The sequence below is a fragment of the Saimiri boliviensis genome, chromosome 6, assembly GCF_048565385.1.
Source record: "Saimiri boliviensis isolate mSaiBol1 chromosome 6, mSaiBol1.pri, whole genome shotgun sequence".
Taxonomy (NCBI): Eukaryota; Metazoa; Chordata; class Mammalia; order Primates; family Cebidae; genus Saimiri; species Saimiri boliviensis.
The window spans coordinates 7,663,280-7,941,332 of record NC_133454.1 but is presented as its reverse complement, the minus strand read 5'-3'; the positions used below and the strand labels follow the sequence as shown (position 1 = coordinate 7,941,332).

The 278,053-nt window shown below is 39.8% G+C and overlaps 6 protein-coding genes across 11 annotated transcripts; 4 read left to right on the top strand and 2 right to left on the bottom strand.

Annotated features, from left to right (window-relative positions):
- Positions 1 to 32,777: 32,777 nt before the first annotated feature.
- On the top strand, positions 32,778 to 35,689 carry IZUMO1R (IZUMO1 receptor, JUNO). Its single transcript, XM_003941503.4, has 4 exons — positions 32,778 to 33,257; positions 33,962 to 34,171; positions 34,613 to 34,748; positions 34,875 to 35,689. The coding sequence occupies exons 1-4, from the start codon at positions 33,051 to 33,053 to the stop codon at positions 35,141 to 35,143; spliced, it is 822 nt and encodes a 273-aa protein (XP_003941552.2). The 5' UTR covers positions 32,778 to 33,050; the 3' UTR covers positions 35,144 to 35,689.
- Positions 35,690 to 93,501: 57,812 nt separating this feature from the next.
- On the bottom strand, positions 93,502 to 104,820 carry GPR83 (G protein-coupled receptor 83). The gene is made up of 4 exons (XM_003941504.4): positions 104,375 to 104,820; positions 100,215 to 100,340; positions 98,053 to 98,186; positions 93,502 to 95,791 (listed from the first exon to the last, which is right to left on the bottom strand). Exons 1-4 carry the CDS (start codon positions 104,756 to 104,758, stop codon positions 95,167 to 95,169), a joined length of 1,269 nt encoding a protein of 422 aa, XP_003941553.2. The 5' UTR covers positions 104,759 to 104,820; the 3' UTR covers positions 93,502 to 95,166.
- Positions 104,821 to 110,037: 5,217 nt separating this feature from the next.
- On the bottom strand, positions 110,038 to 215,269 carry MRE11 (MRE11 homolog, double strand break repair nuclease). Of its 5 annotated transcripts, XR_012517975.1 has the most exons (21): positions 215,050 to 215,262; positions 214,183 to 214,307; positions 212,438 to 212,570; positions 209,056 to 209,216; positions 202,112 to 202,199; positions 201,168 to 201,309; positions 198,736 to 198,850; positions 187,656 to 187,841; positions 186,561 to 186,732; positions 179,454 to 179,534; positions 175,746 to 175,872; positions 172,971 to 173,074; positions 171,533 to 171,706; positions 161,932 to 161,994; positions 152,767 to 152,986; positions 151,258 to 151,341; positions 137,193 to 137,251; positions 135,544 to 135,611; positions 130,006 to 130,081; positions 121,074 to 121,237; positions 110,038 to 112,084 (listed from the first exon to the last, which is right to left on the bottom strand). XR_012517975.1 is itself a non-coding variant. In XM_074400323.1 (20 exons), the coding sequence occupies exons 2-20, from the start codon at positions 214,200 to 214,202 to the stop codon at positions 121,181 to 121,183; spliced, it is 2,130 nt and encodes a 709-aa protein (XP_074256424.1). In that variant the 5' UTR covers positions 214,203 to 214,307; positions 215,194 to 215,269; the 3' UTR covers positions 112,091 to 121,180. The 5 variants fall into 5 exon arrangements, 4 of the variants coding, with proteins under 4 accessions (XP_074256424.1, XP_010350596.1, XP_010350597.1 ...); XM_074400323.1 differs by lacking the exon at positions 110,038 to 112,084 and having other exon boundaries at positions 112,091 to 121,237; positions 215,194 to 215,269; XM_010352294.3 differs by lacking the exon at positions 110,038 to 112,084 and having other exon boundaries at positions 112,091 to 121,237.
- Positions 215,270 to 215,377: 108 nt separating this feature from the next.
- Positions 215,378 to 220,977, top strand: ANKRD49 (ankyrin repeat domain 49). Of its 2 annotated transcripts, none has more exons than XM_003941507.4 (3): positions 215,378 to 215,441; positions 217,972 to 218,318; positions 219,431 to 220,977. In XM_003941507.4, the coding sequence occupies exons 2-3, from the start codon at positions 218,064 to 218,066 to the stop codon at positions 219,890 to 219,892; spliced, it is 717 nt and encodes a 238-aa protein (XP_003941556.1). In that variant the 5' UTR covers positions 215,378 to 215,441; positions 217,972 to 218,063; the 3' UTR covers positions 219,893 to 220,977. The 2 variants fall into 2 exon arrangements, with proteins under 2 accessions (XP_003941556.1, XP_010350598.1); XM_010352296.2 differs by having other exon boundaries at positions 215,399 to 215,576.
- A 13,579-nt stretch (positions 220,978 to 234,556) lies between these two features.
- Positions 234,557 to 254,381, top strand: C6H11orf97 (chromosome 6 C11orf97 homolog). The gene is made up of 4 exons (XM_039462296.2): positions 234,557 to 234,767; positions 239,817 to 239,921; positions 250,102 to 250,227; positions 254,135 to 254,381. The coding sequence occupies exons 1-4, from the start codon at positions 234,623 to 234,625 to the stop codon at positions 254,137 to 254,139; spliced, it is 381 nt and encodes a 126-aa protein (XP_039318230.1). The 5' UTR covers positions 234,557 to 234,622; the 3' UTR covers positions 254,140 to 254,381.
- Positions 254,382 to 265,861: 11,480 nt separating this feature from the next.
- On the top strand, positions 265,862 to 271,870 carry FUT4 (fucosyltransferase 4). The gene has a single exon (XM_010352297.3). It carries the CDS (start codon positions 266,107 to 266,109, stop codon positions 267,688 to 267,690), a length of 1,584 nt encoding a protein of 527 aa, XP_010350599.2. The 5' UTR covers positions 265,862 to 266,106; the 3' UTR covers positions 267,691 to 271,870.
- Positions 271,871 to 278,053: the final 6,183 nt, after the last annotated feature.

Below are 278,053 nucleotides of genomic sequence, written 5' to 3'. Positions count from 1 at the left end.
CAAAACAGATTGACTTGGGCTGGAATTCCAATCCCATCATTTTCTAGCTATGCATCCTGGAAAAGTTACTTAATGTCCCAGAGGTTCAATTTTTTTTTTAATTGACAACTCAGTAATAAAAACACAACTACCTCCTTGGGTTATAGTAGAAGTTAAAGATACAGAAAGTGCCCAATTCAGCATTTGACGCATTGTACAGAAACCTATTCATTTTTGTTTTCCAGTGTGGTCGACATAGAGTTCAATGAATGTATCATTGTCCTTCTTTGGAAATTGCTGGGAGTGCAAGATCCAGTCATTTTTCATAACCCTTAGGCAGACCCAAAGTGTCTTGCCCCTAGATATGCATACTTGAGTATGTTTTTCAGGCAGATTCTCCCTTCTTTCTGCTTACATGATAAGCACACTACAAGCGAGTGGTATTCCCTGGCTCCTGTTGCAGCTTTCCTGAGTTGTCACACTTCCTAACTCTGTCTAGGGGACACAGGCACACAACCAACGTCCATTAAGGCTGAGTCTCAATCCAGCTTCATGGATAGCTCTCCAGCGTTGCTTCATAATTCCAAGCCAGCAAAGCCTGCACTTCAAAACCTCAATCCGAGTTGCTAACTCTGATCTCACTCCATGTGGGCACCCCGTCTCCTTCTGCTGCTAGAGAAACTTCCAAATGTGATACCATGTAAGTCTGCAAGACCATTCCAGCCTCTTCCTGGAGATCAGCATTCCAGATTCGAAAAGGTCCAAACTCCACAGCAAAGTCTGAGGAAGTTCTCTTTTTCCTCTGCCCTGTATTTTTCTATCTTTTAGAATTCTCAGGGGTTCAAAAACGTACTTTAGATTAACAACACTGATAGTTTAAACATAGCATAGTGGTTCAGAAGATAGGCTTTACATTTGAATAAAGCTAGATTGGAATTTATCACAGTTTACCACTTATGTGGTGTTGGGCTACTTACTTAAATCTATTTTTTCATCTAAAAATGAGAATTATAGTATTTTGCATCACAGGGTTTGCATCATTTGGTTGCAAAGTAAAGCAATATGACTTAAGTGGCTTAAACAAAAGGAAGTATAGTTTCTCTCACTTAACATGATCTCTGCAGGTGGTGGCTAACTGTGTTGGATTAGTACTTCAATGCTGTCTCTGAGTTCTTTTGGCCTTTGCCTCATTCTTATTGCCTCATGATTACAAAGTGGCTGATATAGCTCCAGATGTTACATTTATATTCAAAGAAACCATATCTTTCATTTTATTAAGAAAATAGAAGGATTCTCTGTGGTCTCCATACCAGACTTCCTGTTAGCCAGAAACAGGGCATGTGACAATTCTTACAGAAAGTAGCTGGGAAATTGGGGAATAGGGTTTATCATTTTTGACTTAGAACAACCAGAATTCATATCCTGGGTTGGGAACAATGCAGCTCAGGAAAAAAAAAAAAAAAATCACGATTTTGTTACTAAGTAAGAGGTAGGTTATGGCTAAAGAATGAGTAACTAGGCCGGGCGCGGTGGCTCAAGCCTGTAATCCCAGCACTTTGGGAGGCCGAGGCGGGTGGATCACGAGGTCGAGAGATCGAGACCATCCTGGTCAACAAGGTGAAACCCCGTCTCTACTAAAAAATACAAAAAGTTAGCTGGGCATGGTGGTGCGTGCCTATAATCCCAGCTACTTAGGAGGCTGAGGCAGGAGAATTGCCTGAGCCCAGGAGGCGGAGGTTGCGGTGAGCCGAGATCGCGCCATTGCACTCCAGCCTGGGTAACAAGAGCGAAACTCCGCCTCAAAAAAAAAAAAAAAAAAAAAAAAGAATGAGTAACCAGTAGGGGTTTGGTTTGACGCAAGGTTGTAGTATTAAATGTAATAATATTTGCAAAGTTCTTAGCACAGTGCTGGACTTTTACATAGTATTTAATAAACTGTGACCATTATTATAAATAAAATTGCCAAATTGGTTGGCCATGCCTTAGATGTAATTATTTTTAAATACAGTCTTTACAAAATAATACAATTAATAAAACTCACTTCTGCTAATTTCTCAGAGAGTACCCCACATCCTTATGAGCTCAGAACTTGCTTTCTTTTTTTCTTCATGGCACAAATATTCACTCAGTACGAACTTTATGTCAGTTACAATCACAGGTACAAGTCAAGCCTTCTCCCTGACACTATGGGATCCCCAGACTCCAAAATTCAATTTCTATGCCGTTTATGCCCATGTTTCCCATGCTGGAGCCTCAGGCCCCAGCCCCTGCAGATCCACAGAGCTTTTTCCACAAAATCACAAACAGGAAGGATGGTTTTTAACTTGGTAAAGCACAGCACGATACAGTATTGTCAAGCTCACAATTTCATTTTGAGGTTTTGAAATCACGTCAATGTGAATGCATATGAAGCAGACATCAAAAAAGGTACCAGGGAATCTTCACAATGCTCACACTTCTCAGGGTTACCAAATCAAAAGCTCCCCAGATTCCGCCATCTCATTATTAGTCTCATCAGACATTTGCTGAGTATAGGCTATGAGCCACAGACATTTGCTGAGTACAGGCTATGAGCCAGCTGACCTTCCTGTGTTGAACCCAAAAACACTTCACAGTTTTAGGGCTGTTTCAAAGCCTGTCCTCGTTTTCAGAAGCATTGATTGAGGTCCTCAAGGCAGGTCACCTTATCCTGAATTTATTAATAAAGATACTTGGACCCATAAAGGGGTCTGCTCACAGTGCCAGACAGAATGTATACATTCTCTCATTTAATCCTCACACACTGACAATTAGGTAATACTATTGCCAATTTACAGATGAGAAGTCTGAGTCCCAGAGAGAGTAAATTACCTGAGGTCACATAGATAGTCAATGGCAAAGTCACAGCTGGAACCCAAGCCTTCAATTGCCAATCCCCCATACTTACTCCTGTGCCTTACAGTGCCACACTACATGCATTCCTTGGAATAGATATCTATGGTGAACCCTTTTATGCGGTCTGAGTAAAAGTTTCATAGGGAAAATATAATTCAAGCTAGTTGTTCACGGATTTTAATGCCTATATTTTCTATAATTCCACTTACAGAAGTTACAAAATTCCATATCTACTATACCTATACTACAATTCTATTTTCTTGTTTTTCTTTCCTCCTGCCAACTCACGCCTTCACCACTACCACCTACAATTCTATTTTTTTTCTTTCTTCCAGCCTACTCACACTCTCACCACTGCCACCATCATCATTTTGTGCTTGTTTTTGCTACAGGAGAGGAAGTTATTAAAGGAAACATTAAAACAAGCTTAACCTTATTCCAAGGAATCACTAAAGCAATATTAGCATTAGTCCTAAAGGCTGATTATTTCATCTCAACTTTCTCCCCAAGGAGAAATCCAGCAAATACCAAGGATGCGCCAGGAAGAATACTGTGGAGAGAGGGGGCAAGAATTAGGATGGAAATAGAGAATAGGCTGAGCAATGGCCAAGCATCAAAATCCCAAGTCAGATAATTATTAGGGGAAAGTGAAACAAAACACATCCTGAAATGGATATGAGACAGGCTCCTGTTTCCCTTCACCTTGTCTTTGATATAGAGCTTGAAAAATAAAAATATGACCTCTCTTGTAGCTCAGGAGGCCCTCTGCTTGGGATGTCCTAGAGGGTCCTCTGCCCAGTGGAGGTAGAGGGAGGGATGACAAATAATTGACCATTCACTAAAGTTCCAGGCACTTAATAAGTGTTAATTTACAAAATCCTTAAATAATCCTTCAAGGCTAGCATAATTAACCAAATGTTATAAATGAAGAAACTGAGGCTCACAGAAGTCTCATAGTTTGCTCAATACTATAAGTGGTAGAAGTGAGATTCTAATCCAGATTGTCTGAGCCTAAGACAATTCTCCAAATGGCTGTCATTTATAGCCTCATTTGTACAAGTAATATTTAGATCTAAGGATAGAACTTTAGATTGATCCCTCTTATGCTGTGGGAGTCAGTGTGTCAGAATAACTTTGGCTGGGCTTGTCAGTCATGTAGGTAATGCTACATACTAGATTTTAATCATTTTAAAATTGTGTAAATAAAAATAAATGCCATTAAACTAACCCAACAGTGAAGCACTCAACAGTTGACATAGCACTTTGATATATAGTTATTGACAACTCCTCTTTTTTCACACCTTGTCCTAAGTTATCACTTCCTCTTTGGTGGTTGAAAGAAGTAAGAAAAGATACTTGAGTATAGCAATAGGTTGTTACAGTTGCTACCATCTGAATTCACTGTGTTCTATGCTCAACTGCATTGTTAGTGCCTTGATCTGACCAAACTGCAAGCATTGCCCCCAGTTGCAGTGCATTCATAACACTGAAAGGAAGCCCCTGTATCAGGTCATCCCGAGAGATTTCTAAAATTATATCCTGTACACTGTCTCATTCCACAGAAAATTGTGCATCATGTCACTGCCATGTTAGAAAAATGTGGCTTATCCAAAATAGACAAATGGGATCTAATTAAATTCCAGAGCTTCTGCACAGCAAAAGAAACAATATTAGACTGAACCAGCAAACAACACAATGGGAAAAAATTTTTGCAATCTACCCATTTGACAAAGGGCTAATATCCAGAATCTATGAATAACTACAAATAACTAAAACAGATTTACAAGAAAAAAACAAACAAACCCATTCAAAAGTGGGCAAAGGACACAAACAGACACTTTTCAAAAGAAGACATATATGAAGCCAACAAACATATGAAAAAATGCTCATCATCACTGGTCATTAGAGAAATGCAAATCAAACCCACACTGAGATACCATCTCACACCAGTTAGAATGGTGATCATTAAAAAATCTAGAGACAACAGATGCTGGAGAGGATGTGGGGAAATAGGAACACTTTTACACTGTTGGTGGGAGTGTAAATTAATTCAACCATTGTGGAAGACAGTGTGGCGAATTCCTCAATGATCTAAAAATAGAAATCCCATTTGACCCAGCAATCCCATTACTGGGTAATATATCCAAAGGATTATAAATCATTCTACTATAAGGACACATGCACACGAATGTTCATTGCAGCACTGTTTACAATAGCAAAGACCTGGAACCAATCCAAATGCCCAACGATGATAGACTGGATAGGGAAAATGTGGTACATATACACCATGGAATATTATGCAGCCATCAAAAACGATGAGTTCGTGTCCTTTGTAGGGACATGGATGAACCTGGAAACCTTCATTCTCAGCAAACTGACACAAGAGCAGAAAATCAAACACCGCATATTCTCACTCATAGGCAGGTGTTGAACAATGAGAACACATGGACACAGGGAGGTGAGCACTACACACTGGGGTCCGTTGTGGGGAAATGGGGAAGGGATGGGGGGGGTGGGGAGGTGGGAAGAGATAGCATGGGGAGAAATGACAAATACAGGAGAGGGGAAGGAAGGCAGCAAACCACACTGCCATGTGTGTACCTACGCAACAATCTTGCATGTTCTTCACATGTACCCCCAAATCTAAAATGCAATTTAAAAAAAATGTGGCTTATCCAAAATAGACAAATGGGATCTAATTAAATTCCAGAGCTTCTGCACAGCAAAAGAAACAATCTTTAGACTGTTGGTGGGAGTGTAAATTAATTCAACCATTGTGGAAGACAGTGTGGTGATTCCTCAATGATCTAAAAATAGAAATCCCATTTGACCCAGCAATCCCATTACTGGGTAATATATCCAAAGGATTATAAATCATTCTACTATAAGGACACATGCACACGAATGTTCACTGCAGCACTGTTTACAATAGCAAAGACCTGGAACCAACACGAATGGGAACCAGCAACCAACACAATGGGAAAAAAATTTTGCAGTCTACCCATTTGACAAAGGGCTAATATCCAGAATCTATGGATAACTACAAATACCTAAAACAGATTTACAAGAAAAAAACAAACAAACCCATTCAAAAGTGGGCAAAGGACACAAACAGACACTTTTCAAAAGAAGACATATATGAGGCCAACAAACATATGAAAAAAATGCTCATCATCACTGGTCATTAGAGAAATGCAAATCAAACCCACACTGAGATACCATCTCACACCAGTTAGAATGGTGATCATTAAAAAATCCGGAGATAACATGCTGGAGAGGATGTGGAGAAATAGGAACACTCTTACACTGTTGGTGGCAGTGTAAATTAGTTCAACCATTGTGGAAGACAGTGTGGCAGTTCCTCAAGGATCTAGAAATAGAAATTCCATTTGACCCAGCAATCCCATTACTGGGTATAAATCCAAAGGATTGTAAATCATTCTATTACAGAGACACATGCACACGTATGTTCATTGTGGCACTGTTTACAATAGCAAAGACCTGAAACCGACCCAAATGCCCATCGATGATAGACTGGACAAGGCAAATACGGCACATATACATGATAGAATACTATGCAGCCATAAAAAACGATCAGTTCGTGTCCTTCAATCTGGAAACCACCATTCTCAGCAAACTGACACAAGAATAGAAAATCAACCACCACATGTTCTCACTCATAGGCGGTTGTTGAACAATGAGAACACGGGGACGCAAGGAGGGAAACTGGGAATGGATAACATGAGGAGAAAGGCCAGATATAGGTGATGGGGGGATGAAAAATATATATATATACACACACACACAAAAATGGGACTTACCTTAGTTGAGTCAATACACAAGAGAACTATCCAGCAGACAGGCTAACACTCCACAGCCTCACATGGAAATTCTGTCCCTTTTGAAACCTGAGTCCAAGAGTTCTTTCCAGAAAATTCAGGCCTGCTATCCATGAATGTTCTAGTCTTCCTGTGGCTATGAGTGTCCTCCAGCGTTTCTGAAAAGCAGAGCCACAAGACACTGTGAGAAAACATTTAAAATGGTCCATTTTCAAGGCTTGATAGGAATCTAAGTACTGGCAGCCAGCAGGCAGATGTAATAAACCACACAGCTCATGCACCTAGAAAGTCACGATAAGCAAACAAAATGTCGACGAGGGGTCAGCCCACAAAAAGGAAGCAAGTTTCGTTATTGGGAAATCAAAACTTAAGCTGGAAGAGGACCAGGGTATAACCTTAAAAGGGGGATGATGAAACTTAGGCTATGTCCGGGAAGATTGTAACCCTAGGATACTCAACCAATGAGGAACTGGGGGAGGGACTTACATGGAAGGCAATAAAATTAAGTATCTGCTGTAGCGGCCAGGGCTATGCCTGCCTACCAGACACCCAGTCTTGCAAGACTGCTATTAAAAGTCTCACTTTGACTGTTCTTCATGTCTCCGAGTCCATTCTTTGGATTTGGATGGGTGAATATGTGTTTCCCATAGCACTATCTGCTTCTTCCCAGGGCAGTGCTAGGACCATTTCATTCTATACGGGACATGTGGGCTCCTACTGTGCCTTCCTGGAAAGCAGAGGCCAGTGATGGAGCAGACCAAGAGAATGCCAGGAAAAAGCACAAAGAAGCCCAGAAAGCACAGCCAGAAGCCAAGAACCCTATTTTGGTTTGTGCGGGTGGAAGATGAGGGACAATATGTAGTGATCAACAGGATTCTTCAAAGTGGAGCACATCAGACCTGTATATTTGGGTGAAATATGATAGATAAACTGAGTATCAAAGACTATGGAAAGAACACGACTGCTCAGTTTATTCCACTACCAGTGATCTGCTTGTTTGTTCATTTGCTTACTCATCCATTCATTTATTCACTCATTCTCTTTCACTTACTCTACAATCATGATTGCATGCCTACCATATTGCTAGAGAGAAGGCAGGAAAAGATCCAAGAAAGTGAATACAATCTTCCTCCTTCATGGTGAAAGCTAAAGGAATCTATAAAGAGTTTGTCTTTTTCACTTTTCTCTCTCCAACGTAGACCCTGGCAAATGTTTTATTTCTTATAATTTGCCTGAGATGTACTCATCCACTACCAGAGCTCTGAAAACACTCTTCAGAATACTGTTTTAAAATAATGGTAATGACAGTAATAGATAACATATTGAGTGTTTTTGTAAGTGAAGCAGTGTAATAAACATTTAAAATCATTGTAACTATATAAGAATATGATGAGATAGGCACTATTAATGGATAGAGCCTCCATTCATAGCCATTACATGATCTGTCTAATGAATAAAGCGTTTGCCCTTAGAGAAAATTTGAAATGTGTAGTTTTCTTTGCTGACTTGAATAATATAAGTTTAGAAATCTGATAGTTGTCGCTGGTTGAAAGTTCCTCTTCCTTAGGAAACTGTTGAAAGTCTGTTTAGTACTAACCCCCATCATTAATGGCCATTTGAAAAGCCAGGCCAAGTTTGGTCTTCCACCAACACTGAAGAAACACATTTTACCCAGAAGAAATGAAGGTGAAATCCTCTGATAACTGGAAGATTCTGGATGTTCTGAAAAGTAATTTTTTTTTCAATCTGTGAAAATTGCTTTTTCTGTTTTAAGTAGGGGTAGCTCAGCAGATGCTAACAGAGAAGAAGCTGGGATCAGCTATCTGGGGAAGATTCTGAGAGAAAGAGTTGGGGAAGTTCAGACTAAGAAAATGAAGAGAAGATTGGTAGGAAGGGCTGTTTCTTGCTGTGTCCAAGAACAGGAAGAGAAATGGTATTAAGCTAAAGGTGACAGGGGAAGAAAGAAGAAGACTTTCAAAGTTTCATACAGGTTTGAAACAAAGTATACCAGAGAAGTGGGCTCCTGCTGTGGAAAGGAATGGAAGCATGTAGAGCTGTTTCAAAAATGTTTCTGTGTTTGTGTGAGTGTGTGTACTAGATGTGTTTCTAAAATGACTTTTCTCTAAATTACATCATACTCTGAAGATCAGCACAGGAAGTGAAGAAGGAACAAATATTCAATGAGAACACTCAGTAAGGGCCAGGAGCTCCCTGAATACCACATACACCACCGCTTTTTCTTTTAATCCAGAAGATTTGTGAGGCAGTTATCACTATGTATGGTATATTTTCAAAGAAAGCAAATAAAACCCAATGTGACTAAGAAAGATGCTAAAATCATACAGCTAATTAGCTGTGAGGTCAGGATTCAAACCAGTGTACCTAGTACATGATCTTCAATAAATATTTGTTGAATGAATAAATAAGACGAAGCAAGCAAGCAACCAATTACGTAGGCTTGTCTAACCCAAATGTTCATGCTCTATCCTCTGTACTGATGGATTTTAAATTGTATGCCACAAAGGCCTTGGGTAACATGAGGAGAGTTAGTACGAGAGGCTGCCTGGCAGTATGAGGTTCCAGATTCTCTATCCCTGCTCCATCAAGAGCATCTCTGCTTCTGTTTGGGTTAAACATTGGGCTTTTACCTGAGATTTCATTTGAAGAAGAGGGCCTTCTTCTAGAAAGTGTTTATTATTCCTACCCCATACCATGGTTCCTCCTAGGTATGCATTATGAACTAATTAAGTTTAATAAAGACATATATTAATGTAAAGTTGGAATTTATGCTAGTTTCTGAGTCCCAGTAGCAGCCCCCATAGCTGGGTAATCTAAAGCCAACTGTTTCTAATATCCCACGTGCTGCTGAGGCCATTAACAATAGATCAGCCATCTCTCCAGGGCATTATGGCTAGCAACTGGGACCACAACTTCAAGCTGTCTAAGTTCAACTGTGGCTCTGCCTTACCTGGTAAAATCTTAAGTAAATGATTTGACCTCTCCATGCTTTAGCTTCCTCATCTGTGAAATGTGAAAACTGCCTTATAAATCAGGGAAACTTTGTGCTCCAGTCACATGAACGAGCCCACTGTAACCAAGTTTCCTTGATCTCATCTTTTTGTTTATGCTGGCCCCCAACTTTATGTGGTCTACTCGCTTTTCATCTATGAAAATTCCAACCAAAGGCAATTATATCGCTCCCACTCAACAAATATGATGGCCTTGGGGTCAGTAGGGCAAAATATGAAGAGACATATGAATCTGGCTTGCCGTATGTTACAAGAATTTGCAGGCTTAGCCTGACAGTCCTGTTCCACGGGAGTGGGTGATAGGGTACTATTATGTCACTGTCCAGGGTCCTGAATCAATAAATAACTCACAGTTGCTTTTAAATGAATAGGAAGAAATATTTATTTGTTAAGGTAACACTATCTGCTGTAGTAGGTAACCCCTCACCCCCAAATCTGAGTAGCTTGCCATATTAGAAGTCTTTTATTATTATCACAGTGTCACACTGGAGCTGGGGGTGAAGAGGGGAGGTGGTAAAGGGGTTTATTCCATACAACCATTCAGGGATTCATACTGGTAAAGACAGCCAACTTCAACATATAGTTTCCAGAGTTGTTCTATGCTTGGCATTTAGCCTCCAGGTGGTATATCAGAAGAGAGAAGGAGAGTAGAGAACTGTGTGACAGATTTTTATGGACCAGATCTACAAGTGACATTCATCACTTTCACTGGTACGCTGTTAACTCAAACTCAGGCATACAATCATTCCTAAGAACAAAAGAGGCAGTGGGATGTTGCTTATTTGTGTGTTCATTGGAAAATGACTAGCTTGTTTTTGCCACAAAATATTTTTTATGTTGTTACCCAATACGCCCCCTCTGAGACACACATACACACCCTCAACACAAATACAACTAGAGCAAAAAAATTCATTAATTATCTATGTGTGACACAGTCTGATAGTTTCTATTCTATTTTATTGTTTTAAAGTGCTGTCAGGATCCATTAAACTGTCATTATGGCTGAATGAGTTTTGACCCATGGGTTGGAAAACACTGCCCTAAGGTATAATTGTTTCTCCTAATCTTAGACAGTGAGATATTGCTAATGAGGTGAAAAACTTCTCTTTAAAATCATTTTCAGATAATGTCATTTCTAATAAATAATTTTAATCATCCATGGCTAAAATATTAAAATAATGGTGTTAATAAATGAAATATTAATTAGTAGAAAACTAGGAAGACTTGAGTCCAATATGGACAAGCAAGAGCTGATGGCAAATAAGGAAAATTCTGAAGGGATTTGAGACAGGCCAAATAAACAGCATTACTTTTTTCCCATTTGAGTTTGGAACCACTTAAAAATAGAGAAGGAAAAGCAGATGGGCATTCAAATACTGGCTTTATTATTGATAAAGTTAATAAAGAAAAATATGGCTTCCTAATCCTAACCTTCAAACAGAGCTTCCTGCCCAGTCGCAGGCAGTGCTAAGCAATTTCAGGCCTCCTGATTGCAGCCTGCACCTGAAAAACTTACAGCACAAAGGAGCAAACCAGAATGCTGAGTAGACCCCCAAAAAGAAGAGGGCAGTACTGAGCATACTTTGCCAACCTCTCATCCCATAATCAACCACTTAGATCACACTCCTGCTCCCTCTAAGGAGTATAAGTGTGAGAGTGGGGAAGTGTGACTGATACCTCACACAAGGAGAAGCCATGGGAGAGAAAGCTGTCCCCCATAAATACTACCAGGCAGAGAGAGCATGACAGCAATGTCATCATCAAATGAAGCCTATCAAAGTGCTATTCAGTTTTCTCTGCTGCTAGTTACTAGAAAGACAATACATTTGCAAATTTTAGATCATCTTAAGCAAATGAAATACTGATTGTTTCAAAACTTATACATCTGATTCCATAGGCTTTTTTGGTCCTATGCCATTTCTGAGAATGGGATCTATCATTCCTTAAGGAAGATAAGTAGCATACATGCCACCTTCCCTCTATCCCAGGTGCTGCATTTATTCCTCTCTTTTTTTAGTTTGGGTTTAGGGTTTTTAGTTTAAAGTTTCTCATAATCCCCTGGCTTATAGTTGTATCTCACAAATTCTACTGACCCAAGCAATTCTTATGTTTGTATCTGTCGGCATTGGGTTTCTTCTTACCCAACTCTCTGCCTCTTAATGTTCCCAGCACAGGGTTTTGTACATAGTAGATTCTGGAACAGCTTTCTCTCCGATTAGCACAGAAAAGGATTCTTCTCATCATTAAACTCAAATGTCACCTCCCCAGAGAGGTCTTCCTTGGCCACTCAAATGGAAGTAGCTACAACCCCCCAAATAATGACATCAATACTTTTATAGGCTCATAGCACATCATAATCTTTTTACTTATCTGTTTGTTTATTTTCTGGCTCTTCCCACTAGAATATATACTCAATGGTAGCAGATACTTTGCCTCTTAGTCCTCTCTTTTACTCTCAGTGCCTACAACAATACCAGGCTCATGGAAAAAAATTATGAAATTTTAAAATGCATGAATAAATGCATAATAAAACTGAAATTGGCATTTCCCCACTTTTTACTCCCTTATGGACAGAGAGGGAGTGTTAGGTAAGGACTCATGAGAAGCTAGTTGGACAGAGGGAGAGAAGAAGAAATTTGGCAAATGCCGGATGTCTGATCAAAAATCTGTTAGTTTTGGCAGCCACTCAAAGAAAAACACAGCACAGTGGCCCTGCAGCACTTGACTTTTTCTGTAATAGCTCTTCAGCAGTAAGAAGAAAACAACATGCTTGTTATTTAGCAGGCAATTGTTTAGGTCAGAGAAAAATAACTCTATATCATTCTTATTCCAAAAGGACATGGCTGGGCAGGAGAAGAGGCCCCAAGATCTGTGGGGTTCTGAGAAGCTACCCTTTTCAAGCAATTTTGCCTGATTCCATATAGGGAGTTCAGTTTATACAGCTGATGAACAAGGTTTGTTTTAAAAAAAAAAAGAATCATGCCCTTATCTATATAGCAGGAAGGCCCATTCCCAATAGACCTCAATTCAGCTTATAAGCTTGCCTGGACTAGCTTATGTGGCAAGTGATGCACAAAGAGTGTCAGTGATGGAGTATTCGCCACGTCTCCCACACCTGTACCCACTGGGGCAAGTTCTGTTTTGCTAGTTGACCCAGGGACATTATTATTCATATTAGGATGATGACTAGTGAGCATAACCACAGAAACTGGATGGACATAGTTTTTACCTCTGAGCTTGCAGAGAGTTAAAGGGAAAGGGATAAAGAAGTAACAACAATAACAATAAACCCTGCACAGGTTGTGTTTATGAGTTGGGAGACTTCAGAATGAGGAAAGAGAGAAAGTGTGAGAGAAGATGCCTGGAGGTTAGAGAGAAAATGCAAGTTTATAACATTCTTTTAAGCATCTGTTTCAACATATTGCATAAAGTTTAAATTATTCTAATTCATTTTGGGATTATAGACTTCCATTTCCTTAAGTGTGATTCCAAGTCAAAAGGAGGCAGTTGAGACACAAAAAGAATGTTGTAGACTAAGAAGGATGGCCTGAGATTATCTGGAGGATGGAGCTCATGATACTATTCTTAATAAACTGTTGTTAAATGAAATCTTCCTCTAGCTGGAAATTATATTGTGAGCACAGACGATGGCCATCACTTTGTCTTCTTTATTTCAAGTTTCTTTATGTATTAGCTCTACAGACAAAATGGTTCCGTCAACAGCAGTCTTGAAACTCAGAGATCCAAGTGACCATCAAGCTGGGCCACTTATACAACTTAAAGCAATTTCTTGTTTCTCTCTTACCAGTGATAGCATGTACTCCAAATTTCATGAAATGAGGCAATACTACTACTAAAACATTTTTTAAAAAGCAAAGAAAATTTGTATGTTAAGAATTCTTTGCATGCAAATGGCAGAAATCCAACTCAAAATAGAGTGGGTAAAAAAGATGATGGATTTGACAATACTGGGTATCCCATGAAAGAGTTGGGAAAATTAAGGGTGCTTCTGTTCTTGGAAGACTAAAACCAGGGAACAAAATGCTGTCAGAACCTCTTCTTCCCATCTCCTATCAGTGCTTCTTTTCTTAACATCAGCTCTACTCTTTCTCATTTCATTCTCCCTCATTAGAAATGGAATTTCTCTACATGGCAGAAAACATGAGCATAGTTTTAGCTATAGCAGATAAACCATCCCAGTCAGTTTGGGCTGCAATAAAAGAATACCATAGATGAAGGGGATCCAACAACAGATATTTAATCCTTACAGTTCTAGAGGCTGGGAAGTCTAAGATCAGGTGCCAGCATGGTCAGGTGATGATGAGGGCTGGATTTGCAGATGGCCATCTCCTCATGTGATCACATTTCAAAGAACAGAGCAGACAGAGAAAACTCTTATCTACCTGTCTCCCTCTCTCCCTCTCCCTCTCCCTCTCCCTCTCTCTCTCCACCTCCTCTCTCTCTCTCTCAGATGGAGTCTTGCTCTGTCACCCAGGCTGGAGTGCAGTGGCATGATCTTGGCTCACTACAACCTCTGTTTCCCAGGTTCAAGAGATTCTCCCACCTCAGTCATGTCTTTTCTTATAAGGGTACTACTCTTATTCATGAGGGCTTCACCCTCATGACATAAATAGTTTCTAAAGTTAACACATCCAAATACCATCACACTGGGGATAAGCAGGGAAACATATGAGCAGGTAGACTAACAGGCATTCATCACAGGGTGAGGATACAGACTGAGAGTGGAGAAAAAAAAAATAGAAGAAGGCCCACAGCTAGTCCATGCTCCTGCTTCACAGACTGAGAAACCAAGGCCATGAAGGTAGATTACAGAAGAAAGGGGACTTCTGGCTTTTCACCAAGGGTGGATGTTAATTAACGAATCATACCAGAGTATTAAGAATTTCATCCGAACATAAACCAATAATAACAGCATTCATCAAGAGAGACTAAGGGAGAAAGTAAACCCTCATGATTTCACCTTCTGTTATCTGAATGGTAAAATGAAGTTAAGTTCCTTCTAAGAAGTTGTCCTCTAAACATCCATGAGCCTAAGAATCACCTGAGAGAGTATGTTACAAGATGAACATTCTTGGGCTGATTTCTCATCAAAAGCCATGGAGGCCAGAAGGAAATGGGATGACATTTAAAATGCTAAAAGAAAGAATATTACTGGGCTCTGCCCTGGGTCTACTGAATCATAATCCGAGGGACAGAGCCCAGAAATCTTTATTTTAACAAATGTCCCAGGTGATTCTGCTGCAGGAGTTCTTTAAATAAACTCTAGAGAAACTCTACTCCAGAAAGAAATCTCTCTTCTTCTGAGAGTTGGCTGGCTTTCTCTATTCAGTGGAAGAACTTGATATACTGATACCTTTGTGACCAAGATGCATTAAAACAAAATAAAGAATCATAAGATAGAAAAAAAAAACCAGATGATAGACATAAAAATAGCTAAAAAGGTAAAATAAAATCTGTGAAAGTCTGATTTTTAAAAAATAAGCAATAGAAGTGAACAATTCACAAAGTAACAACAACAAAAATGACAAGCTCTTACTGTCATCCAGGCCCTATCTCCAAACAACAAAACAAAAGCAAACAAAACAACAAGCAGTAATGTGATATGCTTCTGATATGCCAGCTGCTACTCTGGGTGCTTTTTATAAACTGACTTTTCATCTCAAAGCAATATTTTCAGGTAGATACAAAAAGGAACTACTAATACAAACATTAAAATATTATTTAATTTTCTACATTTTCAATATTATATCAGCAAAGATTTTAAAATGCTAGTACTCACTGCCTGGAGAGTTTTGATACTGTCATTCTTAAACAGTACTGATAGGAATACAAATTATTTCCAAACCCAAAGAATTTTTTAAAAGTTGACTTAATAAGATCACGTCTAGAAATCTTCAAAGTCAAGACAAATCTATCTTGTAAGCAAATATTTGCATACAAGAATGGTTATTATGGTTTCACTTATAATAAAAAACTGGAAAGAACTGAATAGTCAACTCTAGGTAAATGATTGAATGCATTATGGCATATTTATATGTGGCATTAAAAATTACATTGAAAAATATGCACAATCAAAACAAAATGAAAATATGAACATGGCCTAAAACTAAGAGCTTCTTCCAATGAACTCCAAGGTAATTCAGGAAACCATAGAATCTGGGTTCAAAAAGAATTTGGTGAAGAGACATCACTAAAAATAGTGGAGTAGGGTCAATGAACCCCAAGATGATTCATTAAATCTTCTCATGGACTCCCAAGGTGATTCATGAAATTATAGGATCCAGTTTCAAAAACACTGGAGGATAGATGTCACCAAAAATTGTGGAATAGGGAGCCCTAAGGATTTGTTCCTTCATTGAAGCAAATATTAAGCTACTGAAAGTTGATAAACTATTTTGGAATGTGAGAATCTAACAAGAAAAACCTCACAAGAACCAGGGAAGTGCTTAACAAAGAGGAGACTTCTAAATTTCAGTAAGAAACTGTATGGCATTTTCGCTTATCCACCTATCACCCCCGATACCCTGGCTCGGTGGTGGCCATGAGAATGGTGGCCAGCTTCCTGGTGGTTTAATTGCTAGTGCCAGAAAGATCAATATAGATCTTGTTATCAATAAACTGTGGTTGTACATTTTAACCTTTTTGGCAGTTCCCTTGAGAGGCTGGCTTAGGAGCTTGCCTTTGTTTTACCCCAATTTGAATATCTCATGACTGGAGGCCTCCTGGACAGCATTTGTCAAAAGCACATAAGGGCATTATACAACGGACAGCCACCTGGAGAAAGGGGTGGAAAATGGGACAAGCAGCAGATAGACAAAAGGGCCTGGGAATGAGGAGGCTGAGGATCAAGATACATAGGGGAAATAAGGACTTTCTTTAAAGGACTTCTGAATATCTCAGGGGATCCAGAGAGCCATGTGCATGCTCTGAATAAATGCTAATAAAGATCTGGGATGATTCAGGGTGCTTACATCTCTGGCTGATCTTTGGGCCCTACAGAAGCAGGAGGATAAGAGTTAAAACAGAGTTGTATGTGGTTTGGCTAATCACTGAATGCTCCAGCTCAAAAATAATCTACAAAGACTGCAGATGACACTAAGAATTTTTTATCTTATTTTTCGCTCCAAGCATTTAAGAAAATATTTCTCAGGTGACTGACTAACAGCTGAGACATAATAGTGCATAAAAAGAAATACAGTCTTTGCAAAATTATTTGGAAAGTCACTAAATAAATGGATGGCTGCAGCCCAAAACAAACAATAGTAGCAAATTATTGGAAAGGGAGAGAATGTGATTTCCAGAGTTACAAACACGCAAAAAAATAGGAACATGCAAAGAAACAGGAAAGTATGGCCCATTCACAGGAAGAACAAGAAAGAGACATTGACAGAAGCGTTCCCTGAGGAAGCTCAGACATTGAACTTAGCAGGTAAACACTTTAAGTCAACTGTCTTCAACATGCTAGGTAACTGGAGTAAACTATGGAAAAGAACTAAAGAAAACTAGGAGAATTATGTCTCAACAGAGAATATCAATAGAAACTATAAGAAGAAACCAAACAGAAATTCTGGAGCTGAAAAGTATAATAGCTACTTTTGTCAAATTCACTAGAGGAGTTCAACAGAAAATTAGAGCAGGCAGAACAAACACTCAGTTACTTGAGGAAAGGTTCATTAAAATTATCCAGTCTGAGTAGAGAAAAGAAAAAAATAATGAAGAAAAGGAGTCTTAGCCAGAGCAATCGGACAATAAACAAAGGGCATCCAAATCAGTAAGAAAAAGTCCAACTGTCGCTGTTCCCCAATGATGTACTTGTATACCTAGAAAACCTTAAAGATTCATTAAAAAGCTCCTAGTTCTAATAAATGAATTCAGTAAAGTTTCAGGTTACAAAAGCAATGTGCACAAAACAGTAGCATTGCTATACACCAACAATGACCAAGCTGAGAATTAAATCAAGAACTCAGTCCCCTTTAAAACATCTACCAAAAAGAAAAAATAATAAAAAAAATAATAAAGAAAGGAAAAACACTTAGGAATACACCAAACCAAGGAGTTGAAAAATCTCTACAAGGAAAACTACAAAACACTGCTGGAAGAAATCATCGATGACACAAACAAACGGAAACACATTCCATGCTTATGGATGGGTAAAATCAATATTGTAAAAATGGCCATACTGCCAAAAGCAATCTACAAATTAATGCAATTCTCATCAAAGTATCATTATCATTCTTTTCAGAACTAGAAAAAAACCATCCTAAAATTTATATGGAAACAAAAAAGAGCCTGCATAGACAAAGCAAGATGAAGAAAAAGAACAAGTCTGGAGGCATCACATTACCTGACTTCAAACTATACTAAAAGGCTATAATTAACCAAACGGCATAATACTGGTATAAAAATTGGGACATAGACTGGTGGGACAGAATAGAGAACCCAGAAACAAAGCCAAATGCTTACAGCTAACTGATTTTTGACAAAGCAAAGAAAAACATAAAGTGGGGAAAAGACATTTTATTCAACAAATGGTGCTGAGACATTGACAAGCCACCTGTGGAAGAATGAAACTGGATGCTCATCTCTCACCTTTTACAAAAATCAACTCGAGATGGATCAAAGACTTAAATATAAGACCTAAAGCCATATAAACTCTAGAACATAACATCAGAAAAACTCTTCTAGACATTGGCTTAGGCAAAGAGTTCATGACCAAGAACCCCAAAACAAATGCAACGAAAACTAAGATAAATAGATGGGACCTAATTAAGCTAAAAAGCTTTTACGTGGCAAAACAAATAATCAGCAGAGCAGACAGGCAGTCTGTGGAATGGGAGAATGGGAGAAAAGCTTTGCCAACTATGCATCCAACAAAGGACCATATCCAGAACCTACGAGGAACTCAAACAAATCAGCAAGAAAAATAAAACAATCCCATCAAAAAGATATTTGTATATCTCAAAAGAAGATATACAAATGGCCAATAAAAATACAAAAAATGCTCAACATTACTAATTATCAGGAAAATGCAAGTCAAAACCACAATGAGGTTACTCCTGCAAAAATGGTCATAATTAAAATATAAAAAAATAGCATATGCTGGCAGGGATGTGGTGAAAAGAGAACACTTTTACACTGCTGGTGAGAAGGTAAATTAGTACAACCACTATGGAAAACAGTATGGAGATTCCTTAAAGAACTAAAAGTGGAGCTACAATTTGATCCAGCATTCCCACTACTGGCTACCTAACCAGAGGAAAAGAAGTCATTATATGAAAAAGGCACTTGCACATACATGTTTATAGCAGCACAATTCACAATTGCAAAAATATGGAACCAGCCTAAATGCCCATCAACCAATGAGTAATGAGTGTTATATAGATCACATACATATCATAGGACATAGTCATAAAAAGAAATGAAATAATGGCATTCACAGTAACCTGGATCGAATTGGAGACCATTATTCTAAGTGAAGCAACTCAGGAATGGAAAAGCAAATATTGTATATTCTCACTTGTAAGTGGGAGCTAAGCTATGAGGATGCAAAGGCATAAGAATGATATAAAGCACTGTGGGGACTCAGTGGGGGAGGGAGGGAAGGAGGTAAAGGATAAAAGACTACGCATTGGGTACGGTGTCCACTGCTTGGGTGAAGCGTGCACCAAAATCTCAGAAATCATCACAAAAGAACTTATCCATGCAATCAAAAACCACCTGTTCCCCAAAAAGTACTGAAATAAAAATTTAAAAATAAACAGAATCTTTTCAAAGAAAAAGGAACAGAGTTTAAGGGAACTTCGGGACCCCATCAAGCATACCAAGAAACATCCCAGGAGGAAAGGAAAGACAGAAAGAGGCAAAAAGCTATTTGAAGAAATCATAGCTAAAATGGCTTAAATTTGATAAAAGACATGAATCTATACATCCAAGAAATTCAACACACTCCAAGTAGAATAAACTCTAAGACATCCACACTGAGCTACAATGTTAATTCAACTGTCACACACACACACAAAAAGTAGGACAATTTTTGCAAGTGGCAGGAGAGAAGCATCTAGTCATACACAAGCAATCATCACTAAGTTTAACATCTTGTTTCTCATCAGAAACCATAAAGGCCAAAAGGCAATGGGGTGACATAGTTTAAAAACTATAAATTAAGAATTTTATGTTTATAAAAATATTCTTAAAAAACTATAATGAAATTAAGACATTCTCAGATAACAACTGAGAACGTTTATTGCTAGCAGTCCTGCCCTATGAGAAATGCTAAAAGCAGTCTTTCAGAATGAAATGGACACTAGACAGTAATTCAAAACAATACGAAGAAATAAAGTTTACCAGTAAAGGTAACAACATAGATGAATATTAATATAAAAGATGGGTTGTTGTATTTTTGGTTGGCAACTGATCTTTCTTTCCCTGTATTATTTAAAATATAAATGCAAAAAGCACTAATTATAAATTTCTATTAATGGTCACACAATGTATAAAGATGCAACTATTAACACAGTAGTGTAAAGAGGGAGTGCAGTGTACAGGAGCAGAGATCCATATGCTGTTGAAGTTAATTGGTATCAATTCAAAGAAATTTAGGATGTTAATCATCATATCCAGGGTAACCACTAAGAAAATAACTGAGAAACATACAGAAAAGGAGATGAGGTAGGAATCAAAATGACACACAACAAAAAAGTAAGAAAATCATCTAGAGGTCCTCTGGTTCATTTTGCCAACAGGTGCAAGAATTGGCTTTTGCTAGAATATGACATATAGCCTATGAGAAAAATGAGACTCCTCTGAACAGAAATTCAGCCCATATAAGATTTTCAGCAAAAATATAATATAAACAAACATTAAGCATTATCTAGGTAATAAACATGACCTAGTAGCTCAACATGGTCTGAGAACCTGCCCACAGTTGCTTCTGTGAAAATAATGCCTGGTGCTACCATAGCAAGCCAAAATTTTTCTAAATCTGCTTGGCAGAAGTCTCATGCCATGATGTTAATGAGTGTAACACACAAAAGAGCTGCTGTAGTCAAATATGTTTGAAATGCTGGGTTAAATGGAGTACAAGAAATGTCCTGGCTGGATATGGTGACTCACATCTAAAATACCAGAACTTTGGGAGGCCAAGGCGGGTGGATCACCCGAGGTCAAGAATTCCAGACCAGCCTAGCCAACCTAGTAAAACCCTGTCTTTACTGAAAATGCAAAAGTTAGCCAGGCATGGTGGCATGTGTCTGCAGTCCCAGCTACTCACTAGAAGAGTGAGGCAGGAGAAGCACTTAAATCCAGGAGGCAGAGGTTGCAGTGGGCCAAGATCATGCCACTGTACTCCAGCCTAGATGACAGAGCAAGACTCTGTCTAAAAAAAAAAAAAAAGAAAGAAAGAAAGAAAAGAAATGTCTTTACACAATGTCTGTAACACTTTATGCATGTACACTTTAAGTCCTCAGGAGGTAGTGATAACACAAATGTTTTCCAAACATTTTCATCATGGAAAGAATCTGTTATTTTGGAGACTGGAACTTCAGAAAACATCCTTCAGAGAATGGTACATAATAAAGTGAAGCAAAAAACAGAGATATTCTAAACCCCCGTTTCTTCATGACCATAGTTGGGGTGATGGCATTTAGGGTTGCTGTATGATAACCTAAGTGACATACTTGGCCCAGTGGCTGCCACATGCAGGTGTTTAAGCTTTTCAGATTTTATTATTAGATTTAATTGCCAATGAGACATTCAATAGACTTTTATTTTCTGTTTAATGTAGAATAGGGGGAACAAAGACTTGAAGCTAGATAGACTGGAACTCAAATCCTTGTTCCATTGCTCACCACCGATTATGGGCTTTAACAGGAGATACAAAATACCTTCCCGGCAACACTGAGATGATGATTTTGTTGCTGATAGGGGGCAATTTGATACATAACAACCACATGAATCCACCCTTTAACAACTTGGCACCCATACACATCCCCTTAAGCCATATTTAATATCCAAATAAAGACAAAGTGACACTTCCCCCTAACATGACACAACTATCCTGTGTACAGAAAATGCTAATCCTTTCCATAGGACAGAATGCAGGTTCTTGGATGATATTCATTCTTTTCCTTTCATATCTTGTAGCTTAAATACAAAGAGTGGACCACATATGACAGTGATGACAGTGGCCCCATTAGATCATAATACCATATATATATATATTTTTTTTTTGAGATGGAGTTTCCCTCTTGTTACCCAGGCTGGAGTGCAATAGCACAATCTCGGCTCACCGCAACCTCCGCCTCCTGGGTTCAAGCAATTCTCCTGCCTCAGCCTCCTGAGTAGCTAGGATTACAGGTACGTGCCACCATGCCCAGCTAATTTTTTGTATCTTTAGTAGAGACGGGGTTTCACCATGTTGACCAGGATGGTCTCGATCTCTTGACCACGTGATCCACCCGCCTCAGCCTCCCAAAGTTCTGGGATTACAAGCTTGAGCCACCGCACCCAGCCCATAATACTATATTTTTACTGTACGTGTTGTATGTTTAAATGTAAAAATACTTATTATTGTGTTACAATTGCCTACAGTATTCAATACAGTAACATATTGCTTAGGTTTGTAGCCTGTATAGGCTTGTAGCCTAGAAGCAATAGGCTGTAACATTACATTAGCCTAGGTGTGCGGTAGGCTATACCCTCTAGGTTTGTTTAAGTACACTCTATGATGTTTGCATGGTGTCAAAATTGCCTAATAACACATTTCTCAGAATATATTCTTGTCATTAAGAACACAAGTACTGTGTTCTGTTCTGTACTATGATATAAGGTTAACTATCGGCCAGGTATGGTGGCTCACACCTGTAATCCCAGCACTTCGGAAGGCTGAGGTGGGATGATCCCTTAAGCCTGGCAGTTTGAGACCAGCCTGGGCAAAATAGCGAGGCCCATCTCTGCAAGGAAAAAGAAAATAGCCAGGTGTGGTAGCACATGCCTGTAGTTCCAGCCACTTGGAAGGCTGAGGTAGGAGGATCACTTGAGCCCAAGAGTTTGGGCTGCAGTGAGCTGTGATCATGCCACTGCACTCCAGTCTGGGCAACAAAGTGAGAGCCTGTCTCAAACAAAATAAATAAATAAACTTAATTATTACTAATATATCTTCTGTTGTATGATAAGGAGATAAGACTGAACAACTTAACTTCTCCGAGGTGATCTTTAAAAATGGGTTTAGAACACCTACATATGATTTTTTGCTCATTCCTTCATTCAGTAGACATTCATACCAACCAATGTAAACTGTTGTATTCCCAAAGACATTCATATATGACACAATCTTTGCCCTCGACTAGCAAACGGGCAGTGAGATGGGATGTGTCAAGAGTTTGGTATGGGAACTGAAACAGAGCCAGTGCTTGAGAAATCTTAGTTGCCTTTCCCTTCTTCATGGAATAGGTAAGACACACACCTGACAACAACATTCTCATATCCTGGGTTCCTTCACTTTACCCAAAGAGACCATCTATCCTTCAGTAGAAATAACCCCAGAACATTTCTTCTAGATTCAAAGAAAACACCATGCAGGTAGAGGAGATAAAGCCTTTCCACGTTTTTATGAATCAGTGCAATGCTTTGTCTTTAAGGGCAATTCAGTAAGAGCCTCAATGATTCCTCTTAAGCCCGGTATGCATTGCAACCAGACATTCTGCAGATTTTGATCATAAACAGAACCATCAACTCAAATAGGAGGAGATACTTAGCAACTTAAAATCTATTATTGTTTCATAAATTGAAATCTTTGAATATTCCCAACTATTAACATTTTTCAGAGACTTAAGTCTTAAATAAAGCAATTAAAAAGCTTCACATAATGTTACATCCCCTTGGTCTAAAATAAAAGTCACTGAAGAGTCACAAAATTTACTTTTCTAGAAAATGGCAACTGCTTAATGATTGCATTGCAGGGCAAATTACCCACAGCCTCTGGAGAATTGATTTTCCTCTCTCTGTCTTTTCATTTGTAAGCACAATGGGCATAACAAGCCAAATATTTACCATCTTAAAACTATTTACTTTCCTTTATTTTCTTTCTATAAAAACTATAAATTACATTGTGTACCTTCCAACCACTCTGCGAGACTTCTCAGACATTTTCAATGTAAGACAAAGACTAAAACAAATCCAGAAAGATGCATATTTGTTTTCTCTAGTCTATGAAGTATAAGCTGACCAATTCCATTCTTCAAACTTGAAATTGTGTACTTGCATAAGGGGAAAAAAACAATTCACCAATTGCATCTGCTCATCTGGTTTATAGAGCTGTAAGGAGTCAGGAAGAGGAGGCTGGCAAGACACAGGTCACCTAGCAATAGGTGAGAGGTGAATAAAGAGGAGAAAAGCAATCATTTTTTACAAAGTAGGAATCTAAACACCTGCATATCACAAATGTGTATGACCATAAAAAATGACCATACACAGGAACTCAGATTTCCCAGAATTTTTCCTGGTAAGCTTCTTGGCAAAAATGAATCATAGGAGTTTATTTTTTTCTTTAACTGAGAAAACAATCACTTATTCATTTAACAAATATGTACTGAGTGATTATCATGTACCCAGAACTGTGATTATAGGGGTGAGACTGACAGACACAGTCTCTACTGGTCTAGGCATTTACAGCCCAATGAGGAACACATGAGTGGGAAGGTAGTTCTGGAATAGTGTGGCAAGGGTCGTGATGGAGGTAACCCAAGAGCTATGAGAGAGACTACCTGGATGGACACTTACCCCAGATTTGGGCTTCCTTGGATGTAGATATCTTCAATTTGAGAACTAAAATAATAAGTCAGCTAATAGAAGATACTACATGTTTTGAGGGTGATGTGTGAGGTCCCATGTGGAAAAGAACAGCATGTACAGAAACATGGAGCAACCATGATCACAGACAGTTGAAAGTATTGAAGACAGTTTCATTTAGCTGGAGTTTGGGGCCCTGTCTTTCCCACATAGGGAAGGATAGGATTATGGATAAAATTCTAAGGCTGATACCAACGTTGACTTAAATCCTTGGAGGGTGAAGGGAGGAGATGAGGGGAGGAGGCAGCCACACTAAGAGCCATGCTCTGGGCAGCCATGCCTGCAGGGGGCCATTGGACCATATGTATTATACCCATGCAAAATTGTCCCAGTCTAAGAGAACATACGTGGGAGTGTTTCAAGATCCTTTAAGAGGAACTACTGATAAGTTTGTGCCTATTGAAGCACTTTTCTTTTTAAGCATACTAGGTTGGCATGAGGGGGTATTCACTGAAAATTGGACTGTGAGGAAAGAGCACGGCCTGCGGAGTCAGAAACACTGAGTTCTATCCCAGGTTCGGGTCCCATGGATTGTCACACCTAACACATCCCATTCACTCACTCACTCATTTATTCAAACATTGAGAGGCTCTTCTGTGTACCATCAACTGGCTGGAGCTGGTAACAGAAGGTGATATGGTTCGGCTGTGTCCCCACCCAAAATCTCATCTTGAATTATAAGCCCCATCATCCCATGTATACAAGGCAGGGCCAGGTGGAGATAATGGATCATGGAGGCGGTTTCCCCCTTGCTGTTCTCATGATAGTGAGTGAGTCTCACAAGATCTGATGGTTTTATAAGCATCTGGCATTTCCCCTGCTTGCACTCACTTGGTCCTGCCACCTTGTGAAGAAGGTGCCTGCTGCTCCTTTGCTTTCCACCATGATTGTAAGTTTCCTGAGGCCTCCCCAGCCATGCAGAATTATGAGTCAATTAAACCTCTTTCCTTTATCAATTACCCAGTCTTGCATATTTCTTCATAGCAGTGTGAGAACAGACTAATACAGAAGGATAAAGTCCTGACTTTTAAGGAACTCCGGAGTCTAAGGAGGGAGGGGCAAGCAAATATGCAGAAGATAGTATTACCCTGTATTAATTATGATACTGAAAAGAAGCACTGAATGCCATGGGAGTCCACAGAAGAAGGGGCAAAAGCAGGTTCTCTTGTGATGATGGTGCCTGCGCAGAGCCCGAGATGAGCAGCCCAGTGGAGAAGCAGGGAAAGGTCATTCCCAGCAGACGGAGCTGCAGATGCAAAGGAACAGAGCAGTGATGGCTCATTCAGAGAGCAGGGAGTAGCTCAGTGTGGCTAGCACGAAGGGTGAGGATGGGATGGGGGGAGGGAGGTTTCTGTCATAGCCCATGTCAGATGATATAGAGGCTGAAATTATCATGTTATAGTATTTGCATGAGGTGGTAGAGGAAGATGGGTCCAGCATAGCTCCAGGCAGGGTGACTGGAGGGAAGGGATCCCACCAGCCAGTATAGAGAAGGAGATTGAAAGAGGAGCTAAGAACAGTTAAGTGTATGGTGCCTGTGAGAAACTGAAATGCAATACCATTGGAAGTATGTAGGTATATAATTATACAGGTCGGGACTGGAGAGAGATTGAGAGTACTCATATACAAATCATCAATGAAGCCATGTTGAGGGTGATACTGCCCAGAGAGACAGTGTACTCTAACAGGAGGCCCAAGAACAGAGCCCCCAAAGCACTTAAACGGCACATGGAGGAAATGGAACCTATCAAAGAGACCAGCAAGGAACTATTTGAAATGTAGGAGGAAAGCCCTGAGAATCCAGCAAGAGGCGAGTTTCAAGAAGGCCAGGGGTACTGAGTACTTTTGTCAAAGGCAGTTGAGGGGTCAGGAAGGATACAGATGGACCTTGCCCACTTGACTGAATAATTTAGAGGCTCCTGTAAAATATGGCAAGAGTGGATTCCAGGGAACAGTGGTGGAGCCAGGCAGCAGGGAGGGATAATGAACAGGAGGCGACACAGAGGAACCACCATGAATGTATACAGGTTTTATAGAAAATGTGGCAGGAAGAAGAGAGTTTGGTAGCTAGGGTGGAACTTAGGGTCCAAGGGCAGTTCCAGGAAGGAATATTGGGTCTATTGAAAATGTATTAAGAAGATGGGCATGGTGGCTCACACCTCCCAGCACTTTGGGAGGCCAAGGCCGGCGGATCACTTGAGGTCAGGTGTTCAAAACCAGCCTGGCCAACATGATGAAGCCTGGCCAACATGGTGAAACTGCGTCTCTACTCAAAATACAAAAAATTATCCAGGTGTGGTGTCATGTGCCTGTAATCCCAGCTACTGGGGAGGCTGAGGCGGGATAATTGCTTGAACCCGGGAGACAGAGGTTGCAGTCAGCCGAGATCATGCCATTGCACTTCAGCCTGGGCAATGAAGCAAGGCACCATTAAAAAAAGAGAAAAAGAAAATGTATGGAGAACAGTTGCACATTGTAAAACTGCATGCAAACCTTGGTTACTAGTTATTAATGGTCTCTGGTATACCCAGCAGCAGCCTGGTTTGAATGTGACAATGTGACATAAGTGTGAGTGTGATGACGAGCAAGGGAGCCATCAGCCTGAGAAGGAAAATAAGGAGTGACATTTGTCTTTGTGCCATAGCTTTCTCCCTGTCAGTAATTTTCAGTTAATTCCTTATCCACAGAACGTTGGTGTTTTGCTCTCTGTTCGCCCCTTACTTGGACTCTCTTCAACAGTTGATGAGCTTCGCACTCATTTTCCTTGTGGTGATTAGACCTAAAAAGCAGCCTTCTTCAAGTGGTGATGAGAGGCCCCAGCATTAACGCTGAAATCTCACAGAAATTGTCAGAAACTGAAGAGACTCTGGTTGGAAAATCTGGGAGTAAAGAAGAAAACTGGAAGAGGAAAGGCAGGGAGGGGAGCAAAGGCTGAGAGGAGAGGTCACTATAAACTAGACGGAGGAAGAAATAGAAGATGGAAGGCAAAGAAAGACAGGAGAGAAAGGAACAGAGGGGAGGGGAGGGGAGGGAGGAAGAGGAGAAAGAAGAGAAAAGAGGGAAGAGATGGGAAGAAGGATGGGGAGCTGGAGGAGAGAGAAGGGAGAGGTCACCTTAAGTTAGAGAAGGATAGTTGAGCACATGATAAAGGAGAAGAAAGAGAGGGAGGAAAGCAAAGAAGGGAGGGGAAAGGGAGAGATGGGATAGGTCAGGTTAAACTAGGGAAGTGTCTGAATTAACATTCCATGAAGAGGAGCTGGGTGGATTAAAAATGTATCAGGAACAACTCCATGTTGTAAAACTGCACAGAAACCTTAATTGCTGGTTATTAACACTCTCTGATATAGTCAGCAGCAGGAAGGAAGAGAGGTGGGAAGGAGAGACAGAATAGTTCAGATTAAACTAGAGAAGTGTCTGAGTTAAAACTGTTTTCAAGAACTACAGTTTGGGCCAGGCACGGTGGCTCACGCCTGTAATCCCAGAATTTTGGGAGGCTGAGGCAGGTGGATCACTTGAGGTCAGGAGTTTGAGATCAGCCTGGCCAACATGGTGAAATCCTGTCTCTACTAAAAGTACAAAAAAATCAGCCAGGCATTTTGGTGCACACCTGTAATCCCAGCTACTGGGGAGGCTGAAGCAGGAGAATCGCTTGAACCCGGGAGGCGGAGGTTGCAGTGAGCCAAGATTGTGCTACTGCAGTCCAGCCTGGGTGACAGAGCAAGACTCCGTTTGAAAAAAAAAATGCAGTTTTATTCTACTCAGGTATTTGTCCTTATTTACTCAACAAATTGCGGAGTATGCACTCTGGCCCAGTGACTAAGTTTGACCCTATGACAATTTTGTCTTCCTGGAGCTGCTTACCAAAGAGAGGCAAGGTTGAGCCTGTCTGCAGGAATTCATTTCCAAGGCAGGAGGTATGTGCAATGACTGCAGCAAGCATAAGCTCCAAGAGACATCTCACCAGCCCATGACAACCATGCAAGCTTCCCTGACAGGGAGTTGTCAGGTCTGAAAATTGAGGAGTAGGTATCCCTAGACACAGAGGGCGAGCTATGACAGAACAGCCCTGAAGAGGAGCCCCTGCAAAGGGGCAGTGCAGTGACAGGCCATCAGGCCTCAGGAGTGCCCAGAGCATCAGTGAGAGCAAGGACAACAGATTAAGACTGAAAAGTAAATTAAAACCACATTTAAAAGGGCTGGTGTGCCATGTTAAGGACCTGGGACTTAGCTTAAGGTCTAAAAAGGTTTTAAACATGGGAGTATCCTAACTGTCTTTACATTTTTAAAAGATCATTCTGAAAAACAAGACTGCAAACAAATGCTGAACACTGGTTAATGATAGGTATGTTTGAATTACTTAGGAAGACATCAGGTTGCTGATAGCTGCAATCTACTTTGAAATGCATAAAAATAGTAAGACTGATACCTCGATGGAGAAAAGGATAGCTGGCTAAATACATAATAAAGAAAATATAATAAAATGGTAATGGTGAAATCTAAGTGGTGGGCATATGAGAGAGAGTTCACTATAAAATTATCTCAACTTTATGTTTGAAGACTTTCAATATTAAAATACTGATAAAAGAAATAATTATATGAAAAATGTACCTGCATTCTTATGTTTGCAATAGTAAATCAACCTAAGTGTCCATTAACAGATGAATGGATAAAGTAAATATGCTAATATACAATGAAACCCTATTCATCCATACAAAAGAATGAAATCATGTTTTCTGCAGTAACATGGATGGAACTGAAGCCACTATCTTAAGTAAAACAACTCAAACAAAAAGTCAAATACTGCATCTTCTCACTTAAAAGTGGAAGCTAGTTTGAATAATGTGTACACATGGACATGGAATAACAGACGTTAGAGATTTGGAAGGGTGGGAGGGGTGAGGTACAAGAAATTACATAATGAGTACAATGTACGTCGCTCGGGTAATGGGCACACTAAAAGTGCAGACTTCATCACTATGCAATATATCCATGTAAGCAAACTGCACTTGTACCCCTTAAACTTATACAAATTTTTAAAAATACTGAGAAATCACATCATTATCACTGCTACATCGTTAAAGCTCTAGAAAATGATGGGAGATCTAATTTGGAGGTTGTTGCAGTAATTAAGGAAAGAGCCGATCATGGTCCAGACAGTAAGTAAGGGAAGTGAATTCAAAGAGATTTAGAAAGTGAAATCAGCAGCTCTGGCGATGGGATAGACATAGAGAGAAGGATAAATTAATATCCCTGTTTACCTACCCTACCCAGAAACCAGTTAAGAGTTTAGATGAAGATGGTCAATCGGGTTTGGGGTGAGAATTCATGAGACCCACTAAGAACTCTGAATCACTGAAGTCTCCTCCGGCTGGCACTGACATCAGATTCTCACCAGGAGACTCTTGGCTCTAGTTCTTTACTTTCGTAGTCTGTTCTTGAACTCAGTGGGCTTCAGGCCCTGGGATGACCTCAGGATGGGAGAGGGGAGGGAAGTCATCACTGCCCAGCATCCCCAGTGGCCCCAATCCAGAGCTACTTCTGGGTTGCTTCATCCACTGCCCTGCCCTCCTCGTCCTCCCTCGGGGCCCTCTGAAGTCTGCTGTACCTCTTTTTTTGGAAATTTAAGTGTTCTGTTTTGCTATGTGTGTGTGTGTGTTGTGTTTTTTTAGAAAAAAAAAATTGTTTTGAATCAGCTGCTTCAAATGGCTTCATCTACAGTTAGCTTTGATTTATCTGCTTTCAGTTGGAAAACAGATTTCTCTGGAAGACTCAGTCACAATAAGGCAAAAATGAGCTTTGCTCAAGGGTTGCAAGCTGTGTCTGCCGAGAGTAGATGCTGGTCGGCCTGATGGTTCTCTGAAAGGCAGCCCTGCTCGCTGGGTAATTCCTCCCTCCCTCCCTCCACCTGCATCTGTGCTGGCTGCAATTTTAGCTCATTTCCTACAGCTTCGTCCTGGAGATCGTTAGCAAGTCGCCCTTCGTCCTTCTTCCCTCCCTATGAAGTACAGCTACCAGAGGACCTATTTCCATTTCAATAATTATTCATGTCTGGATTCTTGGCTCTGGCACCTCCACAGCCATTTTAAACCCCAAATCTCTTTCCTGGTCAAGACTTGGAGCTTCCTGTATATTCATGAGGAACTGAACAGAACACGAGAGACTGCTTCTCCCTGTGTCAGGCTATAGAGGTGCTGTTACCATGTGGTATCTGACCCTCGAGAGTAGGCTCCAGGCTCTGCTTAAGGTGGGAACATGGGAGGCTGGGTTGAAGCATCACTGTCCTAGAATAAAGCCAACACACACCTCACAATGCATGTACAACCTCATTATAGCATTTAACTTAAAAAAAAAAAAAAAGCAGACTTCACCTGAGACCCAGACCAGATCTTCTCTTTTAGTCCTGGAGGTTTCTCCCTCACCTGGTCCTTAAGCATTAGATAGGGAGTTGAGTATACCTGAATTTATAACCCAGCTCTGTGACTCGCCACTGAGCCTCAGTTTCCCCACAGCTAAATCAAGGAGGGTGTTCACACTGGCGGTCTTTTTCAGACATCAGACCCTGTAGACAGCACCAGCCTTGTGCCTGGGTCTTTGTGCTCAGCATTCAGTGGCTATGATTACCCAGGTGTGGAGAATGTCATCTTTCAACATGAGTACGTTCTACACAGCAACTGTGTAGCTGAACACCACAGGATGCATTTTATTTTATTCCATTAAGAAATGCTTTCAGTGTTTTCATTTCCTTAGCATCAATAAAACTTCAGTGATTTCAGCTACTTCTCTTTCAGAGAGAGAGAACATATTACAAAAACAAAGAAATATACTCCTTTTCCAGCATTTTTATCATCTTTGGGACTCTCCCAAAAATCCTATCCAAGTTTCCAGTTTCTCCTTAGCTGAAAAGCATAGTCTTGCAAATACTATCACTGCTGAGAACACTTTCAGACTATTTCACAGGACAACGATTCCTATGTGCTAAGGGCAGCTGTTTGGTGGGTTATGCAGGGACTTTCTTTGCTTTGTTCGTATGTTTAAATTCTTGGGTCTCCAAAGCCACACTTTGTCTCTGCATCCTACCTGCTGGATCTGCTCTCTAGTAGGGACCCTCGCTCCTGTGGGCTGTGTGAGGACCCTGTCAGAAAAGCCACCAGGTAACTGAGCTGATGCTTGGCTAACAGTGAAGGGGCAGGTAGAGCTACGGAACAGAACACAGGAGGGTGGTGCAGAGAGAGTCTTCAGAGGACAAACGATAAAAGATAAATAATATAAAAAGATAAAAGAATGAACAATAAAACCATAAGACTTCCTCTGTCCCAGGCACAATGCCAAGTGTTGTTTGTTTGTTTGTTTCCATGAACTTTCTCTTCACTTTTCCCAATCCCATAATAAAAACTTCCTTTACAGAGGGGGAAACTTACAGAGAGTTTGAGTCATTTTCTCCAGGGCAGCCAGCCAGTGAGTAGCTGAGCTGAGAGCTCAACGCAGCAACGTATTGAAGAGCCCCGGATCTTGCCTCGAGGGGGGTCTTTGTTTCTCTGAGGAAGCACGCTCCGCTCCGCCAGAACCCACAGGAGGCCTGCAGAGCTGGGTGAGCCAGACGCCATTTAATGGGAGTCACGTGGAGTTCTCTTCCTGCACCTGAACCTAGTAGAAACCAGTCTGGGTAATAAGTGGGCGGGACATGGAACTCCTCAGCCTCACAGTCTCAGGGGTAGGAGGGAGCAGGAGCACCTGGAGACTCCTGCCTTGAAAGTGAGTGTGAAGAGGGTGCTGGAAGGGGCAGCATCTCTCCTCCTTTTAGCTAACAGACCTGACCCTTTAAAACTATTTGAGGCCATGGCCGAGTGTGAAACTGGTGCTCTGGAGAGAAACAGCCTTAGATTTAGACTTGAGGATGGGCTCTGAAGAGGGGGCTGGGCTCTTCTTCCCCAGGATGTTTGAGGCTCTTAGCTCAGGGTAGGCTAGAAGTTTCCAATTTCACCATGATGGGCCCAGATCAGGCTCATGCCAGACCTAGGGGAATTGGGGAGCCATGGGCTCCTGGCTCATGAAACTGAGGGGCCCTGTTTCCTAAGCGGCTGGGAGCCTGAGGCCCAGGGCCCCTCTGCCTTTTGCTTTGTTTTGTCTCTCTTTCCTCTACCTCTCATTACCACTACTATCCAGAACAGAGTTAAAAATACAGTACTCAAGGAACACCGAAGGAAGGGCCATCCTCACTCCTGTGGTGGGGATCAGGCTTTGAATGCGGAAGGTTCCTCCTGTCTGACTTGTGCCTGGGCATGCCCCTGGCTCTACTAGGCCAGCAAGGCCTCCAGCACTGTGTCAGGCCTCCAAGGATTATTCGCCTGCCCTGACTTTCCACGATGCTGCCTCCAACAGAAGGTCCTAGGAATAGGAACAGCCGGAGTGTTGCAGTCACTTGAGGAAGATTGAAGCCCATCCTCCTTTTTCAGTGCCTGCTATGATGGAGGGGGTAGAGGGGGGTGTCCTTTCCATGGAGTGTGCAGCATGGGTGTCTCTGCAACAGGCCATGGCATGGTGGTGGCCGCTCCTGCTACAGCTCTGGACAGTCATGCCCACCTGGCCCGGGGACGAGCTGCTCAACATCTGCATGGATGGCAAACACCACAAGGGAAAGCCCAGCCCGGAAGACAAGCTCTACGATGAGGTACAGAGGCCAGACCTGGGGATGGGGCAGGCAACATTGGGGAAGGGACACAAATGCCAAGGTAGTCTCTGGACCTCATCGACCCTGATCATTTGGTTCCTGGGGTTGGGATTTGAGCAACGGCAACTAGAAGGAAAGAGCCTTTTTGAGACCATAGCGCCAAGTGATTTGAAGTTCCCATTTCTGACCACTCCCGCCACTGGGAAAGCAGGGCCAGGTGGGGATCCCAGAGGTCCATTGCTGACCAGCATAGATGAAACAAGCCTTCCTGCCAACACGTCCTGGGGAAGCATATGACTTACGTGACCCCTCCCCAAGTTCTTAAAGGCAATTGCCAGGGATGTGGGGGAAGAACACAGCTGGCATGCGACCCCAGATTCCCCTGGGTCTTGCTGAGGCTCTTCTACCTGTTTTGCCCTAAAATGCTTCTGCTGCCTCTCAGGAGCCGAGAGCCTAGAAGTTGTGTTTCTAGAGGGCTGAAGCAGCCTGTGGAAGAAAAGTCAGTGTGCAGGTGCCTCTGCTTTTTGGGTAAATATTGAGAGATTATCAGGGTTCCTCTTATGTAGGGGCTTACCAGCTAAAGGCATCCCACTTGCTCAGGCCTTCTTCTAAGGGACATTTTCATTCCACCGCCCTTTTTCCCTAAACACTCAGCGATCCTTGCCCATTATGCCTGGGCCTTTTGTTTCTTCCTCCGGCTTCAGTGCATCCCCTGGAAGGACAATGCCTGCTGCACGTTCAGGACAAGCTGGGAAGCCCACCTAGATGTGTCTCCACTCTACAACTTCAGCCTGTTTCACTGTGGACTGCTGATGCCTGGCTGTCGGAAGCACTTCATCCAGGCCATCTGCTTCTATGAGTGCTCCCCAAACCTGGGGCCCTGGATCCAGCCAGTGGGTAGCCTGGGGTGGGAGGTAGGAGGCAGATCTTGCAAGCCGTGTTATTATGCTAACAGCCAGCACTTCCATCCGATCGTATGCCGATGCCTCCAAGATGCTAGTAAGAACAGGAGGTGTTATCACCCTATGGACAAGAGCAGAGCCAGAGGCCCCTGCTGGAGAACCACATGGGGGAGACTATTCCAACAACAGTGGGATGAGGGGCTACCACCAAGGGAAGCTTGCTGGAGTTAGACGGGCCCAAGTTTCAGTCTCATGTTCTGTACCTACCAGCTGTACAACCCGGGACAAACTGTTAAATCTCTTAACCTCATTGGTATTATTTGTAAAACAGTATTTAGAGACTGTATAAAAGATGACATACATATGGTACCTGGCACAAATACCACTGTAGCTATTAGTAATCTGCGCTTCTCTGCTATTCATGTTCTGATCTCCGGCTATGACTACATGCAGGTGGCCCCAAGTGGGCAGAGAGAGCGAGTTGTGAATGCACCACTGTGCCAGGAGGACTGTGAGGAGTGGTGGGAAGACTGTCGCACGTCTTACACCTGCAAATCCAACTGGCATGGCGGCTGGGACTGGAGTCAGGGTGAGTGGTGCTGACGAGGCCTTGGGTTGAGGGAGCAGGCTCCTTGGTGGCCCCCACAAGGGCGTAGGTGCAAAGGCTAGGGATGAGGGAGTAGCAGGTAAGCTGTGCCTCCCCCATCTCCTGCAGGGAAGAACCGCTGCCCTAAAGGGGCCCAGTGCCTCTCTTTCTCCCATTACTTCCCCACCCCAGCCGACCTGTGTGAGAAGACTTGGAGCAATTCCTTCAAGGCCAGCCCTGAGCGACGGAACAGCGGGCGATGTCTCCAGAAGTGGTTTGAGCCTGCTCAGGGCAACCCCAACGTGGCCGTGGCCCGCCTCTTCGCCAGCCCTGCCCCATCCTGGGAACTGTCCTACGCCCTCATTGTCTGCTCCCTGTTGCTGCCGTTCCTTTCCTGAGAGTCCTTCTTCTCCCACCCATACTCCTGCACTTCCACCAAATATGGGTCAGGCCAGGCCACGGCCACCTCTTTCCTCAGGCCTTCCCACCCAGTCCCCAGCCCATGCCACTGCTCCTAGGGAAGGGCCTGAGGAAGGAAGTGACCAGTGAGGCTTCAGCGGCTGGTGCCTGAGCCCTGCACATTTCGTCTGAGGCCCCTTCCACTGCTGTGCTCTGCCTTAGCTGGCCTGGGAGGCAGCTGGGAGCTGGGAGTGCCAAGGTGACTAGCCCCCACCTGCCTTGAGGGATGGGAGCTTTCAAGGGGCTCGAGGATCTTCCCGTCCGGTGCATGCCCACCCCTTTCTGTGACTGCTGATGGTGGCAGCCCTGGCCTCCCGTCCTCCGATGGTGTCTCCAATAAATCAGCAGTTGACCTCTCCTCTATTTGACTTCCTGTCTTAGCTTTATGGGCAGGGCCCCAACATGCACACAGCTGGAGTCAGTTTGCCTGCTGCACCGAAGTCTCAAAGTTAGGTTGTTACTTGCCTAACAATTGTTAACTTCTTAATATCCGCTGCACATCCTCACAACACCTCTCTGATGGGAGTACTTTCAATGCCCCCTTTTTTGCAATAAGTGACACCCCATACAAAGCACCTAAAGGCAGGGTGAGGATGGGGCCACCCGGCACATCAGCTCTGATTTGGCTACCAAAATTGAAGCGGCTACATTGACTGCTTCCAGGGTTCCCTCTTTCTTTTAACCCATTCATTTTACCCCCAGAATCACAGCGCATTAGTCTAAAATTTTGGAAACCCAGGTTCTAATATGGCCTTTCTGCTTTCTATGCGACTTTGGGCAACTCCTGTAATCTTCATTAAGACTGCCTTGGTTTCTCTCTCTGCTGAAGGGAATGAGTTAGTTGGATTTAACTTACGAAAAAAAAAGAAAGAAAAAGAAAAAAGCTAGCAACCTCTTTGCCAGGAGATAGTGTATGCTCCTCAGATAGTGTGCCGCGACCTCAAGAAGGAAGCATTAGAATTGAACTGTGGACAGGGCCCTGACCTCACAGCCCGGCTGTAAGTGGACCAGCAGCCGACCTACCCACGCAGCACCTTCCAGAGCCTGGAGCCAGGCAGCTTCCCAGCACTAGATGATGCTTTCCCCACAACCTTTTCTTTGACAAAGAGAAGGTTCTAGCTTGGCTGCACTTGATTTGACTGGTTTTTCTAACAACTGCTCATTCTTGCCAGGCACCAGCCAGCCCCGCTCGTTGGTCAAACTCAGCCTCCATTCCTTCTGCACCAGCCTCACAGCCTCATCTACCAAGCAGACCATGTCTCAGGAGAGGCACTGAAGTCACAAAACCAACGAAGAGTTCTGCCAAGCACGGCCCTCAGTGTCTAGAGTAGAAGACAGATGACAGCTGCAGGGGGACAAAGATGTTCATAGGAAGTCTGAAAGGAGCTGGGTGGGGGTTCCTGAGAAAGCCTCACAAAGGGGTGAGTGAGGCAGGAGCCCCAAAGAAGGAGGGTAGCTCACTGAGAACAGAAGGGAAGTGCTAGTCAGAACCCAGTGAAGACCCCAAGACATGAGCCATATGAAGCGGGACCTTCAATTGCTCTTAAATTAATAGATTGTGATTTCAAAAGTACATGTAAATGTATCAAAAAATCTTTTAAAGAACTTAAGAAATTTAAAATCTCTTAAAAATTGAAAACTGAGGTATCTGTGGCTGTGTGCTTGATAATAAAGCAGAGAGGTGAATGCCCTTTTTAAAGTGTTTATAAAGAATGGCCAAAGGAAGATTAAAATTGGAGTAGGCAAAACAAGAGTAGTCAGGAAGCCCTAATAATTTCATACTTATCGATCACTTACCACGCACCCAGGATCTCTGGGAAGTATATAATATGTGTTGGCTCATTTGATCCTCACAAAAGCCTGGTTATCCTCATTGTATTATAATATTTTCCTCATTTATTATTATTCTCATTTTTCAGATTGGGACAAAAATCTAAGTAGGTTTGAAACCAGCTAAGTCTGAACCCACAGTTCCAGCTCACGGGCTTACACTGAACAGCCTGGTCTGTAGTTGAGTGGAACTGAAGTGGATTTGGGAGTGGTTGGAGAGGGGGAGGGATGGCTTGTGGCAAGTCACAGTCAGGAAAGAGACTGAGTTCTACCCCTTCCTGTGATTAGGAGTCATAACCTATGGGTCACATTTGGCAGTTTAAACAGGCTTCCAAATTAACCCACCTGGGGAAGGTCTTGTGATTCATGGTGACATCCTGTCCCTAAGAAAGAATCTTATTATGAGTTTCCAAATTGTTGACACAGTGATTAATGCGTAGCCTACCGACATTGAAATGGGTGCTGATTTATATCTACATATTAAAGTTTTATTGTCTTCCACATAGATATTTTAGCCTGTATGTTGTGATCTGTATCCAATGGCTGTAACCTACTGTACCCTTCAATGAAAAAGGACAACTTTGGTATGAGAAGTCCCCTCCCATCTCCTAAACTTTCCAATGAAAAGCCTTCCCACGTGTAACAGACTCCAGAAGACTTCCAACTTCGTTAATGTGTCTTCCTGGGTCAACAATGACTTCCAATAAATCTTTACAAATTATTTCTGCTTCCAATAAACCTTTACAAATTATTACAAATAGCCTTCATTTTGGTCAACAGGAGGAGTGATGGGTTTTAAGCAATGGAGTAGAACTGTCGGATTTGCAGTTAGATTGAGTGTTTTAATCAGAGTGATCCATGCACATGACTCACACACATAGGCCAAAGGATTTCTAATGCAAAGCAATAGAGTGGCTGCCAGCTCACCTGTTTACCAGGCTCTTACCCAGGGAGCACCCCTTCTAACCATTTCTGGATTCAGCTATGAAAAAGTTACAAAATTTGGCTGACCTTTTCTGCCACACATTCAGACTATCTTTTTTGCTCTCAGCTCTGCTTGAATTTCTCAACATAATCTTCCAATATTTTAAATTCTGGCAATCCACTTCTAATTTCCAGGAGACTTTTTTATTTCCTTGTTTTTCACAGCTTGTTGCTTTTTGATTCATGGATGTAATATCTTCTCAAATCTCACTGAAGATCTAATTAGAATGTTTTTAAGCTTGTTTTGAGTCTCTGAATGACCTGTTTCCTCCAAGGTCAATCTGTTCTGTTTCTTTGATATTCTGCATGCTGCTGGTTCTCTCTGAGTCTGGTGGCTTTGGCTGTCATATTTAGCAGTGAGAAGCTGGGCTGATTTTTATAGTGAGCTAGTACAGGTTTCCTCCATGGTTGTATATAAGGATCTTCATTTCCCCTAAATAGCAGCCATACTGGAGACTTCTGGGTATGTGGGAGGAGCTTGTTGAGAGAAAGACCTTGCTTCAGAGTGTGAAAATTAACAAAGACGACTCAAGTAAGAACAAGCAAAGGCTATATGTTCAGAGCTTGCAAGGGAGTCATCACTGGTATTTTGCCAGAGACTCAAGGCAGGGAGGAGAGTGGGAAAGATTTAGAGCAGATAAAAGGGAAGGCTTCGGCCAGGTGCTGTGGCTCATGCCTGTAATCCCAGCATTTTGGGAGATTGAGGTGGGCAGATCACCTGAGGTCAGGAGTTTGAGACCATCCTGGCCAACATAGTGAAACGCTGTCTCTACTAAAAATACAAAAAATTAGCTGGGCGTGGTAGTGGGCACCTGTAAGCCAGCTACTCAGAAGGCTGAGGCAGGAGAATCGCTTGAATCCAGGAGGCAGAGGTTGCAGTGAGCTGAGATTGCACCTCTGCACTCCAGTCTGGGCAACAGTGCGAGACTCCATCTCAAAAAAAAAAAAAAGGATGTCTTTGGATCTACTAGGCTCAGAGGCTGTGTGGGCAGGGGCAAGCTACAGGCAGGCTAACTAGAAATGGCCATCCTATGTGTTTGGTTCAGGGAATATATTTAGCTTTTTCTGATTGGTCCTAAGTTGGAAATGGAGCCAAAAATAAGAAAGCTGGATATTGCTAATAAATTCTTGGCCATGTTGGGTCAATTGTGATAGGGGTTATTCTTTGGCTTCCTGGACTGGATCTTCCTGAAGCCTTTACTGAGTGCAGTTAGTAGGCTGGCTTCTTGGTCTACTTGTGGGTCAGAATCCTGTTTTATATACAGCTACCCATTGTTCGTTTGTAGATTCAGTCTTTCAATTCCAGGGATAAAAATTAGGGAACCTAACAGTTCTTAATCAACCTCTGGCTGTTTGGGACTGTTGCACGGCTGACTGTTTGGCTTCCTGGGCCAGTTGCTAGAGAGTTAGTTCTGATGTCCTACAAGTCTGATTTACAAGATAGTAGGATGGCTTCTGGGCTGGTTACTATAGATAATGGGTTAGAGCTCTGTTGTTATATGTGGTCTGGCCATTGTCCAGTTGTATATTTAGTCTCTCAAGACCAAGTTAGCAGGTGCTATGTTGGAGTATGGAGCCTTTGCATGCCAGAATAGGAATGGTTCTCTCTAGGATGCTAACAACCATATGTAAAATTTCAGCACTATCCAATTAGCTGGGTGTGGTGGCATGCACCTGCAGTCCCAGCTACTTACAGGGCTGAGGCAGGAGGACTGCTTGAGCCCAGGAGATTGGAGCTGCAATAAGCCAAGATTGTACTACCACACTCTGGCCTGGGAGATAGAGTGAGACCCTGTCTCAATACACAAAAACAAAAGCAACACCCAACTTCAGCACTATCCAGAATTTTATTTAATTTTTTAGAGAAGGTTCTAATACCCTAGGGGCTAAAGTTGGCTTGCCTGAGCACTGGATTTGGGCAGCCAATATGGGGGTGTATAGAGATTTTCTTGCTCTGCCCTCAATGCCTGCCAACTCTGAGCCCAGAGCCTCTCAGAGTTTCTGCCTGATGGATCAGCTCCTTTGTCCACTACCGCTGCTGCTTCCAATTTCTCTGGCCTCATGTTTGCTTTGATGTGCTTTCATGGGCTTCCTGTCTTCTAAATATTTGCTGAAATCTCCAGTTCACTGATTGTTTCCTTCACATGCTCTTGATAGAGGAACATGGAAATAATCATTTTAGTGGAATCCCAGGTATTCACTCCACTCTCTGTAACCAAAAGCTGTAGATGTATTAAAGACTTAATGGTTGTTTTAAGATTAGATGAAAAGAAAGGGAAATGGAAGACAAGAAGGATGAGAACAATGCATAGAATGAATTTGCAGGGAAGAAATGCAATCAGAAGGCAGGTGCTAGAAACCTAATTGTGAGCAACTTTCTGTGAGGTGTGAAGCCAAGCTGCAGTAGAGGTAGTGTACATGAGAGGAGCAGATTTGGGAACCATGAAGATAGAACCAATAGAAGCTTAGGGCATATTTTTGCATAAAGCGCCACAAAATAGGTATAAGATGTTAGGGAGGGAGAACTATCACCAACAAACCAACAGCCTTGGAAAACTCAACTCTGATGCTTCCATTTATAAGAGGAACTTTCTCCACCCTGGATTGTACTGGGTCTTGGTAGGAGGGAGCTACTGGAGGTCGTTCCTTCTCCTGGAGGCAACCCAGCCACTTTTGATGATATGAGAACATAAAACCCTATTCAAGTCCTTCCTCAGAGACAATGGGAAGTCCTGGGTGGCAGATGAAAAACAAAAACAAAATGGCCCTCTTGTATGCTGCCCTTGCTTTAAGATTTTTTCTGAGTAACTGTCCTCAGTAAGATCCCTTACCAAGAGCAGCAGTTGCTGCAGCCTGACACTCATGCACAGACATCTTGTTCCCAGACCACCTCTGCTGCCTGATGGAGAAGCGCTAGGCACCCCTGCCATTCCTCTCCACCTCACCTCCACTGACCTCTTCCACAAAAAGGACCACTTCCTTAGGTGCTTCCCAACGTCCTGTTGCTTTTGCTATTGGAAGACCCAGAAATGAAGATTATTTTGGTGTTCCAGGCTGGTGTTGGAAGCTAAGCTACAAGGATGCAAAGGCATAAGAATGATACAGTGGACTCTGGAGACTAAGGGATAAGGAGTATGGGTCAGATCACTTTCTCCAGCTCCAGCCCTTGAGGTAGCTTGAGTATCCAGTCCCTTCTTGCATCCCCAGGAGACACTTTTCCTGCCAGCGTTCTCTGTTTTCCCTCCTACTCTGTTTTCCTTACGTCCATCCTCAGATTTAGTCTCCCACAGAATCATAAACCACTTTCAATAGTGCTTTTGCCACAAATGAACCAAATAGAAACATCTGGAGAAGGAGAGAGGTCTTTGCAGTGAGGAGGAGCCGATGATGGGCTCCGAGATGCTGGCAGGATGTCAGCAAGGAATTGTCCATCAGACAGTTGACCCACAGGGCAGGAGAGAGGTCTGGGCTACAGATAAGAATCCTGGACTCACTTTCTTAGAAGTGTGGAAGTAGATGAGTTCTCTAAGGAAAATAAAGAGAGAAAAAGGAAAAGCTTGCGGGGAATCTCTCTGACTCACCTACAGTCAAGGAAGTAACAGGGAATGGGGCTAGTTAAGAGTCAGGGATACAGAAGCCAGGCAGAAAGAGGATGGAAGGGAGCTGCATCTCTGAGGGGCAATGTCAAATTTTAATTAATATTTGCCAGCTACGTATTAATTAATTCATAATTACTCTGTTTTTACTGTATGCTGGACAATGCTGCTCCTGGGAATTGAAACACTGAATATACAAATGATTGATGACCAGGCAATATATAAAACAGGACTTTGACCCACAACTGGTAACAGCCAGCCCAGGAAACAAACCTACTATCCACAGTATCCATTCCAGGAAGCCAAAGAACAGCCCCTACAACAACTGACCCAAAAGGATCAGGAATTGATTAATAACTTCCAGCTTTCCTATTTTCAGCTCCTACATTTAACTTAGGACCAACTGGGGAAAGCTAAATATGCCCGCTCACCAATCACATGGAATGCCCTGCTTCTAGTTAGCTGCTGATATAGTTTGGATATGTGCCTCCACCAAAAGTCTCATGCTGAATTGTGATCCCCAATGCTGGAGGTGGGGCCTGGTGGGAGGTGTTTAGATCATGGAGGCAGATCCCTTGCGACTTGGTGCTGTCTTCGTGATAATGAGTTCTCATGAGATTTGGTCATTTGAAAGTGTGTGGCAGCTCCACCTTTCCACTCCCAAGTCTCTCTCTCTCTCTTGCTGTTACTTTTGTCACACAATGTACTTATTCTCCCTCTGCCTTCTGCCGTGACTGAAAGTTTTCGGAGGCCTCCTAAAAAGTAGTTGCTGCAATGCTTCCTGTACAGCCTGCAGAACTGCACACCAATTAAACCTATTTATACACATAAGATATATAATATAGAATGATTTAATAAAGATACAATTATTTAAAATATTAATATTAGTTGGCATTAATATTAAAATATTAATAGGTAAAAATACATTTAATTAATATGTATAATACATAAAATACATATTACCCAGTCTTAGGTATTTCTTTATAGCAAAGAAAGAACAGACTAACACAACTGCCTACAGCTTTTCCCTGCCCACAGCCTTCCTTGCATCCAGGCAGACCTGAAGCCTTCCATTTTATTCAGTCTAAGACTTTCCCACTCAGCTGCCTGCCTTGAGTCTCTGGCAAAATGTTAAGTGATGGTGGCTGACTCCCGTGCAAGCTCTGAATAGCCTCTGTTTGTTCTCATAAGGGTGGTCTTCATTTATTTCCACAAGATAGAATAGCAAATAAGGCAGACGTCATTTCTGGCCATGAGGAGCGTATATTGTGCTAAGCAATGCATTAACAACATAAGCAGATGGTTAAAACGCAAAGAACTACAAATGAGATGATTCTTAGGAAAGAAGCATACAAGGACCAACAGAGGGTTGAAGAAGTGGCTAATTTAGATGACGCGGATACATGAAAGGAATAGGCGGCCTGAGAAAACATTTTGAAGATTGGGGCACATGTTTGTAGGATAAATGGAAAGTGCTGGGGAGATGAAGTTTAAAATAGGGCAGAAGAGCTGAGGGCATGATTTCAAGGGGTTTAGGGTGACCCAGTATTGAATGCAAAGATTTTTGGAGGTGGAATACTTTTTCCAGTGAGATGGGAGAAGAAATAAAATGTTAAAAAATGATTTCAGAATTAAAATGCTTCAAATGTGACCTTTAACTCAATTAAAGTTAAATCCACCCAAGGTTGACAATGTGATTTTTTTTGGCCCTTTGCTGGATGCGCAGCAGGGGTGCCCCATCTACTCAGCCTGCTGAGCTCAGCCCCTTGCAGGAGGGAGCACACGAGAGCGAGTGTGGGATCTGGCTGCCCACTCTAAGTGCCGACACAGGAGCAAGCTCCATGTGGGGCCCATGGCCAGATCAGGCATGTGGCCTCAAGGTGAACGTGGCACCACCCAGACAAGGGTGTCTGTGATGCCGAAGCCCCAGAGTAGGTATCGAGTGTGGTAATTCGCTCTTTTAGTTCCACTGTCCACAGCCCGATGGACGTTGTCATGTTAGCAGCTCATTGGCCCCTGGCTTCGTCACATGAGACGGCAGCCCTTTGCTGGCAAGGGCAAAGTGCCAGTGTGACAGCTTTTCTGGGTACCCACACCCAGTGGGCCCTGAGCTCTTGTCCAGCATCCAAGAAGAATGAGGTCATGCTGACTACTGAAGGATGATGAAGGTGGAAAATGTTACTGAGCTACACAGAACAGCTCCCAGCAAAGAGGGGATGCAGTCAGGTGCTTTCTCTGTCTCCTTGTGTGGCTGGATCCAGGACTTTTTATGGACTCAGAGTGGGGAGTGGATACTGATTGGTTTGTGAGTATGCAAAAAAGTTTAAAATGAAGACACCACTCAAAGGTGGGCCCAACAGTGTAGAAAACCAATTAGGACAGGGTAGGTAAATGTAAAATAGTCAAAAGGTGGGGATCAATCAGAGGAAAGTGTGCCGAATGAGAAGACAGGTTCTCAATCCAGTCCACGGATTTTATTTGTAGCTTGCCTTTCAGGCTTTAAACTGACTTTGGCTTGGAAGTGGGGTTTCCTCAAGGACCTGCCCCTATCTGCCTAGGCATTTGGCTGCCTCCTGTTGCTATCAATAAGATTTTAAAAACTGAGGCAGAGTCAGAACATTTTAAGAATAGAGACTAAAAATTGGCACCAGCAATGAAAAATCAAAAAACAAATTCATTTCTGCCTTTTCTGAGCTCTGTATCTGTCTATAGAAAGAGGGGAGCAATGGTTCCAGATCCTAGAACCCCTAATTATAAAGCTGATGGAGTCAGACCTGTTGACTACTTTACACAGAAAGAACTTAGCACTTATCAGAATCTGATTACTTCAATGAAAAGGAGATCTTTGGAAAGAAAGAGGAATTTTCCCTGGAATGGAATCTGGAGCCTTAATAACAAGCTCCAGGAAGCCAGATCATAGACAAGAACAAAGAAAAGCAAAGAGAAGAGCTACATTTCTCATCAATAGCTAAGTTGAGTTTATCCTCCGTGGATACAAGTCAAATGTGGTCTGTCCCCTTCCCCCTCCCTTACTCTAGAACTTCAAAATAGCCACAGCAAGCCATTTAATAATATGTGCTGCTAAGGTTTTATTATTAAGAGGTATGACCCCACCCAGTTCTTAACCCATTTCCCATCCCAAGGAAGCTTAGAAGTAAGATAGAAATATTTGTCTTACACATGACTTAATAACTACATACATACATTAAAAAAAAACCTTAAAAATTGAAGGTAAGTAATGAGTAGGATAGAAATTTAGGTGAATATTTTCATAGTTTTGATGAGGTGAACTTAAGGCAGTAGCTACAAAGTAAAAGATTAATAGATTTACTAAGATCTTTTAAAGGCAAGGAAGAAAGGAAAGCGGTTTTTTAAACACTGTAAATAAAATTAAAAGACAGATAAAAATAGGAAGAAATCTCTGCAACGTATACACACAGATGTTAACATTTTTAGTACAATGAAAGTTTTTAAACTATAAGCAAAGGATTTCTATCAGTAATTCACATTTAGAACAAACTTGAAACCACTGCCTAGAACTCTGACCTCAGGTCCTAAGACTTTTGCTCCTGCTTACCTCTCTCCAGTGACCTGGGATTGCTTCTGGTTCTCAGACAGACTAGGCTCATTCCTACCTCAGAACGTTTGTACTTGCTTGTTTTTTATTCCTGCGACGCTTTTGCCCATATCGTTGCATACCTAGCTCTTTCTCAAAATTTGGGTTTTAGTTCAAATATCACATCTTCAGAGAAGCCTTCCACAATTACTCAAGTCACCATTCCAAGTCACCTCCACATCACCTTGTCTTATTTTTTATAGCTTATGTCACCATCCGAAATTGTGTGTGCATGTGTGTACCTGCACTGTCTCCCTCACCTCACTCTTAGAAAGCAGGCTTCATGAGGGGAGACCTCCCCTGTCTTATTTATTGCTGTATCCCCAGCATATGGAAAATTTCCTAGCACAGAGCAGGGGCTCAATAAATATTTGTTAAATGATTGAATTAATGAATAAAGAAAAATGAGAAAATATAATCAATAACCACGAGCAAAAATTTAGTCACAGGGGTAATTAAATAAATGCAAATTAAAATAATAAGAACCTTTTAAAAACTAATTAGATTGGTGGTGATCAAAAATAGTACTGTCTGTTTCTGGGGATGTAAGTTGATTGATACTTTATAGAAGGCAAACTGTTAAAATGCATTAAAATATAAAATTGTCAAATTTTTTCAGCTCACAATTCTACTTCCATGAAAAATCCTAAGGAAATGTCACTTCTACTTCAGACTGAAATGACAAATCCATAGATCCAAGAAGATAAATGAATCTCAGCACAAAAAAACATGAAAACTACATCAAAATAAACCATAATTAAATTGCTCAAAATCTGTGATAAAGAGAAAATCTTTAAGCAAAGAGAGGAAAACATCTGATACATTCAGAGGAACAAAATTAAGGGTAACAAAATATTTCTCATAGAAAATAACGCAAGTGAGAAGACAGTGGAGCAACATTGTTAAAGTGCTGAGAAGAAAACTGTCTATTTATAATTCCATGCCCAGAAACTATATCTGTTATGGGCTGAATGATGTCCCCTCCCTTCCCCCGCTTCTTCCACCAACTTCACATACTGAAGTCCTAACGACCAGCTCCTCAGAATGTGACTATATTTTGACATGAGGCCTTTACGGAAGTAATTAAGGTAAAATAAAGTGATATGCGTGGGCCCTAATCCAATACGACTGGTGTCCTCATATGAAGAGGAGATTAGGACCCCACACGGACTGAGGGGCAACCATCTGAGAACATGGTGAGATGATGGCCTTCGTCAAGCAACAAAGGCCTCAGAGGAAACCAAACTTGCCAAACCCTGTTCTTGGACTTTTGGCCTCCAGAACTAAGAAAAAAAATCATTTTCATTGTTTACACCATCTACTCTGTGGTATTTTGGTATGGCAGCACTAGCAACCTAATAAAATGTCTTTTTTAAATGAAGACAAAGTAAAGACATTTTTAAACATACAAAGTCTAAAACATTCATCCCTAGCAGACCGAGACAATAGTAAGTGTTAAACAGGCAGAATAAAAATGATAGATTGAAATGCAGATCTATGCAAAGGAATGGGGAACACCAGAAGGATGAACTACATGGATAGATATCCATGATTTCAAAAAATTACTTAAATCTTAAGCCCAGGAGTCGGGAACCAACCTGGTCAACACAGAAAGACTTCACCTCTACAAAAAATAAAAAACAGTAGTAGGGTATGGTGGTGTGCACCTATGGCCTCAGCTACTCAGGAGACAGGCGGGAGGTCCTCTTGATTCTAAGAGGTTGAGGCTGCAGGGAGCCATGTTTGCGTCATTGCACTCCAGCTGGTCAACAGAACAAAACCCTGTCACAGATTTTTTTTTTAAAGTCAAAGAATGGAAATAGATATGCCATGCTAATATTAAGGAAAACATGGCTGTATCAGCTATATTAATATCAGACAATGTGCATTTCAGAGCAAAGAGTATTATAAGACAAAGGTCATTTTATAATGAAAAGGGGTTTTCATCAGTAGGGCATAACAATCCTTACTGCTTATATATCAAATAACAGAGCTTCAAAATATGTGAAGCAAAACCTGATAAAATGTAAAGAAATAAAAAATGTATAATTTTAGTTAGAGATGTTTGTCTCCTACCTCCATAATTGGTGTAACAATTGGTGCATAGAGAATCAGGATATAGAAGATGAACAACATGCTCAGGCAACTTGACTTAACTGACATTTCTATAATACTCCACTCAAGAATGGAAGACTATATATTATTTTCAAGTCATGCAGAATATTTACCAATACAGACCATAATCTGGGTCACAAGACAAGCCTCAATATATTTACAAAAATTCAAGTCATACCAGGTTTATTTTTAGACCATAATAGAATTAAATTAGAAATCAATAAACAAAAGATCTCTGAAAAATTCCCAAGTATTTGGAAACCAAACAGTGTACTTTTAAATAGTTGATAAAAAAGAAATAGAAAGAAAAATTAGATATTACTTTATACTGAATGAAAGTAAAACACAACATATCAAAACTTCATGAAATATTGCAAAAGCAGTTTTTACTGGGAAATTCTTAACACCAAATGCCTCTATTAGAAAAGAAGAAATGCTTCAAACCGATTGTATGGCCTATGTCCCTGACAGCAATAACTTAAGCATACCCTGAGAATGACCTTATGGTTTAAGAAGAATGTGTGTCCAATGTTCTGAGCTAAGGAAACTAGGAGTGGCCAACCCACAGATTCACTCTTTATCTATGAATGACATCAGGACACCTGACCTGTTCCTGGAATGCAGGATGTGCAAGAAACTGAGACCCATTGGTTTGGGTAAATGGAGGTTGCCAGGTGAACGTTGCCAGGCAGAGGGCACTAAGCATGACACCAATCACTTCAGCTTCTACTGTAAGAAATTATTATTTCAAAAAAAGAGCAAATTAAACTCAAAGTAAGTAAAAGAAAGAAGATACTAAAGATTAGAGCAGAGATGAATGAAAAACAGAAAACCAATAGAGAAAATCAATGATTCTTTCATTGCAAATAATGCAGACTTTTTTTCAAGGCTAAGCCTTCCCTGACACCATGAAAGCAAACACAATTTTTTAAAAGCAATATATATGTGTAAACCTGTATATATATGTTCATTTACTCATAATTATGCTTTGCATTCATTTCATTTAACAAAATGTATCATCTTTATTAAAGCAACCCTTCAAATATATATATATAATATATTTATTTATATATATTATTTTATATTTATATTATATATAATTTTATATAATATTTATATATTATTATTATATTTTATATTTTATATTTTATATATAAATAAATATATATTATATATTTATAAATATATTTATATATATATTTATATATATATATAAACTGGGTCTTTCAGATGATTATAAAATTGATAATTCTATAGCCAGACTGATCAGGAAAAAAGACACAAATTATGAGTATTATGAATGAGAGAGGTAGCATCACTCTAGATTCTACAGCTATTAAAATGAATGTGAAGGAATATTAAAAACAACCTTGTGTCAATAAATTGCACAATTTAGATGAAATAAATGAATTATTTGAAAGACATGAATTACCAAAGCTCACTCAAGAAATTATCTCACTGGGCACTGTGGCACATGCCTGTAATCCCAGCACTTTGGAAGGCTGAGGTGGGAGGCTCACTTGAGGCTAGGATTTTGAGACCAGCCTGAGCAGCATAGTAGGAACCCCTCTCTCCAAAAAATTTTTTTAAAGAAATAGATTATTTGAATAGCCCTATATCTATTAAAGAAACTAAAGTTGTAGTTAAAATTATTCCCACAAAGAAAATACAAGGTCCAAATGGATTTACTGGTGAATTACAACAAATATTTAAGAAAGAAATAATACCCGTTCTACAAAGACTCTCCTAGAAATTTGAAAAAAAAGAAAAAAAAAAACAAAAGCCAGGCATGGTGGCTCCTGCCTGTAATCCCAGCACTTTGGGAGGCTGAGGCAGGTGGATCACCTGAGGTCAGGCGTTTGAGACCAGCCTGACCAACATGGAGAAATGCCATCTCTACTAAAAATACAAAATTAGTCAGATGTGGTGGTGCGTGCCTGTAATCCCAGCTACTTGGGAGGCTGAGGCAGGAGAATCACTTGAACCCAAGAAGTGGGGGTTGTGGTGAGCTGAGATTATGCCACTGTACTCCAGTCTGGGCAACAAGAGCAAAACTCAGTCAAAAAAAGAAAAAGAAAAAAAGAAGGAAAGAAAGAAGAAAGGAAGGAAGGGAGGGAGGGAAGGAGGGAGGGAGGGAGGGAGGGAGGGAGGGGAGGGGAAGAGAGGGAGGGAGGGAGGGAGGGAGGGAGGACGGAAGGAAGGAAGGAAGGAAGGAAGGAAGGAAGGAAGGAAGGAAATTTGAAGAGAAATACATACCTCCCAACATATTTATTTTTAATTTAATAAGTTGAACATGGGTACCTTGGGTAACATGAATTGTTACCCAAGGAAAACAAGCTCTAAAATATTAATTTGATGAAGTAGATGAGGTAGATCCTGGGCAAAGGCCCCTGCCACAAGGAAAGAGAGAGGAAGACCCCTGTAAGGAAGAGCCACTCTCTACCCCAGCTGCCCCTCACATCTCAGTGGTGAGAAACATTTTCTATGTTTCACTAAGGTGGTACTAATATTTCCAGAGCACTACACTGTTACAGAGAAGATTGTAGCCAAGTGCAATTTTTCATCCCATATCACATTTTGGTTCCTAGATCCTGCGTGTGCTACAGTTTACCATGGATCTCCCCTGTGCTGAGTTCTGTGCTGGGAATTTCCACGTGTAACATTCCTTCTCATCCTTACAACCATCTATGTTACAGGAAACACCATTCAGTACAATGCACCCTGCCCAAGGCCTAAGTTTCTTTTGCAGGCCAGGAGAGGCCAAGAGATGAGATAAGAAAGGAGAAACCATCACAAGATTCAGGTCAGATTCACTCACTGGCATAACATATGTGGCAGGCACCTCGTTTTTCTCTCTCACAAATTATGTTTCTAATCACCTATGAGAAAGGGAGAAACAGGTAGAGGGGAGGCAAGGAGTCCATCTTACTACTTCCTCAACTGAGCCATCCTTCTAAGGGTGTATCCGCACCCCTTTGTGGTCTGTAATTAAGTTGTTCCCTCAACCTGGTGAATGAGCTCTTGAGTCACCTCATTCCTGGTTTCCTCCCTTCCCTTCATTGGATTTGGATCAAAATTTAGGTTGATCTTTTCTTCCAGAAGCCACACAGAGTTGAAAAAAGTGACAGACTTTTCCTTGATCTGTCTTTCAGTCTTTGAATAATAGAATAAAGCCTTAACTGAAGCTTCAAAGACATGCCATTTCCCAATGCTTTCCCCTCTTTTCTTATCATAGTCCCTTCTCTTCAAGACTTCAGATACCCTGCCTGACCCTCCCTTCAGAGAAACTGGTCCCTTACATCTTTGTTGGACATCAGCGTACCATGGTTGTAGGCATAGGACTGTCCACAGCTTTATCTAATTTAGTAGAATTGATCTTACCACACCCGGTTCTACTAGGAAGTGAGGGCATGGGGAGAGCAGAGTTGGGACATGGAATCCTGGAAGGAGAGAAAGTGGAATAAGAAGTTTTCTGCTCTGAGTTGCATTTCCCCCCACAAGGTATCTGAAATGCAACATATTTTGCCACCATGAAAATTTCTTTCTTTCTTCAGATCTCCTATTGTCGATATGGGCAATCACAAAGATCAAATTCCTTCTTTTGGCATATTTCTTAGAAAACAGTAATCCCCATTTGAATTGATTAAAGGCTCCAGTCAACAAGCAACCAGACAACTCACGGTGAATGCTAGCGTGTGAGGTGCAGAAGGGCGACGATGACTGGTCGCTGGCCACCTGGGTTGCTGCTCCTGTTTCTGTAGGAACATGCAGAGCAGTGCAGCCCCCAGCAAGGTTGGTCTTCCTCCGATGGCCAGCAGGAGGCAGAAGAACACATGGGAGTTGAGGGAGAGCGGTAGAAACGAAGATTGCCCACTTAAGGTCTGTTGGGGGGAAATGGGGGAGGGACGGCGGGGTGGGGAGGTGGGGAGGGATAGCATGGGGAGAAATGTCAGAAACCGGTGATGGGGAGGAAGGCAGCAAATCACACTGCCATGTGTGTACTATGCAACAATCTTGCATGTTTTTCACATGTACCCCAAAACATAAAATGCAATTAAAAATAATAATAAATAATTAAAAAAAAGAACAAACAGGGGCCAATTATTCAGCAGTGGTTATAACAAGGGGGTCAGCCACCATCGCTTACACTATGACAGGGGCTCAAGACAGGCAAAGGAAAGTGGGAAAACTTTATAGTTTAAAAAAAAGTTGGTGGAACAGCTTTAGGTATGCTCTGGTTGTAATGTGTCAGTATGGGGAAGCTGGAGGCAGGATAATCAGAAGTGGAACACCTTCCGTGACTGATTTCGGGAGCATTTTATGCTTGGGCCTCCGCTGGAAGCAAGGGTAAAGAATAACGAAGCTGGCAGCCGCTGACCAAGTCCTCCTCCTTCTGGAAAAGTTGCTACAAAGGTTATGGTTTGGCTTTCTGGCCAGGGTTTTGCAGAGTTCTATTGTAATATACAGTCTGCCATTGTCCACTTATACATTCAGTCCACCTGTACACTCTGATTCAACACCATGCTTGGTCTGCCCTTCCTGCAACTACCCATGGGTGATCAATAGGAGGCTGACTTTGTGTCCTCCCCTGGAGGACTCCCCTCATCAACCTTGTATTAGCTATCCATTGCTATGTGTCTTAGTGCATTTCGTGCTATTATTACAGAATACATGAGACTAGGTAATTTATAATAAAAAGAAATTTATTGGCTCACAGTTTTGGAAGGTAGCAAATCCAATATCAAGGTGCAGACATCTTGCGAGGGTCTTCTGCTGTGTCATCGGATGGCAGGAAAGGAGGAAGAATGAAAGAAAGAATGTGTGTAAAGGGGGCCAAGCTCTCCCTTTTATAACAAACCCACTCCCACAGCAATGGCATTAACCCGTTCACTTCACCTTCATGGCCTAATGGTCTCTCATTAGGTCCCACCTCCCAACACTGCTGTATTGAGAATCAAGTTTTTAAACACCTGCTTTTTGGGGGAGACATCCAAACCATAGCACTGTGTAACAAATTACCCCAAAAGTTAGTGTCTTAAAATACTTATTATTGCACATTTTCTATGGGTCAGAAATCCAGGTATGGTTTAGCAGCTCCTCTGGCTCAGGATCTCTTACGAAGATTCAGTCAAAGATGATTGCGTAATCATCGTAAGGCTTAACTGGGGAAGGATCCATTACCAAGCTCTCTCACTAGATTTGCAGAATTTGCTTTTTTTTTTTTTTTATAGACTATTGGACCAAAGGCCTCAGTTCCTCACTGGCTGTTGGCCCGAGGCCATCTTCAATTCCTTTTCACATGTTTTTTTCCACAGGACAGCTCATAACATAGCAGCACATTTCATCAGAGTCAGCAAATCAAGAAAAGCCAGGAAAAGAGAATCAAGACAGAATCCGCAATCAAAACAGAAATGATGGCCTTTTGCAACCTACTTTCCTTTCATTGGATTTGGATAAAAATTTAAGCTGATCTTTACGGCCAAAAGCCACACTGCATTTGCAACCTAGTCTCAGAAGAGACATTGATTTAACTTTGCCTTATATTTTATTCATTAGAAGCAAAGCATTAGGTCTATCCCAGAAAGGGCCACTGGGTGGCGGTGGGGGGTGAGGATTATAGAAGGGAGTGAACACCAGGAACGGGGATCGTTGAGGGCTGTCCTGGAGGTTGTCTAATCAGAAAACTCTGCTAAATAGAGGCAAAACCTGGAGATACTGGGGGTTTGGTTCCAGACCACCACAATAAAGTGAGTATCACAATAAAGCCAGTCACATAAATTTATTGGTTAACCAGAACATATTAAACTTGTTTACACTGTAGTGAGGTCTACTGAGTGATGGCATTCTATCAAATGTACATACCTTAATTTAAAGATACTTTATCGCTAAAAAGTGTTGACCATCATCTGAACTTTCAGCAAGTTGTGATCTTTTTGCTGGTGGAGAGTCTTGCCTCCATATTGAATACTGTACTTTGCTTTGGATTACGCTTTGGCTTAAGGGTATATTGTGGCTGGTTTGATCGTTTTATCCAGAATACTAACATTTTCTCTATATCAGCAAGAAGGCTGCTTGGCTTTCTTATCATTCACGTGTTCACTGGAGCAGTACTTTTAATTTCCTTCAAGGACTTTTCCTTTGCATTCGCAATTTGGCTAACTGGTGCAAGCCTAGGTTTCAGCCTAACTCGGCTTTCAACATGCCTTCCTCATTAAGCTGTTCATTTCTAGCTTTTGATTTAAACTGACAGATGCATTCTTCTTACATGTAAAATATATTCATTCCATCCCAATAGCCACAACAGTGTTAACTTGTTCAGTACCAACTCAAAATTCTATAATCTAGAGTCTCATCTAAATACTACCTAGATCAGATATGGCTGAGATTCAGGGTATGATTCACCCTGAGGTAAATTGCTCTTCAACTGTGAACCTGTACATTCAAACACTTTATGTACTTCCAAATACAGTGATGGAATAGGCATAGGATAGACGTTCCCAGTTCAAAAGGGAGATATAGTAAGGATGAAAGGGATAATGGGCTCCCAGTAAGTCTGAAACACTGTGAGGCAAATAACATTAAATCGTAAGGCTCCAGAATAATCTTTAATTCGATGTCCTGTCTTCCAGGTACACTGGGTTGGGGGTTAGGCCCTGAAGGCTCCAGGGCTTTGCTGGGCACATCCCATGCAGCAACACTCATGCTTTGGAGTCACATGTGTAAGGCTCTCCCAGGTCGGAGCTGCGTGTTGGTGGCTCTACCAGCCTGGTGTTTAGGAAGCGGACCTGCCTTCATGACCACACTGGGCATTGCACGAGTAGGGATTCTTTGCAGTGGCCCCATCCCTGTGGCATTCTCAGCCTGGGCGCCAGAGCTCTTCAGGGCATTTTTTGAAATCTAGCTGGAAGTAGTCATGCTCCTATGAGCTGTGCACTCTACACACCTGTGGAGATGGCACTGCATGGACAGTGCCATGGTTTACCACTTGTGCCTTCCATAAGAACAGCCACTGCTACACCTGGGCATGCTTGAGCCACACTTTAGGGGCCTAAGGAGTGCAGCACTGGAATGCAGGCAGCAGAGGCTTGAGGTGGCCTGATGCCAAGGTTCTGCAGGTGCTTAAGGTCCCTCGTTTGACAGACTTTTGTCTTCCACGAGTTGTGCTCTGAGCCTGTGCTGGGAGAGGCAACCCTGATTATCTCTGCATTGTGTTAAGGGTTATTCTTTTACTGTCTCAATGAACAGCATTTGGCTTCTGCCACCCATATAAACCTCCTTAGCAGTTGCTTGGTCACCCCCTTGATTTTCTCTCTCTCCATTGTGCCATTTTATTCTCTACAACATGGCCATGCTGACAAATTTCCAAATATTTAAGTTCTGCTTCCCTTTTGGTTGTAAATTCCATCTTTGATTTGCTTCTCTATTCTCATATTTTATTATGAGCAGGCAAGGGAAGCCATGCTGCTCATAATAAAATAGAAGAATAGAGAAGCCCTTAACTCTTCACTTGTAGATTTCTTCTGCTGCATATCCAATTTCATTGCTCATTCATAAATCCCTCTTTTCATAAAACACTAAGATAAGAATGTAATTCAGTCAAGTTCTTTACTGTATTATAACAAGAATAGTCTCAGCTCCAGTTTCCAATAATATACTCCTTGTTTCCATCTGAGACCTCAGAATGAACTTTACTGTCCATATTTCTATCAACATTCTGATCACAACCTCTTAGACAATCTCTAAGATTGAGGCTCTCTCTATGACTTTCCTCCATTTCTTTCTTTTCTTTTCTTTTTTAAATTGTACTTTAAGTTCTGAGGTACATATGCAGAATGTGCAGTCTTGTTACATACATATACATGTGCCATGGTGGTTTCTTGCACCCATCAACCTGTCATCTACATTAGGTATTTCCCCTAATGCTATCCCTCCCCTAGTCCCCCACCTTCTGACGGGCCCCAGTGTGTGATGTTGCCCTCCCTGTGTCCATGTGTTCTCATTGTTCAACTCCCACTTATAAGTGGAAAATGCAGTGATTAGTTTTATGTTCTTGTGTTAGTTTGCTGAGATTGATGGTTTCCAACTTCATCCATGTCCTTGAAAAGGACATGAACTCATCCTTTTTTATGGCTGCATAGTATTCCATGGTGTATATATGCCACATTTTCTTTATCCAGTCTATCATTGATGGGCATTTGGGTTGGCTCCAAGTCTTTGCTTTTGAATAGTGCCATAATAAACATATGTGTGCATGTATCTTTATAGTAGAATGATTTGTAATCCTTTGGGTATATACCTGGTAATGGGATTGCTGGGTCAAATTGTAGTTCTGGTTCTAGATCCTTGAGGAATTGTCACACTGCCTTCCACAATGGTTGAACTAATTTACACTCCCACCAACAGTGTAAAAGCATTCCTATTTCTCCACATGCTCTCCAGCATCTGTTGTCTCCAGATTTTTTAATGATCGCCATTCTAACCAGTGTGAGATGGTATCTCATTGTGGTTTTGATTTGCATTTCTCTAATGACCAGTGACGATGAGCATTTTTTCATATATTTGGTCTTTTCACATGGTCCCACATTTCTTAGAGGCTTTCGTTGTTCCTTTTTATTCTTTTTTCTCTAATCTTGTCTTCTCACTTATTTCATTAAGTTGACCTTCAATCTTTGATATCCTTTCTTTCACTTCATCAGTTTGGCTATTGATACTGGAGTTTGCTTCACAAAGTTCTTGTGCTGTGTTTTTCAGCTCTATCAGGTCATTTATGTTCTTCCCTAAACTGGTTATTCTAGTTAGCAATTCTTCTAACCTTTTTTCAAGGTTCTTAGCTTCGTTGCATTGGGTTAGAACATGCTTCTTTATAATGGAGGAGTTTGTTATACCACCTTCTGAAGCCTACTTCTGTCAATTCGTCAGACTCATTTTCTGTCCAGTTTTGTTCCCTTGCTGGTGAGGAATTGTGATCCTTTAGAAGAGAATTGGCATCTGGTTTGTGAAATTTTCAGCCTTTTTGTGCTGGTTTCTCCCCATCTTCATGGTGTTAACTGCCTTTGGTCTTTGATGTTGATGACCTTCGGATGGAGTCCCTGAGTGGATGTCCTTTTTGTTGATGTTGATGCTATCGCTTTCTGGTTGTTAGTTTTCCTTCTCATAGTCAGTCCCCTCTGCTGCAGGTCTGCTGGGGTTTGCTGAAAGTCCTCTCCAGACCCTGTTTGTCTGGGTATCATCAGCAAAGGCTGCAGAACAGCAAAGATTGCTGGCGATTCCTTCCTCTGGAAGCTTCGTGCCAGAGGGGCACCTGCCAAAGGCCAGCCAGAGCTCTCCTGTAGGAAGTGTCTGTCAGCCCCTACTGGGAGGTGTCTCCCAGTCAGGATACACAGGGGTCAGGGACCCATTTAAGGAAGCAGGCTGATCCTTAGCAGATCTTGAACGCTGTGCTGGGTGATCCACTGCTCTCTTCTGAGACATCAGGCAAGGACTTTTAAGTTTGCTGAAGCTGTGCCCACAGCCATCCCTTCCTCCAGTTCTCTGTCCAAAAGAGATGGGGGTTTTATCTATAAGACCCTGACTGTGGCTGCTGCCTTTTTTTCAGAAATGCCCTGCCCAGAGAGGAGGAATCTAGAGAGGCAGTCTGGCCACAGCGGCCTTGCTGAGCTGAGGTAGGCTCCACCCAGTTTAAACTTCCAGGTGGCTTTTTTTACACTATGAGGGTAAAACGACCTACTCAAGCCTCAGCAATGGTGGACACCCCTCCCCGCATCAAGCTCGAGCATCCCAGGTTGACCTCAGACTGCTGTGCTGGCAGCAAGAATTTCAAGTCAGTGAATCTTAGCTTGCTGGGCTCCATGGGGTGGAACCTGCCCAGCCTGACCCCTTGGCTCCCCGGCTTCAGCCCTCTTTCCAGAGGAGTAAACAGTTCTGTCTCACTGGCATTCCAGACACTACTGGGGTATAGGAAAAAACAAACAAACAAACAAACAAACAAAAAAAAACTCCTGCAGCTAGCTCTGTGTCTGCCCAAATGGCTACCAGAATGATGCTATCCAGCCCAGATGTTGTGCTTTTCCCATGGTCTTCACAACCTGCGAACCAGGAGATTCTCTTTGGTGCCTACACCACCAGGGCCTTGGGTTACAAGCACCTAAGAGAATCTCCTGGTTCGCAGGTTGTGAAGACCATGGGAAAAGCACAGTATCTGGGCTGGATAGCATTATTTTTCATGGCATGGCACAGTCCCTCATGGCTTTGGCATACTCCCTCACAACTTCCCTTGGGCAGGGGATAGAATTCCCTGACCCCTTGGACTTCCCAGGTGAGGTTACACCTGACCCTGCTTTGGCTTGCCTTTCGTGGGCTGCACCCACTGTCCAGACAGTCCCAGTGAGATGAACTGAGTACCTCAGTTGGAAACGCAGAAATCACCTGCTTCCTGTCTCATCTCTCTGGGAGTTGCAGATTCCTGTTCCTATTTGGCCATCTTGAAGCCTTCTCCCACATTCCTCTTTTTCTAACCCTCATCAAAATCACCCTTTATGGCTTCTTCATGGCAATAGAGACATTCTCTAGCCTGCTTCTCCAAACTCTTCCAGTCTTTGTCCATTACTCAGTTCCAGAACTTCTTCCACATTTTTAGGTGTTTGTTATAGCAGCACCCTACTTCTCAGTACCAATTTCTATCTTAGTCCATTGAGATAATAAAATACCTTAGACTGGGTAATTTATAAATAATATAAATCTACTTCTCACAGTTCTGGAGGCTGAGGAGTTCAAAATCAAAACACCAGCAGATTGGGCATCTGGTGAAGGCTTGCTCTCTGCTTCAGATTGTGCCTCTTGCTGCATTCTCGCATGGTGGAAGGGACAAGGCAGCTCCCATCAATCTCTTTTATAAGAGCTCCAATCCCATGAGGGCTTTGCTCTCATGACTTAATCACTTCTGAAAAGGTCTCACCTCTTAAAATCTCAACATATGAATTTGGGGGAGATACCAATATTTAAGCCATAGCACTATTACTTATAAATTATTTACAGACTGTGGCCTGAGTGATCCATACATTTTTGCCACTTCCTGGGTTTTATGTCTTTTATCTGTAAAACCTGACAGTGACGAAGTGAACATTGTGTTGGGTTAATAGAGTCTTAAAAGATTTTCTTAGGTGTCCAAACAGAACTTGGGGAAAACAAGCCACACAAAGTCTCGAGTCTATCTTAGAAAAGGAAACTTTTACAAAAATTGTACAGATTAGGCTCTTTTCATTATGATAGTATCTTCTGCAACATTCTACCAATGCCACCCCTCCCTGATCCCACCACTAACACACCTCACATCCCATAATAAAACAAATGGACAAGCAGGGAGACTTCCAATATTTGGCTACTTGAGGTGTTTCTTATCTTCTTTCCACAGTTTTCTAGAACTCCTTGACATTCAAATAACTCCCTTGCTTCTCTAATCATTTCTGACTTCCTGGCACCTACCATGATATTTTAAATTCAACTTGTTCAACACAAGAAATAATTTTCTATCAGGAGAGCCATAAACCACTGCAGATAAGAAGAAATACAGAATGTAACAAAGGTAGGTAATTACATGAACAACATCAAAAGCTGTTTGGCCTTGGGGAAAATGTGACTCACTTGCTCTGCAAAATCACTTGTTAAAACACAGAACATAGAGTAGAGGGTAAGCATATTCTTAAAATTTTGGTTTTCAGGGCAGCACAAAGCTATTATATTTGGAAATAGACTTCTGTAAAGATTAACCTTCAGCCTCTATCATTTCAATAAATATGAACATGTGCATTATCTTCCTCGGTCCTCTCCATAGCCCTTGGGAGGTTACTATTATTATCCCCATTTTGTGAAAGAGGTTACCGGGTCTGGGCTTTGCAGGAGCAAAGGCAGGAAGACAAGGTGCAAGGTGAGTCTCCATGGGTAGGTACGCAGCAGGAGCCATGAAAGAGTTTTAATAAGGAATGACAGATTCAGCTTTGAGCCATTTTAACACAAGGCATGAGGAGTGAACTGGAGCAGCAAGGCTGGAACATGGAGGCCAGTTTGGAGACCACTGTGTTTTCCAGAGGAAGGCATAGCAAGTGCAAAATTTAGAGATACTCACTCTCAGGGTTGTGCAAGTGCCTGCTTAAATTTGTGTCCTTAAATTTGTGTCCTTAAATTTGTGTCCTTAAATTTGTGCCACATTGGTGCACAGAAACTCACACAAATCTGGTCGGTCGTTTTAAATGGTGCCTAGAATGCCTGGGAGACAGAGCCACTCATTCAACTGAAAGGGAGGGAGCTGAGACAGGGAGCCAGGCATTCTGGCTTGGCGGGTACCACCCCTACAAAACAAGCAGTCTGAAATGCTCTAGATTGAGAGTTTTGCAGCAAGTGCAGCTAGACCCAGGACTGTCCAGCTTAGCTGGGGGAAAGGCATCCCCTACTACTGAGGCAGTCTCTCACTACTGAAGCAATTCACACAGAAGCTGGGCAGAGCTTGTGGCAGCTTAGCAACACCTCTGCTGGCAGACTGTGTGGGGCACAGCATCTAGAAAAAAGGCAGCCTCAATACAGCAACTTATAAATAAAGCTGACCTTCCTAGGAAAGAGCACCTAGGAAAAGAGGTAGTGATGAGTTCAGCTGCAGCAGACTTAAAGGTACCTGCCCAGCAGCTCTGCACTGAAGAGCAGAGCTCCCAGCACAGCACTTGAGCCCCTATAACAAACAGACTGTTTCCTGAAGCATCTCCCTGACCAATGAATACCCAAAGAGACACGTCATAAAGGAGAGCTCAGGCCGACATCTGGTGGGTACCCTTCTGGGACGAGGACAGCAGAGGAAGAAACCGGTGGAAACCCTTGCTGTTCTTCAGCCCCTGCGGGCGATCCCCAGGCAAGCAAGGTCTCGAGTGGATCTCCAGTGGTCCTGCAGCAGAGGGGACGGACTCTTAGAAGGAAAATTAAGAAGCAGAAAGAAATAGCTTCAACATCAACAAAAAGGACACCCACTCAGAGACCCCATCCGAAAGTCACCAAATACAAAGACCACAAGTAGATAAAACCACCAAGATGGGAAGAAACAAGTGCAAAAAGGATGTAAACACCAAAAACCAGAATGCCTCTCCTCCTCCAAGGGATCACAACTCCTCACCAGCTAGGGATCAAAGATGGATGGAGAATGAATCTGATGAATTGACAGAAACAGGCTTCAGAAGGTAGGTAATAACAAACTTCTCAGAGCTAAAAGAACATGTTCTAACACAATGCAAAGAAACTAAAAACGTAGAAAAAAGATTAGATGAGGTGCTAAATAGAATAAACAGCTTACAGAAGAATATAAACAACTTAACGGAGCTAAAAAACACAATACGAGAACCTCACGGATCGTACACAAATTTCAATAGCTGAATCGACCAATCAGAAGAAAGGATATCAGAGACTGAAGATTAACTCAATGAAATAAAACAAGAAGGCAAGAACAGAGAAAAAAGAGTGAAAAGAAATGAACAAAGCCTCCAAGAAATATGGGATTATGTTAAAAGACCAAATCTATGTTTGACAGGTGTACCTGAATGTGACGGAGAGAAGGAATCCAAGCCTGAAAACAATCTTCAGGATATTATCTAGGAGAACTTCCCCAACCTAGCCAGGCAGACCAACATTCAATTCCAGAAAATACAGAGAACACCACAAAGATATTCCTCAATAAGAGCAACCCCAAGGCAAAAAATCGTCAGATTCACCAGGGTTGAAATGAAGGAAAAAATGCTAAGGGCAGCCAGAGAGAAAGGTTGAGTTACCCACAGAGGGAAGCTCAACAGACTCACAGCAGATCTTTCAGCAGAAACCCTACAAGTGAGAAGAGAGTGGGGGCCAATATTCAATATCCTTAAACAAAAAGAACTTTCAACCTAGAATTTCATATCTAGCCAAACTAAGTTTCATAAGTGAAGGAGAAATAAAATCTTTTATGGGCAAGCAATTGCTGAGAGATTTTGTCACCACCAGGCCCGCCTTACAAGAGCTCCTGAAAGAAGCACTAAACAAGGAAAGGAACAACCAGTACCAGCCACTCCAAAAATGTACGAAATGGTAAAGACAGTCGACACAATGAAGAAAATGTGTTAACTAATAGGCAAAACATCCAGCTAGCATCAAAATGGCAGGATCAAATTCACACATAACAATATTAACCTTAAATGTAAATGGGTTAAATGCCCCAATCACTGGCAAATTGGATAAAAATTCAAAACCCATCAGTGTGCTGTACTCAGGAAACCCATCTCACGTGCAAGGACACTCATTGCTAAAAATAAAGTGATGGAGGAAGATTTATCAAGCAAATCGAGAGCAAAAAAAAAGCAGGTGCTGCAATCCTAGTCTCTGATAAAATGGACTTTAAACCAACAAAGATCAAAAGAGACAAAGAAGGGCATTACATAATGGTAAAAGGATCATGCATCAAGAAGAGCTAACAATCCTAAATATATATGAACCCAATACAGGAGCACCCAGATACGTAAAGCAAGTCCTTAACAACTACAAAGAGACTTAGACTCCCACACAATAATAGTTGGTGACTTTAACACTCCACTGTCAGTATGAGACAGATCAATGAGACAGGAAATTAACAAGGATATCCAGGACTTGAACTCAGATCTGGACCAAGTGGACCTAATAGACATCAATAGAAATCTCCACCCCAAATCCACAGAATGCACATTATTCTCAGCACCGCATGGCACCTACTCTAAAACTGACCGCATAATTGGAAGTAAATCACTCCTCAACAAATGCTAAAGAATGGAAATCATAACAAACTCTCAGATCACAGTACAATCAAATTAGAACTCAGAACTAGAAACAAACTCACAACCGCAGAACTTCATGGAAACTGAACAACTGGCTCCCGAATGTCGACTGGATATACAATGAAATGAAGGTAGAAATAAAAATGTTCTTTGAAACCAATGAAAATGAAGACACAACATACCAGAATCTCTGGGACACAGTTAAAGCAGTGTCTAGAGGAAAACTTACAGCAATAAATGGCCACATGAGAAGCAAGGAAAGCTCTAAAATCGACACCCTGTCATTAAAATTGAAAGAGCTAAAGGAGCAAGATCAAAAAAACTCAAAAGCTAGCAGAAGACAAGAAATAACTAAGACCAGAGCAGAACTATAAAGGAGATAGAGACACAAAAAAATCCTTCAAAAATCAATAAATCCAGGAGCTGATTTTTTTAAAAAGATCAACAAAATAGACCGCTAGCCAGATTAATAAAAAAGAAAAGGGAAAATAATCAAATAGTTGCAATAAAAAACAATAAAGGGGATATCACCACTGACTCCACAGAAATAAAAATTATAATCAGAGATTACTACAAACAACTCTATGCACGTTAACCAGTAAACCTGGAAGAAATGGATACATTCCTGGACACTAGCATCCTCCCTAGCCTAAACCAGGAAGAAGCTGAAACCTCGAACAGACTAATAACAAGGACTGAAGTTGAGGCAGCAATTAATAGCTTACCAAACAAAAAAAAGTCCAGGTTCAGACGGGTTCACAGCTGAATTCTACCAGATGTAGAAAGAGGAGCTGGTACCATTCCTTCTGAAACTATTCCAAACAATATAAAAAGAGGGAACCCTTCCCAAATCATTTTATGAGACCAACATCAACCTGAGATCAAAACCCAGCAGAGACTCAACAACAACAAAAAAACTTCAGGCCAATATCCATGATGAACATAGATGTAAAAGTCTTCAATAAAATACTGGCAAACTGATTGCAATAGCACATCAAAAACCTTATCCATCATGATCAAGTAGGCTTCATTCTGGGGACACAAGGCTAGTTTAACATTCTCAAGTCTATAAAAGTAATCCACCACATAAAGAGAACCAAAGACAAAAACCTCATGAGTATCTCAATAGATACAGAGAAGGCCTTTGACAAAATTCCATAGCCCTTTATGCTAAAAACTCTCAATAAACTAAGTGTCAATGTAATGTATCTCAAAGTAATAAAAGCTATTTACAACAAACCTACAAACTGGCTAGCAGTATGCAGAAAGCAGAAACTGGATCCCTTCCTGACACCTTACACTAAAATTAACTCCACATGGATTAAAGACTTAAACATAAGACCTAACACCACAAAAACCCTAGAAGAAAACCTAGGCAACACCATTCAGGACATAGGCACAGGCAAGGACTTCATGACTAAAACACCAAAAGCATTGGCAACAAAAGCCAAAATAGACAAATGGGGCCTAATTAAACTCCAGAGCTCTGTACAGCAAAAGAAACAATCATTAGAGTAAACTGGCTACCAACAGAATGGAAAAAAATGTTTGCAATCTACCCATCTGACAAAGGGCTGATATCCAGAATCTACAAAGAACTAAAACAGATTTACAAGAAAAAAACAAACCCATTCGAAACTGGGAGAAGGATATGAACAGACACTTCTCAAAAGAAGACATATATGAGGCCAAAAAACATGAAAAAAAAATGCTCATCATCACTGATTATTAGAGAAATGCAAATCAAAACCACATTGAGATACCACCTCACGCCAGTTAGAATGGTGATCATTAAAAAATCTGGACACAACAGATGCTGGAGAGGATGCAGAAAAATAGGAACACTTTTACACTGTTCGTGGGAGTGTAAACTAGTTGAACCATCGTGGAAGACAGTGTGGCGCTTCCTCAAGGACCTAGAAATAGAAATTCCATTTGACCCAGCAATCCCACTACTGAGTATATATCCAAAAGATTATAAATCATTCTATTATAAAGACACATGCATACGTATGTTCATAGCAGCACTGTTTACAACAGCAAAGACCTGGACCCAACCCAAATGCCCATCGACAATAGACTGGACAAGGAAAATGTGGCACATACACACCATGGAATACTATGCAGCCATAAAAATCTATGAGTTCTTGTCCTCTGTAAGGACATGGATGAATCTGGAAACCCTCATTCTTAGCAGACTGACACAAGAACAGAAAATCAAACACCAAATGTTCTCACTCATAGGCGGGTGTTAAACAATGAGAACACATGGACACAGGGAGGGGAGTGTCACACACTGGGATCTGTTGGTGGAGGGCCCAAGCGAGGGACAGTGGGGGGTAGGGAGGTCAGGGAGGGATAACATGGGGAGAAATGCCAGATATAGGTGATGGGGGGAAGGAGGCAGCCAACCACATTGCCATGTGTGTACCTTTGCAGCAGTCCTGCATGATCTGCACATGTACCCCAGAACCTAAAGTACAATTAAAAAAAAATTGTGTCCTTTCAGTGGGTGGGAGGGATAGCATTAGGAGAAACACTTAATGCAGATGATGTGTTGGTGAGTGCAGCAAACCACCATGGCACAGGCATACCTATGTAAAAAACCTGCACATTCTGCACCTGTATCCAGAACTTAAAGTACAATGAAATAAATAATATAAATAATAAAATAAAAATTTTTCTCCTTGCGCCTAACTTGCCTCACCCCAGTTCCAGCTCGCTGTAAACATAAACTGCCAAATTTATAACTGATCATTTACTTATCAGCTGAGGTATTTGCTCTTGTGAAAATCTTCAAGCTGGAGGAGTCATTACTAAAAATGAGACCCTGTAAAATGCCACTATCTCAACAGACAACAGCACATATAAACACACCTATGAGTGTCACAAAAAGAGCTCATTCCTGTGGTCAGCAAGGTGGGGTTGACTGCTCAGGATGAGACGCTTGGGAAAGTGTCGTGACAATGGAGGAAACAGATGCTTCTTCTAATGTGGGAACAAGTTTATCAAGAGAATGGTGGCTCCTCAGTGTGGGAGGTAGCTCAGTTTTGAGAGCCAAGATCATGCGAAGGAGGAAAGTGTTCATCCATGTGCAAGGCAGCCTTAGAAAAGAATAGAGTTGAAGCTTCTTGATATCCACCTGCGTGCTTCACCAATGGCCTTCAAACATTTTCTTGCATGTCCTCTAAACAAACAAACCACCAACCATAACATAACGAAACCCTTGAGGATGAGAACAAGTAGAGGTGAAGAATGGGAAGAACAAAGCCTCAAGGCCTGTTGCGAAAATTAAGTGAGAAAGTGAATGGTAAGTCCTGTTAGCACAACACCAGACACAGTCTTCTTCCCTTGATGTTCATTTATTTCATCCTTTCTCAGCTATTTAGGGAATCTGATAGATAATAAGAGCTATCATTTGTTGAATAATTACAAAAGTGTAAATACTTTGTCTGCATTATTTAATCCTTAAAATGACCTCATTTTACAGGTAAGGCTCAGAGAAGTTCATTTAGTTGTCCAAGAACATGCAGTTCTAAATGGCTTAAATGGATTTAAGGCCCAGTTAGTCTCACCCAAGTAGAGCCATGACATTAACCACTGCATCCTACTGCCTCTCCTGGCTTCAGAGCCAAAGGACCTCACACTGATCCCTGTTTCCCAGAAAAGCACCTCCAACAATTTCACGTCTTGAAGCCTCTCATTGGAACTGCTCTGGGAATATCTCTCTTCTGTCAAAACCTAGTTGTTTCTTGCTATTATTTCAACTCATTGAAACTTATTTAGTTGAGTTGGAAAAACCTGAAATAATATGAAATTAAAATGTTATTTCAAAATACTTATGTCATCATTCTTCATCATAAACAGCTTCATCCTTTGGACTCATGGGCAACAGTGATTCATTTCTGACTTTCAAGATCATGCCCCAGTTGGTAAAAATAAAATATATTTTGGGGGTAACAAGATAAAATTATTCATTGCCAAGGGACTGAGGCTCAAAAATCATTTTTGCTTGAATAGAATTTATGAAAAAGAATCTAGCTGGCTTTCCTAACTATTGGACACCTCTTCTTTGTGCTTTTTTCCTATTGCTGTGCTTTTTATTCATGCTGAAGTTTGAGGGCGGCTTTACATCCTGCACCGCCTCAAATATGTCTATTTGTAGCATCATATGGAATGCCAGATATTCACCAAACAACATATACTGAACATTTATTATTGTGCCTTCAAAATAAGAAAAAGGAATCAGTTGTAAATGGCTTAGCTGGATTTAAGGCTCAATCTGACCCTAGCAGACTCACTGCTAGGGTCTCACTGACACGAGACAGAAGCTCCTTGACATTTTCAAGAAGCATTCCCAAGAATCTGACAAATCCCTCAGGATGATGCATGTGAAAATGTTTACACTGGAATCTAATTACCCTCCAAATTACATTTTCATCAAAAGTCATGTGTTTTCTATATACCACCTTGCAATATAATTAAGTAGTCCTATTTCACTGAAGGTTGAGCTTACTCTTAAGAAGCAAACTAGGGCTATCTTGGCACTCACTGAAAGTATTATAAAGTCCTCTTTTTTCTTTTTAGCTATATTGGTCCTGTTCACATTAGACACCTGAGCCCTTTCTAACATTCCCCTCTTTAAAGTAACCTGAACTTTGAATCTCTGGCCAAGCACAGTGACTTCTTCTGAGAAGTAAGTGTAGGAAGCTACTTTGGTCATTCTTCACAGTGAGTAATCAAAGTAAGTGGTATAAATGTTATAAAACAGAAATGGAAGTTTAAGAAAATTATTTATAATGATGCTCATTATAGACTGGATTGCTCCCCACCCCCCACTCCACTGACCCCCCGCCAAATTCATGTGTTGAAGACTTAACCTGCAATGCGACTGTATTTGGAGGTAGGGTCTTTTGGGAAGTAATTAGGATTAAATAAAGTCATAAGGATGGAGCCCTAATCTAATAGAACCAGTATTCTCATAAAAAGAGGAAGAAACACCAAATCTCTCTTTCCATCTCTTTTTCTGCATACACAAAGAAGAAAGCTCATGTGAAGACACAGCAAGAAGACAGATATCTACAAGCCAGAAAGAGAGCCATCACTAGACATCAACCCTTATGTCAATTTGATCCTTAATTTCCAGCCTCTAGAATTGTGAAAAAATAAATTACTATTGCCAAGCGTGTCTGGCCTTCTCCTTCTGGCTTCCCTGGGCCACACTGAAAGGAAAAGAATTGTCTTGGACCACACATAAAGTACACTAACACTAATGATAGCTGATATGCTTTTAAAAAAATCTCATAATGTTTTAAGAAAGTCTACGAATGTGTGTTAGGCTACATTCAAAGCCATCCTGGGCCGCTTGCAGCCTGTGGGCTGCAGGTTGGACAAGCTTGGTTAAAGCTCTCCAGCCTGTGGGTTTCTTTTGCTATGACAACTTCAACAGACCAATATAATGCCACTGAATAGACTTAAAATAATTATTTAAACAACAAAAGTAGGAAGTGGTGAGGGTTTGGAAGCAAAGTCTGGGAGAAGTGAAGAAGTAGAGAACTGTAAGTGAGCTAATTCCTCATGGGTTTTGGTGGTTGCTTTTATAAGGCTTCATTGTTTAAATAGCAGTTTTCGGTATAGGTTTCCCATATATCCTCTGCCTGTACACATGCACAGCCTCTCTCATGATCAACATTCCCCACCAGAGTGGTACATTGGTTACAACTGATGAGCCAATCAGACAGATCACTGTCATCCCAAGTCCATAGTTTACATTAAAGTTCAATCTTGGTGGTGTACATTTGTATAAACATTGGACATCGGACAAGTCTTGTATCCACCATTATAGTATTATACATAGTAGTTTTGCTGCTCTAAAAATCCTCTATGCTCATGAATTCACTAATTAACTCATGATTCCCTCCCCTCAGCCCCTGGAAACCGCTGATCTTTTTAATGTCTTTATAGTTCTGCCTATCTCAGAATGTCCTATGGCTGGAATCCCACAATATGGATGTAACCTTTTCAGATTGTCTTCTTTCGTTTAATAATATGTATTTAAGTTTTCCATCATGCCTTTTCATGGTTTGGTAGCTCATTCATTTTAGCACTGAATAATATTACATTGTTTGGATGTACCACAATTTGTCTATCCATTCACCTACTGATGGACATTTTGTTTGCTTCTAGATTTTGGCAAGTACAAATAAAACTGTTATAAACATTTATGTGTAGGATTTTGTGTGGACATAAATTTTCAATTCCTTTGGGTAAAAAAGAAGATGTGCAGTTGGTGAACAGTATGGTTTGAGTATGTTCAATTTTGTAAGAAACCACCAAACTCGCTTCCAAAGTGGATATACCACTTGTCATATCCACATCAACAATGAATGGGAGGTCCTGCTACTCCACATCCTCATCCGCACTTGGTGTTGTCATTGTTCAGGGTTTGGGCCATTTTAGTAGGTGTGGTCTGTCACTATTTTTTGTTCTCAATGCTTTCATTTCTTTAAATTTCAAATTCTCTTAAATATCCATCACGTCTGAGATGTGTACATCTTTTCTGCTTGATTTTCTGTTTATGGTGACTCCTAAGTAAGCTTTTAAGTAGCACACCATATCTTAAATAATTCATATGTAAGAGAAGGTGAATTTTTAAAACTTCTTCAAAAAATACTTATGTAAAGTGAATTGTGGAATTTTGTTAAGGATGCATGATAAGGCAAATACAAGATGCTCTGTGACTACTACACATAGAAATGTTCTTTAAAACTAAGAAATGGAAAGGTCCAGATGTCATCAACAAGAAGTAAATTAACAGCTAAACTGGGGAGTAGGAATTGATGTGATAACTGCTCATGATGATATCAGGATTGAATATACATTTTAGATGCTGAATTTATATTGCTTTTATGAAAACAGAGGCTACATTCATTGGTGGGGAAGGGGAAGCTGGAACACCCTGCCTAAAGACAGAAGCCTGTAAGTGGCTTTGCTATCAGAGTGAATGGTGGAAGGAGGACTAGTGGTATGAGTAATGATATAGAAGCTTCCCATTCATCCTACACCATAGATGTAAAAATAGAGTTACCCACAAGAAACTGGAAATCAAGGACAGCTCCAAGTTTGGACGTAAGGCCAAAGTGACAATACTCACAGGTATGGAAAGCCTAAGCTGAGAAACAACTTTAAAACCCATCAGAGTGGTAATGATCAAATAGCTTGGTCAGATTCTATAATAACAACTAAATATATGGAAAAAATATTAAAACAACTATATGAAAGCCCTGTAGAAATTGAATAGGGGTCCCCCCTCAAAATACAGCAATTACAATTGGCATGATTTGGGAGCTTGAGGTATTTCCCAGTACACATGAAACTCAAGGGACAAATTTCAGGGCTTGCATAAAAAGGAACAAGATGATATCCTTTGCAGGGGTATGGATGGAACTGGTAGCTGTTATCCTTAGCAAACTAACACAGAAACAAAACCAAATGCCGCATGTTCTCACTTATAAGTGGGAGCTGAATGATGAGAATATGTGGACACATAGTGGGGAACAACACACACTGGGGCCTATCAAGGGTGGGGTTGGGGAAAAGAGAGGATCAGGAATAATAGCTAATGGATGCTGGGCTTAATTCCTAGGTGATGGGATGATCTGTGCAACAAACCATGAAGATACACATTTGCCTATTTAACAAACTTGCACATCCCGCACGCGTACCCTGGAACTTAAAATAAAAGTTGAAGAGAAAAAAAAAGTTCAGGGATTGTAGAGTAGTAAGAAAATTAGGGGGGAAATTGCAGAGGAGAGGGAGGTACAGAAGGGGTGAATCCCAAAATATGAATATAGACTGAGCCCAAATCCTGTGCAGACAACTGAACCGTGCATGTGTTGGAGGCCCCAGAGAGCCCAACTGAAAAGCAGCAAGAAAGTGGGTAGAGAGTTCAGGTGCTGCCCACCACAAGGGACATCAAGGTTAACTTCCTGCAACACCAAAAAAAGAAAAACAAAACTCCTCAGAGAAACATAAAATCTCTCTCTAATAAGCCACTATAATGTCCAGTAGGCAATCAATGAGAAATCACTAGACATACAAAGAAATAGATAAATATGACCCCCTATTCTACAGGAATATCAGGCAATGGAAACAGTCCTGAGATGACACAGATGTTGCAATTTGCAGACAAGAAAATTTAAAGCACCACTATTATAAATATTCTAATATTTTAAAAGAAAATACATTCAAAATGGAGGAACAGATGGAAAATCTCTGCAGAGAAATAGACATTATTTATAAAATCACATGGGAGATAAATGGAACTTCTGTAATAATGACATAAGAAGGACACACAATTCCTCTGAAAGGTAACAATTATAAAAACTGGACAACATTATTAAAAACAACTACTAGAAGGCACTACAAAAACTCTGAGTGACAGGCAGGCACTTGTGAAGAGTTTACTCTTGAATGACCAATAACGTATCAGATAAGAAATGTGAGTTTATGGCTTTCTTTCTTCTTGGAGATCCCCAACTTGCCAAGCTCTGGTGAGGAACTAACTATGGCAGCCTTGCCATCTGGGATGCACACATAGGTTTTAGAGAGGTAGAACAGCTGAAAATTTAAGATGGAAATTCTAAACATTAGAACACTACAAAAGGACTGAGATTTAAAATCTGAGTATAAATTTTGCCAAAATTCTTGGCTTACCACTAAAATATGCAAATATGAGGCAGCTTTCCAGGCAGCCAGACTTAACGAAGCAGAACCGGGGAGCCAAAAAGAGCTGAGCACAGAGGTCTGACCACCATGGCTGCTGAAGCCGGGACAGCCTAATTCTCCCACTGATCACAACTAAAAATTCTAAACAAAATTCTCAAAGCAACTACTTGAGGACTCTTAAAAGGAAAAAAAAAAAAAAAGGCCAATTGTGGAGGTGAGTCAAAACTTGGAGAAGTGATACTCTAAGGGGTAACACTCTCAGGTTTGGGAGTGCGTCTTCCTTTTTTCTCCAGGTTCTGTCCAGTTGCCAAGCTGCATGATAGAGCAGTAATGTAGAGAACTAAAATTTCAATCAAAACTCCTTAATTCTGGCCAGAGAAACCTAATAAGAGGCCTCTGTATACTGGAGGAGTATTGTGTATATGTGTGTGTGTGTGTGTGTGTGTGTGTGTGTGTGTGGCTGGCTGGCTGGTTGGCTGGCTGGTTGGTTGGTTGGTTGGTTGGTTTGCGGGTGCCCTGAGGAAAAGAGTGCCTGGAAAGGGGACTTCTTAATTCTGTGTGTGAACCTGATGTTGGTGGGCTGCCAAAGGTTCCCAAATGCCGGCAGAACCTGCTTAACCGGTGTGCAGACTCTTGACAGCATTGCAAGAAGGAATTCAAGGATGCGTCAGAAAATAATGAAAGTATGGAAATTTACTGCAAAGTAAAAAGTACACACTCAAGAAAGGGGAGTGAGGATGTACTCGAGAGAGAAATGAACAATAGGATTTGAGGTTTCTACCTTTATGGATTTCTTTAACTAAGGAGTGGAATATTCATGAAGATTCCTAGAAAAAGGGCAAGATTTCTCCGACTGTGGCGTCACCCATTTTTATACCAAATGTGAGTGTTCCTGGAACGGCCATGATGCTGGTGGTTGTGTGATTTAGTTTGTTAATGAGCATATAATGAGGTCCTAGGAGAAACCTAGGTAAAATCCAGTATAATATTGGGTCCAGTTGGTCTCAGCCAGCTTGGCCCACACCCTGATTTTCAGGATCTTATAGCTGCCTAACGTAGGGCCAATTTCAACAGTTTCCTTTTTGTTAGTCATCCAAAACTGCTGCCTGGAATTTTCTGTTCCCCTGTAACCACCCTATATTATTCCTATCTCAAACCAGCATAGGTCTTGGGCTTACCCCAAGTTTCACATGCCTGGGACAGACCCACAGAAGCATAGCAAAGTCATTGAGAACTAAATTAAAAATTTAAACCAACACTCAAGTCTCAGACTAGCCACTAAGTGGCGCATACATGAGATAAACCCGAAACAGCAGAGCAAAGATTGGAAAATTGAACTGAGATTGAAACCACTGGTCAAATAGATGAGACAGAACTTGTAGTCTAAACTGAAGTTGGTCGATTTCCTGCTAAAACGAAAAATCAACATTCTTTACAGAATTATAAAGGGGTTCAAGTCTAAACAACACAATATTCAAAATGGTAGGATGCAATCCCAAATTATATGACAAACAAGTAACCAAGAAAGTGTGACAAATTTGCAAGGAAAAATGATAGTCAGGAGATGGCCCAGAGAGGGCTAAGATATTAAAATGATCATACTTTAAGCAAGCTGCTATTACTAGGCTCCGTGAGATAAAGGTAGTCTCAATTGAAGTAAATGGAAAAGTAGAAGTGCTCATCAAACAAAAACTTTTTTAAAAAGTGGAAAATTTCAAAAATGAAAAATAAAATGTGAAATAGGATATTCACTAGATAAGCTAAATAGCAGAATGGTTACACAGAGTAACAAGGTTGTAAATTTAAAAATAGATTTTTTAAAAAGTTATTCAATTTAGAGAACAAAAAGAAAACTCTGACCAAAAAATAAACAGAGATGTAGGAACTTACAGGACAACATCAAAAGGTCTAATATACCTATCATTGGAGTCTAAAAAGTGCAGAAGAAAGAGAACATGAGAGAAAAAATATTTGAAGAAAAATTATGCCTGAAAACTTCTCAAATTTGGTAAAAAAAAAAAAATTCAATATTTAGGTTCAAGAAGTTCAGTGAAATTCAGACTGAATATATTCAAAGAAAAAAAAAGCCTGGCATATCATAATGAAATTGCTGAAAACCAAATATTTGAAAAAAAATCTTGAAGCAGCTAGAGAAAAACAATTCAAATGAATGCCTATTTCTCTCAGAAATCATGGAGGTCAGAACACAGTAGAATAACGTTTTTTTTTTTTTAAGAGACAGAGTCTTGTTATATCACCCCAGGATGCAATGCAGTGGCAAATCATGGCTCACTGCAGCCTCTAATTCCTGAGCACAAGTGATCCTCCCAACTCAGCCTCCTAAATTGCTGGAACTACAGGCATGTGCCACCATACCCAACTAATTTTTTAATGTTTGTAGAGATGGCATTTTGTCATGCTGCCCAGGATGGTCTCAAACTCCTGGCTTCAAGTGATCCAAAAGTGCTGGGATTACAGGTTAAGCCACCATGCCCAGAATAAGTGTTTTTTTTTTAAACAGGGTCTCATTCTGTCACCCAGGCTGGAGTATAGTGGTATAATCATGTCTTACTGCAGCCTTGACCTCCTGGGCCCAAGCATTCCTCCTACCTCAGCCTACCAGGTAGCTGAGACCACAGGCATGCACCATCAAGCCTGACTATTTTTTTTTTTTTGTGAAGATGAAGCTTCCCTATGTTGCTCAGGCAAGTCCCCAACTCTTGGGCTCAAGCAACCTCCTGCCTTGACCTCCCAAAGTGCTGGGATTATAGGCATGAGCCACCATGCCCAGCCTAGGATAACATTTTTTAAATTCTAAAAGACTGTCAACCAAGAATTATGTGCATTCTACTAAAGTGAATTACTGAATTTAGTATGACTAAAGGGTAAGAATTATGTGTACACACACACACACACACACACACACACACCCCGACCAGATAAGATTTGTCTCAAGAATGCAAGGTTCTTTAAACATTTTAAAATTAATTAATGTAATTTACCTACTCATAGAATAAAGAATAAAGAAAACCCACATTAACATCCCAATATATGAGAAAACAAAATCATTTGATAAAATTCAGCCACCTATTCATTAATACTCTAAGGACTCTAAGAAAAGAAAAAGATATGATAAAAAGTATTTACAGAAAACTTATGGCAAACATCATACTTGAAATTCTGAATGCTTTCTATTTGACATCATAAACAAGGCAAGCATATCCATGTTCACCACTTCTTCACTATTGTACAGAAAAACATAATTAGTACACTAAAACAAGGAAAAGATATAAAAGTCATATATTTTAGAAAGAAGTAAAACCATTTCTATTTGTGACATTATGATGTACATAGAAAATCCTAAGGAATCTATAAATGAAATCTATTAAAATGAATTACTGAATATAGCATAGCTGCCAGATAAGAGTTCAATTTTTTAAAAAAAGTTTTCTGTAACTTGGATCTACAAGAAGGAATGAGAAGTACCAGAAGCAATAACCTAACAAATGTCCTTAGGGGCTGACAGAGGAAAGGAAATTTAATCAAAAAGAAATTAAAGTGAGAAAAGGAGACTCAGCAAAACTTTATATAAAAAGGGAGAGAAGAGATTCCAGTTTCCCCAGAAAGAAAATCAAACATCTGGCTAATAAAACTGATTTGCATATATAAGATCTAAAAATGCATACAGCATTTCTGAGACATAGAGCTAAATAGCTCTTCCTTTGAAGTGGCTATGTCTGGGTTAATTAACAGTTTCTCTACCAAGAGCTAGTAGCTCTGTCTTTGTTAACTACCTGTTTCTCTACCGGAAAGCCTCTGATCCCTAGGATCTGGGAGTGTTACTTACATAAGAGGGAAGTTAGACTCTAGTTTGGTTTCACTGAGGGACCAATTCTATGACTATCAGATTAACACCAAAGTTAGTATGAGACAGACTTCAAATCATGTCTTATTTTCCTGAACTCCTCAGCTATACCAAAGATGTAAAAAAAAGACTCAGATTTGGAGGAGAAAGACTTATGAAAAAAAATTTTGTAGAGAGCTATTGCCTGTTTAACTCTCACCCCCTTGACAGATGAGTAATGTGAGTTTCTATTTTTTTAATTTTAAGTTATAAAATTCCTTGAGAGTCTCTGTCCCCTGGAGTCCAGGGACACTGTGGCCATGTGTCTTGCCCAGGCACTCATAGGAGGTAGGAGAAGGACTGACTCACTGCTTTGGTGGTATAGCAAAGAGAAGGCTGCCATGCTGGAATTGCCTGCATTGCTTTAGTGTGTCTGCAAAAAAAATGTGAGTGTTCTCTGAGAACAAGATGTCAACCACATGGAGAGAGAGAGTAGAACTGGAATTACCTGGGGAGAGAATAGACTCTAGAATGTAAACCACAGTGGAATGGATCAGTAGTAAACAAGAGGCCGAGCGCAGAGTGTTCCCTGGAACACTGATCAAATGCATCCCCTTTGTTGTGAGGATTATAGTTCAAGAGGTCTTTGGAGAGCCTCTGCAGAGCCATTGGAAACACCTACAAAACAAAGTTGGCTTTAACTATCTGCTGAAACCAGAAAGGATGGTCACCCCACCAAGTTAAGAACTCTTAGCTCTCTTCCCTCTCTTTGACTCATTTCTGGTTGAAGATCCAAACAGAAGCTAAAGAGTGAAAGTTGTGATGAGTGATGTCAGAGAAGAAGCCAGTCATATCCCTAATTCAGAAAGTAGAAAACTTCCCCAAATGTTAGAGAAGTGGGAGAAGATTTCGCTTTAGATAAAGATTGAAGTACTGACTCTTGGACCTGATATGTTAATTTCTGAAATAAAAGTTTGAAGCAATTTTTGATGTAAAGGTCTATTTATTTAAAAGTAAGCAAAAAAATTGCCATAGACCTTACAACATGAAAAACATGATACATGAAAGAAAAAATTAATAAATTGGACTTTATTAAAAGTAAAAACTTCTGCTTTGCCAAAGACACTGGTAAGAGAATAAAAACACAAGTCACAAATTGGGAAAAAGTATTTGCAAAACACATAACTGATAAAGGATTTTTGTACAAAGTATACAAAGAACTTTTACAACTCAACAGTAAGAAAACAAACAACCCAACTAAAAAGTGGGCAAAAGATCCGAACATCTCATTAGAAAAAATATGCAGATGGAAAATAAGTGTATGAAAAGATGCTCAGCACCATTCATTATGAAGAAAATGTAAATTAAAGCAACAATGGGATACATTCCATACCCATCAGAATGGCTGAATTCAAAATATTGACCATACCAATTGATGCTGAGGATGTAGAGCAGCAGAAACACTCATTCATTACAAGTAGGAATGAAAAAATTTAACACCCATTGTGGAAAACAGTTCAACAGTTCTTACAAAGCTGAACATAGTCTCACCACATGATTCAGCACTTATGCCCCTAGGTATCTACCAAACAGATTTGAAAACTTATATTCACACAAAAAATTAGCAAGTGGATATTTATAGAAGATTTATTTATAAATGTCAAAAACTGGAAGCAATCACTATATCCTTGAATAAAGGCAAATGGATAAACAAACTGTGGTACATTCATACAATAGAATACTATTCAGTAAAAACAAAAAAAAAAAAGGAATGAGATGTCAACCCACAATGATGGAATAATCTCAAATGCATATTGCTAAGTGAAGGAAGCCAGTTTGAAAAACTATATACTATATTATTCTAACTGTATAACATTCTGGAAAAGACAAAACTAGAGAGATGGTAAATAGATCAGTGGTTGCCAGGGGTTCAGAGTGGAGGAGTAAGGTGAGTGTTGAATACGTAAAGACAGGGATTTTTTTTAGGGTCGTGAAACTATTTTGTGTGATACTATAATGGTGAATATAAGACATTATGCATTTGTCAAAACCCATGAAGCTTTACAAAACAAACCTTAATGTATACAAATTTAAAACATCACGTTAGGATGTCAAGCGATGCCTGGATGGATCTTAGGATAGAATGTAGATAGAACAAAAGAATCTAACTGTATTACAATTATTTAAAACAGTATCACCGAAGGAGATGGAGAATAAAGTCGGTGAATTTGGAAATTATAACTTTCCAAAAGTAATTTTAAAAATGGAACCTGTAAGACTAAAGGCAAAAAGAACTGCACATATGCACAGTACTCTAGTTAATAAGGTTGTTTCTCACAGGAATATGAGTTAACAATTTTGCTATTGCTATACATGAATATTGGAAGTGAACAATTAAGTAAATGGGTGGACAATGATGTGAGCCAGGTTTCTCACTGTCAGAGTGGGAGTTTAGAGGAGATTAGAATGATCCATTTGGCAATGGTTTAGAGTTGAAGACATCAATAGGAGCTCGTCATTAAAATATATAAATGGTTACACATACATACACAGAATATACAAACATATTTTCTTGCTCTGCCAGCTGAGAGGTCCTAGAAGTATTGACAACCCAATAGCAATGGACACATTCAGCGCTCAGATCTTGATTTCTTTTTTTTTTTTTTTCTTTTTTTTTTTTTTTTTTTGGTGTCATCTCTGATCACTGCAACCTCCACCTCCTTGATTCAAGAAATTCTGCCTTGGCCTCCCAAGTAGCTGGGACTATAGGTGGCTGCAATCACGCTGGCTAACTTCTGTATTTTTAGCAGAGACGAGGTTTCACCATATTGGCCAGGCTGGTCTCAAACTCCTGACCTTGTGATTCACCTCAGTCTCCCAAAGTGCTGGGATTACAGGTGTGAGCCACTGCGCCCAGCTTCAGACCTTGATTTCTAAAGTCATTTCCCAACAAAAGAAATCAGTCTTCTTGGAGAAATAGCTGATTCTAGGACAAGAGCAGGAAATACACAAGATAAGCCTGGAGCATCTCATAGCTCAAGAAAGAAAGTACTTAAAAAAAAAAATCCAGAACAAAAAGCAAAACCCACACTGATGGAAGCATGTCAACAGATACAGGAGCTAACTAAAGGAGTTCCTCATAGCCAAAGCTGGAACAAAATTAGCAAAATTAAGTAGTATTGAATTATAACGCACAGATAAAATAAATATCCATGAGTCTGTACTGATATAAAAAAATGATTGAATAAATAAATGGGAGAAGAGACAAATCTGCTGTGCAATAGAATTTCAAATAATTTATTTAGCTACTTTACCTTCAAGAAGGTGGGGCATAACTCCACTCCTTAAGTATAGGCTGCACATAGTGACTCCCTTTCAAAGAGTACAGTATGAAATCTGCAGTTGGTAGGGGAGAATAACTGTAGAGTGTGTGATGGTTAATATTAGGTGTCAATTTGATTGAAAGAAGGCTAGATGGCTGGTAAAGTATTGTCTCTGGATATTCTTGGGAGAGTGTTTCCAGGGGAGATTGACATTTAAGTCAGTGGACTGGGAAAGGAAGACCCATCCTTAATGTGAGTGGGTACCATCCAACTGCCTGCAAGCACAGCTAGAACAAAGCAGGTGGAAGAAGGTGGGATAAGTTTGCTTGCTGAAGCTTCTGGCTCTCTTTCTTCTTCTCAAGCTGGACACTTGCTTTTGCTCTTCTTGGACATCAGACTCCAGGTTGTTCAGCCTTTGGACTCTGGAACTTGCACCAGTGGCTTCCTGGGGGCTCTCTGGCTTTTGGCCACAGACTGAAGGCTGCACTGTCAGCTTTCCTGGTTTTGAGGTTTTCAGACTTGGACTGAACCACTACGAGCTTCTTTCTTTTCCCATGCAGATGGCGTATCATGGGATTTCACCTTGTAATAATGTGAGTCAGTTCTCTCTAATAAACTCCCTTTTATATATGCATATATCCTATTGGTTCTGCCTCTCTGGAGAACTCTGATTAATACATGGTGGAAAAACTTGGGAAAAGTTACTTAGTCAGATTTTAACATCAATAGTGACAATTCATGTTTTGATATAATGTGATAAAAATAGCACTTTACTTCTATGGTCTTTCTCCCTCAAATTCAAAACCCCATCGAATCAAGAGAAAAACATCACACAAATCTCAGTTGAGGGACATTCTTCAAAATACCTGACAAGTACGCCTTCAGACTGCTGAGGTCATCAAAAGCAAGGAGAGTTGGAGAAACCATCACAGTTGAGAGGAGCTTAAGGAGACAGGAAGATGAAATGAAATGAAATGTGATGTACTGGAGGGAATCCTGAAACAGGAAAAGGACCTCAGGTAAAACCTAAGGAAATTTGAATAAAGCATGGACTTTAGTTAATAGTCATGTATAAGTATTAATTCAATATTTTGACATATATGTCATACCAATATAAGATATTTATAATAAGAAATAATACCTAATTTTAGGCAATTTTACCTAATTTGATTACCTTGTAATTATGTGAGCCAATTAGGTATTTTACCTAGTTTTAGGTAAATTTTCTTACTATAAATATCTTATAATGGTATGTCATATATGTCAAAATATTGAACTCTCTGTATTGCCTTTGCAAATTTTCTGTATGTCTAAAACTATTTTAAAAGATAGAAGCTTATTTTAAAAAGTCATAGAGTCTGTCCACCTTCATCTAGGTATGGGAAAAGATTGCAGAATGAACAAATGTTTAAATTATGAGGAAGTCAAAAAAAAACGTTTGATAAAACCATACAATTCACCTAAAATTCAGGGGTCCTAACAGAGGCAAATGTCAACTTATTCACCAGAATACCTGTGCATACATGGAACTTCCACAGTTCTTCGATAAAAAACAATTCTTGCCAAATATGAGCTAATAAACAAAAATTACAAAATATACATGGAAATTCACCCTCATAAAAGAGACAATTATAACAAATTGGAAAATCCATAGTCAAGAAATGATGGAAAACGGCTCAATCTCTGAAGAACTTAGAAAATGACTTCCTTGTTCAAAGACATAAAAGAAGGAATATTGTTCATCATACCAGGAGAGGATATTCAGAGAAAAAAATCAGATATATTTCAAAAAGGAATATACAGTCACATGAAAAATGTAAGAAAATAGTCATTTGGGCCAGGCACAGTAGCTCACACCTATAATCCCAGCACTTTAGGAAGCTGTAGAAGGTGGTGGGTTTCTTGAGCCCAGGAGTTAGAGACCAGCATGGGCAAAATGGCAAGACTCATCTTTACAAAAAATACAAAAGTTAGCTGGGTGTGGTGACACATGCCTGTAGTCCTAGCTACTCTGGATGCTGAGACAAGGAGGTTCACTTGAACCCAGCTGGAGCTGTGGTGAGCCATGATTGCACCACTGCACTCTAGCCTGGGTGACAGAGTAAGACTCTGTCTCAAAAAAAAAAGCCATTTCCTTTTTTTTAAATGCAATAAGTAGTAGACTCGATTTAGGTAAAGAAACAAGGAATGGATTAAAAGATCTCTAGAAATTATATGGCTGTAACACAGAGACACAAAGATATGAAAAATATGAAAGAGAAATTAAGAGTCAAAGGAAATCTAATAGGAAGCTCCCCAAAAATGACAAGTGTTCCAGAGTGAGGAAAAGAGAAAATAGGGATAGGTAATTGATATGGTTTGGATGTTTGTCTACTCCAAATCCAATGTTGAAATGTGATTCCTGATGGGAGAGATCCAAGATAGCTGAATAGGAATAGCTCTGGAGTGCAGTTTCCAGCAAAAACAATGCAGAGGGTGAATAATTACCACATTTCCAAATGAGTTTTTACTGCCCACAGACCAGGAGATTCCTGGGCCAAAAAGCACCACGAGATTCCAATACAGCTGAGCCGGCACCACGGGTTTCTGCACAAAAACTCACACAAATCTGGGCAGCCATTTCAGCTGGCACCTGGAACGCCTGGGAGACAGAGCCGCCCAGGTGATCTGACTCGGCAGGTCCCAACCTCAGAAAGACCAGCAATCTGAAATGCTCTAGAGTGAGAGTTTTGCAGCAAGTGCAGCTGGACCCAGGATGGTCCAGCTTGATAGGACGTCTGCCATGACTGAGGCTGTCCACCACTACTGAGGCAGTCCACTATTACCAAGGCAGTCTGCCATTACTGAGACAGTCTGCCATTACTGAGGCAATCTGCCATTACTGAGGCAGACCGCCATTACCAAGGCAGTTCTAACTGAACCTCTGTAAACAAAACTGCAAGGACGTTTACACAGCAGCTGGGCAGAGCCTGCAGCAGCTATGCAATACCTCTGATGGCAGACTGTACTAGAATACCTCCTTGCTGGGCAGGGCATCTCTAAAAAAGGCAGCAGCATGTCAGGAACTTATAAATAAAGCCCCACCTTCCCAGGACAGAGCACCTGGGAAAAGAGGTGGCTATGAGTTCCACTGCAGCAAACTTAAACTTACCTGCCCAGCAGCTCTGAATGGAAAAATGGAGCTCCCAGCAGAGCACTTGAGCTCTGATAAGGAACAGACTATCTCCTCATGCAGCTCCCCAAGCCCCATATATCCAGAGACACACTTCATAAAGGAGAGCTCAGGCTGACATCTGGTGGAAACCCTTCTGAGATGAAGATAACAGAAGAAATTGGCAGCAACCCTTACTGTTCCGCAGCCCCACAGGTGATCCCCAGGCAAACAGGGTCTGTAGTGGACCTCCTGCAGTCCTACAGCTGAGGAGCCTGTTAGAAGGAAAACTAAAAAGCAGAAAGAAATAGCTTCAACATCAACAAAAAGGATGTCCACTCAGAGACCCCATCTGAAAGTCTCCAACTACAAAGACCACAGGTAGATAAATCCACAAAGATGGGAAGAAACCACTGCAAAAAGGATGAAAACACCAAAGACCAGAATGCCTCTCCTCCTTGAAGGGATCACAATTCCTCACCAGTAAGGGAACAAAGCTGGATGGAGAATAAATCTCACGAATTGACAGAAACAGGCTTCAGAAGGTGGGTAATAACAAACTTCTCTGAGCTAAAAGAACATGTTCTAACCCAATGCAAAGAAACTAAGAACCTTGAAAAAAGGTTAGATAAAATGCTATCGAAAATAAGCAGCTTAGAGAAGAATATAAACGACTTGATGGAGCTGAGACACAACACAAAAACTTTGCAAAGCATACACAAGTTTCAATAACTGAATCAACCAAGCAGAAGAAAGAATATCAGAGACTGAAGATCAACTCAATGAAATAAAATGAGAAGGCAAGAACAGAGAAAAAAGAGTGAAAGAAAATGAATAAAGCCCCCAAGAAATATGGAATTATGTTAAAAGACCTCATCTATGTTTGATAGGTGTGCCTGAATGTGACAGAGAGAATGAATCCAAGCTGGTAAACACTCTTTGGGATATTATCCAGGAGAACTTTCCCAACCTAGCAAGGAAGGCCAACATTCAAGTCCAGGAAACAGAAATATTCCTCAAGAGCAACCCCAAGGCACATAATTGTCAGATTCATCAGGGTTGAAATGAAGGAAAAAAATGCTAAGGGCAGCCAGAGAGAAAGGTCAGGTTACCCACAAAGGGAAGCCCAGCAGACTCACAGCAGATCTCTTGGCAGAAACCCTACAAGCCAGAAGACTGGGGGCTAATATTCAACATCCTTAAAGAAAAGAACTTTCACCCTAGAATTTCATATCCAGCCAAACTAAGATTCATAAGCAAAGGAGAAAGAAAATCCTTTATGAACAAGCAATTGCTGAGAGATTTTGTCACTACCAGGCCTGCCTTACAAGAGCTCCTGAAAAAAGCAATAATCATGGAAAGGAGCAAACCAGTATGAGCCACTCCAAAAACGTACCAAATGGTAAAGACCATCGACACAATGAAGAAACTGCATCAACTAACGGGCAAAACAACCAGGTAGCATCAAAATGGCAGGGTCAAATTCACACATAACAATATTAACCTTGAATGTAAATGGGCTAAATGCCCCAATCAAAAGACACAGACTGGCAAATTGGATAAAAAGTTTAAGACCCATCAGTGTATGATATTTAGGAAACCCATCTCATGTGCAAGGACACACATAGACTCAAAATAAAGGGATGAAGGAAGATTTACCAAGCAAATGGAGAGCAAAAAAATGCCAGAGTTGCAATTTTAGTCTCTGATAAAAGGGACTTTAAACCAACAAAGATCAAAAGAGACAAAGAAGGGCATTACATAATGGGAAAAGAATCAATACAAGAAGAGCTAACTATCCTACATATATAAGCACCCAATACAGGAGCACCAAGATACATAAAGCAAGTTCTTAACAACCTACAAAAAGACTTAGACTCCCACACAATAACTGTGGGAGACTTTAACACTCCACTGTCAATATAAGATAGATCAATGAGATAGAAAATTAACAAGGATAGCCAGGACTTGAACTCAGATCTGGACTAAGCAAACCTAATAGACATTTACAGAACTCTCCAACCCAAATCCACAGAATATACATTCTTCTCAGCACCACATCACACATACTCTAAAATTGATCACATAATTGGAAGTCAATCACTCATTAGCAAATGCAAAAGAACAGAAATCTTAACAGTCTCTCAGACCACAGTGCAATCAAATTAGAATTCAAGATAAAGAAACTCACTCAGAACTGCACGAGTTCATGTAAAATGAACAATTGGTTCCTGAATGTCGACTGGATATACAATGAAATGAAGGTAAAAATAAAGATGTTCCTCGAAAAGAATGAACACACAATGTATCAGAATCTCTGGGACACATTTAAAGCAGTGTCGAGAGGCAAATTTATAGCAATAAATGCCCACATGAGAAGCAAGGAAAGATCGAAGATCGACATCCTATCGTCAAACTTGAAAGAGCTGGAGGAGCAAGATCAAACAAATTCAAAAGTTAGCAGAAGACAAGAAATAACTAAGATCAGAGCAGAACTGAAAGAGGTAGAGACACAGAAAGCCCTTTGAAAAATCAATAAATCCAGGAGCTGGTTTTTAGAAAAGATCAACAAAATAGACAGATTACCAGCCAGATTAATAAAAGAGAGAAGAATCAAATAGAGGCAATAAAAAACAATAGAGGGGATATCACCACTGATTCCACAGAAATACAAACTACATCAGAGATTACTACAAACAATTCTATGCATATAAACCAGTAAACCTGGAAGAAATGGATAAGTTCCTGGACACTTGAACCCTCCCAAGACTAAACTAGGAAGAAGCTGAAATAATGAACAGACCAATAACAAGGGCTGAAGTTGAGGCAGCAATTAATAGCTCACCAAACAAAAAAAAAAAACCCAGGTCCAGATGGGTTCACAGCCTAATTCTACCAGATGTACAAAGGGGAGCTGGTACCACTTTTTCTGAAACTATTCCAAACACTCCAAAAAGAGGGAATCCTTCCCAAATCATTTTACGAGACCAACATCATCCTGATACCAAAACCCGGCAGAGACTCAACAAAAAAAAGAAAACTTCAGGCCAATATCCACGATGAACATAGATGTAAAAATCTTCAGTAAAATACTGGCAAACTGATTGCAACAGCACATCAAAAAGCTTATCCATCACGATCAAGTAGGCCTCATTCCAGGGATGCCAGGCTGGTTGAACATATGCAAGTCTTTAAATGTAATCCACCACATAAACAGAACCAAAGACAAAAGCTACTTGATTATCTCAATAGATGCAGAGAAAGCCTTTGATAAAATTCAACTGTCTTTTATGCTAAAAACTCACAATAAACTAGGTACTGATGGAACATATCTCAAAATAATAAAAGCTATTTATGATAAACCCACAGCCAATATCATACTGAATGGGTAAAAACTGGAAGCATTCTCTTTGAAATCTGGCACTAGACAAGAATGTCCTCTCTCACCACTCCTATTCAATACAGTATTGGAAATTCTAGCCACAGCAATCAGGCAAGAAAAAGAAACCAAGAGTATTCAATTAGAAAAAGAGGAAGTCAAATTATCTCTATTTGCAGACTACATGATTGTATATTTACAAGATCCCATTGTCTCAGCTCAAAATCTGCTTAAACTTATAAGCAACTTCTGCAAAGTCTCAGCATACAAAATCAATGTACAGAAATCACAAGCATTCATATGCGCCAATAACAGACTAAAAGAGAGCCAAATCAAGAGCTAACTCCCATTCACAGTTGCTACAAAGAGAATAAAATACCTAGGAATACAACTAACAAAGGATGTAAAGGACCTCTTCAAGGAGAACTACAAACCACTGCTCAAGGAAATAAGAGAGGACACAAACAGATGGAAAAACAATCCATGCTCATGGTTAGGAAGAATCAATATTGTGAAAATGGCCATACTGCCCTAAGTAATTTATAGATTCAATGCTATCCCCATCAAGGTACCAATGGCCCTCTTCACAGAACTGGAAAAAATCACCTTAAACTTTATATGGAACCAAAAGAGAGCCTGCATAGCCAAGATAATCCTAAGCAAAAAGAACAAAGCTAGAGGCATCACGCTACCTGACTTCAAACTATACTATAAGTCTACAGTAATCAACACAGCATGGTAATGGTACCAAAACAGAGACATAGACCAATAGAACAGAACAGATGCCTCAGAGGCAATGCCACACATCTACAACCATCTCATCTTTGACAAACCTGACAAAAACAAGCAAAGGGGAAAGGATTCCCTGTTTAATAAATGGTGTTGGGAAAACTGGCGAGCCATGTGCAGAAAACAGAAACTGGACCCCTTCCTGACACCTTACACTAAAATTAACTCCAGATGGATTAAAGACTTAAACATAAGACCTAACACCATAATAACGCTAGAAGAAAACCTAGGCAAAACCATTCAGGACATAGGCATAGGCAAAGACTTCATGACCAAAACACCAAAAGCACTGGCAACAAAAGCCAAAATAGACAAATGGGATCTTATTAAACTCCAGAGCTTTTGTACAGCAAAAGAAACAATCATTAAAGTAAGCTGGCAACCAACAGAATGGGAAAAAATTTTTGCAATCTACCCATCTGACAAACAGCTAATATCCAGAATCTACAAAGAACTAAATCGATTTACAAGAAAAAAGCAAACAAACCCATTCAAAACCGGGAGAAGGATATGAAGACACTTTTCAAAATCAGACATATGTGAGGCCAACAAATATATGAAAAAATGCTCATCATCACTGGTCATTAGAGAAATGCAAATCAAAACCACATTGAGATACCACTTAATGCCAGTTAGAATGGTGATCATTAAAAAATCTGGATACAACAGATGCTGTTGAGGATGTTGAAAGAGAAACACTTTTACACTGTTCGTCGGAGTGTAAATTAGTTCAACCACTGTGGAAGACAGTGTGTCACTTCCTCAAGGACCTAGAAATAGAAATTCCATTTGACCCAGCAATCCTACTACTGGGTATATATCCAAAGGATTATAAATCATTCTATTATAAAGACACATGTACACGTATGTTCATAGCACCACTGTTTACAATAACAAAGACCTGGAACCAACACGAATGCCCATTAATGATAGACTGGACAAGGAAAATGTGGCACATATACACCATGGAATACTATGCAGCAATAAAAAACAATGAGTTCGTGTCCTTTGTATGGACATGGATGTATCTGGAAACCCTCATTCTTGGCAAACTGACACAAGAACAGAAAATCAAACACCGAATGTTCTCACTCATAGGCGGGTGTTGAACAATGAGAACACATGGACACAGGGAGGGGAGCATCACACACTGGGGTCTGTTGGTGGGGCCTAGGGGATGTACAGTGGAATGGGGAGGTTGGGGAGGGATACCATGAGGAGAAATGCCAGATATAGGTAATGGGGGGATGGAGGCAACAAACCACCGTGTCATGTAGGTACCTATGCAACAACCCCACATGACCTGCACGTGTACTCCAGAACCTAAAGTACAATTGAAAAATAAAAATAAAAAATGAAGAAATGTGATTCCCAGTGTTGGAGGTGGGGTCTGGTGGGAGGTGATTGGATCGTGAGAATGAATCTCTCATGAATGGTTTAGCAACATCCCCTTGGTGATAAGTTAGTTCTGTCTCTGTTAGACCATGCAAGATCTGGTTGTTTAAAAAAATCTGGGACCTTGTCTCTCCCTTGCTCCCACTTTCACCATGTGACATGCCTGCTGCCTGATCCCACTTCACCTTCTGCCATGAGTAAAAGCTCCCTGAGGCCCTCACCAGAAGCCAGGCAGATGCCAGTGCCAAGTTTCTCACAAAGCATGCAGAACCATTAGCCAATTAAGCCTCTTTTCTTAATAAATTACCCAGCCTCAGATACTTCTGTAGAGAAACACAAAGATGGACTAACACAGTGATATTCCATAAGATAATGGCATTTCATTTTTCAGAACTGAAAAAAACCATAAATTCTTAGAGTGAAGGATCACGCAGAGTTCCAAACAGAAGAAATAAAAACAAATATACACCCAAATACTCAATAGTAAAAATTCAAAACGTCAAAGATAAAATCTTAAAAGCTACCCACAAATGAACCTTAAAGATTTTATGTTAAGTTAAATGAGCCAGGCACAGAACTACAAATACTGCATGATTTCATTTATATGTGGAATCCAAAAAGTTGAACTGATGATAGAAGGAGAGGGTAGAATGCTGGTTGCCAGCGGCTGGGTCATGCCAGGAGGGAGGTGAGAGAAATAGGGAGATGTCAGTCAAAGGGCACAAAGCTTCAGTTAGCTAGACGTGATGAATGAATGCTGGCATCACAGCACAATGACTACATTTAGTAATAATGTAGGATATACTTGAAAATTGCTGAGAGTAGATCTTAAATATTCTCCCTACTAGTAGAATGACTATTACATGAGATGATAGGTATGTTGATTATCTCGATTTAATCATTTTACAAAGTATATTTATATCAAAATGTCATGCTGTATACCATAAATCTATATAATTTTTATTTGCCAATTATGCCCTAATAAAACTAGAAAATAAACAATAAGATAAAAAGGAAATGTTTTTCCTACCAAGGAAAGACATTCCAGTAGCAGATTCTGCATCACTAATAAGAGATGCCAGAAACAATAAAATAAAGCTCTAAAAGTGTTAAGGTAAAATGACAGTCAACCTGATATTCATTGCACAGTTAAACTAATATTCCAGAGTAAGTGCATAGTAAAGTGATTTTTAGACTTTCAAAGTCTGAGAGCAATCACTTCCTATAATCTTTGCTATAACAAATACATCAGACTGGTTCCTTTTTAATATCCACTCCAATGGCTTTCTTACATTATAGAGGCTGAGATGCTATAAAAAATGACGAATCTTGAACCCTTTTGTAGTTAGTGATCTGCTTGTGACTCAGATTCTGGTAGGGGACAAACTCACAGGGACTTGGAAAGCAAAAGTGAGCTATGTAAAGTAGAGGCTGTGAGAACGTCAAAGAGCTCTTCTGGAAAATCCTGAGTTGGGGGCACTTGGTTCATCTGCTGCATCTGCAGCAGAGATTTTACTATCCTAATCGTTTAATGAGAACCAATTGCAGCAATAGGTTTTCTTAAAGTGCAGTCTCATAGAATAATTGGGCATTTCTCTTGGTTGACTACTTCTGCTTGTTAAACTTCCAAACCTTGTTCCCTAGTGTTCCTGAAAATCTTGCAATCTCTCAGCTATCCTGTAATAAATCACTCTTACATTTAAGCTAGCTAGAATGATTTTTGTTTTCTACCACAAAGAACAGTGATCAATAAAGAATTCATTCCAGAAATCCTGACAGACTACAGACTTTCAGGACATGGGAATCTGGAATTTATTCTTATTTCACAGGGTTTGAAGGCCATGAGGATTGGGTAGCATTATAGGATGAGGCACAGGTGTCCCAGAGCACACAGTGGACAAGCAGTCACCATTCACATTTCCACCAAACATGTGAATTTGTGAGGGGTCAAATGATAATAGGGAATTTCGATTTATGGCCTACTCATGGCTTGGGGACATGCATCTAGCCTGTAGTTAGTTCCTGACTTCCTAAGTGTAGAGATGGAATACTTAAAACTGGCAGAATCTAAACATGAGAACAATTATAGTAGTGTTACATGCAGGCCCCAGGAGCTTCTCCTCCCAGTGGAGACAGTAAACCAAAAGGAACATCATGTCCTTGGAGGAACCATAAAGGCTTGTCCCAACATCAAATATTTGAAAGGTATGGAGATGGGGATTCCTATTAAAGCCCATTTGAGTTACTTGCTTGGTCTCTACCTAAGACAGATGGGTTTTAGTTCACATGCATAGAACTGGGGATAGCAAAGTACCCAGTTTCTCAACAGAAGTGCTAGAAAATAGAAGAGAAAGGAAGAAATGCTGACTGGCAGCGTAATGGCCCCCAAATGTTCATCCCAATCCCTAGAAGCTGTGAATATGTTCAGGCAAAGGACAAGTAAGTTTGCAGATGGATGTAAGGTTGCTAATTAGCTGACTTTAATAATTAGCAACCTATAATAATAATAGATTATCCTGGATTACTAGGTCAACCCGACGTAATCACAAAAGTCTTGAAAAGTAGAGGGCAAGGGCAGAAGAAGCAAGTCAAGGAAATATGACTATGAAAGAAGTGCGGAAAGATGCAAAGTGGATGGCTTTGAAGCTGGAGGAAGGGACAAAGGGCCACAGGATACGGATAGTCACAAGAAGCTGAAGACGGCAAGGAGACAGATGCTTCCCAGAGCCAGTAGAAAGGAGTGAAGCCCTGCTGATGCCTTAATTTTAGCTCCAGGACATCTGTGTCAGACTTCTGAGGTACTACAGAACTGTAAGATCATGCGTTTGTGTTGTTTAAGCAAATAATACTGTGGTCATTTGTTAAGGCAGCAATATAAAACTAATATAAATGTCTTCAAAATTCTAAGAGAAAATGCTTTTCAATCTATTATCCTGTATTTAGACATGCTGCTAATTAAATGTGAGTTTCAATTAAAGACATTACAGGCATGCAAGATCTCAAAAGAAATGAATTCTTATGCATCTAAGCAGTCTTGGGAAATTGCTGCAAGATATGGACTTCCAAAATAAGGGAGTACACCAAATATGAAAAAGACAGGAACCTTGGAAACTTGCCTAGAGCTAACACTGGAGAAAGCAGAAGGGAAGTCCTGGGAGAACGGGTATTCTGCAGATGTGGGGAGCAACTAGCCCAGAGCAAAGGAGCATATATAGCTCAGGTGCTCGAGGGGAACCAGTTCTGGTGGTGGCTGGCACAGCACTCAAAATGTGTAGCCAAGTCTCAGAGGGGTTTTAACTGGAAAAATTGGAGAATTCATGATATAGAAAACTAAGCAAATAAACACAGGCAAATTTTAATTCCAGAAAAACAAAGTTGTTTTGAAAAGGAAATGTAATTGTTATATCTTGATTGCTTTGGCAGTGAACTGTATTTGCACGTTTTAATAATGCAAATATAAATGGAACGTGACTGGAAGGACGCAGGGGAGAAAAGTGAAGGCCTAGACCTCTAGGCCTCCATTTCCATTGGTGTACTGCTTGTTTGTTTATAGACTGCAGGAGCACAGAACTGGATTGATCAGACTCCAATTCTGGTACTCTTTTAATGTTGGTCCATGTGTGACCTGCTTTTAGCCATCTGGTTCTTTTAAATAATGTAATAAAAATCCAGCAACTCACTGCCCAAAACAAAATATGTACCTAGACAATTATCTAAACTTGTCCCTATCCCATACTAACCCACAACCCTTTTCCACCATGTGGGGTCACCAACATTCTGAATTTGGTGTTCACAATTCCTTTGCCTTCCTCGTATTTCAGCTGATTCACAACTAGTCTGAAGACAGGGTCCCCAGTGGACTAGAAACAGAAATAGAGAAGGAGCTATTAAAATAAAGCACTATCCCCATGAAGTAGCAGATAGTTTTATTCTCTGCAAGAGAGATTCTAAAACCTCAAAAAAGATTCTGAGCCCCAGAGTTTTCTCACATTAAATATCATTGTTTTTTTAGTCTTCCAAAAAAGCAAATAGCATTGCATTTATTTCATTTCTTCCTTCCCTAACCACTCCTTGAAATGAAAGAGAATTGGGTGGGGGGAGGTGCACGGAGATACAGAAGATGCTGAAGATGCTGATGATCAGCGCTAAGGGGCTGGCAGCATCCACCTACCATCCCCAGGCTACACTCTAAGCCAGGCATGGTTCCCCAGTGGAAGCTCCAAGATACCATCTTCCCAGATTCCTCCCTGAATCCAGACACCTGGGAAGGACTCCTATCATGATAGAGATCCCTGTGGCACATCACAGCAAGCTTAGTAGCTGTGAGGGTTTAGTGGAGTTCCATCTGTGCTACCTGAGAACCCTGAGTCCCAGGCTGGCTATGGAATGGCTATTTTCCTTGGCAACCTGCCATCATCAGTGATATTGCTTAGATATTTGTTCCCTCCAAATCTCATGTTGAAATTTGATCCCCAATGTTGGAAATGCGGCATGGTGGGAAGTGTTTGGGTCATGGGGACAGGTCCCTCATGACCAGCTTGGTGCCATCCTTGTGGTAATGAATGAGTTTTCACTCTATGAGTTCCTGGGGGAAATGATTGTTAAAAAGAGCCAGGCACTTGCCTCCTCTCTCTTGCTTCCTGCCTCTCATCATGTGATGCCAGGTGCCCTTCACCTTCTGCCATGAATGGAGCTTCCTAAGGTCTCATGCCAGTGGCAGATGCTGGTGCCATGCTTCTTGCACAGGTTTCTGAACTGTGAGCCAAATACATCTCTTTTCTTTATATATTACCCAGTCTCAAGTATTCCTTTATAGCAACTCAAAGTGGACTAAGACAGTCAAGCAGCCTTCAGCAGCTTGGGAGTCACTTGGAGGCTTTTTTGGAAGACAATTTTAACCAGAATTGACCTTACAAAGCAGCCATAGATCTTACCTGTCCTAAAATGATGGATTCCTTGACCACTGAGCTGCAAGAGTCTTTGGAGCTCATCTAGTCAAGCATTTCCCAAAGTATGTAACTCAAGCAGTAGATTTTTAGGATGGTTGATAGACCTTACCCAAAAAGGTGTCTCTTAATGAGAGAAATGTGAAGAATCCTAGATTTTTTAAAAATTAAGATTCTATTCTACATACTTTCTCAGAACCTAATCTCCAAGAGGGTGGCTTATTCCCAGTTTAGCTGTGCATGATCTTTAGGAGGTTACCTAAGTTAGCTGAGCCTGGTTCCTCATCTGCATAATAATGCCCACCTTGGAGGACTGCTGTGAAGGTGAGTGAGATAATGAGCTCCGAGGCATTCAGCACAATCCCTCACATAGACAGTGGTAACACATTCTTAGTTCCTTCTCCTTCTGTGCCTTTCAGTTTTCTTTCAAATTTTCCTCTAGGCATAACAAATTACCCCTATTTACAAACTTCTGTGAAATTGTTTGAAACTAATTTCCTGAACTTTGAATGGCTTCAGGTAATTAGGTATGTAATGAAGGCTTACTCAGCTCACCTGGTAGGACAGCAGGATCCCAGGCTACCGGGGCCGAATGGTCAACACAGGGAATGCGGTGTGGACCGCACACTGGCAAGTGGGAGAATCGCTCTCAAGGCTTGAGTGGCAGCTTCGCCTCATCCTGAGTCACCGAGGAACAGATGCAGTCCCAGGTTCAAACATGCAGCGCAGATTTATAACCACAAAAGAGGAAACTTGGGGAGCTGATTAATGGAAGAAACACTAGATGAAGAGGCAGAGGTTCCTCAACTGGCTATTTACTTTCTCAGAGCTTGAACCTCTGCATCTGTAAAATGCAGGGTTGGGTAGACACTCTTCATGCTCCGTTCCTCTAATCCCCGCTAACCCCAACTTAAAGGTTACCAGTTGTGACATAATTGCAAATCCAAGAGGCACAGTCCACACACCTGAAATAAATTTTATTGAGATGAGCAATTTACGACAAAACACTTTGCAGCACATTGGAAAAACTCACGTTTCACAAATTTTACATTCACAAATACAAGTCACTTTTGCTCAAAGGCACACAGGGACCTTGGGAAAGGTACAGACCTAATGAGCCATCAGTGGGTGCTCCCCCAGAAAAGCGTTTTCTCTGAAACTTGGCAGTACCAAAGGTCCTTAATGATGGTTTAACTTAGGATTTTTAAAAATTGTATGATGATGTGAAAGCAATACACATTGAGTAGAAACCATACTTCGCATATCCATACAACCATTCTGGTTTTCACTTTCAGTACAGTAGTCAATAAATTACATGAGATGTTTAATACTTTATTATAAGATAAGCTTGGTGTTAAATGATTTTGCCCAACTGTAGACTAATAGAAGTGTTCTTAGCACATTTAAGGTAGGCTTGGCTAAGCTACGCTGTTCAGTAGGTTGGGTGTATTCGATGCATTGTCCACTTCCAATATTTTTGACTTACCATGGGTTTACTGAGATGTAAGTCAAGGAGCTTCTATATTCCTAGACACTCTCGGAGAGGAGGGAAGGGCAACATCCTCCATGCTTCCCAGAGCAGGACAAACCTGTATCCCTGCTGCCTTGTCTCATTCTGGTTCACAGACCTTCTATGGCAACATTCAGATGAAATCATTAGCTACTTCTTGACACAGCAGAGACAATAAGTACAGACACATGAGCCATTTGTCCTGAAAAATCCATGTGGGGATCCCTGTGCGCTTAGAAGACTCTTTCTGCCCAACGAAAGTCACATTTTTGTCCATAATTCAGTAAGTGAGTTTTCAAAATTTAGTGTCTTGAAAATTTTCAGCCATCTTCATAGATAGAGAAACTAGGATAATGAACCCTCATAGTTCATTATATGGAAGCAGATGATGTGACCAAGTTCAGTTTCAACGAACAGCCAAGAGGTCTAAGTGACAAACTCTTTCTCCCTCAAACCTTAGTTTCCTACTGAGCTCATATCCATGCTTTGCTTTCAGGGTTTATCTGGTGCTAGGAGGAAACCTATAAACCAGGGCTAAACCAGTGTGACAGCAGCGATTGTTTAGAGCAGGTGAATTAAGCTGGATTCTGCCTGACAGGTCTATTTTCTGGTGACACAGTGAGCCACTCAGGAAGGTGATAAAAAACAATCAGTCCTTGGAATGAGATTTCTCTGGCAAGTTAGACCCTTAAGTATTAAGGTTTCTTAAGGATTCCACAGGTTTCTGAAAGCGAAAGTGACACCTGAACCACTAAAATGATGTCGATAGCAAGAACCCTCATTATTCAGACAACACAGAGAAGCGACCTGTCTAGACAGCTTGGAAGGATGAGGTGTCTAAGCACAATTACGTTCAGCATATTGGAAAGTCTGCTCCCTCATCTCTTGTGAAAACAGAACAATTTTTCACCACCTTTTGCTTTTGCGTGATTGAGGGGGAGAAGGAATCTTATGCCTCCTGGTTGAGTTTGATTCCCTGGTTCATCTTGAGGCTGCTCTGAGGAGGAGCATGTGAGTCAGGCCCTTCCCACCACTGTCTACAATAAGGGCCAGTTCTGCCTGCATGGTGACAGGCTTCACTTGGGTTTTCTCACCTCTTCAACTCTTCTGGTGGACACCCCTGGGAAAGGTGGTCAGAAATATTTTGCTGTGCCCCTGTTTCTTATCATTACAATCTAAATGAAAAAGTGTAAATGAAAAAAAAAAGTTCATGCAAACATGCACACACACACACAAAGGAAAATATTGCAGATAGAGCCACAGCATGTTCACAGATGTTATCACAAATTGATGGGATAAGAGAGTGATTGCGTGTGTGTGTGTGTATTTGCTTTTTCTGAATTTTTCTAAGTGGCAATAATAATTTCCCTTTGTTTTAAGGAACCCAAGCTGGTCCTTTCTTGTCTGGATACTGCGAGGCCACTGAAGACTTGTGATTCTTCATGGCCTAGTGACTCCAGAAAGTGAGGCATGAAAATCTCCATGCCAGCTCTGGCTTGCTGGCATTTCCCTGGCCTGTGCACCTGTTTCAAGCAGAGCTCTGTGCATCTGGGTCACCATACCCAAAGCATGATTCAGGTCTCCCTTTGGGACGCTCAGCAGTAGGAAAGGCTGTAAGGCAGCAGCTGCCTCACAGATGGAGGCAGTTGAATGATTCAGCCCCTATCTGGGCCAAAGTTGTCCTCCGTCCACTTCCTCAGAGATCCAGGCTGCTATACCTCCAAGTATTTCTTAGATGGAAATTTATGAACACATGTCTAGTTGGTGGTGCCTTTTAATTTTCACATCACATGGGGCTAGGAGGCTGGATAGTTTCCTAAGAAGTGAAGAGTCCTACAGCTTCTGCAGGAGTGTGTTTCCAGCACTGTCAAGATCGTGTGTGAGAACAGGGTTCTCTTTCTCAGATGGAGATAGACCCCTCCCATTGCCTCTTTCCTACCTCCTCTAACTCATCGTCACAATGGGTTCCACAGATGACAGATCTGTCTTCCCAGACTGGAGTTGGGAGGTGGCCAGGAGGTTACTGGTGAGGGGAGCCCTCTGGCCATCACTCTTCTCTGTCCAGGCCACCCTGAAAGAAGGAACCGGGGAGGGCAGCCTCTCCTCCCGAGGCTTAGGAGGTCTTTGGCACATGTTCAGTAATGCCTTTAGCTCAGTCCTGAAGTTCTCGTTCAGCCAGCAGTATATGAAAGGGTTGTAGCAGGTGCTGCTCATGGCAAACCAGTGGAAGGCAAAGTAGAGGGCATTGTTGGTGCGGATGACCTTGCTGGACAACAGGAGGACATAGCAGTTGAGGGGGAACCAGCACAGGGCGAAGAGGACCACCACCAGCATCAGCATCTTGATGGTCTTCTTCTTTTTGCGCCGCAGGGCAAGGTACTGCTCTGTGGTCACATCGCCAATCGTGTTACACAGCCACAGTTTCTTGGCCACACGAGCGTAGGCCACAGAGATGATGAAGAGGGGCAGGATGTAGAGTAGGATGAAGGTGGCCAAGTCCAGGTACTTCCAGAAGAGGTCAGCCGGCTCAGGGAAGTCCGGCAGGCAGAGGGAGCGCACAATGTCCTCGCTGGGGGCAGGAAGCCGGAAGGCAGGGAGAGTTAACAGAGGGGGGATATTAGTGTGGAAAGCCTTCATCCCAAGAAGCAATGACCTCTCCTTCCACCAGGCTTCTGGTACGTCCATCTAATATAGCACTTTTGATGCTGTAGCCTAATTATCTGATGACATTTCTTCCTCCCCAACTAGGCTGAAAATTGCACAGAGGTAAATAATACACCTGAATTTCTCTGTGTTCTCTTAATCTTGTGTTATACTCATAGTAGAAACCCAATAAATATTTGTTGAATAAATGAATGAAACACTCATGTTCTCAGGTTGAAAACGCATCCTTGAAGAACTCTTAGACTTTTCCATTTAAAAGGGAAAACTTTTCAGTTTTAAAGGGAAAACTAAGTCATGAACAAAGAAATGATGGGTCTTGAGCATATGAGTGGTAAAGGCTGAACTAACATTCCCTTCAGCCACTCACAGAAAAAGTCCTTATTTTATATGGAATGTACCCCAGTCCTCTTCAGCCTTTTAAGGAATGCCCATGTGGCTTGGGGCGCTAGTTCTACGTGCTGGTGGCTATCACTAACAAAAGAGAGAGGAAACTTCCTTTATTTTTTGTTGGGGAAAAAAAGTCTTCCGTATGGAAAGGTAGAAGGGCAGTTTGGATGTTGGGGGGTCTAGGTGTGTGATTCATTTCACAATCCTAGAATTCCTGGAGGGGGCCTTTATAAATTAGTTGAATTCTGCCTTCTGGGTTTGTTTCTCTTAACCCTGATTTTGTCACAGGTGTGTGTGTGTGTGTGTGTGTGTGTGCATGTGTGCGCATGTTATAGATGCGGTGGCGCATGGTTCCTGTGGCAGACACCCCCTGGATTCCCTCAGAACCCCTTTGATTGTTGGAGAACTAAGCCCTGCCCTCCCACAAGAAACAGCTGGTACTTGCCATCTTCTAGTGCTTAGGACTCCCCTAAGGTCACTCAAGCCCCTTCCCTCAGATTCACTATAGCCGTAAGTGACCAGGAGTTTCCAATTTTCCTAGGGAGACCTGTAACAAAAGACTGAGAGATGGAGGAATAGGAAAGCCCAGCTCCCTGGCCTCGAGGTGAGGCAAACTCTGTACTGTCAGTCTTCTCCAGAGCTCCCTGTGGAGCAGGGGCAGCTTCCCCTGAAGTCACACCCTTCCTTGGTCTCTTCCTGGTCCCCGTCCAGCCTCTGCCACTCTCTTTCCGATTGCTCCTGGGAGCACTGCCTCAATTAGCCCCTTGCAGGTGTACCTGCCTTTACCGCAATACCTGTCTCTAAAGAATCTCATCTAAAACAACAAATGACAAAAATCACTCTAAAAGACTGGGCACAGTGGCTCACACCTATAATCCCAGAACTTTGGGAGGCCGAGGTGGGTGGATCACCTGAGGTCAGGAGTTCAAGACCAGCCTGGCCAACATGGTGAAACCCCGTCTCTACTAAAAATACAAAAAATAAGTTGGGTGTGGTGGTGAGTGCCTATAATCCCAGCTACTTGGGAGGATGAGGCAGGAGAATTGCTTGAACCCAGGTGGCGCAGGTTGCAGTGAGCTGAGATCCTGCCATTGCACTCCAGCCTGGGCAACAGAGCAAGATGTCTCAAAAAAGAAAATCACTCTGAGATCATTCATTCATTCAGTAAATACGTACCAAGGGCTTGTTACGTGGAGACAGTAAGCTAAGTGTTGGGATCACCAAGATAACAAGGAAACGGCCAGTTCTTTCCAAACTGACAGTCCAGTAGGGAGATCCCCTAATGAACCAGTTTAAGCTTTAAAAAACTGAGTGTTGAAAGAAAGCCATTCTCATTCAGTGAGAACTATGATAAACATGCAGGAGGTCAGAGAGGTAGAGAAGCCTGCCTCAGGGGCAGGCAGGCATGCAGATTTTGTTTGTAGTTAGTGTGAAAGGATTTACACTTTGCTCCTTTTCCACAAGGCCTTGGTGACTCACATCTCAGGCTGTGTGAGTACAGCATCCTGGTGACAGAAGCTGATAATTACCGCTTTGTACTTGCAGAGAATCCGGAAAGAGAATAAGGAAGAAGCTAAAGAAGAAAGCAAGCAGACAAAATGTAGAGGATAGGCATGGACCAGGAGGTAAGAGGATGGGAGCGAGGCAGAGAAGGGCTCGGTGAGGCAGATCCTAGTTACTCAGAGTTGTGAGCTCCTGGCGGCCTCAGGTATCCCTTGGTTGAGCCTGACTCGGGAGAAGACACGAGTGCCCAGGCGGATCGCTACGAATTCATCTCACCTGTATTTGAAGGTAAATAATTTCTGGCAGATAGCGTGTGGGAGTGAAAAGAACGTAGCCATGGTCCAGATGACAGCGATGTAGATGACACCCTTTGTGATTGAGATCCGGGGTTTCAAGGGATGCATAATGACCTGGAAAACAAGCAAACCGCATCATTAACTGAAGACGTTTTGAAACAAATCAGAAATCTGGGCCAGGTGCAGGAGCTCACACCTGTAATCCCAGCACTTTGGGAGGCTGAGGCAGAAGGATCCCTTGAGCCCAGGGGTTCTAGACCACCCTGGGCAACACAGTGAGACCCTGCCTCATAATAATTTTTAAAATTACATAAATATATAAAAAGCAATCTGGATGGCATGGCTCACTTGTCACATAAGGCAGGCCCTATTGATAAAGTCAAGTACCACTTACGTTCATTACTGAGCCCCTGAGCTATACCAGGTAGCTGCTGAAGGAGAGGAAGCCCAACCAAGCCCCACCTAATAGCCCACCTCCAGAGGTGGAAAGAAAGGGTCTTCTGGATTTAGAGACCCCAGGCAGGTCATACTCAGGCAGGTCATACATCTGCCTCATGCTGGTCATACTCAGGCTGAACCAGGGGCCGGTGAGAGGACCAGGAAGGTCCGGGAGGAAGGCTGTTCACATGGCACCAGAGCAAGTCTGGGAGAGGAGCAAACCCACAGTCAGTCCCACCTCCTCAGGACCTGCATTCATCTTCCCATGATTCTAGACCCCTTAGGTTGTGATGGACTCTGATAAGGTCTGAGCTGACAGACAGGAAGAGGCCATTCTCATCACTCATCCTGGGAAGCTGCATGGATACTTATGTGTAAGCTCCCGGCATGTTTATGAAAGCCGTTACCAAAATTGCACGAGGGCCCAGCTCTCATACACCTATAATAAAATCAATGTTACAGGCTTCAAGCTGAAATGCATCTTAGAGTTGCTACTGAATGCCAATCAATTCTCCCAAAAGGTTTAAATAAAGACTTAGGGATTTTAAACCATTCTCATATCAAAATGAGAAACATTATGTTTTGAAAAAGGCATTTTGGGATAGGTGAGTCCAGGGTCAGGAAGAAGAGGTGAGGAAGAGCTGCCACCACCTCTAAATGCCATCCCAGAACACACTGGACCTTCTGGCTGTGTCCTGAATTTTTTTTATTCCTCTCAATGTTTTCAAGGTTTTATAAGAAGAAGCAATGAGACTTCAGAAGCTGCCAGCACACCTCTGTTCTGGATTCAGCCATCTCTGCCCCTCACACTCCTGTGTTCAGATTGCTGAAGGGAGTGGCAGCCTGGGCCAGAGGCTCCAAGCCAGGCGTCCCCAAACTATGGCCCGCGGGCTGCATGCGGCCCCCTGAGGCCATTTATCCGCCCCCCCGCCGCACTTCAGGAAGGGGCACCTCTTTCATTGGTGGTCAGTGAGAGGAGCACAGTATGTGGCGACCCTCCAACGGTCTGAGGGACAGTGAACTGGCCCCCTGTGTAAAAAGTCTGGGGACGCCTGCTCCAAGCACTTCTCAAGGTCTCTGTTGGCCTTGGGACAGAGACCCTTGTTGGGGTATATGTTGCAGCAACATGGTCAAAATGAGCAAGGCTTAGCCCCCATTCTTCAGACTCAACCTTAGCCCATGGTCAACACTCGGCTACATTAATCTGGGGTAAGCACAGGCCAGGTAAAGGTAATCCGAAGTCCTTCTAGATAAATGAAGGGAGATGGTTAAGAAAAGACAGGAAATATTTATATGCAAACTTTTCACACTTTACACTAAAGCACCTGCAACATAAATTAAGAGTTGATTCTTACAAAATTATGGCATTTCAAAGATAAATGTTGTCTCTAACCCGCAATTACTCCTCTCTCCTTTCCTGTGGTTTTCCAGGTTTGCTTTTCTATCCTCAAAACAAGCTCACTAATTTCTGAGACAGAAAAATGCCAGCAATGAGTCTTCATCGGATCAACAAAGAATAACTTTTTGTGACCCTTAGGACAAAGGGTTTAATATCCGTAACCTATGTGTTCATGTTGATCAAGAAGAATACCAAGATACTCACTGAAAAACTGGGCTAAAACCGTGTCTTCAGAGCCCCTGCAACTTCCTGGAAAAGGGAAGCAAGAGAGGGAGGAGCAGGGCATTAGAGGTAGGTGCCCTCACCTGGTGGCGGTCCACTGCAATGGCGGTCAGCGTCAGGGCTGAGACGTGCAGGGAGCAGTACTGGGCGAAGCGGCTGACGTGGCACATGCCCTTCCCAAACACCCACGTGCTGTTCACAAAGCGAACCTGGAGATGAGCCCAAAGACGTTAGGAGACAGGCCCACCTCTAATAGCTTCTTGCTGTGAGGCCTTGGGCAAAATAGGTAACCTGAACCTCAGTTTCATTTGCAAAAAAAAAAAAAAACCCCTCGAAAACCTCTGCCTTATAGGCTTAGCATATGGTTTAAATTTTTTCAGTGTCTGTAAAGGGTAAAACACAATGTCTGGCAGATTGTTCTATTATTAGAAGTAAATAGTTGCTATTTTTATGTGCAGTCATAAAATTCATTCTTGGTCCACACAAGTTCACTCTAGTGTGAGAGAAACATCTGAATTGTCACAACAGAGCATGTTGGCTGTGCTGGCAAATCTTGGCTAAACTGGCCTTGTAAGTCTTCATCTGGGGAGGAGACCCAGGGACCTGGAAAGGTGTGGACAGGTCTGGGGAGAGAAGACAAGCTCCCCAAACTGTGTAGGGCTCTAGAAGCAGGCCTGGTCCTTATCCCACATCACCCAGCACTACTTACTCATTCAATTAGTACTTGAGCAGCTCCTGTGTGTAACGTCCCATGCCTGAGAGAGATCAAGCATTGATTTTGATTAAGGAGTTTGCAGCCAGGGCAGAGGAGGGCTCAAATAACTCAAGTGCAAGATAGAAAGTAATCAATGCTCTGTAGAGACCCAGACAAAAAGCCAATGGGGCCATCAGACAGGGATGGGAGTGGGCCGAGGCACAGAAGCATAGATATAGAGCAAGTCAGCCCGAGAGAAGGACTGTAACATAGTGACTTACAGCAGCGTTTGCCACTGAGCACTGTGACCTTGGGCAAGACAATGGGCCCTCTGAGCCCCACTTTCCTCATCTGTAAAATGGGCTAACCCTTTTCACATGGTTGTTAAAACATTCAAGATTGATAACACATGTAAAGGAGGTACAACGTGCCTAGTACATAGCAAGTACTTAACGCTATCAATCGCCATTCTTACGACATATGAGACATTTAAACTGAGGAGGGATTTGTGCATGTGGGGATGAGGACAAAAGGCACTGGCACTAGATCAGAAGTTCCAGGACCTGTTTGGGGAATAAGGAGTGGATTGGTTTGTCTGGAGTGTGTGAACGAGAGTCATCACAAGTCTGGCCAGATCTTGAAACTAGGACAACAGACCAGGGATTTTACTCTCTTTGTGGAAGTCAGGGAGGAGCCATTGAGGCTGTTGAGCAGTTCAGTAACAATACAGAGCTAGAGATCTCCAGCTACTCCTCCTTCTCATTTCCCACATTGGAATTACCAAATCTAACCAGTTTTGCCTCTATTTTTAAAACTGTTCCCTCTTCTTCAGTGCTAAAGCCGTGGGCCTCGTGGGATACCTCGTCATCTCTCCCCTGGACTATTACAGCCTCTGAACAGCTTTCCTCATTCTCTGGGTTTGTTCCCTTAGAATTGAGCCTTCACACTGCTGACAGCATTTCTGCTAACCACAATCAGATTGTTGTCACCCTCCTGCTTGGAAGCATCCTGGCTCTTGGTGGGACAGAGCATCCAGGCCCCTTCACAACCTGGCCCCGCCTTCCTCTCTGGCCACCCCCGCTTCCCCCTCCCCTGCCCACTCCTCCATTGCTTCCTGCTGCTCCAGCCTCATTGAGCCACTCAATGTTCCCTCAACACACCATGAACTTCGATGCTTCGAGGCCTTTGTTCTCCCTGGTCCCTCTGTCTGCACTAAGTGTTCATCTTGACCTGGGAAATTCCTACTCAGCCAGGTCTCGTGGAAATGTCACATTCTTTGTAGTCTCCTTTGACCCTTTCATGGGACTCTGATGGGTCAGAATGAAAGAGCCCCTCACTCCAGGATCTACTACATTCTGTGTACATCTCTGTCTACCACGGGAACTGTCGGTAATTGTCTGTTTTTCTCTCCATCATTCAGAGCTGGGCTTCATGCTGACTGCAGTAGATGAAGTGGTTAAGAAGGGAGATCAGAGAGGAAGGATATTGTTGCCAATCAGCTAAAGACAGGGGTGCCTGTCCTAGCTGGGGGGCCTGTGCCCTTTCCTACCTGCCGGCACCTTATAACCTGTAATTAGAGTTTGGACTGGGGGGATCTTGATGAGTCAGGTTCAAGGCTAAGCTGCTTTGGCTCATACTAGAGGGGGTGCTGGGTTCTTAAGACGTTGACATCCCTTCTCTTGTAGAAGATTCTCTGGGGCAGGCATTGCCAGCTCTCAGGTATAGCCTGTCATTGAGTTCGTGGTCTCCCTACCCCTTCTTGTGTCTGCTGCTGATCCAGCCCTGTATCCTGGCTCTGGGCAGCGGCAAAAAAGGACCACATTCTGTGGCTTCCAAGTTCCCAACCTGGGTGGTCCAGCCCAGCCACACCATTGTGGGTTCTTAGAACAGAAACCAAGGGAGGGGCCGAAGGGAGCCAGGATGCTGTTGTCTTGTGCTTTGAGACATCCAGGGAGAAAGGGAGTATTTGCAAGTCTGCTCATCCTTGGGTAATGCCCAGGGGATATTGAGCAGCCATCAGTACGTTAGATGTAGGCTGAAAGGAGATCAGAACAAGTCCAGGGTTTGGAGTAGCAGAAGCTAAATATGATTCAAGAGTGTCCATCACTCCCAGCTGGCTGGCTTAGTTGGAACGACCTCTGGACTTGAGTTAGGGGATGGAATTCTCATCCTGGCTCTGCCAATTACTGGTCAGGTGGCTTTGGACGAGGGACTGATCCTCTCTGTGCCCTAGTTTTCTCATCTGCAAAATGTGAGTAATATTCTAATAGGTGAGGACTAGAAAGAGAATGTGAGCGTAATTTTTCAGTATAAGGTCTGGAAGGATGTTCACCCAGGTGGATGCACTTATGGGGGATCATCCTGTGTTTTTTACTTGTCTGTTATATGTGGTTATGTGTGTATGAGAGAGAGAGGGTGGGGAGAGAGACAGAGAGGGATTAATAGATTACTGCACTGGTAATCACTCAAATAACAAAGTTATTCCAAAAAAAGAAAAACTATAACACACTAGAGAAACATGCAGTATAACTGTCACTATGGTTGCTCAGTCATCACCCTCACAGTCCCAAATCATCCATGAGAGCGACACTCCCGGGTCACAGCAGGACACCACCAATGCTAAGTGGCCAGGGCTTGGGGAGGAATCCCATCAGCTGCCGATGTGCAAAATGCCCCCAGCCTGCCCCATCTCTGGGGCCCAAGCCCACCTTCCCTCAATTCTTCCTCAATACAAACCTCAAACACAGCCTTATTATCAAACCACAGAAGGGAAATGCACTTTAAATAAGTGGTCTAGGAAAATGCACTTAATGTTCCATGAATAATTAGCAATTGTCTGATATTTCAGCTGTAGCATAAAGCAGCAACCCATGGGTTCTGGTGGGCACTGAATAGGCTGCACTTCAGAGGAGGGGGACATCTCTGCTGACATTTCAGGGTCACTGATTCACTGCTCAATTATCAAGCTAGCCCAGACCCAGTGAGATGAAACAGGAAACGGTCATTCATTTCAGCTGGCTGCAGACACTCAAACCATTGACTCAATGCCACTGCCCCAGAAGCTCTGGCTTAGAAGGTGATGAGACAGAAAAAAGTGGGAAGGAATCAGAGAGTGGGGCAGGGGAGAGAGAAGAAGAGAGGAGAGGTGGGGAGAGGAGAGGAAAGAGAATAGAAAAACAAAATCACAGAGAGACTGACAAGAAGAAAAAGCAATAAAGTGAGGAGACAGAGACAAATAGGGAGACAAAGAAAAAAGATGAGAACACTCAGAGACAGAGATGGAGAAGAGAGACGGAAAGACTTCAGAGAGCGAGACAGAGACTGAAAGAGACTAAGAAAAACAGGAGAGAGACAAGAACTGAGATGACAGAGAAAAGAGACTAGGACAGGAAGACAGATGCAGAGAGGAGAAATGAGGAGGAAAGAAACAGACGTGGAGAGAGAAGTGGCGACCCACAGAGAGACACAGAACGGCAGAGGGAGGCGAGGGAACTGAGAGAGGAGAGGGGGAGGAACACAAGGTGGGGCGGCAGGCGGCGGGCCCCTTACCAAAGTGAAAGGGGTGTTGAGCAGCGTGATCATGATGTCGGCGACGGCCAGGTTGACGATGAAGAGGCTGGTGGCCGAGTGCATTCGCTGGTTCTTGAAGATGACATGACAGACCAGGACGTTGCCAAAGAGTGAGAAGACGATGATGAAGGAGTAAGCCACGATGAGCAGGGCTTTCACCGTGGGGTTCTGGGACTCGGCGCCGTAGCGCCTCCTGCCCACAAAGTTCTGCCAGTCGGAGAAGGTGTAGTTGTTCCAGGAGAAGTGCGAGGCGTTGGCCACGGCCAGGGCCGCTTCGAGGCTCTGTTCGTCGTCCCGGCCCCCGTGGGGCTCGGTGGCTCGCACCAAGGGGAGGAGGCAGAGCAGTATGAGGTGAGGGACCATTTTGCAGGAGCCACCCCCACCCCTGGGAGCCTGCGGGCCGGGCGACCCTGCCCGCCGGGCTCCGAGCGCACAGCCGGGGCGCGGGGCGCAGAGCGCGCAGGGCGGTCCCGCGGACCAGGGAGCCCGGACCCGCGGAGCACCGCGCCGCCCGCCACCAGCCCGCGCTCGGCACGCCAGCTCCGGGCTTGTTGGGGCACTTTTCTATCTCTGCTCCCACCAGGCTGCTAGGAAGCGCCTCCGCCTATTGGGCAGCGCGGCGTCTCTCTCGGCGACGGTGACGCGCTCCGGCTCTGACAAGCCTGACTCCCCCCACCGTGCTGGGTGGCGCCGTTGCTGCCCCCACGCCCAGCCGCTTCCACTCCTGCCTGAAACTCCTCCGACAGGGGTTCTGTGCCCAGCGCGCACACGCTCGCGTGGTGTCTGCTTAGCCTCTTGGAAAGGAAGCAGGCAGGCAGGTGGGAGGAAGCCCACGGGGCACTTGGGATGTTGCGGGGCACGCTGCTAAAGCCGGGTCAGTGACAAGGATATATTCATTTGTTTCTACCTAAGCCTTGGCCTTGGCACAGTTTCAATGTCTAAGTGGATTGCTAGCGTCCTGGCGGTCCCAGGAACAAGGCAAACCAAAAAAATAGAGACATTAAGGATTCTCCAAGTCCCCCCCCCCCCCCCCCCCGAGTATCTAGTTATCAGAGGTGCTGGAGCGCTTATGAAAGGCTGTTTCTTTGACAGCTCCCAGGAATGCAATGCGGGGAGCTTTGTTTTTCAAGGAAAGTCTTCACAGCAGTTCTGAGAGCATCAAAGAAGCAAAGGAGAAGAGGAGTTTAGCTATGTGCTCCCCACTTGGGTAACTGAGTTTTTCTGCCACGGAAGTCCGTGAAGCTGTATCTTTAAGGGGAATTATGACCCAGGCTGTTTTTCATTCCCCACCTTCTTCTGCAGGAAACCTCGCTATCCTTGCTCACCTGTTTTCACTTCCACTGTGAAATCTCTCCCAGTCACTTGTCCTCTGCCACCCACATGCCTGACCCTGTGGTTAAGACCATGGGGTCGGGAATTAGGGTCTAATCCCAGCTTGGCACTTCCTAGCTGTGAAATCTTCGAGCCATTTAACATTTTTGGCCTTCGTTAAGAGGTTTTCTTTTATTAAATGTGAGGTTTTCAGAGACGCCTGTATACATCTCTCACTACATTGCCCTCTGGTGCAAGAGATGCATATCAGTTTGACTACTTGTAACCACCTCTGACCCCCAACAGGAAACACCATGTAGATTCTTTCCATTGTGCCCTGAGGAGCAGTGTCCTTGGGCTGGGACCCAAACAATGACTCAAGCCTAGGTATCGCTCTTGTCTCCAGTTTTTCACTTCACGTTTACTCTTGAAGCAACTGTGTCTGGAGGAAAGGATGGCTAGTCGATATCCCTCAATTAAACTGAAGGACCTGGCAGGTCTCACAGGATTAAGTGGCTGAAATAGAGGATTATGTAACAGATCCTAGAAGGGACAAGGTGGTAGGCTGATGAAATAATACCTCTTTAGCTCCAGGAAATAAACCAAGAGACTGCATGTGAACACGTAACTCAAAGCTTGGGTAGACGTGCTGCTCCATCAAGATGACTTGGCATCATCTTAGGGAGGCAAGGCTGGAATATGACGTTTATTTAGAAAACAGAATCCTGGTCAATCAAATTTCAAACTGCCCAGTGTCAAGAAAGAGCATATGGACAGGAAAGGAATAGTCAGCGTCAAGCTTAAGAGAAAGAAGTCAAAGGGAGCCAGTGCCCTCCAAAGAACTCTCTTCCAAGTACCCCAGCAGGTGCTTGCTAGCCGGCATATTTGTAATCTGGGCCACCTAACTCTTATTACAGATCTCAGCAGCCTCAGCTTATGATTCCCCTCCCCTCTTCCTTATTAAATCAAGAACTTTGACCTTTTCACATAAAGGAAGTACTTTATAGCTTCTGGGTGTCATATGCTAATTGCCAGCATTGCTACTTTTGCAGCTTTGGGGCCATTATAAGCAAAATAAAGATTAATTGTACATGATCACTGCAATACCTTGACAGGCACTCTGACAACTGAGGTGGCTACTGAGTGACTGAGGAGGAGGTACTGCATAGATATGCTGAAAAAAGGGAGGATTCACATCCTGAGTGGACAGAGTAGGGTGGTGCAAGATTTCATGAGAAACTGTGGAAAGTGAAACCTTGGATCAGGCGTCCCCAAACTTTTTACACAGGGTGCCAGTTCACTGTCCCTCAGACCGTTGGAGGGCCGTCACATACTGTGCTCCTCTCACTGACCACCAATGAAAGAGGTGCCCCTTCCTGAAGTGCGGCGGGGGGCTGGATAAATGGCCTCAGGGGGCTGCATGCGGCCCGCAGGCCGGCCGTAGTTTGGGGACGCCTGCCTTGGATAAAGGGCGACTACTGTAATATCACATAGAGGTCCAAGAAAGAGGTTGTGAGAGCCTCACCACATCAATATTCCTAACACTGCAAACAATGCCCCTTTAACACCAATATTATTCTCTGAAAAGGCCCTACTTGAGTTAAAAACTCACCACATTCACAGTTCCTTATGGTACTAATCACAGTGGCAGAAGAGAAGAAACAGCAGTTCAACAGTGCCAGGCACATGACAGTCACTCCTAGCTTGTTTAATTGTACAAGTTGTATGTCATCGTACTGGAATTACGAATGAACCAAGGAAGCCTGAAATACCAAGTACAGCTGAAGATATGCTCAAATGCAGTAAAACTGCAAAATGTGTAGGCAGGCTAAGCTAGGAATTGCTTTCCGAGTTCCAATACACTGAGCCATAGAGTAAAAAGGTATATTTAGGCAATGTAAAAAGAAGTACACCCAAGCTCCAACTTCAAACAGTTTGTGGCCCCAAATTAAATTCTAAGTTGCTTGAACTTACTCTGTCCTTTTACATAGAAACTTTTCTAAATGGTGGCTAGGGTCCTGAGCCAACTCCAACAACCCATTTAACCCATTTATGGATCAACAGTAGCATTAGTTGTACCACAGGATTGCTAGCTAAAGTTCAGGGCTCCAAGGGGTTATGCTTCATTATCTGCTCCTCTTAAATTAAATGTCCCCCGGGGTGATCTCAGCCACCTTCACCAGTTTAACCATCCATCACTCACGAATGACTCCAAGATCTGTACCTCACTTACCACCTCTGTTAAAAGCTCCAAATCTGTATTATGTAGTATTTCACTGTTAATTGGACGTTTTCACCTGGAATGCCCACACACTTCAACAAGCTCCAAACTCTATTATATCTTGCTCTTCCCTCACTTTCTTGTACTTGATCCTTTTCCTGTTGACTTGTCCACCATGGTTAGAATCTTGTGGTCATCTCACCCATCACCAATTTCATGACACTATGTATTTGAGGATGCTGTTTCTCTGCCTGAAGTCATGCCCTCCACCTTAGAGCCAGAAAAACTCCTCTTTATTCTTCAAGACCCAGCTCAAATGTTATCTCCTCTCTGAAGACTGTCTGACCCCCTTGACTGCCACGACCCCAGAACAAGCAAAGTCGGTATTCCCTCATCTGCTCTTTTTAAAGTGCAGATGCATTCTCTGATACTGTACTTCCCTTGTTGGGGTCTCACAATTTGCTACACATGTATTTCCTATGAAACTGTCAGCATTACCAGGCCAGGAATTACTGTATTCCTAATGTTATCTCCTACAGCCTACTACTAAGACAGGGAAAACAGGCAGTACTGAGTTTGAGAAACTGGCCCTGGAATCAGACAACCCAGGATGCAGGTGCTTATCTCTCTAAATACTTTTTTATCTGTCTAGTAAGTTCCTGGGACATATCTATTTTTTAATTTTAATTTTTTTATTTTTCCATAAGCTGTTGGGGAGCAGGTGGCATTTAGTTACATGATCAAGTTTTTTAGTGGTGATTTGTGAGCTCCTGGTGCACCCATCACCCAAGCAGCATACTCTGCAGCATATTTGTAGTCTTTTATCCCTTGTCCCCTCCCACTCTTCCCCCAAAGTCCCCAGAGTCCATTGTATCATTCTTATGCCTGCCTTTGCATCCTCATAGCTTAGCTCCCACATATCAGTGAGAACATATGGTGTTTGGATTTCCATTTCGGAGTTACTTCACTTAGAATAATAGTCTCCAATCTTATCCAGGTCACTGCAAATGCTGTTAATTCATTCCTTTTTATGGCTGAGTAGTATTCCATCATATATACATATATTATATATAGTATATATAATACCGTATACTATATATACTATATTATAGTGTATATAATATATACTATATATTAACTATATACTATATTATATATACTACATATATACTATATATGTATATATGTATACTATGTATTATATATGTAGTATATATTATATAGTATATAATATATATTACATATTATATACTACATAATATACATTTATTACTATATAATATATATTACATATACAATATATATATTACATATTATATACTATATGGTATATAGTATATACTAAACATAGTATATTATATATACTATATAAAATACTATAGTATATTATATATTATATATGATGGAATACTATATATTATATATGATGGAATACTATATCATATATAATATATATTATATCATTATATGTAATATGTATTATGTATATATTATTACGGATCACATGGTAGTTCTACTTTTAGTTCTTTAAGAAATATCCACACTCTTTTCCATAGCGGCTGTACTACTTTACATCCCAACTAGCAGTGTAGAAGTGTTCCCTGATCACCACATCCATGCCAACATCTTCTGTTTTTTGATTTTTTGATTATGGCCATTCTTGCAGGAGTAAGGTGGTATCGCATTGTGGTTTCGATTTGTATTTCCCTGATCATTAGTGATGGTGAACATTTTTTCGTATGTTTGTTGACCATTTGTATATCTTCTTTGAGAATTTTCCATTCATGTCCTTAGCCCACTTTTTGATGGGATTATTTTCTTACTGGTTTGTTTTCATTCATTGTAGATTCCGGGTATCAGTCCTTTTTTAGATGTATAGATTGTGAAGATTTTCTCCCACTCTGTGAGTTGTCTGTTTACTCTGCTGACTGTTCCTTTTACCACGCAAAAGGTTTTTAGTTTAATTAGGTCCCAGCTATTTATCTTTGTTTTTATGAGTTTGCTTTTGAGTTCTCGGTCATGAACTCTTTGCCTAAGCCAATGTCTAGAAGGGTTTTTCCAATGTTATCTTCTAGAATTGTTTATAGTTTCAGATTTTAGGTTTAAGTCCTTAATCCATCTTGAGTTGATTTTTGTATAAGGTGAGAAATGAGGATCGTTTCATTCTCCTACATGTGGCTAGTCAATTACCCCAGCACCATTTGTTGAAAAGGGTGTTGTTTCCCATTTTATGTTTTTGTTTGCTTTGCTGAAGATTAGTTGGCTGTAAGTACCTGGGTTTATTTCTGGGTTCTCTATTCTGTTCCATTGGTCTATGTGCCTATTTTTATACCAGTACCAGGCTGTTTTGGTAACTATGACCTTATAGTATAGTTTGAAATGAGCTAGTGTGATGTCTCCAGGTTTGCTTTTTTTTTTTTTTTTTCTGCTTAGTCTTGCTTTGGCTACGCGGGCTCTTTTTTGGTTCCATATAAATTTTACATTGTTTTTTCTAACTCTATGAAGAATGACGGTGGTACTTTGATGGTGATTGCATTGAATTTGTAGATTGCTTTTGGCAGTATGGTCATTTTGACAATATTGATTCCACCCATCCATGAATAGGGGATGTATTTCCATTTGTTTGTGTCGTTTATGATTTTTTTCAGCAGTGTTTTGCAGTTTTCCTTGTAGAGTTCATTCAACTCCTTTGTTAGGTATATTCCTAAGCATTTTATTTTTTATTTATTTTGCAGCTACTGTAAAAAGGGTTGAGTTCTTGAATTGCTTATCTGTTTAGTCACTGCTGATGCATAGAAGAGCTACTGATTTGTGTATATTAATCTTGTATCCGGAAACTTTGCTGAATTCTTTCATCAGTTCTAGGAGCTTTTTGGAGGATTCCTTAGGGTTTGAAAATTAAATAACCTGCTCCTGAATGAGATTTGGGTCAAAAATGAAATCAAGATGAAAATTTAAGAATTCTTTGAACTGAAAGACAATAATGACACAACCTATCAAAATTTCTGAGATACAGCTAAGGTGGCGCTAAGAGGAAGGTTCATATCTCTAAATGCCCACATCAAAAAGTCTGACAGAGCACAATCTAAGGTTACACCTCAAGGAACTAGGGAAATTAGACCAAACCAAACCCAAATCCAGCAGAAGAAAGGAAATAACCAAGTTCAGAGCAGAACTAAATGAAATTGAAACAAACAAAAAATACAAAAGATAAATGAAAAAAAAAGGTGGTTCTTTGAAAAGATAAATAAAATTGATAGACCATTAGCAAGATTAACCAAGAAAAGAAGAGAGAAAATCCAAATAACCCCACTAAGAAACGAAACAGGAAATTTTAAAACTGACACCACTGAAGTACAAAAGATCATTCAAGGCTACTATGAATACCTGTATACACATAAACTAGAAAACCTAGAAGAGATGGATAAACTCATGGAAAAATATAACTCTCGTAGCCTAAATCAGGAAAAACTGGATGCCATGAATAGACCAATAACAAGCAGTGAGATTGAAATGGCAATTAAAAAATTATCAACACAAACGAAGTCCAAAACCAGATGGATTCACAGCAGAATTCTATCAGACATTCAAAGAACTGATACCAATCCTTTTGACACTATTCCACAAGATAGCAAAAGAAGGAACCCTCCCTAATTCATCCTATGAACCCAGCATTATCCTAATACCAAAACCAGGAAAGGACACAACCAAAAAAGCAAACTACAGACCAATATCCTTGATGAACACAGATGCTAAAATCATTAACAAAATACTAGCTATCTGTATTCAATAACATATCAAAATGATAATCCACCCTGATCAAGTGGGTTTCATACCAGGGATGCAGGGATGGTTTAACATAAGCAAGTCAATAAATGTGATACACCACATAAACAGAATTAAAAACAAAAATCACATGATCATCTCAAAAGATGTAGAAATGCAGAAAAAGCATTCGACAAAATCCAGCATCTCTTTACAAATAAAACCCTTGGCAAAACTGGTATACAAGGGATATACCTTAATGTAATAAAGGCCATCTATGACACTCCTCCTCTTCAACACAGTACTGGAAGTCCTGATCACAGCACTCAGACAAGAGAAAGAACTAAAGGGCCTCCAAACTGGTAAAGAGGAAGTCAATAAAGTGGCATGTTCTGGAAAAAAAAAAAAAAAAAAGAGGAAGTCAAACTGTCCCTGTTTGCTAAGGATATGATCAATTACCTTGGAAATATCTAATTTAAAATGATATCAATATCCATCTTGTATAGGCAGTAAAACCTACCTTCTGTGAAAGGAACAATTTTTCTGGTTCTGTTGCTGGATAACCACTTAAAATGAGAATTTCTTCCGTTTGCCTCTCTTGGGCAAAAGGAAGACACAGTTCTTCTAATGGGTAGAGCCATACAATTAATGTTTCAAGGAGATTTTCTATAATTCTATAGGTTGAGTCAAATTTCTTAACATCAGCTCTCATTCTATGCTCTTAATTGCTATTGGGCTATTTTTTTCTACTTCTTTTTCATTTCTTATGCGTGCTTTCTTTTCAATCAGATCCTCAGAATCAGAAAAAGGATAATTAGCCATAATACTTAAGCTATTTGATTAATACTGCATCTTACAGAAGGAGAATGATTAAAGTGGTTTTATTTAAAAAAAAAAATAGCATTACCAAGTAAAAAATTTGTTAAGGATATTTCTAGAAAGCATCACAGGATCAGAAACTCATTTTCACAGGATGTAAGCAATAGCTACCATTGATCTTCGGCTCTTTTGAAAATGCTTTAATAGGATTCTTTTTTATTTTTTTGAATTACCACTTGAAGCTGTTAATTTTGAGCATCAGAAAATGTCTTTTTTCATATTAATTTTACACTGACCTATTTTATAAAGTTCGTGCTAATAATAGAAATAAATTCTAGCAATTACAGTTGAAGATGCAGCTTGCAGCCAATGGAACCATCAAGACTGTGCTAATCATTTCATAAGCATCATTGCATCTAATCACAAAACATACAAGGTAGGTATTTTAATCTATTGAATGGGGAAGCAGATGTTTCGAGACTGACTTGTATGAGTCACAGAGCTAAAAGGACTGGAAGATTGAAGCCCAGGTCTGACTGACCAACAATCTTACCATTAGCTTCTGCGTTAACAGTATCGTTAAAGCCTAAAACCAAATGGAACAAATGTTTTACAGTGCAGTTCATGAAATCAAATAAATGACTAGGTATTGGTTAGAGTGCAGTGAAAGAGGTGCTCTCATGTTGCTGGTGGGAGTATAAATTGATATATCCTTTCTGCAAGGCAATCTGGTAAAACTGTCATAAGCCTTAAAATATTTTCATCTCCTTTACCTGAAATTCTGTTTTTTACTCTATCCTAGCCTAAGGATATTATTTTTTAAATGTGGTCAAAGATTTATGTACAACTGACAGTATATTTTATTTTAAAAGAGCCCACTTGTTTATTGTATATACAAATGTGCATATATATATGCAGATTAAATAATACAACGTATGGAATTTGCTTCAGAATAATCTGGACCCAAGGGAAGAGAAATGCATTGAAGCAGGATGATGGATACATGTAGGTTTATCACACCCTATCTCCACATAAAAAATATTTTAAAAATTATGTAAAAAGATGATTCCATCAAGCATTACTTATTATAGTGAAAAATATATTATGCTGTGGTATTCCATGACTCAAAACACTATGCAGCCATTAAAAGGAATGTTTTTGAGAAAAATCTAGTAACACAGAAAATGCTCTCAGAATAACACAAGCAGGACACAAACTGATACAATTTCATTTCAATTATTCGAAGAGTTAAAGGGGGCACAGTGAAATGTTAACATTAGGATTATTATGGTATCCTTTTTCTTCATATTCTTTTGCATTTTTCACAAATACCATTTATACTCAGAAAAAAAACAATAGTTTACAGAGGATAACAGTCCATCTTTATCTGTAACAGGTTCCTTATTATTGTCACTGTCCAGAGATGGATCACTGGTCTGATAAGCCAATGCAACCAATCTGTCTAGGGTGGCAATTTTGGATAAGGAGCTGTTTGGACATCAGTTGTTGTCTTCATAACTTAAGACTCTGATGCCTCTACTGCGTAACACAGTCATTTGTGTTTACAAGAGGTATTTCCATTGTCATGGATTGAGGGTGAAATTAACAGCTCTGCTTTATTTCTGTGAGTGTTTTGGAATTTTTTTCTTTTAATAAAGTCTACTTATGTCTTCACATAGTCATGCATTAAGTATTTAGTAATGCATTTAGGCACCATGCTAGGCTTGGTTTAAAAGACAAAAAAGAGCGAGGGGCCTTCCCTTAAGGTAACTCAATTTCATGGGAAAGGCAGTGTGGAGAGTTACGGCATTGCAAAACATAAGGTTGTGGAAGAGGATGATTCAGGATGAACCCAGGGTGGGAGTCCACAGCCTGCAAGAAGGCACTTGCTGCTAAGAATTGTTATTTAGCAATTAAACTTGTAGGTATAGTATAAATGGCATGGCCTGAGCGTTGTGGCTCATGCCTGTAATCCCAGCACTTTGGGAGGTTGGGCGGATCACCTGAGATCTGGACTTCAAGACCAGCCTGGCCAACGCAGTGACTGTCTCTACTAAAAATAGAAAAAAATTAGCTGGGTGTGATGGTTCATGCCTGTGATCCCAGCTACTCAGGAGGCTGAGGCAGGAGAATTACTTGAATCTCAGAAAGATGGAGGTTGCAGTGGGCCAAGATTGCATCACTGCACTCTAGCCTGGACAACAGAGCAAGACCCTCAAAATAAAAAAAAAAAAATGGCATGATCATTTTCTTCACACGATTTAGAATTTTATCATTCTGCTCTTAATTTCAGCCTTTTATAATATCATGTAATTTCGTTGAATAGGTGGGTCAAGATTTTTACTTTAAGATCCTACATGTTTCCTTCACTGTGTACAGATTTTTCCCCTCCCTGGTTCCACTGCCTGAAAGCTGCATCTCCAACTGTAATTGCTAGAATTTGTCTTTATCAGAGCATGAACTTTATGAAACACAAGGGAGTTAGAGTCAGTATGAAAAATACAACTTTTCTTTTTCTGGTGCTCAAAATTAATGGCCTCAAACAGCAATTAAAAAAATCTTAGAAGCATTTTTAGAAAGCAAGTCAGATCAATGACAGCTATTGCCTGCCTCCTGTGAAAATGAGTTGCTGATCTGGTGATATTTTCTAGAAATATCCTTAAAGACATTTTTACATGATATTGTTGTTAAAACAAAAACAACCTACTTGAATCATCATTTCCCCCTCTGTCAGATGCAATATTAATCAATGGCTTCGGTTAACAAATAATTATTTTCTTTCATGTTCTGAGGATCTGATTTGAAACAAAGCACAGAGCAGAAACAAAACAGAAAAAAATGGCCCAACAGCAATTAAGAGCATAAAAATCAATTCCCAGCTGGACTGTAGAGTTGAATTGGAAAGGCAAAACATAAAGTTCTGGAAGATAACATAGAAGAAGCTACATGACCTTAAGGTAATACTAAATGCTCTTCTTGAACACAATATAAAAATGTTAAGCCTGAATCAATGTAAGTTGGACTTCATAAAGTCCAATTATGCAATTATTAAAAAAAGCTATGTTCCTTAAAAGAACCTCTGTTCAAATAGACACGATTTATACAACAAAAACCGAATCCAGATCCAAGACCAGATAAATTTGACTATATTCAAAACAAACTGTTGCATTGCAAAAAAAAAAAAAAAAACCACCATAAGCAAAATAAAAATACAAACAAGAAGTTGGAAAAAATTTTTGCAATATGTTATAGACAAAGGGTTAATATCTAATATTTAAAAATATTTTTTATATTGAGGAAAAAGGGGACCAGACATCCTAGAAAAATGAGATACATGAACAAGCAATTCACCAAAAATGGATGTAAAAATGGCCCTTAAACATATTTTTACAAATTCAACTTAATTCATAATAAGAGAAATGCAAATTAAAATTACACTAAGATGCCATTTCCAGTCCATCGGTTTGGCAAACAATCAAAAATTTGATGACATACATTCTTCTGATGGGGAGGCTACAGGGAAATAGGTAGGCCACACATTGCTGGTGGGAATACAGTCTTTATAAAAAGGAACTTGGCAGCACTTAACAAAACTACACGTGCATTTACTTGTTTACCGAATAATCACACTTCCAAGAATTTACTCTGAACAGATAACACTTCCAAAATTTTTAAATAATTGTAATAGTATTGCAGTATTACTTGTAATTGTAAATATCAGAACCACCAAAAGGCACAAGCATAGGACAGAATAAACTATGGCATTTAAACTCCATAACCATGAGGCTATAAAAAAGTAAAGAAGATCTCCATAAAATGATATGGAACAGTTCGTACGACATAATCTTCAGACAAAAAGAATAAATATAGCATAAAACCTTTTTTTGTTTTTTGGTGACATAGTCTTGCTCTTTCACCAGGCTGGAGTGCAGCAGCACAATCTTGGCTCACTGCAACCTCATCTCCCAGATTCAAGCGATTATCCCGCCTCAGCCTCCTTAGTAACTAGGACTACAGGTGCACACCACCATGCCTGTCTAATTTTTTGTATTTTAGTACAGATGTGGTTTCACCAAGGCCAGGACGGTCTCGATCTCCTGATCTCATGATCTGCCTGCCCTGGCCTCCCAAAGTGCTGGGATTACAGGTGTAAGCCACCACACTCAGCCTATTCTTGCAAATTTCTGTAAAGTTGACATTATTTCAGTTTTTAAAATACGAACTGGAAGTAAAACTACTAAAAACCTCAGAAATCAATACTGGAATGAAAAAAACACTAGAAACTTTCTGGTATATCTATGATGGGTTTACTTATTTATCTCACTGTATACGGTAAAACTGAATGTAAAATAGGTGGCTTCATTTACAGACTATCCAAGAACCAATGGAAATGCAGTTGTGCCTCCCATCCTGTTAAGCATTGGCCTTTTGCCACTAGCAAAATGTACTCAAAGTCAGATATACCATGCAATCAGTTCAAATGCACTAACAGGTAGACTGCATTTATATTTATAAGCTTATATGCAGAAATTTTTTATTTTTACATAAAATGTAAACACGAAACAGTTGGTATTGATACTAAATAGGCACTGTGATCGAGGGTACTTATGCACTAGTTTTGAGTATTTGTACATGAACCAACTCGACTACACAGCGGCTCAGAGGCAGAACAAAGTTTGTATTGGCCAACCGGCCTAATACCCATTGAACCTCTTTTGTTAATCAAACATAATGTGCAATAACCAGCCAAGCGCCCTTTAAAAAATCACTTTACCACTTTTAATGTCAAGGCACCACAGACTAAATATCCTTTGATTTGACTCAAACTGAACAATAACATTTAAAACACACACTGGAAAGCTGTGCAGTTACTTCTCAAAATAGACAAAGATGGTTTAATTAAGAGGTTGATGAACCATATGTAGAAAAATCAGAATGTCAAGGTAAGTACCAAGGAGAACATATGTAGCTATATAATGTGGGGTTCTAATTCAACAATTTTTCTTAGTAGTTGTGCTAACAGTAATTGGAGAAACGTGTTCCTAATTGTTGATAGGTTGTATCTGGGGAGAGGATGACAGGTAAGCATACACATTTTGATAGGTGCTCAACGTCTGAATTTGAAGAATAAAAATGCATTGCTTTTACAACTTTAAAAGTGCTAAAATCAGATCCAGTTATCTGATACAGCAGACATACAAATGTATATGGCAATAGCAAGTTATGTAAGCTTGCTCTTTAGCTCAAACTCAAATTCTAGTATTTTCTGACCAAACTAAGTTCAAAAGTACTAAAAGAAAATGAGACAAATGATGAAATGTGAATCCTTTTCATTCAATGGAAACTCATTAGACTGAAAAACCCAAATCTTTATTATACCAAACTTCTACAATAATCTTAATGATAGTTAGCTTTTAAAAAACACAAAATACAAAATACTATGAATTAAAAGTATGACAGATACAAAAAAGACATCAGATTACTAGGGGGGAAAGTTGCTTTTAAAATCTGTTTCCAAAGAAAATATTTTACATAGAGATACTTTTTTTTTTTTGAGACTGAGTTTCGCTCTTGTTGCCCAGGCTAGAGTGCAGTGGTGCTATCTCAGCTCACTGCAACCTCCACCTCCTGGGTTCAAGTGATTCTCCTGCTTCTGCTTCCCAAGGAGCTAGGATTACAGGTGCATGCCACCATGCCTGACAATTTTTTTGTATTTTTAGTAGAGACGAGGTTTTACCATGTTGGCCAGATCGGTCTCAAACTCCTGACCTTAGGTGATCCACACGTCTCAGCCTCCCAAAGTGCTGGGATTACAGGTGTGAGCCACCACACCCAGCCCATTGAAATTTTTTTTAAACTCATTTTTTTCTAAGAATGTATTTTTCTCTTTATGAAAACAAAATGTTCCTTTATAAACATTTATATGCAAAATTTATCAAGCTGGTAAACTCCATAACAGGCTGAACCAAATGAAATACATAAATAAAAGAATTTACATGATTATAAGGCTAATTATGGTATTACTGCATAGGTTTAGTATTAATGCATAGGTTCTAAATTTATTGCAATTATACTAACTTCCTAATTTTAGATTTGCAGTTGCATCCTCCTAACTGCATCTAATGGCAGAAGCACCACCTTGTGGCAAAAGTAGGAGCTTTTAAATTATAGAAGTCAGGGCTGGTAAACCAGAAAGGAGAAAACAATTTAATGGGCTTGCAGGACACTGCTATTTTATTTCCTGACCTGTATTAGGATTCCATCAGTGCTCACTTTATAATTATTTGTTAAACCATGTGACTTTTCTGTATTTATTGTATTTCCTACTATTAAAAGTTTAGGGAAAAAAGTCTTATTGTACCTGAACTAAAGGTCACACTCCTAAATGCTTGCGTTTTCTAAGCACCAGTTATATTTTCTAGAATTTCCTATAACTTTGAGGAATTTTTAATCTTGTAAATGCACTGTTGTGTTTTTATGATAGGAAACAAAACACCAGAAAGATATTTATTCTTTGGTAAGCTACAGAAGAATTCCCTACAGATGTTTTCCTCTAAATGTTTTCATCCCTGCAAGTCTCCCACAGCCTCCAAGGGCAAATGTAGGTGCTTTCAAATCATCTAAAAGACCTCTACACTCCTATACCAGCAGGTCTGAAAACTGTTAGAAACAAAAAACAAAACCAACAGATTTTGCAGCATCAACATAAAATATTAAGGATTTATAGCACATTTAACTATGTAACAATATTCAATCAAAAAAAGGTTTCCCTGTCACATTTTATTTATCTTATGTTGAGGGCTTGATATATACTATTCACAAAATGATCTGAATTAGCTGGAGAGATTTTCACCCTCTGTAACCGCTGTGGCATCACTTTCCTTAGTGGTGAACTAAATTGCATTTAGTACCTCTTTTCATAGCCAAGAGCAATTTTTTTTTTAAGGGGAAAAAGCTTTATTCCTTTTTTCCTAGGAACTTATCAGGATACTTTAGTGACCAACCCCTCACTATTACTCTCATCCAGACCCATCTAACTGATGCATGAGAAGAGCCACTAGCTGACGTGGCACACAGCTCACTCAGAGCCAGTGTGCCTTGTGCAGGGGTAGGAGGCACAGCATCACCCAGACACTGCCTCCCCCAGTAGCTTCCATTCCATTATGGACAGCGCCGCTCACTCCTGACTTAACCTCTGCTTTGTTCAGATACTAGAAATACTAGATTTCAAGTGCAATAAAGATGTGGGCATTTCTGCCTGAGAATATTTCACAGGTCAATGCCTTCCACTGAGTTAATGTTACTCGCTCAAATAACCCTTATGCTCAAGTTAGGTACAGAAATACTTATAAGAAAGTCATTAGACTGTTTGTTATATTGCAATTTTTGACTTAGGCCTCCTCAAAGGTGCTCTAACATAGGGCAGCCCTAACCAAATGTCTGTCTCTTATAATTTGACAGATTCCAGGTATGACTATTCCAGTGGTCATTGAGCATCACTGAATCAAGTATTTGTTTCTACCTTTGAATAAATGTCAGGCTGTTGTACTCCCAAGAGGTATAACTTCCTTGAAGAGTTTTTAAGTGAAGCTGTCATGTAAGACTAAAAGAAGGAATAACCTCAGGGATCTTTTTACAGAGTATTAAAGAAAAGGATGGGATTATTTAACTTAAATCTGAAGGTGTCTAATTCTTATTTCTCACTGAAAACAAGTAAAAAAAGAAAAACTTAACATGAGTTACTAATATTTCCAGAACTGCCCATTCAGAAACATTTCACGGGAACCAAAGTTAAAATACTGTTAATGAGTAATCCTGGCATTGACATTGTACATTAGATATATTTCAATACTTTACTGTAAGATTCAACTGACCACTCTACCTAAAAAAATTCTTTCATCTTTTCAAGAAGATGTATTTTAAAACAATTTTTAACTCTTTTTCTCCTAGAAATAGGCACACACATATGTATGAAACACAAGAAAAAGAAAGGGAGAAAGGAGAGAGGGGGAAGTGGGCAGAGAAGGAGAGAGAGAACACAATTAAGGATACAGAATAATAAAGGAAATTACTACCACTCAATGAGAACATAATCTTTTGAAATCTTTGCTATAAATGGAATAAAAAACTAAGTAATTTTTATAGGTTATTTTACTCTTTTTAATAAAAACATATCTATTCAAACTATTAGGTACTTCTAATCATTTAGACTTATAAGAAGCATTCAAAAGAAACATACATAGTAACAAACAGTGAATTTAGGCACAGGTTCACATAGATTGCTTTACTTTCAGGAAATCCAGAACCTCTAAGAAATTACTAGAATTATCAAGAAGTTAGTTAAATTTTATAAGCTCTTTCCCTCAACTTTGGCTAAATGTAACCATATTAAAATACTGATACAGTTTTTGATCATGAAGCAGAAATGTAAAATGGTAGATTTATTTTAATCTTTACTCAAGAATGGTATCGAAACAAAGCTCTTACTGTAACAACCAGGTTAAAAAAAAGGGTGAATCAATGCTATTGTTTATGTCCTTGAGAGAGAAATTTCTCACTTACGGAGTCATGCTCAGGAAACAATATTTAAAATCTTAAACTGTAAACTCTTAGCTTGCAATGCTTTGATTTTTCCTGTATCTCACACGTTTTCAGTGCCATTAAATATATTATCTTCTTTTTCTTCTTAAAGAACTAGTGTTCATGAAAGGATCATCATCATCATCCTGAAATGAGATACAAATGTTGTATTAGTGATTGTTTCACGCTTCACTGAAACAAGACAGAAGTTCTTATGGGCAAAACAATACCAGTGAGAGTCATTTCACATGGGGTAGACTTTATTTTTCTATTTCTTTTATAACTGTGAAACACAGAAGTCCAATTCAATTCTTAGTGAGCATTAAAATAAAAATTTATCCTGCTGTGTGTGTGTGTGTGTGTGTGTGTGTGCATGTATCTACAATATAAACCACATACATTTCCCTCACTAACCTTAATAAAGAGAAACAAAGTACAGGTAAGCCAGAAAAAAAAATTCCTCAAGTCATTTTATATTTGGTTTTTGAACAGGTTTTTTTCATTTACATTTTATTACTGTTTTTATCCACTCTTCTGGAAATTCACAGCCAAAAAATAATGACGCCACATGAAGATCTAACTCAGAAACAGCTGTAATTTTTATTTCCCATTACCTATTTATGCTAGAAATAGCTAGCTACTCTCACACTCATGAAAAAACAACCTAGCAAAACAAGCTTTCAAATAGTTTTTTGGACTAAAAAATATATATATGTAGTATTTCAAGAGTTCCCGTGCTATGGAGCTACAGATCATATGCATGGTAAGAATAAATAGAAATATCAGATATTAACTAATAATTGAAAAGAAATGAAAACAACCTCAGATGAGCCCAATTAAATAATTTTATCAGGATAACATAAAACTGATTCTTAAGTATTCTATAAGTATTCAGAAAACAAAGCAAATTTGTTTGTAAATTTTTTATTTGTGTTTAAGACATTAAAAGAAGAAATCATTTGATGCTAAGCTTTGTTGGTGGTATTAGCACTTCCAAATGTTAGCTAAATTAACCGTCTCTGGTGAGAAATGGATGTCATAAGAAATAAAAATTCATTATCATTTATTGATTCATTTTCTTCTACTATCAAAGGCAAAACTTAAATAAACCAGAGACAAATCCAAATGAAGTGTAACAGATGATTTGCTAATAGTTTTGTCTTTGCAGTTAACATGACCAGTATTACAAAATTTTAACTGTTAACATATAACTGCATGTATATCTAGATGTTTTGGAATAAACAAATTAGTCAGTAACTGCTCACTTCCTTCCTGGAAGCAACCTATTAGTACTTAACAGGTAGACTGATCTCTTGCTGCCATTTTTCTTGGCAGCCTGAGTTGAGTCTTCTCAAACCACAGCTGAAATACAGGGAACATGGCAGCAGCAGCCAAAGCTAAAAATAAAAGGCGTAAGTCACAGGTTACAGCATAGATAAACCTTGAGGAACTTATGCTATGTGAAATAAACCAGTCACAAAAAGGCAAATACTATATGATTCTACTTAGATGAAGTACCTAGAGTAGCTGATTCATAGAAAGAATGATAGTTACCAGGAGATGAAGAAGGAGAAATGGAGGCTTGTTATTTCAGGGATACAGATGTTCAGTTTTGCAAAATGAGAAAGTGCTGAAGATCTGTTTAATATGGATATATTTAGCACTGCTGAACTGCACACTTAATAATGGTTAATTTTATATTTTTTGCTACGATTAACAATTTTTAAAATAAAAAAAAATAAATGAAAGGGGTGATAGGCCTAAGAGAAACACCTTCAAGCTATTCAACAAAAACTAGCGAAGTCCCTTAAAATGGCCACCATGAAGGAAAGGGGAAGGGCAGTACCCTTCAGTCATGCCGTTTTCTTTAAACTTAACTGAAACAACAAATTAATAAAGGCAAGAGGCAAGTCCTGACTTAAACCTCTTCCTCTTCCTCCTCTTCATTCATGCTGGAGGAGATTTCATGGTTGCAGACAACCATCTGGAACTGGAGTTTTTTCCAGAAATCCTCCCAGAGAACATTTCAGACAATGCTTGAATACCTACATGTCATGAAATCACCACCATGTGCCACCCTCTACACGACACATGTAGAGCATATAGTGAGTACTAGGTATTCATTAAAGTAATATTAAAAGCTCTTGGGATATCATCATCATTTCTTCAAGTATAAGTAAATGTTAGCAGCTAAACAAAATTTTGATTCCACTGTTAACTGGGCAAATAAGTGCTGAGTGAATATCATATTTTAAAAATCTACAGGACTTTTATATCTGAGGTAAATACATTCATGGGCACTCAACATATGTTACTTATTAACTCTTAACATTAACTATAGTTCAAAGGAAGGTTATCAATAAAACTATTTTTTAAAACAATTTTTAGTGGAAGGACAAGATGGCAAACTAGACACGGCCAAGAAGTACCACTGCCACTGATAAAGACCAAAATATCGAGTAAGCCAACATTTTGAGCAGATCTTTGGAAAAAAGCACAAAGAGTTGATAAACGTGATGCAAACTGGAAGCTGAAGAGGGAGGAAGCTGGGAACCCTGCAGGGGTTGCCCAATGCCAGGGCTGGTTCCTGGTCTTGAACGGCTCCTAGGAAGGGGTGAGTCAAGGGACGATGAGACAGCCCATTCTCACTATGGACCTCCAAGATTCTAGGTATAAGAGATCTCATTTCTCCCAGAGACATTTCAACAGGCAGGGGATCTGCTGAGACAGAGCTCCAGAATGCACGGAGCCCAGGAGTTTTCACACGCAGGGCAGCTGCAGCAGAAGGTAGCCACTGGCACCCATCCCCCAAGACTTCTTATTTCCCTCAGGGCAGGACTAGCCCCACCTGACTGCTAGGGCAGGACAGCGTAGGGCCAGCTTCCCTGTGGGACAGAGGAACATCGGTTCTGCAGGCCCTCCTCCCCTAAAACCCCTTCTAGGGCCTCTGCCAAGCTGCCCTGCAGGAATGTGTGCACAGTGCAGCCTTTGCTGCCCAGCCTGGGTGTTTTCCTGGTTGCTCCACCTGAGTACCTTCCTGGCAGTCTGGGAGCATTTCGGATTCCCCAGCACAGCCGGTACCTGACTCTGAGGGTTCAGACAGTGGAGCCATAGGCTGGTCCCAGTGCCACAGGGCTGTAGCACACAGCTTGGGGCTGCCAAGCTAAGAGCTGTGGCTGGCACTCAAGTGGAGGAGAAATCTTTCATTAACACTGAGAGGAATGAGACATGTGGGTTCACGGGCTGGTGCAGGAATGGGATGTGCTGTCCTCCACAGTGCTGGTCTGGGAAGGGTGTGGCCTGTCTGCCAGCCGTGGCCTCTGACTGATGGAGCCCAGCAACCCAAGACACCTAACAAGGGAAATGCAGTTGAGGTGCCAGTGATAAGAGGAGCCTCACCTATGGCCCAGGAGTGGACCTGGTAAAGTGGTCATCTCTCTCCCTGCTCCTACCATACAGCACGGCTACAAACACAGAAATACAAAAGAAGTATGCAGCTGAGTAAGAGCCTATCTGCGCAACATTAATGTTAAATGCTAGCTACTGGATCACAGCCAAGATTACAACATCAAAAAAATTCTGCCAATATACATCTCTGTGACATGCAGGGCAAGAATCTAGCCACAATAAAGATCTATATAGAGCTGTGGCCCTCTGAAAGCACCTAGAAACAAGGCCAACTGACTATATTCAACTTACACTGCAGTTGTAACATGAGAAAGAATCTACATGAGATATGTAGAAAGAATCAGTGCAAGAATTCTGACAATTCAAAAAGCCAGAATGTCCTCTTACCTCCAAATGAGCCCACTAGCTCCCTAACAACAGTCCTTAACCAGATTGAAATTACTGAAATGACAGACATAGAATTCAGAATCTGGATGGCAAGGAAGCTCATCAAGATTCAGGAGAAAGCTAAAACCCAATCCAATGAATCCAGTAAAACAATCCAAGCGCTGAAAGATAAAATAGCCATTTTAAGAATAAACCATACTTAACTTCCAGAATTGAAAAATTCACTACAAGAATTTCATAGTACAACTGAAAGTATTAACAGCAGAACAGACCAAGCTGAGGAAAGAATGTGAGAGCTCAAAAACCAGTTCTTCAAATCAACTTGGTCAGACAAAAATAAAGAAAAGGAAATGAAGAAGAATGATAAAAACATCTGAGAAATATGAGACTATGTAAAGAGGCAAAACCTATGATTCATTGACATTTTTTGGAGAGGAGAGAGAATAAACAATATGGAAAACATATTTGAGGATTTAGTCCAGAAAATTTCTCCCATCTTGTTAGAAAAGTTGACATGTAAATTAAGAAATACAGAGAATTCCTGAGAGACGTTATATAAAATGACTATCCCCAAGGCACACAGACAACAGGAAAAAAAAAGATCTTAAAAGCAGCTAGAGAGAAGGGTCAGTTCACTTACAAAGGGAACCTCATCAGACTACCAGTGGACATCTCAGCAGAAACCTTACAAGCCAGAAGAGACTAGGGACCTATTTTCAGCATCCTTAAAGAAAAAAGAACTTCCAACCAAGAATTTCATATCCCACCAAACTAAGCTTCATAAGCAAAGGAGAAATAAAATCTTCCACAGGCAAGCAAATGCTGAGCAATTCATTACAACTAGATCAGTCTTAGAAGAGGTCCTTATAAGGTGCTAATCTTGGCTAAATATGTAAACAAAAAAAACACCACCTACTACCACAAAAACATATTTAAGCACATAGTTTAGAGACACTATAAAGCAACTACACAATCAAGTCTACAAAACAACCAGCTAACAATATGATTGTAGGACTGAAATCTCCTATCAATACTAACCCTGAATATAAATTGTCTAAATGCCCCCACTTAAAAGGAATACAGTGGCAGGCTGGATAAAAGGACAAGACCTGAGTGCTGTTGTCAAGAGATCCATTTCACATGTAATGACACACACAGGCTCAAAGTAAAGGGATAGAGAAAGATTTAACATGCAAATGAAAAACAAAAAAAAGCAGAAGTCGCAATTCTTTTATCAGATATAACAGACTTTAAACCAAGCAACAGTAAAAGAGAACAAAGAAGGGCATTACATAATGATAAAGGATTTGATTCAACGAGATCTAACTATCCCAAATATATACACGCCCAGATCCATTAATCAAGTTCTTCTTAACCTGCAAAAAGACTCAGACAGCAACAGAATAATAGTGGGAGGCTTCATCACCCCACTGACAGTGTTAGAAAGATCATCCAGGCAGAAAACTAACAAATTCAGGACTTAAACTTAATCAATTTGACCTAATTGACATCTACAAAATACTTCATCCAATAACTGCAGGATACAAATTCTTCCCATCTGAAAACAGAACATATTCTAAGATCGACCACATGTTCAGTCATAAAGTAAGTCTCAATAAATTTAAAAAAATCAAAATCATACCAAATATACTCCTGGACTACAGTGCAATAAAAAGAGATATCAATATTAAGAAGATCTCTCAAAACTACACAAATAAACGGAAATTAAACAATTTACTCCTGGATAACTCCTGGGCCAACAATACAATTAAGGTAGAATCAAAAAATTCTTCAGAATTAGTAAAAATTCATTCATTCATTAATGAAATTAATTTCATTAATGAAAATGAAAATAGAACCACAACTTACAAAATCCTAGGGATACAGCTAAAACTGTTGGAAGGAAAGCTCGTAGAACTAAATACCTTCATTAAAATGATCTCAAATTAACAATTTAACATTGTACCTAGAGGAACTGGAAATAAAAGAACAACCAACCCCAAAACTAGCAGAAGAAAAGAAATAACTAAAATGAGAGATAACTGAACAAAACTAAGATGCAAAAATCCATACAAAAGATCAATGAAACCAAGAATTGGTTCTTTAAAAGAACAAACAAAATTGATAAGACGGCTAGCCAAACAAAGGAAAAAAAGAGAAGATCCAAATAAATACAATCAGAAATGACAAAGATGACATTACAACTGACCCCACAGAAATACAAAAGATCTTCAAACACTACTATGAACAACCATTCACACACATTAGAACATCTAGAGGAAATGGATAAATCCCTCAACACACACAACCTGCCAAGACTGAACCAGGAAGAAAGTGAAAACCTGAACGGACAAATAATAAATTCTGAAATTAATCAGTAAAATACTGACCAACCAAAAAAGCCCAGGACTACATGGATTCACAGCCATATTCTATCAGACATACAAAGAATGGTACCAATCCTACAGAAATTATTCCAAAAATATCAAGGAGGGAGGCTCCTCCCTAACTCATTCTACAAAGCCAGCATCAGCCTAAAATCTGGCAGAGACAACAAAACAAAGAAACAGCAGGCCAATATCCCTGATGAACATAGATGCAAAAATCCTCAAGAAACTTGTAAACCAAATCTAGCAGCACACCAAAAAGTTAATATGCCATAATCAAGTACACTTTATTCTTGGTATACAAGACTGATTCAACATATGCAAATGCATAAACGTGATTCACTACATAAGCAGAATTAAAAACAAAAACGATATGATCACCTGAACAAAATAAAATCCAATACCCCTTCATGATAAAAACCCTGAACAGACTAGACACTGAAGAAACATACTTCAAAATAATAAGAGCTATCTAAGAAAATCCACAGCTCACATCATGCTGAACAAGCAGCAGCTAGAACCATTCTCCCTGATAAGTGGAAAAAGAAAAGAATGCCCAATCTCACCACTCCAGTTCAACACAGTACTGGAAGTTCTAGCCAGAACAATCAGGCAAGAGAAAGAAAGGAAAGGCATCCAAACAGGAAAAGAAGAAGTCAAACTAACTCTCTTTGCTGACGATATGATTCTATACCTGGAAAACCCTAGAGACTCTGCCAAAAGGCTCCTAAAACTGATAAACTACTTCAGCAAAGTTTCAGAATTAAAAACAAAAAAATCAGTGTACAAAGATCAGTAGCATTTTTATACACCAAGAATGTTCAAGCTGAAAGTCAAATCAAGAACACAATCCCATTTACAATAGCCACAAAGAAAATAAAACACGTAGCTATACAGTTAACCAAGGAGGTGAAAGATCTCTACAAGGATAACTATAACACATTGCTGAAAGAAATCACAGACAACACAAACAAATGCAAAAACATTCCACGCTTAGGAACTGGAAGCATCAATGTCATTAAAATGGCCATACTGCCAAGGGCTATCTACAGATTCAATGCCATTCCTATCAAACTTCCAATGTCATTTTTCACAGAATAGAAAAAACTATTCTAAAATTCACATGAAACCAAAGAAGAACCCAAATAGATAAAGCAACCCCAAGCAAAAAGAACAAGGCCAGAAGTATAACACTACCCAACTTTGAACTATATTATAAAGTTATAGTAACTAAAACCAGTATTGTACTGGTACAAGAACAGACACAGAGACCAATGGAACAGAACATAGAGCTCAGAAATAAAGCTGTGCATCTACAGCCATCTGATCTTTGACAATGCTGACAAAAACAAGCATTGGGAAAAAGACTCCCTATTCAATAAATGGTGCTAGGACAACTGGCTAGCAATGTGCAGAAGAAAATGGATTCCTTGCAGAAGAAAATGGATTCCTATCTTTCACCAGATACAAAAATTAACTCAAGATGAATTAAAGATTCAATAGTAAGGTCTCAAACTATAATAACCCTAGAAGAAAACCTAGAAAATAGCCTTCTCAACATTGCTCTTGGCAAAGAATTTTTGGCTAAGTCCCCAAAAGCAATGGCAACAAAAACAGAAATGAATAAGTAGAACCTCATTCAACTAAAGAGCTTCTACAGAGTAAAATAAACTAACAGAGTAAACCAAAAAACTACAGAATGGGAGAAAATATTCAAAAAATATATATCCAACAAAGGTCTAATATTTAGAATCTGTAAGGAATGGAAATAAATCAATAAGGACATTCAAGTAACTTCATTAGAAAATGGGCAAAGGACATGAACAGGCATATTACAAAGAATAAGACATACAAAGCAGCCAACAAACAAGAAAAAGTGCTTATCATCACTAATCATCAGAGAAATGTAAATCAAAACCACAATGATATCAATTCACACCAGTGAGAAGGGCTATTACTACAAAGTCAAAAAACAACAGATGCTAAAGAAGTTGTCAAAAAAAGGGAATGCTTATACATTGTTGGAATGTAAATTAGTTCAGACAATATAAGCCATTTGGAAATTTCTCAAAGAACTTAAAACAGAGCTACCATTCCCTCTAGTAATCCCATTACTGGCTATATAACCAAAGGAAAACAAATCATTCTACCAAAAAGACACATGCACTCATATGTTCACTGCAGCACTTATTCACAAAAACAAAGACGTGGAATCAACCTCAGTGCCCATCAACATGGACTGGATGTAGTAAATGGTGGTACATATACAACATGGAACACTACACAGCAATAAAAAAATTAAAAAAAAAAATAACATTATATTAAAAAAAAATTATGTCCTTTGCAGCTGGAGGCCACTATCCTAAGCAAATTAACATAAGAATAGAAAACCAAATACCACATGTCCTCACTTATAGGTGGGAGCTAATAAGTATACATGGACATAAAGAAGGGAACAACAGACACTGGGGACTACTAGAGGGTGAAGGCTGAGAGTAGGATGTGGGTTGGAAAACTGCCTGCTGTGTACTCCACTCACTACCTGGGTGATGGGACCTGTACCAAACCTTAGCATCATGAAATTCCCACGTTATAAACTCGTACATGTACCCCCTGAACCTAAAAGATGAAATTATTTATCAAATAAAAAAGTTCAGTAACCAGCTAGCAGTCTCTATGTAAATATTATAAAGTTATAAATTAGTTAAAATTGAACAGTATTACTTAGTTACCTCACTTGATTCAAAATCAACCCCTTTCGACACTTGGCTCTGGGACATGTTTTTGCTGAATGATGCGCTGGACCACCTGAGGCAAAACAAAAACAAACACAATGAACTACATAATTCATCAAGTGGGCCTTTCTAGCTAAGTTTTTCAATCTAGCAGCCCCTATGAATATAAATAACACACTATTCCCTTAAAATCTACATTAGAGGCAATAAAACTTAACTGTAAGGAAAAGGACTCGGGCGGAGGCTTGACTTTGGGTTTTGCCGTTTACTAACTATGTGGCTTTGAACAAATTACTTAACTACTATGTGGTTCAATTTCCTCACCTATAAAATGGGGACAATAGTTTTATAAAGACCAAATGTGTTACTAGGCTTAAACACTTAGAACAGTGCCTGGCACATATTAAGTACTATAATAATGCTTACTTACATTATTATAGTTAGTATCATGTACTAAAATGTATCTGTTACTATCTTCCACTTCTGAAAACTGTGGGAACATTGAAATATTTTCTATTCAAATCTCAGTTAATAAGAAAATCATGATTCCTACTCTTTTTTTTTTTTTGAGACGGAGTCTCACCTGTTGCTAGGCTGGAGTGTAGTGGTGGAATCCTGACTCACTGAAATTCTCTTGCCTCAGTCTCCTGAGTAGCTGGGGCTACAGGCGTGTGCCACCACGCCCAGCTAATTTTTGTATTTTTAGTAGAGGCAGAGTTTCACCATATTGGCCAGGACGGGATCGATCTCGACCTCATGATCCACCCACCTCGGCCTCCTAAAGGGTTGGGATTACAGGCATGAGCCATCGCACCCAGCCTATTTCCTACTCTTATAAAGCTTAACTTGTAGTAAATTCCTATGTATTTGAAATAATAAAAAATTTAAGTCATTTTAGATTGGGGCCAGTAAGCAAATCTAGCCCATCGCCAGGTTTTTTTTTGTTTTGTTTTGTTTTTTGTTTGTTTGTTTGTTTGTTTTTATTAAATGGCCCATAAGCTAAGAATGGCTTTCACATTTTGAAATGGTTACATTTTAAATGGTTATACTAATATCTACCTATGTAATATCCCTGCTTTTGCCTCTTGACCTACCAAGCCTAAAATACTTCCTATCTGGCCCATTAAGAAAAAGTCTGCTGATTCCTGTCTTCAATGAAAGCAGTGTTTATAAATTCTCAGTCAACAACTTTAACATGATTTAGGATGTTATAGTGAAATAAATATGTCCAAAGGTCTTATCTAGAAAAATAGAATGAGAATCATGAGATCTTATGTCAGAAGTAAAAATTCACAGGTCCTTTGCATAAAAGTAAAGGGCAGGAGGTTTGTCAGGCAAACCTGAAGAGCAACTAAGGTTCAGAGGCAGCAGATCAGCACATTTATCAAAGTCCATTCTAGTAAGTGGCACAGCTTAAATAGTTTAAACTATAAATAGAACACCATGCATAACCTGCAATTACTAAAAAATTCTGCAAAAACAGTCTAAATTATCACTTAGATGCTGTAATTAGAAACACCAATCTGCCATTTTTATTTGTTTCCAAAATGTCAATTTCTGAACAGCCTCTCAAAATTTAAAGGGTTCTTATTGCTTGCACAATGGACAGAGAGGTTAATTACTGTACCAAGAAGCAACAACAGAGATGAGTTTGGGGTCAGAATGCCTGGCTTGTCTGACTAGTTGGGTGACCTTAGGTAAGTTACTTAGTCACTGTGCTTCACACTTCATCTGTAAAATGGGGATGATAAAGTTATAACTCTATCTATCTCCCAGGGATGTTGTGAGCACCACAGAAGTTAATTCACATGTAAATTGCTCAGAGCAATGCTTGGCACATAGGAAATGCCAAACAATATAACTGTGAGTTATATTACTATTTCATGTCTAAATGAATTGGCAGACATTTATACAGCTGAAATGTAAACTACCTACTGTGATAACAAAAGGAAACTATTTTTTCTTTAATATCCTTAAGCATACATCCAAAACAAAAATATCAAAATAGTATTTTGATCCATTTCTGAAAAAGAAACAAAAAACAAAAAAACACAAAACCTAGGACGCTAGATTGGATTTGTTTGTGTGTGCTTTAATTCACAAAGACAGGAACAACCAAACAAGGAGTTAGAAAGGGGCCCTCATTTCCTTCCAAAACCTGGGGTATCCTGAAAATCTTCCAAGCAATCTCATTTTCCTTAAGAGAATCTGAGTTAAGTTTCTATCAGCTGGAACCAAAGAAGTCCTATTTAATACACAAAAATGAGCCTAAGAAATTCAAGTAAATCTTTATGAGCTAAAAGAAGTCTCTTCACTACCTACCATAAATACATAAACTGACTTGCATCTGTGCCTATCTTGGTATTCTTGACTCTATAAAGGCCAGTATGGGCTTCTGCAACTCTACTTTCCTGGATTTCTCTCGTGTCTTCCTTGTTTTTTCTCTGTTCTACCCAGAGGTTGGGTAAGGTTAAAACTGCAGGCTAGGAAAAGAAACCCTCTTCTGCTCTGCCTTATTTTTCAGGTGATCCCATCCATCCCAATGGCTTTAAGTACCATCTGCATGCTGTCCAGAGGTAAAACTTAAGTATCATTTCAAACCCCTTATCTGAGTTCTGAACTCATACATTCAATTGCCCATAACCTCCCTTCATTTAAGTTTCTAGGCATCTCAAACTTTTCACATCTAAAGTGGAACTTTTGATTATATGCCTATCATTCCCTACAACACGTCTGCCCTTTCTTCTTTTATGCCCTTCTCAATATATGGCACAAATCTAAATGCTCAAGCAAGAAATCAGAAAATCAACATTGATTCCTTATTCTCTCGCACTCCAAATATTTAATTCATCCCCAAGTTTTATCATGTCTGTCTTCAAAATACATCCTGCAACCGTTTCCTCCAGCTCACCCACCACCAGCCTGTGCAAGTCTCCATCATCTCTCTTACCCGGACTCCCTTTCAGGTAAGCTTGTTTACACTTGTTCTGTAAACACAGCGATCCTTTGTAAATGTAAATCAGAAGGTGCCACTCCTCTCTTTAAATCCTTGTGTGGATTCCCACTGCCTTTATAATAACATTCAAAACTTTGTCGTGCTTACCTGTTCATGCAGCATGATTTACCCTGCCTCCCATTTCTATTCTCATCTCAAACCATCTCCTTTTCTACCACGCTTTAGTCAATGGCTCATAAATAACGTTATTAAACTTGCTTCTTCAATAGACTGTGAAATGGTTTTGGCTGTGTCCCTAACCAAATCTCATCTCGAACTGTAGCTCCCATAAATCCTAAGTATTTTGGGAGGGACCTAGTGGGAGATAACTGAATGAATCATGGGGCGGTTCCCCCATACTATTCGATGGCTTTATAAGGGGAAACCCATTTCACTTGGCTCTTTTTCTCTTTTCTTGTCTGCTGGCATGAGACGTGCCTTTCACCTTCCATGATGACTGTGAGACCTCCCCAGCTTTGTAGAACTCTGAGTTCATTAAACCTCTTTCTTTTGTAACTTGCTTAGTTTCTGTACATCTTTAGCAGCAGTGTGAAAACGGACTAATACAGGCTGCATGCACTTGTCCCTCTGCTTTTCGGAAGGCCACGTTTCCCTTCTTAAAATTTTGGCTTAAATGTAGGCTCCTCAGAGGCTTTCCCTGACCATCCTTCAAAGTAGATGCCCATGTCCTGTGCCACTGTTTCTTCTTTCTGCACCAGATAATTTCCTTTAATGCGTCCTAACTGATCTGCTGATCACTGGCTCAAACGTTACCCACCTTCTTTGTAAAATATTTATCTTGGTGGATTAGCAGTGTCCGGTAATTAGCATACCACTAAAATGTAAATTCCTTGAAGGAAGAAATGTTTCTTTTATCTTTCTATCCCCAGAACCTAGCATAATGTTTAAAGGATCCAATAAGTTAATGTGGAACTATACTTATACTTGTTCTAACATTAACCTTTAAGTAACATACAGCTTATATTCTCAGTGTGGTCAATATCAGTCAAAGAACAAAAATGGGCTCCAAGGGATAGAGTGGGGTGAAAAATCATAGCGATTACAATGGTTTTTCGCCCTCTTATACTCAATCCTACTCAACAAAAATTTCATTCTTTAGGTATTTAATTTCTAACGTTAGGGAGAAATTGAATTAAATCTAAGTTAATTAATTTTTCTCCTTGGATAATCAAGAAGTGGCTGAGACCATTAAAAAAAAGCTTGAGAAAAACTGATGTAAGGCTTTTTCCTCAATCACCCTTCTTTCTGGAGTTCCTGCTCATGCCTTTACTCTCAGCTGGGACCATCATTCTCCACCCTACTAAGCCAAATCTTATCTTTGAAGCCTCAGGTCAATTTTACTCTCTCCATGGAGCTGCTTCTTTTAGGTCACATTCCTTGCTTCTTTCTTCACCAGCCCCTAAGTGCTCACACTTATGGGTCTGTAACATAAAATTCCACACCTAATTACGTACTATTTCATTCTCTGATGAATTCAAATATGTTTATTTCTCTTTTCCACTATAACTGAAGTTTCCTGAAGGCAGAGACCATATTAAAACATGCATATGCCGCTCATCAGACCTAATAAAATGCTCAAACAGAAAATAAGTACAAAATAAGGCAGCTGATTACTGTGTTAAGTAGAAATTCTCATTAATCGAGCTTTAGTTAAGCAGTGTGCAACCAAAATGTGAATGCATAAAAGCAAATGGTAATAGTGAATCAAGTCAGGCTTAACAACAGCAATACGCGAAAACTCCAAAACACACAGGAAGACCATGCAAGTCCTCTGAAAGCAGAGTGAGTCTATGTGATCCCTTTTTTAGTGTTTAATACAGCACCATGTGTAGTCAAGTATATAAAAATAAGACAATGACAAAAAGCTGAAGTCAAATGTTAGCAAAATACAAAAGTATTTTCTGTTAGGAGAGAACACAGTCTTCTATTAAGAAAAGCGCAGAGGCCAAGTGCGGTGGCTCACATCTGTAAGCTAAGCACTTTGGGAAGCCGAGGAGGGTGGATCACCTCAACTCAGGAGTTTAAGACCAGCCTGGGCAACATGGCAAAACCATGTGTCTACCAAAAATACAAAAAATTAGCCAGGTATGGTGCGCATGTCTGTAATCCCAGCTACAAATTTCCCATCCTCAGGAGGCTGAGGTGGGAGAATTGCTTGAGCCCAGGAGGCTGAGGTTGCAGTGAGCCAAGATCACATTACTGCACTCCAGTCTAGGCGACAGAGTGGAACCCTGTCTCAAAAAATGAATAAATAAATAAAAAGAAAGAAAAGTACTAATAAAGTCAAAAGGAAAACAATTACAGGCAATTTCAATTTTCACTGAAAATCCTTGTACTGATGCTGCATCAACTCTATAAACTAGTCCTTGGTCTGTTTTCATTCCTCTTCATACTTTGCTAGTTGAAAATCAACTAACATAGAAGACTTTTATGGCATAGAAAAATGTGTAACTATGGAATTCTGGATAATTTTTAATTTTTTCAGATGTTTCTTTTTCCAGAAAAATTGCTGCACCTACCTTTGATCTGTCTTTGAAGTGGTAGGAAAAAAGTCTTCTTCCACATCTGATTCATCTACCTCAATCACCTGGCAAGGAAACAAAGCACCAAACAGTTCTTGTGAGAACAGAATATCTGAATAAAAATGAAAATGAAGAAGTGCATTAAACAATTAAATCTTAGTTATACATGAGCCACAAAAAAGGAGACAGAAAACCATAACTATTAAAACGAATACTCAGCCTGACCTCCCTCCAATGTCACTCTTCATTCACAAATGCTACTTTCTGTTCGCCTCCATCCTGGCCATCCCAGGTGCCTGAGCACCTAAGGGAACACAGTTAGATTTGTGAATGACTTGCACAGGCTCATATGCAGACCTTGTGACTTTCCTTTTGGTTTCTGATGAGAGACCATCAGTGTTCCATCTCTAACCTTAAAGGAGGTATCAGACCATGTGGGAAATACTAGATATCCTTCTATTAAATCTGTCCCTTTTAAATACTATTTGTTAGTGTTAAGACCCAATAAAGATATTTCTGACTATTCAGTCTATGATTCAAAATACTATTTCTCTACATTTTCTGTTATCTTGACATTTGATACATGTATTTGCCGTATCTTCATCCAACTGAAATGCAGATGAGGATGAAGTCAAGGACCAAATACTGAACAAACAGCTCCTGAGGCTAAGGATGCTGCTAAATATCCTACAATGCACAGGACAATCCTTCACAACAAAGAATTATCTGTTCAAAATGTCAACAGTACCACTATGGAGAAACCCTGATGTAAAGGGAAGAGTACTGGCTTGGGAGTTAAGACACATAGTTTTTAAAGTGAGGTAATAATAGAGGTCAAACCCACTTTTGACTCTTTTTGGAATCAAAGGAAGAGCAGAAGGCCCAGGCTAAACCTAGGGCAGACCACATGGATCACTGGACTTCAGCCTTTTAGTTCATCTTAAGTCTAGCATCAGCTCTTAAGTCATAGCCAGTATTTTGGGAAGATAAATAAGAAAGGGAAACCCAGTATAGATAAAGCCTCTATATGCACTGAACTCATCTTCAATATTAGTATTCCATGCACGAGCTCTTTTGGTTCAACACTGTTATCTTTGAAAACATTACTGTATATATAGCATTTATGGATTTCTATAATAATAACCATTATTTTAAAAAAGAGAGCAACCAAGAAAAAATATCAAATCCTAGAAACTCTAGAGATAACTGGTGAAGCACCTTCCAGCTTTAATGTTCCATACTTTTTCATCTTTTTTTTTTTTTGAGACAGAGTCTCACTCTGTCGCCAGGCTGGAGTGCAGTGGCACAATCTCGGCTCACTGCAACCTCCGCCTCCTGGGTTCAAGCAATTCTTCCTCCTCAGCCTCCCAAGTAGCTGGGACTACAGGCGCACGCCACCACGCCCAGCTAATTTTTTTATTTTCTACAGAGACAGGGTTTCACCATGTTGGCCAGGATGGTCTCGATCTCTTGACCTCATGATCCACCCGCCTCGGCCTCACAAAGTGCAGGGATTACAGGCTTGAGCCACCACGCCCGGCCCATACTTTGTCATGTTTTATTTACTTTGTAAATCAAAGAGTTGACAATTCATAATGCAGAAAACATAAATTATTAATACACAACTATAAAACTTTTTTTCTTACCTCTGAATAATTCTTAGTAGTGACATTTTGGGAAGGCTGCTGTCTTGCAGATTTAAAGGCTAGAATGAAAAAGATGAAACGTGCATTACATTATTCTTAAAACAACTTAGAATAACTTGCATATTTCTTTAGCTAAAGATTTTCTGAATCCTATCTGCAAAACTGCATATGCCTAATTACAAAACTATTTTTTACATTTTAAAATCTAAAGGGAGATAGAATTATAGGTACAAACAACTCAATGCTGTCAGTCTCATTATTTCCCAGCTTATTTCAGTAGTATTTATAATAGTATTATAGTATTTCCCAGCTTATACTGTAGTATTTATAAACACAAACACGCTAAGAACATTTTATAGAAAAATATCTGAAGGATAAAATCTAGTCACCTAACCAACTGAACTACAAATGTATTGAAGGAAAGACTCCTAATCCCGTATTTCTTTGTTGCTGATGATACCTTTATTCCCGTCGCTACATTAGGAGCCATGGGGTTCCGGTGGTTTCTCATTTTCCTCTACCTTGGTAACCATATTTAATACCTAAGAAATATTCCATATGAGAATTCTAGAAAATAGCATATCTTTTATTCTATGATAAAAATTATTTTGTATCCGTACCTTTTTTTCTTTTAAACTTGGTCAGATACTTGAAGTTTGGCTGGCTCTTTATCTTTCCTTTTCCTTTCCCTTGACATCTAAACCTACAATAAGGCCAGGTGTGGTGGCTCACTCCTGTAATCCCAGCATTTTGGGAGGCCGAGGCAAGCGGATCACTTGAGGTCAGGAGCTCAGGAAGAGCCTGGCCAACATGGTGAAACCCAAACTCTACTAGAAAAAATATATATAAATTAGCTGGGCCAGGTGGCAAGCTCCTGTAATCCCAGCTACTCAGGAGGCTGAGGCAGGAGAACTGCTTGAACCCAGGAGGCGGAGGTTGCCGTGAGCAGAGATCATGCCACTGTGCTACAGCCTGGGTGACAAAGTGAAATTCCATCTCCAAAAAAAAAAAAAAAAAAAAAACCCTTCAATAAATTTCAAACATCTAATTTAGGTTTATTTTCTCCTACGCCTTACCAGTTTGCTAACATCAAAAACATCTTCCCCAAGATAACTTACAAACTAAATAGGGCAAAGAAAGAAAGAATTTAAAAAGTGAAATACTCAAAAAATCCTGCAAAGTCCAAAATTCTCCTAGTCAGAAAACTAACGATTTTTTTCTATTTAATCTAAATGTGTTTGCAAATATTTCCTATTCTAGGTTCTATCCCCAAACTTGTAACATCTAAGAGTAGAGATGAGAGGCAGAAACAGTGGTCTTATCTGCTTACTCAATTATTGGTTTCACAACCTACTCTACTCAAAAGGCTAGACAGGGCATTGAATAAAAAAGCCAGTGAAAATGATGGTTTCAAAGAATATTTATGTTCAATATTTATTCACTGACTCCTCTAACTCTGAGATCCTGGAAAATAAGACACTTTTGTTTTTATCCCCAGTGGAAGGCAAAAGATGAATGAATGTTTGTGAAATAATTTTAATAATTTTAGTTTAGAAACTAAGCAGTATGTTCTGTTAGGAAGACAATATAGTGTGGTGGTTAAAAGCTCTGGTTTTGGAGTTAGACTCATTTTAACTTACTAGCTCAACTATGGCCAAGATCCTTGGCTTCTTTAAATCTCACTTTCCTCACCTGTAAAACAGTGTTAATACTTCATGCAGAAAACTGTTGAGAGGGTAAGAGGTAGTGTCTAGCAGATAGAAAGCATTCAAACACATGTAGCTATTTGTGGTAGTAAACACAGTAGCAGCAGTGGTACCCACAGTGGTATAAATGAAACATAAAAGCAGTGGCTTCAGAGGTACTTTTATTCACTTAGCTACTGTCCTCTGCTGACTAACTTCAATGGAAAATCTGGGCTGTCAACTCTTATTTACAACTCCTGTGGCTATAATTTCTACCTTTTCCAATAAAACTGCAGCACAATAATACTCCACGGACCTTGTTATAAGAGAATTTGACCTTTATTTACCTCTTGACTCCATTTATAACAGGGATCTAGAAGTTACAGTCTTAATTTGTTGCTCTGTCCCAAAGGGATGACAAGTATAGTTAACTACACAACAGGTATTCTATAAGAGACTTAAAAAAAAAAAAAAAAAAAAAAACCCTGATAAAAATGTTTCACAAATGTATACTTAAAAAAATCAGTTCATTTTTCAAAAAAGGCCTAGTACTGGAGGTAATCAGTTAAGTTAGCAAAACCAATATATCAAATCAATTAGATAAAAGACAATTTAGACCAATGATTCACATAACATTCATCTTCATAACCTTATTACAAAACACTACCACTAATACCAGCTATCATCTACTGCATTTTTACCAGTTGTTGTGATTAGTAATGTAAATACTTAAGTTCATTTAATATAATTACTCTGAAGTCAGTACAACATTGTCAGTTTTATAGCTAAGGGATCTGATGCTTACAGAGTAACACCAGCTTGCACTTACTGAGGGCTTAATATGCATAGACTCTGCCCAGTACTTCACATGCATTTTCTCATTAATCCTCAAAGTAACACAATGACGTAGACGCAATCATTGACCCATCCTTCAGACAAGAACACTCAATCCTAAGAGGGAAAACTTAATGTATTTGCTGGAGGACACACAGCTAGTAAAACTGAGAAGTCAGGATTCAAACCAAGATCTTCCTGACTTTAGAACCATGGTCTTAACCGTTATGCTACACAATCTTTAATTTTTACTCAGTCCTTGTTAAGTATTTAACAAGCATGTACTCTGTTACGTGCCAAGCACGGTGGATACAGTGATGAGCAGGAATGGTACAGAAACCCTTCTCACATCACTTACAGTGCAAGGGTGCCGAGCCAGCAGTAAAGAGCTGGCTGTGGCTGACCCAATGGGCCTGACTCCAGAGCCTGGGTTCTTAACCACTATGCTCTGCTGCAAAAAGCACCATGTTAAGATTTTTGCCTACAACGTAACTCAGGAAATCTGATGTTTTGTATTTAGTTTATTTACATAGCCTCTTTTCATGGATGAATACTGTTTCCTTAACAAAATTAGTCAAGGCAATCTGTAAAACTTTTAAGGCACCATAATTGGTCTCCAGTCTCTCGACACAAATAGGTTTATTCTGTGTTGTCAATGGGTAACAGTCATGGCAGACTAGGTTATTCAGACAAAATAATCTCTTACTGTCTTCAAACTTACTTCTGCTGACAACAATCCAAATTAGTATCTCGAACATTAAAAAACTATTCTCAATGACACTGAAGAGCTGATTGCATAGCAAGGAATTACCAGGCCAAAACTGAAGAAAAGCTAGCACTCAGAGGTAAGCAGAGTCCTTTCCCTGAGTTCACTTTTTAATAGAGACAATGTTAAGACTGGTTTTTAAGAGTTCTGAAGAAAAAAAAGAGAGAGAGCTACTAAAGCCCAAGGCCTGCCCAAAGTGGGAAGCCTGATCCATTTCCTCCCTTGTTTATGTGGGGCCCCAGTGGTTAAACAGAGAAGCAGAAGTAAAAGGATTTCATAAGCATGTGACTGAGAACGCCCATTTTTCTTTCTTTTTTTTTTTTTTTTTGAGACAGAGTCTTGTTCTGTCACTAGGCTGGAGTGGAGTGATATGATCTCAACTCACTGCAACCTCCACCTCCCAGGTTCAAGTGATTCTCCTGCCTCAGCCTCCCGAGTAGCCGGGACTACAGGCGCATGCCACCACACCTGGCTAATTTTTGTATTTTTAGTAGAGATGGGTTTTCACCGTGTTGGCCAGGATGGTCTCGAACTCCTGAACTAGTGATCTGCATGCCTCAGCCTCCCAAAGTGCTGGATTACAAATAGGAGCCACTGCGCCCAGCTGAGTAGCCCCATTTTTCTAAGAGATAGTTCAATTATTTTTTTTTCTCTCTTCTTTTCTCATTTCTCCTTTTCCCCACTTTCTACTTAGTTCTTTAGAAATACAATTATAGTCTTTTACTTCCTCTTTATCAGACACTCCCTACAGGGGGAGCTCATCTGACTATGTGCTTAGAAGCCCCAGGGTGGGACTATCACCCACCAGGGGGTTGCCTCTAGAGAGAACAGTGGATTTACAACCCAAAGTCCTGCTAGGAAACTCTCTCCCACCTTGAGAATTTTCAGCCACCTTTATAGCCTATTTCTGCCCATGAAGATGCCAATTCAACTCCCTGGTAGATATGACGCCAAACTGGCATGCAGACCCCTAACTTGTTTGCTTCCTCCCCTGCATGCCATTCCTGATAAGACCCCTTTAAAAGCACCTACTTTCTGCTGCAAAGGGGGAAGCAGTATCCTTAAGGTAGGAAGCCTGTATTTCTTCCCCTAAGTTAGCTTTGGAATAAAAAGTCACTTTCTTTATTACACACTTCGCTCTTTTTAATTGGACTTTGCAAGCAGCAAGTGACTGAACCTGTATTTTCATTACAAGCACGTATCACCTGACTGGTCCAAGAAACCCTCAAATTCACCTTAAGGTGAATTTGGTCTAAGACCTGTGGTGACCTAGAAGTCTGGAGAAACAAACGTGAATCTTTTCTGAAGGAAGACAGTTTCACCCAAAGTCTCAAATTATTCCTGCTGATGATTTTCTAGGGACAGTAAATAACAAAGCATGGAAGGAAATGCGTCACCATAAATGAGAACCATAAATGAGACACTAGGTTATTATATACAGAATACAAAAGAAATCCTTACCGTGTCCACACAAAAAAATTAAAAACAGGCCTAAAAATATCTTCAGGAAAACTTTTTAAATGATCAAAAGTAACAGGATATTTTGAAAGAAACAAATAGGCTGGATGCGGTGGCTCATGCCTGTAATCCCAGCACTTTGGGAGGACAAGGCAGGAGGATCACATGAGGCCAGGGGTTTGAGACCAGCCTGGCCAACATGGTAAAACCCCATCTATACTAAAACTACAAAAATTAGCCAGGTGGACAGGTGTGGTGGTGCACATCTGTAATCCCAGCTAATTGGGAGGCTGAGGCAGGAGAATTGTTTGAACCCAGGAGGCAGAGGTTACAATGAGCCAAGATCACACCACTGCACTCCAGCCTAGGCGACAGAGAGAGACTCTGTCAACAACAACAAAAAGGGATCAGAAATAATTAATTAGAATATAGCACAGAAAGAGAAAACAGAAAATACAAGAGTCATGGGAGGACGGAGTAAAAAGGTCTTATATGTATGTAACTGAAGACTCAGAAGGAAGGAGAATATGAATAGCATAGAGGTAACATCTGAAGGGACAATAGCTAAAGATTTTCTAGAAGTGATGGAATACCAGTTCAGAAATTCATGAAGCTCAATAAATCCTAAGCAGGATAAAAAGGGATACCATCTTTAGATACATCACAATGAAACTGCAGAACATAAAAACAGCAAGCTGAGGGAAAAACAGGTTACTTTTTAAAAAACAAAAACAAATAAGCTTAATATCTGATTTCTTAACTACAATGGAAACTCAGAGACTTATTTTAAGTGATTAATTCTACCCAATGGAGTCAAGGAAAGCTTCACATAAAACAAGCCAGGAAACGATTCCACAGGGCAGAAAAAAAAATAATAAAAAAAAAAAAGCCAGGACAAAAAAAGATAATTTGGGCGAAAGTAAAAGTAGATAATCTACATATATGACTAGCAATTGCATGTTACATGGAAGTGTTCATTATTTTATTCACTCTTTTTCTATGTTCCTGTTTTCTCATTTTTAATATTAATAACAGTAACATTTCATAAATGCCTACTATGTGCCAGGCTTTTTGATCATTTAATATTCAGAATAAATCAATACAAAAGAGATTACTATTTGCAATTCATATCTAAACAAACTAGGAGAGTGAGTGACTCATCTCAAGTCACAAAGCTGTCATTTGTTGAACGCAAGGTTGAACTCAGCATGGATCCTTTACAATTTACCAGGCTGCCTTTTTCTCTCTTTCTTCCTCTCTTTTATATTAAACCTACCAAGAATAAAACAGAATCTTTCAAGATGCCATTTCCTAAATGGCAATAAAGACAACATGTTTTTGAAGCAAAAAGGTAAGGATCTTAGCTGGCTCTTCTGAAGTACTAAATAATACTTGAGTAAAAATACAGCAATGGAATTTTTTGTAAGCTTTAAGAGTCATTTAATCAGCCTGATTTTGTATCTTTTCTTCAATGGCAGCTGTCGTCTAATAAATGTTGAAAATTCCTTTAATAGAGTGATATTTACTTCCAAGGCAAATTAGTCCATCTTTATATTAATTACATAGGTTATTCTGTATAATGTAAAAATTAATCTATGGAAAACCTGCAGCGAGATCTCTAATCTTATCTTGCTCTGGAAACCAGTACGGTGGTCAGCTACTGGTTGTGGAGTTCAGAGAATGTGAGATCATTCTCAGATCTGGTACTGACATGTTATGAGATATAGGGCAAATTATCTATCTTCTAAAGCCTCAGTTTCCTTTTCTGTAAAAAAGAAATAATATAGTAAGTACCTACTCCACAGACCTGTTAAGAGGCATGTAGTTTCATAAATACTAGTTATTACTGCTACTATTAGTGGTTTAATCAACTCAGGGCGAAAATGCTTGGCTCAGTTCCCTCACATATAAAACAAGGGAATAAAGTTGTTAAATCTTTCAGGTCCATTCTATCAGATGAGAAACTTAAATCAGTATGTTTCTAGCAATTCCCATCCACCACCCCGGGCCAGGAGTTCTTAAGCTGGAGAACACAAATGGGCTTCATGGCAGTGGCTGAACCTTTTGAAATTGGGTGCAACTGCATGTGAGAGCTTATTTAAGGAGAGAAGACATAGCTCTAATCAGAGTTTTGGAGAATCCATAAGCCAAAATAGATTAAAAAGCACTGCCTTTGGGACTAAACAAATCAAATCTATTTATTCCATATTTTGCATGACAGAACATATAATCTTTCCCAGGTTAGATACTACATGCTCCTTCAACCTTTGTTTTGGAGACAAGAGTCTCAGTCTGTCACCCATGCTGGAGTACAGTGACACGATCTTCACTCACTAAAACCTATGCCTTGAGGGTTCAAGCAGTTCTCCTGCCTCTTCAGCATCCTGAGTAGCTGGGAGTATAGGCACACACTGCCACACCCAGCTAACTTTTTGTATTTTTAGTAGAGACAGAGTTTCACTGTGTTGTCCAGGCTGAATTCAAACTTCCTGGCCCAGGCAATCCGCCCACCTCACCCTCCCAATGTGCTTCGATTACAGGTATGAGCCACTGGGCCTAGCCAATCATTTTTTTTTAATTGTACTTTAAGTTCTGGGGTACATGTGTAGATCTTGCAGGACTATGGCATAGATACGTATGTGCCATGGTGCTTTGCTACCTCCATTCCGTCACCTATATCACACATTTCTCCCAATGTTACCACTCCCCAATCTCCCCACCCCCCGCTGTCCCTCCCCTATCCCCCCACCCGCCAACAGACCCCAGTGTGTGATGTTCCCCTCCCTGTGCTCATGTGTTCTTACTGTTCAACACTCGTCTATGACTGAGAACATGTGGTGTTTGGTTTTCTGTTCTTGTGTCAGTTTGCTGAGAATGATGGTTTCCAGATTCATCCATATCCCTACAAAGGACATGAAGCCATCCTTTTTTATGGTTGCATAGTATTCTATGGTGTATATGTGCCATATTTTCCTTAACCGGTCTATCACTGATGGGCATTTGGGTTCACTGCAGGTCTTTGCTATTATAAACAGTGCCACGATGAACATATGAGTACTTGTGTCTTTATAATAGAATGATTTATGATCCTTTGGGTATGTGTACCCAATAATGGGATTGCTGGGTCAAATGGTATTCTATTTCTAGATCCTTAAGGAATCAATCACCACACTGCCTTCCACAATGGTTGAACTAATTTACACTCCCACCAACAGTGTAAAAGTGTTCCTATTTCTCCACATCCACTCCAGCATGCTGTCTCCAGATTTTTTAATGATTGCCATTCTAACTGGCATGAGATGGTATCTGAATGTGGTTTTGATTTGCATTTATCTAATGACCAGTGATGTTGAACATCTTTTCATATTTGTTGGTATCATAAATGTTTTCTTTGGAAAAGTGTTTGTTTATACCCTTTGCCCACTTTTGAATGGGTTTGGGTTTTTTCCTTGTAAATCTGCGTTAGTTCTTTGTAGATTCTGGATATTAGCCCTTTGTCAGATGGATAGACTGCAAAAATATTTTCCCATTCCGTTGGTGGCCGGTTCACTCTAATGATTGTTTCTTTTGCTGTGCAAAAGCTCTGGAGTTTAATTAGATCCCATTTGCCTATTTTGGCTTTTGAGCTTTTGGTGTTTCAGTCATGAAGTCTTGCCTATGCCTATGTCCTGAATGGTTTTGCCTAGGTTTTCTTCTAAGGTTTTTATAGTATTAGGTCTTATGTTTAAATCTTTAATCCATCTGGAGTTAATTTCAGTGTAAGGTATAAGGAAGGGGTCCAGTTTCAGCTTTCTGCATATGGTTAGCCAGTTTTCCCAACACCATTTATTAAACAGGGAATCCTTTCCCCATTGCTTTTGTCAGGTTTGTCAAAGGTTGTAGTGTGTGCTGTTACTTCTGAGACCTCTGTTCTGTTCCATTGTTTCTGTATCTCTGTTTTGGTACCAGTACCATGCTGTTTTGATTACTTTTTTTTTTTTTTCCTGATTGCTCTGGCTAGAACTTCCAATACTATATTGAATAGGAATGGTGAGAGAGGGCATCCTTGTCTAGTGGCAGTTTGCAAAGGGAACGCTTCCAGTTTTTGCCCATTCAATATGATATTGGCTGTGGGTTTGTTGCAAATAGCTTTTATTATTTTGAGATATGTTCCATTGGTATCTAGTTCACTAAGAGTTTTTAGCATAAAGGGCTGTAGACTAAAGGGCTGTAGACTTTTGCTGAAGGTCTTCTTTACTTCTATTGAGATAATCATACGGTTTTTGTCGTTGGTTCTGTTTATATGATGGATTACGTTTATAAATTTGTGTATGGTAAACCAACCTGCATCCCTGGGATAAAGCCTACTTGATTGTGGTGGATAAGCTTTCTGATGTGCTGTTGCGTTCAGTTTGCCAGTATTTTATTGAAGATTTTTGTATCAGTCTTCATCATGGATATTGGTCGGAAGTTTTCTTTTTTACTTGTGTATCTGCCAGGTTTTGGTATCAGGATGATGTTGGTCTTGTAACATGAGTTAGGGAGGATTCCCTCTTTTTGTATTGTTTGGAGTAGTTTCGGAAGGAATGGAACCAGCTCATCTTTGTACATCTGGTAGAATTCGGCTGTGAACCTGTCTGATCAGGGACTTTTTTTGGTTGATAGGCTATTAATTGCTGCCTCAACTTCAGACCTTGTTATTGGTCTATTCTGGGATTCAACTTCTTCCTGGTTTAGTCTTGGGAGAGTGTAAGTGTGCAGGAGTTTATCCATTTCTCCCAGATTTACTGGTTTGTGTGCATAGAGCTGTTTATAGTAATCTCTGATAGTTTGTATTTCTGTGGAATTGGTGGTAGTATCCCCTTTACTATTTGATTGCATCTCTTCGATTCTTCTCTCTTTTCTATTAGTCTGACTAGCAGTCTGTCTATTTTGTTGATCTTTTCAAAAAACCAACTCCTAGATTTACTGATTTTTTGAAGGGTTTTTTGTGTCTCTATCTCCTTCAGTTCTGCTCTGATCTTAGTTATTTTTTGTCTTCTGCTTGCTTTTGAAATTGTTTGATCTTGCTCCTCTAGCTCTTTCAATTTTGATAACAGGGTGTCTATTTTAGATCTTCCCTCGCTTCCCATGTGGGCATTTATTGCTATAAATTTCCCTCTAGATACTGCTTTAAATGTGACCCAGAGATTCTTGTATGTTGGGTCTTTGTTCTCATTAGTTTTGAAGAACATCTTTATTTCTGCATTCATTTCATTGTTTATCCATTCGTCACTCAGAAGCAAATTGTTCATTTTCCATGTAGTTTTGCACTTTTGAGTGAGTTTCTTAATCCTGAGTTCTAATTTGATTGCACTGTGGTCTGAGAGACTGTTATAATTTCCGTTCTTGTGCATTTGCTGATGAGTGATTTACTTCCAGTTAAGGCGATGTGGTGCTGAGAAGAATGTATATTCTGTAGACGTGGGTGGAGATTTCTGTAGATGTCTATTAGGTCCTCTTGGTCCAGATCTGAGTTCAAGTCCTGGATATGATTGTTAATTTCCTGTCCATTGATCTGTTAAATATTGACAGTAGGGTTTTAAAGTCTCCCACCATTAATATGTGGGAGTCTAAGTTTCTTTGTAGGTCATTAAGAACTTGCTTTATGTATCTGGGTGCTCCTGTATTGGGGGCATATATATTTAGGATCATTAGCTCTCCTTTTACCATTATGTAATATCCTTCTTTGTCTCTTTTGAACTTTGCGGTTTTAAAGTCTGTTTCATCAGAGACTAGGATTGCAACTCCTGCTTTTTTTTTGCTCTCCATTTGCTTGGTAAATCTTCCTCCATCCCTTTATTTTGAGTCTATGTGTGTCTCTGCACATGAGATGGGTCTGCTGAACACAGCACACCAATGGATCTTGAGTTTTTGTCCAGTTTGCCAGTCCGTATCTTTTGATTGGGGCATTTAGGCTGTTTACATTTAACATTAATATTATTATGTGTGAATCTGATCCTGCCATTTGTTACTGGCTGGTTGTTTTGCCCATTAGTTAATGCAGTTTCTTCACTGTGTTGTTGGTCTTTACCATTTGGTATGTTTTTGGAGTGGCTGGTACTGGTTATTCCTTTCTGTTCAGTGCTTCTTTCGGGAGATCTTGTAAGGCAGGTCTGCTAAAATCTCTCAGCAATTGCTTGTCTGTAAAGGATTTTATTTCTCCTTCACTTATGAAGCTTGGTTTGGCTGGATATGAGATACTGGGTTGAAAGCTCATTTCTTTAAGGACGTTGAATATTGGCCCTCACTCTCTTCTGGCTTGCAGGGTTTCTGCAGAGAAATCTGCTGTGAGTCTGATGGGCTGCCCTTTATGGGTGACCTGACCTTTCTCTCTGGCCGCCCTTAGCATTTTTTTCCTTCATTTCAACCCTGGTGAATCTGACGATTATGCGCCTTGGGGTTGCTCTTCTTGAGGAATATCTTTGTGGTATTCTCTGTATTTCCTGGAATTGAATGTTGGTCTGCCTTGCTAGGCTGGGAATGTTCTCCTGGATAATATCCTGAAAAGTATCTTCCAAGTTGGATTCATTCTCCCTGTCACATTCCGGTATATCAATTAAGCACAGATTAGGTCTTTTCCCATAATCCCATATTTCTTGGAGGCTTTGTTCATTTATTTTCACTCTTTTTTCTCTAATCTTGTCTTCTCATTTTATTTCATTGAGTTGACCTTCAATCTCTGATATCTTCTCTCCTGCTTGATCGATTTGGCTATTGAAACTTGCGCATGTTTTGCAAAGTTCTACTGCTGTATTTTTCATCTCCATCAAGTCATTTATGTTCTTTTCTAAGCTTGTTATTCTAGTTAGAATTTTATCTAACCTTTTTTCAAGGTTTTTCGTTTCTTTGCATTGGTTTAGAACATGCTCCTTTAGCTCAGAATAGTTTCTTATTACCCACCGTCTGAAGCCTGTGTCTGTCAGTTCATCAAACTTATTCTCCATCCTGTTTTGTTCCCTTGCTGGTGAGGAGTTGTGATCTCTTGGAGGAGGATAAGTGTTCTGGTCTTTGATGATTTCATCCTTTTTGCACTGGTTTCTTCCATCTTCATGGAGTTACCTACCTTTGATCTTTGAAGTTGGTGATTTTGGATGGGGTCTCTGACTGGACGTCCTTTCTGTTGATGGTGAAGCTATTTCTTTTTGTTTTTTAGTTTTCCTTCTAACAGTCAGGCCCCTCTGCCGTAGGACTGCTGGAGTCCACTCCAGACCTTGCTTGCCTGGGACTCACCTGTGGGGGCTGCAGAACAGCAAGTATTGCGGGCTGATCTTTCCTCTGGTAGCTTCATCTCAGAAGGTTAACTGTCAGTTGTCAGCCAGAGTTCTGTATGTGGCATGTTTTTGGTTACACATGGGTTGGTTAGTCGCTTGAGGAGGCAGTCTGTCCCTTGTCTTCCTGCAGAGGCACTGCTGGTCTGCCACGGTCTCAGTCCAGCTGCTGTGAGGCTTTCTCTGGCTTTTGTTTACACAGATAAGATCAGCTATGGAGGACGCCCTTCTCAACGAGCTCGAACATCTTGGGTTGAGCTTTAACTGATGTGCTGGCTGCGAAACTCTCAAGCGAGAGGGCTTCAGTTTGCTAGTCTTTGTGGAGGTGGGACCCACCAAGCCGTATCACCTGTCTCCCTGCTTTCAGCTCCCTCTCTTTCTAGGAAGCAGGAAGTTCCATCCCGCAGGCACTCTTGGTACTAGTCAAAGCATCTGCTCACATCTGTGTGGACAACCCGCAGCGCAGACTGGAGCTGCTGCTCAGATCTGTGCTAATAAGTCATGGCACCTTTCAGCCCAGTGGGGATCTCCTTGTTTGTGGGTTGCAAAGGCCATGGGAGAAGCACAGCATCTAAACTGTAGTACCGGAGGGGAAGAATCCCTGATCCATCACCCAGTTGCACTTCCTGGGTGAGGCAGTGGCCAATAATTTTTCACATTATTTGGTATCTCTTCTAATTGATCATATATAGTTGATAGTCTCCTTGAAATATAATTCCAAAGAGGAGTACAATATTCTTGGCATGATATGTCCAATTTAGTACACAGGGAGAACTTCCTTGCTGTGGAAGCTTGTCCAAACCTCCTCATTTCGTTGTTGTTGCTGTTGTTGTTCTGTTTTGTTTTGTTTTAGGTTTTTAGCAACCTGATGCCATGGTTTTTAGTTTCTGTCACTAGTGATACGAGGAAAGGAGGGATAAGAAATGGACTTTACTGGCCCAACCAGAAAGAGAAACTAAGAACCCATGACTGTATTCATTTCCTTGGATACCCCTGCAAGACTCATTATTTCTATTAATACTGTTCATTTATTTTACACTATTTATTTCTATTAATACTGTTTAAGACATTAATAGATATGGACAGTTGGGTCTGCCAGCATAACTCTTACTGATCTAAGTCTTTTTGACCTTGGTTGCTGTTAAACTCACATACCTCTCACTCTATTTGTGCAGCTTCCTTTCGGACACAAATAGAGTTTATATTCCCCCTGATAAACTTCATCTTCTGAGACTTAATTCAGCTCCCCAGTGTGTCAAAAATTAATCCTAGCTATAAGATTATAAATATATTTAATAAATTAATATTCATAAATATTATAAAAGTGAGACAATAACCAAAAATAACTAATAGGATAATATAAATAAAATACATATGAATATATTCTAAATGCTAAGTAAAAAAATATATCACCACTTATCTTAACACATACTTCTTGTAAATATAACTAACATTTTAGGGTAATCTCATAATTTATAATATTAAAAATAGTTAAACAGATCCCCTCAAGTTGAGGCCAATTTTTAGACCATGAAATATATAAAAATTACTTCCAAGAGCCTAATTTCTCATAAATATAGGTCACATGACTTCTCTATATGGAAAGCAGAGACTGACAGAGTAGCAAGGGGAAGCAAGGAAACAGCGCATGCCGTTCCTCTCTTTTTCCACCACCATCCATACAGTGACCAACTAATACACTTTCCTATGTTTCCAGGATCTCTCTGTCAAAGATAAACAACAGTAGCATTTGTCTAAAAGTAAGAAATTATAAAACATAATTTTAAAAGCTTACTCTCTTCAGTAACTCTAATGTATAGCAAAGATCTTTTTTTTCAATTTTTTTTTTTTTTTTTTTTTGCATTTTCTGTTTACAATAGCAAAGACCTGGAGCGAAGATCTTTTTAAAAACAATTTATCCTGTGATCCTAATTGCCCTTTTGACTTCCTAATGATGGCAACACAAATAAGGGCTATTAATGGGGATTATCTAATATTGGAATTTATAATAGCCACTTGCAGTCTATACTCACCATCAATAATAGACATATTTCTAGATGCTGACCCAGTGGTCTTTGAGTTTCTGCTACAAGTAGACGTCTCCAGACCAGTGCCTGCTTTCAGAATAATGAAGAGTAAATGTACAATCGTATCAGCAGCTAAGGTTTATTTCACACAACGCCAAAAAAATGAAAGCTAAATAGACTTAGGTCAAACATTTTGTCTGTAAAAAGCCAGACATATATATCAGAACAAACTATCTAGAGTATGATCAATTTTCAGAGACTGAAAATTCTTTTAGGCCACATTTTAGTTAATATTTATCCAATTAAAATGTAAGCAAATAGGCCAGGCATGGTGGCTTATAATCTCAGCACTTTGGGAAGTCGAGGCAGGAGGACCACATGAAGTCAGGAGTTCAAAACCAGCCTGGCCAATATGGTGAAACTCCATCTCTACTAAAAATACAAAAATTAACCAGGCATGACAGTGGTCACCTGTAATACCAGCTACTTGGGAGGCTGAAGCAGGAGAACTGCTTGAACCTAAGAGACAGAAGTTGCAGTGAGCCGAGATTGGACCACTGCACTCTAGCCTGGGTGACAGAGCAATACTCCATCTAAAAAAATATAATAAGAAAATAAAAATAAAAAAAAAAAAATTTTAAGGAAAAATTTTGTAAATGTAAGAATAGTGAAAATAATCATCATTAAAAGACAGAGATTTCTCTCCCTGGAGATTTTAAACCAAATTACTCTTCATTTCACCAGCTTAAAATTCCTATGGATACATATTTAATAAAAAAATTTTTTAATCCTTAGAGATGAATTGACACAATGTGTGAGAAAGTCTCTGAATGACCAATTTCTATTGGCTTGAACTATTCAATGACAATAGTCTCACAGCAAACACAATGATGACAATGTTAATGACTACTTTTAGAAATCAAATTGGAGGCAGTTTTCCTTCTTAAACTGACTTGAGCAAGATATTTGATAAGTATGTGGGTATTTGTATCTTATGATCGTAACCAAAAAAATAATTTTATGATCTGAGTTTTCTTCCTGTTGCCAAAGGCTTTTAGCTAACTATTTTCTTTAACAACTCATATTTGCCTATTACTTTGTACGTATAGGAATACATATGACATAAAATGTACCCAAAAGGTACTGTATGACAAACACAGTGAAGCTTTTATAAGGTATGTATTAAAAACAATTAAAACCCTAAGTGCATGTGGCCATTCAAAATTTATTTAAGTATAATAACTATTTCTTCTGGGTATCTTATAAAATAGTGGTAATGGTGGAAAGAACAAATATATTTTAAAAATAAATTGTTAGTATCAGAAAAAAAAATTTATTTAAGTAAAAGGCACAAGTGAGAACTGTCTTAAAGACTTTATATATTACAAAAACAGATTTTTAAAGAACCATGTTTTAGAAATAAAAACTTATAATTCAATTCTGATGAGATCTAATTCTGTATTTTCCACTGAACTGCCAAGTCTGAATGTGCATACGACTAAACTCAGCGCTTACCTCTTCCTCTTTGAGACACTCCTCTAGATGATGAATTCTGTCCTCTTCCTCCTCTTCGACCTCTTCCTCGGCCTCTTCCTTTGCTAGCTGCTCCTGAGATGCTATCATCAGAGTCATCAGCCATCTGTTCTGCTAAACCTATACTCATAAGGTCATCAGCACTAAGGGCAGAAGCAGACTCTTCTGACTGAGATCTCAGTGCTCTGGCCCTGTTGATAGCCTAAGAGGGAGAAAAAGGAGAAAGTACACACAAGCAGATAATGCAGTATCCTACAAATAATTAATTTAGGCATTGAGATGAACTAATCATGCTTATAAAAAGATAAAGGAGGCTGGCAAGGTGGTTCACGCCTGTAATCCCAGAACATTGGGAGGCTGAGGCAGCAGGATGCCTTGTACCCAACAATTCAAGACAAGCCTGGGCAACATGGGGAAACACTATGTCTACAAAAAAAAAATACAAAACAGCCAGACATGGTGGCGTGCACCTGCAGTCCCTGCTACACAGGAGGCTGAGGCAGGAGGATCATTTAAGCTGAAGAGACAGAGGCTGCAGTGAGCTATAATCACACCACACCACTCCAGTCTGGGTGACAGAGAGAGAGCCTGTCTCAAAAAATAAAAACAAATATATTTATATATGGGTAAAGGAGAACCTCCCCACCAATCAAATTTAATGCTTATTATCTGTCAGATCAATCTACTATCATACCTGTAAAATGAGATCCTTTGGAAAGGTCTACCAAGAAAAATAAAATCTCACAGAATTACAACTTTCAGAACTAGAAGGAATACTGGCAATCACCCCTAATTCAATACGACATTTGACCATAACAGACTGTCATCATTTGAGCTACTTTTGAGAATAGGCTCCTAGTAAATAACAAGGAAAAAAGTGACAAAAAATAGATGTTATCTCTGGGCAGTAAATTTTAGGGTGCTTCTGTTTTTCGTTCTTGAATTTACATATTTTCTGTAACATGCTTTTTCTAAAAAATTAATTTTGTAATCAGAAAGAACATGAGCAAAAATGTCTTACAAATATATGCTAAAGAGAATTAAGGGCTGGGCATGGTGGCTCACACCTATAATCACAGCACTTTGGGAAGCCAAGGTGGGTGGACTGCTTGAGATCAGGAGTTAGAGACCAGCTTGGGCAACATGGCCAGAACTTGTCTCTTAACAAAGTACAAAAATAGAAAAAAGGCTCCAAGAAATATGGGATTATGTGAAAAGACCTAATCTACATTTGATAGGTGTACCTGAATGTGACAGAGAGAATGAATCCAAGCTGGAAAACACTCTTCAGGATATTATCCAGGAGAACTTCCCCAACCTAGCAAGGCAGGCCAGCACTCAAGTCCAGGAAACACAGAGAACACCACAGACATATTCCTCAAGTAGAGCAACCCCAAGGCACATAATCGTCAGTTTCACCAGGGTTCAAATGAAGAAAACAATGCTAAGGGCAGCCAGAGAGAAAGGTCGGGTTACCCAAAAAGGGAAGCCCAGCAGACTCAGAGCGGACCTCTCAGCAGAAACCCTACAAGCCAGAAGAGTGGGGACCAATATTCAACATCCTTAAAGAACATTCAACCTAGAATTTCACATCCAGCCAAACTAAGCTTCATAAGCGAAGGAGAAATAAAATCCTTTATGAACAAGCAATTGCTGAGAGATTTCGTCACCACCAGGCATGCCTTACAAGAGCTTCTGAAAGAAGCACTAAACAGAAAGGAACGACCAGTACCAGGCACTCCAAAGATGTATCAAATGGTAAAGAGCACTGACACAATGAGGAAACTGTGTCAACTAATGGACAAAACAACCAGCTAGCATCAAAATGGCAGGATCAAATTTGCACATAACAATATTAACCTTAAATGTAAATGGGCTAAATGCCCCAATCAAAAGACACAGACTGACAAATTGGATAAAAAATCAAAACCCAGAAGTGTGCTGTATCCAGGAAACCCATCTCATGTGCAAGGATATACACAGGCTCAAAATAAAGGGATGAAGGAAGATTTATTAAGCAAATGGAGAGCAAGAAAAAGCAGGGGTTACAATCCTAGTCTTTCATAAAACTGACTTTAAACCAATGAAGATCAAAAAAGACAAAGAAGGACATTACATAATAGTAAAAGGATCAATACAACAAAAAGAGCTAACAATCCTAAATATATACACACCCAATACAGGAGCACCCAGATACATAAAGCAAGTTCTTAATGACCTACAAAGAGACTCAGACTCCCATACAATAATAGTGGGAGACTTTAACACTCCACTGTCAGTATTAGACAGATCAACGAGACAGAAAATTAACAGGGATATCCAGGACTTGAACTCAGATCTGGACCAAGCAAACCTAATACACATCTACAGAACTCTCTACCCCAAATCCACAGAATATACATTCTTCTCAGCACCACATCACACCTACTCTAAAACTGACCACATAACTCAAACTAAATCACTCCTCAACAAATGTAAAAGAATGGAAATCATGACAAACTGTCTCTCAGTCCACGGTGCAATCAAATTAGAACTCAGGATTAAGAAACTAACTTAGAACTGCAGAACTTCATAGAAATTGAACAACTGGCTCTTGAATATTGACTGGATAAACAATGAAATGAAGGCTGAAATAAAGATGTTCTTCAAAACCAACGAGAACGAAGACAACGTACCAGAATCTCTGGGACGCATTTAAAGCAGTGTCTAGAGGAAAATTTATAGCAATAAATGGCCACATGAGAAGCAAGGAAAGATCTAAAATCGACACCCTGTCATCAAAATTGAAAGAGCTAGAGGAGCAAGATCAAAAAAACTCAAAAGCTAGCAGAAGACAGGAAACAAATAAGATAAGAGCAGAACTGAAAGAGATAGAGACATAAAAAACCCTCCGAAAAACTAATAAATCCAGGAGCTGATTTTTTTAAAAGATCAACAAAATAGAACACTAGCCAGATTAATAAAAAAGAAAAGAGAGAAGAATCAAATAGACGCAATAAAAAACGATGAAGGGATATCACCATTGATTCCACAGAAATACACACTACCAACAGAGATTACTACAAACAACTCTAGGCACATAAATCAGTAAACCTGGAAGAAATGTATAAATTCCCGGACACTTGCACCCGCCCAAGCCTAAACCTGGAAGAAGTCGAAAACCTGAATAGACCAATAAAAAGGGCTGAAGTTAAGGCAGCAATTAATAGCCTACCAACCAAAAAAAGCCCAGGTGCAGATGGGCTCACAGCCAAATTCTACCAGACATACAAAGAGGAGCTGGTACCACACCTTCTGAAACTACTGCAAACAATCCAAAAAGAGGGAATCCTTCCCAAATCATTTAATGAGACCAACATCATCCTGATACCAAAACCCAGCAGAGACTCAACAAGAAAAGAAAACTTCAGGCCAATATCCACGATAAACAGAGATGCAAGAATCTTCAGTAAAATACTGGCAAACTGATTGCAACAGCACATCAAAAAGCTTATCCATCATGATCAAGTAGGCTTCATGCTGGGGATGCAAGGCTGGTTCCACACATGCAAGTCTATAAACGTAATTCACCACATAAACAGAACCAAAGACAAGAACCACATGATTATCTCAACAGATAAAAGGAAGGGCTTCAACAAAATTCAACTGCCTTTAGGCTAAAAACTCTCAATAAACTAGGTATAGATGGAACATATCTGAAAGTAATAAAAGCTATTTACAAAATCACAGCCAATATCATACTGAATGGGCAAAAACGGAAGCATTCCCCTTGAAATCTGGCACTAGACAAAGATGCCCTCTCTCACCACTCCTTTTCAATATAGTATTGGAAGTTCTAGCCGGAGCAAGCAGGCAAGAAAAAGAAATAAAGGTTATTCAATTAGGAAAGGAAGAAGTCAAATTGTCTCTATTTGCAGACGAAATGACTGTATATTTACAAGACCCCACTGTCTCAGCCCAAAATATCCTTAAACTGATAAGCAACTTCAGCAAAGTCTCAGGATACAAAATCAATATGCAGAAAACACAAGCATTCCTATACACCAATAGCAGACTTAAACAGAGCCAAATCACGAATGAACTGCCATTCACAATTGCTACAAAGAGAATAAAATACCTAGGAATACAACTAACAAAGGATGTAAAGGACCTCTTCAAGGAGAACTACAAACCACTGCTCCAAGAAATAAGAGAGGACATAAACAGATGGAAAATATTCCATGCTCATGGTTACGAAGAATCAATACTGTGAAAATGGCAATGCTGCCCAAAGTAATTTACAAATTCAACACTATCCCCATCAAGCTACCCATGACCCTCTTCACAGAACTGGAAAAAAAACACCTTAAATTTCATAATGGAACCAAAAAGAGAGCCCACGGAGCCAAGTCAATTATAAGTAAAAAGAACAAAGCTAGAGGCATCAAGCTACCTGACTTCAAACTATACTAAAAGGATACAGTAACCAAAACAGCAGGGTACTGGTACCAAAACAGAGATATAGACCAATGGAACAGAACAGAAGCCTCAGAGGCAATGCCACACATCTACAACCATCTGATCTTTGACAAACCTGACCAAAACAAGTAATGGGGAAAGGATTCCCTGTTTAATAAATGATGTAAAAACTGGCTAGCCATGTGCAGAAAGCAGAAACTGGCACTAAAATTAACTCCAGATGGATTAAACACATAAACATAAGACCTAACTCCACAAAAACGCTAGAAAACCTAGGCAAAACCATTCACGACATAGACATAGGCAAAGACTTCATGACTAAAACACCAAAAGCATTGGCAACAAAAGCCAAAATAGACAAATGGGATCTAATTAAACTCCAGAGCTTCCGCACAGTAAAAGAAACAATCATCAGAGTGAACCGGCAACCAACAAAATGAGAAAAAATTTTGCAATCTACCCATCTGACAAAGGGCTAATATCCAGAATCTACAAAGAAGTAAAGCAGATTTACAAGAAAAAAACAAACCCATTTAAAAGTGAGCAAAGGATATAAACAGACACTTTTCAAAAGAAGACATTTATGAGGCCAAGAAGCAAATGAAAAAATGCTCATCATCAGTGGTCATCAGAGAAATGCAAATCAAAACCACATGGAGATACCACCTCACGCCAGTTAGAATGGCAATCATTAAAAAATCTGAAGGCAACAGATGCTGAGAGGATGAGGAGAAACAGAAACACTTTTACACGGTTTTTGGGAGCGTAAATTTGTTCAACCATTGTGGAAGACAGTGTGGCGATTCCTCAAGGACTTAGAAAGAGAAATTCCATTTGACCCAGCAATCCCATTACTGGGTATGCAACCCAAAGGATTATAAATCATTCTATTATAAAGACACATGCACACATACGTTCATAGTGGCACTATTTACAATAGCAAAGATGTGGAACCAACCCAAATGCCCGTGGATAATATACTGGACAAGGAAAATACATCATGGAATACTACGCAGCCATAAAAAACGATGAGTTTTTGTCCTTTGTAGGGACATGGATGAATCTGGAAACCATCATTCTCAGCAAACTGACACAAGAACAGAAAATCAAACACTGCATGTTCTCACTCATAGGTGGGTGCTGAGCAATGAGAACACATGGACACAGGGAGGAGAGCATCACACATTGGGGTCTGTTGGGGAGGACTATGGGAGGGACAGCAGGAGGTGGGGAGTTGGGGAGGGATAACATGGGGAGAAATTCCAGATACAGGTGATGGGGATGGAGGCAGCAAACCACCTTGCCATGTATGTACCTATGCAACAATCCTGCATGTTCTGCACATGTACCCCAGAACCTAAAGTACAATAAAATATATTTTATTTTATTGTATTAGCATGAATACAATACGTGTATTAGCATGAAGTATTAGCATGCTAATACTAAGTATTAGTATCTTAGTATTAGCATGAAGTATTAGGATGAAGTATTAGCTATGAAGATAGCTAGTATTAGCAAGTTATTAGCATGAAGATAGATTAATATATTAATAGATTTCAAATAAAACCCTGTTATAATAAATAAATCTAATCACTGGGTCTTTGGGACAAAACAATAACACTAATAAAAATCACCACACAGCTTTAAAGAAAGGAAGAAAACACAAATATACATCATTAGAAATAAGAAGGACAGGCATAGAGGCTCACACCTCTGATCCCAGGATTCCAGCTGTAGAGGCTCACATCTCTAATCCCAGAACTTTAGAGGCCAAGTCAGGAGGATCACTTGAGCCCAGGAGTTAAAGACCAGCCTGGGCAACATAAGAAGATTCCATCTATGTAAAAAAAAAAATTAAAAATTGGCTGGGAATGGTAGCACACTACAGAATGAGACCCTGTCTTGAAAAAAAGAAATAAGAATGGGAGGGAATCCTCAAGACTTAGGAGAGAATGCTCAATTCTAAATAATCTGGAAAATCAATACCTTAATCTGATCCAAGGAGAAAAAAGAAATATAGGTTAACAAACCAATTATCAAAGAAAATTTTGAGAAAATTATTAAAAGAAAAATACTCCTAAAAAAGAACCACAATCAGGAAGTTTCATAGGCAAATTCTACCAAACTTTCAAAAAACAGATAAGCTCACCGCTACTTCAGTAGTGCCAGAGCATACAGAAAGACAACTTCCAAATTGTTTCTACAAGGATAACACCAGTATGACACGGTACTGACAAAGAACTTCATGCACAAAAAGAAAATTACAGAACATTATTTATGATTAAGAAAGTAAACAGAGGGACTCCAGAAGCATATGGAAAGACCAGTATATCCATAACCAGGGGGTTTACAAAGTGATATCAGGATGGTCTGACATCAAGATATATATATAAGATACATATACATATATATATAAAATTAACTGTATTAATAAGGTATATATATCTTTAAGATATATTTGTATATATATCTTTTATATATATCTTAATATAGATATATATCTATATCTCTCATATATATATTAATAGATATATATCTATATTATATATAATCTATAATATATACAATGTATTGTATCTTATAAGATATATATGATATATATATATATTATTCACTATATTAATAGAAAAAAGAAAGAAAAAACCTAAATATTTATCTGCATATATACAGAGCCATGTAATCCACCAATCATTCCTGATTTAAACAAGCCTGAGGAATACGTAGATATTTCCTTCATGTGTCAAAAACCATAAATATGCTTATAATACTATGTGTACGTATACCAAAGTGCTGGGATTACAGGTGAGCCACAATGCCTGGCCTAAAAGACTTTAAGGCATAATGTTTTTCCTCCAAATAGAAGAGCTAATACTCCTGTTTGTCCATTTAAGTAATTTAAGCATGGTGTTGGGATTCATATTCTAAGCCAAATGATTCTGCAAAGCTGTGAATTACAGCTTGGCAGCGTGTCAGACTCCATTTCCTAAGTTCTAAATAGTATGCCAAAAATAAAAAAAATTGTAACATTCTATGGCATGCTGAAAAATTACCTAGGAAGCCCCGATTACATTTTAATGTTAAAATATAGCTGAATATCTGAACTCATAAGCTATTTCTTCTGTAAAACTCCCATTTGAAATTTGTCGCCGCCTCCCCTACCTTCCTTGTATAAGATGTTCACTCTTACTCCTTTAAAAGCTTAATGAAAAACTAAGGATGGTGGCTTCACACATAAAGAACTCATTCAAATGTAAAGAAACATTGCTGTACCTTGTTAAATTGAAATGGTTAATCAAATTTAAGCCAGATATTTAAGAAACAGGAATCATTTCTTCCTAGCACTTATTCTTGCAATTTGGCAAACTATTTCTATTTTAAGTGTGCCTTAAAAGATGAATATAAATAAAATAAATGTGTTAAGGCATTTCTAATCCATAACTTCTTTTCATTAGCTTCCAAAAAACAACCTGTAAAAGATATAGTGGTGATGTGCTGCATGACAGTTTTAGAAGTTTTTCATTTTTAGAAAACCATTCATTTGCAATGCACTGAATTAATATCATAATAATCTAAAATCTTGATAGGACATAGGATAGAAAAGTCTAGAGTTAGAGTGAAAAATATGTTCAAATTCTACGCCACTATATGACCTTGAGTCTGTTCTGTCCGCTCATTTATAAAACAGGCACCTAGGAAAAGTAATTCAATAAACATCTTCTTTACACACATGTCTCTTACCTACTAAATTGAGAAAATCTTGTGGATACAGACCATAGCTTTTTTATATGCACAGTCCTAATATAAAGCAGAATATGTAACCCATAACAGGGACTATGCAGAATGTCTGCTGAATAAACGCAATCAAGATGAAACTAACAGTACATAATTTATAAGATAACTTTTAAATACTAGATAGCAATGATAAAACACTTAAGGACAATTAGAAAATAAGAAAATACGCTTCAATCATAAATTCACCAAGTGCCAGGTAGAGGCCCCAAATTTAAATGAAGAGTTGCTAACTTGTAGTTTCAACCCTGCAACGAGACTGACAAGACAATGATGATGGTGCTTAAGCTAATTTTAATATTTTAGAATAGATAACAGAAACTATTTATCCAAGCTTGCTTACTCATGGTTAACATTGGTAACCAAAACACTTTAAGTTTCTTTTTTGCCCAAAATAATATCAGCTCAGTAAGATAAGATTTTATCTGTAAGATACTCTGGTAACAATGAGATATTATTTTGAGTAATAGGGGCTTTTGTTGTATATATCCCCACATGCATACAATTAAATAGGTTTTATTTATTTTTATTTATTTATTTTAAAGACAGGGTCTTGCTCTGTTGCCCATGCTAGAGTGTGATGGTGCAATCATAATACAGCCTTGAACTCCTGGGCTCAAGCAATCCTCTACCACCTTAGCCTCTCAACTAGCCAGGACTATAGGTCTGAGCCACTGCACCTGCTAAACAGGTTTTAGACAAGGGCAAAAGGGAAAAAAAGAGCAATGAGCAGAATATTTGTAGGCTGAACTGAAATCAATCAAAGGCAGCTATCCTAAGCCAACTCCAGCACATTCCAAACCACCAAACCTATGGACTGACTATTCTAAATAAACCTACTAGTTATTCTAATTTAAGGAAGTGACATACAAACATAGGAATTTATAGCAGAATAATTACCTCACGGACTTCATCATCTTCTTCATTAGTATTTTTTTGTCTGCTTTCTCTGAAACGACGTACCTAGATCATGACAGAGTAAATCATAAACATGTTGCTTATACCAGTTATGTAAATATAAAACAAGGGCATACAATTAAGAAATGCTTTATGTTATAACATAAAACTTGGAAATTTAACAATCTGTCTCACAGAAGAGTAAATAAATTATATCTTTCCAATTACTTATATTAAAATTGCAGAATGTACTCCTAAAAAAAAACTCATATTGACCCGAAGCAAAATTATATTACCTCCTGCCAAAATGTTTCACATCACTAAAAGTCTTTCAGACTGCAGAGGCAAAATTCTAATATCCCATGGGTGTTACACTTCAGTAAAATTAGTTAAAAACAAAAATATCGGGGAATGCTGGGAAGATGGCCGCCTAAGAACAGCTCAGGACTTCAGCTCCCAGTGAAAGTGCAGAGGGTGAGTGGACGCCGCATTTCCAGACGAACTCTTACTGCCCACAGACCAGGAGATACCCAGGCAGAGGGGTCGCCAGCGTCGCAGTCCCAGCCGGTGCAGCTGTTTTGGCCCCTGTGGGGTTGATTCTGCCCGCGCAGCTGCTGTGACCACTCCCTGTTGCTGCGGTTCTCCGTACAAAAGCCACTGGTCTGGGAGCCTCTTAGCTGGCGAGCAGAGCCCTGAGACGGCAGAGTTGCCCATTCATCTGAAATAGCAAGCCAGGCCAGGAGACTCCTAGGCAAAAAAATCCGCCAGGAGCCGGCGCCGCGGTTCGAGCCGACTCCGTGAGTCGCAGCACCGGAGATCCTGGCGCCTTTTCAACAAGCGACCGGAACGCGGGGTCCTTCAACTTAAAAGAAAAGACTCTGAGTCAGGGAGCCAGGTGATCAGGCTCGGTTGGTCCCACCCCTCCACCCCCAACAACAACGAAAACAAAAACAGTAATTGGAAACCCTCTGGGTTGAGCCCTTCAAACCAAGCACAGCTGAACCAGGACGGTCCAGCTCGGTGGGGGAGGGGCTTCCACCATTACTGAGACTCTCCACCGCTATGGAGGCAGGCTGCCATTGCCCAGGCAACTCGCCATTGCCTAGGCAACCTGCCACAACAGAGGGAGTCCGCCATAACAGAGGCGGGGCCACCATTGCAGAGACAGTTCTAACTACGCCCATATAAAAAGGACTACAGGGAAGAGCTCAGGGCAGCTGGGCGGAGCCCACAGCAGCTCAGCAAAGCCCCTGCGGGCAGGCAGAGGCTAGACAGGCTGCTAGCTGGGCGGTCCGACCTGAAAGAAAAAATCAAAAAAGGCAGTAGTGCAACGGAAACTCATAAAGCTCCAACTCCCTGGGACAGAGACAGACAACAGGTGGATAAACCCACAAAAATGGGAAGAAACCAGCGCAAAAAGGATGAAAACTCCCGAAACCAGAACACCTCTCCTCCTAAAAGGGATCACAACTCCTCACCAGCAAGGGAACCAGACCGGATGGAGAAGGAGGGTGATGAAATGACAGAATCAGACTTCAGAAGGTGGGTAGTAAGAACATGAGCTAAAAGAACATGTTCTAACCCAACGCAAAGAAAAGAGGAACCTTGAAAAAAGATTGGACGAACTGCTGACGAGAATGGACAGCATAGTGAGGAGTATAAGTGAATTGATGGAGCTGAAAAACGCAACACGAGAACTTCGTGAAGCATGCACAAGCTTCAACAGCCGAATTGAACAAGCAGAAGAAAGGATATCAGAGGTCGAAGATCAACTCAATGAAATAAAAAGAGAAGGCAAGAACAGAGAAAAAAGCGCAAAAAGGAATGAACAAAATCTTCAAGAAATGTGGGACTATGTGAAAAAACCTAATCTACGTCTGATAGGTGTACCTGAATGTGATGAAGAGAATGAATCCAAGCTGGAAAATACTCTTCAGGATATTATCCAGGAAAACTTCCCCAACCCAGCAAGGCAGACCAATATTCAAATCCAGGAAATACAGAGAACACCACAAAGATATTCCTCAAGAAGAGCAACCCCAAGGCACATAATCGTCAGATTCACCAGGGTTGAAATGAAAGAGAAAATGCTAAGGGCAGCCAGAGAGAAAGGTCGGGTTACCCACAAAGGGAAGCCCATTAGACTCACAGCAGATCTCTCAGCAGAAACCCTACAAGCCAGAAGAGATTGGGGGCCAATATTCAACATCCTCAAAGAAAAGAACTTTCAACCCAGAATCTCCTATCCAGCCAAACTAAGCTTCATAAGTGAAGGAAAAATAAAATCCTTTGTGAACAAGCAAGCACTCAGAGATTTCGTCACCACCAAACCTGCTCTACAAGAACTCCTGAAAGAGGCTCTACACATATAAAGGAACAACCAGTACCAGCCACTCCAAAAACACACCAAATGGTAAAAGAGCATCAACACAATCAAGAGTCTGCATCAACTAACCAACAAAACAGCCAGGTAGCATCAAAATGACAGCATCAAATTCACACATAACAATACTATCCCTAAATCTCAATGGACTAAATGCCCCAATCAAAAGACACAGACTGGCAAATTGGATTAAAAAGCCAAAACCCATCAGTGTGTTGTATCCAGGAAACCCATCTTACATGCAAGGATACACAAAGGCACAAAATAAAGGGATGGAGGAAGATCTACTAAGCAAATGGAGAGCAAAAAAAGGCAGGAGTTGCAATTCTCATCTCTGATAAAATAGACTTTAAAGCAACAAAGACCAAAAGAGACAAAGAAGGACATTACATAATGGTAAAAGGATCACTGCAACAAGAAGAGCTAACGATCCTAAATATATACGCACCCAATACAGGAGCACCCAGATACATAAGGCAAGTTCTTAATGACTTACAAAGAGACTTAGACTCCCACACAATAATAGTGGGAGACTTTAACACCCCATTGTCAATATTAGACAGATCAACCAGACAGAAAATCAACAAGGATATCCAGTACCTGAACACAGACCTGGAACAAGCAAACCTAATAGACATTTACAGAACTCTCCACCCCAAATCCACGAATATACATTCTTCTCAGCACCACATCACACCTACTCTAAAATTGACCACATAATTGGCAATAAATCACTCCTCAGCATATGCAAAAGAACAGAAATCATAACAAACAGTCTCTCAGACCACAGTGCAATCGAGTTAGAACTCAGAATGCAGAAACTAACTCAGAACCGCACAGCTTCATGGAAACTGAACAACTTGCTCTTGAATGTTGACTGGATAAACAATGAAATGAAGGCAGAAATAAAGATGTTCTTCGAAACCAATGAGAACGAAGACACAACATACCAGAATCTCTGGGACACATTTAAAGCAGTCTCTAGAGGAAAATATATAGCAATGAGTGCCCATATGAGAAGAAAGGAGAGATCTAAAATTGACACCCTATCATCAAAATTGAAAGAGCTAGAGGAGCAAGATCAAAAAAACTCAAAACCTAGCAGAAGACAGGAAATAACTAAGATGAGAGCAGAACTGAAGGAAATAGAGACACAAAAAACTCTTCAAAAAATCAATAAATCCAGGAACTGGTTTTTTGAAAAGATCAACAAAATAGACAGACCACTAGCCAGATTAATAAAAAAGAAAAGAGAGAATAACCAAATTGATGCAATAAAAACACGATAAAGGTGATATCACCACAGATTCCACAGAAATCCAAACCATCATCAGAGATTATTACAAACAACTCTATGCACATAAACTAGTAAACCTGGAAGAAATGGATAAATTCCTGGACACCTGCACCCTCCCAAGCCTAAACCTGGAAGAAGCCAAAACCCTGAATAGACCAATAACATGGTCTGAAGTCGAGGCAGCAATAAAGAGCCTACCACCCAAAAAAAGCCCAGGTCCAGATGGGTTCACAGCTGAATTCTACCAGACATACAAGGAGGAGCTGATACCATTCCTTCTGAAACTATTCCAGACAATCCAAAAAGAGGGAATCCTTCCCAAATCATTTTACGAGACAAACATCATCCTGATACCAAAACCCGGCAGAGACTCAACAAGAAAAGAAAATTTCAGGCCAATATCCATGATGAACATAGATGCAAAAATCTGCAATAAAATACTGGCAAACCGATTGCAACAGCATATCAAAAAGCTCATCCACCATGATCAAGTAGGATTCATCCCGGGGATGCAAGGCTGGTTCAACATACGCAAGTCCATAAACGTAATTCACCACATAAACAGAACCAAAGACAAAAACCACATGATTATCTCGATTGATACAGAGAAGGCTTTTGACAAAATTCAACAACCCTTTATGCTAAAAACCCTCAGTAAACTAGGTATTGACGGAACGTATCTCAAAACAATAAAAGCTATTTACGACAAACCAACAGCCAATATCATACTGAATGGGCAAAAACTGGAAGCATTCCCTTTGAAATCTGGCACTAGACAAGGATGCCCTCTCTCACCACTCCTATTCAATATAGTACTGGAAGTTCTAGCCAGAGCAATCAGGCAAGAAAAAGAAATAAAGGGTATCCAAATTGGAAAGGAGGAAATCAAATTGTCTCTATTTGCAGATGACATGATTGTATATCTGGAAGACCCCATCATCTCAGCCCAAAATCTCCTGAAACTGATAAACAACTTCAGCAAAGTCTCAGGATACAAAATCAACGTGCAAAAATCACAAGCATTCCTATACACCAGTAATAGACTTCAAGAGAGCCAAATCAAGAACGAACTGCCATTCACAATTGCTACAAAGAGAATAAAGTACCTAGGAATACAACTAACAAGGAACGTAAAGGACCTCTTCAAGGAGAACTACAAGCCATTGCTCAACGAAATAAGAGAGGACACAAACAGATGGAGAAACATTCCATGTTCATGGTTAGGAAGAATCAACATCGTGAAAATGGCCATACTGCCCATAGTAATTTACAGATTCAACGCTATTCCCATCAAGCTACCAATGACCTTCTTCACAGAACTGGAAAAAAACACCTTAAACTTCATATGGAACCAAAAGAGAGCCCGCACAGCCAAGTCAATTCTAAGCAAAAAGAACAAAGCGGGAGGCATCACACTACCGGACTTCAAACTATACTACAAGGCTACAGTAATCAAAACAGCATGGTACTGGTACCAAATCAGAGATATAGACCGATGGAACAGAACAGAGGCCTCAGAGGAAATACAACATACCCACAACCATCTGATCTTTGACAAACCTGACAAAAACAAGCAATGGGGAAAGGACTCCCTGTTTAATAAATGGTGTTGGGAAAACTGGCTAGCCATGTGCAGAAAGCAGAAACAGGACCCCTTCCTGACACCTTACACCAAAATTAACTCCAGATGGATTAAAGACTTAAACATCAGACCTAATACCATAAAAACCTTAGAAGAAAATCTAGGCAAAACCATTCAGGACATAGGTGTAGGCAAGGACTTCATGACCAAAACGCCAAAAGCAGTGGCAACAAAAGCCAAAATAGACAAATGGGACCTAATCAAACTCCACAGCTTCTGCACAGCAAAAGAAACAGTCAGTAGAGTGAATCGGCAACCAACAGAATGGGAAAAAATTTTTGCAGCCTACCCATCTGACAAGGGGCTGATATCCAGAATTTACAAAGAACTAAAGCAGATCTACAAGAAAAAAACAAACAAGCCCATTCAAAAATGGGCAAAGGATATGAACAGATACTTTACAAAAGAAGACATACAGGAGGCCAACAAACATATGAAAAAATGCTCATCATCACTGGTCATCAGAGAAATGCAAATCAAAACCACATTGAGATACCATCTCACACCAGTTAGAATGGCGATCATTAAAAAATCGGGAAACAACAGAAGCTGGAGAAGATGTGGAGAAATAGGAACACTTTTACACTGTTGGTGGGAATGTAAATTAATTCAACCATTGTGGAAGACAGTGTGGCGATTCCTCAAGGACCTAAAAATAGAAATCCCATTTCACCCAGCAATCCCATTACTGGGTATATATCCAAAGGATTATAAATCATTCTACTACAAGGACACGTGCACACGAATGTTCATGGCAGCACTGTTTACAATAGCAAAGACCTGGAACCAACCCAAATGCCCAACGATGATAGACTGGATAGGGAAAATGTGGTACATATACACCATGGAATATTACGCAGCCATCAAAAACGATGAGTTCACGTCCTTTGTAGGGACATGGATGAACCTCGAAACCATCATTCTCAGCAAACTGACACAAGAGCAGAAAATCAAACACCGTATATTCTCACTCATAGGTGGGTGTTGAACAATGAGAACACATGGACACAGGGAGGGGAGCACTACACACTGGGGTCCGTTGGGGGGAAATGGGGGAGGGGTGCGGGGGTGGGGAGGTGGGAAGAGATAGCATGCGGAGAAATGACAGATACAGGTGAGGGGACGGAAGGCAGCAAAGCACACTGCCATGTGTGTACCTATGCAACAATCTTTTATGTTCATCACATGTACCCCAAAACCTAAAATGCAATAAAAAAAAAAAAGAAAAAGAAAAAAAAAAAATATCTCCTTGACAAGCCTTGACAAGCCTTGAAATATTTATTACATTGCAAATGACTCTTGTGCACCTGGCTGCAAGACGTCCAGGAGGCTCTATGAAATGGGATCTGAAGTGGGTAGCCCCTAAAAATTCGTTTTTATTAATAATCAACTCCTGAAGGTTTGCTAAGCATGGTACCTGGTTCTTATTTAATGGTTCCTGTTCACAAGGCTCTTAATATACAGTTAGGTAGTTAGAGACAAGCCCATTTATTTAATAATCTACTCAGCACATATTCACTGAGCACCTTCTATGTGCCATGCACTATCACAGAAACTGAGAATACAGTTATTAACAAAACAGACAAAAACCTGCTCTCATGAAATCTATGATCGAGTGTATACATGAGAGAGGGAACAGCAAATATGACTCCAATGTAAGAGGATGGAGCAATTAGAGGAATCAACAAAAGACACTGAAAATATGCAGCCAGTGAGGCAGGAAGAAAACAGTCTGGTATCTTGAAATCCAGCAAATAACTGTTTCAAGAGAAGGTTGAGTGAGATGTTAAGATAAAAAACTGACAGTGGATTTAGCAATCGCAGTCCCTGGTGACCTTGACAAGAGCAACTTCACTGGAATGATGGGATCAAAATCCTGAGTGGATAGATTCAAGAGAAAAAGGAGAGAGAATGAGGCAGCAAATACAGAAAACTCTTTGAAGCTATGCTGCTCTAGAAGAGAAACAAACAAACAGAGCAGTAAAGCAAAATGGGATTGAGAGTTTTGTTTGTTTCTTAAGCTGAAAGAAATAAAAACATGTTTGTTATGATTGGTAGAGGAAACACAAGAACAAAAATACTTTAAAAGATGACATAGTATGTAATACTGCCCTAGGTGATATGTAGCATACCAAAGGTGCTAAGCCATTCACAGAAGAGAAATGAGAGTCAGAGTAAAAACAACGAACAGGCCCTAGGGGTCAGACGGTATTCTAAAAATTTTACATGGATTAATTCTTTTAATGCTTATAGCAATCTTGAAGGAGGACCTATTATCATCACCATTTTATCCTCAGATGAGGATATTGAGGGATAGGTGGGGTTACATAACTCAATAACGGGTACACAGCTAATAAGCGTTTTGATTTTGAACACAGTTGGTCTGGTCCAGAGCAACCATGACACACACATACACACACACACACACACACACACACACACACACACTCCCACACACACACGCACCACACAGACACTTTGCTGCTCAGGAGTCACAATGTCACTCCAGGTGGGGATAGTCATGTTTTATTTCTGGTAGGTACCTGAGAAATCCATTTATACTATAAACTGGCAAATCCTACACATCCAGAGTTATAGAGTGAATGGTTTTAAGAGTGTGAACTGCCTGTCCTACCCATGGAAGTACTTGGCATTAAATAATACTAGTTACACATTGGCACCATAAGGCTTTAAGAGAACCATTTTAACTAAAAACACTAAAATAAGGGAATGAGTTTGTTTTCTTTTAAATGATACTGTTTTATTCTTCTTCTTAGGGGGAATTAGGGAAATAGAGAAAGTGATTCCCTGTAATACAACTACCTTGACATAACTGTTGATAATATATCTGGGATATATTCTTTATTTACATAAACATACACAATTACATATAAAATAAAAATAACTGAGATCATACTATTCACAGTTTTTCATCTTTGAAATTCTTTTCCCACTTAACATTATCTTGGAAGTATCTTCTCATGTTCTTCTTCCAAAATGTTATCTTTAAGCACTGTGTAAAATTTTATATGGTATACGCACCAACATTTATTGTATCCATTTCCAATTATTCCCTACTACGAACAACACTAAGATGAATCACTCCATACACAAATCTCTATCTCACGATTTTTGTATGGAAATTTCCCAGGCTGAGTTAAAGGGTGAAACTTAAGCGTCTTAATATACACTGCCAAACTGCTTTTCAGTAAAGCTGTTGCAATGTTATGCTCCTACCAGCAGTGTGCTAGATACTATTTACTCAAATTGCTGCCAATTTGACAAATAAAAGATGTATTTGAGTTTCTTTGATTATCCTAGGCTAAACACCATTTTCATATGCTTATTAGCCATTTATATTTCTTTTATGAACCACATATTCATGTCCTTTGTTCATTCTTCTATCAAAATGTTTAATTATTTTTAAGATTCCTAAGAGCTCACTGGTATCATATTAAGAATATTAACCTTTTTTTCTGCCCACATACAAATATTTTCTTCATGTCAATATCTTTTAATTTTGTTTCTTGGCAATGTGATATGGAAAGATTTAAAATTTCTATATAGTCAAGTCCAGACAGCTTTTCCTGTGATTATTCCACTGCTTCTTGGTTAGAAAAAATTTTCTAGATGAAATTCAAGATCTCAATCAAAACTTACTAAAAAATTAAAATGAACAGAAATTACCATCCTACAAGTTCATTTTTTTTTTTTTTTTTTTTTGAGACGGAGTTTCGCTCTTATTACCCAGGCTGGAGTGCAATGGCGCGATCTCGGCTCACCGCAACCTCCGCCTCCTGGGTTCAGGCAATTCTCCTGACTCAGCCGCCTGAGTAGCTGGGATTACAGGCACACGCCACCATGCCCAGCTAATTTTTTGTATTTTTAGTAGCGACGGGGTTTCACCATGTTGACCAGGATGGTCTCGATCTCTCGACCTCGTGATCCACCCGCCTCGGCCTCCCAAAGTGCTGGGATTACAGGCTTGAGCCACCGCGCCCGGCCCCTACAAATTCATTTTAAAGCCCTTCAGGATCTTCAAGAGATGATACTATCCACGGGGAACAAAACACTTATTTAGTACCAACCATATGCAAGACTCTGTTGCAGGCATTTTCTTCATTGTCTAATTTAATCTTCATTTTATCATTTCAATTTTATAGATATGAAAACCAAACAAACCAGAAAGGTTAAAAAGTAATTTACCAGAAAAAAAAATCTCAGAGCTACTCTTAAATAGAGAATATTTAAATAGACCTAGACACTCAAACTAGTTACTTACCTCCTCATCGATTTTATCTTCTAGGGCATCAATATGACGTTCTTTAAGAAATCGCTGTGTTTTTTCCAACTGGTATTTCACTAATTCCTCAATGGCATCTTTCTCCTCCTTGTCCACAAATTCTTGTACTGCTTCACCCATCCCTCTTTCTGTTAGTAGTGAGAGTTGCACATTCTGTAAGAGACATACAAAATCACTGGGTGCAGAAACAGCACCTATACTGCAAGGAAAATTACTGAATATGTTATCAGGGAAAAAATACAGGAAAAAAACACAGGACTGGTGAAATGTAGAGGCCTGATGGCTGGGATACTGAGTCCAAAAATGGCAGCTATGATTAACAATGAAATTAACCAGTGTGGTAGGCAAAATAAAAGCACCATAAAGATGTCCACTTCTTAATCTCTGGGACCTGTGAATACATGGCCAAGAGGAACTAAGGGTGCTAATCAGTTGTCTTAAAATAGGGAGATTATCAGAGACTAACCAGGTGGGCCTAGAGTTATCACAAGGGTCGTGAAAAGCAGAAGACAGAGGCAGATGAGAGCTAAAAGGACAAATAACTGTGGAGAAATGGTTAGAGAGATACAACATTGCAGGATTTGAAGATAAAACGGGACCAAGAGCCAAGGAATGAAGGAGGTACCTCTAGAAACTGGAAAAGGTAAGGAAATGGATTCTCCCTTAGAACCTCCAAAAAGGAAGACAGTCATGCCAAAACCTTGATTTCAGTCCTGTGTAAAACTTCCAACGTACATGACTATAAGGTAATAAATTTGTGTTGTTTTAAACCACTAAGTTTGTGGAAATCTGTTTCAGCACCAGTAGAAAACTAATACAACCCGAGGATCTTAGAGAGGCATGTACTCATGACAGTAAGTTTCAGTGGCTTCACCATCACATGGCTGTCTTTCTTTGCAGAATTCTAATTACATCTAAATATGAGAAAACTAAATCTGGATTGAGACCTTTGCAACAGAGACACAAAATAAAGTAAGAGAATGACAACATCAACAATAATGGTTATGTTAATAATGGTATTCATAGTTAACATTAATTAAACATTAAACACTAATCTTTTTTTTGATGTGCAGCAACTACAAATGAATTGTCAATCTACTTACTTGTAAGTTTCTCTTACGAATGTCCCTGATTTAACAGTTAAAATTATTCATTTAGTTTAATAATTACAACAGAGAGACATAGAAAATAACATCAACAATAACGGCTATATTAATAACGGTATTAATAACATTAATTAAACACTAATTTTCCCTAATGTGCAGCAACTGTGAATGAATGTAATTGTCACCCTACTTACTTCATAGAAACATTTTGAGGATTCATTTTGTTTAAACTATCAACTAAACATATCCTATATTAAAATCTGTTACTATAAGGTAGCCATTATTCAAAATGTGAACTGTAAGAATATTACCTTCTCTGCAGTTTGAAAATACTGTTTTACAAGATCTTCTACCCTTAATGTTGTTCCTTCTGAAGAAGGTTTTGTGATAAGTTTCCCAAAGTTGATCTCTTCTCCTAGAAAAAAAGCAGTATATAAAAAAAACCCTTCTATCATAATGTTAAAGCGGCCATACTCATTCCAAGTTGTCAGTGGAGAAGGTTAAGGCCAAACTTTAGCAACGGCCAGCTTGCTCAACATGGTAAATTTTGAGGCAAAACAAGCCATTTTTGTTAATAGCCATGGCCTTTTCCCTACAGTCAGTATTCCTCGTCCGTACTCCAGGTAAAAGGTCTCTGGTAGCTGTTCTCCATGGGTGAAGCACAGACTTCTAGAGGTCCTCAAGTCCCTTTCAGGGGTAATAATGTCAAAAATACTTTCATAATAATACTAAGATGTTATTTGTCTTTTTGCTGTCTGCCATCATTGCTACACTGATGATGAAAAAGCCATCATGGGTACTACTCGTGCCTTGCAATGGATCAAGGTGGTAGCACAGAACTCTACTACAAATAGTAGTCACAACCATGTACTCATAGCTCAATATACAACAAGCCACTTTCACTTACGAATGTCCCTGATTTAACAGTTAAAATTATTAATTTAACTAAATCTCAGCCCTTGAGCACATATCTTTTTAACATCCTGTGAGACAAGGGGAAGTATGTTTAATGCACTTCTGCTGCATTACTAAGCAAGATGATTGTCTCAAAACCAGTAGGCACAAACCAGAAAGAGCACTAGGTATGAAGTTACGAAGCATGGAGTCCAGTATTTGCTCTGTCAATAACCCTTGTCAGGTAAATGAATGTCAAGTGCCTACAAGTGTTAATAATCCAATAATGAAAAAGACAGAATCCCTGCCCATAAGAAAAACGACTACAATACAAGGTGGTAAGTGCTCCCAAGAATATAACACATAGAGAAGAAAGCAATTAATTCTTCTCAAAGAAGGCAGAAAATCATGTAAAGGTATCAAACGCAGCTGTCATTTGAGTCAAGACTTGCAGAATGATTAAGATTCACTGAGTAAAACAGGGAGAAAAAAAATTCAGGCAGAAAAGACCTAGAAGGGAAAGAGACACAGTGTTCACTGTTTTTCTTGTCAAATGGTGGGACAGGTGAACAAAAATCTCTTTTGAATTTCAAAGCAGGAGAGTTAATTTTACTAAATAAATATGATTACTACATTTTACTATGCCAGACACTATGTTAAGAACATTTACACAGAATGTATCCTCTAATTCTCACAACAGTCCTGTGAGACCAGGATACCTCTTGGCCTGATTTTAGAGATGAGAAAACTTAGCAGAGGTTTAGTAATTTGCATGGTGTAGTTAAGTGGCAGAGCTGGCAAAGCAACAGAAAATGCTTTCAATAAAACACACAAAAATGTCATTGTTTCCACTGAGCAACTTGGGTTTACAAAAAATTTTAGAACTCGCTAGAACAAAACTCACTACAGATGAAACTCTTGAAAGATATTTGTATATTCTAGTTGTGTATTCTGTTTTTCTCCTAAACGTTACACCCATAAAATTTCAAGCAATTGATATAGATGCATAATCTATTACATAACAGAAATAAACCATTATTAAGAAACAATTAATTGAAACTTATAACACAAAAATATAATTCTCTGATATGGATTTCCCCCTCCTAAAGCAGTATTATATGAGTGCTACTTGAAAATCTGAATGATTGTTTCAGGTTGAATTCATAGCATACCCAATATCTGATTACAATTTGACAGCAAAAATAGAAGCCCATTAAATTTAGGCTCATAAAAAGTTAGGTAGCTTACTTGTAAACAAGAACCATACATTTCTATAAAAATTCTCTGACTCAATAACTCTAATAAGAGTCTTTATATTTCACAGGTACAGTACTTCTTATGAAAAAGCACTAGTTCAGTCAGATGACCCTTTTTTTTTTTTTTTTTTTGAGACGGAGTCTCACTCTGTGCCACTGCACTCCAGCTTGGGTGACAATTTCAGCTCACTGCAACCTCCACCTCCCAGGGTCAATGAATTTTCCTGCCTCAACCTCCTGAGTAACTAGGATTACAGGTGCATGCCAGCACACTCAGCTAATTTTTGTATTTTTAGTAGAGATGGTGTTTCACCATGTTGGTCAGGCTGGTCTCAAACTCCTGATCTCATGAGCAGCCCACCTCAGCCTCCCAAAGTGCTGAGATTACAGGCATGAGCCACCATGCCTGGCTGTGACCCTGTTTTATAAATGCTAAAAAAAGAGGAATTAGTTTTTGTGAAATTTAATTGGAAATTAATGACCTGGATCATCAGAAATATCAAATTATAAAACAACTCTTATTTCCAAAGTCTGAAGTCGTCCTAAATCACTGTATACTTGGAGGTCGAAATACTTAATAATGCAAAAATTGAGAGTACATTTTCTGAACATTAATAATATATACTAAGTAATTACATATATATTTTGAGAAGTAAATCTCTAAAGTCTGTGTTATTACTTAGCAGGACTGTTTAAAAAAAACACAATATTTACAGAGAAAGTCTTCCTTTCTTTATTGATATCCACAGGTTTAAGAATGATTGCTATGTAATTTTTAGAAGACAAGAGACTTAATTATTCCAACTGTCAGTTTATTTGTTTAAGACATTACAATCATATAAAAACATCTTTCATTATTATGTTACAGTTTCTACTAAAGATTCACTCACAAATCCTGTAAAAGCATTTTTTAACCTGTAAAAATAACTAGCTTACCTGTTTTTTCCTTTTGTTCTCTATGCCTGAAGAAATGGATAACGTCTTTTGGATTAGCTACCCGATCCACAAATTTCTGGCTAAAGCGAAGAACATTGAAAGGTTCAAAACCTCCACTATAGTCCACCTGAAAACACAGAATAAGCTATGAAAACTAAGAAACAACAACTTGCCAATTTTTAAGAAACGCACTAATCCTTCAGTATTCAGTGTTTATGCTTGATACTTTAAAATTTATGAATTACAATTAAAATTTATGAACTACAATAGATCATGATGGAGCTATATCATTTATCCTATTGAGAAACTAACACTTGAAAAGTTTATAAGCCTAAGCAAAATACTTTGTTGGATATAATCAAGGTATGGTAATAATTTCCACAACGCAGAATGACTATGTATAACACTACTAGTCTAGGTACCTACTGCACAAACCATTTGAAAAGGAGACAGAATTTCTACACAATCTCCTGAACTTTTAAAACAAACAAACACCAAAATAAAATACTAGCCCTAGCTGCATTAGTAAATTGGCCTATCATTTTGGAGATATGCCTTCACACTATAGAAAGATGAATGCTCGGAAAATCCAGGTAAGACGAATGACACCTGTGAGCCTTGAGAAATGATTACCTTCAAAACACAGTATTTCACTGAAACTGACAATTTCTCTCAAGGTAGGCTCTTTCTACGCAAGACTACAGTGGTAAACAGACCTTTACAAAGAGAAATACCACCTTTCTTTCTCAGAGATATGTTCTCCTAAACTAGCTGTTCTCAAAGTATTCTCTGGGGACCAGCCCTGCACCACCTCACAGCTTATCCAGAGAGCTCCCTAACTAAAGTGCTCCCACTTTCACTCATCATCACTATCTGCTAAGATTTTTTCTTCACTTATTATTTGTGTATTATGTCTCTCTTCACACCTCCACCTCCTGTAAGCGCTACGAATTCAAAATCTCATCTGTTTTATTGTCCCTGTATCCTGCAGCATCCGTAACAGAAGGTACTTAATAGGATTTATCCAATGAATACATGAATGTCCTTTAGTCAGCAAAATGCAGTACTGTAATATTACTTATATGACAAAATGTGCTGTTTTATGAATAAATTCGTAATTTATCATGCTTAGAAAAAGAAATGCCAATTTTCTATTTAAGTCTAGTTAGTTCTAATGCCACCAGACAGACAAAGATGAGAAAATAGGGATATTCAGCCATGGTGAAGAAAACTATGTGATTCCCTTTTAGCAATTATTTTTATATTACCCAGACCATCTCTTCTTTTTTTTTTTCTGAGATGGAGTCTCACTCACTCTGTTGCCCAGTCTGGAGTGCAATGGTGCAATCTCAGCTCAATGCAACCTCTACCTCCTGGATTCAAGTGATTATCATGCTTCAGCCTCCCAAGTAGTTGGGATTACAGGCGCATGTCACCATACCTGGCTAATTTTTTGTATTTTTAGTAAAGATGGGTTTTCACCATGTTGCCCATGCTGATCTCGAACTCCTGACCTCAGATGATTCAGATGCCTAGTCCTCCCAAAGCACTGGGATTACAGGCATGAGCCACTGCGCCTGGCCTCACTCAGACCATCGCTACAGCTACCATGCTATAAAAGAGAAAATACTAAATATTAAAGCTATTAGGTCTCCCTCTCAAACTCCTCATTTATAAATGTTTGGTCATTAACAAATTTTACCAGATATCTTCAATGTTCTAAATATGCTGCTCAGAGCCAGGGATATAACAACAAATAAACACAATCCTGGCTTTCAAGAAATTCACAAGCTGACTGGGAAGACAAACATGTCAACAGATCATTGCAAGCAGAATGTGAGTGGTGCTATAAAAGGTATGTACGAAGTTGAATGAGGACACAAAGGAAGAAGAATGTACTCTGGGGGGAGGTCAAAAAAGCCTTCTTTAAAGAGGGAGGCTTTAGGTAGGTACTGAAGAAGATAGAAAGGAGGAGAGAAGTATGTCCCATGCAGCAGGATCACATGGACAGAGGTTCCAGTGAAATGAACTCCACTGCACCCAGGAAACAGAAGCTTTTGGTCAATGAGACTGGAGTTCAGGAGGAGCTAAAATGTTTGGTTTAGAACAGATCACGTAGACCCATGAATGCTACCCTAAAAGTTTAGACTCTTTCCTGTTAGTGCTAGGGAATAATTAAGTTATTTTTAGAAGAAAAGACATGCAAAACTGTGTTTTATAAAGAGCATTTTGGCATTAGTGTGGAGAGAGAAGAAAACAGGAGGCAGGGTCCGGGTAGGAGGCTGCAGCAATAGGCCAGGAAGCATTAATAAAGGCTTCACTACACCAGTGACAATGGGATAAAGAAAAGGGACCAGATTTACCTACTGTGTACCAGACACTATTTAATCCATTTAGATCTCAAAAATCTATGAAGCATTAGGGTGGTGCAGAACTGCAGTTTTTGCCATTACTTTCAATGACAAAACCTGCAAACACTTTTGTACCAACCTAATGCAAACCAAGGGATGAGAGATGTAGTTGCTTGAGGTCATACAACCGGTGGTTGGGCCAGAAAGAAGCTCAGGAAGTCTGGCTCTAGATTGTACTCTTTATTTCTACAGTCTACATCCCAGGACTTCTCAAATTTGAATGCACATATACATTTCTTGGAGATTTTTGTTAAAATACATTGGGTCTGATGCAGGGCCTGAGACTCTGCATTTTAAAAAATTTCCCAGGTGACAACACTGCTTTTCTAAAGACTACACTCCTCAGTACCAGGCTTTAGGGGGCCCTTGCAGATACAGAACAACGAGGTCTAAATAAAGACTTAGAAGTCATCACTCTACTGGTGGTCACTAAACCTGTATGCTTAGACTGAAAAGAGGGCTAACTATGAGATAGGAAGGGATACAGATAATTCAGAGAATGCTCAAGAGTAATTCAGCAAGATGAGACAAGATCTATTGGATTTAACAATTAAAGATCATCTTTTCCACTGACTATGAAATCAGAGCCTTGGTTATAGTGAACCGAGGAAGAGACAGTTAGATGAGAGGTATAGGTTATATACTTTTAGGGGCTTTGAAAGAGAGTAAGACAGGGTAGATGTTAGGAAAAGGGAAAAGCATAGTGGCAAAGAAGACAACTGTTGTGTTTCTTTAACACGATAGAAGGGATAAGCAGATTTATAGGTTCAGGAAATAATCCAAACAATAACCAAAACAAATAAACTGTACAAAGTAGATCAAAAGGATGTGTTACGGGAAAAAAAATAAGAAGAAAAGCAGAAGCAGAAGGTAAATGAAATCAGAAGCACCAGAAAAAAGGTAGGGGCTGCAATCTTGATGGTGGAGCCTCAGTGAGGTGACATGGGAGCAGACTAAAGGGAGATAAGAGCAGGTCCCATATGCCTGAGAAAGTGCAAGGCGGCCAAGGTGACTGGAATGAACTGAGTAGAGGAGGGTAGTTAAAGATGAAGTCAGAGAGCTCGGCCAATCTATTAAATATAACAACAAATTATTAAGAAAACGAGAAAAGTAAGTTACCAAACCTATCACTTAAACTGTGATTAACTCAAATCCTTATACCTTTGTTTTTGTCTCCTTGGTGATTGCTCGTCTTATTACAAGCACTCTCCTCACTACTTTTCAAAGAAACCATGTAAACTGTACATCACTATGCTTTGAAAATTAATAATGTTCAATTTGTATAAATAGGACTTACTCGTAGTCGTACAAGAGGCTTCTCTGGCTGGCGAGAATTACCCAGACGTTCCCGTTCAGCATTTTCAAGCATTTCTTCAATCTCAAAATTTTAAAAAAGATTAAAAAACAAAGCAGAAAATTTAGTTTAACTTGGCAGAATAGCAGCTTACAATCACAGGAATTTTCCTGAACTACATAATCATCTTTATTTCTTAGGTCATTTATGACACCTTTTAAAATATATCTTCTTGTAATGCTCCTTTAATACTATTTCTTAATGTTTTTCTTTCATGAAAGTTCTTAATAATTTTTCAATCTCTAATTATTTTAGAATCAAATTTAAAATATTACTACTCATGTTTCAATTATCTACCTATGTTTCAAGAAGGCTTCCCTCATCTTACCAAGTTAAAACCAAGTCAGTCTAGTTTTTCAGTCATATGATCCATGGGAGGTTCACCAGAGGGGTGGTATCTGCTGAGCTAGACCACTTGGCTCCCTGGCTTCAGCCATTTTTCCAGGGAATGAACAGTTCTGTCTTGATGGCGTTGCAGGTGCCACTGGGGTATGAAAAAAAAAACTCCTGCAGCTAGCTCAGTATCTGCCCAAATGGCTGCCCAATTTTGGGCTTGAAACCCAGGCCCTGGTCTAGCTCAGCAGATACCAACCCCACTGAGCCCAGCAAGCTAAGATCCACTGGCTTGAAATTCTCACTGCCAGCATAGCCGTCTGGAGTTGACCTGGGACACTCAGGCTTGGTAGTGGGAGGGGCATCTGCATTACTTAGGCTTGAGTAGGTGGTTTTCCCCTCACAGTATAAACAGACCTATCTGGAAGTTTAAGCTGGGCAGAGCCCACCACAGCTTGGCAAAGCTGCTGTACCCAGACTGCCTCTCTAGGTTCCTCCTCTCTGGGCAGGGTATCTCTATCTCTAAAAGAAAGGCAGCAGCCCCAGTCAGGGGCTTATAGATAAAACTCCCATCTCCCTGGGACAGAGCACCTGGGGAAAGGGGCAGCTACGGGCACAGTGAGTAGACTTAAACATTGCTGCCTGCCAGCTCTGAAGAGAACAGCAGATCTCTCAGCACAGCAATTGAGCGGAACATACTGCCTCCTCAAGTGGGTCCCTAACCCCTGTGCCTTCTGACTAGGAGACACCTCTCAGGAGGGGTCAACAGACACTGGAAGGAACAGGCAGCAATCTTTGCTGTTCTGCAGCCTCTGCTGATGATATTCAGGCAAACAGGGTCTGGAGTGGACTTCCAGAAAACTCCAGCAGACTTGCAGCAGGAAGGAAAACTAACAGAAAGAAATGGCATCAACATCAACTAAAAAGATGTCCACACAAAAACCCCATCCAAAGGTCACCAACATCAAAGACCAAAGGTAGATAAATCCATGAAGACAAGGAAAACTCCAGCACAAAAAGGTTGAAAATTCCAAAAATCATAACGCCTCTTCTCCTCCAAAAGATCACAACTCCTCACCAGCAAGGGAACAAATCTGGATGGAGAATGAGTTTGACGAATTAAAGAAGTAAGCCTCAGAAGGTGGGTAATAAGAAATTCTTCCAAGCTAAAGGAGCATTTTCTAACCCAAGGCAAAGAAGCTAAGAACCTTGAATAAAGGTTAGAAGAATTGCTAACTAGAATAACCAGTTTAGATAAGAACATAAATGACCTGATGGAGCTGAAAAACACAGCATGAGAACTCTGTGAAGCATACACAAGTATCAATAGCCGAACTGATCTAGCAAAAGAAAGGGTATCAGTGACTAAAGATCAACTTAATGAAATAAAGCTTGAAGACAAGATTAGGGAAAAAAGAATGAAAAAGAACAAAGCCTCCAAGAAATATGGGACTATGTGAAAAGACCAAGCCTAGATTTGCTTGGTGTGCCTGAAAATGACAGGAAGAATGGAAACAAGTTGGAAAACACTCTTCAAGATATTATCCAGGAGAACTTCGCCAAACTAGCAAGAGAGGCCAACATTCAAATTCAGGAAATACCGAGAATACCACAAAGATACTCCTAGAGAAGAGCTACCCCAAGACACATAATCATTGGAGTCACAAGGTTGAAATGAAAGAAAAAAATGTTACGGGACACCAGAGAGAAAGTTCAGGTTACCCACAAAGAGAAGCCGATCAGACTAACAGCAGATCTCTCTGCAGAAATCCTACAAGCCAGAAGAGAGTGGGGGACAATATTCAACACTCTTAAAGAAAAGATTTTTCAACCCAGAATTTCATATCTAGCCAAACTAAGCTTCACAAGCAAAGGAGAAATAAAATCCTTTACAGACAAGTAAAAGCTGAGACATTTTGCCACCACCAAGCCTGCCTTACAAGAGTTCTTAAAGAAAGCACTAAACATGGAAAGAAAAAAACCGATACCAGCCAATGCAAAAACATACCAAATTGTAAAGACTATCAACACTATGAAGAAACTGCATCAACTGACGGGCAAAATAACCAGCTAGCATCAAAATGGCAGGTTCAAATTCACACATAATAATATTAACCTATAATGTAAATGGGCTAAATGCCCCAATTAAAAGACACAGACTGGCAAATTGGATAAAGAGTCCAGACACGTCGATGTGCTGTATTCAAGAGACCCATCTCATGTGTAAAGACACATCTAGGCTCAAAATAAAGGGATGAAGGAACATTTACCAAGCAACTGGAAAGCAAAATAAAGCAAGGGATGGAATCCTAGTCTCTGATAAAACAGATTTTAAACCAATGAAGATCAAAAAAGACTATGTCAAGTGCAGTGACTCATGCCTGTAATCCCAGCACTTAGTAAGGCTGAGGTGGGTGGATCATGAGGTGAAGAGATCAAGACCATCCTGGCCAACATGGCGAAACCTCATCTCTACTAAAAATACAAAAATTAGTCGGGCTTGGTGGCATGCGTCTATCATCATAGCTACTGGGGAGGCTGAGGGCTTGAATCTGGGAGATGGAGGCTGCAGTGAGCTGAGATCACACCACTGCACTCCAGCCTGGCGACAAAGCAAGACTGTCACACACACACACACACACACACACACACACACACAAAGACAAAGAAGGGCATTACATAACAGTAAGGGGATCAATAGAACAAAAAGAGCTAACTAACCTAAATATATATGCACTCAAATACAGGAGCACCCAGATTTATAAAGCAAGTTCTTAGAGACCTACGCAAGGAGACTTAGACTCTGACACAATAATAGTGGGAGACTTTAACACTCCACTGTCAATACAAGACAGAAAATTAACAAGGATATTTAGGACTGGAAGTTAGCTCTGCACCAAGCAGACTTAACAGACATTTACAGAACTCTCCAGCCCAAATCAACAGAATATACATTCTTCTCAGCAACACATTGCACTTATTTTAAAATTGACCCCATAATTCGAAGTAAAACATTTCTCAGCATATGCAAAAGAATGTTAATCATAAAAGTCTCTCATACTACAGTACAATCAAACTGGATCTCAGGATTCAGAAACTCACTCAAAACCACACAACTACATGGAAACTAAACCACCTGTTCCTGAATGACTACTGGGTACATAATGAAATTAAGGCAGAAATCAGTAAGTTCTTTGAAACCAGTGAGAACAAAGATACAACATATAATAATCTCAGGGAAACAGTGAAAGCAGTGTTTAGAGGGAAATTTATAGCACTAAATGCCCTCAGAAGAAAGCAGGAAGGATCTATAATCAACACCCTAGCATCACAATTAAAAGAATTAGAGAAGCAAGAGTAAATAAATTCAAATGCTAGAAGACAAGAAATAACTAAGATCAGAGCAGAACTGAAGGAGATAGAGACAAGAAAAACCCTTTAAAAAAAATCAATGAATCCAGGAGCTGGTTTTCTGAAAAGATTAACAAAATAGATAGACCACTAGCCAGTCTAATAAAGAAGAAAAAAAACAAGAATCAAATAGACACGATAAAATATGATAAAGCATACACTAATCCCACGGAAATACAAACTACCGTCAGAGAATACTACAAGCACCTCTATGCAAATAAACTAGAAAATCTAGAAGAAATGGATAAATGCCTGGATACATACACCCTCTCAAGACCAAACCAGGAAGAAGTCAGATCCCTGAATAGATCAATAACAAGGTCTGAAATTGAGGCAGTAATTAATAGCTTACCAACCAAAAAAGCCCAGGACAAGAAGGATTCACAACCAAACTCTACCAGAGGTACAAAGAGGAGCTGGTACCATTCCTTCTAAAACTATTCCAAATAATAGAAAAAGAGGGAATCCTCCCTAACTCATTTTATGAGGCTAGCATCAAGCTGATACCAAAACCTAGCAGAGACACAATCAAAAAATAAAATTTCAGGCCAATATCGTTGATGAACATTGATACAAAAATCCTCAACAAAATATTGGCAAACCAAATACAGCAGCACATCAAAAAGGTTATCCACCATTATCAAGTCAGCTTCATCTCTGGAATGCAAGGCTGGTTCAACATATACAAATCAATAAACATAATCCATTACATAAACAAAACCAAAGACAAAAACCACATGATTATCTCAATAGATGCAGAAAAAGCCTTCAATAAAATTCAACATCCCTTCATGCTAAAAACCCTCAACAAGCTAGGTACTGATGGAATGGGTCTCAAAATAATTAAGAGCTATTTATAACAGACCCACAGCCAATATCATACTGAATGAGCAAAAGCCGGAATCATTCCATTTGAAAACTGGCACTAGACAAAGATGCCCTCTCTCACCACTCCCACTCAACATAGTATTGGAAGTTTTGGCCAGGGTAATCAAGCAAGAGTAAGAAATAAAGGGTATTCAAATAGGAAGAGAAGAAGTCAAACTGTCTCTGCAGATGACATGATTGTATATTTAGAAAAATCCCATTATCTCAGCCCAAAATCTCCTGAAACTGATAAGCAACTTCAGCAAGGTTTCAAAATCAATGTACAAAAATCACAAGCATTCCTATACACCAATAATAGACAACCAATGTGGAAAAATCACAAGCATCCCTATACACCAATAATAGAGAGCCAAATCATGAGTGAACTCTCATTCACAACAGCTACAAAGAGAATAAAATGCCTAAGAATACAACTTACAAGGAATGTGAAGGACATCTTCAAGGAGAGCTACAAACCACTACTCAAGGAAATTAAGAGGGGACACAAACAAGTGGAAAAACATTCCATATTCATGGAAAGGAAGAATCAATATCATGAAAATGGCCATACTATCCAAAGTAATTTATGGATTCAATGCTATCCCCATCAAGATACCACTTACTTTCTTCACTGAATTAGGAAAAAACCATCTTAAACTTCATGTGGAACCAAAAGAGACTTGGCTCTGTGGAGAGCCAAGTCAATTCTAAGCAAAAAGAACAAAGCTGGAGGCATCACGCAACCAGACTTCAAACTATACTTCAAGGCTACAGTAATCAAAACAGCATGGTACTGGTACCAAAACAGAGATATAGACCAACTGAACAGAACCGAGGCCTCAGAAGGAACACCACACATCTACAACCATCTGATCTTTGACAAGCCTGATAAAAACAAGCAATGGGAAAAGTATTCCCTATTTAATAAATGGTGTTGGGAAAACTGGCTGGCCATACGCAGAAAACCGAAACTGGACTCCTTCCTTACACCTTATACAAAAATTAACTCAAGATGGATTAAAGACTTAAACATTAAAACCTAAAACCCTAAAAACCCTAGAAGAAAATCTAGACAATACCATTCAGGACACAGGCATAGGCAAAGACTTCATGATTAAAACACCAAAAGAAATGGCAACAAAAGCCAAAACTGACAAACGGAATGTAATTAAACTAAAGAGCTTCTACACAGAAAAATAAATAAATAAATAAAACTATCATCAAAGTAAACAGGCAACCTACAGAATGGGAGAAAATTTTGTGATCTATCCATCTGACAAAGGGCCAATATGCAGAATCTAAAAAGAACTTAAAATTTATAAGAAAAAAAAAAACCATCAAAAAGTGGGCAAAGAATATGAATGGACACTTCTCAAAAGAAGACATTTATGTGGCCAAAAAACATCTGTAAAAAAGCTCATCATCACTGGTTATTAGAGAAATGCAAATCAAAACCAAAATGAGATGCCATCTCACACCAGTTAGAATGGCGGTCATTAAAAAGTCAGGAAACAATAGATGCTGGAGAGGAAGTGGCGAAATAGGAATGCTTTTACGCTGCTGGTGAGAGTGTAAATTAGTTCAACTACTGTGGAAGACAGTGTGACAATTCCTCAGTTATCTAGAACTGGAACTATCATTTGACCCAGCAATTCCATTACTGGGTATATACCCAAAAGATTATTATAAAGACACACACACACATATGTTTATTGCAGCACTATTCACAACAGTAGAGACTTGGAACCAAGCCAAATGCCCATCAGTGATAGACTGCATAAATGTGGCACATATCCACCATGGAATACTATGCAGCCATAAAAAAGGACGAGTTCATGCAGGAACCTGGATGAAGCTGGAAACCATGAGTCTCAGCAAACTAACACAGGAACAAAAAAATCAAACACTGCATGTTCTCACTCATAAGTGAGAGTTGAACAATGACAACACATGGACATGAGAGGGGAATATCACACACTGGGGCCTGTCAGGGGGTGGGAGGCTAGGAGAGGGATAGCATTAGGAAAAATACCTAATGTACATGACAGACTAATGGGTGCAGCAAACCACCATGGCACGTGTATAACTATGTAACAAACCTGCATATTCTGCATATGTATCCCAGAAATTAAAAGTATAATAAAAAAAAGAAAAAGGAAAAAAGATTATGTATTATTTTTTTGAAAAGGAAGAAAAAAACTAGGAGCGGAATTTAAATAAAGATTTTTTTAACATCCAGTATTACCTTCTCTCAATGACTTTAAAAAATATCTTGGACACAATTAAACATGTTCACTGAAGAAAAGTGGTTTCCTTACAGGTTTCATGAGAATATAATTAATATAAAGGCATCCCTCTACTCTATTAAAAATTATTTAATTGAAGGTGAATAATTCTTCAACTAAAGTAGATTTCACTGATTTTATCAAAAAGAATTACCTTCTCCAAACAGAAGCTTTGTATGGCTTGGGTTACTTTAGGATTATCTGGGTTAAAAATGTCTGGATGATTAGCTAGAACAATATCCTCCATGAAAAACTGCCGCACTGTGTGAAGAGGAATTTTCTGCATATTCATCTTCCTCCCTTTAATACGCAGCAAACCAACATGTCTGAAATGGAGAGAAATGAACACCAAGTCACAGTGTAAATTTCCTCAGGAAAGTGTGCACATCAAAGCTATCATATTTCCTAGTTTCTACAAAATGTTTATTTATAAAATCATACTCTTAAAAATAAATGTTTCTGGTAATTTAACCTTAATGTTATCATCACAGGAAAAGATGGTAGACATTTTCCTTCCCCAGAGTAAAATTGAGTCATCCATTATTATTCTTGTCTGGTCAGTCCTGTAAGGCTAGGCAGACATAACAATAAGTATAATAAAATTTTATGAGGACTATGATGGCAGTATATGTAGACTATACTATTACATCTATGTACCTACGTATATGTACATACATGTACACAAATAAACAAAATGATTTTTGCAGTGGACTCATGAAGGAAAAAAAACAATGAAAATAGATCCCATGACCATATGATTTAACCCTATTATCATTATAATAATCAGAACTCAAGTGATTCAAAGGATAAAGCCCATAATAAAAACTGAGTTTAATCAGTGTTAACTACTTAAAATCACATCATTCCCCTCAAAATTTTTTTTAAATGATATACTATAATATTGTATTTATAACCAGTTTTAGGAGAATGGTTTTAGGAGAATTTTTTAAAAATAAACTTTATGAAATTAGTAATCATCAACAAAGCATGGAAATACAATAAAAATGTGCATCTTCAATTTGCCTAATGAGCAGCAAAATAACACCAACTCGATTTTCTCTTTTTGAAAATGGCTTAACATCTGCAAAAACAATATAGAATGATCAACTTTCAAAAATAAATCTATCATATAAATAACAATACTGCCAGTCAGTGGTCATCTTAACATAAGCCTTAAACCTATCAGATGATTAATTATTATAGCAAACACTTCTTAAAAATTGGCTCAAAATATGTAATAATCACTCACTTTTTTACAGCTTCTCCTGGGGAAAGAGAAGTAACCACTGAGCTTCCAGGTTGTGAGATATAAAATAGCTGTTGTTCATTTTTGGTTGGAGCTATTTTACACTCATGTTCATGTCCCCAGATAACAAGATCAATGAAATCATCCAAAAATTGTTCTGGAATGAAGTTAGTACTTCCATGTTTACTTCTGTATCAAGATTTTGAAAATAAATATAAATTCAGTGATTAGAAAAATTTCATATTAATGATGTCTAAACAGATCTTTCTTTCTTCATTCACTAAAGCTTTTATTCCATCCTTCTATGTACCAGAAAGTGTGCACAGGATTGGGAATGTAAAGATTATCAATACTAATTCCTGACCTCAAGAACTTTACAAACTTGTAGGACACAGACAAATGGAAACCCTAAGACAAAGCAGTCAATTACACCATTGGAGGAAGATCATGAAAGCTTTTACACAGGAAGGAGTTCCTCTTTGGTTCATCAGAAAAGCATGAACTCTATCAGTAACAGAAATCTATAAATCAGCCGGACTATATACTAAAGAAAAATACAGAAAATGAAAGTGAGTTAAGTAAGTATAAATGTGTCCAATAATTTCTTAACATTATCTTTTAACTAATAAATTTAATGGGAGTAAAAATGTCAATCTCACATAAGCGCTAAGAGTTTTCAAAATCAAATATTAAATAAATGATTTGCAAACTATGATCTTATACTTAGATTAGTTATTATCTAAAGATACATGAAATGCAAGCTGAGGGAAGACAAAAAGGAATAGTTTTCCCTAATATTAACTTACATCATTGGAAATTCAAGTAAAAGTGTTCACATACTTCAACTGAGCATTCACTTAATCCAAACCAATATTCTTTCGTTCACCCAACAAATGCTGTCACCCAAACACTATCTACTTTATGTCAAATGTCCCAGGCTTCTTCTGAAGACAGAGCAGTGAACAAAGCCATGGCTCCAGTGTGGGAAACAAGCATCACAGGTTGAGTCCCTAATCTGAAAATCTAAAATCCAAAATCCAAAACATTTTAAGTGCCAACATGACACCACAAGAGGTAAATTCCACACATAAATACTTAACACAAACTTTGTTTCATGCACAAAATTATTTTTAAAAGTCTATAAAATTAACTTAAGATCATGTGTATAAGGCATATATAAAATGTAAACAAATTTCATGTTTAGACTTAGGGTCCATCCCCAATATGTGCAAATATTCCAAAATCCAAAAAAATTCCAAAATCTTAAACACTTCTGGTCCCAAGCATTTCAGATAAGGGATACTCAATCTGCAGTGTAATATGTATATGCATGTGTGTATGTATGCACATGTGTAACCCGTCAGTTAGTGATAGGCGCTATAAAGAAAAATGAAGGAAAAAGTGACATAGAAGCAGCATACTACTCTACATACACAAGTAGTCAAGAAAGGCCTCTCTGATTAGCAACAAATGAGCAGAGAAGTGAGAGGAAGCATCAGCACACAAAGAGAAATTCCTAGGCAGTAGAAGAGCAGATGGTGCTAAAGTGGGAGTGTGTTCAGTGAGTTCAAGAAACAGCAAGAACAGAAATGCTAAACAGAATCAATGCAGGGAAGACAGAAAATAAAATCAAAGAATATACAGGTTTGTGTATCCAGGAATGTTTTTATGTGAAAAATATACATCTAAGTTATGAGATTATTACAACTACTAAAGAAAAACAGACAAATTCCCAAATACAACATCACGCCATTGGGTCTTCATTGACTGCTGGCTCTTTCCTAGAAGAAGGAGAGGTGATACTTGTAGGCCAACAGTAATTTGTGACCTAGAAGGGATCATAACATCCTTGTTGAAAGATTTTGCATGACAAAGTTGTCTGCAGACTCAGATTCTTTTTTACTTTGAAACAAGAGAAAAAAACAGTCAATATAGGAGGGACTTTCAAGATGGCCACCTAAGAACAGCTCAGGACTTCAGCTCCCAGTGAAAGTGCAGAGGGTGAGTGGACGCCGCATTTCCAGACGAACTCTTATTGCCCACAGACCAGGAGATACCCAGGCAGAGGGGTCGCCAGCGTCGCAGCCCAGCCGGTGCGGCTGTTTTGGCCCCCGTGGGGCTGATTCCGCCTGCGCGGCTGCTGTGACCACGCCCTGTTGCTGCGGTTCTCCGTACAAAAACCACTGGTCTGGGAGCCCTCTTAGCTGGCGAGCAGAGCCCTGAGACGGCAGAGTTGCCCATTCATCTGAAATAGCGAGCCAGGCCAGGAGATTCCTAGGCAAAAAATCCGCCAGGAGCCGGCGCCGCCGTTCGAGCCGACTCCGTGAGTCGCAGCACGGGAGATCCCGGCGCCTTTTCAACAAGCGACCGGAACGCGGGGTCCTTCAACTTAAAAGAAAAGACTCTGAGTCAGGGAGCCAGGTGATCAGGCTCGGTTGGTCCCACCCCTCCACCCCCAACAACAACGAAAACAAAAACAGTAATTGGAAACCCTCTGGGTTGAGCCCTTCAAACCAAGCACAGCTGAACCGGGACGGTCCGGCTCCGTGGGGGAGGGGCTTCCGCCATTACTGAGACTCTCCACCTCTACGGAGGCAGGCTGCCATTGCCGAGGCAACCCGCCGTTGCCGAGGCAACCTGCCACAACAGAGAGAGTCCGCCATAACAGAGGCGGGGCCACCATTGCCCAGACAGTTCTAACTACGCCCATATAAAAAGGACTACAGGGAAGAGCTCAGGGCAGCTGGGCGGAGCCCACAGCAGCTCAGCAAAGCCACTGCGGGCAGGCAGAGGCTAGGCGTGCTGCTAGCTGGGCGGGTCCGACCTGAAAAAAAAAAAATCAAAAAAGGCAGTAGTGCAACGGAAACTCATAAAGCTCCAACTCCCTGGAACAGAGACAGACAACAGGTGGATAAACCCACAAAAATGGGTAGAAACCAGCGTAAAAAGGATGAAAACTCCCGAAACCAGAACACCTCTCCTCCTAAAAGTGATCACAACTCCTCACCAGCAAGGGAACCAGACCGGATGGAGAAGGAGGGTGATGAAATGACAGAATCAGACTTCAGAAGATGGGTAGTAAGAAACTACAATGAGCTAAAAGAACATGTTCTAACCCATCGCAAAGAAAATAGGAACCTTGAAAAAAGATTGGACGAACTGCTGACGAGAATGGACAGCATAGAGAGGAGAATAAGTGAATTGATGGAGCTGAAAACGCAACACGAGAACTTCGTGAAGCATGCACAAGCTTCAACAGCCGAATTGAACAAGCAGAAGAAAGGATATCAGAGGTCGAAGACCAACTCAATGAAATAAAAAGAGAAGGCAAGAACAGAGAAAAAAGCGCAAAAAGGAATGAACAAAATCTTCAAGAAATGTGGGACTATGTGAAAAGACCTAATCTACGTCTGATAGGTGTACCTGAATGTGATGAAGAGAATGAATCCAAACTGGAAAATACTCTTCAGGATATTATCCAGGAAAACTTCCCCAACCTAGCAAGGCAGACCAATATTCAAATCCAGGAAATACAGAGAACACCACAGAGATATTCCTCAAGAAGAGCAACCCCAAGGCACATAATCGTCAGATTCACCAGGGTTGAAATGAAAGAGAAAATGCTAAGGGCAGCCAGAGAGAAAGGTCGGGTTACCCACAAAGGGAAGCCCATTAGACTCACAGCAGATCTCTCAGCAGAAACCCTACAAGCCAGAAGAGACTGGGGGCCAATATTCAACATCCTTAAAGAAAAGAACTTTCAACCCAGAATCTCCTATCCAGCCAAACTCAGCTTCATAAGTGAAGGAAAAATAAAATCCTTTGTGAACAAGCAAGCACTCAGAGATTTCATCACCACCAAACCTGCTCTACAAGAACTCCTGAAAGAGGCTCTACACATATAAAGGAACAACCAGTACCAGCCACTCCAAAAACACACCAAATGGTAAAAAAGCAGCAACACAATCAAGAATCTGCATCAACTAACCAACAAAACAGCCAGGTAGCATCAAAATGACAGCATCAAATTCACACATAACAATACTATCCCTAAATGTCAATGGACTAAATGCCCCAATCAAAAGACACAGACTGGCAAATTGGATAAAAAGCCAAAACCCATCAGTGTGCTGTATCCAGGAAACCCATCTTACATGCAAGGATACACAAAGGCTCAAAATAAAGGGATGGAGGAAGATCTACCAAGCAAATGGAGAGCAAAAAAAGGCAGGAGTTGCAATTCTCATCTCTGATAAAATAGACTTTAAAGCAACAAAGATCAAAAGAGACAAAGAAGGACATTACATAATGGTAAAAGGATCACTGCAACAAGAAGAGCTAACGATCCTAAATATATATGCACCCAATACAGGAGCACCCAGATACATAAGGCAAGTTCTTAATGACTTACAAAGAGACTTAGACTCCCACACAATAATAGTGGGAGACTTTAACACCCCATTGTCAATATTAGACAGATCAACCAGACAGAAAATCAACAAGGATATCCAGGACCTGAACACAGACCTGGAACGAGCAAACCTAATAGACATTTACAGAACTCTCCACCCCAAATCCACAGAATATACATTCTTCTCAGCACCACATCACACCTACTCTAAAATTGACCACATAATTGGCAATAAATCACTCCTCAGCAAATGCAAAAGAACAGAAATCATAACAAACAGTCTCTCAGACCACAGTGCAATCGAGTTAGAACTCAGAATGCAGAAACTAACTCAGAACCGCACAGCTTCATGGAAACTGAACAACTTGCTCTTGAATGTTGACTGGATAAACAATGAAATGAAGGCAGAAATAAAGATGTTCTTCGAAACCAATGAGAACGAAGACACAACATACCAGAATCTCTGGGACACATTTAAAGCAGTCTCTAGAGGAAAATATATAGCAATGAGTGCCCACATGAGAAGAAAGGAGAGATCTAAAATTGACACCCTATCATCAAAATTGAAAGAGCTAGAGGAGCAAGATCAAAAAAACTCAAAACCTAGAAGAAGACAGGAAATAACTAAGATGAGAGCAGAACTGAAGGAAATAGAGACACAAAAAACTCTTCAAAAAATCAATAAATCCAGGAGCTGGTTTTTTGAAAAGATCAACAAAATAGACAGACCACTAGCCAGATTAATAAAAAAGAAAAGAGAGAATAACCAAATTGATGCAATAAAAAATGATAAAGGGGATATCACCACAGATTCCACAGAAATCCAAAACATCATCAGAGATTATTACAAACAACTCTATGCACATAAACTAGTAAACCTGGAAGAAATGGATAAATTCCTGGACACCTGCAACCTCCCAAGCCTAAACCTGGAAGAAGCCGAAACCCTGAATAGACCAATAACATGGTCTGAAGTCGAGGCAGCAATAAAGAGCCTACCACCCAAAAAAAGCCCAGGTCCAGATGGGTTCACAGCTGAATTCTACCAGACATACAAGGAGGAGCTGATACCATTCCTTCTGAAACTATTCCAGACAATCCAAAAAGAGGGAATCCTTCCCAAATCATTTTACGAGACAAACATCATCCTGATACCAAAACCCGGCAGAGACTCAACAAGAAAAGAAAATTTCAGGCCAATATCCATGATGAACATAGATGCAAAAATCTGCAATAAAATACTGGCAAACCGATTGCAACAGCATATCAAAAAGCTCATCCACCATGATCAAGTAGGATTCATCCCGGGGATGCAAGGCTGGTTCAACATACGCAAGTCCATAAACGTAATTCACCACATAAACAGAACCAAAGACAAAAACCACATGATTATCTCGATGGATGCAGAGAAGGCTTTTGACAAAATTCAACAACCCTTTATGCTAAAAACCCTCAATAAACTAGGTATTGACGGAACGTATCTCAAAACAATAAAAGCTATTTACGACAAACCAACAGCCAATATCATACTGAATGGGCAAAAACTGGAAGCATTCCCTTTGAAATCTGGCACTAGACAAGGATGCCCTCTCTCACCACTCCTATTCAATATAGTACTGGAAGTTCTAGCCAGAGCAATCAGGCAAGAAAAAGAAATAAAGGGTATCCAAATTGGAAAGGAGGAAATCAAATTGTCTCTATTTGCAGATGACATGATTGTATATCTGGAAGACCCCATCATCTCAGCCCAAAATCTCCTGAAACTGATAAACAACTTCAGCAAAGTCTCAGGATACAAAATCAACGTGCAAAAATCACAAGCATTCCTATACACCAGTAATAGACTTCAAGAGAGCCAAATCAAGAACGAACTGCCATTCACAATTGCTACAAAGAGAATAAAGTACCTAGGAATACAACTAACAAGGAACGTAAAGGACCTCTTCAAGGAGAACTACAAGCCATTGCTCAACGAAATAAGAGAGGATACAAACAGATGGAGAAACATTCCATGTTCATGGTTAGGAAGAATCAACATCGTGAAAATGGCCATACTGCCCAAAGTAATTTACAGATTCAATGCTATTCCCATCAAGCTACCAATGACCTTCTTCACAGAACTGGAAAAAAACACCTTAAACTTCATATGGAACCAAAAGAGAGCCCGCATAGCCAAGTCAATTCTAAGCAAAAAGAACAAAGCGGGAGGCATCACACTACCGGACTTCAAACTATACTACAAGGCTACAGTAATCAAAACAGCATGGTACTGGTACCAAAACAGAGATATAGACCGATGGAACAGAACAGAGGCCTCACAGGAAATACAACATACCCACAACCATCTGATCTTCGACAAACCTGACAAAAACAAGCAATGGGGAAAGGACTCCCTGTTTAATAAATGGTGTTGGGAAAACTGGCTAGCCATGAGCAGAAAGCAGAAACAGGACCCCTTCCTGACACCTTACACCAAAATTAACTCCAGATGGATTAAAGACTTAAACATCAGACCTAATACCATAAAAACCTTAGAAGAAAATCTAGGCAAAACCATTCAGGACATAGGTGTAGGCAAGGACTTCATGACCAAAACGCCAAAAGCAATGGCAACAAAAGCCAAAATAGACAAATGGGACCTAATCAAACTCCACAGCTTCTGCACGGCAAAAGAAACAGTCAGTAGAGTGAATTGGCAACCAACAGAATGGGAAAAAATTTTTGCAGTCTACCCATCTGACAAGGGGCTGATATCCAGAATTTACAAAGAACTAAAGCAGATCTACAAGAAAAAAACAAACAAGCCCATTCAAAAATGGGCAAAGGATATGAACAGATACTTTACAAAAGAAGACATACAGGAGGCCAACAAACATATGAAAAAATGCTCATCATCACTGGTCATCAGAGAAATGCAAATCAAAACCACATTGAGATACCATCTCACACCAGTTAGAATGGCGATCATTAAAAAATCGGGAAACAACAGATGCTGGAGAGGATGTGGAGAAATAGGAACACTTTTACACTGTTGGTGGGAATGTAAATTAATTCAACCATTGTGGAAGACAGTGTGGCGATTCCTCAAGGACCTAAAAATAGAAATCCCATTTGACCCAGCAATCCCATTACTGGGTATATATCCAAAGGATTATAAATCATTCTACTACAAGGACACGTGCACACGAATGTTCATTGCAGCACTGTTTACAATAGCAAAGACCTGGAACCAACCCAAATGCCCAACGATGATAGACTGGATAGGGAAAATGTGGTACATATACACCATGGAATATTATGCAGCCATCAAAAACGATGAGTTCACGTCCTTTATAGGGACATGGATGAACCTGGAAACCATCATTCTCTGCAAACTGACACAAGAGCAGAAAATCAAACACCGTATATTCTCGCTCATAGGCGGGTGTTGAACAATGAGAACACATGGACACAGGGAGGGGAGCACTACACACTGGGGTCTGTTGGGGGGAAATGGGGGAGGGGTGGGGGGTGGGGAGGTGGGAAGAGATAGCATGGGGAGAAATGACAGATACAGGTGAAGGGACGGAAGGCAGCAAAGCACACTGCCATGTGTGTACCTATGCAACAATCTTGCATGTTCATCACATGTACCCCAAAACCTAAAATGCAATAAAAAAAAAAAAAGAAAAAAAAAAAAAAACAGTCAATATAGAGAAATAAATGCGAAATAAGGTAAAATGCAGAAAGCTCAAGATTCTCACCCAATCTAAGGAAATCTTTTTTAAATAACTCTTATGAAAGCAGTAATAAAAGAAGTAACGAAGGATGCACAGGGTGACAAATGAACCTAATGGCATTATCAAAGAATCATACAACCACAGTGAAGGGGATGCGGAGAAAAGGAGCTAAGTAACTGTGGAAAATTACATTTCAACTAAATACAGAAAGGCTAAAGACTAAAGTAACTTACATAAACATTGCAACTTAGTTGGGAAAGTTGTTTTTCACAGGTGTATGAGTTCACAATTTTGAAATTACTTTATTATTTCGAATTATACCAGGATTGGAAATATAATTAAACCAGGATTGAAAAGATAAGTAAATATATTATATATATTTATAACATGATCCAGGCTTCTGTTAGACAAAGAAGTCACAAATAAGGAAACGGAAAAGACAAAAATAGACCTTGTAGGGCTGGATAAGAATCAGTCTTAACTTATCATTGGTTTTTTAAACACATATATAGACATGTATGTATGCATGGGGTTACTACAAACACATGTATCAATTTCCTTAACTCTGTTCATTAAGAGTGCTGAGCCTGGTAGCAGTAAGCACATCTGGTACCCATTTGTGGGTTTCTAAATACCACTCTCCAATATAAAGAATCAGAGCTTCTTGAAGAAATGGCTGACTCCACAGCTAGGTAGGAAAATATTAGGTTGGTGCAAAAGTAATTGTGATTTTTGCCATCACAAGAGCCTAAAGCAGGCATCCCCAAACGATGGCATGCGGCACCCTGAGACCATTTATCCAGTCCCCCGCCGCACTTCAGGAAGGGGCACCTCTTTCATTGGTGGTCAGTGAGAGGAGCACAGTATGTGGCGACCTTCCAACGGTCTGAGGGACAGTGAACTGGCCCCCTGTGTAAAAAGTTTGGGGACGCCTGGCCTAGAGCATCCTCTGGTGCCAAAATGCTAAAGTCATACCGCCTAACAAGGTGGAAAGATGTTGAAAAGACACAGAAGCCAACATAAAAGAGAATGCAATGGTCAAAGCTAGAATAATCTGAGGAGAAGTAGCAACTAAAAAGCTGATAGTACTGGAGCTTCAAGCCCATAATGACATAAACAAATAAGTAAACAGAGAAGGGACAAATTTTCCTTAGAGAAGAATTCCATTAATAAATATAGAAAGAATGAAGGAAATCAAAACTCACAATTAAAATATGACAGTATTAATTATTAGAAGATCAATCATGGATGCTAAAGTTAATGGGTAAAAGTTTAAGGTGAAACAGAGTATTTGCATAGTCTCAAAGTATTTTCCCAAAAATGTTTATTAATTGAAAAGTGGAAAACTGGAACTTTACAGCAGAGAAATCTGTTACACATCCCCTTAATCAAATGATGAGGGGGGCAATGAGAAAAATCAACAATATATGGTGACTACTGATTCCCCTTACCAATGCTGCCATTCTGCCTTTCATTCTGGTTTAAATTCTTAGAATTACTTGTGAGTTTTCCTTTCAACTCATCATCCCTACTTTGGCATAGTACAAAAAAAGTGGCAGAACTGGAAAGCTTTACAGAAGGAACAAATCCCAATGGTGCAAAGTTATATGAAGACCACACATATCTAAACTCTGACCTCCTGCTCCTTTGAAACTCACAGTTTATTCAAGAACTTACACATAAGGCAACACAAGTCAGCCTCCTAAACCCTTTCCTTTTACTGAATATTTAGCATAAGTCTGCATTCATTGAATGCTCAGAGTAGTTTGCATTCAATAAATGTGTTCAGTAAACATAGCTGGCCCTCTGAATTGGCAGTTTCATGGATTCAACCAACCACAGATAAAAAATATTCACAAAAAAGAAAAAATAAAAAATAACAATAAAAAAATACAAATTTTTAAGCGATACAGTATAACAACTATTTACACAGCATTTATACACTGTATTAGGTATTATAAGTAATCTAAAGATGATTTAAAGTACACAGAAGGATATATGTAGGTCATATGCAGATGCTGTATCATTTTATTCAAGGGATTTCAGCATCCCAGGATTTTAGATACTGCACTCAACACCCCAGTGGATACCAAGGGACAAGTGTAATAAATTATACAATCAAACCCCAAACCGTTGAGTTCTTCCCTGACAACTTCTCAGCTGTAACCTCTCCATTTGTTTCACTGCCATCCTTGTCACCACCTTACATTTTTACTGCAGTGATCACATAATACATCTAGCTTCTTCAAGTCTGTCTTCCTTTCAGTCAATCCTATTCCCTACCAACAGATTAAACTTCTTCAAACTACTAACAAAAGAAAGCTAATCTAGCTATATTTCTTCCTGGAAGAAAACTTGCATATAAGGAAAAGGAAACATGTCTAAGAATGTTCCTAACAGCAAGGTTTATAAAAGCAAAAACTGTTCACTGATAGGAGGCAAAGCATAAATGTACACATCAGTAAAAATAAATTACATTTCTAAGCATCAAAATGGATGAATCTCAGTAATGTAATGCTGAAAGTAAGTTAGCTGTAAAATACATAGCATAATACAATTACAGGTATACATGTGATTAAACAGCAAGCAAAGGCAGTGAAATGATTAATTCAAAATTAATAATGCTTCCCTTTGGGATATGGGGAAGCAGGTGGAATCAGGGAAAAGGAGTGGGATAAAGGAATGGATAATTCAACAAAAAGATTCTACCTTTTTGTTGAATTGAAATGTATTCATGGTATGCCTTATCCGTATGTTACAAATACTCTTGTAGGTATTAATATATACTAAAAACGATATCAAAGTAAAATCGCACAAAGTAAATCTACATTTTGTCTGATTCTGCATTGACAACCTTGAAAAACTGAGGGCATTTCATTGTAATAGGTGAGCTGCTCAGAAAGAGATTTGGAACTTCAGCACTCAGCTCAAACTTTTCAGAGAAAACTTTTACCTGTTCTGATGAATCACAAATAAGTTAAACCAAGAGTTCTCATCTTCTTTTGGTCTCAACATTGTTACTTTTTTATTGACAAACATTCGATAGAGCCTTTCATCTGGAATGGATCCTGAAATGGACATTACATTATTTTTAAATTGTTTTCTTACTTTGGCTTAAAAAAAATGAATCTATTTTGCTTCTAAATTATGTGCTTCTCAAAGTGTTTCACTTTACTCTTGAGATATGTATCTGAATTCTGGAATCATTTATAAGTGGGTATGTTCCAGGTTCTTTTTTTTTTTAATCTTTGTTGTTTTTTTTTAAATTGAGGGAGGGTCTTGCTATGTTGTCCAGGCTGGCCTCAAACTCCTGGGCTCAAGCAATCCTCTTGCCTCGGCCTCTGAAAGTGCTGGGATTACAGACATAAGCCACCATGCCTAGCTGTTGCAGGTTTTTTGTGTTTGTTTTTTGGCTTTGTTTGTTTTTTTTCCAAACAGAGTCTCACTCTATTGCCCAGGATGGAGTGTAGTGGTGTGATCTCAGCTCACTGCAACGTCCGCCTCTAGGTTCAAGTGATTCTCATGTCTCAACCTCCTGAGTTGCTGAGATTACAGGCATGCACCACCATGTCTGGCTAATTTTTGCGTTTTTAGTAGAGATGGAATTTCACCGCGTTGGACAGGCTGGTCTTGAACTCCTGACCTCAAGTAATCTACCTGCCTTGGCCTTGTGCTGGGATTACAGGTGTGAGCCACTGTGCCCAGCCTGTTCCAGGTTTTTGATAACAGCAGTTAATTGCATTTGAAAAACATTTTCCATTTCAAGAATATGTATGTTCAAAACCAGCACAATGTAGAATAAAAATCTGAGTTTTCTATGCCTAAATTCTCATTAAAACTTCTAGTAATACTGTTTTTCACTATCCCTTTGTCATAAATTCTATATACTTTTGATCTAACATATACAACATGCATAGAAATATTAAAAGGGATCATAGAAAATGTATTTAAAAACAAAGTCCTTATATTGTTTTAAATAAAATATATGGTGTTTTTTAAATAATTCAATGACTTTCAAACAGTTCTCAGATTCCAGAGGCTCACCTTGATCTAGTGAAGGAAACTAACAAAAAGTCAACAAAATGATTATAAATATTAAATATTATAGAAGGAGAAAAAGCCAGGATGCTAAGACGGAGAATTATCACTACAGAATTAAGGGGTGGACAATGCTGTTACTTTATATATTGATTAGAGAGGGTATCAGAAGAAAAACCAACAATGTAGAAGTCTAGGAGCTAGAAGAGGCCTAGCTCCCAAGGAGAATTCTACAAGAATAAATAGCTGGGGTGGAATGCAGAACATGTAACTGGAGACAGAAAAGTCAAGGCACACAAAGCCCAAGGCACCAGAAGATTAATCTACTTGAGTGTTGAAACACTGAAAACACTGGCAAAATTGATCATAGGTAGGTAGGTAAAAAGTCTGAGAGAAAAAGCAATACAGTTTAGCCAGGTGGCATAAGCTTAAAGAGAACGGGGTGTTTGCAGGCAGAAAAGGAGGTGGTGGGTGGAGCATGGGGAACAGAGATCCCCACTTCTGTCCAAAAGCCAAGGGTAAGAGAACTGCATGGGATACAGGAACCTCAGGGGCCAGCTGGGCTTCACTGCAGGTTAGAAAGTGAAGGCAACATGCAGAGAAGACACTGATAATAATGAGGAATTTGATAATTACAAAAAGAGTTCTAGAATTTATAAAGAAGGGCTGGGGCACATGGAGGGGTACAGGGTGGAGAGAGAGTCCAGTTAAGAAAGGTATAATAGAACAGGATAAGATTTTGGGAGAAAATAAATTACTGAAGAGACGTGCTTCTGGTGGTGACTGAGGCATAATGGAATCTGTCCTTAGTCTGAATGGAGGAGGAAAGACAACTTTTCTGGAGATAAGATCCACATTAACACTGCAGTGATTAAAACAACTGTTAACAGCTTTTTTTAGAAAAGCATATTTCGCTTCCTGTTTTATCACTTGCAGAAGAAATAACACCCAGATTTCATTTTCCTTATCTCTAAAATATAAATAACCACGATGCTTTTCTACTTGCCAGAGGTATTATGAAAGCTGGACAAAATTATAAGCTAGTTGTATTGTACACTGAAGACTTCCAAGATATCAAAGTGTAGTTTTGCTAATTATTCTATAATTCTAACATTTGGAATTCTGTATCTGAGTCTAAAAAAAATTCAAAATAATAAATAGAAAGGAGAAAACATTTTTTTCTCCAAAAATTTTTACCGAAACCATCCATTTGTTATAGTCACCAATAAAAAATAATAAGGTTTGCCCCATTTTTTCCAAACAGACACAACTTAACTCCAAAATTTCATTTCTCAATTGCTTAAAGAATCATATATGGACATAAATAGTAAAATATAACTCTCTTACCTAAACCATATAGCGCAATCTTTGTGCTTCCTTTTTGAAGCAAAACCGGACTAATGTCTATCTTCTCCACAGACATTGAACGTCCAAAGTGATTTACCAATCCAGCACAACTTAAAATGTCCAGGGCACACAGTGCATCTGCCTACACAAAATAATTTCAAAGAATATTAGTGTGTATATAAAAGTAAGTATCTGCATGAATATCCTCTCACCTGTTAAAAGCATACTCCATACACTACTTACAAAAACACAGATGAGAGTAGTGTCTTCTCAAAACAAAATTATAACAGTAAAAGTATTTGCTACATTTTTTGTACTATAAATCACATACAGCAACTGGAATCACAGGCCAAATGCAAGGTTAACATCTCATCAAAACTTATCATGATGTCTCGGCCACAAAAAGTAAAAAACAGCCATGAGATAAATGCTGTGTAATATTAAGCAAACCTCTTAAAACCTGGGAAAAAAAGACCATAGATAATCAGTGATTCATAATATTAATGACCAGATAAAACAAAAACATACTTTGAGTGTAGGATCTCTAGTCTTACTTCCATATCAAACAAGTAGTAAGACAATCTAATTTAGATTTAAAGATGTCCATGAAACAATCATTTCCTAAAAGTGAGATTTTATAAGATAGTTATGAAAACACTGGCAAACCATAAAGCTATATACAAATGTTAGGTGCTCACTCCTACTCCTGGCTGCTTATTGTTAACATCGGCACTAATGAAATAAAAGCATAGCTCATACACCAATTCTTATTCCAGATTTTTAAAAAATCTAAAAAGCAGCACAGAAGCTTGTATGAATGTGAAAAGTGAACTTGACTTTTGACCCAATTTAACTACACGATGGGAAAAAAAGGAGGCATGCTTTCCACAAACTAAACTGATCATTTCTAGAATTCCAACAAACTGTAAGAAAACAATAATTACCCCTGTGGGATCGTCATGATTGCCATGAATACTAAACACTGGAATTGAAATGTTGAGATTGCCATCTTGATAGTTCACCCACGGAAACCTTAAAAATTAAAAAAAAAAAAAGTTACTTAAAATTCCTATAACGGACAAAAGCTGTTTTCCCTAAGATTCTCCTCCAAAATATTAATGCAATCATAGGCAAACTGCATAATCTACATTGGCATATGACCACTAGTTTAGAGCTTTAAAAAATAAAATCGGAGGCAACAATTCATTTCAATTAAAGTTTGAAAATATCTCAAAGTACTACATTTTAAAGAAACTCCACCTATAATAAACACTGCTTGTGGTATGTATGAGTAGTATATCTAATATCTGATTAATGAAAAGTTAATGGACCTTGAAAATTTTAAAAACCTAGTATATGGTTTTTATTTGTAGTGGGGGGAGGGAAGAAAACCCATATACTTTAGAATCCTGAAGAGGTATATTAAAACGCCCAATTCTGAGTGCAAAGCAGTTCAACCATTGTGGAAGAGAGTGTGGCGATTCCTCAAGGATCTAGAACTAGAAATACCATTTGACCCAGCAATCCTATTACTGGGTATACACCCAAAGGATTATAAATCATTCTCTTATAAAGATGCATGCACACGTATGTTTATTGCAGCACTGTTCACAATAGCAAAGACTTGGAGCCAACCCAAATGCCATTAATGATAGACTGAATAAAGAAAATGTGGCACATATACACCATGGAATACTATGCAGACATAAAAAAGGATGAGTTCATGTCCTTTTCAGGGACATGGATGAAGCTAGAAACCATTATTCTCAGCAAACTGACACAAGAACAGAAAACCAAATGCTGCATGTTCTCACTCATAAGCGGTTGTTGAAAAACGAAAACACATGGACATAAGGAGGGGAACATCATACACCAGGGCCTGTCGGGAGATAGGGGGTTAGGGGAGGGATAGCAGGGGGTTGGGGAACAGAGGAGGAATAGCATTAGGAGAATTACCTAATGTAGATGACAGGGTGATGGATGCAGCAAACCACCACAGCACATGTATACCTATGTAACAAATCTGCAGGTTCTGCACATGTACCTCAGAACTTAAAGTATATATACAAAAAAAAAAAAACCTCCCAGCTCTATCACTTACTACCCATGCAACTTAAAGTCTCCTGTCAGCTCCTACCCCCAGCTATCCAGCTACCCTTCTCAGAGACAAATAATGTTAGCAATTTCTAGTGTATCTTTCAAAAGGATGCTATACCTATACACAGAGATAGATTTTCTTCCTCCTTACATAAATGATAGCAAAATATAGATTTCTGCATCCTGCTTTTATCACTCAACATTTTAGAAACCATTCCACATCAGCAGATGAAGACCTTTCTTATGCTCTGTCAGCCACACAGTACTCCATTGCATGGATTATCACAATGTGTTTGAACAGTTCCCTACCAATGGACATTTAGATTCTTTGCAGTCTTGTTTTGCAAACAATGCTAGAGTGAGTAATCTTGTACAAAATAATCTTGTATACTGAGTAATCCTGTACAAAGGAATCTCGCACAGTGGGTAATCTTGTTACCCTTGTGAGTCTATCTATAAAGAGATACCTGGAAGGAAATTGTTAGGTCAAAGAGTACATACATTTGTAATTTTGATAGGCACTGCCAATTTCCCACCATAGAGGCTGTTAAAATTTACACATAATGCAATGGTAACGCACAAGAGGGACAGTTTCCCCTACCTCACTAACATAGTATGTTATCCAGCTTTTAAATCTATGCCAGTAGTTCTCAATGCTGGCAGCGTGTCGGAATTATCTTGGGGATCTTTAAGAAATGCCAATGCCCATGACATACTTGGAGATACTCTAAGTCAGTTGGCCTGGAGACTGGGCATCCATATTTTCAAATATTCCTAGGCAACTGTACTGCGCACTCAGGATTAAGAGTAATGGACCTATGCCAACCTGACAGGAGAAAAGTATTTCAGTATAGCTCTGTCTCTTTGTTATGAGTAAGATCAAACTTTTAAAAATATGTTTGTCATTTTATTTCCTTTTCTATGAAGTATGCCCATATTCTTTATGTATGCATAACTAACTCCTGAGTTTTATTGTCTTTAAAGAACTGCTTCTTGGTGAATTCAACCTTAATTTTCAATCAGTTGCAAATATTCTTCCTGATCGAACTCTGACTTCTGGCTTTGCTTCAGACAGTCTTGGGATATAGAAATTTATTTTTGCAAAGACAAATGTATGAATCTTTGATGGTTTCTGGGTCTTGTACCATACTTAGAAGCCTATTCCACATCTAGATTTTTAAAATATGTCTAACAGTTTCTCCTAGCAGTTTTACTGAATCCATTATTTCCCCTGCCTTGTGAGATGGCGACCTTCATTAAATACTAAATTCCTACATGTATTTGAGGCTTTTTCTGGAATTTCTATTCTTTTTCACTTACCTATCCATCAATTCACGAGCCATACATTTTCAATTACTGTAGCATTGTTATACTTCAAATTTAATTGGCTACTCACTCCTTAGTAGTCTTCCTTTTCAGGATTTCCCTATCTGTGTTTGTCTGTTTTCTACATGAACTGTAAACGGGAAGATTAAATTATCCAAAATGTAACACAGAAGTAAAGTTATGGGCAGTATTTTTTTAAGAGTATGATATATAAATGATAATCAGAAAGAAAAAGAAGGGAAACAATATTTGAAAACATAATGAATATAAATTCCCCCAAGTGCTGAAAAACAATATTATATCAAAATATATGATAAAGCCCATGCAGGATAAACAGAATTAAATCTACAGCTAAGTAAGACTGAAACATGTTAAAAACAAAGAGATAATCTTGATAGTTAACCTGAGTATTGTCTTTATGCTAGTCACTACTCTAAGCATTTTTCTTATCATCTCAATCTTCCGAAATCTATAAAATTGGCACATTTCTTTCCCATGTTGTAAATGACAGAACTAAGGTAGAGTGGTTAAGTGACTAACCTAGTCCTACAACTACTAAATGACAGAACCAGAATTTGAACTCAGACTGTTTTATACCAGAACCCATGCTCTTAATCACTATGCTAAATTTTCTAGCAACTCAACAACAGCAGACTCTTTAACAGCAACAAAAAGAGTTTACTACTCATGGACACTCCATGAAAACACTACTGTAAACTGTACTTCAGAAAGAAGAAAACTGAATCTAGATAAAAGAAATGAAACAAAAAACAACAGTGAGCAAAGAAATGGGTAAACACGTATATAGGGTGGGGAAACAGTTTTTAAAACAGAAAGCAGTTTAAAAATAAGATTAAAGAAAGAAAACACTAAAGTTAAAAAATGGCCCAGCTGAGTGCAGTGGCTCACACTTATATTCCCAGCACTTTGGGAAGCTGAGGTAGGTGGGTCACTTGAGGTCAGGAGTTTTGAGATCAGCCTGACCAAGGTAGTGAAACCCTGTCTCTAATTAAAAAAAAAAAAAAAAAAATTACCCAGGTGTGGTGATTCATACCTGTAGTCCCAGCTTCTCAGGAGGCTGAGGCAGCAGAATTGCTTAAACCTGGGAGGTGGAAGTTGGAGTGAACCAAGATTGTGCCTCTGCACTCCAGCCTGGGCAAGAGAATAAGACTCCTTCTCGAAAATTAAAAATGTCCTGAGTTTTAGATTTGAATAGAAGGAGGGCAGAGACACTGATCACAATTTTTAAAAACAAGGATGAAGTTAAGTATTATAGGAATCTTTTAAAACTCAATTTATTATGCAGCCAAACTATCAATCAAGGGGAAAGTTAACAGAATGATTTTCATGTTGAAAAAATATCTCAAAAAAATTTACCTCCCAATTTAAAGTCACACTTTAAAAAATAAGTAAGAAATAAATTTGGGCTGGGCATGGTGGCTCACAACTGTAATCCTAGCACTTTGAGAGGCGGAGGCACGAAGGCTGCTTGTGCCCAGGACCAGCTGGGCAACACAGTGAGACCCCATCTCTACCAAAAATAATTTCTTGAAAATTAGCAGGGCACAGTGGCTGATATGGTTTGGCTCTGTGTCCCCACCCAAATCTCATCTTCTAGCTCCCATAATTCCTACATGTTATGGGATGGGCCTGGTGGGAGATAACTGAATCATGGGTCGGGGGGAGCTTTCAGTGCTGTTCTCATGATAGTGAGTAAGTCCCATGAGATCTGACGGTTTTAAAAACAGGAGTTTCCCAGCACAACCCTTCTATCTGCCTGCCACCATCAAGTAAGATATGACTTGTTCCTCCTTGTCTTCCATCATGATTGAGGCCTCCCCAGCCACGTGGAACTGTACGTCCATTAAACGTCTTTCTTCTGTAAATTGCCTAGTCTTGGGTATTTTCTTTATCAGCAGTGTGAAAACCGACTTAAGACAGTGGCACATGCCTGTAGTCCCAGCTACTTAGGAGGCTGAAAAAGGAAAATAAGCTTGAACCCAGGAGGTTGCCACTGTACTACAGCCTGCGCAAGAGAGCCAGACCCTGTATCAAAAGCGAAATTAAACAAATAAATAAACATGACTATGTCTATTCTTATGGGTACACATATGTTTCTTAGCTCTGTCCACTGAGAGACTAGAAGCAGCAACAATACAATAGTAACGTGCACATCTAACATGTAGATACTGGTTTCCAAATACCATTCTCCAAAAGGAACCAGGGCTCCCTGAAGAAATGGTTGAGCCTGAAGTGAAGAAAGATAAAGTACAAAATTAGCCTGGAACATCTTACAGTTAAAAAAAAGCCAGAAGAAGGCCGAGTGCGGTGGCTCAAGCCTGTAATCCCAGCACTTTGGGAGGCCGAGGCGGGTGGATCACGAGGTCAAGAGATCGAGACCATCCTGGTCAACATGGTGAAACCCCGTCTCTAATAAAAATACAAAAAAAATTAGCTGGGCGTGGTGGTGCATGCATGTAATCCCAGCTACTCAGGAGGCTGAGGCAGGAGAATTGCCTGAACCCAGGAGGCGGAGGTTGCGGTGAGCCGAGATCGCGCCATTGCACTCCAGCCTGGGTAACAAGAGCGAAACTCCGTCTCAAAAAAAAAAAAATCAGAAGAAAGGGTAGAAAATGGGAGCATATCAAAAGGATACACGAGCCAATCTCAAAAAGAATCCAATAGCTAAAGCTGGAATAATTTAAGCCACAAGTAAATTATGTTGGTATGAAATTATAATCTAAAGGAAAAAAATGAGTTTCTACTGATATAACAATTGAATAAATAAATATGGGAAATGAGACAAATCTTCCTTACAAAAGAATACCAATTAATACATGTAGAAAGAATATAGGAAATAGAAAATCACAATTAGACTATCACAGTTATAACTGTTGTAGGTAAGATCCACTAATGAATGCTAAAATTAATGAACAAATTTTAAGGAGAAACAAAAAGGTTGCACAGCCTCAAAGTATCTCCCCTAAAACATTTAATAATTACTTTGGTGGTTTTACCTTACGTCCATCAGAGATGGAAACATAACTCCCTTCCCTTTGAGTATAAGCTGAACTCAGAGACTCAATTCTAACCAACAGCATATGGAAAGGAAAAAATAATAACTTTACAGTAGAGAAACCTGGCAGAGGCCAGCTTAACCAAGTGATCAAAGTTAACATCACCAGTGATAAATCAGGTTAATGTCATGCATCTCCTGATGTGATGCAACTGAAAGGGTACTTCACTTGTTGAATATTCTCCCTGGAAACCTGTAATCCCAATCTAATCATAAGAAAGCAAGAGAAAAACCCAAACTGAGGGACATTCTACAAAATACCTGACCTTTTTATAAGCATCAGGGTCATGAAAGACAAGGAAAGACAGAAAACCTGACACAGGCTCAAGAAACTAAGGAAACTTTTCTACTAAATACAATGTGGGATTCTGTACATTTCAGAAAAGACATGATGGGTGAGGAGCAGTTGCCCATGCCTGTAATCCCAGCACTTTGGGAAGCTTAGGCAGGCAGATCACTTGAGGTCTAAAGTTCAAGGCCACCGTAACCAACATGGCAAAACCCAGTCTCTACTAAAAATACAAAAATTTGCTGGGTATGGTGGTGGAGGTGGGGGGCTGTAATCTCAGCTACTAGGGAGGCTGAGGCAGGGAGAACTGCTTGAACCCAGGAGGCGGAGGTTGCAATGAGCCAAGATCACGCCACTACACTCTAGCCTGGGCAACAGAGTAAGACTCCGTATCAAAAAAAAAAAAAAAGAAAAGAAAAGAAAAAACAGAAAAGACATGATAGTATGTTTACAATATAGGAATTAACAACAAATATCATAAACAGTCCCAAAGGCACAAATGAGGAAAAAGAAAACAACAACAGATTTAACTACATAAAAATTAAACATTTCTGTCAAAAAGAATTCATAAACAAAGTCAAAAGACAAGCCACTGATTGGGAAAAAATACATGCATCACAAAGGCTTACTAACTAGAATATATAAGTAACTTCTGAAATTCAGGTAGAAAAACACACAAAAATATCTCCATTTTTAAAATAGGCAAAGGGTATGAACAGAAGAGGATACCAAAATGTACAATAAAAACCTGAGAATATATTCAGTCCCATCCTTTTTTTTTTTTTTTTTTTTTTTTTTTGAGATGGACTCTTGCTCTGTCACCCAGGCTGGAGTGCAATGGCACAATCTCAGCTCACTGCAACCTCTGCTTCCGGGGCTCAGATAATCCTTCCACCTCAGCCTCCTGAGTAGCTGGGTCAGTCCCATTATTAATTAGGAAAATACAAATTAATATGATGATGTACAAAACTTCAAACAATGACATTTACTATGAAAATAGCTTATAATGAAGGCAAAATGGTTAATTGTGTGTTTATGTGTCTTATACAGAAAATACTAAACACAAGTAATCATTCACTCAAGTAAACCAGTATACTTACTTACTAAAACCAAAGTTGACTGATTGATCACTGAGAATTTCAAACTGGACAGGCCGATCACCCATACAATATTTTCTTAATAACTCGAAGCAGGTATGTAATGTTTTCCTTGAGGGCTTATTTTCATGAAAAAGATCACCACCTAACAAAATGAAATCCACCTGATCGACAGAAAATGATGTTAAAATTAGTCTGTTTTATAGGTACAAATTTTGTAAACTATAGACGAAAGAGGTAAAAAAAAAAACTCACAAAAGACACAATTATGTACAGCAATTAAAAAATTTACATTTATTCAAAGGGACTTTCCATCTGGTAATTAATCTGACTCCAATTTAGCTGACTAAGCTATCTTCAAAAAAGCCATCTTCTAATTACTATACCAAGTCTCTGATTCAGATTACTCAAGGTGATCATATTTTTTCTATTATTCAAATAAGATTTAAACTTAGCACTTTAACAGAACATATGGAATAGACACCAAATTCAACCCAAACCATTCATTTAATATTCAGCCATTATTTACAGAATCAAGAGAACGAGTAAACGTAATATGCCTCTAGAAGTCCCTACACGGGGTTACGGCGTGGTGGAGGGCGGGGAGCAGTTACGATTCAGGGATGCAGGGAAGGGAAACAGAGGAAGCAGAAGGGCAGGAAAGGGCAAAGTAGAAGTAAGTAGCTTACGCTCAGGGGAGGATTCTGTTTTAGGACTCAAGAGTCAAAAAAAAAGCACATGCAGGATTCTCCAGCAGGAAACAGACCTCCTTTGGCCACAGTTTCTTTGCCTTCAAGGAAGGAAAAATGCACCTTACAAGGATTCTTTTAAGAATCCAGCCATTCTAATACTAAAAGGTCAAAAAAGAACAGATGCTGGTGAGATTACGGAGAAAAGGGAACACTTACACACTGTTGGTGGGGGTGTAAGCTGATTCAACCATTATGAAAAGCAGTGTGATGATTCTTCTAAGAGCTAAAAATGGAACTACCATTTGACCCAGCAATTCTATCACTGGGTATAAACCCAAAGGGTATATAAATCATTCTATCATAAAGACACATGCACACATATCTTCACTGCAGTACTATTCACAATAGCAGCAACATGGAATCAACCTAAATGTCTATCAATGGTAGACTGGATAAAGAAAATGTGGTACATAGAAACCATGGAATACTATGAAGCCATTAAAAAGAACCAGATCATGACCTTTGGAGGGACATGGATGAAGCTGGAGGCCATCATCCTTAGCAAACTAACGAAGGAATAGAACACCAAATACCACTTCTCCCATTTAGGTGGGAGCTAAATGATGAGAACACATAGACACAGAGAGGGGAACAATAGACACTAGGACCTACCAGAGGCAGAGGTTAGGAGGAGGGAAAGGATTAGGAAAAATAGCTAATGGGTACTAGAATTAGTATCTGGGTGCCAAAATAATCTGTACAACAAACCACTGTCATATGAGTTTATCTATATAACAAACCTGCACATGTACCTCTGAACCTAAAATAAAAAGAATCCAGCCACTGCCTCACTCAATTAACAAATTTAAAACATGCGTACTCACTGCTTTCTGATCCTTTCTAAGCATTAAGATTTAGCATGAACAAACAAAACATTTTTCACTTTCATGGAGTGTTCCTTCTAGTGAAGATGACAGATAAAAAACAAGTAAACAATTCAATAAATTATTTCAGAGAGTGCTATTAAAAATATGCTATGAAAAAAATAAAGCAGAGTAATGTGATAAAACAGTGATTGGAAGCATCAGGGAAGATGTCTCCAAAAAGGTAAGACTTGAACTGAGAACTCAAAAGTTGACCCCGCCAAGATCAAGGTGCTCCAAGCAGAAAGAACTAGATGTGCAAAGGCCTCAGAGTAGAACAGGCCAGTGTGGATGTAGCAGTGTAAATAAGGCAGAGGGTAGCAGGACACAAGGTTTCATGGCAGGGGCCAAGATTGAGTTGAACCTAGATTCAATGGAAGGACACTTGGAAAATTTTAGACAACAAAGTGCCATGATCTGATTTATTATTTTAAAAGTTCACTTTGGCTGCTAGGCTGAGTAGATGTAGCACCAAAGAATGGAAGCAGAAAGACCAAAGGGGACCTACTGCAGTCCATGTGAAATGTGATAAACTTTTGGACTAAGTTTACTAGTGTGAAGACAGTAGTAGAGAGGCACCATATACATTTGAGAGGAAGAACTAAGGACCTAGCAGATAAACCGAAGAGAACTCCACAGAAAAGTCAAGGTTGGAGGTGCTAATTTGCAAGTCATCATTTATGTTTATTCTCCAGCTCTCTCCTGGGCTGATGTTTCAACTGCCTGCTGCGAATTCTTCGTGAATGTCCCATTGCAGTCTCCAACTCTAAATCTGTCGAAATCAGAATTTGTCAACTTCCCACATGAAGAAGTCTCTCTTCCTTATCTATTTCTATTTTTGTGTAACTATTCACCCAAACACCACACACTTAAGAGTCACTGTCATCCGTTTGTCCTCATCCCTATCCTCCACAACTAACCGAAAAACATAAATCCTCTCTTTGCAGTATCTCTTGCATTCATTTCCTCTTTTCCATCCCTAAGGTCAGCACCTCAAAAAAGTCTCAAACTCGTCTCCAATTCATGCTATTATACTCTGCTGCCAGAAGACTTTCTATTGAACTGGGTGGAAATTTCTCAATCTGAAATTTGAAGCCCTCCTTACTACAGCTCAAATCCTCACTTCTAGTCTCTCAGTATGCTTGCTAACTATGACCTGCTGGAGAGGCAAATTGACTACAGGGCCCCTAACATACCTAACACTGTCTCACCTGTGCCCTCACTCCTGCTTCACATGGATGTACATTGTCTATGCTCCTCACTGGCCAAAATTCTACCCTTCCTCCAAAGCCCAAGTTAAACACAACCTTCTTCATTAAGCTCATCTTGCTATCATGTAAATGTGATATTTTCTGCCTCTAAACTCAAAGGAAATGCTATTTAGAATTTTCTTACGGGTCCTATCATATACAACCTTGCATCAGAGGATTGTGCATATTTGTCTTATCTTTCACACTGGTTGGCTTCTATGTCCTCTGAAAGCAAAAGCTTTGACAGTCACATTTCAAACAGACACTGCCACAGGATCCTGCATTCAGTAAACACCCCAAAAACATCTATAAATTTTAACAGTCTATTTACAAAAGCAGCTCCTAACTGAATTTAGCACACGAAGCACATAAAATCGGCATTGAGCTTTTAGTATATTGACATTTAAGCAGGCAAAGTAAACACCTGAGCTTATAAAACAAATCTCTAAATTTAGAAGGGAAAATAACTTGTTAACCAAAAGGATATACTAGAAATTGCACAAATATAAACCACACTCACTTCATTTTCCTGGGCAAGTCTTAAAATTTCATTGAGTGTTACAAAGGTATCATTTCCTCTGACTGCATCTTTCTCCATAAATCCAAGATGAATATCTGTTGCAACTAAGATTTTAAACGTGTTTTCATCATCACTGTATTAAGAAACATTTCAATATATTAATAATTTATTAAAAGGATATGCGAACAAATTGAGAATTAAACTTATAAAACAAATAATAACAGATATGGAATAAAATCCTTAGCCTTATAATTCATCTGAAAATCTGAAGTAGTCAACATATCACTAACATTACAGTTTTCCTAACCACTAGTTCAATATAGAACAAATACACACAAATCTTTACAAGGTTCTGTAACTGCTTCAAAAATTTATAACGTTGTCATAACCAGTTTTACAAACTCACGTAACCCAGGCCTCACAGTCGGCTTGTTTTCCTCTTCTGTTGCACGGCAAAAATCAAAAAGGTTTGAACCTATATCTAAACTTGTTATTAATCTGACTGTGTACTCTTCTAGAAAAATCAAAGTTAATTTAAAAAGCCTTCCTCTAAGTTTATAAGTCAATTTTATACTAATATTCTAGTAACCTACATTCAGGCCCCTGAAGTCACCTGCTTTACTCTCTATAAAGAGTTGGATTTCATTAATAAAATTGGCCAAGTAACAAAACAGAGTTGTTTCAATTTGAATTTGGCAAGATTCAAAGGTAGCAATGCAATAGTTATTAATACTCACTTACACTAAATTTAACTTTAATTGTATAAAATACTTTTATTTCTATGATCTTATCTCAACCCTCAGAGACAGAGTCAGGCATTAGTATCTCTGACAAACGAGAAGGCTAAACCCAGATAAATTAACTGCTTTATTACACAATTAGGGACAGAAACAGGACTAAAACCCATGATGAAAACTCAGGCTATTTTCAATAAACCACAATGAATTTTCTAAAAATTTCTGTATATCTCCAAAATTCAAGTCTTTACAAACAAAAGATATTTCCAGAAACAATTTCTCTTCAAAAACTTCAAAAATAATATGCACACAGTTCTGACTGCTGTATCTAAGAAGGTAGGTCAGAATACTTTTCAAATCACAATACTACATGTTTCTGTGCAATTTATAAAATATTTTCATATGAATTCTCTCATTTAAGCCTCAAAATTAATCTGATAAAGATATAATTATTCCAATTACACAAATGGCAAACTGAGGCAAGGCTGACTGAATTGTTGACTTGGCCCAAGGTCACACAGCTAGTAGCATCCAAAGACTTGAAACAAGGGTGAAAGACTCCAAGTCTAAAGTCTTTCCCACGTAACTTTTACAGTCCTTTTATTTATTCCCATTTTGCTGTAAGTCATTTTGAGCTTATTTAATACTAGAGGAATGTACTCTAAAAATCTTAAACAGAAACTGCATTGACTAATAAGAATTTGTCAGGAAAATTCAAGAATATTTATAACTTCAATAATTTACAACAAAGCCCCAGAACATAAACTCAATACTACAGCGATACATATCAGATTATAGCAAGAGTCAGCCTATAGCTGTATATTAGCTTCCAGTTAAGAAAGATAAAAATTTAAAACATTCCAAATATCCTTTTTGATGACTAATATTTCTGTTCACAAGCAGGTTCCTTATTTACTGTTTATTAAATAAGCGTTCTTTTATTGTGATCACAGTCGACAAGCTTTAGAAACCCCAAATAACGAGGGATACCAGAAGTTAGGTGCTTACAGTGCGTCTGCATGGCTCATTTTTATGGTCAGTCAAGCTCCTCTGGGACCAGGTTCTTCCCCAAAAACCCCTGGGTCCGGTACTCAAATGTAAGAAAATGCACACGATTCCAAATTCTAGAAATTCTAAAAACAAAATTACATCATAAAACACATTTTTTAAAAAGCCTGCACATATTTAACCAACATGATTCACGCTGCATAAGGTATAGACGTCTTAAATAAGCAGACTGACAAATCTAGAAGTCTCATTTTCACGTAAACACCCACTATACTTTTATTTTTGAATGAGCTAAGCACAGAAAATAATACATCTCCATGCCATTCTAGTTTCACCAGGATGATTAGACTCCTATTTTCGTTTACCGTGCTCTTATGGGAAATTAGTATATGTTAAATGAGCAAAAAGAGTGTCACACACAGTTCTGGTTCAACACAAAAACAACTCTGGAGGTGCAGATATTTCTAAATTGCACGCGTAAGTTGCTCTGGAGAACGGAGGCAATCCGTATTTCCTGCTCAAACACTCGATTTGTTTTCTTTTTTAAAGAACCTGGCTTGTTTGGAAAAGGGAAGGGCCCCGCGTTTAATGCGAATGTAAACGAACACTTGGTCTGCGGAGGAGCACCTTTAGGTACCAGTAGGATGACTGAAAAAAGCTGAATTTGGGGAGGAGCGGCTGCCACCGCGAGACAACCCGCACCACGTCTGCAGCTCCCAATTCCGCCGGGATTCCAAGCCTCCACACGCCCGCACCGCGGGGCGCCTCGAAATGAGAACGCAGGGGACCCGCCAGGACCCCCGCTCCCGGCCCGCTCGGCCCGGTCCTCCCGAGGTTCCAGCGAACCCTGGGCTTCCGCCTGCGAACCTGCAGGAACAGCTGGCGGATGCAATTTCTAAATGACTCCAGTGCTGGACTCTTCAAAGCCCCACCGGCTGGACCCGAGGCGGTCTGCTTTCCGGAAAGAAACGGCGGCATCCGTGAGAAGAAAACAGCGCTGTCCGAACTTGCCTCTGAGAACACGCAGGGCCCTAAACCCGAATTCGGCGGGAGAGAACGGCGTCCGTTTCTCTCGCGACACTTTAAGGACGACGTAGACGCGTCAAGTCCAGTTTGGTTCTCATTGGCTGCCGCACTCCGTAGGGGGGGCGGGGAAAGTAGCGGAGAGGACCCGCCTCACGCAGGAGCCAATCCTGAGCAGCCGAGGAAACGAACCCGGAAGTGAGATGCTGCACGGCGGCGATTTTCCCTTCTGTCCGGTGGGTGGTTATTCCCTGTCCCGGACCTCGCTTCCTGGTGGACTCGCGCCATCTAAGAACTCCTGAGCCCATTGGGGTGGGTGGCCTGTGGACACAGGCCGAGCCATGCGGGTCGGGCCGCCTCGCGGTCCCCAGGTAGGGCTGAAGCCGCTTCTTGGTTCTTGGCTGTTTGGAGGGCCGCAGACGGAGCTCGTGGGCCTGTGAGCTCTCGGCCGGTGGCAGGGTGCCGGAGCTGGGTGCCTTCTCCCTCCCTCCCACTCGCCAGAACTTCTACAGGTGTCACCCCTAGGTCCTTGAGTTCAGCACATCTGTATTGCTTTGTGCTGAGAGCAGTAAGATGTATAGGGCGGTGAAAAATAATGTGGAACTTTTGAATTAGAATGTCTGCCCTTTCAGTTCCATTGAATGGTCCTTGATCTAGGGCAAGTTGTTTTAATCCCTCTGAATCCCAGTGCCTTCAGCTGCAAGGTTTATAGCCGCGCCTATCGTTGAGTTGTTTGTAAGGAGTTGACATAGTTCGGTTGTCTCTCAAAATAGGATGTGCCCTTTAAGTTAGGAAACATACCCTGATATTCCTGATATCATCATCAAATAAGGATGCTAATCAGTTTTGATTTTTAACTGTGAATCGGGTAGATGCGCCTAGGTTTGGCTTTTTAAACTAAATATGCCAGTAAAATTTTTTATATAATTTATTGTACATGGATCTGTAAACTCAAAATTTATATAAAGGGAGTTTTTATTAAAAGGAAAGGCACGTTGGGGGAAAGGGTAGGATCTGTGGTATAAGGTTACTATATTTGATATAATTACAAGTGAACTTTACATTATTTATTAGCATCTGCTAATAAATGAATGATGTATGGTCATTTTTGTGTTGCAAGGTTCAGGAATTAATTTAAGAAGGAAAGTGGAAGCTCCAGCAGAATTAATAAAACACAAAGCAATTCTGATTGGGTGTCTCTGATTGGGACTGAAAAGTGGGATCACTTTAGTAAAATTCTTACATTTTACAATAAAGTAACAGGTCGAGAAAAGTTACTGGACATGAGTAATAAATTTAAACTTGAGTTTAGTGCTATTGCTACTAGTAATAAAATTTAGTACATTAGGATTGTATACTGTTAAACTTGTGAGATTAGGCACAAAGAAATCAGCATCTTGGGGTTATGCCTAAGATGTATAGGCATAACTAACTCTGGAACGTCTCAGAATCCATTCCAGGCAAAATCAAGTGCCAAGACTTTAATTAAATTTAATGCCAGATGTATTTCTTAATGCTTTCTGTAGACAAGTGGTAGATAAATATAATTTAATGTGGTCCTTATCTTTAAGCTTATAATATTTAAGGGGCTGAAACAAGAACAAAGTTAGGGGTGAAATACAACAAAATGTAGCACCAAAAAAAGTAGAAAGCAGAGTGAGATCTAAATGGGAAGATAAAGAAAGAATGAAAGAGATAACATCTGAGAAGAGCCTTGAAAGACTGATAAGATTTCAACACATATAGTTCAGAGGCTAAGAATTGGTATGTTTAAATTATCTATTGATTTTTCTCCTTTTCTTTAATTGATTAAGGTTTATATGCTGTGTAACTCTTTAAGCAGATACTGGTTTATAAATTAATGCGGCAGCTTGGCAGAATAAACATCAGTTCCTTCAGGAAGCCTTCTTTAATCCCTTAGGACTAGGGGAATTATGAACCTACTGTATTCTCATAGTTTCTAGACATGGTTCTATTGTACTTATCATGTTGTCTTTGCCAGACACCTGGTATCTTTGCCAGTCACCTACACTAGAATAAGCTTCCTGAGGTGAAGACATGGGTCTTGCTCATTACTGAATCCCAGTACCCAGAAATTGGCACATACAAGACATTCTATTCATATGATTTGTATGAAGGAAAGAATGGTAGCCAAAATTCAGTTGAAAACAACGAGCCAACTAAGAACCATAGTTGCCTATCAATGAATAGGACTACTTTTTAAAGCAGTAAAGTTTCCTCGGCCTGAAATTATCAAAGTTGAAATAGGATAATTACTCTAGATGTTGTGATAAAGATATAAACACTGATCAGAGACTGGGACAGATGTCCTTTTGGGGGCTGGCTATTTCATCTTCAAGAATCCCTGATTCTTCGAAGTAGTTTTTTAGGAATTAGAAGTTTTTATGTCTGCTCTGTATTATCTGTGTGTCTAGTTTATAAAAAGCTTCAATGCACCTGTCTTCATTGTATTAGTTATACTTCAAAACCTTCAAGCATTCATCACTGTTAGCATAATACCCTCATACCTAAAGATTAAAAATGTTATAGTTGACTTAGAAGAAAACAACAAAAGAAGCATTAGACCATTAAAGAGCATAGATAACTGAAATCTGTCAGCAGCAATATTCAGTGTATGTAAGGGATATCGTGAGGAAAACAAGAGTTTAGACAGAGTTTAATTGTGAATATTTGCAAGATTTATCTATGCAATTGATAAAGCTTGAATTACTGTTTTACTAATAACTTTTGTATTTGTATTTTCAGATCTTGATGAATAAAGCAGTCATAATTCATCACTAGAAAGATTGTTTTTACCCTGGCATTTGAAATGCTTTTTATTTAGAATAATAGTAAAAATGGAAAAAGAAAAAGGAAATGATGGAATACCAGACCAAGAGAACTCCTTGGATTTTTCTGAACACTTTAACCAACTTGAATTGTTGGAAACACATGGACACCTTATTCCTACTGGGACTCAAAGTCTCTGGGTAGGCAATTCTGATGAAGACGAGGAGCAAGATGAAAGAGATGAAGAGTGGTATCGATTGCAAGAAAAAAAAATGGAAAAAGACCCAAGCAAATTGCTTCTTTGGGCTGCTGAAAAAAACCGGGTAAAAAAAAAAAAAGAGGGAAGTGTAACAGTAGGAAAAGCACTGGGTTCAGTCCAGAAGACTGCCCTTACCATTATGGCCATCGCACCTATGTCTCAATTATGAGGATCAAATGAGGCAATGTACATGAAAGCACATATTACGCTGCAACATATCATGCTAGGTATTATTTGGGGGGTTAAGGATAATTATCCATAAAGATAACAAGCAATCATCTGTATTTTAAAATCATTTATATAAAGTCATTAGGATCATTTAGGAAAGAGAGGATGGAAATTAACATTTATTAAATACCAACTATACTAAGTACATTATTACATTATTTAATCCTCATATATCCCTAGGAGTAATAGTCTTCTCTTTTATAGAGTAAGAAATTGAGATTCAGGAATATTAATTTCCCAGGATCATCAAAGTGGAATGAACCCTACTTCTCCACTTCCACCTCATTTTACAAAGTTTCCCCATTGCCTGTGTTAGTAAACTAATAACTAAAAGGGTCTTGCATTTTAAATAGCTTTTTAACCCAAGAGCATGCCACATTTAACCAGAGACCCATATAAGAAACTAAGAGTTACAACCTGAAAGGGTGTTTCTAGGATTGTATTTAGAAGGAATTGAGCTCTTGAATCCCTAGAATTCCTTATTAATACTTTCTTCTTCTGTTAAAAGTTTTATTGTTAAACGTTTCATACAGTGTGTATATTGATGTGATAATCCTACTATGGAAAAATCAAGCAGTTATATTTTCTTCACAGATAACATATAAAATATTAAATACAATTAAAACCTATGTTATTCATTGGACTGAAGCTTTTATGCAGTAAACCTTAGTTGGACCAGGAGTAAATGTATGGTTTGATATTCAGAGAATCTCATTCTTAGAAGCAACAAAGTGTAGTTAACACTAACTTGTCCCTTCTTAAATCAGTAGACCTCTCTTCCCAAAAAAAGAGATATTAAATCATTGTCATTTTAAAGTCATCTGCTTTTTTTTCATTTTTATTCAATGTTTTTATTCAATTTAATTAAATCTAACACCACATGGCAACTTTGTTTTATTTGTTGTTTTGGTTTGAGTTGAGTTGAAAGATTTCTTTTCTTCTTCTCAGCTTACTACAGTGCGGAGACTACTTTCTGAAAAGGCCACTCATGTGAACACTAGGGATGAAGATGAGTATACCCCTCTTCATCGCGCAGCCTACAGTGGACACTTAGATATTGTCCGGGAGCTCATTGCACAGGGGGCAGATGTTCATGCAGTGACTGTGGATGGCTGGACGCCCCTGCACAGTGCTTGTAAGTGGAATAATACTAGAGTGGCTTCTTTCTTACTGCAGCATGATGCAGATATCAATGCCCAAACAAAAGGCCTCTTGACCCCTTTGCATCTTGCTGCTGGGAACAGAGACAGCAAGGATACCCTAGAACTCCTCCTGATGAACCGTTACGTCAAACCAGGGCTGAAAAACAACTTGGAAGAAACTGCATTTGATATTGCCAGGAGGACAAGTCTCTATCACTACCTCTTTGAAATTGTTGAAGGCTGTACAAATTCTTCACCTCAGTCTTAACAGTTATAGTAATTTTCTTAAGTTTCTAAGTGCCAGTGCCTCCTTTGTGTGAGATGTAAAGTATTCCCATAATCAAAGTTGATGTCAAACATCTTACTACAAAAATTCTGTGGTATTCATTATAATGTTCTTCCAAGCGGATTGCCTGACTTTGATGTCAAATGTATTTGAAAGTTGTTTGCATATATCTTTAATGATTTCTGTGCAGTTTGTGGTTTTTATCAGAAATAATTTTAATGTGTGTATACTTCAAAACTTGACACGGGTTGTATAGAAACTGATATTTTTGGTGCTGATCCAAGAGAAATGTATTTTTAAATATCCCACATCCTGGATCTTTGTTGAGTGATTAGCAATATACAATTAGTAATTGTATATTGACATATATTTTTATAAGGTGAGGTAACTCAGAACCTAATTTAAAAGTCTAAAATATTCTGATATAATTCAGCGTCTTCTCTACCTTACCATAGCCAGTTGCTTTCATTTTAAACCAGAGCAAGTAACATATTAGTTACTTGAATCTTCGTAAGTTAAGGAAAAAACAGCAAAAAATCTAGATCCTTGTCATTTAGAACACAGACCATTTTCAGGAAAGCAGTTAGCTAGGTGTTTAATTCATGAATATTGTATACTGCCTCCCCTACCACAATTTACACAATCCCTTGGATAGTCCTACCTCACCCTGGTCAACCTAATGATCGTTATGCTAATGGCGAATCACTATGACCTTGTAGACATGCACACAACTATACCTTTATCCAAGAGATCATAATATATCTGCTATTCAACTGGTTTTACCTGCCTAATCCTACAGAGTTGGGCACTGCTCTCATAATCTCTCGAGTTCACAGGAAATGTTGATTTTCTAAGGTCCTTATTTTTACAAACTATACAAAGGCAAACTGATGGAAAAATGAATTCTCAGAGTAAGGGGATGATTATTATATTGAGGCTAAAACCACAAAGTGGCTCAGGCTTTTAAAAAACAAACAAATTAAAAAAAAAACCACTGTGGATAATGACAAACAGCATAAGTAAAAATATTTGCGAAAAATAAAGTACAAGTTTTGAACAAGACAAAAGGCATGAATTCATTTTTTTACCTGTGTATGTCTTTCTTGGGTCCAGAACATTATTCATCCAGCACACACTTAGTTATTTAATACCTACTGTCAGTCTCTACAGCAGGGATTTCCCATTGACTACCTAGCCCCTCTATGGTTGTTGCCAAAGTTTTATCTTCTCAACATCAGAACACTGTAGGGGAATGGATTTATACCAGGTGCTCTTTAAGTTAAATTTTTTAAATGTCCACCAAGACTTAGATCTCTTTCAATCCATTCTATGTAACCCAATCACCCTAGACTAATAATGTTATTTAATCAAATATTGAATATTTATTTTGGGTTAGAACATACTAGATCATATCAGAAAAGTTATAGATAATATATGAACTGAATCACTGTGACAACAGGATATTGAGAGTGAGTACTTTAGTTTATGTTGTGATTTCTACCTAGGGAGATACCTTGTGGCAGAAAGAGGTTACTTTCTGTTTGATATGGCCTAAGGTAGTGACACCAAATGACAGGTACAGCTGACAGCTAGTGATAATAGAATAAGACCTTATCTATCCAAGCAGATTGTTGAAAGAGGCTTCTTTCTCACTTGAGAATGGACTGCACCCATGATTCCAAAACTTTCTGTTTAAGTATGGACCAAGGAAGTCTTCTTTCTGATAAGGACCTAAGATGTATCCACTCTTGATTTCAGGCCTCAACACTCACTGATGCTAGAGAGCAAACTCTACAGATAAGAAAAATCCCACCCCCGAGGGCAGAATTTGTATTGTCTGCTTCCTTTATACTTTCCAGAGCATTTTGCTAGATTGCTCTGTCCACTGAAAGCAGTCACTAATTGTGCTTTGAAAGGATTACTTCTACTTTCCAATTTAAGCAGGCTAAATAGCTCAGTTTGCAAACAGAATATTCTCTAATCTTGGAAAGGTTAGACTTTATTTTTAAAAAACTGAGTTTTTCATAACTAAGGGTTTAATTCTGATTAACATATGCTTGAGGAAGAGGTAATTTTTGTGATTGTTCAAAGTTCATATCATAATTCTTAGGCCTAAAGTAGAACTAGTTGACTTTGCTGTTATGAATCTTAAATAGGCTTTTCCAGGGAGCCTTCTGGCCTACAACATACCACAGTGGTGGGATTTAGAGTCTTTATACTACAATATTAAGACGTTTTATCATTTGACATCTATTATGTTACCTATCACAGTGCTAGAATATCATGATGAAAAGAAGCCCAGAGACTATTCTGAGATTTATGTCCCATACCAAAATGAAATCTCTGAATCAACTCTTGATTCCTGATCAACACATATACCATCTTCACCCTACCTTGCAATGGCTCTAGGAATTTATGCAACAGCCTACAAAATAGGATCACCAAATCATTGATTATGTCTTTGCTATAATTAGTTTATCGTAAGATGCTCCAGTCCATCTGTAGAATTACTAGATTACCATTCAACTTGTCCAATATGAAATGCTTTCTCTAAAGGGAATTTAAGGTCTATGCTTATTAAGTTCAGAAGACAGTAAACTAAGAAGGATTAAGTGTAGCTGACTGATGTTTTAAATTCCTGGAAATTTCCCTTTGACTAAAATTTTACTTTTCAGAACCTAAGTGGAAATGATCTAAATCAATGCCAACACATAGAAACATGCAAGCCATATAAGTAATTTTAAGTTTTTTTCTAATAGCCATAGTAAAACAAAAAAGGGTAAAATTAATTTTATATATGTAGGACAATACATCCGAAATACTCAATATGAGATACACATTTAAAAATTATTGAGATGTTTTACTTTTTTTGTAGTAAGTCTTCAAAGTACAGTGTGTATTTTACAGCTCATCTGAATTTAGTCACATTTCAAGTTTTCAGCCATGTTTGTCTAATGGCTACTCCATTGAAGCACAAATCTGTATGCCTCAATCATTCCCTGAAGGCGCAGAAGGATGGTGACAAAGGGCATTAAGCTTTGAGTGAGACAAACTGGGTTCAAATCTTCAATGCCACCTGTGAGTGACTTTGGGCAAAAACACCACCTCAGTTTTCTCATATGTAAAATAGGAATAATATCTATCTTGTTGCAGGCTAGTTATTTAAATGTATATAATTTTGTCAATTTCTTTTATAACTTAAAAATAAATTTCAATATGAGATACATCGAAGTCACATTGTTAAAAAAAAAGCCACATGTGTTTATCAACATCCTCCAGTCGTCTTTTATGTAATGCATGAATGAAATAGTCTCATCTGATCTTGAAAGCTCTTATATATAAGATGTGATACACCAAACCTCTGTGACAATATTAATAGCTAACAACTGAGTGCTTGCTGTGGGCTGACTGTGCTCTATGTGTTTCACATGTATGATATCATGTGAGCCTCACAACAACCCTCTGAGATAGATACCATTGTACAAAAAGAAATCAGCCTTGTAGAACTTACGTGGAATGCCCATTGTCATGCCATGTGCACACGATGGAGATTTGTCTGTCTGATTCTACCACCTTTGCTCTTCATCACACACTAACATTTGACATTTATTTGTAAAGTTGATTAAAGAATGCATCATTTCGTGCATGTTTAGTGTATTTTCTTATGTTCCCAGAAAGCTCATATTCAAATGTCACAGCTTCTCACCTGTGGTACTTTTGAATATTATCTGTATACCACCAGTTAGTCTGTCAATCATAAGAAAAATTCCATTTTCTTTAATATTATTCTTATGTAGTTTATTTACAGTAGGGTTTGAGGACATAAAAATTACTATCAGGAGCAAGAGCAACTGCCTTTGCTTTTAAAGGTACAGTTTATATTTTTAAATTTGGTTACTTATATCTACTTTTAAATATGCTTACCATGAATTCACATATAAAGTATATATTGTACATTGGCTATAACTAAATTTATTTATTTTTTTAATTTTTTTTTTTTCTTTTTGAGATAAGAGTCTCACTCTGTTGCCCAGGCTGGAGTACACTGGCACAATCTCAGCTCACTGCAGCCTCCCAGGTTCCAGTGATTCTCATGCCTCAGCCTCCCATGTAGCTGGGATTACAGGAATGTGCTATCATGCCCAGCTAATTTTTTTGTGTTTTTAGTAGAGACTGGGTTTCGCTGTGTTGGCCTGGCTGGTCTTGATTGCTTGGCCTCAAGTGATCAGCTAGCCTCAACCTCTCAAAGTGCTGGGATTAAAGGTGTTAGCCACCATGTTTGGCCACTAAATTTATTAATTATATTCCCCTTCCATGTAAAATTCTATACTTTTTCTTACATGTAAATTTCTTGTTATTGTGTGAAGAACACTTAACATGAGATCTGCCCTCTTAAAATTTTAGTGTATAGTATTTTTTTATTTGTAAGCACAATGCTTAAAGATCTCTAGAATTGCAGAGATTCTAGATTGTACAGTAGATCTCTAGAAATTACTCATCTCGTATAACTCAAACTTTATACCCATCGAACAGCTACTTTCCATTTTCTCTTGCCCCAGATCCTAGCAGCCACCATTGTACTCTCTGCTTCTAGGAGTGTGACTATTTTAGACATCTCATATAAGAGGACTCATGCAATAAGGAGAGAATTGCATTTTATGGCACACAAACATAGATAAGCAAAAATCCTAGTAGTTGAAAATCATAAGGGCCAAAGCAATATTTAAAAAGAAAACACAGTGACTCACTCCTGTAATCCCCGCACTTTGGGAGGCCAAGGCGGGTGGATCATGAGTTCAGGAGATTGAGACCATCCTGGCCAACATGGTGATGTCTTTATTAAAAATACAAAAATTAGCTGGGCAGTGGTGGCACATGCCTGTAGTCCCAGCTACTTGGGAGGCTGAGGCAGGAGAACTGCTTGAACTCAGAAGGTGGAGGTTGCAGTGAGCTGAGATTGCGCCACTGCACTCCAGCCTAGGCAACAGAGTAAGGACTCCATCTCAAAAAATTAATTAATTAATTAATTTAATTTAATGTTAAAATCAAGATTTTTGCAACCTGATTTTAAGATTAGCTATGAAACAACAGTACTGAGATAGTGTAGTATTGGTGGTCACACATGTGGATCCATAGAACAGAATAGCGTCTAGAATAAATCCAGATATAGATGATCAATTAATTTTTAACAAAGGTGTCAAGGAATTCAATGGAACATTCTTTTAAACAAATGGTGCTGGCATAACTGAATATCTTCTTGGAAAACACATGAACTCATTTAAAGGCAGAAAGCAGTTCAGTGGTTTCTTGGTCACAGGGATAGAGGTTGGACTACAAAAGGTAAAGGAGAACCTTTTGGAGCTGATAGAAATCTGCCATGGCTTGATTGTGGTGATGATTTTGCAGGTGTACCCAACTGTCAAAAGTCATTAGGTTTTAAAGAGTAATGCGGGGTTTTTGTACATAAGTTTTATTTTTATGAAGTCGATTTTTTAAAATAGCCAGATATGACTAATTTTATTCTTTTATTATTTTCCATGGCAAGCATAAGATGACCTCATCCTCAAATTCTAGAGATATATCTTCAGGGAGGCCTGTAAAGTCCTGTGAATTATTTTTTAAAATACATTTCACAAATTCACTGGAATTTTAAAATTCCAAGTAATAAGTCCTTTATAATTGAAAGGAGCAATTTCTCTATTAAATGACAGAATGGAAAACAAAATAATTGCTTTAAAATAATTAGTCCATTTGGCAGCATTCAAGAAATTTGAAAAGATGGCTAGGTACTATAGAAGAAGGGTTTGGTTGGCTTTTAATTTAGATCAGGACTGTTAGAATCTGGAATAGGATACCAAAGTGGTTTCAGCATCTACTTTTCTGAAGAAAAACCATAGCATTCAACATCCCATTGTTTATTCAGTTGTGCTATAAAACAAATGGAGATGATTTCCTGAGATCTGTTTTAGATCTATAGAATTAAACATCATTAAGTAATATAAAGTAACCTATTGACTTTGGTAATATATTAAAACTATTTCTTTGATAAAGACTTCATATTTTAAATATTAGTGTGTAACTTTTTATGAGAAAAATTTAGTATTGTGTTTTGTCTCCATCTAGTGGTCATGGTGGTCTTTTTCCATTTACACTCAGGCTTGAGTAAAAGATGTTATCACCTATACAAAGGGTGGTCTGGTATGATTATAATGGAGTTAAAACTTCCTATCACCTAGTGATGTTGTAGCTGTCATAATGTCATAGCGCAACACATGTGCGAGGTGATGCTAAATGTAAACAAACCTATTGCACTGCCACTTATATTTACATACAACTATGTACAGTACATAACGCTGGATAATGATAATAAACTACTGTTACTGCTTTATGTATTTACTATAGTATACTTCCTGTCATTATTTTAGGGTGTTCTTCTACTTATTAAAAGAAAGTGAACCATAGAACACTTTCAGGCAGTCCGTTCAGGGAGTATTCCAGAAGAAGGCATTATCATAGGAGATGACAGTATCATAGGAAATGACATAGGAATAACTCCATGAGTGTTACTGTCCCTGAACACCTCCCAACGGGACAAGATGTGGAGGGGGAAGACAGTGATCGTGATGTCCCTGTGTTGGCCTAGACGAAGTGTGTGTTTGTGTCTTTGTTTTTAACAAAAAAGTTTTAAAAGTAAAAAAAATATATAAACAATGCATATTGAGAATACATAAAACATCATAGAATAAGGCTGTAAAGAAAAAAAATACTTTTGAAGAGTTGTACAAGGTGTTTGCATTATAAGCAAAGTGTTATTGTAAGAGTTATAATGTTTTAAAAAATTCAAAGTTTTTACAGTAAAAAAGGCGGCCGGGCGCGGTGGCTCAAGCCTGTGGTCCCGGCACTTTGGGAGGCCGAGGCGGGTGGATCACGAGGTCAGGAGATCGAGACCAGCCTGGTCAACATGGTGAGACCCCGTCCCTACTAAAAATACAAAAAATTAGCTGGGCATGGTGGCGCGTGCCTGTAATTCCAGCTACTCAGGAGGCTGAGGCAGGAGAATTGCCTGAACCCAGGAGGCGGAGGTTGCGGCGAGCCGAGATCGCGCCATTGCACTCCAGCCTGGGTAACAAGAGCGAAACTCCGTCTCAAAAAAAAAAAAAAAAAAAAAGGCACAGTAAGCTAAGGTCAATTTATTACTGAAAAAAGAAAAATATGTTTGTACAAATTTAGTGCAACCTAAGTGAACAGTGTTGATAAAGTCTACAGTAGTGTACAGTAATGTTTTAGGCCGTCGTATTTGCTCACCACTCACTCACTGACCCACTCAGAGCAACACCAAATCCTCCAAGTTCCATTCATGAAGTACACATTCTACAGGTGTACGTTTTAAAATCGATTATGCCTTATTTTTACTGTATCTTTTCTATGTTTGGATTTCTTGAGAGACACAAATACTTCCCTTGTGTTACAACTGCCTACAGTATTCAGTATAGTAACATGCTATAGATTTGCAGCCTAGGAACAAGAGGCTATACCAAGTAGCCTAGGTGTGTAGTAGGCTATGCCACCTAGGTTTGTGTAAGTGCACTCTGATATTTGAACAACTATGAAATTGCCTAACGACATATTTCTCAGAACATATCCCCATCATAAAGCAACACGTGACTGTAATTGAAATTTTAAAAGGATAAGCCAACCATCCGGAGTTTTTTTCATTATGTTTTTGTTGTTCATTTTTAGTTTTTTTGGTAAGGATTGAAAATCTATTGGGTTAATATGCTTATTACCTGGGTGATGAAACAAGTTGTACACCAAACTCCTGCAACATGTAATTTTCCTTTGTAGCAAATGTACCTCTGAACCTAAATAAAAGTTACCACCATGGCACATGTATACCTGCGTAACAAACCTGCATGTTCTGCACATGTACCCCAGAACTTAAAGTATAATTTTTTAAAAATCCAACATAAAAAAAGTTAAAAAGAGAGAAATGGAAACCATAGTTCACCTAAAAGAGTGCCTTTTGTATTTGTGTCAGTAACTTCTTTCAAGAGAATAGGCATTAGTATATAATTGAAGACACACATATAGCAATTGGAAATAAAAAAATCAAAAGCCATTTAGAAGGAGAAAGAAGGAAATAAACCACCTAAATCAATATAGTTACTAAAATTGATGAATTATCTCTAAGGTTTTTGGTAATGAAGAAAAAAGAGGAAGACAGTAATTGCTTTCTTTTGTTTCTTTTTTTTTTTTGAGACACAGTCTTGCTCAATCACCAAGGCTAGACTGCAGTGGTACAGTCATGGCTCACTGCAGCCTCAAACTTCTGGCCTCAAGCAATCCTTCTGCCTTGGCCTCCGAAAGTGCTGGGATTATAGGTGTGAGCTACTGTGTCCAACCTTTTTTAATGTTTGTTTTCTGCATATTTTTTAACTTGATCAAATAAACCACATTTTTATGAGTAAAAATATTTTTAGATATTTTTTCTAACTAAAATATGCTTAATTTTTGTATAATTTTATAGAACTAAACCAAAGTAAAATTTAGAAATCTTGGTGAATTCCTCACGGTGAATACAGTTATATAACTATCACCCAGCTCAAGATCTAGAACATAACCTGCACCTCCAACAGCTACTTTGTGCTTCCTCTCAGTGTTTCCTCAAAGATAACTATAATCTAATTTTTATTACCATCATTTAGTTTTGCCTGTGTAAATGTAATAAGTTATTATGTACATTCTGGCATTTGGTTTATCTCACTCAATATTATGTCTATGAGATTTATCCATTTCTGCATGTAGCAGGGGTTTGTTCTTTTTATTGATGTATTCTGTTATATAAATATGTAATAATTTATATATACATGATATCGTTAACTTTTAGTGGCATTTTGCATTGTTTCCAGCTTGGGAATTTTATGAATAGTACTGACATAAACATTCTAGTACATGGTTTTGGTGTACACACTGTACATTTCAGTGCATATCTAGTAAAGCCTGCTGAGCCGCAGGATATACTTATATTCCACTTTAAGAAAAACTGCCAAAACAGTTCTCCAAAGTAGTTGTACCAGTTTACACTCCTAGCAGCAGGAAATGAGAGTTCCGATTGCTCCACATGCCCATGGCTCTTGTTACTGTCAGGTTTGTTGATTTTCATTTCTTTCTTTTTTTAAAAAAATAGCCATTCCAGTAGGCATGGCAGTAACAGCTCATTGTAGTTTTAATTTGCATTATCCTGATGACTAATGATGTGAAGCGATGTTTTTACGTGTGCTGACTGACCACTTGAATCTCCTCTTTCATGAAGGGCCTCATCTTTCTCCACCTCCTTTCTAGGACATGTGCACTTTTTTCTTATTGATTTTTAGAAGTTCTTGATATATTCTTGATACTAGTTATTTTTTGGTTATATGCTCTCTTGGTCTGTGGTTTGTCTTTTCACACTCTTACTGGTGATTTTAATGAAGAGAATATCTTAATTTGATTGATTGATTGATTGATTTACTTAACAGAGACAGGGTCTTGCTGTGTTGCCCAGGCTGGAGTGCAGTGGTGTGATCATATCTCAGTGTAGCCTCGAATTCCAGGGCTCAAGCAGCTTCTCCTGCCTCAGCCTCCCAAGTAGCTAGAACTACAGGTGCATGCCACCATGTCCAGCTAATTTAAGTATTTGTGTTTGCAGAGACTGAATCTTGCTATATTGCCCCAGGCTATTCTCAGACTCTTGGGCTCAAGCCATCGTCCCACCTCAACCTCTCAAAGTGCTGGTATTACAGGCATGAGCCACAGCATCTGGCCTAACAATATCTTAATTTTTACAACCTCTAACTTATCTATTGCCTTCTTAAGATTAGTGCTTTTGGTTTCCTGCTTAAAAAATATTTGTTGACCCCAAGATCTTGAGGTTTTTTTCATTGTTAAAATCTAGAAGCTTTTGTGTTTTACCTTTAGTGCTATTTTGAGTTGATATTTGTGTTTGACGTGCGGTAAGAGTCAAAGTTCATTTTGCCGTATTAATATCCAATTTATCCAATGACATTTATTAAAAGGAACAGCCTCTTACACACACAAACACACACAAACTACATTGCAGAGACACCTTTGTCACTTATCTGGTGATCATATTTGGTTGGGTCTTTGCTAGACTCCATTTTGTTTCATTGAGCTATCTTTGCCCCAATACCACAGTTTTAATATTTTGGCTTTATCATAAGTCTTAGTATGTGGTAGTGTAGATATCCCAACTTCATTCTTATTTTTCAAGGTTGTTTGATCATTCTTGGCCCACTACATTTACTTTTTTTTTTTTTTTTTTTTTGAGATAGAGTCTTGCTCTGTCACCCAGGCTGGAGTGTAGTGACACAATCTCGGCTCACAGCAACCTCCGCCTCCTGGGTTCAAGACATTCTCCTGCCTCAGCCTCCCAGTAGCTGGAATTACAGGTGTGTACCACCATGCCCAGCTAATTTTCGTATTTTTAGTAGAGGTGGGGTTTCACCATGTTGGCCAAGTGGATCTCGAACTCCTGACCTCATGACCCACCCGCCTTAGCCTCCCAAAGTGCTAAATTTACTTTTTAATTTTAGAATCTCCTTGTTAATTATCTATTTTAAACAACCCTGCTGAGATTCATATTGGGGTTACATTAACTTTCTAGATCTATTTGAGGAAACTTAACATCATTATAATATTCAGTGTTACAGTTCTTGAATATACTGTAATATATTCTGTATTATATATACTTGAATATATATTGTAATCGATTTCTGCATTTATTTAGGTATTACTTTTCCATGATAATGTTTTAAAGTATTCTGTTGGAGTCCTTTCTCTCTTCTTTTTTTTTTTTTTTTTTTTTTTTTTTTTTTTTTTTGAGACGGAGTTTCGCTCTTGTTACCCAGGCTGGAGTGCAATGGCGCGATCTCGGCTCACCGTAACCTCCGCCTCCTGGGTTCAGGCAATTCTCCTGTCTCAGCCTCCTGAGTAGCTGGGATTACAGGCACGCGCCACCATGCCCAGCTAATTTTTTGTATTTTTAGTAGAGACGGGGTTTCACCATGTTGACCAGGATGGTCTCTATCTCTCGACCTTGTGATCCACCCGCCTCGGCCTCCCAAAGTGCCGGGATTACAGGCTTGAGCCACCGCGCCCGGCCTCTTTCTCTCTTTTTAAAGATCTATTCTTAATGTATTTTTTTGGGATGTTGATGCTGTTATAAATGTTACTGTCTTTTACATTCAATTTTTAATTTTTTTGTTACTATATAAAAGTAACATTTATTTTTCTCTTTTGACCATCTGTCCAGTGGCCTTGATAAATTTATTAATTCTAATAGCTTATCTGTACATTCACTTGATCTTTCTATGTATACAACCATGTTGACAGCTAATAACTGTTTAATTTCTTCCTTTTTTATTTTTGTAATGTAGTAGGTTATATAAGTTGATTTTAACCTTTCATTCCTACAATGATCAAAACTTGATCATGATGTATTATCCATTTTTTAACATGCTACATTTGAGTTACTTTTGCCAATATTTTATTTAATATCTGAATTGATCTTGAGAGACATTGACCTATAATTTTCCTTTTTAGTAATGTTCTTTCAGATTTTGGTATAAAGATGAGTTGGGAAGTGTTAACTTTTTTTTTTTTAATTCCTGCAAGAGGTTAAATAGAATTGGTGTTAGTTCATTTTTTTTTTTTTTTTTTTTTTTTGAGACGGAGTTTCGCTCTTGTTGCCCAGGCTGGAGTGCAATGGCGCGATCTCGGCTCACCGCAACCTCCGCCTCCTGGGTTCAGGCAATTCTCCTGCCTCAGCCTCCTGAGTAGCTGGGATTACAGGCACGTGCCACCATGCCCAGCTAATTTTCAGTATTTTTAGTAGAGACGGGGTTTCACCATGTTGACCAGGATGGTCTCGATCTCTTGACCTCGTGATCCTCCCGCCTCGGCCTCCCAAAGTGCTGGGATTACAGGCTTGAGCCACCGCGCCCGGCCGTTAGTTCATTCTTAAATGTTTAGAAGAATGTACCAGTAAGGCTTTTTCTTTGTGAAATGGGTTTTAATTTTAAATTCCATATCTTTAGTAGTACATTTTTTTATAACTACTTCTGTTAAAGCTATCTATCTTCTTGTGTCTATTTTGGAAAGTTTTTACGTAATTTCTTTATCTAAATTGTCAAATTTACCAGCATCAAATATTTCAAAATATCTTCCTGTCTTTTTAATACCTGTAAGATCTTTAGGTATAGATTTGCCATTTCTGATATTGTTGAAACTAATCTTAAAGAAATTTATTCAGTGAGAACAAATAATATTTGACAGAATGAACAGCATCTTTAAAAATGGTTTCACTTGGCCGGGCGCGGTGGCTCAAGCTTGTAATCCCAGCACTTCGGGAGGCCGAGGCGGGTGGATCACGAGGTCGAGAGATCGAGACCATCCTGGTCAACATGGTGAAACCCCATCTCTACTAAAAATACAAAAAATTAGCTGGGCATGGTGGCGCGTGCCTGTAATCCCAGCTGCACAGGAGGCTGAGGCAGGAGAATTGCCTGAACCCAGGAGGCGGAGGTTGCGGTGAGCCGAGATGGCGCCATTGCACTCCAGCCTGGGTAACAAGAGCGAAAACTCCGTCTCAAAAAAAAAAATAAATAAATAAATAAATGGTTTCACTTAAAATTCAGAAATATTTCTTTAACTTTTTTCCCATTGGTTCTTGATAAAAGTTAAGAACATAATATTAAAATAGCATGAGTCAATCAAATGAAACCTAGGTGTCCTTGCTTTCAAATTACATAACCCATATTAGGTAAGGATATAGTGAGTATGTCACTCAGAACAACTTTTTGGAAATTATTTCAGCCATTTGGACTTCTGATAGGTGAAGGGCTCAGCCAAAGCCAAAGCATGTTGGCAGTAATGTAGCTGGGTGGGAATGGCAATGAATTCACTCCAAACATGTTGGGTAAAAGTTATACACATGCATACACATACATCAACATCTCTGTTCAAATCAAATCTTGGGCAGAATGTGAGCTCAACTACATAAGGGCAGGGATTTTTGTACGTTTTGTTCATGGCTGCATCCTTATATATAAGGATGCACATATAATAGTTCTTGACACAAAGTAGTCATTCAATAAATATGTATTAAATTAATGAGGAGTGCCTGAACTGCCTCGAGAAACACTGTGGGTACTGGTTTCTATGATTTCCAACTCACGTTAAGAAAAATCTCTCAGAAAATAGTGCAAAAACACAGAGATAAAAAGAAAGAACACAGCCTTTCCACACACCTTTTAATTGCTTCTCTCTTCCATATGGATACATGGATATATGGAGAGATAGGGGAGGGGGGAGCGAGAGAGAGAGAGAGAGAGAGAGAGAGAGAGAGAGAGAGAGAGAGAGAGAGACTGATCTCCTGCTTTTGCTATGTGAGGTGCCTATTCCTCCTTTGCCTCCCACCATGATTGTAAGTTTCTGGAGGCTTCACCAGAAGCCTCCAGATGCCAGCATCATGCTTCCTGTAAAGCCTGCAGAACTGTGAGCCAACTAAACGTTTTTTTCTGCATAAATTACCCAGTTTGAGGTAGATAGCAGTGGAAGACTAGCCTAATACAATTGTCATAATAATGTAAACATTAAATATTGCTCTAGCCAAATTTTCGATTTATCTATAACGGCAGTATAAAGGAGCATACGTATATGAGACACAGGAAGTATGAAAGAGAGAGAAGTCTCATCTTTCATCGCGGGAAATCAACATGATATGTAAAGCTGAAAAACATAAAAAGCAGCAAGATAAGAATTTGGTCTTAAAAGTGTTTGGCTCTGCGGTACAGCGGAGACAGAGGAGGTCTAGTGTATTTGGTTACGCACCTTGTAGAACGATTTAATGCTGTAAAACAATGCACATTCAACTTTCATAAAACTAATATCATAACGCAATTCATTTTTTAAAGACTGCAAAACCAAAACCAAGACAAAAGCCACCGTATGCTCCAAATAAAACCCTTCATTTTCCTACTTGCTCTTTAAATCAAAATTTCCTGAATTTGATTTCATCTGTAAAGTTAGTTATTAGTTTGTTATTAGTTTTGTGACTACGAAAGAGCTTGGAAACGACAATTTGCTTAATAGTAATAATAATAATTTACAACATGAAAACTGGGAATCCTCAACATTTGCATTTATTCAATCAGGTTGTGTGCGCGTAGCAGGGAGCGGGACGCGACAGGCACAAGGCTGCGGGAAACCAGCGACGTGGCCTTGCACTCACCTGCACACCGGTCCCACTCCTACCTTTTCTGTTCTGGGCAGTGATCCATCTATTCTGCCGGCTTTGGCACCAGACTTTTCTGAGTCCACATTCCAAAGTGAAGAATGTGAGGCCTCAGGCAGTTTCCTTCGCTTTTTCTAAATCTCAGATTCTGTATCTGGGAATAGTAAAGCTTCTCTTGCCGAGCTCGTGTGAGAAATTAACAAGAAATTAATGGAAAGTCCTTCGATCATGACAACAACCCCAGATCTGTAGCTTCCGCGCCTTCTGTGGCGCGCGGGACACCTGGGGCCGCCCAAGGGCGGCGGGGGGCGGGAAGGACCGGCAGTCACTATGGCAACCCGAGACGCCTCGTGTGCCCGCGGCCGGCGGCGGAGCTGAGAAGGAAAGCGGGCCCGGGGCTCTCCGGAGACCCCTGCGGCATGGCAGGCGAGGAGGCGGCGGTGGGGACCGCAGTGGCGGCGCCCGAGGCGGGTCACGACGAGGAGCAGCCACGGCCGCCGGCAGGGCTGGGGTGCGGGGCGCACAGGGAACCTGGGCGCGGCCCCCTGGAGCACTGCCAGCAAAGTGAGTTCAGCTACCTGGGAGGAGGAGCGCGGAGAACGGGGGACGGGGCAGCTGGGGGAAACCGCAGAGGCACTGGCTGAGAAGGTTTGGGGCGGGGGAGGTGGAGCTGCTGTTTCTGGCAGAGCCAGAGGTGATGGTACTGTGGCAGAAAGCATCGGTTCATCTTTCCAAGCCCTCCTTCCCCGTAATCTGCCTGACCCCAGGGTTTGAGCATCAGCTCCAAATTAATCGGTAGTGGCATTATTCTGAAAGGAATTAAAACACACACACACACACACACACACACACACACACACACACACAGATGTATACCATTTTATACACACATTTGTATACGTTTGTATATAGACCCTTAGAAACACACAGTTCATTTTGCCAGTTATTTCATTTTATAGAAATAACTGGCAGGAAATTGTGATCTAGACCAGAGGAAGGGAAGTGACTTGCCAGTCAGTCAGTGCCCGAGAAATACTTAAATCACTTTTAACTTCCATTTCTTGGACTCTCAGTCTACCATTACCCAATCCTTTTAACTCTCATAATTATGGGCCACATTTTAACGCACTGTTCTTTCCTCTCTGCCCTGCAAAACACACAGTATTCAAACAGGTAAAGAGAGTTCTGGTCCACAGCCACAATGGAAGTGGTTGTAATTTGAGTCCTAGTCCGGCTACCAGTCACCCATACTGTTTCATGAATTAACAGTTATTTCACAGCATCTTGCACCCACAGGTCTTCAGCAGGTGCTAAGGAACGATGGTGAGAATAACAGGCCAGAGGAACAGCATAGTTTCCAGCCCTCCTGCAACATCTCCTTGATTGCCTCTCTGGAGAGCAGACTGGGGCTCTCCAGGGTTGCTCTGCGCTGGTGGGCCCCAGGAGGGAGGGTTGGGCTAAAGCACCTCTGCACTTGTGCTTGGTGGACCACACACTCTCCTCCCCAGAGACCTCATCAAGGAGTTACAGAACCACTGCCTTCTTGGTGAAAGGGGCCTCTTCCCTGAGCATCAGCCCCGGTATGACTATGAACTGTCATTCCTTTTGTTATTATTATCAGCACCATTCAGAGGCCTTGCTTAGAGCACCTAAATTCAGTATATTTGGGTAATGGAGATTCTTTACTCCTACTTAAAATTATTATTATTATTATTATTATTATTATTATACACCTGTGTTGCCCAGGCTGGACTGCAGTGGCATGATCTGGACTCACTGAAACTCCACCTCCTGGATTCAAGCGATTCTCGTGCATCAACCTCCCGAGTAGCTGAGATTACAGGCACACACCATCATGCCTGGCTAATCTTTTCGCATTTTTAGTAGAGACAGGATTTTGCCATGTTGGCCAGACTGGTCTTGAACTCCCAGCCTCAAGTGATCCTCCTGCCTCAGCCTTCCAAAGTTCTGGGATTACAGGCATGGCCCACCACACCTGGCCTCCTACTTAAAATTCTATCAGGAAACTTCCCCATTAAAGATGCTAGTATCTAAGTTTCTTTAGTCCTGTGGCTTTTGGAATAAAAGGTAGTATTAACATTCACTCATCAATTTAACATATATTGAGTCTTTACTACATGCCAGGCATTGGACAAGTTGCAGGGAAAGGACTAATGACTTAAGGCAGGCGACCAAACTTTCACAAGCTCACAAAGTTGGGGTAGGAAAATGAAAGAGTTTCTGCCTCATCCTCCCTCAGAACCACCTTTCAGACCTCAGCCTAAGTAGAGACAGGCTGTTCACACAAACACAATATACTCATTCAATTTTCAAATGTCTCTAATTATTGGAAAAGCCTTCACTCTCTCTACACCTTCTACTCCCTAATCACAGACCTGCTCTCAAACACAAAATGTGGTCCTTTCCCATGTAAACATCCTTGAATTATATAAAGGTGGCTCTTTGAACACCAACCAAATCTTTCACAGACTTAACATCACCTTTATTTTATTAATTAATTTTTGTCTTTTTTTTTTTGAGACAAAGTCTCACTCTGTTGCTCAGGCTGCAGTGCAGAGGCAAGACCTCAGCTCACCGCAATGCAACCTCGGCCTCCCAGGTTCAAGCAATTCTTTTGCCTCAGCCTTCCGGGTAGCTGGGACCACAGGCACGCCTGACCATGCCTGGCTAATTTTTGTATCTTTAGTTGAGACGGGCCAAGCTGGTCTCAGACTCCTGACCTCAAGTGATCCGCCCACCTCGGCCTCCTAAAATGCTGGGATTGCAGGTGTGAGCCACCGCGCCCAGCCAATGTCACCTTTAAGATCACTTGTAGTGTGGGCCGGGCGCAATGGCTCACCCCTGTAATCCCAGCACTTTGGGAGGCCGAGGCGGGTGGATCACGAGGTCAAGAGATCGAGACCATCCTGGTCTACGTGGTGAAACCCCGTCTCTACTAAAAATACAAAAAATTAGCTGGGCATGGTGGCGCGTGCCTGTAATCCCAGCTACTCAGGAGGCTGAGGCAGGAGAATTGCCTGAACCCAGGAGGCGGAGGTTGCGGTGAGCCGAGATCGTGCCATTGCACTCCAGCCTGGGTAACAGGAGCGAAAACTCCACCTCAAAAAAAAAAAAAGATCACTTGTAGTGCTTGTTGTAACCTGGCTGGCTGGCCACTTCTTTCAACAAACTCCAGTTTATTTAACCACTGAAACCTCAAGGTATGAACTGATGAGTAGAGTGCGGTGGATCTATAACTATGGGCTGTAATAAACTATAAACAATTTTTAATAATCCTTGGAGTTTGGGAGACTCAGGTAGGTGTGGCTTCTCATTTTCATGATTTTAGTTTTATGACTTAAGGAAGCTGCTTTCTCAACTATAAAACAGGAATAATTATACTTGCCCATAGGTCATTGTGAGAAAGGGAAATAATACTATACATAAGATGCCTAGGGCATGGTAGCATTCAGTAAATTGTAGCCATTGTTATTAGCTCTTGGCAAAACCAACCAAAACAAAACCCTGGAATAATATTGTTCCAAAAGAAAGTCTGGAATAATGTTACCCTTAGTCATTCTTCTCGGTGATCACAGCTCCTCATCCTCTATCAACACAGGACATCTCTCGACCGATCTACTCAACATGCTGGTAAAGATCAGCCTCGAACTGCTATGTTAGAGTTGGGAGGTTTTTCTCTCTCTCTCTTTTTCCTTTCTTCTTCCTCTTTCTTTCGTTTCCTTCTCCTTCCGCTTTTGCCCTTCCTTCTTTCCTTTCCTCATTCCTTTCTTTTCCCTTTTCCTCTCCTCTCCGTCCCCGCCGAGCCAAGTCTGCAGAACCCTTCTTTGCCTGAAAGTTCTGCCTCCCCTCCCTTCCCTCCCCTCCCCTCCTTTCCTTTCTTCTCCTGAGCAGGAAATACTTGCCCATACTAGCTCCTTAGTTCTCTCCCAATTATCACAATTCCTCAAATCACCTTTAGTGATTTCTTCTGTGCATTTTCCTAGCAACAGGCCTGGAATTTGTCAGAAGATCTGAACTGAGAACTGGTGACCTTTAGGCTTAGCTTTTTTCCTGACCCTTTTTCTGCCTGAAGATCACGATTTAACAGAAGATTAAACCGAAGTTAGGCTGCAGTAAACTGATTCCATATTTTATTCATATGACTTCCAACGTTGGGGAAACAAGAAGGAGGCCCTGAAAGTATGTAATTCTTACTTTTCCACGTCTGAGGGTGAGTCTGGGTCTTCATGATCGGGAATGACCTGGGATCACTGCCGGAAGCAGCAGGTCTCTTGCCCGCTTTGGGCCAGTCTGCATGCCCCTCAAATGGACTCACTTGTGTTGTTTATTGATTAGTCTGGAAAAGATGAGATACCTGCCCATATATTTATGAGTTTAAAATCAAATCTTAAACAACTAAAGTATTTGGTTGTTTAGGTTTTCAATAGTTCCTTGAATTGAGCTTTTGGGCACTGAAATTAGAACTATCGATTGACTGACATTCACAGTGACCATATAGCTGCATTGACAGACATGCGCACAGAATAGTCTTTAGTTGAGCTTGAATTTAACAGTGCTTAGTTCTAACTGAACACACATTTGTTGAGCATTTATTATTATGCCAAGCTCTGTTCTATGACTCTGATGAATTGAAGAGACAACATCCCTGCCCATATGAAGTTTGTGGTCTGGTAAAGAAGATAGATATTAAGTGAATAGCTACACAGATAATTGTATAGGAAGAAATGACACTGTATACAAATGGCAATAAGTAAAATGAAAGAAAAAAGGAGGATGCCATGATAAGAACTCATTTCTAGGTTGTGGAGTAAGGGCAAGTTTCCCGAAAGAACAAAAACAGCGTGTGTAAAAGTAGAAATGAACAGAAAGGTCACATGGCTGGAGCTCAGAGAGCAAGAGAGAGAGGCTGACAGGAGAGACTGGGGATACGGATAGGCCCAATGGCACAGAGCTCTTCCATTCCTCTGGAGTTCTGACATCTGGGCTGAGCAGTAGAAATGTAGCCATGGTGTTTAGAACAAGTCATCCGGTCCTAGACTGTTGTAGTCATGTCCTATAGGACCAGGTTTGGAGGCCAGAAAAAAGTCCTACGTCCGTAAGTGTTCACTGCTACATTTCAGTTTCCATCTTTTAAAATGATGATTTTAAAATGCTGAGATTTTATTCTGTCTTCTGCACCTGGATGGCAAGCTCCATGCACACATCCATCTTATTCAGATTGCTCTGTCTGCAGCCCCTAGCCAAAAGCCAGTAACAGAGGAGGTCTTCAGTAAGAATTCACTGAATAAACGAGCGCAAGTTTTCTTGAAGCTAATGAGAAAACTTTATCTATTTCTTCATAACACCTAAAAGAGGTACCTGAAACCTACCTTGCAAGTTCAGGAATTGCACGAAAGCGTGAAGTCCCAAAAGAACCAAAAGTTCCCATGGAAGAGATTGTTCCAAAATAGAGCCTTCAGGGCCAATTGTCTGATATCTGTATGGAATAATATGTCTTTTTTTTTAAAAAAAATTAGTTATCAGGTGGATATAATGACTAGAAGATTGGGCAGAATTTATACTAAGTAATTGATTTTGTTAATGCCTTTATAGGGAAGAAACTTTTATATTGCGAGCCACATAAGAGAATTAAGGAAGTACTGGAAGAAGAACTTTATGTTAAGAGAGATGAATGCTACATTAAAAATCCAGCTGCAGGTAATCTCAGTGACAAATGAAGTATATTTTTGAAATGCATATAAAGTTGCCTATTTGATGACAGAATATTTTATTATACTATTGAAAGAAAAATAGGTTTTTGGAAAGTTCTTGAGCTAGTTTATAATTATTTTGCTTATATCCAAATAAACCTTTATACCTAGAAAGAAATGTGCCAGATATCGGTATGTACTTTGCTGTCCCATTTTTTTGGTGAAGTGATTTCTATTTAATGGCATGCACAATTTTTTCCAAGTACCTGAAAAACACAGTAACATCTTTAATTTTTATCAATATAGGTATGATCAGTAACAGTTGGTTTCAAACTTTAGCTTGCATCAGAATTCCCTGGGAGCTTGTTAAAAGCAGAGTGCTGGGCCCCATACATCATTTCAGATTACATGATATATGTGCCCACATTTCCTGCCCTCCCCTCCTCTCCTTTCCCCTTCTTTCTTCCTTCCTTTCTTTTGTGTATCTCTCAGAAGGTCTGCAGTGGGGGTCAAGAATTTGGATTTCTACAAAGTTTCCAGGTGATATTGATGCTGCTGGTCCAGTACCCCACTTTGCAAATCACTGACTCAGAAATATCTAAGTTATTTACATGATCAAATTATCCAAGGATTTTTTCCCATTGAGTATCTGAGCATTAATAGCCTTTATGGACAGTTCATGTGTGAAAAGAGATGCTCTAAGAGATCCAGAATCCCAGATGTTAGATTGAAACTGCTGGCACCCTTCATTTTCATGGTTCCTTCTCAAGGATTACTAGATGCCTATTTCATGCTCTCCAAATTATCAGATTTTTATTGTGACACTCATAGGTATCAGCAGTTGCTAGAAGAAATAACAGAACCATTCTACAGACTCCCTCATTCAGAGACCTTGACATTTTCTGTGGAGAATTGTTGGTCAGCCTGCAAGTGAGGTCCAAATTCACTAAGGATTCCTAAGAGAGATGCTGCAGGCCCAGAAGTCCATCATTTCAGATTATATGATGTATGTGCCCACATTACATTTCCTTCCTCCTTCCTTCTTCCTTCCTTCCTTCCTTCCTTCCCTTCCTCCTTCTCTCTCTCTCTCTCTCTCTCTCTCTCTCAACAGCTATGTCACCCAGGCTGGAGTGAAATAGTACACTCTTAGCTCACTGCAACCTCCGCCTCCTGGGTTCAAACGATTCTCCTGCCTCAGCCTCCTGAGTAGCTGGGATTAGAGGTACACACCACCACGCCTGGCTACGTTCTGTATTTTTAGTAGAGATGGGGTTTCACGTGTTGGCCAGGCTGGTCTTCAACTCCTGACTTCGTGATCCACCTGCCTTGGCTTCCCAAAGTGCTGGGATTGCAGGTATGAGCCACCATGCCCGGCCCCACTTTACATTTCTAAAGCAGACATAGAAACTCCTTTGAATATTCTCATATCACCCATTCTTACAAAAGGAGAGACCAGTAAAATGGTAAAATTTGCTCCAATATCTTCAAGGGAAGTTTTAAAGTCTATTTTGACCTTAATGAATGGATGTGGAATGACCTACTAGATTTCAGCTGGGAAACTCTGCCAACATGTACAGTTTTCCTGGTGTTTAAAATTTTTTTCTAAGTGTATACTGTTATATTTTAGATTTATCTTCACTCTTTTAAAAATGTACATAAAGCTAGTGTATACACTATTTGTATGTTTCACTATTCTTATTGGATACATTTGATTATGAGACAGTCTAAGTGAATAGGATATATCATTTGGTTTATAAAAATTCATTTTCCTAAGCAATCTTTTTATATGTCCTTTATATAAAATGAAGACTGTCTGGGCTGCTTTTTAAAATAATATCCACTAGAGGTCTCCCAGAGATACTATTTTAGCCTAGAAAAATCTTTCAATGCCGACAATAGATTCTGTAAGTTGGGGTTTTAAAAGACTCTACTTGTGGGAAATCCTGCTCTTTTTAAAATATGTATCATGGCTAGAGGCTACATACCATTGGCCAGAACAGGAAATTAGCGCCTAGAGAGGGTGCCACATGCTTTCAGCCCAGCCTGAGAGCCTGGAGGCCAACCTTTGGACCTTCACTTCTACTTCAGTTTGTAGTGACCCCTCCTTTAAATATCTGATGACAGCCATGGCTTGTTCTCCTGGAAGACACATCTTGTCACATACATGCAGAATTCTACATAAAACTTTTTAGATAATTGTGTGGTTCCCATAGCTGCTGTTAAGGATAAGTACATGTTACCCATTTTCTCCATGTATTTACTTCTCCTTTGCTACTTCATCTATTCTAATTAGGTGTTTGTTTCCATGAGTCCAGGGAAACTGTTCTCTCCCACATTGCAAAGAGCTTCCAGGTCCAACGATCCCTCCATCATACTCAGCCTCTCTGTAACATCTGACATAGTTGTTTCCTCCATCGCTCTAAAAACACTTTCAGCTTGGCCTCTAGGTCACAATGCTCCAATTTCCTGGTTTTGCTCCTACCTCTTTAGCTATTCTTTCTCCATCTTCTTTGCTGGGTCTCCCTCCTCCTATCCTGTATAATTTGGAGGACTCAGTCATACATAGGCTCTTTTCTCTACCTACATTCACACCTTGGGAGATCTAGACCTACTAGGCTAATGACTACAACATTTTATTTTATTTTATTTTATTTTATTTTATTTTATTTTATTTTATTTTATTTTATTTTATTTTTTGAGACAGAGTCTCCCTCTGTCATACAGGCTGGAGTACAGTGGCACAATCTCGGCTCACTGCAACCTCTGCCTCCTGGGTTCAAGCAATTCTCTGCCTCAGCCCTCCAAGTAGCTGGAATTACAGGTACCTGCCACCACACCTGGCTAATTTTTCTATTTTTAGTAGAGACAAGGTTTCACCATCTTGGCCAGCCTGGTCTTGAACTCCTGACCTCAAGGTCCACCTGCCTCGGCCTCCCAGTACTGGGATTACAGACGTGAGCCACTGCACCCGGCCCGACTCCAACATTTTGTTAACCCTATCCTATACTTTTCCCCTTAAATCCCAAAAACCTATTTGATTCTCTACTTGGATATCAAATAGGCCTCTCAATCTTAAGATGTCCAGAACAGAGCTCTTATTCTCTACCCCCAGGGTTTTGAAAAACCCATAGGGCTTTTCCATATCATGAGATGGTACCACCAAACATCTAGAAGTCAAGTCCTCAAACTTCATATCCAGTCCATCAGCTAATCCTGTTGAATTCAATATATATCCTAAATCCCCCACTGGCACCCTTGCCAAGCCACTGCCACCTCTTTCCGGCCTGGCAATGGGCTCCTAAGCCTCTACTGCTGCCTGTGCTACTGTTAATTCTCTGCACTGAAACCAGAAGGATTTTGTACAAACATAAATTGTTACATGTCACCTCCATGCGTAAAGCTCTCTGATGGCTTTTTATCATTCTGAGACTAGATTTGATTCTCCTACCTCTCTGATCTCATCTCCTATACTCTCCCACTCCACTTGAGCCACACAGGCTTTCTTGACATTCTGGAACATGCAAACCCATTTTCACCACAGGACATTTAAACATTACCCCGACATTCAGATGGCTTACTCTCTCTTCATTCACGCTTCAACTGCATATGTCACCTTCTCAGAGAAGCCTTTCCACTCCACCAGGTCAAAACAGAGACCCGCCCTCCGAGTCACCCTCTAATCCCTTAGACTACTTTCTTCTTTCTCGTTTTCTATTGCTACCTGAAAGTTTATGCAGACGGTCCCCAACTTATCATGGTTCAACTTACAATTTTTCAGTGTGACGGTGTGACAGTGATACATGTCAGTAGAAACCCTACCCCAAATTTTGAATGTTGATCTTTTCCTGGGCTAGCAATATACTGTTGGATACTCTTTTTGCGATGCTGGGCAGTGGCCACGAGCCGCAGCTTCTAGTTAGCCATTCTAACGAAGTGCTCTGAGCATGTTTAAAGTAGGCTAGGCCAAGCTATGATGATGTTTGGTAGGTTAGGTATATGAAATGCATTTTCTACTTAGAACTTCAACTTATGATAGGTTTTTCAGGATGTAGCTCCATTGTAAGTTGAGGAACATCCATATTTCTTTATATACTTCTTCATTGACTATCTCCCACTAGAACACACGCTACCTGAGGATAGGGGCTTAATTTTGCTTATGCCAAATCCTCACAAAGCTATATGATACTGATATTCTGATCCCCATCTTAGGATGAGTTAACTGAGATTTTGAGAGGTTTTTTTTTTTTCTTTTTAACTTGCCCAAGGTTATACATTAAGTAGCAGATCGATATCCAAATTCACGTCTGACCCCTGTCCCCATTCCCATTGACTTTCTACTCACTATGGTGTCTCTGGTGACACGTTATGGCTAAATGCAGTGGATACTGTTTTGCCTCGAGGTGGCTTGAGATTTCTGCAACATTTGACATAGTCGATGGCTCTCTCCTTAAACTTTGCTCCTTCCTCAAATTCCATGATACTTAACTGTCCTGGTTTTCCCTCTACTTCGATCTCATTCTCCCTTAGGCACTCTTTTTATTCACTCCATTCTTCAAATCTTAATGTTTATCAGAGTGTTTCCCACGCCGTTCCATTCACTTTCCTGGGATCCTCTCATGCTTTCCACTATGGCCTCCCTAGGATGCCTCTGAAATGTGTCTCTCCAGGCTAAACTACTTTTCCTGGATGTCCCGTAAATCATAAGATAAACTCAAGCCCAATATGTCTAAAATAAAACTCACACCTCTCCCCAACTTGCTGCATCCCATATATCACCCATCCCAATGAGTGGCATGGCCTAAGGTCCAAACGCAAAACCAGAGAGCCATCCTCTATCCCCACACCAGACTATCATGTTCCACATTTAATTAGACTGTGAGGGTTACCTTAGTTTGGCTCAAGGTCCCAAAATGTTGACCCATATGCCAGGTTCACCTTGCAGATATATTTATTTGCCCTGCAGTATAATTTTTAATACCTGAACCAGTTGTCAATATTTAAAAATTAGAAATTTTATATACAAATCTAGATGTCTAGATTTTCTTGAGTGGGGATGGAGCAGGGAGGATAAAGGATGATTTGACAACACCAGGGCACCATTTGCACCAGGCAACAGTGGCTGTGGTTGGGCTACAACGCCTCCTGCTGACCTTCCCACTCCACTGTTCAGCATCCTACACCAAGTTCTCCACTCTAGTGGGAAACATCACAAGTTATGTATGTTTGTGTGCCTACTGCAGGTTTTTTCTTCTTATTGTAGAAATAGGAAAAATTGTTTCTTTTGTATGATGGCTCTATCAAAAGTAGTAAAAAAAAAAAAAAAGACAAGACTGAGAACGAATTATTTCTTACCCTTGGCCTAGCCAGCTTTCCTTATATTACATGCCTGGCCTCTTCCTATATATATTTGAATTTGTGATTTTGGATAAATACTGCATACTATTTTGCACATATGCCCAAGCCTGTGTAAATTCTAGTGACCCCAATATATATGCATGGATCTAAGCATATTTGTAGAAATGCATGAATTGGCTGGGTTTGTTTGAATTTTAAGTCAACCAACTTCACATACTCTCACAACAAAGTCATTATTATTGAAGGTGAGATTTCAATAAGAGTCCAGACTGGATTTTCCTTAACCATAGATAAAATACTGCAATACTGGGCTATGTAGGAAATCATGGATAAACTTATTGAAGAGTCTATTAAGACAGCAATCTGTCCTGGAGGTAAACAACTTAAATTACAGCGTATTTTATTTTTGAATGAGTTAACAGTGACAATTATGGAAGTATCCAGAATCTGTGGGGTTATTTCTGTGCTTTTTCTCTTCTCCTTTGGTTGAATGAAATTAGTAAAAAATCAAAGGATTAAGAAATTAAGTTTATGAAAATTTAATAGAATGAACATTATATTTCTTTTGGGATACCGTTGGTTGCATAGCAAGGGGACTCAGGAGACAGAGTTGTCCGGACGGGGGCCCTTACATGAATGAGCTGTCCTGTTTGTTCTTGTGGTCATGTTGTGATGACTATAAGTTAATAAGGGCTGTGAAGACACTGAAATGGACAAGGTGTCTCACATGGTTGTTACTTTGCACTCTATACTTGGGTCGAGGGAATGCCATCAGTGACAATAGAAATAATGGGCTGACAGATCTGTAAGTCCTCCCTTCGCTAGACTTTTGATTCCTCGAGGGCTCCTGATGCGGTGATACATGGGCTGAGTTAGAAGCACTGGATTCTGGGATGAGAGGTAGGGATGTCTCTTTAAATGATGATGTTGATGTTGGGAATTATGGTGATAATAATAATAATGGTTATCATTTACAGAGTATCTTCGGCAGATATTTTTTTTTACAAATTATCTCTTTTAATTCTTGCAATAAGTTAGTGAGATATATGCACTTTTAGTTCACATTTTGAAGAACTTGGAGCTGAGGCTCAGGGGGGTACAGTGACTTGTTCAATGTCGTATTGATACGTGGATGCAGGTTTGTCAGAAGCTAGTGTTGTTGCTCTTAGCCATTGGGTTCTTTTATCTCTCTTTAAAACAAGATTATGCCCTCAGAAAGGAACAGAGATTTGAAATTGATTTGGTAGCAAATAGAGTTTTCTTCAGTTAAAAAAAGAAATGTTGCTAGTTTTCTCTAGGTTCAGTTGCAGTTTAGCCTCCAGGTTCAAATTTGAGGTAAAACAGGTTTCAGAGGCTTTCCACGTTCCTATCAGATACGGTCAAAGAACCTGGGTCTACTTGAAAAGGTTACCCTCATCCTGAAAAAAAAAAAAAAAAAGAGTGTAATTTTCTCTTCAGATCTTTTAATAAAATACAAATGGAATTTGGGCAACTTACGGAACTTTCTGGATAAGGAAGAATTTAGCTGATGTCTATCATTCATGTATTCTCAGTAATTTCTTGAAGATTTTCCTTTACTTACAACTTTTCAAAAAGAAAAATGTTGAATTGGCTGAGCGCAGTGGCTCATGCCTGTAATCTCAGCACTTTGGGAGGCTGAGGCGGGCCAATCACATGAGGTCAGGAGTTCAAGACCAGCCCAGGCAACATGGTGAAACCTTGTCTCTACTAAAAATACAAAAATTAGCCAGGCATAGTGGCATGTGCCTGTAGTCCCAGGTACTCTTGAGGCTGAGGCAGAAGGATTGCTTGAATCCAGAGGCAAATGTTGCAGTGAGCCGAGATCTTGGCACTGCACTCCAGCTTGAATGTCAGAGCAAGACTCCGTCTCAAAAAAAAAAAAAAGAAAAACGTAAGTAAGAAAGAAAAATGTAGGCTTGTGAGATGTTAATTATGGAACTACTGCATTTATTGTATTGTCTATTTTAAACTATTTCTGTATTTCTAAGAACTTCTATAAAGGACTTTGTAGAAATAAAGTGATGTATGAATTTAATGTTTTCAAGTTGCAAGGGCTTTTGTATTTTTCTGGCTAAAACCTACAGAGGTTATAGTAGTCATGAAAAATTTGATTAATAAACTTACTAATTTTCCCCTTATACAACACTTCCTTTTCCAATGAATTTCAGGAGTGTATTGCCAAATACATTAGTGTTTGTCTATATGTGACTTAGTATATGAAAACTTAATTTTGAATCCAGTTTATTTACTATGTTAAGTACAAGCTTAGAAAGTGCAAAATGTTGCTAAGCAAGTGTGGATATATTTGTTATTTATCACTTCATTCAATTAAAACTTTTCAGCACCTACAATATAGGAGAAATTTACTAGATACGTAAGGCATGTCAAGACAATTATGGAGCCTAGGAGTCACCAGACATAAATTAAAATTACTTAAATTTTTCTTTCTCTAGTCAAATCTCTGACCTTGTTTACACAAGAAGTACAGTCAATATGGCTCTAAACTGGCTTTTCAAGCTCCAATGTTCATTATTTACAGTCCAGAGAGAGCTAAAAGGAACTAAAATATTTTGAAGGATTGATCTTACCTTCCTTATAAGACCAGGCCAGTTCCGACTGGCTAAAATTTTTGGCATAAAGACATGGTTTAGTAATTTCAAAATTCAGGATAAAAATGCAGCTATAAAGGTTTCTGAGTAGAAGGTGTTGGAGGCATGAGAAGGGAAGAGAGAAGAAAAATCTCTAGAAGATTCTGAGCAGTGAGAACAGATTTGATTGTTTTCTTCTAGCTTCTCCCCTTGGGCCTCTGCCCTTTTCTTTTTCAGTTGAGAGGAGCTGACACTTGAAGTCTTTCTGGCTCTGTGCTCCCTTTGTCTGCCTTCTTCCTTCTGGAATGCACATGCCCTGAGCTGAGGGAGTTAAGTTTCCTTAAAAGAAGCAGCTACCTCAGAGGGCATCCATGTTTTTTTCCAGACCGCCTTTTCTCCAGTCAAATGTATCAACTTCTGTGACTTCTTCACCCAAACATCACTTCAAATGTAGGTAGGGCTTTTTTTTTTTTTTTTTTTTCCCAGCAACCATTATCCCTGAATATAGTAAATTTTTATGCATAACCATATTTTGCTTTGAGGGTTTCTAATGCATTTCTGAGCATCTGTATTTATATTTCAGGTATTTTCTCTATGACATTCTCGTGATTGCAACTGAAAATGCATACTTATATTTGACTAGTACAATTGTTTCTTCTAATTCGATGTGATTTGTCTGCACAGTTCTGCTTCCTGATTTTATACTGCTTTCCATACACCGGATCATCACAAAATGTCAATCACAAGTCCAAATCTATTTTCTTGGTCTCTCACAGCGTATCGTGCACTGGGGACATTGAATAAATGTTATGGGCTCATAAATTTGAGAGTTTATTATCTAGAGGCTGGGGAGCAGCTCTTTTCTATCTCTGAACGGGACAGAAGAGGAAACTGGCGTGAATGGCAGGGGAAGATTTCGGTTAGATAGAAGAAACAGCTGAAACTTTGTAAGGACTTTACAGAAGGAGGTTGTGGAATCATTCTTGAAGGTCTTTGAAGAAAAGAGAAAGTAATCTTGACAGACAGTTCAGCTGCCCTGCTGGGGAGTGGGATAGGAGAGGCATGTATTGACATTCAGCTTGGCAAGTCAGTTCAATGACTATACCTCCAGTCACGGAATCTTAGTCCATGCTTGGATAGTAAAATAATTGTCCCTGCAAAAAAGATAGCTATCATTTATTGAGTACAAAGCACTTTATAGCCATCTCATCTAAATCCTACAATAATCCTTCAAGTAGATATTATTATCTTAATTCAAAAATGAGGAAACTAAGACACAGTGGGTTAAATAACTTGGCGAAAATCATACAGTTGGTAAGACGGCAGAACTAAGATCAAAATCCAGATCTCCTCTGAACCCAGAGACTATGCTGCTAGTAATTACTTGCTATGGAACCCTTTAGAGAGGGATCAAATATCAGCGAGGATGCCAGTGGGCAGCCTTGGATCTGTGGAGAATATTTGGCATTAATATTTGCAGCATTAACAACTCACCAGAATCCACCAACTTACTAGGCTTGGGTTGCAGTTTTCTACACATTAGACATTTACCACATGCTTGTTAACTGATTCTCAAAACCCAACCTGGTGATTTTAGGATATGGAGGATAACCCCGTGCAAATCTTTGCTAAACCTTATTGAATGGCATTAGGATCTAAGACCTATAATTATCAATGGGCAAACATCATTTTCCAGATATTTTGCAATGTTTTAAATGTAGGATCCAGTGAGTTTATTGTTGCTTTTTTTTTTAAGGGGAGAATAAACAGCATCTAGTTTGTAGCTTTTGGAAGATTCTTGAATTATTGGATGAATTAACTATTAGATGAATTAATGTAGTGATTTTTGATCCTATTATCTTTGGAAATTTTTCTCTTACTGTAGGAATGACATCAGAATCAGATAAAGTTGACTAAATCAATTCTACTTATTAACTTTTATTCCTGATCCTTCTGTGTTTCTATACTGACTTTTCCATCTATTTGTTTAAAATTATCTAAGAGTACTGTGGAGGTTTCATTGCATAGCAAATAGTCGAATTAATGAAATTGAATAAAAGATTAAACAAATGACAAAGATTTGGGTGGTACGATTAGTCAAACCAAATAAAACCCCACCCAAATAAATGAAAAAATAATCACCAATTAAACACTTTAAAAACCCTTTGTGCTAAAAAGAGAATATGCTAATAATTATTTTCTTGCTTTAAAAAATATTGACAGTGGCCCTGGAAGGGATTTGGAGCATTAAAAGGAATCTCCCTGTGGGAGGCTTGAAGCCAGGACTGCCAAGCAGAAACGGTTTATTGCCACAACCCAAGTACTATTCCAGGCACGGAGGACTAAGAAGTAAGACCCTGATACCCTTGACTTCCACTGAGACCCCTGAGGGGACTTTGCTGTTTACAAACCAGTGGTATATGCTCTGTTTAAAGATCTCAATCAAAATTCAGCCTTCCTTTGACTTGTTTCTTGAGTTGCTTTTAGTTTTGCCATATTATGTAATTATGGAACTCTAATAATAATAATTCATATGACCAGTTTACCCCATGGTTACAACAGAAGTTCATCCTCTGAGTTACACTCATGACTTCTTTCCTTGACTTTTTATCAACACGAGACTTTCTAGCACACAGTCAACCTCTGTGAAGAGGAATCCTGCACTGCCTTTTCTTCTAGGTAGATGACTTTTGTTTCCCAGTGGAGATGAGGAAAGGGAAATGAGGGAATGAAGGAAGAACATGACGGCCACTTTGCTTGGCTCTCTTAGTTTCACCCTATTTTAGGAATGAGGCCACCAGACTTGGCCCAGGATACTGTTTTGCCTTAGTAGACATAAACTTTGGAACAAAATATTAGTCATTCCTCACTGTCATAGCCAGTGTCTGCCAGACACATTTGTAGCAGAGTGTGAAGACAGAGGTCTTCATATGGAAGCACAGTGTCCAGATAATCTAGGGACATGTAGCTGGGTAAATGAATCCTCAGAATAGACCTACAACTGGGAGATTACCATGGATAAAAAGGAAGAATTAGATAAAATTCAAGCTTGGGTACTCAACTAAGATGCGAATCATAATAGCAGTGCCATATAGCACTGCTTATTCTAGAGTCTTAACATATGCAATAATAGCCCGGGCACAGCGGCTCATGCCTATCATCCCAAAACTTTGGGAGGCCCGAGGCGGGCAGATCACCTGAGGTCAGGACTTCAAGACTAGCCTGGCCAACACGGTGAAACCCTGTCTTTACTAAAAATACAAAAATTAGCCGTGCGTGGTGGTGTGTACCTGTAATCCCAGCTACTACTCGGGAGGCTGAGGCAGAGTAATTGCTTGAACCTGGAGGCCAAAGTTGCAGTGAATTGAGATTGCCACCACTGCACTACAGCCCGGGTGACACAGTGAGATTCCACCAATATATATATTTATCTTTATATTTAATATATATATTTATGTATAATATATTTAATATATATCTAATATTATATATTTTTTTCATATATATTTCAGGTAGGTGAAATAATTTACCCAGGGTGACTCACCTAGTAAGCACATTAGTAGAAATGCTGAGATTTGGACCAAGGCAGCCTGTCTCCAAAGTCCGTGCTTTCAACAACTAGACACTACTGCATCTCTGATCTAAGTGCCCACAAGCTAGGATGCCTATTGAAACTGAAATGAAATGAGAGCTCAATAAAAGTGCCACACAGGAGTAAGGTCCCCAGGAGACCAGGGATGTAGCCTCTGGGTATGAATTCAGTAAAGAAAAAAATACAGCCACTAAGAAACTGAGACAAGAGGTTAAAAAAAAACAAACAAATACAAAACTTGTTACTAAAGGGGATTCGTGTAGCAAACAGGAACCAGTTAGGAACACATTGGTTTAATGATAATAAAGTATAGTAGCCACCGTTCATCATGTGCCAGGCATGGCAGCAGGTGTTTTATATAGTTATGTAATCCACACGATCATATGAGCTGAGGATTATAATCTCCATTTTCTACTTAAGAAAACTGAGGAATATAGAGACATCCACTACCTAAGATCCCATGTCTAGGAGGTAGTGGAGCCAGAACTACAAACCCATGTCCATCTGGCTTCCAAGACTATGGCCCAAGACTACTGGGCCATCATGGCAGGGAATCTAGTCACTGTGCAACAAGCAACAGTTGTAGTATTGTGGTTAAATAGGTACAAATGCCAGGGATATGGGAACACAAAGTTTTAGGAATCTGAGAGGCAGCTACCTTCATAATTCACAAAGCTATTAGTGTCCTGAAGTAATGGCTGAATCAACCAAAGTCTGGGCCACTTGCCTATTGAAGGCTATTTATCTCAAATTTCCACTCGATTTCTCAGGTTCCACTTATCGTAGGTAAATCCATCATTCCAAGAAAACTCACAAAGTAATTTGTTTTAAAGAAGAATGGTTTTCTGTGCACATATTAAGAGACTGATTGAATAACAAATTACCTCTATTTGAAGGCATACAAGTCCAATGAATTAATTTATCAACTGGGGACATACGATAAAAAATTATGTTTCATTTTAACCATAATTGCATTACTTTCACCCATACAACTTAAAAGATATTTTATGGCTCCCCCCTCATGTTTACTCATCCACACTACTTTCCTAATAGCCCTCAGCCCTCTATTTATTTCCAGCAGGTGCCAAGACCTTACAGTGGTCACATTACAACATGTAACTGTTATTGACCTATAGCTTAGCTTCATCTCTGTAGTTTGCCCACTGCATTTTTGTCTACCATATGAACTGCTACTATCTGCTGTACAATCACAATTGATCAATCTATATGTAAGATTGATAACCAATAATTTAGACCTTTCTCATTATGAATTAAAGAAAGGAAGATGGTAGGCACGCAAATACCATAGATGAACAAAATCCACAGATAATTTCCAAAAACTGTCAGTAGTAATTAATATACTATCAAAAGCACCATGAAGGCAGGGACTGAGTGTTTTAGTCAACACTGTGTATCTGGCACTTAGCACAGTGCCCGGCACACTAGGTACTCATTGCTATCAGTCATGAGCATGACCAATTAATGAATGAATCAGTGAGAATATGTTAAATCCCTTCTTTATGTTTAGAATCTTCTTGCTGCTAACTCACATACATCCCCCGCTTCCTCAAAGTATATGGTTTTCTCTACTTGAGACTGCTAAACTAAACCAAATACAAACAATAGAGGGAAAAGCAGTGCAACCTACTGTCTTCAGTGTGTGAATCATGAAAAGTTGCATATATTTTAAATACATCTTGAACCAACACTTTCAAAGAGTGGTCTTCTGTGGATTACAATCAGTTTTCTAGGAACCTCTCCGATAAAGTATGCTTCAATTAGATACTTCAGTCAAATCTCGCTGTCAATTTAAACAATTCACTTGTGCTTTTTTTTCCTCTTACTCATGAACAATGTGATTATGATGATCATGGTAGTTAGGACTTTTCCAACATATAATACACATCATTTAAAGTTTAAATTTAGAACCATGATCATCCAACTGTAGTTCTAAAGCATGTTTCCATTAGACCGTGAAGCATCTACTGCTTTCATCACACTAAGAAGTTTTATTCATATACTTTTATCAATCCCAGCACTCTGGGAGGCCGAGGCAGGTCGATCACTTGAGGCCAGGAGTTCAAAACCAGTCTGGCCAACATGGCGAAACCCCGTCTCTACTAAAAATACAAAAATTAGCAGGTGGGTGACACACGCCTCTAGTCCGAGCTACTCAGGAGGCTGAAGAATGAGAATCGCTTAAACCAGGGAGGTGGGGGTTGTAGCGATCCAAGATTGTGCCAGTTCACTCCAGCCTGAGTGACAGAGCAAGACTGTCTCAAACAAACAAAACTTTTTATTGTTTCCTTCTTATTCTGTGCCATAAAACAAGCCAAAAAAAAAAAAAAGTGTTTAGTCTGGTGCTAAGCTTGAATGTGCCTACAAATCACATGGTATCTCAATAAAATTCAGAGTCTGATACCATAGGTCTGGGGTGGGGTCTGAGATTCTGCATTTCCAACCAATTCCCAGGTGATGCTGATGCTGCTTGTCTGGAAACTATGCTTCAGTTGTGAGGGTTTGGAAGACTGAGTAGTGGCTTTTCCGGTTACAGGTATGACAGGGGTATGGCTCTTACATTCTGCTCTATCAAATGGGAACGTGAGAATAAAAAGCATCTTCCCAAAGTAAAACATTTATTTTTTCATGTTTTTTTAACTCTAGGATAAGATGAATAGAATTTTCCATTAAGAAGGAACCTCTTTCTGCTGATATCTGAAGAATAGAGAAGAAACTCAAGCTTGTTTCAGGATTTAAGATGTGTGCAAAAATATATATGATAGCCTGCAATTACTATTATTGGTATTAATACCTATCTACACATTAATCCAAAGCAATGAAAAACTATTGGAAAAGTTCACTAAGCACCTGAAAACTATAAAGGAAAATATTATATTTGTTTTTAGTTGTCACAGAATAAATTGGGCTTCTAATTCAGCTTATTTTATTAAACATGTGAAACGATGAAACAAAGGCACATTTACTGAGTATTTACTTCAAGGCAAACGTTATAAACCTTAACCTTCTACTACAGCATAATGTGTTAGCCCATTTTTAAAAAGCAGAACTAAATCCAGATACAGATAATGGTGAGTAAATGAAGGACACAGACAAAAAGCCTTTGACTCAGAGAGAAACATTTTTATGCTAACCTCGATAGAGCTAATCTTTTCTTTAGAACTTGTTCACTAAATAGTAAGGAGCCAGGAAATTTATGGTAAGATCTTTAAAAAAGTATTTAGGCCAGGTGTGGTGGCTCACACCTGTAATTCCAGCACTTTGGAATGCCAAGAGGGCCGATCACCTTGAGATCAGGAGTTCAAGACCAGCCTGTCCAATATGGTAAAACACTGTCTCTACTAAAAATACAAAAGTTAGCCAGGCATGGTGGCACACACTTGTAATCCCAGCTACTTGGGAGGCTGAGGCAGGAAAATCACTGGAACCTAGAGGTGGAGGTTGCAGCAAGCCAAGATCAGACCACTGTACTCTAGCCTGGGCCAAAGAGACTCTGTCTCAAAAAAAAAAAAAAGGAATTTAATACTGTCGAGTTAAAAAGAAGAAAAAGAAACTCTTCCTTTTCCATCATTTGTCAAAGTAATATATGTGCAATATAGAAAAATTGGAAAACGAAGATATATAAAGGAAAAAAATCTCATCTGTAATTCCATTTCCAGAAACAACTACTGAATTACATAATGTCCCGTTCATTAAAATATCATGTTAAATAATTACATAAATTCTTTATACATTCTAAATTTATTCATTTTTTACTCTATATTTTGAATATTTGGGTTTTTCCAATTTTTCATTTTATACATAACTGTTGTGATTTGCTTACAATTCCAGCCCCAACCCCTTACAAAGTTATTTTTTTCTAGTATTCTGGTTATATAGTTTTCATTCTCCTTTCTCTCTAGGCTAAGCTAAAAAAAACTTCCTTCTCTTCCGTATTCCCAAGTTTATTATTCTTTTTAATGCAACAAATCAAGTTTAGTCAACAGATTTGTTGACTGGGTATGTCCCTTCCCTACTTAAAAAATATTTACACTGTGAAATAGTCAATAATCTTGAGTCAAGATCCAAACCTTTCCAGATTTAATATAAAAATTTCCATTTAGTTACTGCTTGCTAGACGAGATCCTAAATGTAAGTCAATTCCAGCCACCACCTTGTTTATGGAACTTTTTCATCACTGGTTACTTCCAAAGAGTGTTGCAGGGCAATGCCTAAAACTGAGGGATTACATCTGAAATTGGTCAAGAAATATAACATCCAAAACTCCCTAGAGTTAGGGCAATATTTACTATTTGTAGCCAACTCATTGCATGTATGTTAGGATGTCACACAGAAAGCGAAATGGGTTGGGGAGAATTGACTTTTGTTTATCCATTGGAAATGTTGACCTCTTCTTACTTGAGTTCCCGCTATGACTTTATAAACATGCTCAGAGATTTCCTTTCTCACTTTCACTATATCGCTGCCAATAAACACGCTCCTTGCCATTTATTTTCAGATTTGTTGCCTGGGCTGGGTGCTCTGAATTGGTCTTTCCTTTTCTGACCGCCTCTAATACTACTTAAGGTTGTTCTGATGGCAGTGTTTCCATGTTAAAGTTTCATTCTTATTCCCCTCTGGGGACCTGTATCCTTTTGTAGTTGAATTCTGTTTTTCACTGCTCCACTGCATATTTTCCCGACTGGATTCATGTACAGGCATTATTTATAATAGTGAATAACTAAAACCACCTAAAATGCCCAAAGTAGGAGATGATTTCTAAAGTAACTATATAATATGATGCAACTGTTTTGTTTTGCTGTTTAACTCAATAAGTATTTTTCTTAATAAAGCAGGATTATAAGAAGCTTTCTTTAAAATTCTGGTATTTTAAGGAGTATTCCTAACTCCTCCCATACAATGAATAGGAAACCCCTTATGTGTTCTTCACAGACTGGATTACTCTCTCCCTAATCCTGACAGAAATCTGCAAGTTTACACTCTGGAAGGAAGAAATCAGTAGGACTCTGGATGAAAATAGGGTGATCAATTTTGTAATCAACATGGTCCATTTTAAGAACTACACCTCTTTATTTTATTTATTTTATTTTATTTTATTTTATTTTATTTTATTGCATTTTAGGTTTTGGGGTACATGTGATGAACATGCAAGATTGTTGCATAGGTACACACATGGCAGTGTGGTTTGCTGCCTTCCGTCCCCTCACCTGTATCTGTCATTTCTCCCCATGCTATCTCTTCCCACTTCCCCACCCCCCGCCCCTCCCCCATTTCCCCCCAACGGACCCCAGCGTGTAGTGCTCCCCTCCCTGTGTCCTTGTGTTCTCATTGTTCAACATCCGCCTATGAGTGAGAATATACGGTGTTTGATTTTCTGCTCTTGTGTCAGTTTGCTGAGAATGATGGTTTCCAGGTTCATCCATGTTCCTACAAAGGACGTGAACTCATCCTTTTTGATGGCTGCGTAATATTCCATGGTGTATATGTACCACATTTTCCCTATCCAGTCTATCATCGTTGGGCATTTGGGTTGGTTCCAGGTCTTTGCTATTGTAAACAGTGCTGCAATGAACATTCGTGTGCACGTGTCCTTGTAGTAGAATGATTTATAATCCTTTGGATATATACCCAGTAATGGGATTGCTGGGTCAAATGGGATTTCTATTTTTAGGTCCTTGAGGAATCGCCACACTGTCTTCCACAATGGTTGAATTAATTTACATTCCCACCAACAGTGTAGAAGTGTTCCTATTTCTCCACATCCTCTCCAGCATCTGTTGTTTCCCGATTTTTTAATGATCGCCATTCTAACTGGTGTGAGATGGTATCTCAGTGTGGTTTTGATTTGCATTTCTCTGATGACCAGTGATGATGAGCATTTTTTCATATGTTTGTTGGCCTCCTGTATGTCTTCTTTTGTAAAGTATCTGTTCATGTCCTTTGCCCATTTTTGAATGGGCTTGTTTGTTTTTTTCTTGTAGATCTGCTTTAGTTCTTTGTAGATTCTGGATATCAGCCCCTTGTCAGATGGGTAGGCTGCAAAAATTTTTTCCCATTCTGTTGGTTGCCGATTCACTCTACTGACTGTTTCTTTTGCCGTGCAGAAGCTGTGGAGTTTGATTAGGTCCCATTTGTCTATTTTGGCTTTTGTTGCCATTGCTTTTGGCGTTTTGGTCATGAAGTCCTTGCCTACACCTATGTCCTGAATGGTTTTGCCTAGATTTTCCTCTAAGGTTTTTATGGTGTTAGGTCTGATGTTTAAGTCTTTAATCCATCTGGAGTTAATTTTGGTGTAAGGTGTCAGGAAGGGGTCCTGTTTCTGCTTTCTGCACATGGCTAGCCAGTTTTCCCAACACCATTTATTAAACAGGGAGTCCTTTCCCCATTGCTTGTTTTTGTCAGGTTTGTCGAAGATCAGATGGTTGTGGGTATGTTGTATTTCCTGTGAGGCCTCTGTTCTGTTCCATTGGTCTATATCTCTGTTTTGGTACCAGTACCATGCTGTTTTGATTACTGTAGCCTTGTAGTATAGTTTGAAGTCTGGTAGTGTGATGCCTCCTGCTTTGTTCTTTTTGCTTAGAGTTGACTTGGCTATGCGGGCTCTGTTTTGGTTCCATATGAAGTTTAAGGTGTTTTTTTCCAGTTCTGTGAAGAAGGTCATTGGTAGCTTGATGGGAATAGTGTTGAATCTGTAAATTACTTTGGGCAGTATGGCCATTTTCACAATGTTGATTCTTCCTAACCATGAACATGGAATGTTTCTCCATCTGTTTGTATCCTCTCTTATTTCATTGAGCAATGGCTTGTAAGAACTACACCTCTTTAGTATCCAGAATGTTTCAGCTCCTATCAAAACACACACACACACACACACACACACACGGATTGGAGGTTAACATGGATGAACCTGGAGGACATTATGCTGAGTATAATAAGTCAGTTCCAGAAAGACAAATATTGCATGATTCCACTTATATGTGAAATCTACAGCAGTCAAACACATGGAAGCAGCCAGTAGTTGCCAGGGGCTGGGGAAGGGGACTGCTGGGAAGAATGGGGGAGTTGCTAGTCAATGAGTACAAAGTTTCAGTTGTGCAAGGTGAATAAGTAGAAATCTGCTGAACATTGTGTCTAGAAAGCATGGCTTGTGATGGGTGGTTTTCTCTAGACATGCTGTTGGTAACCAAAAAAATCCTAATTAATACAGCTGCCTTTAGTTTTACCTGGTTTAATTATAGTTCTTCCTTGGAGCACATGTTTGTGAGCTAAATTCCCTCAATTTATAATTCAACAGCACGTCACCATAAATAAAGGAGAGAGAGTGGAAAGTATTGGGTGGAGCGACTCATGTCTACTTCCCTCCCCCAAAGGAAACTTGCTTCCCTTTAACTTGAATTTTTTTTTGACATTCTGAAAGGCCTTGCTTAACAAACGGTAAATGGGAATGAGAAAGTTGCAAAGACAAGTGTCTAATTTTTTACTCTGACAATAACACTTGATCGATACAGAAGTCATAAAGGATGAATTGATAAGGCAATCAAGGAAATATGGTTTCAAAAGGCAAGTGGTAAGAGTTACTGAAGGTCTAACACATTCACAACTTTAGACATCAAGCTTTTGATTCAGGTGTGAAATTGCTTTGAAACTATAATTAAAACTGGTGGGTTGAGTATGATAGCTACCATGTCCCACAAGGGTAGATCAGTTACATCTCATATGCCTGGCACATAATTGGCATTCGGTAAATATTACTGAATGAAGTTAAAGCGTTTGCAGATTTGTAAGCCCAAATAACATCTGGCCCTAATGTACCCCTACAAATATCAATATAGAACAATTCTCAGTCCATTGCTTGGAAACACTTTGAAAATGGCACCATAAGCCTGCTAATGATAAATAAGTCATGCCATATTATATGAAAGTAAATAAAACCTAAAGTATTTTATTTTGTAAGTAACTCAGCAAATACTGGGGTCATCATATCAAAATCTCTACCAGCAATCTTCATCAATATTTCTCAAACTGTGAATTGGGAAATGGGAGAGCCTCAAAGGAGCCAAGGAAGCTAAATAGCTATTCAGTGGTGGAAATGATGAAGAGTGGGCTCAGTGAATGGATGGTCAGAATGCAGCTACAGTTTTCATTGAAGAGTTGACACTATTTCCCTGCTGCCTTGGATGATCCGGGAAAGTAAGTGTTTGAACGGTAAGCTCACTCAAGAAAGCGGCTATCTTTTCATGCGGTGCCCAGTCGTGCTACCAGAACAGTTATTCCTGCAATGCTTTTGTGTCTCTCTGTCTCTGTCTCTGTCTCTGTTCTCTCTCTCTCCCTCCCTCCCCCAGCCCAAGACCAAAAGTTTATTGACTTGCACTCAACATTACTAAGATTAAATACAGACCTAACATTTTCTCTGGAGTGGTTAAAAATAATACAGCCAGCATTATCAATGTGATTTCACCCTTAAACACTGTGTAAGACTTCTGGGCTGTGGTTTATTTGGCCACAGAAATCTTGATCTGGAACTATAAAATTGACTGTAAAAAAAACTTCAGAAATGTTTTTTTCCTTGTAACATAAGCAACATGCATTTACCCTTCCATTTTCTATACTTGTCAAAAATCTACTATATGTCTCTAATTTTGTCTATTTCAATCCAACAAGTATTTCTTAATATTACAAGTGCCCCAGGCCCTTGTAGAGGAAGAATCACAGGAAGGAAGGCGACAGAGCCCAGTTAGAAAACCACTGTTCTGTGCTGATAGGCTGTTGGTGTGGTCAAAGAAGAATTACCTAACCTGTGGGGAAAATACATCATTTCTCTGTCTTCTTCTGTGAAGCATGTCCTAGGTCTGTGTAAGAAATGAGTCCAGAAAAGGGGAGGAAGAGGGTAGTCAAGATCCCTTCCTCTATCTGGAGAGAGTTGGTCTGCCTCTCTGAGTTAGGCTCCAGCTACCTTGAGTCAGGGTGCAGCCACGTAGAAGTGCTGAGAGCAGGTACCACAGCAAGCCCAGACCACACATATTTGAGTTTCTGAAACTGTACAGGATTTGGGATAACTCATTTGAGGATTCAAGTAGACTTGGGATGGTGACAAGGAACAGTGTTTGTAAATCTGGATTGGATCTGGGGAGGCCAATGTGATACATATCATTTTTACCCTATATTTGGGTACCATAATATTTACCTTACTCATTATTTCATAGTCCAAATTCTTCCGTATAAATCTTCATAAGAAATTGTTTCACTAGTGCCTCAAGAAATGTAAAATTAATAGTGATGTTCATTCATTCATTTAATAAATATGTATTAAACATGTGTCAGGCATTGCACTGTGTCATATTAACATATTTTTCTCAATGTCAAAATAATTTTATTTTGTGTAAGCCTTGTATTCTATAATTTTTTCCATGTGACTCAAAATAAACTCTATTTTAGGAAAAGGTAGTTTGACAACAAGAATGTAGAGGTAAACCCTTGAAATATATGTCATGAAAATACAGTCAGCCTCTATAGCTGTGTGTTTCATATCCTTAGATTATCAAGGTCAACTAAACTTGGATTGAAAATACTCAGGGGAAAAAAAAAATGGTTCTGTCTCTACTGAATATGTACAGACCTTTTTTTTTTGGTCATTACTCCTTAAATAATAGAGTATAACAACTATTTACATAGCATTTACATTTTATTAGGTAATATAAGTAACCTAGAGATTGTTTAAGGTATATTGGATATTTTTCTTTGTATTTTTAGAAAAGACAGGTTTTCACCATGTTGGCCATGGTGAAAACTCGAACTCCTGACCTTATGTGATTTGCCAGCCTCAGCCTCCCAAACTGCTGGGATTACAGGCATGAACCACCACATCCAGCAGTTTTATTTTTCTATAAATGATTTAGCAGGGTAATGAACAATAAACCGTGGGTGTCACTGATTGTACACAATTTTTTATTTTTAACCAACAGTCCATTCCATACTTATCTGTCCAATTATAGATGGTTAAAAAATTTGTTCCTGACAAAGTCAACTGTCTCCACCTATTTGCATACAGATTAGCCATTCCAACACCTGCTCACTGATACCCTCACCATTTCCTGGTAAGTACATAAGGAACTCAACTGCCTTTTTCTGTCTTCAAGGAAAAACATTTAAAACATACTGAGCAGGCCAATGTTCAGTAACAGAAATCTCAGATCCAACCAAGGGTAACAACCCACTTGAGGGTAGCCTGAATCTCAGAGAGTTTATGCTGACAGAGCTTGGCTCCACCTGGAAAGCTAAGCAGTCAGAACCTATTCTGGGGCTTCCACAGGAAACATCAAATCTCTCTTTCATGAGTAACACTGGGAGAGGCTTTAAAATCAACTATGATAGTCTTATTATCAAATGAACTATTTCCTTGAGAAAGAATAAGGAATGAGTTTGAATTTTAGGAACCACAGTTGGCCTGGTTCTTGCTCCCAAAGAATCCTGTCCAATATAAAATTTTGGAACCGAATAAGTTACTTTTGGCATGTTGTGAGTTGATTGCTCATTCGGCATCATAAATTGAGTCTTGAATTATGGAGCTTTCTGCTACACTACTTTTGCAATCCTCAGGGCCCATAGATTCTTCTCCATGCCTGATCTTGTCTTCATGCTTGCAACTGAAAGCCAGTTATTTCTGTGCAATATTCTGTGGAAACGGAGAGGACCATAAACGCACAAAGAATCATTTATTGTCACCAAATGTAAAAGAATCATAGAATGTTCTTCCATGTTCCAAATCTAAGATGATTTAGAGTTCGTTTCGTCCAACCGCTTCATTTTAAGAATAGTACTATCTCCTTCCACGTGGGTAGCAGACATGTTTTTGCCCAACCAGCATCCTTTCCCTCTTTTTCAAGTAATACCACCTCATTTTTTCTTTTGGGCAACTTATGTCTCCGCACTGTTATTCAAGAATAACAGATTATTCCACATCTGCTATTAAGATGGGATTGATTCCAGCTTCAGAGGACAGTCTAAAGAGAGTACACATTCCCTGACTACAGTGATTGCTTCAAGAATGAGCACTCATTCCAGGTTTGGCCAATAAGAACAGCCTAATTTGATACATTTCTGATGCCTGTCACCAGGACTATGATTAATACGTGTACAATATTTTCCACTGAAAGCTTAAGGGACATCTCAAGGTCATAGCAAGGCATCCACATAGCCAAAATTGCCAGTTGTCTTCCCATTTTGTAGTGGGGAAAGAGATATCAACAGATAATTTCAGTAATACATTAAGAGCATTCATTCATTCAAAAAAAATATTCATTGAGATGATGAACACTACCAGATGCCTGGTTTTGCTGTGGGTGCTCAGGATGGAGTTATGAATGAAACAGTCATGATCTCTGAATGCTCTGTGATGTTCTGAACAGTACATGTATGAGACAGCACAGGAGAGCCACGTAAACTACCTCAGATGTATGTTTGTGGGTATCCAGAAAGTCTTCCTAAAGGAGCCAGCCTCCTACATCTGAATCTATCCTCCTTTAATTTTCTTCCTCATCCTCACAGCTACTGTCTCAGTTCAGGCCCTCTTTATTGCACATCTGAATTACAGCAATAACTTTCCAACGGAACACCACACCCCTACTCTTACCCTGTTTTTACCCAACTCACTCTTTACTGATGAATTTTTTTCTTATAAACTTTTTTTCTAAAGCATAGTATCTACCCATAAAAGTACATATGTCAGCATAAAGTCTGATAAATTTCCTTAACCAACACACACTCATTAACCAGAGCCTACATTAACCAACACGGCCAGCATTCTGCAGGCCTCTTCAAGTCACCATCTACATACTCAGCCTCCTCATACGTAATAAAAATGAGAATTCATTTAAAAAATAAACATCTCATAATATTGCTTCCTTCCTATGTTAAAGCCTTCCAAGTACTTTCCCGACAGCCTGCAGGATAAAGCCCCATCCCCTTCGCCAAACTATACCCTAGTAATTCCTTGCCTACTGCGGCAGTCTTCGCCGCCTGGCCTCTGCAGTGCTGCTCCCTCTGTGGGGACTAACACAGCCCTCTTCCTCTCCATTGTAATGATTCCTAATTATTCCAAGAGCCACCTTCTCAAAGTCTTCCATGATCCCTTCCCTCCCCACTATCTGTTTCTCTCACAGATTTTTGAAGATAGAAACAGTGTTTTCCATTTGTTTCCCAATTTGTTAAATGAGTAAATTTATTACTTTCCCATAATCCCTTTCCTCGCTTTCCCTCCCCTCTACCCTACCAGTGGTTCTTTTAAAATAAGAACAATCCAGTCCCCTGTGAATGTTTGTACATGTATGAGTTGCACAATGACCACATATGACCACTCAGCAGTTTGCAAAGTGAAGACTGGTTTTCACTGATCCAGCCGCACCTTACTGCCTCGTATCCCCTCCTCTCATACCAACTAAGAATATTATAGTAGGGCACTTTGTGGTCTCAACCCTAACGAGGTAATTGAACACAAAGAAAACTGATGTGCACCAGAGCTCGGGCATTTTTCAGGTAAAAAGATGGCTTATATAGAACATTTGGAGGCTTAAGAGAAAATCGGAAGTGGGGGGAGGAAGCAATCAAGCAGGCAAATATTTCCCAAATGCCTACCTGCCCTGTTCTAGGCACAATGGTAGGCTCTATCTGTGATGTCTTCTTTAACCTAAGTGGGAGAGGAATGTGAATAAACAGCTGGATTCTCGAATTGCATAAAAAGAGAAGCCAAGGCCGGGCGCGGTGGCTCAAGCCTGTAATCCCAGCACTTTGGGAGGCCAAGGCGGGTGGATCACGAGGTCAAGAGATCGAGACCATCCTGGTCAACATGGTGAAACCCCGTCTCTACTAAAAATACAAAAAATTAGCTGGGCATGGTGGCGCATGCCTGTAATCCCAGCTACTCAGGAGGCTGAGGCAGGAGAATTGCCTGAACCCAGGAGGCGGAGGTTGCGGTGAGCTGAGATCGCGCCATTGCACTCCAGCCTGGGTAACAAGAGCGAAACTCCGTCTCAAAAAAAAAAAAAAAAAAAAAAAGAGAAGCCAATAACTTTTTCCTTTATTTGGTTGAAGCCAATTATTTGTGCGTTTATAGCTTTTTCTTTTAATTAAAGAGTGGAAAAGTCACTGAAATGTCTAATTTCAAATAAAATATTTGATTTTTGATTTCTGCTTTTCAAACAAACAAACCAACAGCAAGAACAACAACAATAAAAAATCCCAGAAACGTTATGAAAGGTTTTAGTGTGTAGGAGGAAATGTCACTAGGTTGACAGGCCTAGCCAGAACACCTAATACCTCCATCCACCCTCCAAACAGGCTGCGGCCCTGCAGACAGTGCCACCTGAAACCACTTTTATAGAAGATTTTACACTCTATACTTGAATTTTAATGAAAACATTCTTAGCAATAAATTCATATGGCTAATCCAAGTTTATTTTCTATAGGCATAATATTAAAAACACCTGGCAGGATTGCCACATTCCCAGCAATATCTGTTTCTCCCCTAATACCCTGTAACTTTTAACACACTAGGCTGGGACTCCACTGATGAACAGCTGTGATCTACTATAAATTCTCTCAAAACTACCTCCTCGCCTTAAGTCAGCAGCCCCATCCCTGATCTATTCATTTATCCCCTGAATAAAAGTTGAATATCATAAACCAAAGCCAAAACCCAGAAATTTAAATTCAACCCGTAGGTAAAAAATTTCTCAAGTGACTGTAGACCTAGATGTCTCCAGTGTCGACTCACTAATAAAGCAGAAGAGGCCAGTGTGATAATGTCTTTATACCCTTAACTCGGGTGCTAGAGTATTTATCTTCATCATTTTATAATCCAAAGTATTTTGCATAACTTTCATCAGTGCAGAAATTGTTTCTTAAGTGCCAGGTAAAATTAATAGTGATGTTCATTCATTCATCTCACTGACTAAGCAATAAATTGCTTGACGCCAAGGGCCCCGGGGGGCACATCTTCATCTTTGGTTTATGAGTCCTGAACGACCTGGTACAAGGAACACTGCTATGAGTCGGCAAGTCAGACCTATTGGGTAGGGGACCAAAGGAAGGAACATGTTTTGATGGCTAAGAAAACATTTTATTCTCTCTCCTTTACTGGGCTGGCAGGCAAAGGGAATGGTCTTAAGAACACGCACACTGAAAACTGAAGTCTCACTAAACGCACAGCCCGCGAAGGCCGCGCCGCCGGGGGCTGCATCCACAACCCACCCGTCTCCACGGGCCAGGAGGTCCCGGCCACAGGCGCTGCGGCGGCGCCTCCGCTCGCACGTCCCCGCGGCCTCCGGACTCCCTCCCTCCCTCAGTCCCTCCCTCCGGCGGGCGTCGCCGGCTGCTGGCCGGGCCCCGCCGCAGGAAGCAGACGCGGATCCCCCGTCCAGCGGCGCCCGGCCGGCCTTCCGCCTGTTCCAGCGCCTGCTCCTGCGCCGCCGCGGCTTCGGAAGGTCCCGCGCCCCCTGCACCGCCCCGGGGACGAACCGGGGCTCCCCCCTGGAAGCGAGGGTTCGGGCCCCCGCGAGCGAGTTCCGGGTGGTGGGCGTGCCCGGAGGGAGGCCGTTTCCGCTGAGACGGAACCGGAGCCGCGGATGAGGCGCCTGTGCGGTGCGGCCCGCGTGCCCTCGGGCGCGGGGTGGGAGAGGGAGTGGGCAGAGGCGCCGCAGGAGGCTCCCCGGGCCCTGTCTGGCCGGCCGGGCCGCGGGCCCCGCGGAGGGAAGGGCTGGGCGGCCCCCGGCTGGGCTTCCTGGCCAGCTCGCCTTGCCCTGGCGGCGCGCCCCGCCCAGCCCTCGGGAGGAGCCGCGCCGGGCCCGCGGCCTTGGGATCCCGGGACCGCCCCCTCCCGCTCCCTGGCCAGCGGCGAGCGGCAGAGGAGGCCGGAGCCGCCGCGGCAGCATGAGAGCCGGGGCGGCTCCTCCACGCCTGCGGACGCGTGGCGAGCGGAGGCAGCGCCGCGGGTTCGCGCCATGGGGGCGGCGGCGGCGGCGGCGGGCGGGCGGCGCGGGTGGCGCGGAGGACGGGGGCTGCCGTGGACCGTCTGGGCGCTGGCGGCCGCTGGCTTGACGTGCACCGCGCTGGTCGCCTACGCCTGCTGGGCACAGCTGCCGCCGCTGCCCTGGGCGTCGCCGACCCCGCCGCGGCCGGTGGGCGTGCTGCTGTGGTGGGAGCCCTTCGGGAGGCGCGGCGGCGCCGCCGCGAGGCCGCCCCCCGACTGCCGGCTGCGCTTCCACATCAGCGGCTGCCGCCTGCTGACCGACCGCGCGACCTACGGCGAGGCTCAGGCCGTGCTTTTCCACCACCGCGACCTCGTGGTGGGACCCCCCGACTGGCCCCCGCCCTGGGGCGTCCGGGCGCGCACTGCGGAGGCGCTGGAGCCGCGCGCGTTGGACTACGAGGCGGCGGCGGCGGCGGCCGAAGCCCTGGCGACCTCCGGCCCCAGGCCTCCGGGGCAGCGCTGGGTTTGGATGAACTTCGAGTCGCCTTCGCACTCCCCGGGGCTGCGAGGCCTGGCAAGGAACCTCTTCAACTGGACGCTCTCCTACCGGGCGGACTCGGACGTCTTCGTGCCTTACGGCTACCTCTACCCCAGAAGCCATCCTGGCCAACAGCCGTCAGGCCTGACCCCGCCGCTGTCCCGGAAACAGGGGCTGGTGGCCTGGGTGGTGAGCCACTGGGACGAGCGCCAGGCCCGGGTCCGCTACTACCACCAGCTGAGCCAGCACGTGGCCGTGGACGTGTTCGGCCGAGGCGGGCCCGGGCAGCCGGTGCCCGAGACCGGGCTCCTGCACACGGTGGCCCGCTACAAGTTCTACCTGGCTTTCGAGAACTCGCAGCACCTGGATTATATCACCGAGAAGCTCTGGCGCAACGCGTTGCTCGCCGGGGCGGTGCCAGTGGTGCTGGGCCCAGACCGTGCCAACTACGAGCGCTTCATGCCCCGCGGCGCCTTCATCCACGTGGACGACTTCCCAAGTGCCTCCTCCCTGGCCACTTACTTGCTTTTCCTCGACCGCAACCCTGCCGTCTATCTCCGCTACTTCCACTGGCGCCGGAGCTACGCTGTCCACATCACCTCCTTCTGGGACGAGCCTTGGTGCCGGGTCTGCCAGGCTGTGCAGAGGGCTGGGGACCGGCCCAAAAGCATAGGCAACTTGGCCAGCTGGTTTGAGCGGTGAGGCCACCCTCCCCTGGAAGTGACCCAGGGGAGACCAAGTTGTCAGCTTTTGGATCCTCTAATGTGCCTTGTCTTGACTGCTGAATCATGGGACTAAGTTCTTCAAACACCCATTTTTTGCTCTATGGGAAAAACGTGATTTACCAATTAATACTACTCAGCACAGAAATGGGGGCCCAGTTTCCATATTTTTTGCAGAGCTAGCAGTTGCGCTCCCTTTGTTGTTGATGGGCATCATTGTTTAGGGATAAAGGAGGGGACTCTTCCTCACTTTGTAACCAGTGCAGAAATGAAATCGCCTAGCTGCAAGAAACAGTTGAGGCGGTTTCTCCGAATTTCCTCGTCTGCCACAGGCCGTATTTGTGTCCCATACAGCCTCGAAATCTCATACACACTGTTCGCAACTCAGATTTTTCCAGACCAAGGTGAAGCAAATCTCTGGTTTTAGAAGGAGGCTTGTGGGTGGAGAGTGGAAGGACTGTGGCTGCCGAGTTTCGTTGTTTAGATTCCTCACAGCCTTGGCTCCTGAGAAGGGTGAGGAGGGCAGTCCACGAGGGGCCTCTGACTTGATTAACAAGTACTATCTGTTCCCCTGTCCTGCTGGATTGTCCTTGGAGGAGAGTTAAGATGAATACATGGGTGTACCTCACTTTACCTAAGAACTGTATTCCTGAAAAGCTGCATTTAAATCAAGTCCCAAATTCACTGACTTAGAGGAGTTTCAGTATTTAATGAAACCCTATAGAGAATCATCCCTTTACAATGTGAATAACCATTTCCTCATTTATTTATTGTCTTTATGTTTTTCTATACCCTGGATTTTTTTTTTAAAAAAGTATATTAAAATTACAGATGTGAAAATAAAGCAGAAGCAACCCTCTTCCCTCCTCCCAGAAAACCAGTCTTTGTTTACAGACAGAAGAAAAGGAAGCCACAGTGTCATTTCCACAAAATTATTTATTTCAGGTCTTTACTGGACCTGAAATTTAAACTGGAATGCCAGTCCTGCAGGGCTGCTGGTATTACGCTCTGCAGAACAGTGAAAGGTACTGGACTACATTATGGAATCATGTAAAAGGAAAAAAAGTTTCATGATGTCTATAAGTGGCAGTTTTTGTTTATCTTTGTCAGTTCTTAAATGTTTAGATTCTAGGAACTACATTAGTGCCTACTATTAACTTACTCTGTCTCTTCTTAAAGGCTAAATCTGCACTTCTCCCTGATGCCAGCAGGTTCCGCTTGTAGTCAATGTAGTAATATAGCATATCCTCACATTTCCAGTGCCCTTGAGACTGTGCTGTGGAATCGAACTTGAACATACATGCATTGACTTGACAGGTTACTGAGTGAGCAGCATATTCAGCAGGTGCCACTACGTGCCTATTCTGTGCCAAATACTGAGCTTGGGGCCCTAGGAAGATAGAGAATTATACAAGACAAGGCGCTCCTTTTTAGGGCTCTTACAATCTGTCACTTCCAAAAAGTAAATGGTGACTGATAAAACAATTGGCAGGGCCTGATTGATTACTGTGACAGTCTTAATGATGCCATAAATCAATATTAGAAAGCTAGTTGACTTAAAGCTTGAAATAATGTGAGTTTTCTCCTCCACTTATTAGAATAAGGAACTTCAGTGACTAATTATTGTGGGTAGAGTCAGGATTAACTAGGTTTATACAGAGTTCTGCTGTAAATAGTCATTTGTATTTGATTAGTGCAATTATCTAAATCATAAAGCAAGTTTTACCTCTCATTTTTTTGCAGACATACTTGAAAAGCTCACTTAAATCTAGGTGCTTTCAGTTCTCTTGAAAGGAGAAATGAAAAGCTGTGGATAAAATGTCCTCATTAAAGTATTATAGTTTGGGCGGAATTACAATTACAAAGTGCCAGCCACTCAATAAAGATAAAAGTTCAATTCTTAAAATGAGTTTTTATGAGATAACAGTCAGTGATCTTGGTGTTACTGGGATTCTACATGGGGCAGTGGGAAAGAGTTCAGGTATTGAAGGTAACCTAGTTTAGATTTGAATTCCAGCTATGTGACATTGGGTAAATTAGTCGTAGCCCTGAGCCTCAGCTTCCTCATCTGTAAAATAACTGAGGAAAATACGTCACAAGCTCATTTTGAGCATTTCAGGAAGTAAATGAAGGTACCCAAAATAGCAGACACCCAATCATTGATTTTACATCTTCCTTCTTTGCTTGCAATGATTTCAAGATGTCCTCATTTCTATTTATAGGTCTAAAATTAAATCTCAAGGTATTTTGTAGAATAAATCTGAAATAAAAAGGATGGTGCCTCACATCGTGTATTTCAAATGAGTCCCTATAGCTAAGCCATATTTCAAGAATCATGATTACCATTTAGATTAAGCTTGAACTTGCAAACTAGAAGCACCACCTAGGCTTTCTTTGAAAAGAATTTTTTTGTTTTGCTAAAGTTCTATAGTTAAATTAGTATTCATAATTTTACCAATTTTTTAGTATTAAGTCCATTTAAAACTAACCATATATTTATGGAGTATTTAGCATGAGGAGGGTATAATTGCATTTGTTTGTTTATTTGTTTTTGAGATGGAGTCTTGCACTGTTCCCCCTCTTGGAATGCAGTGTTGTGATCTTGGCTTACTGCAATCTCTGCCTATTGGGTTCAAGCGATTCTCATGCCTCAGCCTCCTGAGCGGCTGGGACTACAGGCATCTGCCACCACGCCCGGCCAATTTTTTGTACTTTTAGTACAGACAGGGTTTTACCATTTTGGGCAGGCTTGTCCTGAACTCCTGATCTCATGATCCACCCACCTCAGCCTCCTAAAGTGCTAGGATTACAGGTATGAGCCACTGTGCCCAGCCGTTGTATTTTTATTCACATACAAGTTGTTAATATGGAACAATTTTTCAACACTGATCTCATGAGAGAGCAAGATAAATGTGGTAATTGCTCATTTTATTTTACATATACTAAATTGAGTAGGTTCAGCTCTAACATACCTTAAGAAAAATGCATATCAATGCACTGTATGTATTTCAAAATGCCTTTCCTATGATTGTCATGTCCTTAAGGCTTTTCCCGTAAATTTATTACAAATTTAGTATTTTTAGTACTTGATGATTTTAATTACATAAATGCATCTGGAATGACATTTGTATCAGAAGAAATTCTGACTTTCTTTCAGTATTCACAGGTTCTTTCCAGTTTCCAAGTCTTTCCTTAGCAGCAATTTAGGGGAGACCGGGTGGTTTCACCTAAAGAGCTTGCAGTTTGGAATCAGAACCTGGGTATGTGACTCTACCATCTTCTGCCCCTGTGGCCTTGATGAAGCAAGTTACTTAAACTCTTGAGTTTTAACTTTCTCTTTATAATGCATGATTGCCCATCTCCCTACAAAACAAGGATTAAATGTGATGATATATGCCAAGGTGCTTTGTATATTGTAAAGTGCTGTATGATTATAAGACGTTCTAAATTTTCAAGGATCTAGACTGGGGATTGGCAAACAGTTTTCCAGAGAGTAACTGTTTCAAGCTTTGTGTATATAATTTATGGAGGTGTTGAGACAACAGATTAGACATTTAAAGTACTCAGGATAGTGCCTGGCTTGTAGGAAGCACCTGGAAAATATTCGCTGTGATTACCATCAGTACATTTTCCCGAAGAAAGAGCCAAAGTCCAGGCCCACTGAAGGACTTGTGTAAGATTACAGTAGCAGTGGCAGAACCAGCTATGCTTGTACAAATTGCAACCCCATTGAGCCTTTGTCACATGAACTGCAAAATGAGCTGATTAGACAAAATCACTTCCTGGTTCCACTTGCTATCATTCCAGTGACTGGCACCCTAGGGTTGAAAGGGCTAATCTGCTTTCCAATGTGGCTTCCTTACAGTCTGGAACTGACAAGTAAACTGGTAGAAAACCAGGAATCAGAGAATCTGATTTAGCTTTAAAGATGTAAATTACATATATAGTATACTATATATATTTTAAAGCATTATATGCCTCAGATATCAGGGAAAGGAGCCCAGCCCTTGGTAGTCTGGTGAATCCTTGCACTGAATACATGTCAAGTCATTTTTGAATGTGTCTCAGGGATTTCTATGCTACACATTATTTTAACAAATCTTTATGTACACATTTCAGATTTTTTGACAAAATGATTAAAATAATGAGATGGAAAATGACTCCTTGTTTATAATGTTTATCCTCCATGCGCTAATGTGTTCAACCATCAACCATGGGATATTTCTTGGCTTGGGGCAGTTTCTGTAAGTTCACTGGTTATAGATTGGTAACTGGAATGTGATGGGTTTGCCTCTTCTGTGTTGCACCAAGTCCAATTCAGCCTGTACTCGTTCTTTCTTGCCTGTCCTTTTCACTTTATTCTGAGGAATCACCATCACCAGGGGCATAAGTAGTATACTGCTTTCTCTTAGTCCAGTTTATTTTACTAAGTGCTCTGATGTGATGCCTTCCATTTACTGTCTCTAGTTCCTGTTAACTAAATCAAATGTGATTTTAAAAGAGTGGGATCAGAGCTGGGAACATGATGATAGGCAGAGAGCAGGGGAGGCAAGCTTTCTTAACAGTGGATGCTCAAATTATTGAAATAGAAAAATATAAAGTTGTAATAAACACCAACTATTGTCTCTTCTTTCCTACCTGCCCTCCTCAAACACCACACACACACACACACACACGTGCACACACGCACTGACGTGTGTGTGTGCATTTAAGCACAGACTTTGAAAAATGAAGATGGCCAGCTGAAGATAGAAGCAGGACTGGCAAGAAAAGATGATTCAGTAATGAATGAGTAAAAAGAAAATTGCATCATAAAATAGAGCAGGTGCTGAATATAGATGGGGAGTGAAGAGAAAAAGGAAGATACAGGGGTGTGGATAAAAGTACAAAGTGAAGACCAGAGAGAAGAAAGTGAAAGGATAGGAAACGTGAGAAAAGGAAAGGAAAGATAGGAGTTAAAGGACAGCAGGAGGCCGGGCGTGGTGGCTCATGCCTCTAATCCCAACATTTTGGGAGGTCGAGGTGGGCAGAGCACCTGAGGTCAGGAGTTTGAGACCAGCCTGGCCAACAAGGTGAAAACACGTCTCTACTAAAAATACCAAAAATTAGGATATGGTATTGTGCGCCTGTAATCTCAGCTACTTGGGAGGCTGAGGCAGGAGAATCACTTGAACCCAGGAGGCGGAGGTTGTAGTGAGCCGAGATCATGCCATTGCACTCCAGCCTGGGCAACAAGAGTGAAACTTCATCTCAAAAAAAGCAAAAAGAATCCTTTGCTCCAGCTTGAAACACAGCATCTGTTGACAAATGGGGAGTGAAATCAAGAAGTCTGAATTCACTGACAGGGAAAGTTGGAAACAACAAGCAATCAACATTTTAACAGAAATATAGAACTTTCCCTTGATATATGACAATAGATTCTTGAACTTGATTGCTCCTTTTTTTTTCATTTTGGAAAATTCACATCCATGGTCATTTTTTCATTCCTAGGCAGCATATTTCATCTGTACTCAATATTCAGTTTTAAAGAAATCTATTTTGTTATACTGTCAAAATCACCGTTTTAAGGATTAGAAAGGGTAGAGTGAAGAAAATTAAGAACTCAGGATATTTAAGATGCTTAGTAGTTTCCTGTAGAAGTTTATTATAAAACAATTTCATATAAGTTTTAAAGAATTGGATTTTTATGACAAATTCCTTTTCAGATCTTCTGAATGAATGTTTAAAAAAATTACTGAAGCCAGGTGCAGTGGCTCATGCCTGTAATTGCAGCACTTTGGGAGGTCAGGGTGGGTGGGTTGCTTTAGCCCAGGAGTTCAAGATCAGCCTGGGCAACAGGGTGAAACCACATTACTACAAAAAATACAAAAATTACTGGGGCACGGTGGTGTGCACCTGTAGTCCCAGTGACTTGAGGGGCTAAGGGAGGAGGATTGCTTGAACCCAGGAGGTCAAGGCTACAGTGAGCCAAGATTGTGCCACTGCACTCCAGCCTGGAGACAAAGTGAGATCCTGTCTCAAAAAATATTACTAAATCTCACCTAATATGCAAAAAAAAAAAAAAAAAAAAAGCCCTATGAAACCATGAGTGCTAAGCATCTTAATCTGAATTCTTTTTAAAAAGGGGAGAAATCAGACTATTCAGCAACTTTTAACCAACATTTCTCAAGTGGCTTACATGTGTCGGAACTGTGCTGGGACTTGATGATGTAAATAAAACTAAAGCAAGGACCTTGCACTCAAAGTAGTCTTTTGGACAAGTGTATGCCTTGTCAGGGAAACAGACATGTTGAGAAATAATCCATATATATATATATATATATATATATATATATTATTAGATCATATGTAGAACCAAATAATTTAAATAACTCTTAGTAGGAGCCTCAGAGTTGTCACTCAGAGTTGTCAGAGGATTGCATTTCAGGAATGAATGTCTTTCATCAAAAACTAAGGTTTCTTAATGTTATTTCTGGAAAATACAAGTGCTGCAGACTCCAGTCTCACCATTTTAGGTGACTGATAGTTTTCACTAATACTACAGTTAAAAATAAGTGTTATTATTAAGCATCACCTTCAAAATTACTAATCTCTGTAGGGATTTTGCTCTCCTAGCAACTGGGAACACCTGCCCTTACCCTGTGATTTTTTTCATTCTCATATGTTGAGTACACATTTTAGAAATCTCTGTTCCATTAGCTGAAACTGATTCTGAAATATAATTAAACACAACCATCTTGGTGATCAAATAGTAACATGTTTAGATAAATTTAGATAACTTAGGGTTTATCAAACCTTGCTGGGGAGGTACAAATTTGTGGCTTTGAGGTTAGGATTCTTTGCCAGATGTTTTAATTCACTAATATTTGTTATTTAGTAAGCTCCTACTATGCACAGGATGCTTAAGTATGGTTCTACTGTTTAACTCTTCAATTAAAGGCATTGTGGTAGGCAGCCAGGATGACTCACATTGGTCCCTGCCTCCTGGTATCCATGCCCTCCTGTAATCTTTCCCTTTGAGTTTGGTTTCGATTTAATGACTCACTTCTAATGAATAGAATATGGGAGAAATGCAAGGCTGAAGCTTCTCAGATTAGGTTATACAAAGACCAGCTTACTTTCTTGGGAGCCCTTTCTCACACTCTAGCTTGCTTGCTCTGAAAGAAGCCAACTGATGTGGCGTGAACTGCTCCATGGTAAGAAACTGAGGAAGGCTTCTTTTTTTTTTTTTGAGATGGAGTTTTCGCTCTTGTTACCCAGGCTGGAGTGCAATGGCGCGATCTTGGCTCACCGCAACCTCCGCCTCCTGGGTTCAGGCGATTCTCCTGCCTCAGCCTCCTGAGTAGCTGGGATTACAGGCACGCGCCACCATGCCCAGCTAATTTTTGTATTTTTTTTTTTAGTAGAGACGGGGTTTCACCATGTTGACCAGGATGGTCTCGATCTCTTGACCTCGTGATCCACCCGCCTCGGCCTCCCAAAGTGCTGGGATTACAGGCTTGAGCCACCGCGCCCGGCCTAAACTGAGGAAGGCTTCTGAGGTCATCAGTCCAACAGCTGGCTAACAACTGAGTCCTGCCAATCACGTAAGTGAGTTTGGAAGTGATTCTCCCCAAGGTGAGCCTTCAGATGAGGCTCACATGTTAACTGCAACCTCATGAAAGACCCTGAGCTAGAGGCCCCCAACTGGGCCACACCAGGATTCCTGACCCACAGAATTTATGAGATAACAGATATCTGTTGTTTTAAGGTTTGTTATGCAGCTGTAGATAATGCAGGCATTATCCCAATTTTAGAGATAAGAAAACTGAGACTCAAACATGTTAATCATGGACAATCATGCAGATAGTAACTAAGCCAGGATTCTAATAGATCTATTTGACTCCAAAGTCTGTTCTTTCACTATCGTACTCTTTCATTAAGTCTAAGTTTTGCAGTAACTGATGTTTGCCACCATGCCCCCGTTTATGTTTGTCTCACTGATATTTAAGTTCTTATGTGGTCATGTTTTTCAACTTCTCTGAATTTGAGTTTTCTTATCTGTAAAATATGAGGCACATCTCTAGCACTGGCTAACCAGGAGGCTTGCTGGGTCTCAGTGTCTGGATATTTGGAACAAAGCAGGAGAAGGAACGAGGAAGGGCTTCTTATAGAAGGTGGGCTGACTCACTAGAGGCAATGCCTTGGGTGGTTGCCAGCAGTTCTGTTCTTAATGGTGTTTACAAGAGCCTACAAACCTAATGGTGGGGGCCAGTATTAGGTTAACAGCAGTTGTGATCTTGTGGGATAATACTCTCCAGATGGACATGACGTGGGGCCAAATGGGTAGCAGCCTTGATGTTTCAGGTGTCCAGTCCATGTTATTTGGAGCATAATCACCATTAGTGGCCAGCATTACAGGAAACAGGATCCAGGGTTTCTCTGGTGCTGGGTTCTTTATCATTCTACTACCTTTCTAATTTTCTGCATTCCCAGTAATGAACAAACAGGGAATACCGGTAATATAAAGAAATTATAAAGAAATAGTACTGGTTCTGTCCTGACTTATTGCAGGTCCTTGATTTCCTCAGGTACTTTTAATTTATAATGTGTTGTAATGTGTGCCTATTTCTCCATATTTCCCAATTTTGGGTTTGAAAATGCGGGACTGTAATTTTGGAGGAAAGCCTCCCTGTTGACAGATGGGTGATTGCAGGTTTAGGCTATCCATAGAGGATGCCTCAATCCAATCTTAACAAAATCTTTTTGCCGGTCAGTGAAGAGGGAGGAGAGGTGTGTGTGTGCTGGGATGGGGGCACAGGGGTGAGCAGGGTGATTCTGCTGAGCTGCCCACTGGGGCTTCTGAACCCCCAATTTTTAACTTGAAAAACTTGAAGAACATTTGGCAAAGGAGTTTGGCAGCTATCTTCAATATTTTGGCGTGTGTGTCGTTAATGTAGTGTGGATTTGTGGATTGTTCCTCATGTGGATTTTTCTACAACTGGAGCACTAGAATGTACCTATCTCCTCTTAAATATCAGCTATGTCCAGTCTTGTTATCGTGTCATTATGCTGGAACTACATTTTTATGTAAGACATCTTTGTTGAGAATTATATTTCTATTATTCATAGGTTTATATTACTTAAACTTTAAGCTACAGGCAAACAAAAATAACTAGAAGCTATAATAAAATTTGGGCAATAGTTATTCCAATTATCAGAGCTCATTTTTTTTTACTCTGATATTCAATATTATTTTAATAATAATAGCCTGCCTGGGAGGCAGAGGTTGCAGTGAGCTGAGATCATGCTACTGCACTCCAGCCTGAGCAACAGAGACCCTGTCTCAAAAAATTTAAAAAACAGACTGATAGTTGGTTGCTTTTCTTTTCATAGCTCATTATATGCATATTTATAGTTATTCTTATTATTGGATTATCTGCTATACCAATATATTAAACTTAAAAAAAGAAGTCATTGTGATGCCAAAAGTACATGTTCAAAGTACTTTTTAATTTTCAGGGTGCTTTTTCATGTGTAGCTACTTATTCATTTTTTTCTTCATTTGTCTAAGCCTAACAATTATCAGAGTGTCTCCTCCTCCTTCCTCTCCTCCCACTCCTATGCTTCTCCTTTTCCCTCAGTGTGGAGTGGGCAGAATTCTAGTTATATTTCAGTTATTTGAGCTTATACTTGAGATTAAATCTGGGCCTATAGAATCACGTCAAATTGGAACAGTATGTAGCAGCTTTGACTTGTTTGATTTGGCTGGTCATCTTGATACTGTACAAGTGATTAGACTAGTATTTCCAGAATGGTGCTGCCATAAAGATTATCTGTGGCCAATGTGTGAGTCTCCTCCAACCTGGCATGTATTATCTTCTACCACAATTACAATCTAGCTTAATCTGTATAAATTTCATATGTGAAAACAGAGTGTTGGTGGGATAACTAGAAATCTAAAATCAGTCAATCAGATTTACTAATGCACAAGGATCATAGAGACACAAATTTACAGTTCCCAAAGCACTTTTTACATACTTGTTTTATAGTGTTTATTTATCTCTCCATCCATCATCCATTCATCCACATGTATCCAAGAATCCATTTAGCCATTCATTTAGTTAATATATATTTATACATGATAGGTACTATGCCGGGGACATAGATGAAAAACATGGTCCTGTCCTCAAGGAAATAATAGTCTGGAAGCAGGCACAGATAAGTGAAGCAACAATTCTCAAATGACTTGAGAAGAGTCATGGTAGAGGAATACATGGAACATATGGGAGCATGGACAAAGGGTGTCTAATTCAGCTTGGGTGCTGAGGATGGCTGGAGATTAGGCAAAGTGTCCCTGATGT

Bases quoted from the DNA above. Each gene is read 5' to 3' on its own strand.
- IZUMO1R (XM_003941503.4), top strand. From the start codon at position 33,051: ATGATGGAGGGGGTAGAGGGGGGTGTCCTTTCCATGGAGTGTGCAGCA. The intron at 33,258-33,961 runs GTACAGAGGCCA...CTCCGGCTTCAG, and splicing joins AAGACAAGCTCTACGATGAG to TGCATCCCCTGGAAGGACAA. The intron at 34,172-34,612 runs GTAGGAGGCAGA...GACTACATGCAG, and splicing joins TGGGTAGCCTGGGGTGGGAG to GTGGCCCCAAGTGGGCAGAG.
- GPR83 (XM_003941504.4), bottom strand. From the start codon at position 104,758: ATGGTCCCTCACCTCATACTGCTCTGCCTCCTCCCCTTGGTGCGAGCC. The intron at 98,187-100,214 runs GTGAGGGCACCT...CTTGTTTTCCAG, and splicing joins TTGCAGTGGACCGCCACCAG to GTCATTATGCATCCCTTGAA. The intron at 95,792-98,052 runs GTGAGATGAATT...TCCTGCCCCCAG, and splicing joins TTATTTACCTTCAAATACAG to CGAGGACATTGTGCGCTCCC.
- MRE11 (XM_074400323.1), bottom strand. From the start codon at position 214,202: ATGAGCCATGCAGACGCACT. The intron at 179,535-186,560 runs GTAATTCTTTTT...TAAAATTTTGAG, and splicing joins AAAGCTTCTGTTTGGAGAAG to ATTGAAGAAATGCTTGAAAA. The intron at 175,873-179,453 runs GTAAGTCCTATT...CTGTGTTTTCAG, and splicing joins AGCCTCTTGTACGACTACGA to GTGGACTATAGTGGAGGTTT.
- ANKRD49 (XM_003941507.4), top strand. From the start codon at position 218,064: ATGGAAAAAGAAAAAGGAAATGATGGAATACCAGACCAAGAGAACTCC. The intron at 218,319-219,430 runs GTAAAAAAAAAA...TCTTCTTCTCAG, and splicing joins GGGCTGCTGAAAAAAACCGG to CTTACTACAGTGCGGAGACT.
- C6H11orf97 (XM_039462296.2), top strand. From the start codon at position 234,623: ATGGCAGGCGAGGAGGCGGCGGTGGGGACCGCAGTGGCGGCGCCCGAG. The intron at 234,768-239,816 runs GTGAGTTCAGCT...ATGCCTTTATAG, and splicing joins CCTGGAGCACTGCCAGCAAA to GGAAGAAACTTTTATATTGC. The intron at 239,922-250,101 runs GTAATCTCAGTG...AAATATTGACAG, and splicing joins CATTAAAAATCCAGCTGCAG to TGGCCCTGGAAGGGATTTGG.
- FUT4 (XM_010352297.3), top strand. From the start codon at position 266,107: ATGAGGCGCCTGTGCGGTGCGGCCCGCGTGCCCTCGGGCGCGGGGTGG.